Genomic DNA, 288,358 nt, shown 5'->3' on the forward strand with positions numbered 1-288,358 from the left:
ATTCCTTTCATTTTGTGCATTCCTTAAGCTCGTCTGCACCGTGTTTATATTTTTAGCCACTCCATGAGTCCTGGCTAGCAGAGCACAGTTAAAGATCTAAGAGCAGACAAAAAAATGCCCCAGTGCTTACGTGTTTTTTGTTCCAACTAGATGAAATCGTTGTTATTTTGAGGACAAAGTCATCACTATCCAGCTGGAGAATATAATGTGGGACAGATACATTTTGATATAGAGGATGAAGAAAAAAAATATCTGGAGTCTTAGATGTGTTCAGACTTCTTTTCCAAGCCTGCAGCAAGGTCCTGCAGGGCACCCAGAGATTCACTCAAGAGCACTGGCTATCCTAGGGTTTGAGAAGGAAGAAAGAATGGAAGAACTACAGGCTAATATTTCCTATGTCAAAGTTTGGTGGGTAGTTGGGTGGTGTTTCTATTGGAGACAAGAAAAGTAAAAATGATCCAAATTGCAGCAGGAACACTTATGTGCATCTTTTTGAAGAAGTTCTATGAGTATAACTCTTTTATTTTTGTCTTATTTATTTTTTTCAGACAGATCACTCTGTCAACCAGGCTGGAGTATAGTGGTACAATCTCAGCTCATTGCAACCTCTGCCTCCTGGGTTCAAATGATTCTCATGCCTCAGCCTCCTGAGTAGCTGAGATTTCAGGTGTGCACCACCATGCCTGGATAATTTTTTGTATTTTCAGTAAAGATGGAGTTTTCCATGTTGGCCAGGCTGGTCTCGAACTCCTGGACTCAAGTGATCTGCCTCCCTTGGCCTCCCAAAGTGTTGGGATTACACGGCATGATCCACTGTGTCCAGCCAATAAGTGTAACTCTTGGGAGACATTTAGGAAAGATGAAGGAGTCATTGATTGGATTGTCACAAATGTAGCAAAGATGCAAAAGCACAGAGAAAGACTCAAGTCATAGGGTGACCAATTGTCCTAGTTTGCTGGGGACTGAGGGGATGCCTAGGATGTGAGACTTTTATTTTTAGAACTGGGAAAGTCCTGGGCAAAATGGGACAAGGTGCTTACCTGACTTGAGGGTTTCTTAAGCATCTATTGATCAACACATTTATCAAGCACCTGCTGTGTGCCAAGCACTGCCTTAGTTTCTAAGGACCCACAAATGAATAAGACACAGTCCTTGCCCTAGAAGAGATTTAGAGTCATAAAGCAAAATGTGGATTTCAATCTCACATAAGAAATTCTGTGGCTTTATCAGTGTTCACAGCAGACCCAAAACATTTGAGTCTATGGCTGATGTGAAATCGTAAACCAGGAATTTAGGTCTTAAGGCTTCCCATGCAGGAAAACATACTGAAAAATTACTGTGATTGGTTGATTAGGCAAAAGTGAAGTTCTTTTGATTAGAAGTTTAGTTCAGTTACCTGTCTGAAATAGACATTGTTGAAGCCCTGCCCAAATCCCATTTACCCAGCTGTTGCATCTCCCAGCTGCTGGAAGTGCTGGCTGCCCACGGCTCTTTGCTAGATCCTTCTCTAAAGAATTGCCCTTGGTCCACAAGAACAACCTCAGTAGAAAATGCCTGGGAGCTTATGGTCCCACATCTACTTGTAAAGGACCAGGAACAGCCCAGTTCTCTTGCATTCACGTGTGTTCTCTGATGCTATCATATTCCAGAGCTTCCTGTGGGATCAGACTGAAGCTAGACTGTAGCTGAAGCCACATCTTTTCTCTTGCCATCTCCTGTTCCCCTCACTTTCTTACAGGCTTCTCCTGAGAACACTCCTGTTGTGGACTGAATTGTCATCTCCTGCTCCCTAAATTCATATGTTGAACCCCTCCCTCCCAGAACCTCAGAATGCATCTGTATTTGGAGGTAGGGCCTTTAAAGAGGGGACTTAGTTAAAATAAGGCCATTAGAGTGGGCCCTAACCCAAGCTGACTGGTGTCCTTATGAAAAGAGGAAATCTGGATACACAAAGAGACACCAGGGGTGCACGTGCACAGAGAAATGGTCATGTGAGGACACAACAAGAAGGCAGCCATCTGCAAGCAAAGGACAGAGCCTGGGAAGAAACCTGACCTGCCCATACCTTGATCTTCAACTTCCAGTCTCCAGAACTATGAGAAAATAAATCTCCATTGAAACCATCCTGCCTGTGATACTTTGTTATGGCAGCCCAAGCTGACTCATACGGCTCCCTCAAAAAATCCCGTGCATAAGAATCCTCATCTCAGGGTCTGCTTTCCTGGAACCCAACTAAAGATATTGTCTTAGAATAACTTGGAGAGTCAACAGGAAAAAAATTCAGCAGTCAGGTGTTTCTACTAACTTCTCCGTCAAAGCTTTGTGGGATCTAAAATTTAAGAAATGCCAGAAGATTGCCTTTTCGTTTTACCTAGTCACATGTTGGTACTTTCTCTATAAGAACTATACATACATACATACATACATGTTTACTTTCTTAATGTTTTATTAAAATATAAGAATTTGAAAATTGAAGCAATAAAGCGTACTTCTAAGTTAGGTGACCACCCTTACTGCCTTTCATATTTGAAGGTGGACAGTGGGTCCACTGCATGTCATGTCTCTAGTTTATGTTTTTGAAGCACAGGGTTGGAAGAGTTCTGAAGATTAAAGGAGGATCACAAGAATGATAATGCTAAGAATAATACTAACAGTGATCAGAGGAAGAGGAAGAGTATAGTATAAAATTCAAGAGAATGAGTTTTACAAAGATCTAGAACCAGAAATACCATTTGACCCAGCAGTTCCATGACTAGCTATATGCCCAGAGGAATAGAAATCATTCTCTGATAAAGATACATGCATGTGTGTGTTCATTGCTGCACTATTCACAATAGCAAAGACAAGGAATCAACCCAAATGCCCATCACCACGAGACTGAATAAAGAAAATGTGGTATGTAAACACGATGGAATACTATGCAGCCATAAAAAGGAATGAGATTATGTCCTTTGCAGAGACGTGGATGGAGCTAGAAGCCATTTTTTTTTTTTTCAGCAAACTAACACAAGAACAGAAAATCAAAACACTGCATATTCTCACTTATAAGTGGGAGCCGAACAGTGAGAACACATGGACACAGGGAGGGGAACAACATACACTGGGGCCTGTTGAGGCAGTTGGGGAGGGAGACCATCAGGATAAATAGCTAACGCATGTGGGGCTTAATACCTAGGCGATGGATTGATAGGTGCAGCAAACCACCATGGCACATATTTACCTATTTAACAAACCTGCACGTCCTGCACCATGTATTCCAGAACTTAAAATAAACAAAAAGAGTATGAGTTTTAGAGAGAGAAGGATTTGGCCTTCTGATCTCTCTTTAAATATCAGTTTTCCCATCTGCAAAGTGGCAATATTAATTGCTAAGGATAACAAGAGCCCCATGGAGTTCTTGTAAGGAATTAAGGACATAATGCTTGTCAAACATTAGCACATACCCTGACCTATAAATGCTCAATAATGGACAGCTATTATGAAAATACCAGGAGAGAAACATTTTTGTAAACAGAGAGGGTCTCAGGTAATGGTATTTTGAAGTCACTTAGAATACCACTTCTAAGAACTGATAGTTAAATTTTCAGGAAATTTGTGAGCCTGTTGTTAATCTCAGCCATCCTTGAGGTCAGCTGCAGAGAAAATGGTCACAAGCTACACATCAGGGCTCTTTACCTCCCCAAGAGCCAGCTGTGATGCATTTACCAGTACAGAGAGGTCTAGGATTGCTCAAAGGTGAGACTTTTGGTGCCCATTTACAATGGTGTTCTGCAGGTGAGTGTGCTCCAGCTCTGCTGTTTGCTTTTGCCCTGCCTGTTTCAGATTCTACAGCTTCACCCTTGCTGTCTCTGCTGCTGTGCTTCACTCATTTTTCTCAAATCCTCCCTTTCCTTCAAGGCCCAGCCTCAAACATCATCTCCTCCTAAAGCTCCATCCTGACCCTTCCTGCCCTCTCCTCTGGACTCTGCAGGCATCTCCCATATCGCTCATTTGTTAACACTCTGTTGCAACCGTGCTGTCCCTTCAAAAGTTCTTCAGGCTCAGTGACAGCAGGTGCCTTTGTTTTACCCCACTCCTCCTTCCCTAGTATATAGCTCAGTGACAATCAGGCTTCAAAGGCCCCCTTCCCTGGGAGTCAGCTCATCTAATTATATGTGAGTTTCCTTCTTTTAACCTCAGCCAATCAGTTTCTAATTTGCCAAATGAATAGATGGGACTAGTTTGTTTCCACATTCGCTTCCAATAACATCTTTCTAATAAATCCTGGCTGAACTGAGTTGACTTTGCCCTGGATTGTGAATTCCTCAAGAACTTAGAGCATCTGTGTATACTTATCCAACCCAATAGCCTAACAGGATCAGCTACACACAGTAAGTTTTCAACAAAGGTTTATTAACCTCAGCAGGAGCAACAAACACTTCTGGGTAAAGTTACATATAGGATCCATTATGAGAGAAGACTATATGAATCAATGAGTAAGTCCAATTTACATCAGCAAGTCCCACGCCTAACCCACTTCTGTTTGTATAAACTTGCTGTGAGATTTCAACCACTTTAAAACAATCTCCTTATGGCTCAGTGAATGAGTCAGGATTTCTGGGGGCCTGATGCACAAAATCACGATCAAAGCTGGTTGGTGAGTCACATCCTTCGTGAATGATCACTCCTGGGCAGGAAAATATACAGTCTCCCCACCCCCCCAATCCCCACCCACTGTTGCTCAGTATCTTCTCTACCTGGTCAGAGCCAAGGGTCACAGAGACATTGGCTGGAGACAAGAGTAAAGATCACAAGGGGACTGAACCAGAAGCCGGTTCCATGGGACATTCTTTGTCTTCCTTCCTCTTGGGTAGGAAAGGTCAGTCACATTGGATATCCTGGTGCAGGTAATTTTTGTTCCCCTCCTGTATTAGTCCATTTTCACACAGGTGTAAAGAACTTCCTGAGACTGGGTAATGTATAAAGGAGAGAGGTTTAATTGACTCACAGTTCCACATAGCTGGGGAGGCCTCAGGAAACTTACAATCATGGAGAAACTTGAAGGGGAAGCAGGCACCTTCTTTTTTTTTTGAGATGGAGTCTTGCTCTGTCGCCCAGGCTGGAGTGCAGTGGCGCAATCTCGGCTCACTGCAAGCTCTGCCTCTTGGGTTCACACCATTCTCCTGCCTCAGCCTCCTGAATAGCTGGGACTACAGGCGCCCGCCACCACCCCTGGCTAATTTTTTGTATTTTTAATAGAGATGGGATTTCACCGTGTTAGCCAGGATGGTCTCAATCTCCTGACCTCGTAATCTGCCCACCTCGGCCTCCCAAAGTGTTGGGATCACAGGTGTGAGCCACCGTGCCCGGCCACAGGCATGTTCTTCACAAGATGGCCGGGCAGAGAGAGTGGGAAGGAGGAACTGCCAAACACTTATAAAACCATCAGATCTCCTGAGAATTCCCTCATGATCATGGCAACAGTATGGGGGAAACTGCCCCGTGATCCAATCACCTCCCTCCAGGTCCCTCCCTTGACACATAGGAATTACAGTTTGAGATGAGATTTGGGTGGAGACACAGAGCCAAACCACATCACCTCTACTGTTTGTGAAGATTCGTTATGATGAGGCTTCTGCCATGGAAATGTTAACATTTGACTCCAGTGTTGCTGACGTTTTGAAATAAAGTTTTTGAAAGGGGTGCAACATATCATTTTCCTTACACACCTGCTGGCATCATTACATTCCCTGGTCAGGAACCAGGAGGTTCACATGACGTGTAGTACTGGATCTTTAACAATCTAACTTCCTAATTCCTTAGTCCTTTCTGTCCAGGACTCCTAATTGCTTATTCTCTGTGGAAATTACATTCTCATTCTCCCTTCTACCTGAATTCCTACCTGCCTGCCTCCTTCCTCTCCTCTCTACTTCCTTTCTTTATCTGCTATTGATAGTACTTGGAGCTGCTGATACAATTTAGACGCTACCCGGGCCTTCAACGAGTTCCTGCTTTCTGCTGTTGCCGTGAGCTGAAATTCTTTTTTGTCTTTACTTATCCAAAGCTGCTGGGAGGTAGCTCAAAGTCTAACCCAACCAAGAACACAGTCATTTATTCACTTATTTGTTTACTAAATTAATATTTGTGGAGCACCCACTCTGTGTTAGCCTGTGCCAGATGTTTGCTGTTCAGGTAGGAAAAAAGGTTCCTGTTTGCATGGAGCTTGCATTACACAGAGAAAAAAGATGAAAAGTAGATAAAATATCCAATATCAATGGTGGTTCCAGAATCTCTACATCAAATGGGCTCAGAGGTGGAAATTTGGTAGGAAAGTTGGTTAGAAGAAACTGAGTTTTAAAATCTGATTTTGCATGGTGAGAGTTAACGTTAAAAATTGATAAGATGTTGCCAGGGCCTGGAGGTGGAGAGGGAGGAATGGGAGTTGTTGCTTTACAGGCACAGAGTTTCAGTTTTACAAGATGAAGAGCTCTGGAGTTGAATAGTACTGCTGGTTGCACAACAGTGTGAATATGCTTAATGCCACTGAACTGTATGCTTACAAATTGTTAAGGTGGCAAGTTTTATGTTATGTGAACTTTACCACAATTAATAAAAAACAAAAATTAAGTTTGCTCAAGTTTACATAAGACTGAGAAAATATCAGCAGTCTGCATCCAAAACTGTTATTGTGGGAACTGACTCCTCAGTACCACTTATCAGAGAGTGATAAATACTGTGGGAAAATAAAGCAGGGAGGTCTGTTTCACTGTGGCTGGCTGATTGGCAGTCATAGAAGCCCCTGAGTTGATGATGTTAAACTGAGAGATAGTTGTCAAGAGGGAGCCAGGCGTGTGCTGATCTGGAAGCAGAACTGCCCACACAAGAGGAATGGCTAGGGCAAAGTCTCCAGGGTGAGAAGGAGCAAGTTTGGAATATTCCAGAAACTGAAAGCAAGGGCCTGTGTGGCTGAAGCATGGTGGAGGAGGGGCCGATGGGTGAGAGATGGGGCTGGAGAGGTGGGCTGTCTTACAGGAACACAGTCAAGTCCGTTTGTTTGCAAACATTTGTTTCCAACTGTCAAGGGCTACTTTCATGCTACAAGGGTGCACTTGAGTAGTTGTGATGGAGTTTTGGCCCACAATACCAAAAATATTTGCTATCTTACCCTTTTAGAAAAGGTTTGGCGACCTCTGCTTTCGAGGGTTATGAGCAGGGAAGTGGCACAATCTGATGGGAAGTTTAGAAAGATCACTGTTGGGTATGATCTTTCTAAAGAGGGTAGCATATTTGTAGCTGACCCTCAAGTGTCTCCTATGTAGGTCTGAGCTCCAGCTGGACTGAGGGCAGGGTCTCTACTTTGTTCCCCAATGATTCCCTATGAGATAGTGGGCATGAGAAAGCTGAGACAAATAGAGGTGCAGGGACTTGCTTCAGGTCCCAGAGCTGTGAGTAGAGGAGCAAAGATGGAAATTGCTACCCAAATGACTTCATAGCCTAGGCGTTTTCTTTTACACCCAGCTGCCTTTGACTGGAGAAGCATAAAATGCCTCTGTAATCTATAATTCTGGAGCAAAACAAGGTAAATCAATCAAATGCAGGTGGCATAAAGTATGTGTAAAAAGAAGTTATTTTTAAATATAATCATGCATCACTTAACGGTGGGGATATATGCCGAGAAATGTGTCATTAGGCAATTTCGTCACTGTGTGAATATCATGAAATGTACTTACAAAAATCCAGTCGTGCAGCCTATTACACATCTAGGCTAGCTGGGATAGCCTATTGCTCCTAGGCTGCAAACCTGTATGGCATGCTATTGTACTGAATACTGTAGGCCATGGTAACACAATGGTTAAGTATGTGTGTCTCTAAATATAGCTAACCAGGGAAACTGTAAAGTAAAATTAGGGTATTATAATCTTATGAGACCACAGTCATACATGCAGTCAATTGTTCACCATAATGCTGTTTTGCAGCACCTGACTGTATTACTTTTGGTGAAAGATGACCAGGAGTAGAGGTGACCTCCAAAAATCATTATCCCATCCTCCAATACCTGGGAAAGTAACTCATAGACCCAAACAAGATAGATGATGATGTGTGATGCTTGATTGATGTAGAACTATATTTAGAAATCTCCATTTGTTTTCTTTAAGCCAGCTATAGATTGTGTTGAGTAATTTAAATAACCAAAATAACTGTTTTCAAATAGTCTCCCTGCCAAGTTTGATACCTCAAATACTTGAAATGTTCTGAGGAAAGAAGCTGAGATTACCAAAGTGAAGAATAAAAAGGGAAGCCAGATTTTTGAACCAAGAGGGAGATTGTGCCAGGCCTAATCCAGCAGGGAGAGCATTTTGAATGGGAGTTTTCAAGAAGCAGGTTTTGGCTAGTTGAGGTGAAACTGTGAATCACAAAATAATGACATTGTGAGCTGTAAACAGTTTTAATTTATACAAGTGACATTTAAAATGCTAATCAGACCTTAAGATAATTGCTGGAAGTTAGAAAGTCTCAGCTGGGAACTCTTCCAGTTTCTATGGAAATGGTTCAAAACAAAACCAGATCAGTGAAGATGTTTCTGGTTTACCTGACTTGGGTTTCAACTTCTACAAAGCCAAGGAATTTAAGTGACTATTACTTGTGGTGACACTTTTGGTAATTGAAATGTATAGACTCCAGTCTGTAAGTAGAGAGTGAGAACTCATCTCAGCAAGGGGAGATTTCAGTGTAGCTTCTGTGGTCTGTTCACCTTGCGAGTGGAGAGGTATCAACAGTAAGAAAATTAACTCTGTCTTCAACCAAGTCTGGTTTTGTGCATTGATTGCAGGTCATACATACACACAAAAAATCTCAAAGAAGTTTTTTTCCCCACTATTAGCAATTTATTACACAGTTTTTCAATACTGTGTTTGTTCAACAATCAGCAGGAGTTCAACTGCCTGCCATGTGCTGGACACTGCTTTGGCCCCCAGATGTGGTGATGAACAAGGCCAATAAGGTCTCTGCTCCCAGGAACTCATATGTGAAGGGAGAAATTAATACACACAACTGCTACATACATAAAGTAATATTGCATCTCTGATGAGTAGCGCAACCAAAAATAAGCAGGGTAATAGGATTGAGTGGATGATTAGAGGGCTCCATCCACCTGAAGATCAGGGCAAGAGTATTCCAAGTAGAGGGAACAGTATGTACAAAGGTCCTGAGGCAGAAACAAGTTGCCGTTCTCTCTCTCTCTCTCTCTCTCTCTTTCTTTCTTTCCTTCTTCTTTCTTTCTTTTTTCTTTTTTTTTTTTTTTTTTTGCGACACGGCCTCTCTCTGTCACCCAGGCTGGAGTGCAGTGGTGTGATCTTGGCTCACTGCAACCTCTGCTTCCCGGGTTCAAGCAATTCTCCTGCCTCAGCCTCCCGAGTAACTGGGATTACAGGCACGTGCCACCACACCCAGCTAATGTATTTTTAGCAGAGACAGGGGTTCACCATGTTGGCTAGGCTGGTCTCGAACTCCTGAAAGGTGATATGCCCATATCAACTTCCCGAAGTGCTGGGATTACAGGCATGAGCCACCACGCCTGGCCAACATTTTCAAAAGGAGCAAAAACACCTATCTCAAGGAGAAGAATAGTACGAGACAGAGTGGGTGGTAGGAAGAGAAAGAGTTTGGGTTTTCCATGAGTGCCTTTGGGGGTCTCCCTAGACCACCTGTGGTATTTCCCTTTTGAAAGTCCCTCTGTGACACCTGTCAGGTGTCCCATGAAGGAGAGCCCTCTGCTTTGTGGAGACACGATGATGTCTAAGATCTTTTATGACTTTGGATGACAGTGAGTGGTTTTAAAAAAATGGTTCCTTGAAGGGCACGATCCTGTAAAACCACTCGAACACTGATATGGTTTGGCTGTGTTCCCAACTAAATCTCATCTTGAATTGTAGCTCCCATAATCCCCAGGTGTCATGGGAGAGACCTCATGGGAAGTAATTGAACCTTGGGGCAGGTTTTTCCTGTGCTGTTCTCATGATAGTAAAAAGTCTCACAAGATCTGATGGTTTTATAACGGGCAGTTTCCCTGCAGATGGTCTCTTTCCCACCACCATGTAAGATGTGCTCTTCCTCCTCCTTTCCCTTCCGCCATGTTTTTGAGGCCTCCCCAGCCATGCTGAACTGGAGTCATTTGAACCTTTTTCCTTTATAAATTACCCAGTCTTGGGTATGTCTCCATTAGCAGCGTGAGAACATACTAACACAAACACTCAAGCTTAGTTTTCTTACTTGTGAAAAGGGGTGAAAAATATGCCAACACTTCCTTTGTACACCACTTTTACCTTAATTTTGTTCCTATCTAGTCCTCTATTTTATTTATATGGCTATTTTTGTAGCCATATAAAAATAGAGCTATTTTATGAAACCTCTCTGAAATCTCAGGAAATGACCTCACATGATCAATTTAAATCAGAATTTTCCAACTAGATTTCACAAGCCAACAGTTACTGTTTGATGGTATTTGTTTGGTCTAATGTTGGCCTGCACAGTGTTAAGACTTTTTTTTTTTTTTTTTTTTGGTAATAGCCATATAAAAATCAAATAGCTACCACCACACTCCCTATTGTCACCCCACATTCTACTACTTTACTCACTTATTTACTAGGATGTCGTCTGTAGATTTGGAATTAGTGACCACTGACTGAAACACTGGAGATAATTTTAATCCCTATCAATTTTTTATGGCTATAAAAATAAAATAGAAGACTAGATAAAAAAAATTAAGGTAAAAGTCATGTACAAAGGAAGGCTGATGATAGCATTGGTGGCACTTTGAGCATCTACAAGCCTTTCCTGATCATACTGATAACTCTCTTCATTAAACTTCTCTTTGGCCACTTACATAGCAAGATTTCAAGATCCCAGAAACATCTAATCTCTTCAAAATATCCACCGCCACCTACTTCCTTATGCACAAAATTCTGTTTCTTTGATTTTAGCCTACTTCTTGCAAAGCTTACTACTGAGTTCTTTGCCTCTAGCACTGTCCTGTTACATCGCAGGCACTAAATAAATGCTTGTAGAATAAATTAGCCTCCATTCATTGGTTTTAATGACGCTTTCTGGATTCCCTCTCTTGTGACAAATCGAGTCTTAAAGGCAGTGCTCAAGTCTGTCATGATTGTTGTTTCTTCTTCTTTTGCCATGGTCCCAATCTCTCCATCACCCAGGCGGCTTGCCTTCTGACACTTGTCAAAGTGTCTCTTAAAACGTGCTACCTGGAGCACATCATTGCACTTTGCTGGCAGCCACTGTCAGCTCTGTGTACACTGTGCTGGCCTCAGCAAGTAGTCAGTGATCCCTGAGACTATGCCCAAGCTATCCAACAGTCGTTAACCATGTGTGGGAATAAAGAAGTTGTTCAACAAAAACATTTATACACAGAAGTCTTGATTCTGTTGCTGCCCATGCAAATAATCTGGAGCATCAGGCCACAGTGAAGTAGCTCCTTGTTACAAAAACACCAGCCACACCTTGTACAGAGGTCTTGTGTAAGTTTCTAGATGCTGGCTGATTAGAAGCACCTGAACTGTAAGAGTTAGACTGGGCTGCTGCCTTTGGCCTAGGTGGGAGAAAGCTGCTAAAAGCTCCCCCAGGGAATGGTTTTCTCGTGAACAAATGGATTTAGATGAACAAATTACCTGCAATTAATTTCAGTCCTGTGCACAGTAAACTGAATTGGGGTTACCTGTGAATTCCAAAAGATGTGGCTTAAGATAATCATATTTTACCCCTTATTTTTATTTTACTTTTTAAAAACTGAATTAAAATGTAATTATTAACTCAAAGCATGTGCGTGCATGTGTGGGTGGTGCTCGTGTGCGCACACACACGCACACACACACACGCAGTGCTCTTTCTGAGAGCCAGAACTCTGCTAAGAATAGAGCGATGAAGGCTCCAGCAAATCTTTTAAGATCCATCTTATCCTCTTTGAAGCACCCGAAGAGCAAATTGCAATGTGAAGTGTCTCTGCACAATCAGCAATCCCTTCCTGTACTCATTTTCTGCATGGGCACCCCCAACTTCTTTGCATTAACTCTCTCAAAGCTCAGGAAATGACCTCGCATGATCAATTTAAATCAGAATTTTCCAACTGGATTCCACAAGCCATCAGTTACTGTTTGGTGGTATTTGTTTGGTCTGGTGTTAGCCTGCACAGTGTTAAAATATATATGTATTTTTTTGTATTAGTTGTCAAGAAATTTAATACAGACCTTCACTCAAAAATGAACATCTAGACGTTTAGGCTTTAAAAAAAAAGTATGGGGTCACTCAAGGCCCACGTTCCTGCCTGGCAACAGGAACCGCCTGGTGTCTGGCGGTGTGGTATTCTACCAATTAAACAACGACGTTCAGCTGGACCATGTTGCCAACCTGTTTGAAAATAATAATGTATCCTCTTATCTCAAACTCTGCTGAAAATTTTTGCTGCGGGTTTTTTTTTTTTTTTTTTTTTTTTGTCAAGAACCTCACTTTTAGAGCACATTTCTTGCAGTGTGGATATTAGTCTTGCCATCTATGTCTCTTCCCAAACTTTATCTTGTTGTTTTCATGGGCTTTGGACTCAGAGACCTGGGTGCAAGTCACTTCAGAGACCAGAGCTGTGTGATCATACGCAAGTTATTTAACTTCTCTGAGCTACAGTTTTCATATCTGCAAAATGGGGACAATAATAGTACCTGCCTTTTAGGGTGGTTGTAAGGAGTATATCTTATAATAAACGTAAAGCACTTAGCTGAGAACTTGGCAGCACTTAGCTGAGAACTTGGCACATAGTAGTTGCTCAGTAAGTATGGGTAGCATGTTTGCTTAGTATCTCACAGTTTTCAAAGTGTTTTCACATTCTTATAATGCCCATAAAACCCAGTGAGATAAGCTGAAGCTCAGAATTAGTATCAGAACCAGGGAGGATGAGAGTGGAGAGAGGCTGTGCTAATCGTTGGGGATTATGGTGCTACAAATCCTCTACTGAAATGTTTAGATCTTGATAGGGGACCCATCCCACCCATCCCTTGTGGGAATGAACCTGCTTCCCCACCCACAGAGAAAGATCCTCGTTAGGGCTGGGGGAATGATCATTGCAGGAACAGACTTTTAAGGGTGACCAGCTACTCTGGTTTGCCTGGGACTGAAGTGTTTCCTGGAATAAAAGCCTTTCAGTGCTGAAACTTGGACAGCCCTGGGAAAAGTGGGGTTGTTGGTCACCCTCGACTCCCCAGGAGGCCACTGTAAAGCTAGAGGAAAGGAAACACATCCAGGAAGTCTTGGGCACTTTGTCTCTCTTTGGCTGAGAGTGCTGCTTTTTAGTGCGGGCTTTAGCTCAAGAACTAGAGGTTCATCGTGCTTCAACAAAAATATAAAATATTTCATGAAGAACTTTTTTTTTTTTTTTTTTGAGATGGAGTCTCATTCTGCTGCCCAGGCTGGAGTGCAGTAGCACGATCTTGGCTCACTGCAACCTCTGCCTCTCAGGTTCAAGCAATTCTCCTGCCTCAGTCTCCTGAGTAGCTAGGATTACAGGTGCTCACCACTGCGCCCAGCTAATTTTTGTATTTTTAGGAGAGGTAGGGTTTCATTATGTTGGCCAGGCTGGTCTCAAACTCCTGACCTCAAGTAATCCTCCCACCCCCACCTTCGAAAGTGCTGGGATTACAGGTGTGAGCCACGCTGCCTGGCCATGAATAACTTTTGTATTGGTTACACGTTGAAATGGCAATATTTGGATATGTTGGGTTAAAAAAGTTATAAAATTTCCAAAAAAAGGCAGCAGCATAGCAAAAATTATTTTTTCTTGGAGAGGCTGAGGCAGGAGAATGGCCTGAACCCGGGAGGTGGAGCTTGCAGTGATCCGAGATCGCGCCACTGCACTCCAGCCTGGGTGACAGAGTGAGACTCTATCTCAAAAAAAAAAAAAAAAAAAAAAAAAAAACCTTTCTCTACTTACACTTAAAATATCACTGGTGCATATGCTCTGTGTGGAGCTAAGAGACCACGTAAGAACAGTCCCCAGCAAAGCCACTCCTGTACATCCCCCGTGAAGCCATCTTGAGGCCATTATGTTCTGTCTCACAGGCCCTTGCTACTTAAAGTATGGCCTGTGGACCAGCAGTATCAGCATCACCTGGGAACCCATCAGAGCTGCAGATTCACAGGCCCCACAGCAGGCTGCTGAATCAAACCGTAGTTTAACAAGATCCCCAGGCAAATCACATGCCCAGTAAAGTTTGAGAAGCTCTGATCCAGGTTTCAATCAGGTTCTTGAACTTTGGTGCATCTCAGAATCTCCTGGGGAACTTGGTAAAGGCAAGCAGGTGCTTTCCTACTTCAACAAGTAGAGGTCTCGCTGCACTTGATTAGCTCTCCACGTGATTCAGATCCCGCAGTTTGCAGACCACTGGCTGAAATGATTAGATATTGACAGCAGGTGAAGGTGGACTCCTCTCACCAGTCTGAAATCCATCCGCAATGTTGCAGACGCGGAACAGAGACACAAAAGTAGGCATGTTTGGGATTGCTCTTAGCTTCTCAGTCACAGCAGAAGCCCAATTTATCTACAACAGCAAAGAGATCCCCTGGTATTAGCCAGGACTCATACACCTGTCCCACTTGATGCATCATTTCTGTGAGTCCATCCTTCGCCAAGGTGAGTGTGCCCTCTGGGTAGGAATTATTGGGAGGAAAAGGACTTTGCAGACAAGAGGGCCTGGCATTGCCATATCTACTGCTCACACACTTAGTTCTCCTCTGAGGGGACGCCAGCCCGATCGAATAGTTCTTTATTGAGCAAATGCCTTGGGGTCAGAGTGGGAGGTCACATCTAACTAATGTGTTACATGCAACATGATAGCAGGGCTTTACACTAGTGGGACCTGGGATGATGGGGAGTGTCTAAGATGAGAACAAAAACAAGGTGTTGAGGTTAAAGTCCCTCAGTGGCAATTGACCTTTGGAGCTGTAGCAAATGTCCGTGACGTCTGTGCCCACATTTCTACTCTGTGCCCGGCCCTGGTTTTTGCTGCAGCTGTGCTGGATGGTTTCATGTAGGCTTTGACTTACTCGCCACTGGCAGTGTCTCACCCCAAGGGTTGGCTTTCTGTAGCACAGAGGCCTTCCCAATCTGGAAGATTAGAGGCATTAACTCCCCAGGGGACAGCTCTCAAACAATGGGAGAAGAGCCAGTGGATAAATACTTCAGACTGTGGTCCTTCAGAGGACATTTCTGGAAGGCTTTCTTTGTTTTCTCCAGTCCTGCAGGAAATTGAGTTCCTGTTGCCTCTTGAGAACTCAGCAGTGCCCCTCATATTAGCTGCTCCTTTCCTGTCTGCCTCGCCTCACCCCTACACCCCCCACTTCCTTGGTTTGTCTTTCAAACAGAGCACCTTCCACCAAACCCTTGGCTCTGCCTCTGGGGGACCTAAACAAAGGCAGGAGCAAACCCTGGTTTCTTAGCCTTCTTCTCCAGTCCTCTCTAGTGTTATTGAACTTCCAGAGCAAACCCTGGTTTCTTGGCCTTCTTCTCCAGTCCTCTCTAGTGTTATTGAACCTCCCCTAACCATTCCATTTGGAACAAGCATCATGGGTCGTCTCTAACCCTACTAAGGAGCACTCTAGTGTGGTGTATTCTCTCACATGACGTTTTGTTCATAGTTTGACCTATGCTCTCAGGCCAGGCCCATGTGTAGTCACTGGAGTGAGAAGCTCTTCCATATTGGTACAAAATGCTGATTTATGGAAGTAAAAGCAATGAGAACATGACTGGAAGACCTAGTTCTCATGCAGCTGGTCCCCAACCATGTTCAACCCCCCTTAGACCACACAGCAGGCTGGGACGCTTTCATCCAACCTTTCTTCTCTCTCTCTGTCCATCACTCAGACTAAGATGTCAGACAGCCCCTCCTGCTTTTCTTCCACATATCTCCTCTCCTAATCACATCCTTGTGGCTTAATCCCATCTTGGTGTCTGCTCTTTGGAGGATCTGGACTATCACAAAGAGAATTGTGTCACTACATCCCATCTGCTTTCCTCCTATTCTCCTTGTCTGCTGGACTCTTTCTTCAACTGTCTTGGTTGCTTTTCCCCTGATACTTCATTGCTCCGCTCCAACCTCCCTATCAATCAATGACTTCTGTGACTTCTCTTTGTCTGACGGGGTTCCTGGTATCTCTGGTCTGGTTTTAGCAGCTATGTGGTTGGTATGGGGGTGGGGTCTCATGTGCAAGGTCTGTATGGATTGTCTGGCTTTCCAGTTTGTGAAGTGCTGCCTCTCAGGGCATTCATTATGCAGATGCATTGACATCAAAAGACAGCAGTAAAATATGGAATTCTGGGTTTCTTTATTTTGATTTGGATACACAGGGAACCAATATTTTTGCTGCCGAGGGTCAAGCACTGCCCTGGATGAAGTCGTTCACCTGTTTTTAAAATTTAATCCTTAGTGTTCTCCTGAGAAGTAGGAGGCATTATTCTCATTTCATAGACAAGGAGGGTGAAGCTCAACAACCTTCCCTGACTTGCCTGAGCCCATGAATTCACCCACTGTGTTTGGCTGAGGAGTACAAAGTGCTTGATTGAGCTGTTCTTTTTGGTTTGTCCCATAGCTCCTGGGACCTATGGTGAGCATATTGTTAATTGTATAATGTGGAAACTGAGGCAAGGGGTGGCAGTCACTCTGAGTATTCCGAGATCAGAACTGTCAAGGGCTGAGCAACTGTGTCAAAAAGAACCGGTGTTGGCCCACATATTGTGGTTTTAGTTGTGTTTTTGCCTGGGTTTTGACTATGAAAGCCCTGAGGTGAGTTGAAAGATGGTTTCATCCAACTAAAAAAGACTGTGTGTGTGTGTGTGTGTGTGTCTGTGTGTGTCTGGCTGATTGGAGCCAATTCTCTGTTCTCTGCACCCTAGGGTTTAAAAGATGCATGACGAACCATACTTGTCTGGTGCTAATGTTTTATTCAGTTTCATGTGATCCCTCTGATGCCTGCTGTATCATCAGAGGCCACTTCCAAAGGAGCCATGTGAGAAACGACACCATGCCCAGAACAAGGGCACTGCGTTGCTTTTTAAATCCGCTGTAAGCAGCCTCATTTGTACAGATTTGGTTCCTAATGATCTTGTGCTGGCTTTTCTCTGCTTCCTGAGCCTGGGTCAGATACGCAGTTAGGAAGATATCAGAGGGGAGATTCTTTCATGGTTATGAGCTTCATTCATCCTGAGTTAGGCCAGCTGTGGCAGGTGGACTCCGGGGCTGGCTACTTTGTTTAGTGGCCTCTTAGGTCAGGCACTTGAAGTTTCTTGTGGAAACTGGTTCAGGAAAAAATCAGAAGGAGCTGCTGGTACAGTAGGAGGCTTCTAGTATCTTGGCATGCTGTAGGTAACCTCAAGAATGTATTGTTTCTGGGAGTAGTGGTTGGCCAATAAAAGGCAAGGCATTGAGTTCTGTGTATCTTTGCCTGGGTGAGGTATAGGGATGTGTGTGAGGGGAGAGATCTGTTTTTAGTGAAAAGAAATTCTCAAGTTACCCTAAGGAATTGTTCATTCATTTATTTCTTTGCTCAGATGTTTAATAAGCTCCCCTGATCTGTCAAGCACTGTGCTATGTGCTGGGGATATGGGAGTGAACAAGACAGATAATCTTTGTCTCATGAGCTTAGAGTCTGTAGACATAGAGGTTTAGGAGCAATGTTTAGTTTTGTGCAAGACGCATGGATGTGAGTAAATTTGGCCCACCTGGAGCTTGGCGTTTATGGAGTAGCCTTGAAATTTAATAAGAATATCAAGTAATTTTAACATTTGTATTAATAGTTGTATGTGTTATTTTCATTCAGCACCTTTCTTTCCTTTTCTTTCTGTAAGAGGCCCTGACTCTGGGCATAATATCTCACACCCACAGCTATGGGTAATTGGTCTAAAGTCGAGGAATGTAGCCAAGCTTGGCCAATCATAGTCCTTCCCTAGGATTTTTAAAACCAATCTAGGAGTGTGCCTCCCTTCTGTCCCCAATCCATTTCTGCCTCCTTTCACCCCCCATCTCTCCCCAGCCCCACCTTCTGGTAATGGAGCAGAGAGAGAGGAGAGGAAGGCAAGGGGGAGGGGTGGCAGAGAGAGGGGTGGGCAGCAGAGGATGTACTGGAGGGGTGCTTGACACAGATTGGGGTGGGGAGTGTTAGGAAAAGCTTTTTGGAAAAGAGTTGGGTCTTGAGGGTTGAGCAGGAGTTTGTCATGTCATTGTTACAGCTTTCCAAGTAAAGGACAGGGTGACCAAAGGTAAGAGAGTAAACATTCTTGGTCCGTGCCTATGACTTCCAAAAGTGCAGGTGCTATAGCACAGGCCATGTGAGGGAGGAGTAAGGAGGGAGCAGGAAGGGGCCTGGGACCAGCTCAGGAAGTGTAGAGTTGATCCTGAAGGCATGGCCAGCACTGAGCATTTGCTGTTCTACGGGTTAAGCATAACCCGGGTCCCATAGACGCCAAGGCCTGATGAAAGAGCTGCTGGCACTGACAGATCTCCTGGGCTTCCAGTTCCCCTTTCCCATTCAGCATCTGAATGCTGCATCTCCAACACACAAAACCAGCGACGTCCCCTGAGTGAGTCCACTTCTTAACAAACGACTCCCCTGTGCCTCCCAAGTTTAAGTGCACCTGCTCTTATTGTCTGGGTAACACAAATACATTTTTTTTTAGCTTGCTTTTTCTTTGCCTCTTTTAAAAGTTCAGAGAATGACTTGTAGTTCTTGAAGTGTCAGTATAGATTGCATGTCTAATTTACTCTACTTGCCCAGAGACACTTGAGATAATTACAGTGGGAAATTCTGTTTTCTAAAAAACCTGCATGCTGAGAGGATTATTTTGCCAGGTTCCCCACGGGACTCTGTCCCTTATGGGAATAAAAGAGTACTTTATATACCTACTGGGGTGATTCTGAGGCTCCAAGCCCCAATTTTCTCAGTGTTTCCAGAGATCTGGCACAGACGCTGTAGCATGTTTTTCAAAATTCAGTTTAGGAAATATAATACATTCAGACATAGGTAATTTCAAGTTTAACCTTTCTCTTCTGAGAGTTTCAAATGTGTGAATGCCCACTGTATCTTAGAAACAGGTTGCTGATTGGAATAATGAATGACTTAACAAATATCATTTTTATATATTTTTCTATCTTTGTAAACTTTAGTGAAGTATAACATATACACAGGAAAGGGCACAGATCTGCCATGTACAGCTCAATAAATGTTTCACTGATTGGTTCACATGCGGAACCAACTCTCAGATCAAGAAACAGAACATTGGCAGGAGCACTGCAGAAGTCCCCTTGAGTCCTCACCTCCCCTGCTCCTCTTCCCAGGGTGACTGTGACCACAAATTTGTTTTGCCTCATTCGATATTGTATTTGCGAGTTTCATCCTTGTTGACTGTACTTGTACTTCATTTCATCGGTCTCTGGCATTCTGTTGAATGAGTATATTGTAAATTTTTCAAACCACTGTGAATGATCATTTGGGCTGTTTCTGCTTCTTGCCTATTATGAAGAGTGCTGCTACAAGCATTCTTGTTCATAGCAGGTGGACTTTGTGCATTTAATCTCATAGTCTCTGTTAGGGTTTGCCAGAGCAACACAATCAGCTGTGTGTGTGTGTGTGTGTGTGTGTGTATTTTTAAGGAACTGGATCATGAAATTATGGAGATGTAAGTCCAAAGCCTGTAGGATAGGCTGGCAGGTTGAAGACCCAGGGGAGAATTTCAGTTCAAGCTCAAAGGTCATCTGCTGGTAGAATTTCCCAGACCCTGGGGGAGGTCATCCTTTGCTCTGTTAAAACCTTCAACTGATGGTCAAGGCCCACCCACATTATGGAGGGCAACCTGCTTTACTCAAAGTCTATGGATTTACATGTGACTCTTATTCAAAAAACACCTTCATAGAAACATCCAGGACAATGTTTGAAAAAATATCTGGGCACCATGGCCCAGCCAAGTTGACATACAAAATTAACCATTGCAGTTACTTACTGTTTGCTATGTGACTTCCCCTGTGCTAGTGCTGGGTTGGGAGATAGGGGTGAGTAAAATGTGGTAGGAGTGCTTTAAAATATAGTGTATTAATAGAACATTTGAGGTACAGTTGGGCCAACAGATCATGGGGTAACTGTCATTGAAAAGATATAGTTTGGGTGGGGCATGATGACTCACACCTATAATCCCAGCACTTTGGGAGGCCGAGGCTGGTGGATTCACATGAGGCCAGGAGTTTGAGACCAGCCTGGCCAACTTGGCAAAACCCCATCTCTACTAAAAATTACAAAAAATTGGCTGGACGTTGTGGCACACACCTGCAATCCCAACTACTAGGGAGTCTGAGGTACGAGAATAGCCTGAACCTGGGAGGCAGAAGTTGCAGTGAGCCGAGATTGGAGATCATGCCACTGCACTCTAGCCTGGGTGACAGAGTGAGACACTGTCTAAAAAAAAGAAGCTAGTTTGTTACAGTTCCCCTGGGGAAGGGAACAGCACACCACACCATGCAGGGCCACATGGGGAAGCACCAGCATTGGTCAGGAGGCAGAGGGGGAACAGGGGGATGGGGATTATATTGTTGTTTCTGCAAGAAGAAATGGGTGAGGCAGGGTAAGGAGGATCAGGATTGGTTAGCTGAATAATTCCTATGGGCTCTGAGGGAAGAGGGGCTGTCCCTAGTTGTGTGATATCTGGCCCTGGGGTAATTGGGGCAGATGGCTAGAGTAAGCTGGAATGGTAAAGGAGGTGGTTGGGTTATAGGCTCTGGATTGGTTGGTTTGCATTTGCAAAACATATTTTCTAAGAATTGACTAGTCCTGGCAGGGTCAGCAAGGCCCCAGATACTAAAGCATGGAATACTATGCAACCATAAAAAGGAACAAGATCATGGCCTTTGCAGGGACATGAATGGAGCTGGAAGGTGTTATCCTCAGCAAATTAATGCAAGAACAGAAAACCAAGCACTGCATATTATCACTTATAAGTGGGAGCTGAATGATGAGAACACATGAACACAGTGGGGAACAACACACACTAGGTGGAGAGGGAGGGAGAGCATCAGGAAGAATAGCTAATGGATGCTGGGCTTAATACCTAGGAGATGGGATGATCTGTGCAGCAAACCACCATGGTACACCTGTGTAACAAACCTGCACATCCTGCACATGTACCCTGATCTTAAAGTTGAAGGTAAAAAAATACATATATATGTGTGTGTGTGTGTGTATATATATATATATATATAAAAGAAAAGAAGGTGATACGGAGATAGGAAAAACTCTGAAGTAGGACTCGGGACCTAGAGTGTGTCATTAATCACTGATTCTTATTACATTTTGCAATAATGATGCCCACTCTACTGATGAAAACCCAAGGCCTGGAGGAGCTAATCAGGTCGCTGGCAGGGAGAGAGCTGAAGCTTAAATCTGAGCCTCTCTGACTTGACTTTCTTAATCTTTATGCTTTTCTCCCTCCTAGGATTGTTCAAAATATGTTATTCTTAACTCTTCAGCCACACAGGGTTATTAGAAGATAATGAGTTTATATAAGTGAGAATGCTTCGTTCCCAGTGATGAGCTAGACAGGTAGATGGTAAAATTTTTATGAGTTTATGTTACAGGAGTGTGACTATGATTCAACCCTTGACATATATAAATTCAACTTATAGGATCTTAGAACCAGAAGTATTTGGAGATCATTTGGTCCCTGTCTCTGTTCTTAAATAGGTGGGATCTGAAACTACTTATTTTCTCCTGGAGAGTAGCCAGTCTCTCCCTTAGTTGCATCATATATTATGACTGTGAAGAGAAAAAGATCAATGGATGTTTATTTCACAGGGACTTTGCTTAATAAGTTACTTTCTGTGTACCCAAGAGAAACTTCATGATCTGAGTGTTATTAAAGAAGCTTTGGACGCACCTAATGTACCCAAAAGACATGGTTGAAGATGTGGCTCAATATGCCTTACACAGATCACCCAGTCTGTGATTAGTAACAGTCTCACAAAATTCAGAGTTCTTTGCCTGTGGGAAGTGGTGGCAAGAGTCCTGGACTGGAGATAAGGCATTACTGCTGGTTCTGCTTGACTGCAAAGTGATTAGTTGATCTTGGATGGTGACTTGATCATCTGAGCATCCATCTTCTCACTTAAAAATCAAAGGATTGGTTAGGTGATGTTTCAAGTTCCTTTCAGCACGGACAGGCTATGTTCAATCATCTAGGATTGGATGGCTAATGTCATTTTGATAGAGGGACAAAGCACTTATAAGCAGCTAGGAATCTGGTCGCTTTGATGTCTGGTAGTTAATAAATACAGATTTTCATGAATAGCTGAGCTGGTCTTTAACTCTCCTGCCAGCTCTCTGCTGACTCCACTTCCTTGGTTAGCCCTGGGTTACTGTAAATTAAGCTAACTGCATTTTCTGGGAATAGTGCTCTGTAAATCAACACTGGAGGAGAGTGGCTCTGTCAAGAAGGCTTTTCATGAGATAATCTAACCATTGGAAAGACAACATATTATCTGGCAGCTGTTTCTGAATATTAGTTTATGTCTGGGCAATTGTTTTCTTAATAATCCAAAGCTGTCAAGGAAACATAGCTCATGTAGCTTGGAAACTTGCCCTGCCATCTCTGCCTGGTAGCAGCTCATTCATTGTTTTCCTTCTTCCCCACAAACCCTTTCTTTCTGTATGTGGCACAATTAAATTAAATGATCAGTTTTGGGTTAATTATATCATGAAACAACTGCATCCTTTTTTTAAATCAAAAAGACATTTTTTTCTAAAATGAAACTGTATATCAATGCCCGTTTTTGTACTGTCATTCATGTGACTCTCCAAAATAGGCTGATTCATCATCAGTGAATTGATGGTTATTTTCAGCACTGGGGCTTAATCAGACATGCCCCTATACCTCCAAATAATCATTTTTTTGTTTTAATTATCTAGTTAAAAAATATGGAAGCCATCTCAGCGTTACTTTGAATATCCGCAATGGCAAAAAAAAAAAAAAAAAAAAAAAAAAAAAAAAGAAAGAAAGAAAAAAAAAGCCACTTCTGTGACATCTGTAGCTGGTGTGCTGAACTTGTAGAGTTACTGGAGTTCAATTGTCTCATTAAAATGGAAGGGGGTGCTGATATTTCAGCCCTCCCCACTGCCCATTCAACATATCAGTGCTAAGCTCAGAAGAGAGCTACAACTTGACCCTTAGGTTCCTATACTTCTCCAGAAGCTTCCTAGATTTACTCACAAGTAGGGAAGAGAGCTAAAGCAATCTCCAGTTTACCTTTCCACCAACAGAGACTCAGTAAATAATTGCAGTGGCCTATGAGAGAGAAGCAGTGATGAGGTCATTTTAATGAGAATGAGCCACCCCCAATCATAACAAGGGTGACAGACTTAATCACCTCTCCATGGGGAAAATGGCCAGGATTAGGCAGTTTATTACTGAAATGGAGACTTGGAGAGAGAACTCTCAAAAGCAGACATGAAGTGCTGCTGATTGTGTACATGCTGCTTCCAAGGAATAGCCTCTTCCCAGGATGTCTTGGCTCCATGGAAGACCACATTATGCCAAGAAATCTGGGATCAAAGGAATTAGTTATAAGGCATTTCAGGAACAGCCAGGACACTGGGATGTTCCACCTACCAAGAATGACTCATGCTGGGATGTGAGGTGAATGGTACTAAATTGACCTAGAGATGGTAGGTGGGGCTTCATCACCATCCTAGTGACTATATTTGTGATACAATTTGAGCTGTTGAGATGATTTTTTAAATAGACCTAATACCTCTTGCCTGGGGAGAAGGGGAGAATTACTAGTCATGAAAGAAACTTCATGGGTGGTTAACATGGGTTTGAGTTTGGCGGTGGCATAATTTGGACACAGAAGGAATAGCCGATGTGCTATGTGCCTCACACACATGCTCTTGGCACTGACTACCCATAGTACACCTGTGAACATCTGCACTCTCTGTGGGAGGGTGGTGGTCGTTGTGTCTGCTCAGCCTGTGTGTGTAGGGCAAGTTGGAAGAGCTGGATCATGCTCTGGAAGCAAACTTGTAATGACAGGTGGAGATTTGGTGAATAAGTGCCCCCATCTCCTCTGCTTCTTGATTGGGATAAGCCTGGGGCACAGTCTACACTGTGTCCCAGAGCTCTTCAGTGAACTTGACCTCCAGTCATCCTTGGCACTAACTTGCTCAATGATGTACCTTTAGTTGACTTTCCAATCCCCATCTTATTTCTCTACTCTATTACCATTGTTTTTCAGATGAAAGAATTCGTTTGAATCCTTGCCTCAGGTTTGTTTCTGGAGAAAGTTAACCTAATTTAAGGGGTGGAATTGCTACAAAACAAGACAGGTTACTTATTACTAGGATATAATGTCACTGTTCCCACCCACCACTCTAGTATCTCAGAGGACAATTACTCAGCATGACACAGCATATTCCTGTTGGCCTCGTGGAGATAGTTCAGGTCAGAGATTCTTTCTCTAGCTCTTGGCAGGGTACAAGGTGAAATGCTAATAGATTTAGTTAGGCTAAGGCTAGATTATGCTGCAATAACAAGTAAGCCACACATCGTTTCATGTTGGTTAAATGGTTCTCCCCGGAGACTTTTCTCTAAGTGTGACTCAGGAATTTGGTCTGTTTTTATCTGTGGGAAGCTGCAACAACCGGCAGTGTTAGTGGGTGAGGTGCAGGCAGTGGCAGTCAGGGTTCTCCACTGAGCAGGGAGCTAAGATCTGAGGGGAAGGTGAGGATGAGCAAATCTGGAGAGAAGTAAAAAATAGGTCCAGCACAGGTGGCAAATGTATCTGCAGGCAAGATTTGTGTTAAAGATACGTGCTAAAAATAGAATGCAAGTTACTTATCAGAATAGATGCCCAATTTGATTGCTGGTGTGTGAAATATTCATGCTGTTAGGTTGTCCCAACTCAATAACTATCATACAGTCTATAGAATAGTATACCAGCTAGTATCGTCAGTCAGATAACTAGCACCTAACCTAGTGCAGAAAAGGTCAAACCAGTTGTTTATCAATTTGCATCTTGTATTCTGAAAAGACACTTCATGGTGGGAATATAGTGACTTTTTAACTGGAAAGGTTGGTGGCATGTGGGCCCAGTTAAAATCTGGAGCTTTGAGTAAGTTGGACAGACTTTTATAGGATTGTTTTTCTAGGTTTTCTATTTATTTTATTAAATTGAGAAACACAGGAGTAAAAGGAATGCGGAATGTAACTTGAAGGTCACAGCCATAGAAAAATTTATGAATTTTTCTTTTTTTCTCAAATTGTTATATATGCTTGGATAGGGGGTAAAGTATGAACATAGCGTTTTGAGTCAGAAAACCAGGGTTTGAGCTTCAGCTCAAACATGTCAGTTGTGTCACTTTGAGTAGTTTTCTAACTTCTCAACTTCAGTTTTCTCCTAAGATTGGGATGATAATCTGTGTCGAAGGATTAAATGACTTAGGACAAAGTACTTGGTTTGGTATCTGACATGTGGCAAGGGCTTAACGATGGCTATTTTTTTTTTATCTCCTGACATATAAAACGGGACTTCAGTTATTTATTCACTGTGTCAACAAATATTTCTAGAATGTCTACTGAGTGCTAGGCCCTATGCTAGATGCTGGGACTGAAATGGTGAGTAAATACAAAGTGTAATCCTTGGCTTGAAAGTTCCTGGTCTGGTCAAGGAGATAGATAAGATGTTGGCAAACTTTTTCTTAAAGGGTCATATGGAAATTATTTTAGGTTTTATGGGCTATAGGGTCTCTGTTAAACCCATTCAACTCTGCCATTGTAGCAGGAACGTAGCCTTAGATAATACATAAATGAATAAATATGGCTATATTCCAATAAAACTTTATTTGCACCGAGGGTCAGATTTGCCCTGTGGCTGTAGTTTGCTGCTCATTGAAATAGCTAGTAATCGCCATTAATAGCTATTATTTATTGAGAGCTCACTATGTACTTGTTCTTTTATTTATTTAACATTTATTTAGCAAACACTTAAATAGCAGTTGCTATCAGCCATGCAATGTTCCAATCACTTCACACATATTAACTCATTTAAATGTCCTCAAACAACTCCATGAGGTTGGTACTGTCCCCATTTTACAAGATGGACTTAGTACTAGGGTCATTCCCATATATTTTGTTGCTGTTGTTGCTGAGATGGAGTCTCGCCCTGTCCCTTTGTTGGAGTGCAGTGGCATGATCTCGGCTCACTACAACCTCCACCTCCCAAGTTCAAGCAATTCTTCTGCCTCAGTCTCCCGAATAGCTGGGACTACAGGTGCACACCCCCACACTCAGCTATTTTTTTTGTATTTTTTTGGTAGAGACAGGGGTTTACTCTGTTGCCCAGGCTGGTTGCGAACTCCTGAGCCCAGGCAATCTACCTGCCTCGGCCTCCCAAACTGCTAGGATTACAGGCGTGAGCCTCCATGCGCAGCCGGGTCATTCCCATTTTACAGATGAGGAAGTCAAGTCAGTAAGAGGTGAAATAAGCCAGAGATGGAGTTGGGCTTTGAACCCAAATGATCTCTAGTGCCAGAGTCTGGTCTTGCCACCATGATGTCCCACTGCTTCCCTCACACAAGCACTTAACTAAGTACTCTGATTCATGACGGAGGTAACAGTTACCTCTACCTCTCAGGTTGTGACCTTCCAAAGAAATGAAAATGCTTTAAATTGTAGCAGGTTAAGGAATTATTAGTTGGTTTTTCTTTCTCTCTGGAGCAGTAGCCTCTGACACTTGAGGTGAGACATTTGGCTTTGGTTTCTGAACTGCAGAGTAGAAATGGGCTGGACATGGCTTGTCCGCAGGTCTCAGAAAGGAAAATGAGCCAGCTCTCTGAGGCCACATCTCATTTCTCCCTTTAAATGTCTATGAATTAAAATAAAATGTTAACATAGGTTCTTATGATATGCAAAGTCTTGTGCTAAGTCTTTCACATGCATTCATGGAGTTTCATCTACAGAAAAACCCCAGGAGGTAGTTATCATGTCCATGGAACAGAGGAACCAGAATCTCGGGAAATGTTAAACAACGTGTCCCATGGCTGAAAGTGATGGAGCTAGGATTTGAACCTGGCTTCTCTGCTGCCTGCATTTTTGATCATGGGAGCCAGGAGCAGGGCATGTGTACACATTGTTCCTGATCCTGCCCTTGATTTCCATCGGCTGATCAGCATAGAGGGCAGTTGAGAAGAATTGGTTAAACTGACTGTAGCTGACAAAGACGACGATATTCATCTTATTCAGACACTGTCTGTGACACGGAAATAAGTTGATAAACAATAGCCTGCCCATCTTGATCATTAGGGCTTCTGAAAAATAATGGTTTGGCCCGGAGGTATCATTACCTGGAGCAGACAGCTTAGTGTCTGTTTCAAAACAGTGATAATTTTTATTCCCTACCATAAATGATCACTTAAGCAGCTTGAAATGACGACAGGTCACAATGCCCCCTGTGCTTGTGTGTTTTGTGCTAGAAAGCTAAAATTGCTCTTAAAGAGAAATGCCCATCTGTGCCCCCAAAGTGCTCGTTAACTCTCCTCATGTTTTAATAAACAGTGGACTGCCAAAACTTGTCTTGGGCAGAGGCAGAGGCACAGGCAGTACAGGAGGTGTTTTTGCTGAGTGGAAAGAGGGCAGGTGGGGTCTGAGATGGCTTTAGAAATGCCCTGGGAGGCACTTGGGATTGAATTGTGTCTCCCCAGAAGATCTATTGAAGTCTTAACTCTTGACACTTGGTACCTATGAATGTGACCTTATTTGGAAATAGGATCTTTGCAAATGTAATTAAGATGTTAAGTCAAGATGCGCTCCTACTGGAGTAAGATGGACCCTTAATCCAATATAACTGATGTCCTTATACGAAGAGGAGAGAGAGATGCAGATGGAAGGCAGCCAAATGCAGGTAACAGAGGCAGAGGTTGAAGTAATACAGCTGCAAGCCAAAGATTGATGAGCACCACCAGGAGCTAGAAGAGTCCGGGAGGGATTCTCCTTTACAGGTTTCAGAGGGAGAGGGGCCCTGCTCACTTTTTAAAAATTAATTAATTAATTAATTAATTTAGAGACAGAGTCTTGCTCTGGTGCAGTTTCGGGTCACTGCAACCTCCGCTTCCCAGGTTCAAGCAATTCTCCTGCCTCAGCCTCCTGAGTAGCTGGGATTAAGGTATCCGCCACCATGCCTGGCTAATTTTGTATTTTTAGTAGAGACAGGATTTTGCCATGTTGGCCAGGCTGGTCTTGAACTCCTGACCTACGGTGATCTGCCCACTTTGGCTTCCCAAAGTGCTGGGATTATAGGCATGAGCCGCCACACTCGACCCGTGCTCACTTCTTGATTTTAGGTTTCTGGACTTTGGAACTGAGAGACAGTAAGTTTGTTCTAAGCCACCCAGTTCATGTTGTAACAACAGCCATAGTAAACCAACACAGAGCTAAGATTCATGGACATAAGGTGGGTGTGTGTGCACAGGGGAGAGGGGATGAAGCATTGAATAACTGTGTTCATTTATTTCTTTGTTTGCCACTAACACAGAAGGTAGTATTTGATGATGATTAAGAGGAAGTCTTGGGAACTAGACAGACCTACATTGAATTTCAGCTCTGCCACTTCTCTGGGTGAATTTTGATTACAGCCATAACCTCTAGCATTTATTAATTACAACATTCTAGCCCCTGTGCCTGGAGGTGAATATGTGATATCTCCTATTTTATTGGAGAGGAAACTGAGGCACAGAAAAAGTCACTTGCTTACAGTTAAGTAGCTATTAAATGACTGTGGAATTAGAACCTAGGTACTTTGGCTCCAGAGATTCCTCTATTAACTACCATGAAACACTTGAGACTCGCTTTCCTCAGCTGTTAAATGGGTAGGATTAAAATGGCTAACAGAATTTTTTATGAGGATAGCAGTTAAAAGAATTCAACCAATGTATACATGTAATTAAATCCAGTTATTCTTTAAACATCTTTATCATGAAATAATTTCTGGACTCGCAAGAAATTGCAAAAATAGTATAGTGAAAAACTGAAGACACTTCCTCCAGCTTCTCCCAGTCTAACATTTTTTTGACTCAGTTAAATTTCAGCTTATTCTTTTTCCTTTGAAGTTCAATTTTTCATTTCAACCTCTTAGACCACATTATTTCATACTTACCTAGAAAAAAAGGGTGAAGGATTTTTATCTTTTACTTGATTATTTATTTTTATTATTTTTTAAGAGACAGGGTCTTACTCTGTTATCCAGGCAAGAGTGCAGTGGTGCAATCATATCTTACTGTAACCTTGAACTCCTAGGCTCAAGCAATCCTCTTGCCTCAGCCTTCTGAGTAGCTAGGACTATAGGTGCAAGCCACTGTGTCTGGCCTTACTTTTTAATTTTTAAAGAATAACCAAATGAAGGATATAAAAGGGACAAGAACTTGTCCATAGAAATGTATAAAGACACTACCATTGGGCAGAAGAAAGAGATCACTCAGTGAGGCATGAGGCAGTCTATTAATAAGAATCTACTGAACTCTAATTCTTTGCCTAGAACGAGGATAAAGGCAACAGATGACGTTTTACCTTTGTTTTAGATTCAAAAGGGAAATGAAACAAATGTATAGGTGAGGGAGTTGAAAGCCTCTCAGCTTAAAACATAATCTAAAGAACTAGGAGCAGTGATGGGTGCCTATATTCCCAGCTACTTGGGAGGCTGAGGTAGGAGAATCGCTTGTGCCCAGGAGTTTGAGTCCAGCTTGGGCAAAAGTGAGACCCTGTCTCTAAAAAAACAAAAACAATAGTCCAAAGGAGTGGGAGGTTCAAACCAAGTCCAAAGGTGTAAGGTATCAAAAGAGATAGGTCAGCCATGAATGAACAAGCTCCGTGATGAATAGGCTAGGGAATTTGGAGCCTATTTCAGTCTTGGAGTATTTTCAGTGTCCATAATCCTGGGACGGGACAGGGGCATGTTTTGAAAGGTAAAGGTATTCTGGAGTGGAGGTGCGCCCTGGAAGTATGAACAGTGTAACTCAATAAGGTTGTCAATAATCAATACACGTTTATGGTAATGAAAAATGTGTTAACACAAATGAAATAAATTTGCAAGCATGTAGTGATGGTCTACTTAGAACTTTGTAGGAAGCATCATGAGAGACAAGTTGGGAAAAAAGATGTAATTCTCCAAACTAGTTAGTGAAAACTAAAAATTTGAGATTACAAGAGCAATTACACACAGAATTGTGGTAGTAAACTAGCATCCAGACAAAACAACACAATTACCATTACAGGTGGCTTCAGTCCTCCTAGGCATGGCTACTTTTGTTCATAAATTGTGTTTCCAATATATTTAAAGTGTTCTCTTAATGCTTCCACTACTCCTTTTATTATAAAAGGTCCTGTTTGTAAGTTATTCTTCAGCTTCACATCCATTTTACCTGGGCAAGGAGGCTGTGTGGTCCAGTCTAGTCTTTGACACATTGAGTCTGTTTCTACCTGGAGGTATTTGGAGAGCAAGTGTGATGTGGATTGGCTTGGGCTGGGGGGTGGGGGTTGCTCTTCAGCTTCCTCTCTATCCTCCTCTTCTGACCTTCTCATTGAATGACAGCTGTGCATGTGCAGAGGCTAGGGGCAAGGGTGAGAGCTCTCTTTAAGTTCTCACCCGCCTCCAAGGTAAGGATCCCTTCCAGTCTCAGGTCTTTGGGCTGCTTTGGGCTCCTCCCTACCCCCAGTATAACATCTTGCATAACTACAGTACAACTTCAAAACTAAGAAAGTGGCATTTGTCCAATCTACCGAATGTATTAATCTTTTCCCAGTTTTTACATGGACTACTTTGTGTGTGGGAGTGCATGTGTGTGTAGTTGTATTCAGTTTTATCAAATGATAGATTCACATCACAACCACCACAATCAAGGTACAGCACTTTTCCCTCACTATGTGAGAATGCCCTTGAGTTGCTCTTGGGTTGTTGTAGCCCAGTCTCCATCCCTAATCCCTGGCTATCTCTGATCACTTCTCCATCTTTGTAATTTTGTCATTTTGTGAATGTTATATAAATAGATCTATACACGAAGTAAGCTTTTGAAGCTGGCTTTTTTTTCACTCAGCATAATAGCAAATGTTTTTTGAGCTCTTCTCTATGCCAGATGCCATGTCCAACTGTGAGTATGGCATGCTCTCACTTATATGTGGGAGCTAAACAGTGGGTGCACATGGTCATACAGAGTGGAATAATAGACACTGGAGACTCCAAAAGGTAGAATGGTGGGAGGGGGATGAAGTTTCAAAAATTACCTATTGGTTACAATATGGATGCAGTATATGCATGTAAGAAACCTGTACTTGTATACCCTAAATATATAAAAAGAAAAACAATAAAAGAAACTCTGGGTATAAAAGTGTCAAATTTGTCAAATTCTGCATTTTCACTTGAGCTAGTCAACTTGCTAGGTTGGTCTGCTTCGTTATTGAGGGGAAAATGTCCCCAAGTTAAGTCAACAGACCATTTTTCTGGTGGCAGACTGCCTCTTTTTCATATTGGCTTATGTTTCCCAGTGCATTTTCTTCCTCAAGCCAAACGTTTTCAGCATCGTAATTAAGAAATATGTGAAGAGGCTGTGAGAGTATTTTAATGGAAACAGCTTCACAAACACTAAATTGCCCTTTATTGCAGTGGTAGCCTGGAAACGTTAATTGAGACCTGGTGCAGGTTCATTGCTTTTGTTTCCATCTACCTCCGAGCTCCACCCCCAACTTCATGGGTGAGGTTTTGGAAAAAAGGTTAACTGTTAACTCTCTCTGACTATAGCCAGCAGATGGGTAGGGGAAAAAAAATAAGGAATGCAAGGTGGTATGTTATCTGTTTGCCCATGTACTGAGAGAAAATCTCAGTCTATGAAAGTACAAGGTAGAGAGTAGAAAAGTGTTGTTTCAAAAAGATTGAGATCCTGATACACTGGTTTCTAGCCTCATGGTTGTTACTAAGAAGTTGTGTGCCAGCAGCCAGTCACTGAAAACTGCTTCAACCTCTTTTGTGGAAGGAATACTTTGGATTATTTGACCTTAAGTTCTTCTACAGATGGAGACAATACTGTTTCTGTTTGGATATCCTACTTTATAGTCATTTCATCTTAAGAACACCCAAACTGAGACTATTTGAAAGGCCAGTGGAACCCCTTATGGCTCCATTGCCTACCCTCTAGACTCATCTGCAGCTGGACCTCCTACTCTGTCTTCCTGTGCCCCCCAGGAGGAGTGTCCCTGCTGCTGTCAAAAGCCAACCTCTCCCTCAATGCTTTAGGGTCCAGCCTTTAGCCCTTGCAAGGTCTTTGCTCCTGTAGGTCTCTTCCTCTTTGGTATCATTTCTTTTCTGTCTGCTGGCTTGTTAACCCGGACATATGAATGAGCTCTAGGTATCTCTTGTAAATGAACAGCTCTCTTCAGATACCACATCCTCCTTCAGCTGATATCCTCCTCTTCTTCCTCCCTTCACGCAAAAAATGTGTAAGCATTACCCACACTTGGCGGTTTCTTGTTCCTTATCTCCAAGTCTCTCCACAACTTGCTCCAATAAGGTTTTGGTTTTCATCAAGCCAGTAAAACTGGTTTTGTCTTTAACAACTTTCACGTAGCCAAGTCTAAGAGGCCCTTTTCTGTGTTCATCGTAGAGACTACTTATCATCTTTGACCTTCCTCCTGCCTTGGTCTCTGCAGTGCCACTTTCTTTGGGTCATTCCTCCTTATTCTGTACTGTATTTCCTTCCTCAGAGTGATGAGACTACTCTGGGTTTTGTCCTGAGCCCTTTTTACATCTCTCTCCATACTCTCTCTAGGTTTCTCACACAGACTCATGGATTTAACAATATCTGAATGCTGATGATTGACATGTGTGTATCATTGACCCTGTCCCCTGCTCATGTATGAAATATTCTACATGGTTTCTCAAAATGAATATTTTCTAAGAACCCCCAATTTATTTTTCTTCCCAAACCTCCTTTTCTTTGTGTGCTTACCTAGTTTCTCTAACCAGCATTCTAGGCTCTAGGCCAGAACTGAATGTTCCCCTTTCTGTCATTGGCCACATTGAATCCAAGTCCTTTGGGTTATCTCCTAAATGTATTGCAAATCTTTCCATCTAATCATCTCCACTTTCACCTCTCTAGTCAACGTCATCACCATGTTTCACCTAACTATTGTCAAGCATCTGTAACTGATCTCTGTACTTCTATTCTTGTCTATACTTATTTTCCACAGAACAGCCAAAGGGATTTAAAAAATGAACCCAAATCAAGTCAGATTATATCACTTTCCTGCTTAAAACTTTCCAGTATCTTCTCTTTGTGTTTTGGATAATATTCAGACTTTTTGCCAGGACCAAAAGCAAGCTGCCTCCTCTGGCTTTCTTCTACCTTTCCAACTGCTGCTCCATCACTCTCCTGGCTCACTGGGCTCCAGCTAAGCTGTGTCTTCCTTCTATTCCTCAAACAAGTCAAGCCCTTTTTTACCTCTTGGCCTTTGTGCTTACACATCCCTTTGCCTGACATATCCTTCCTTATAGTCTTTGTATGACTACCAACTTAGTCACATTTTGGCATAAACGTCAGCTCCTCAGAGACCTGTCATAATCACCTCTCCTAAAATGCCTTTTCCGATTTCCACAACTGTTCATCATGTATCCTGTATATTTTCTTCCTAGCATATATCACCCTCTATAATGGTTTTGTTTTACCAATTTGTACTAGTTTAGTAGCTTTTTCTTCCTTATCTCTCTACTCTTTGTTCCAAGAACAGGAATACATTTAAAAATAACTTCCTTTTTAATGTTATTTTAGGCATAAAAAGAAAATAATAGTAATGTTAATAGTCGCAAACACTGAAGTTGTGCTTACTCTGGAGCAGGTGCTCTGCTTTCTAGGCTCGGCAGTGGCTACTCACTTTCCAAAGGGACTACAGCCAGAAGAGGCAGGTTTGGACAAACCATGGCCCTTATTATTAGCATTATTAATGGTAATAATTATGCATTATTGGCATTATTAGCAATACAATAATTCACATTATTAATGCTGACCCTTTTTCATTATAGATAGAGTAGCAAAGAAAAGAACACAGTGTATAGTGATAAACCCCAGCTCTGCCTCTTACCTAATGTGGGAGCTTGGACAAGTCACTTCATTTCTGAGCTTCAGTTTCTTAGTGAAAAAAGGGGACAATAACAACTATCACCCAAGGTGTTAGGAGGATCTAATCAGATCAATAGCTCTGTCACAGTGCTAAATGAATGAATGTATTAAGTATCCAGCACAGACCCTGGCACTCTGTAATTAGTATTATGTGTTAATATCTCTGGACTTTGGCTTTTGTCTAGGTTGAAGGCAAGGGTCATATCTTTTCTGTAAATGAGATCCATTGAAACTGCACAGTGAATCCTAGGGCTGGCCAACACCCAGGTGTACATCATTTAGCCACTTCCTCCCTTCCCTTCCAAGACCTTTGGCCAGCCTCTCCTCCAGAAACCCACTTCTCCTGTGTGTCCCCTGCCCTGAGGTTCTAGACCCAGGTCTGCTCTTGCACACTCCCTTCCCAAGCACGACTTTTTTTGTGACTCCTATGGCTGGCTGTCAAACTGGGAAGCAGTCTGATAAATGAATCCTATCTAGGGGTGAAATGTTGGATAATGTTTGAAAGTGCTACCACATTGGCATTTTAACAGAGGACTTATAGAGAGGCAAGGCTTGAAACCTAAGGGCCATCTCTCTCCTGGTGAAAATCCTAGCCCAGTGGCAGGTTGGAGTGGGGAAGCAGCAAGGAATATTGGGCCAGGAAGCTTTCCTAGAGTCTATAAATCATCCCTCCAACAGGTAGTTGCTGTCTCAGCTTTTTGTATAAGACAGGCCCTGCATGCTCACAAAGGGCACTCAGGAAGTAATTTACTGATGATTAGGATGCTTCCACTGAATAATGGAAAGCATCATCCAGGTGCACATCTGTTCTTCATTTGGTCCAGGGGAGCTGAAGTCAGAGGGGTCTGCTACAATTACAGGTAAAAACCTGATGCACCTATTTACTAGAAGCCAGCCAACCCTGAATGCTCAATTACCTAGGACTAGATAGTGTTTTCCAGCAAGAGGAGAAGAGCAAAAAAAGTTTCTATCAACTTCTATTAGAAATTGACTAAAAAAGAAACATCGGGGGTATATCTTAAGGTCATGCCTGAGCATGGAGATATATGTGTGTGCATGTGTGTGTATATAAAACTTTTATTTTTGAAATAACTTAAGATTTATAGAAAAATTGCAAAGATGCTACAGGGTTCCTGTATATCCTTCACCAAGCTTCCCTTAATGTTATACTCTAGATGTTTGGAGTTGTAACTTTTTGTCTCAGAGAGGAAAATCCTTCATTTATCATCTAGTTTTTGGGAACTCACTGTGTGCCATGCACTGTGCTAGACACTAGGGATAGAATGATGAATAGGACAGACTTTGCCCCTTGCTTCATGAGTCTCATAGTCTAGCTTAGTGGTTTTCTTTTTTTCTTCTTCTTTTCTTCTTTTTTGAGATGGAGTTTCACTCTTGTCACCAACTCCGCCTCCTGGGTTCAAGCAATTTTCCTGCCTCAGCTTACCGAGTAGCTGGGATTACAGGCACCTACCACCACGCCTGCCTAATTTTTGTATTTTTAGTAGAGACAGGGTTTTGCCATGTTGGCCAGGCTGGTCTCGAGCTCCTGACCTCAGGTGATCCACCCGCCTCAGCCTCCCAAAGTGCTGGGATTACAGGCGTGAGCCACCGTGTCTGGCAGCTTAGCAGTTTTCAAGGTGGGTGGTATCTGTAACACCAGCACCACCTGTGAACTTGTTAGGACTATAAAGTCTCAGGACCCACTTCAGACCTGAATCAGAAACTCCAGGGGTGAGGCCCAGTGATTTGTAGTTTCACAAGCCATCCAGGTGATTCTAAAATATGGTTATGTTTGAGAACTAATGGTCTAGTGGGGAGAAACAAATAAGTGGTTAATTACAAATAATGACGTGATTTTATCACAGGAGACAGAACTATAGTCCCACATTGTTGAGCAGCTCACCTACTCTGAAGGTAGACAAGGCCTGGCTGAGGAAGGGATTCTTAAGCTGCCATCTGAAGGCCGATGAGAAGTTGTCCAAGTGGATTGGAGAAAAATGTGTCCTGGGCTGGATAACTGTCTGGAACCAGGGTGAGAGAGACTTGACATTGAGATCTTGCCTCTTCAATCCCTGTAAAAATTGTGAGTTAGAAAAGATTAGTTTTTGGTCTGAAAACTTAACTAGAAAGTCCAACTAACTAGCTCTTTGTAGTCTCCAAACATTTCAGTTTATCTGGGTTTTAAAAACCAAATGTATGTTGCATTTAGAGGATGCTGTGATAAAAAGGAGGAGCTTCAAGATAAGGGACGAGAGACCCATTCTTGTCCAGACTTTGTTCCTATGGACACAATTAGCCTGTGGGGGCAATTCAACTTCACTACCTCATTGTCCTTACCTGTAAAATGAGAGGGTTGGATTTTCCAGCCATTTTCTTTTTGATTTCATGATCCAGAATTAGCTATAAATGTCATTATACTGCTGTTTACTTTTAGAATATACATTTCTATTCATTTAGTTCAGTAGCTAATTCTGCACATTGCCTACTGGCTGGCAACTTTAAGAGAGCTTTTCTGTTCTTTTCTCTAAAATTACTGCCATAAGTTTATCCCACAAGAATGTATTATTTGCTCTAATGATCTGGTAATTATCAGGTAATGAAACGAGCAATGGTAAGTATATTATTAAGAGCAGTTGCTGCATGGAATATTTTTGTCATGCAATTAAAAATGTTACTTATATTTCAGTAATGCATATGAAGTTACATGCTGAGGAGAATGGAAATAGAGAATATCTTTCCTTATTTTGCTGAACGAACTCTTAAAATCCATATATTAAAAAGTGGAAGGAGTCTGATTCCATGGACTGGAGTTTAAAGCCAAGCTTTATCTGGGCATAGGCGATGTGCCCTGCTATCATTAATTAGAGCTCTTCCCTTCAGGGGAGTTGAAAATATTGTTCCCAAGCTGGATTAGGCCATCACGTTTCTAAGCAGACCATCCTGACTCAACTGGTCCCTCTTCATGCTCTATTGGGTTCATTAGGAGAGTAATAATCCTGATGGGTAGAGAGCTCTCCACTGAGTCAGGCACAGAAAGGCCTTTAATAAGAATAAATTACATTTTAACCAAACTATATTCACACTACTACTGCTGCATCTGCGGCTGATTTATGGACATCAGAATGAGCCATATAGTACTCAGGCATCTGCATTTTGAAGAACTTTGTGTAAGTGTAGAGATTCACAAGCATTAATTTTGGCCTTTGGGACTTTAATCTTTGATTTTAGCAACCCCCATACTGGTCTTTATTTTCTTTCAATATGACATGTTTCAGAAATGTTTCACAAGACAAATGAGAAGTTACCAGGCAGTAGCTAGCAACAGTAAGATTCTTCCCAGGCTCGGCTGTCCCTTGTCTGCACTGACAATTGTGTTATGCACTTTATTTTCTGTGTATGCATGCATAATTTTCCATTCTTGACTGTAAGCTCCTTGAGGATAGGATCCATTTCTGATTCACCTTGGTGTGTGATATTAGGTAGCACTTGAGGGTGCTAACTTTGAGGCAGGCATTTTGCATTTCATTTGTTATTCCCCATACCTCTATAAACAGCGCTGCAAAACATCCTAGCAATAAACTGGGGCCTTGTCTGTGAGGTAAGAATTACTAGTCCCATTTTATAGATGAGAAAACTGAGGTGCAGAGAGATTCCATAATTGCCTTAGGGACATTGAGCTAGTTAATGCTAGAATCAGCATTCAAATCCATTTCTCTCCAACTCAAGTCTGTGCTCCTAAATAAATTGTCTCTTGCAATGGCATGGACCCTCTAACATCAAGTGAACTCAATAAATAATTGTAGAATACATGAATAATGCTCCATCTAGATGGCATGGCAAGCTGGTGTACTCTGGGGAAGGTGAAAATGCATCAGGGGGCTAAGTGTGAACTTGGAAAGTATTAATATGTAGACAGAATCTATCAGAGATTTTTTTTTAGGTAGAATAAAAGAAATGCATCTCTACCTGAGTAAACTGCAGGATCTACTGTATTGCTTGTCTACCGTAGTGATGCTCAAAGCCAACCATCTCTGGTAGAAGCAGTGTAGTTCTTGAGCTTGTTTGCTTTCCATATTGCATGGTTGATTGTATCACTTCAGGTCTGATATCACCCTTCTTAATTTTTGTTAGCTGGTTCTGTTGACACTGCTTCTTTGCCCAAGGCAGTCTTCATAGGTTAGGGGTTCAGTTCTGGACAGAAAAATTACTAAGGGAGGGGAGTCATGGGACTACATCATTCCATTCCACTCCATGCCATTTCATTCCATTGAAATTGTTTCCATGTTGCTCTATTCTATTCCATTCTACAGACATCTCTTGAGTACTATGTGCTGCCAAGCATGGTATTAGGTACTGAAGACGCAGTGAGGATCAGGTTAGGTATAGCCTCTGCTTTACCTAGGTTGGTGTCCACTGGAGAGGTAGATAAGAAAACAGCCAATTGCAATGCAGATAGGTTAGACTGATGAATGGAATACTACAGGGAGGATGAGAGCTCAGAATGTCTTGGGGTTGGGGCTTAACTCATGAGTCAGAGAAGGTACTTACAGTGAGTGAGACCTGAGAGAGGAAGAATCAGCCAAAGGACATTTTAGTGATCCAGTAACAGAAACAAGTTGGAGACAGACTCCAACTCTCTACATTTTTCACTCTCAAAAGATCAGCTTGCTTGCATGGAGATCTCCAATCTGCTGAACTGGAAGCAGGTTATGATGTTAGACTTGTGTTTCTTCTCATAAACCTGGGCAGTGTAGAATGACAGCACTTGTTAACAAGGTGGAGTGGTCTGATGCTCAGAGAGTCCAATGGGTGCTACGGTTTGAATAATGGTGTTCCCTCCAAAATTCATGTTGAAACTTAATCCCCAATGCAACAATCTGTAGAGGTGTGTCCTTTGGGAGGTGATTAAGTTCTCAGGGCTTCACCCTTATAAATGTAGTTAGCACCTTTATAACAGGGCTCAAGATCGAAGGGAACCTGTTCCTGCCTTTCCAACTCTTCCACCGTGTGAGGACGCAGAATTCATCTCTTCCTGAGCATACAGCAACAAGGTACCATCTTGGAAACAGAGAATGGGCCCTCGCCAGGCACCAAACGTTGGCACCTGGATCTTTGACTTCTCAGCCTCCAGAAGTGTGAGACGTACACTTCTATTCTTTATAAATTAATGAGTCCATAGTTTTTTTTTTTTTTTTATAACTGCACAAATGGACTAAGTGTAGGAAGAGGGAAGAATAGAGAATTAGAATATTTCTAGATTCATTTGCCTTTCTGAAGGAAACCTCAAACTTAATTTCTGGAAAAGGTTTTATTTTTTTATTTTTTTTCCTGGTCAGATTTGCTTTGCCTGAGTTAAAGTGTTCTTCACCTCCCCCATTTGACTATGTTTCTATGGATTCAGCATGAATATGGTTGGCCTCATGCACATTTAACAATATATTCCTCATTCTTAAGGAATATTCTGTAGAGACATCTTCAAATAGATAACCAGCTGTTTTAGATCCTAAATTCTGAGGACACGATTCTGCATTTTCTCTCCTTTAAAATTCTTTACATTTTCTTCTTATTACATTAGTGACAGTCAAAGGTGCTAGCATCATCAACACCTGCTCACCCCTCTTTTTTTATTATACTTTAAATTCCAGGGTACATGTGCACAACGTGCAGGTTTGTTACATATGTATACATGTGCCAGGTTGGTGTGCTGCACCCATGAACTTGTCGTTTACATTAAGTATATCTCCTAATGCTATCCTTCCCCTCACCCCACAACAGGCCCCGGTGTGTGATGTTCCCCTTCCTGTGTCCAAGTGTTCTCATTGTTTGATTCCCACCTATGAGTGAGAACATGTGGTGTTTGGTTTTCTGTCCTTGTGATAGTTTGCACAGAATCATGGTTTCCAGGTTCATCCATGTCCCTCTACAAAGGACATGAACTCATCCTTTTTTATGGCTGCATAGTATTCCATGGTGTATATGTGTCACATTTTCTTAATCCAGTCTATCATTGATGGACATTTGGGTTGGTTCCAAGTCTTTGCTATTGTGAATAGTGCTGCAGTAAACATACGTGTGCATGTGTCTTTATAGCAACATGATTTATAATCCTTTGGGTATATACCTAGTAATGGAATGGCTGGGTCAAGTGGTATTTCTAGTTCAAGTTCCTTGAGGAATCACCACACTGTCTTCCACAATGGTTGAACTCGTTTACAGTCCCACCAACAGTGTGAAAGTGTTCCTATTTCTCCACATCCTCTCCAGCACCTGTTGTTTCCTGACTTTTTAATGATCGCCATTCTAACTGGTGTGAGATGGTATCTCATAGTGGTTTTGATTTGCATTTCTCTGATGGCTAGTGATGATGAACATTCATGTGTCTGTTGGCTGCATAAATGTCTTCTTTTGAGAAGTGTCTGTTCCTATCCTTTGCCCACCTTTTGATGTTTTTTTTTTTTTTTCTTGTAAATTTGCTTAAGTCCTTTTTAGATTCTGGATATTAGCCTTTTGTCAGATGGATGGATTGCAAAAATTTTCTCCCATTGTGTATGTTGCCTGTACACTCTGATGATAGTTTCTTTTGCTATGCAGAAGTTCTTTAGTTTAATTAGATTCCATTTGTCAATATTGGCTTTTGCTGCCATTGTTTTTGGTGTTTTAGTCATGAAGTCCTTGCCTATGCCTATGTCCTGAATGGTATTGCCTAGGTTTTCTTCTAGGGTTTTTATGGTTTTAAGTCTAACATTTAAGTCTTTAATCCATCTTGAATTAATTTTTGTATAAGGTGTAAGGAAGGTATCCACTTTCAGCTTTCTACATATGGCTATCCAGTTTTCACAGCACCATTTATTAAATAGGGAATCCTTTCCCCATTTCTTGTTTTTGGCAGGTTTGTCAAAGATCAGATGGTTGTAGATGCATGGTATTATTTCTGAGGGCTCTCTTCTTTTCCATTGGTCTATATCTCTGTTTTGGTACCCATACCATGCTGTTTTGGTTACTGTAGCCTTGTAGTATAGTTTGAAATCAGGTAGCATGATCCCTCCAGCTTTGTTCTTTTGACTTTGGATTGTCTTGGCAATGCAGGCTCTTTTTTGGTTCCATATGAACTTTAGTTTTTTCCAATTCTGTGAAGAAAGTTATTGGTAGCTTGATGGCGATGGCATTGAATCTATAAATTACCTGGGGCAGTATGGCCATTTTCACAAGACTGATTCTTCCTATCCATGAGCATGGAATGTTCTTCCATTTGTTTGTGTCCTTTTTTATTTTGTTGAGCAGTGGTTTGTAGTTCTCCTTGAAGAGGTCCTTCGCATCCCTTGTAAGTTGGATTCCTAGATAATTTCTTCTCTTTGAAGCAATTGGGAATGGGAGTTCACTCATGATTTGGCTCTCTGTTTGTTATTGTTGTATAGGAATACTTGTGATTTTTGCATATTGGTTTTGTATCCTGAGACTTTGCTGAAGTTGCTTATCAACTTAAGGAGATTTTTGGTTGAGACAATGGGGTTTTCTAAATATACAATCATGTCATCTGCAAACAGGGACAATTTGACTTCCTCTTTTCCTACTTGAATACCCTTTATTTCTTTCTCCTGCCTGATCATCCTGGCCAGAACTTCCAATACTGTGTTGAATAGGAGTGGTGAGAGAGGGCATCCCTGTCTTGTGCCAGTTTTCAAAGGGAATGCTTCCAGTTTTTGCCCATTCATTATGATATTCGCTATGGGTTTGTCATAAATAGCTCTTATTATTTTGAGGTACGTTCCATCAATACCTAATTTATTGAGAGTTTTTAGCATGAAGGGCTGTTGAATTTTGTTGAAGGCCTTCTCTGCATCTATTGAGATACTCGTGTGATTTTTGTTTTTGGTTCTGTTTATATGCTGGATTACGTTTATCGATTTGCATGTATTGAATCAGCCTTGCATCCCAGGGATGAAGCCCACTTGATCATGGTGGCTAAGCTTTTTGATGTGCTGCTGGATTTGGTTTGCCAGTATTTTGTTGAGGATTTTTGCGTCGATGTTCATCAGGGATATTGGTCTAAAATTCTCTTTTTTTGTTGTGTCTCTGCCAGGCTTTGGTATCAGGATAATGCTGGCCTCATAAAATGGGTTAGGGAGGATTCCCTCTTTTTCTGTTGATTGGAATAGTTTCAGAAGGAATGGTACCAGCTCCTCCTTGTACCTCTGGTAGAATTCAGCTGTGAATCTGTCTGGTCCTGGACTTTTTTTGATTGGTAGGCTATTAATTATTGCCACAATTTCAGAGCCTGTTACTGGTCTATTCAGGGATTCAACTTCTTCCTGGTTTAGTCTTGGGAGCGTGTATGTGTCCAGAAATTTATCCATTTCTTCTAGATTTTCTATTTTATTTGTGTAGAGGTGTTTATAGTATTCTCTGATGGTAGTTTGTATTTCTGTGGGATCAGTGGTGATATCCCGTTTATCATTTTTTATTGTTTCTATTTGATTCCTCTCTCTTTTCTTCTTTGTTACTCTTGCAAGCAGTCCGTCAGTTTTGTTGATCTTTTCAAAAAACCAACTCCTGGATTCATTAATTTTTTGAAGGGTTTTTTGTGTCTCTATCTCCTTCAGTTCTGGTCTGATCTTAGTTATTTCTTGCCTTCTGCTAGCTTTTGAATGTGTTTGCTCTTGCTTCCCTAGTTCTTTTAATTGTGATGTTAGGCTGTCAATTTTAGATCTTTCCTGCTTTTTCTTGTGGTCATTGAGTGCTATAAATTTCCTTCTATACACTGCTTTAAATGTGTCCCAGAGATTCTGGTATGTTGTGTCTTTGTTCTCATTGGTTTCAAATGACATCTTTATTTCTGCCTTAATTTTGTTATATACCCAGTAGTTGTTCAGGAGCAGGTTGTTCAGTTTCCATGTAGTTGAGTGGTTTTGATTGAGTTCTAGTTTGATTGCACTGTGGCTGAGAGACAGTTTGTTAAAATTTCTGTTCTTTTACATTTGCTGAGGAGTGCTTTACTTCTAACTATGTGGTCAATTTTGGAATAAGTGCATGTGGTGCTGAGAAGAATGTATATTCTGTTGATTTGGGGTAGAGAGTTCTGTAGATGTCTGTTAGGTCTCCTTGGTGCAGAGCTGAGTTCAATTTCAGGATATCCTTGTTAACTTTCTGTCTTGTTGATCTGTCTAATGTTGACAGTGGGGTGTTAAAGTCTCCCATTATTATTGTGTGGGAGTGTAACTTTCTTTGTAGGTCTCTAAGGACTTGCTTTATGGATTTGGGTGCTCCTGTATTGAGTGTATATATATTTAAGATAGTTAGCTCTTGTTGAATTGATCCCTTTACCATTATGTAATAGTCTACTTTGTCTCTTCTGATCTTTGTTGGTTTAAAGTCTGTTTTATCAGAGACTAGGATTGCAACCCCTGCTTTTTTTTTGTTTTCCATTTGCTTGGTAGATCTTCCTCCATCCCTTTATTTTGAGCCTATTTGTGTCTGTGCAGGTGAGATGGGTCTCCTGAATACAGCACACTGATGGGTCTTGACTCTTTATCCAATTTGCCAGTCTGTGTCTTTTGATTGGAGCATTTATCCCATTTACATTTAAGGTTAATATTGTTATGTGTGAATTTGATACTGTAATTATGATGTTAGCTGGTTAATTTGCTCATTAGTTGATGCAGTTTCTTCCTAGCATCAATGGTCTTTACAATTTGGCATGTTTTTTCAGTGGCTAGTACCAGTTGTTCCTTTCCATGTTTAGTGCTTCCTTCAGGAGCTCTTGTAAGGTGGGCCTAGTGGTGAGAAAATCTCTCAGCATTTGCTTGTCTGTAAAGGATTTTATTTCTCCTTCACTTATGAAGCTTAGTTTGGCTGGATATGAAATTCTGGGTTGAAAATTCTTTTCTTTAAGAATGTTGAATATTGGCCCCCACTCTGTTCTGGCTTGTTGAGTTTCTGCTGAGAGATCTGCTGTTAGTCTGATGGGCTTTCCTTTGTGGGTAGCCCGACCTTTCTCTCTGGCTGCCCTTAACATTTTTTCCTTCATTTCAACTTTGGTGAATCTGACAATTATGTGTCTTGGAGTTGCTCTTCTCGAGGAGTGTCTTTGTGGCATTCTCTGTGTTTCCTGAATTTGAATGTTGGCCTGCCTTGCTTGGTTGGGGAAGTTCTCCTGGGTAATATCCTGAAGAGTGTTTTCCAACTTGGTTCCATTCTCCCCATCACTTTCAGGTACACGAATCAGATGTAGATTTGGTCTTTTTACATAGTCCCATGTTTCTTGGGGGCTTTGTTAGTTTCTTTTTTCTCTTTTTTCTCTAAACTTCTCTTCTCTCTCTATTTCATTCATTTGATCTTCAGTCACTGGTACCCTTTCTTCCAGTTGATTGAATTGGCTACTGAAGCTTGTGCATGTGTCACATAGTTCTTGTGCCATGGTTTTCAGCTCCATCAGGTCATTTAAGGTCTTCTCTATGCTGTTTATTCTAGTTAGCCATTCATCTAATCTTTTTTCAAGGTTTTTAGCTTCTTTGCGATGGGTTTGAACATCCTCCTTTAGCTCAGAGAAGTTTGTTATTACCAATCATCTGAAGCCTTCTTGTCTCAACTCGTCAAAGTCATTCTCCATCCAGCTTTGTTCCATTGCTGGTGAGGAGCTGTGTTCTTTTGGAGGAGAAGAGGTGCTCTGATTTTTAGAATTTTTAGCTTTTCTGCTCTAGTTTCTCCACATCTTTGTGGTTTTATCTACCTTTGGTCTTTGATGATGGTGCCGTCCAGATGGGGTTTTGGTGTCGATGTCCTTTCTGTTTGTTAGTTTTCCTTCTAACAGTCAGGATGCTCAGCTGCAGGTCTGTTGGAGTTTGCTTGAGGTCCACTCCAGATCCTGTTTGTCTGGATATCATGCACGGAGGCTGCAGAACAGCAAATATTGCAGAATGGCAGATGTTGCTGCCTGATCCTTCCTCTGGAAGCTTCGTCTCAGAGGGGCACCTGGCTGTATGAGGTGTCAGTCGGCTCCTGTTGGGAGGTGTCTCCCAGTTCGGCTACTCGGGGGTCAGGGACCCACTTGAGAAGGCAGTCTGTTTGTTCTCAGATCTCAAATTCTGTGCTTGGAGAACCACTACTCTCTTCAGTGCTGTCAGACAGGGACTTTTAAGTCTGCAGAAGTTTCTGCTGCCTATTGTTCAGCTATGCCCTGCCTGCAGAGGTGGAGTCTACAAAGGCAGGCAGGCCTCCTTGAGTTGCGGTGGGCTCCACGCAGTTCAAGCTTCCCAGCTGCTTGTTTACCTACTCAAGCCTCAGCAATGGTGGGTACCCCTCCCTAAGCCTCACTGCCACCTTGCAGTTTGATATCAGACTGCTGTGCTAGGAATGAGTGAGGCTCCGTGGGAGTGGGACCCTCCAAGCTAGGTGTGGGATATAATCTCCTGGTGTGCCATTTGCTAAGACCATTGGAAAAGTGCAATACTAGGGTGGGACTGACCCGATTTCCTGGGTGCCATCTATCACAGCTTCCCTTGGCTAGGAAAGGGAATTTCCCAACCCCTTGTGCTTCCTGGGTGAGGTGATGCCTCGCCCTGCTTTGGCTCACGCTCCCTGGGCTGCACCAACTGTCCTGTACCCACTGTCTGACAAGCCCCAGCGAGATGAACCCTGCACCTCAGTTGGAAATGCAGAAATCACCCATCTTCTGCATCACTCACCCTGGGAGGTGTAGACTGGAGCTGTTCCTATTTGGCCACCTTGGAATCCCTCCCCTCACCCCTCTTTTAATAAAGTGATGGTACTCCAAATTTAGAGCAGTCTTTGGTTTTGAGGGGTATTGGAGAGGATATTGAGGTCAGGATGGCTTCTTAATGGCCTCAAACCAACTTGTGGTCATGAAGATTATGAAATTGGGATATAAGAGGGTTTACACGTTTTAATTTTGTATAGCAAATGTCACAGTAATTGCTATAAAAATAGGAAGATTTTTCTCTCAAATGATGTATGTAAATGTATATTCTCCTTGACGTCACTGCTATCTTGTCACTTAAACACTAAAATTATTTCTAGTTTGTGTATCTCAAAATATCTGAACTCTGTTTAAAAAATCAGTGAATTTTTAATCAAAGCTTTGAAGCTTATTTGACTAAGGAAGCTGATGTCATTTTGACCACTGCCACTGAATATTATATGTAATATTGTCATCTTAATCATCTGTACATATCTATTATATTTTTTTCTACTTCTGATATTCTAAAACAGCTTTAAGATGAATCAGTGGAAAATTATTAAGGCTTTGTGTAGTAAAGAATTTGGCCTTGCTCAAAAAGAGCTCTGGACTTTGTCTTCAGCTTCTGAAAGGCAACCTGTGTCATACCTGATAGGAGTGTCTTTGTTTTGGACAATGGCTGGACACACCAGAAAGATTAACCATGTGATCTAGGGTAGGGGTTTAGGGCCACACTGTCAACCTGGAAAGGGTTATCAGCCATGTGGGCCACCAGTCAATCATGCCTATGTTAAGGGAAGCCTTTTATGGGTTGAATCATGCGCCCCCCCAAAAGATATGTTGAAGTCTTAAACTCCAGTATCATGGAATGTGACCTTTGGAAATAGCGTCATTGTGGATGTAATTTGTTAAGATGAAGCCAACCACCATCCAATAATATGACTGGTGTCCTTATGAAAAGAGAGAGACATGTGAAAGGAGAATGTCGTGTGGCGATGGAGACAGAGATGGGAATGGATGCAGCTGCGAGTGAGAAGTGCAGAGAAACACCAGAAACTAGAAGAGGCAAAGAAGGATTGTCCCCTATAGGTTTCAGAGGGAGTGAGGCCCTGCTGACACGTTGATTTCAGATTTCCATCCTCTAGAGCAGTGGGACAAAAACATTCAGTTGTTTAAGCCACCCAGTTTATGGCACTTTTTTATGGCAACCTTAGGAAATGAATACAAGCCCCAATAAAAACTTTGAACATAGAAACTCAGATGAGCATCCCTGGTTGACAATTTCATGCATATTATCACACATTGATGCTGAGAGGGTAATGTCCTGAGCACAGTGGAAGTTTCATGTTTGGTGTCCTTTCAGATTCTGCCCTCTTCCTTTGGCTGATTTTAATTTGTATCCTTTCCCTATAATAAACCATAACCATGCATATAATTGTTTTTAGGGAGTTTTGTGAGTCCTGTAGAATTATTGAACCAGAGGGTGGTTTTTGAGAAACCCCTGAACTTGCAGTTGGTGTCTGAAGTGAGAATAGTCTTAGAGGTCTTGTATGGACTCTCCCCCTCTACCTTCCTAGCTGGACTCTGACTCCTTGCTGTAGGTATCAGGAGTCTAGGGCTGGCCTGGCAGTCTAGAGGACTGTGTCCTCAAATCTCAACTTTTGGCTAACTCTACATAGGCTCTATAAAACAATCTGATAGATCCACATAACTATGACTCTTTGGCTTTTCTTTTACAATTCTTGGTTATAGAGTACAGAGTTCCCATGTGCTATGTAACTCACCCATATCTGCCTGGGTGAATTTAGCTATCATCAGGGCCCATGGTCAAATTGCAGCATAATTACATTTGTCATCTTTTTTCATTATTCTGTGTCCTCCTTCTAACTGACACTCTGTTACTCTAACCCAAAGCCTTCCTACTGATCTGTGATTATTTAAGACCCTGCCCTGACTCCCATATACATGCACATACTTACAAATTCAGCCCCATTTCCTCTTCTTGATGGAAGGCTTTTGCTACTTCCTCTCTCACTAACTCAAAATTGATTTTCTAAGTAGCTTATAAAAGATTGGTGTTAGATAATTTATTAATATAATTGCCATTAATGTAAATAACTAGCCTCAAGCTTTTCAAGAGATGCTTCTGTTCATGGGTCCTCTCCTCATAAAAGCAAAGCAAGACCCTTGCTCTCATTCCTTCTTTGCATCTAAGAATGATAAATAAGTTACTCTTAATAAGAATATAATAGTGAGCCCAAAATTTCTGCAGACTTGGAGTTTGTTGACAGAGGAACCAAGGGCAAACATGGTTGTCTTCCCTATTTTTAAATATAGGTAACATTGCTTGATTATCCCATCTTACCTTTAATGACTTGCCTATGTCCATTTACAAATTAGTAAATGGACATATTACTAAGCATATCAGTAAGTAAATGGGCATATTATTAAACATGCATATTCTTAAATATCTTACCTTTAATAACTTGCATATGCCCATTACTAGCATGTAAATGGACATAGGCAAGAATATTAGGGTTCTCTAGAGGGACAAAACTAACAGAATATATATAGGCAAGTTTATTAAGTATTAACACACATGATCACAAGGTCCCACAATAGACTGTCTGCAGGCTGAAGAGCAAGGAGAGCCAGTCCGAGTTCTAAAACTGAAGAACTTGAAGTCTGGTGTTTGAGGGCAGGTAGCATCCAGCACGGGAGAAAGATGTAGGCTGGGAGGCTAAGCCAGTCTCTTTTCACGTTTTTTTGCCTGCTTACATTCTAGCCACACTGGCCGCTGATTAGGTTGTGTCCATCCAGATTAAGGGTGGGTCTGCCTTTCCCAGTCCACTGACTCAAATGTTAATCTCCTTTGGCAACACCTTCACAGACACACCCGGGATCAATATTTGTATCCTTTAATCCAATCAAGTTGACACTCAGTATTAACCATCACAGCAAGTTATTAAAGGTAAGATACCTAGGATGTTATTTAACCTCTCAGTACCTCAGTTTCTTTAATTCGTGTGTGAACAGCACTTACAAGGTCATTGTAAGGATTAAAGGACTTGGTGTGTAAAGAACTCAGAAAGTAGTGATCACCTTATAAGTGTTAACTATTATCTGTCTTGTCGGATTTCTTTTTAAAGCTTTTGGTCCTCTACTTATGCTTCTCTACCTTGCTTCCTGGCAGTTAAGACTTTAATAAAGTAAGACAGTTTTCTCAGGGCGGAGCAAGATGGCCGAATAGGAACAGCTCCAGTCTCCAACTCCCAGCGCGAGCCACACAGAAGACCGGTGATTTCTGCATTTTCAACTGAGGTACTGGGTTCATCTCACTGGGGAGTGCCGGACGATCGGTGCTGGTCAGCTGCTGCAGCCCGACCAGCGAGAGCTGAAGCAGGGCGAGGCATCGCCTCACCTGGGAAGCGCAAGGGGAACTAGCCAGGGGAACTGAGACACACAACACCTGGAAAAGCGGGTAACTCCCACCCCAATACAGCGCTTTAAGCAAACAGGCACACCAGGAGATCATATCCCACACCTGGCCGGGAGGGTCCCACACCCACGGAGCCTCCCTCATTGCTAGCACAGCAGTCTGTGATCTACCGGCAAGGCAGCAGCGAGGCTGGGGGAGGGGCACCCGCCATTGCTGAGGCTTAAGTAGGTAAACAAAGCTGCTGGGAAGCTCGAACTGGGTGGAGCTCACAGCAGCTCAAGGAAACCTGCCTGTCTCTGTAGACTCCACCTCTGGGGACAGGGCACAGTAAACAATAACAAACACAGCAGAAGCCTCTGCAGATGCAAACGACTCTGTCTGACAGCTTTGAAGAGAGCAGTGGATCTCCCAACACGGAGGTTGAGATCTGAGAAGGGACAGACTCCCTGCTCAAGTGGGTCCCTGACTCCTGAGTAGCCTAACTGGGAGACATCCCCCACTAGGGGCAGTCTGACACCCCACACCTCACAGGGTGGAGTACACCCCTGAGAGGAAGCTTCCAAAGCAAGAATCAGACAGGTACACTCGCTGTTCAGAAATATTCTATCTTCTGCAGCCTCTGCTGCTGATACCCAGGCAAACAGGGTCTGGAGTGGACCTCAAGCAATCTCCAGCAGACCTACAGCTGAGGGTCCTGACTGTTAGAAGGAAAACTATCAAACAGGAAGGACACCTATACCAAAACCCCATCAGTACATCACCATCATCAAAGACCAGAGGCAGATAAAACCACAAAGATGGGGAAAAAGCAGGGCAGAAAAGCTGGAAATTCAAAAAATAAGAGCACATCTCCCCCGGCAAAGGAGCGCAGCTCATCGCCAGCAACGGATCAAAGCTGGACGGAGAATGACTTTGACGAGATGAGAGAAGAAGGCTTCAGTCCATCAAATTTCTCAGAGCTAAAGGAGGAATTACGTACCCAGCGCAAAGAAACTAAAAATCTTGAAAAAAAAGTGGAAGAATTGATGGCTAGAGTAATTAATGCAGAGAAGGTCATAAATGAAATGAAAGAGATGAAAACCATGACACGAGAAATACGTGACAAATGCACAAGCTTCAGTAACCGACTCGATCAACTGGAAGAAAGTATCAGCGAATGAGGATCAAATGAATGAAATGAAGCGAGAAGAGAAACCAAAAGAAAAAAGAAGAAAAAGAAATGAACAAAGCCTGCAAGAAGTATGGGATTATGTAAAAAGACCAAATCTACGTCTGATTGGGGTGCCTGAAAGTGAGGGGAAAAATGGAACCAAGTTGGAAAACACTCTTCAGGATATCATCCAGGAGAACTTCCCCAACCTAGTAGGGCAGGCCAACATTCAAATCCAGGAAATACAGAGAACGCCACAAAGATACTCCTCGAGAAGAGCAACTCCAAGACACATAATTGCCAGAGTCACCAAAGTTGAAATGAAGGAAAAAATCTTAAGGGCAGCCAGAGAGAAAGGTCGGGTTACCCACAAAGGGAAGCCCATCAGACTAACAGCAGATCTCTCGGCAGAAACTCTACAAGCCAGAAGAGAATGGGGGCCAATATTCAACATTCTTAAAGAAAAGAATTTTCAACCCAGAATTTCATATCCAGCCAAACTAAGTTTCATAAGTGAAGGAGAAATAAAATCCTTTACAGATAAGCAAATGCTTAGAGATTTTGTCACCGCTAGGCCTGCCTTACAAGAGACCCTGAAGGAAGCACTAATCATGGAAAGGAACAACCGGTACCAGCCATTGCAAAAACATGCCAAAATGTAAAGACCATTTAGGCTAGGAAGAAACTGCATCAACTAACAAGCAAAATAACCAGTTAATATCATAATGGCAGGATCAAGTTCACACATAACAATATTAACCTTAAATGTAAATGGACTAAATGCTCCAATTAAAAGACACAGACTGGCAAACTGGATAAAGAGTCAAGACCCATCAGTCTGCTGTATTCAGGAGACCCATCTCACATGCAGAGACATACATAGGCTCAAAATAAAGGGATGGAGGAAGATTTACCAAGCAAATGGAGAACAAAAAAAAGCGGGGGTTGCAATCCTAGTCTCTGATAAAACAGACTTTAAACCATCAAAGATCAAAAGAGACAAAGAAGGCCATTACATAATGGTAAAGGGATCAATTCAACAGGAAGAGCTAACTATCCTAAATATATATGCACCCAATACAGGAGCACCCAGATTCATAAAGCAAGTCCTTAGAGACTTACAAAGAGACTTAGACTCCCATACAATAATAATGGGAGACTTCAACACTCCACTGTCAACATTAGACAGATCAACGAGACAGAAAGTTAACAAGGATATCCAGGAATTGAACTCATCTCTGCAGCAAGCAGACCTAATAGACATCTATAGAACTCTCCACCCCAAATCAACAGAATATACATTCTTCTCAGCACCACATCGTACTTACTCCAAAATCGACCACATAATTGGAAGTAAAGCACTCCTCAGCAAATGTACAAGAACAGAAATTATAACAAACTGTCTCTCAGACCACAGTGCAATCAAACTAGAACTCGGAACTAAGAAACTCAATCAAAACCGCTCAACTACATGGAAACTGAACAACCTGCTCCTGAATGACTACTGGGTACATAACGAAATGAAGGCAGAAATAAAGATGTTCTTTGAAACCAATGAGAACAAAGATACAACATACCAGAATCTCTGGGACACATTTAAAGCAGTGTGTAGAGGGAAATTTATAGCACTAAATGCCCACAAGAGAAAGCAGGAAAGATCTAAAATTGACACTCTAACATCACAATTAAAAGAACTAGAGAAGCAAGAGCAAACACATTCGAAAGCTAGCAGAAGGCAAGAAATAACTAAGATCAGAGCAGAACTGAAGGAGATAGAGACACAAAAAACCCTCCAAGAAATCAATGAATCCAGGAGTTGGTTTTTTGAAAAGATCAACAAAATTGACAGACCACTAGCAAGACTAATAAAGAAGAAAAGAGAGAAGAATCAAATCGACGCAATTAAAAATGATAAAGGGGATATCACCACCGACCCCACAGAAATACAAACTACCATCAGAGAATACTATAAACACCTCTACGCAAGTAAACTGGAAAATCTAGAAGAAATGGATAATTTCCTGGACACTTACACTCTTCCAAGACTAAACCAGGAAGAAGTTGAATCCCTGAATAGACCAATAGCAGGCTCTGAAATTGAGGCAATAATTAATAGCCTACCAACCAAAAAAAGTCCAGGACCAGATGGATTCACAGCTGAATTCTACCAGAGGTACAAGGAGGAGTTTGTACCATTCCTTCTGAAACTATTCCAATCAATAGAAAAAGAGGGAATCCTCCCTAACTCATTTTATGAGGCCAACATCATCCTGATACCAAAGCCTGGCAGAGACACAACAAAAAAAGAGAATTTTAGACCAATATCCCTGATGAACATCGATGCAAAAATCCTCAATAAAATACTGGCAAAGTGGATTCAGCAACACATCAAAAAGCTTATCCACCATGATCAAGTGGGCTTCATCCCTGGGATGCAAGGCTGGTTCAACATTCGCAAATCAATAAACATAATCCAGCATATAAACAGAACCAAAGACAAGAACCACATGATTATCTCAATAGATGCAGAAAAGGCTTTTGACAAAATTCAACAGCCCTTCATGCTAAAAACGCTCAATACATTCGGTATTGATGGAACGTACCTCAAAATAATAAGAGCTATTTATGACAAACCCACAGCCAATATACTGAATGGGCAAAAACTGGAAAAATTCCCTTTGAAAACTGGCACAAGACAGGGATGCCCTCTCTCACCACTCCTATTCAACATAGTGTTGGAAGTTCTGGCTAGGGCAATTAGGCAAGAGAAAGAAATCAAGGGTATTCAGTTAGGAAAAGAAGAAGTCAAATTGTCCCTGTTTGCAGATGACATGATTGTATATTTAGAAAACCCCATTGTCTCAGCCCAAAATCTCCTTAAGCTGATAAGCAACTTCAGCAAAGTCTCAGGATACAAAATTAATGTGCAAAAATCACAAGCATTCTTATACACCAGTAACAGACAGAGAGCCAAATCAGGAATGAACTTCCATTCACAATTGCTTCAAAGAGAATAAAATACCTAGGAATCCAACTTACAAGGGATGTAAAGGACCTCTTCAAGGAGAACTACAAACCACTGCTCAGTGAAATCAAAGAGGACACAAACAAATGGAAGAACATACCATGCTCATGGATAGGAAGAATCAATATCATGAAAATGGCCATACTGCCCAAGGTAATTTATAGATTCAATGCCATCCCCATCAAGCTACCAATGAGTTTCTTCACAGAATTGGAAAAAACTGCTTTAAAGTTCATATGGAACCAAAAAAGAGCCCGCATCTCCAAGACAATCCTAAGTCAAAAGAACAAAGCTGGAGGCATCACGCTACCTGACTTCAAACTATACTACAAGGCTACAGTAACCAAAACAGCATGGTACTGGTACAAAAACAGAGATATAGACCAATGGAACAGAACAGAGTCCTCAGAAATAATACCACACATCTACAGCCATCTGATCTTTGACAAACCTGAGAGAAACAAGAAATGGGGAAAGGATTCCCTATTTAATAAATGGTGCTGGGAAAATTGGCTAGCCATAAGTAGAAAGCTGAAACTGGATCCTTTCCTTACTCCTTATATGAAAATTAATTCAAGATGGATTAGAGACTTAAATGTTAGACCTAATACCATAAAAATCCTAGAGGAAAACCTAGGTAGTACCATTCAGGACATAGGCATGGGCAAAGACTTCATGTCTAAAACACCAAAAGCAACAGCAGCAAAAGCCAAAATTGACAAATGGGATCTAACTAAACTAAAGAGCTTCTGCACAGCAAAAGAAACTGCCATCAGAGTGAACAGGCAACCTACAGAATGGGAGATAATTTTTGCAATCTACTCATCTGACAAAGGGCTAATATCCAGAACCTACAAAGAACTCCAACAAATTTACAAGAAAAAAACAACCCCATCAAAAAGTGGGCAAAGGATATGAACAGACATTTCTCAAAAGAAGACATTCATACAGCCAACAGACACATGAAAAAATGCTCATCATCACTGGCCATCAGAGAAATGCAAATCAAAACCACAATGAGATACCATCTCACACCAGTTAGAATGGCGATCATTAAAAAGTCAGGAAACAACAGGTGCTGAAGAGGATGTGGAGAAATAGGAACGCCTTTACACTGTTGGTGGGACTGTAAACTAGTTCAACCATTATGGAAAACAGTATGGCGATTCCTCAAGGATCTAGAACTAGATGTACCATATGACCCAGCCATCCCATTACTGGGTATATACCCAAAGGATTATAAATTATGCTGCTATAAAGACACATGCACACGTATGTTTATTGCGGCACTATTCACAATAGCAAAGACTTGGAATCAACCCAAATGTCCATCAGTGACAGATTGGATTAAGAAAATGTGGCACATATACACCATGGAATACTATGCAGCCATAAAAAAGGATGAGTTTGTGTCCTTTGTAGGGACATGGATGCAGCTGGAAACCATCATTCTTAGCAAACTATCACAAGAACAGAAAACCAAACACCGCATGTTCTCACTCATAGGTGGGAACTGAACAATGAGATCACTTGGACTCAGGAAGGGGAACATCACACACAGGGGCCTATCATGGGGAGGGGGTAGGGATTGCATTGGGAGTTATACCTGATGTAAATGACGAGTTGATGGGTGCAGCACACCAACATGGCACAAGTATACATATGTAACAAACCTGCACGTTATGCACATGTACCCTACAACTTAAAGTATAATAATAATAAATAAATAAAAAAAAAGACAATTTTCTCAAAAAGGATAACATATTCTAATACAGATTCAGGATGTACATTAATTCCTAAAAAAAATGACAGGAATAGGCAAGGTTTATTTGACACTGTAAGACTGTAGAATATGAAGCAGTCTACCACACAATAGAATCGGGGCACGTAAGGCATTATAATTAGGTATTTTTTAAAGTAGAAATGAAAAGTTTACTTTGAATATTACAATAAATTATATCACCTTATGGTTGGGTAGCATTTTAAAGTTTTTTTCATACTTCATTTGAATGAGTTTCCTCTCTCAAAGAAGTGAGAATGGCAGGTACATCAAGACTTATTTTAAAGTAGGATTTGGAGTCTCATTAAAGTAATGTGTAATGACTTGTCCAGAAGTATTGTCTCTGTTTGGGAAGGAATTTAAAATGTTGAGCTGTTAAAGATGGAACCACCTTCATCTATACAATTTGTTGATGGCTAACTTTAATTTTTAGTTTCAGTGACTTTAGTTCAAAGAATTGTGATAACTTTGGTGTTAATGGACATTAGCTAGAACAGAAAAGAACACATTTGATTTTCTGAGTCTTTGGCTATCTAATATTTTTGAACATTATACTAAAAATAATTTAGTGAAATAAGACTCTCCAGATACTTAAAAAAAATTGACTTTTTTAGGAAGCTAAGGAGGAAAAAAGACTTTTGAAAGCTTTCTCTCTCTTTTTAAACTTATGAAATACTCAATATGTTTAGTAAAAAGATTCAGGTTGAATGAGCAGCACTCGACTCTGATGGATAAAAGAGGTGGGATTTTTAACATAACTGTCAATTCTGAAAGGCAAATAATCTCATTATTAAAGACCTTGGCAGTTCAAATTGTTACTGAAGTTTTATGAATGCAAAGGATGTATAATTTCAATTAGGAGGAAAGCAGCTCATTCCTTTGATTCAACAACAACAAAAAATACTTGGATGCTTCTACCTTTAAAGCAAGTTGTGGTTCTCACTTGGATAGTTGCAATTGATCAAGCATAACATTTTTCTATGCAATCTTTCAGTTTTGTTTTTTTGTATTTATTATATTAGGGCAAGGTAGGCCCCAAAGGCTAGGATTATGAGCAGTGGTTTTTTTGTTGCTGCTGTTGTCATTTTTTTTTTTCCAATAAATGAAATCTATTCTTAGTATAGCTGTTTCACATTAGAAAGAAGCACTGATTCAGGCCAACACAATGGTCCGAATTCAGGCCAAAATTAGTCTTGACCCATCTACCATCCTCTTTGGGTAACCTCCTCCAGATCAGGACTCTGTCTTCCTGAGGAACTAACAGTGCTTGTTCCTTCTATTCTAGGTTCTTTTCTCAGGAAGCACTTGGAATATTTATTCACACTAAGCTATTAGTGGCTTAAGGTTATTTTTCCCTGTGAATAAATATATATTTTAAAAGAGGTCAGCCCTGGCTGAGTGTGACGGCTCACACCTGTGATCCCAGCACTTTGGGAGGCCAGGGTGGATCGCCTGAGGTCGGGAGTTTGAGACCAGCCCGGCCAACATGGTGAAACCATGTCTCTACCAAAATACAAAAATTAGCTGAGGGTGGTGGCAGATGCCTGTAATCCCAGCTACTCGGGAGGCTGAGGCAGAAGAATTGCTTGAACCTGGGAGGCGGAGGTTGCAGTGAGCCGAGATGGCGCCATCACACTCTAACCCAGGTGGCAAAGCAAGAGTCAGTCTCAAAAAAAAAAAAAAAAAAAAAAAAAAAAAAAAGTCAGCCCCAAAGAATATTACTCTCAAGTGGTGAAATCTGAGGTGTTTGAAATGGGAAAATTTTTGGTATCTGTCAGAGTCCTACATCCATTCTGCTGCACAGTAGTAGATAGTGGGTGCCTCTAAATAAAACCAATCCTATTGGTAAAAAGAAAATTATTATCAAACTGACATTGTGGAACATGAGCTACTCTGCATGAAAGCTGTACTGTAAATGAACAAATAATTCTTGAAGATGGACTATGTACCACCATTTTTCTACCCATCTTAACCTTATTTATTTTGTGTCCAGATTTATGAATTTTAAAATGTAAAAATCATTGCATTAAAAAATCATAAATCAGGACACTTAAAAATTATTTTCTGATTTGTGTGTGTTTAATATAAACAGTGTTCCAAAAGTATTGCAATTAAATCACTTTTAGATATATCTTTGATGTAATGCTCTTGTTACAAAGGGAAAAAAATGTCACACAAAATGCTGGACTGAGGGCTACTGTGGGCAGTGTGGAATTGGTGAAGAGCTCCGGTCTTGGAGTCAAACAGATGTTGGAAAGTGACTTTTTTTCCTTTAAACTATGTTATGGAGGTATGGTTGACATATAAAAAGCTGTGTATCCTATGTGCATAACTCCATGAGTTTGGGGATAACTACATACCCGTGAAACCATTAACACCATCAAGGCTGTGAACACATCTATCATCTCCCAGAGTTTCCTTCTACTCACTTTATTGTTATAATTTAAATTATAGTAACGTAATTATAATATGTTTTTGTGGAAAGACCCCTGAACATAAGGTCCACCCTTTTAGCAGATTTTAAGTATACAATGCAGTATTGTCAGCTATAGGCACTGCCGTGTAGTAGATCTCCAGAACTTACTCATCCTGCACAACTAAAATTTGGTCCCTTTGAGCATCCTGTCCTCGTTTCCCTCTCCCTCCACCCCCTGACAACTGCCATTCTATTCTGTACTTTTTTTTTTTTTTTTGAGGCAGAGTCTTGCTCTGTTGCCCATGTAGTGGTATGATCTCTGCTTACTGCAACCTCCACCTCCTGGGTTTAAGCAATTCTTGAGCCTCAGCCTCCAAAGTGTAGCTGGGATTACTGGTACACGGGACCACACCTGGCTAATTTTTGTATTTTTAGTAGAGATGGAGTTTTGTCATGTTGGCCAGGCTGGTCTGGAACTCTTGGCTTCAAGTGATCCACCCACCTTGGCCTCCTTAAGTGCTAGGATTATAGGTGTGAGCCACTGTGTCTGGCATACTCCATACTTCTATGAGTTTGATTATTTTAGATTTCATATAAGTAAGATTATATAATATGGTTTTCTGTGTCTTGCTTATTTCACTTAGTATAATGTTCTCCATGTTCACCTGTGATAGTGCAAACGGCAGGATTTCCTTCTTTTGTGTATATATGCCACCTTATTCATTATGTATATACACCACATTTTCTTTATTCATTCATCTATTGATGAACATTTAGGTTATTTTTATAGCTTTGCTATTGTGAATAATCCTGAAATGAACATGTGGGTGCAGATAACTCTTTGAGGTAGTGATTTTTCTTTACTGTAATTTTGATTCTGTTTTCAGTTTTTTTTTTTTTAATTATACTTTAAGTTCTAGGGTACATGTGCACAAAGTGCAGGTTTGTTACATACGTATACATGTGCCATGTTGGTTTACTGCACCCGTCATCCCATCATTTACATTAGGTATTTCTCCTAATGCTATCCCTCCACCAGCCCCCTAACCCCTGACAGACCCCAGAGTGTGATGTTCCCCACTCTCTGTCCATGTGTTCTTGTTCACCTCCCACCTGTGAGTAAGAACATGTGGTGTTTGGTTTTCTGTCCCTGTGATAGTTTGCTTAGAATGATGGTTTTCAGCTTCATCCATGTCCCTGCAAAGGACATGAACTCATCCCTTTTTAATGGCTGCATAGTATTCTGTGGTGTGTATGTGCCACATTTTCTTTAAACAGTCTATCATTGATGGGCATTTGGGTTGGTTCCAACTCTTGGCTGTTATGAATAATGCTGGAATAAACATACGTGTGCATGTGTCTTTATAGTAGAATGATTCATAATCCTTTGGGTATATACCCATTAATGGGATCGCTGTGTCAAATGGTATTTCTAGTTCTAGATCCTTGAGGAATCACCATACTTTCTTCCACGATGGTTGAACTAATTTACACTCCCACCAACAGTGTAAAAGCATTCGTATTTCTCCATAGCCTCTCCAGCATCTGTTGTTTCCTGACTTTTTAAAGATTGATATTCTAACTGGTGTGAGATGATATTGTGGTTTTGATTTGCATTTCTCTGACCAGTGATAATGAGCATTTTTTCATGTGTCTGTTGGCTACATAAATGTCTTCTTTTGAGAAGTGTCTGTTTATATCCTTTACCCACTTTTTGATGGGGTTGTTTTTTTTTTCTCTTGTAAATTTGTTTAAGTTCTTTGTAGATTCTGGGTATTAACCCTTTGTCAGATGGATAGATTGCAAAAATTTTCTCCCATTGTGTAGGTTGCCTGCACACTCTGATGATAGTTTCTTTTGCTGTGCAGAAGCTCTTTAGTTTAATTAGATCCCATTTGTCAATTTTGGCTTTTTTTGCCATTGCTTTTGGTGTTTTAGTCATGGTCTTTGCCCATGCCTGTGTCCTGAATGCTGTTGCTGAGGTTTTCTTCTAGGGTTTTTATGGTGTTAGGTCTTATATTTAAGTCTTTAATCTATCTTGAGTTAATGTTTGTATACGGTATAAGGAAGGGATCCAGTTTCAGCTTTCTACCTATGGCAAGCCAGTTTTCCCGACACCATTTATTAAATAGGAAATTCTTTCCCCATTGCTTGTTTTTGTCAGGTTTGTCGAAGATCAGATGATTGTAGATGTGTGGTGCTATTTGTGAGGCCTCTGTTCTGTTCCATTGGTCTATATCTCTGTTTTGGTTCCAGTACCATGCTGTTTTGGTTACAGTAGCCTTGTAGTATAGTTTGAAATCAGGAAGCGTGATGCCTCCAGCTTTTTGTAAAATCAGGATGATGCTAGGCTCATAAAATGATCAGGGAGGATTCCCTCTTTTTCTATGGATTGGAATAGTTTCAGAAGGAATGGTACCAGCTCCTCTTTGTATGTCTCGTAGAATTCGGCTGTAAATCTGTCTGGTCCTGGACTTTTTTTGGTTGATAGGCTATTATTGCCTCAATTTCAGAACCTCTTATTGGTCTATTCCGAGATTCAACTTCTTCCTGGTTTAGTCTTGGGAGGATGTATGTGTCCAGGAATGTATCCATTTCTTCTAGATTTTCTAGTTTATTTGTGTAGAGCTGTTTATAGTATTCTCTGATGGTAGTTTGTATTTCTATGGGCTCAGTGGTGATATCCCGTTTATCATTTTTTATTGTATCTATTTGATTCTTCTCTCTTTTCTTCTTTGTTACTCTTGCTAGCAGTCTGTCTGTTTTGTTGATCTTTTCAAAAAACTGGCTCCTGGATTCATTGATTTTTTTTGAAGGGATTTTATATCTCTATCTCTTTCAGTTCTGCTCTGATCTTAGTTATTTCTTGCCTTCTGCTAGCTTTTGAATTTGCTTGCTCTTGCCTCTCTAGTTCTTTTGATAATGATGTTAGCATGTCAATTTTAGATCTTTCCTGCCTTCTCTTGTGGGCATTTAGTGCTATAAATTTCCCTTTACACACTGCTTTAAGTGTGTCCCAAAGAGTCTGGTATGTTGTGTCATTGTTTTCATTGGTTTCAAAGAACATCCTTATTTCTGCCTTCATTTCGTTATTTACCCAGTAGTCATTCAGGAGCAGGTTGTTCAGTTTCCATGTAGTTGTGCAGTTTTGAGTGAGTTTCTTAATCCTGAGTTCTAGCTTGATTGCACTGTGGTTTGAGAGACAGTTTGTTGTGATTTCTGTTCTTTTACATTTGCTGAGGAGTGTTTTACTACCAATTATGTGGTCAGTTTTGGAATAAGTGTGATGTGGTGCTGAGAAGAATGTATATTCTGTTGATTTGGGATGGAGAGTTCTGTAGATGTCTATTAGGTCTGCTTGGTCCAGAGCTGACTCAGGTTCATGTCCTGAATATCCTTGTTAACCTTCTGTCTCGTTGATCTGTCTAATATTGACAGCAGGGTGTTAAAGTCTCCCGTTATTATTTTGTGGGAGTCTAAGTCTCTTTGTAGGTCTCTAAGGACTTGCTTTATGAATGTGAGTGCTCCTGTATGGGATGCTTATATATTTAGGATAGTTAGCTCTTCTTGTTGAATCCCTTTACTATTAGGTCCTGGCCTTCTTTGTCTCTTTTGATTTTTGTTGGTTTAAAGTCTGTTTTATCAGAGACTAGGATTGCAACCCCTGCTTTTTTTTTTTTTTTCCTTTCCATATGCTTGGTAGATCTTCCTTCATCCTTTTGTTTGGAGCCTATGTACGTCTTTGCACATGAGATGGGTCTCCTGAATACAGCATACCAATGGATCTTGACTCTTTTCCAATTTGCCAGTTTGTATCTTTTAATTGGGGCATTTAGCCCATTTACATTTAAGGTTAATATTGTTATGTTTGAATTTGATCCTGTCTTTATGATGTTAGCTGGTTATTTTGCCCATTAATTGATGCTGTTTGTTCATAGCATTGATGGTCTTTACAATTTGGCATATTTTTGCAGTGGCTGGTACCAGTTGTTCCTTACCATATTTAGAGCTTCCTTCAGGAGCTCTTGTAGGGCAGGCCTGGTGGTGACAAAATCTCTAAGCATTTACTTGTCTGTAAAGGGTTTTATTTCTCCTTCACTTATGAAGCTTAGTTTGGCTGGATATGAGATTCTTGGTTGAAAATTCTTTTCTTTAAGAATGTTGAATATTGGCCCCCGATCTCTTCTGGCTTGTAGGGTTTCTGCCAAGAGTTCTGCTGTTAGTCTGATGGGCTTCCCTTTGTGGGCAACCCAACCTTTCTCTCTGGCTGCCCTTAACATTTTTTCCTTCATTTCATCTTTGGTGAATCTGACGATTATGTGTCTTGGGGTTGCTCTTCTTGAGGAGTATCTTTGTGGTGTTCTCTGTATTTTCTGAATTTGAATGTTGACCCGCCATGCTAGGTTAGGGAAGTTCTCCTGGATAATATCCTGAATAGTGTTTTCTAATTTTGCTCCATTCTCCCCATCACTTTCCAATATTCCAGTCAAATGTAGATTTGGTCTTTTCACATAGTCCCATATATTTTGGAGGTTTTGTTCACTTCTTTTCACTTTTTTCTCTAATCTTCACGCTTTATTTCATTAAGTTGATCTTCAGTCACTGATATCCTTTCTTCCTCTTGATCAAATCAGTTATTGAAGCTTGTGCATGTGTCCCGAAGTTCTTGTGCCATGGTTTTCAGCTCCATCAGGTCATTTTAGGTATTCTTTATACTGTTTATTCTAGTTAGCCATTTGTCTAACCTTTTTTCAAGGTTTTTAGCTTCCTTGCAATTGGTTAGGACTTACTCCTTTAACTCAGAGAAGTTTGTTATTACTGACCTTCTGAAGCCTACTTCTGTTAACTCTTCAAACTCATTCTCTGTCCAGTTTTGTCCCCTTGCTGGCGAGGAGCTGCGAACTTTCAGAGGAGAAGAGGCGCTCTATTTTTTGGAATTTTCAGCTTTTCTGCCCTGGTTTCTCCCCAACTTTGTGGTTTTATCCACCTTTGGTCTTTGATGTTGGTGACCTACAGATGGGGTTTTGGTACAGATGTCCTTTTTGTTGATGGCCAAATAGGAACAGCTCCAGTCTGCAGTTGTCAGTGAGATGGACTCAGAAGATGAGTGATTTTTGCATTTCCAACTGAGGTACCTGGTTCATCTCCTTGGGACTTCTTGGACAGTGAGTGCAGCCCATGAAGGGGGAGCTGAAGCAGGGCCGGGCATTGCCTTACCTGGGAAGTCCAAGGGGTCGGAGGATTTCGCTTTCCTAGCCAAGGGAAGCCGTGACAGACTGTACCTGGAGAAACTGTACACCCTTGACCAAATACTGTACTTTGCCCACAGTCTTAGCAACTGGCAAGCCAGGAGATACCCTCCCGTGCCTGGCTCAGTGGGCCCCATGCCCATGGAGCCTTGCTCACTGCTAGCACAGTAGTCTAAGATCGACCTGCAATGCCACAGCTTGACATGGAGGAGGGGCACCTGCCATTGCTGAGGCTTGAGTAGCTTACAGTGTAAACAAAGCAACTGGGGAGCACGGACTTGGCAGAGCCCACTGCAGCTCAGCAAGGCCTACTGCCTCTATAGGTTCCACCTCTGGGGACAGATCATGGTAGAACAGAAGGCAGCAGACAGCTTTACAGACTTAAACGTCCCTGTCTGACAGCTCTGGAGAGAGCAGTGGTTCTCTCGGCATTGCGTTTGAACTCCGAGAATGGACAGACTGCCTCCTCAAGTGGGTCCTTGACCCCCCATGTAGCTGGGGAGATACCTCCTAGTAGAAGCCGACAGATACCTCATACAGGCAGGTGCCCCTCTGGGATGAAGCTTCCATAGGAGGGATCAGGCAGCAATATTTGCTGTTTTGCAGCCTCCACTGGTGGTACCCAGGATGGTATCAACAGCAGGGTCTGGAGTGGACCTCCAGCAAATTCCAACTGGCCTGCAGCTAAGGGGTCTGACTGTTAGAAGGAAAACTAACAAACAGAAAGGACTAGCATCCACAGTTGTTTAAATATATACCCAGAAGTGGAGTTGCTGCATCATATGTTAGTTCTGTTTTTAATTTTTTTTTTTTTTTTTTTGGTGATAGTGTTGCTGTCTTACCCAGGCTGGGGGGCACTGGTGTGATCTCAGCTCACTGCAACCTCCACTTCCCAGGTTCAAGCTGTTCTCATGCCTAGGCCTCCTGAATAACTGGGATTACAGCCGTGTTACCACCATGCCTGGCTAATTTTTGTATTTTTAGTAGAGACAGGGTTTCACCGTGTTGGCGAGGCTGATCTTGAACTCCTTTCCTCGAGTGATCCGCCAACCTCAGCTTCTCAAAGTGCTGAGATCATAGACATGAACCACCATGCCTGGACTATTGTTAATTTTTTGAGGAGCCTCCATCCCTTTTTTTCATAAAGGCTATTCCATTTTATATTCCCACCAAAAGCAGACCTGGGTTCTTTTTTCTCTACACCCTGGGCCAGACACAGACATTTATGGGCTTTGGTTTTCTCTTCTTTCAAATGGGGACAATAATGAGCCCATGTGACTGTTGTGAAAATTAAATAGTAATAGGAAAGCGTGTAAAACACTTAGCATTGTGCTAGGCACAAACAAAACATTCATTCAATTGTATAAATTGTATAATCATATACTAATTATGGTAGTTATGATTTAATGGGAAAAATTGCTTGGAGTGCGGATCTTTTTGTGTGTGTGTGTGTGTGTGTGTGTGTGTGTGTGTGTGTGTGTGAAAAGGAATCAAAAGTGAGATGGTAGAAATAAAAATATGCAGAAAGTAGCAAATTCAAGAGCCACTCCCATGGTCAGCCACACAGAAAAGAGAAGCAGGCACAAGACAAGGAGAGATGGAGAATGGAACCAACCACAAGAGTGGAATGAGGGAGGACCAGGACATACTAGAAATAGGACCAAACAGAGTTAAAGGTTTTTGTCAAGGCCACATTGGACACTCTAGATGTTAGCTGCTCTATCTGTAGGAACCCTGCATTATGGTAATGACATTATTATAAGAGAGTTGGTGCCCAGATGAGAAAGTCATAATTACAAGTGGAGCCAAGCATGGTTTAATGAGCTCCACCTTGTGGCAAAGGTCTGGAGTCTGTAATGCAAAACCAGGAATGAGGTCTTGAGGGAAATCATTTGTGTTATAAACAAAAGGATGGTGTTGATGTTGAGGCTGTAGTTGTTGTTGTTTTCCTTTCTTTCTTTCTTTCTTTTTTAAAATTATACTTTAAGTTCTGGGATACATGTGCCTAATGTGCAGGTTTGTTACATAGGTATACACTGCCATGGTGGTTTGCTGTACCCATCAACCTATCATCTACATTAGGGATTTCTCCTAGTGTTATCCCTCCCCTAGTCCCCCATCCCCCAAAAGGCCCCAGTGTGTGATGTTCTCTACCCTGTGTCCAGGTGTTCTCATTGTTCAGCTCCCACTTATGAGTGAGAACATGTGGTGTTTGGTTTTCTGTTCTTGTGTTAGTTTGCTGAGAATGATGGTTTCCAACTTCATTCATGTCCCTGCAAAGTACATGAACTCATCCTTTTTCTGTGACTGCGGAGTATTCCATGGTTTATATGTGCCATATTTTCTTTATCCAGTCTATCATTGATGGACATTTGGGTTGATTCCAAGTCTTTGCTATTTTAAACAGTGCTGCAGTATACATATGTGTGCATGTGTATAATTTATAAATGATTTATAATCCTTTGGGTAAGTTCCCAGTAATCGGATTGCTTGGTCAAATGGTATTTCTGGTTCTAGATCCTTGAGGAATCACCACACTTGTCTTCCACAATGGTTGAACTAATTTACACTCCTACAGAAACAGTGCAAAAGTGTTCCTATTTCTCCACATCCTCTCCAGCATCTGTGTTTCCTGACTTTCTATTGATTGCCATTCTAACTGGCATGAGATAGTATCTCATTGTGGTTTTGGTTTGCATTTCTCTAGTGACCAGTGATGATGAGCTTTTTTTCATATGTTTGTTGGCCACATAAATGGCCTTCTTTTAAGAAGTGTCTGTTCATACTCTTCTCCCACTTTTTGATGGGGTTGTTTGTTTTTTCTTGTGAGTTTAAGTTCCTTGTAGATTCTGGATATTAGCACTTTGTCAGATGGGTAGATTGCAAAAATATTCTCCTATTCTGTAGGGTGCCTCCTCACTCTGATGATAATTTCTTTTGCTTTGCAGAAGCTTTTTAGTTTAATTAGGCTCCATTTGTCAATTTTGGCTTTTGTTGCCATTGCTTTTGGTGTTTTAGTCATGAGGTCTTTGCCCATGCCTATGTCCTGGATATTATTGCCAAGGTTTCTTCTAGGGGTTTTTATGGTTTTAGGTGTTATGTTTAAGTCTTTAATCTATCTCGAGTTAATTTTTGTATAAGGTGTAAGGAAGGGGTACAGTTTCAGGTTTCTGCATATGGCTAGCCAGTTTTCCTAACAGCATTTATTAAATAAGGAATCCTTTCCCCATTGCTTGTTTTTGTCAGGTTTGTCGAAGATCAGATGGTTGTAGATGTGCGGTGCTATTTCTGAATCCTCTGTTCTGTTCCATTGGTCTATATCTCTGTTTTGGTACCAGTGCCATGCTGTTTTGTAGCCTTGCAGTATAGTTTGAAGCCAGGTAATGTGATGCCTCCAGCTTTGTTCTTTTTGCTTAGGATTGTCTTGGCAATGTGGGTTCTCTTTTGGTTCCATATGCAATTTAAAGTAGTTTTTCCTAATTCTGTGAAGAAAGTCAGTGGTGGCTTGATGGGGATAGCACTGAATCTATAAATTACCTTGGGCAGTATGGCCATTTTCATGATATTGATTCTTCCTATCCATGAGCATGGAATGTTCTTCCATTTGTTCATGTCCTCTTATTTCGTTGAGCAGTGGTTTGCAGTTCTCCTTGAAGAGGTCCTTCACATCCCCTGTAAGTTGGATTCCTAGGTATTTTATTTTCTTTGTAGTAATTGTGAATGGAAATTCACTCATGATTTGGCTCTCTGTTTGTCTGCTATTGGTGTATAGGAATGCTTGTGATTTTTGCACATCGATTTTTTATTCTGAGACTTTGCTGAAGTTGCTTATCAGCTTAAGAATATTTTGGGCTGAGACAATGGGGTTTTCTAAATATACAATAATGTCATCTGCAAGCAGAAACAATTTGAGTTTCTCTCTATTTGAATACCCTTTATTTCTTTCTCTTACCTGATTTTCCTGGTCAGGACTTCCAATACTATGTTGAATAGGAATGGTGAGAGAGGGCATCCTTGTCTTGTGCTGCTTTTCAAAGGGAATGCTTCCAGTTTTTGCCCATTCAGTATGATATTGGCTGTGGATTTGCCATAATAGCTCTTATTATTTTCAGACACGTTCCATCAATACCTAGTTTATTGAGAGTTTTTAGCATGAAGGAGTGTTGAATACTGTCAAAGGCCTTTTCTGCATCTATTGTGATTATCATGTGGCTTTTTTCATTGGTTCTGTTTATGTGATGGATACATTGATTGATTTGTGTATGTTGAGCCAGCCTTGCATCCCAGGGATGCATCCCAGGGATGAAGCTGACTTGATTGTGGTGAATAACCTTTTTGATGTGCTGCTGGATTTGGTTTGCCAGTATTTTATTGAGGATTTTTACATCGATATTCATCAGGGATATTGGTCTAAACTTTTCTTTTATTATTGTGTCTCTGCCATGTTTTGGTATCAGGAGGATGCTGGCCTCATAAAATGAATTAGGGAGGATTCCCTCTTTTTCTATTGTTTTGAATAGTTTCAGAAGGACTGCTACCAGCTCATCTTTATACCTCTGGTAGAATTTGGCTGTGAATTCGTCTGGTCCTGGACTTTATTTGGTTGGTAGGCTATTAACTTACTACCTTAATTTCAGAACTTGTTATTGGTCTATTAGGGATTCAACTTCTTCCTGGTTTAGTGTTGGGAGAGTGTATGTGTCCAGGAATTTATCCATTTCTTCTAGATTTTGCTTTATTTGCATAGAGGGGTTTGTAGTATTCTCTGATAACAGTTTGTATTTCTATAGGATCAGTGGTGATATTCCCTTTACCATTTTTTATTATATCTATTTGATTCTTCTCTCTTCTTTATTAGTCTGGCTAGTCATCTATTTTGTTAATCTTTTCAAGAAACCAGCTCCTGGGTTCATTGATTTTTTTTTTCTCTTTTTTGAAGGATTTTTTGTGTCTCTGCTTCAGTTCTGCTCTGTCTTAGTTATTTCTTGTCTTCTGCTACCTTTTGAATTTGTTTGCTCTTGCTTCTCTAGTTCTTTTAATTTTGATGTTAGGGTGTCAATTTTAGATCTTTCCTGCTTTCTCTTATGGGCATTTAGTGCTATAAATTTCCCTGTAAACACTGCTTTAGTTGTGTCCCAGGGATTCTGGTACATTGTGTCTTTGTTCTCATTGGTTTCAAAGAACTTTATTTCTGCCTTAATTTCGTTATTTACCCAGTAGTCATTCAGGAGTAGGTTATTCAGTTTCCAGGTAGTTGTGCGGTTTTGAGTGAGTTTCTTAATCCTCTGTTTTAATTTGATGACACTGTGGTCTGAGAGACTGTTATGATTTCCATTCTTCTGCATTTGCTGAGTAGTGTTTTACTTCCAATTACATGGTCAATTTTAGAATAAATGCAATGTGTTGCTGAAAAAAATGTATATTCTGATGATTTGCGGTGTAGAGTTCTGTAGATGTCTATTAGATCTGCTTCCTCCAGACTGGGTTCAAGTCCTGAATATCCTTGTTAATTTTCTGTCTCATTGATCTAATATTGACAGCGAGGTGTTAATGTCTCCCACTATTATTGTGTGGGAGTCTAAGTCTCTTTGCAGGTTTCTAAGAACTTGCTTTATGAATCTGTGTGCTCCTGTATTGGGTGCATATATATTTAGGATAGTTAGCTCTTGTTGCACTGATCCCTTTACCATTATGTAATGCCCTTCTGCTTTTTTATCTTTGTTTGTTTAAAACCTGTTTTATCAGAGACTAGGATTGCAACACCTGCTTTTTTTTTTGCTTTCCATTTTCTTGTAAATATTCCTCCATCCCTTTATTTTGAGCCTATATGTGTCTTTGTACGTGAGGTGGGTCTCCTGAATACAGCTCACCAATGGGTTTGACTCTTTTGCAATTTGCCAGTGTGTGTCTCTTAACTGGGACATTTAGTCCATTTACAGTTAAGGTTATTATTATTATGTGTGAATTTGATCCTGTCATTATGATGCTAGCTGGTTATTTTGTCCATTAGTTGATGCAGTTTCTTCACAGTGTCGATGGTCTTTTCAATTTCATATGTTTTTGCAGTGGCTGGTACGGATTGTTCCTTTCCATATTTAGTGCTTCCTTCAGGAGTTCTTGTTAGGCAGGCCTGGTGGTGACAGAATCTCTTAGCATTTGCTTGTCTGTAAAGGATTTTATTTCTCCTTTGCTGATGAAGCTTAGTTTGGTTGGATATGAAATTCTAGGTTTAAAATTCTTTTCTTTAAGAATGTTGAATATTGGCCTCCCACTCTCTTCTGGCTTGTAGGGTTTCTGCAGAGAGATCCGCTGTTAGTCTGATGGGCTTCCTTTTGTGGGTAACCTGATTTTTCTCTCTCACCGGCTGCCCTAACATTTTTTCCTTCTGAAACCTTTGTGAATCTGACAATTATGTGTCTTGGAGTTGCTCTTCTCGGGGAGTATCTTTGTGGTGTTCTGTGTATTTCCTGAATTTGAATGTTGGCCTGCCTTGCTAGGCTGCGGAAGTTCTCCTGGATAATATCCCGAAGAGTGTTTTCCAACTTGGTTCCATTCTTCCCATCACTTTCAAGTACAACAATCAAATGTAGGTTTGGTCTTTTCCCATAGTCCCATATTTCTTGGAGGATTTGTTCATTCCTTTCTATTCTTTTTTCTCTAATCTTGTCTTCACACTTTATTTCATTAAGTTGATCTTCAATCTCTGTTATCCTTTCTTCTGCTTGATTTGGCTATTGATACTTGTGTATGCTTCACGAAGTCTTGTGCTGTGTTTTTCGGCTCCATCAGGTCATTTGTGTTCTCCAAACTGATTATTCTAGTTAGCAATTCTGCTAACCTTTTTTCAAGATTCTTAGCTTCCTTGCATTGGGTTAGAACATGTTCCTTTAGCTTGAAGGAGTTGGTTATTAACCACTTTCTGAAGCCTACTTCTGTCAATTTGTCAAACTCATTCTTCATCCAGTTTTGTTCCCTTTCCGGCGAGGAGTGTGATCCTTTGGATGACGAGGCATTCTGGTTTTTGGAATTTTCAGCCTTTTTGCACTGGTTTCTCCCCATCTTCATGGATTTATCTACATTTGTTCTTTGATGTTGGTGACCTTTAGATGGGGTTTCTGTGTGGATGTACTTTTTGTTCATGTTGATCCTATTCCTTTCTGTTAGTTTTCCTTCTAACAGGCCCCTCTGCTGCAGGTCTGCTGGAATTTTCTGGAGGTCTGCTCCAGACACTGCCTGGGTATCTCCAGCAGAGGCTGCAGAACAGCAAAGATTGCTGCCTATTCTTTCCTCTGGAATCTTCATCCCAGAGGGGCCTGGCCAGATGGCAGCTGGAGCTCTCCTGTATGAGGTGTCTGTCAGCCCTGCTGGGAGGTGTCTTCAAGGCAGGAGGCATGGGGGTCAGGGACGCACCTGAGGAGGCAGTCTGTCACTTAGCAGAGCTCAAGTGCTGTGTTGGGAGATCCACTGCTCTCTTCAGAGCTGGCAGGCAGTAACGTTTAAGTCTGCTGAAGCTGTGCCCACAGCTGCCCCTTACCCCAGGTGCTCTCTCCCAGGGAGATAGGAGTTTTATTTATAAGCCTCTGACCGGGGCTGCTGCCTTTCTTTCAGAGATGTCCTGCCCAGAGAGGAGGAATCTAGAGAGGCAGTCAGGCTACAGCAGTTTTGCTGAGCTGCAGTGGGCTCCACTTGGTTCGAACTACCCAGTGGCTTTGTTTACACTGTAAGGGGAAAACCACCTACTCAAACTTCAGTAATGGTGGACGACTCTCCCCCCACCAAGCTCAGTCATACTAGGTTGACTTCAGACTGCTGTGCTGGCAGCGAGAATTTGAAGCCAGTGGATCTTAGCTTGCTGGGTTCCATGGGGGTGGGATCTGCTGAGCAAGAGCACTTGGCTCCCTGGCTTCAGTCCTCTTTGCAGGGGAGTGAACGTTTCTGCCTCACTGGCATTCCAGGTGCCACTGGGGTATGAAAAAACTCCTGAAGCTAGCTCGGTGTCTGCCCAAATGGCTGCCCAGTTTTGTGCTTGTAACCCAGGTCCCTGGTGATGTAGGCACTTGACGGCATTTCCTGACCTGGGGGTTGCACAGAATGTGGGAAAAGCAGAGTCCCTCATAGCTTCCCTTGGCTAGTGGAGGGAGTTCCCCAACCCCTTGTGCTTCCAGGGTGAGGCTACACCCCACCCTGCTTTGGCTCACCCTCCATGGGCTGTACCCAGTTTTTAACCAGTCCCAATGAGATGAGCCAGGTACCTCAGCTGGAAATGCAGAAATAACCCGGCTTTTGCATTGATCTCACTGAGAGCTGCAGACCAGAGTGCTTCCTATTTGGCCATCTTGCCAGCCACCTGGGGCCATAGTTTTAAACCTTTAGATACCACTAACTTCTTCCTCAGTCTGCTGACTCCGCTCAAGTCAGTGCAGGTAATAAATCACACTGCTGTCTGTGTCTTTCTGTTCTACTTATTGGCATTGTTGCTATTAAGAAAACGGGGAGAAAAGATGTAAGTTCCTTCTTGTGTCTTGAGGAGGTTAGCAGGGTACAAGGTAATCTCAGAAGGCTATTACTTAGTATTATCTCTCTCTTTCTTACCTTTGCCTAGAATGGATTTTGGACTTAGAGTGAGGAATAGCACATGAAGTCAACAATCACTATTCTCTTTCACATACATACATATGCCTACACACCCACACATGGTGAGCGAAGGTCTTTGGTAGGTGCCATGTAGGAATACATAATCCCTGGGTTCAGAATTTTTTTTTTTTTTTTTGAGAATGTGACCACATAGGAATATCCTTTTGTGAAGCAGCAGGCTTGTATGGTCAATTTAATGCAGGGTAAAATCAGTTCCTAAGTCTCAGTGGAATAGGGAATGTCTCAGTCTAGAGGCATGAGCCAAAAATCTCTCCCCATATTAGCTGCACTGATTTGAGTGTGCAGCTTTATCAAGGTAAGGTTTCTTATGGAGCTTTGCAGCCCCTAACCTGCTGCAAGTTGGTAGGGATAAAAGAGACTTGTCTGTCTCTCTGTTCTTTTCAGGGCTAGAAATTACTCTTCCCTGAATTTTCTACTTTGGTGTCCCGTCTCTTAGATACCAACACCTTGCTTGACCTCATTCCCGTCTGTCTCTCTGGTCTATCACTATAACACAGGGACGTGTTTTATATTTATAATCCTGCCTTTTATTTTTGATTTCCCAGGAGCTTAGGAATATTGTTGAAATACAGCTACACGCATGATGTGAAGGCAAAAGGGGACAAGGTACCGATCATCCCAGCCTTAACTTGTGATGTTCTTACCCTTTAACTGGAAGCTAAAGACATCTCAAAGAGAGTTTATGCTCAAGTTTCTTCCAGCCTATTTCAGTGTATGAGCTTGAAATGGTTCAGTAGTAGATGAGAGTTTTAGAATGCTCTTCCTAGCTTGGGAAAAGTGACCTTTTCCTATTCAATGGATAAATCCATGCATTGGGTGCTAAGTCTGCCACCTATCTTTTCTGTAGTTTTAATTTTTCTAATCATATACTGCTTTTCTTTTTCTGATGTCCCTCTGTGATGCTGTCTGGGAGCCACAGAGTGAGATGACCTAAAATCAGAGAAAGAGGTTAATTGAAATGAGGCTTGTCTGAGCCTAATGTAGCCAGCCTTTGGAAAGAGTGCTCTGAAATGGGGGTGGAGGGTAGAGGTCCAATAAACATTTTAATGCTTTGCCTTATACCAGGTCTTTCCTTGAAAAACTCTCCTGATCTTTACTGACATTAATTAAACTATGAGTAAATATGCATGTCTGCATATAATTCTGTCCAGATTGTAAAGAGGATGTTTAATTGTAAAGAAGGAACAACAGAGGTATGTGTTGAATCTGGGGAACTGAGAGTCTGTTATCTTTATGAAATGTGGTGTTTTACAACCTTCCTGAATACTGTCAGTTCATCTGCTGCCTCTCCCCTCTATGTTGGGTTGAAGAAATAGCAAGTTGTGCTTCTAAAGTAGAGCTAGATGCTAGAAAATTTGCTTCTGCTTTTCTTGTGATTCTACCTTTACAAGAAGAGAAAAGTAGATCTGGGATGCATCATCATTCAATTCTATTAACATGTTTATTTCAGTGTTATTTACATGTCAAAATGACTCTTCACTACAAAAATAATATATTTAAGAAATACCTAAATATCCAGAGTAAAATATGAGAGTATCTATTTACCACCTTGATTCCTTTCTCACCTGTCTTCTGTAAACACCTCTTTGTATCAATTACCTCTGGGTTTATACTTCTTCTGAACCACATATATGTCCTTGTCACCTGTCTTGCGCATCGTATCATTGTCTATGGCTTTTCTCTGGGTTTTGATACCCCTAAATTTATCTTATATGCTTTCTATATTGAGGGAGCCTTAAAATTCCTGGCTCACTGAAAGTTGAGAATGCAGAATTTCTTACCTAGCAATTACACTTAAACAACAGAGCAATGCTACATATTTATTTTGTTTTCTAGTAACTTTTATGTTGTTTCATGTGATTTTGAGTAGCCAGGATGATGGTTGAAAATGTTTATTGTACATTTGATCTAATGTTTACATATACATTTAGAGATGTGGTTTAGACTGCCTAAGTAATTTGACTATAACTGCATGGCTCCTAGGATAGTGTCTGTTAAAGGTATTTTGTAAAAGTTTGCTGACAAATGGTTATGAGTTAAGCCATGACTAGAATTGGGTCTTCTGAGCCTTGTTTACTCTTTCCATGACAGCATACCGATTTCAAGTTTTCTCTCTTTCTCTCCGTATCTCTCTCTTTCTCTCTCTCTCTCTCTTTCTTTCCTTCCTTCCTTTTCTTTCCTTTCTGTCCCTCCCTTTCTGTCCCTCCCCTTCTCCCTCCCCTTCTCCCTCCCCTTCTCCCTCCCCTCGTCTCCCCTCCCCTTCTCCTTCTCCCTCCCCTTCTCCCTTCCCTCCACTCCCCTCCTCCCTTCCCTCCACTCCCCTCTCCTCCCCTCTGTAGCCCGGGCTGGAGTGCACTGGCGTGATCTTGGCTCACTGAAACCTCCACCTCCTGGGTCCGGCTTCAAGCAATTATCCTGCCTCGGCGTCCCAAGTAGCTGGAATTACAGGAGTGTACCACCATGCCCAGCTAACTTTTGTATCTAGTAGAGACAGGATTTCACCATGTTGGCCAGGCTGGTGTTGAACTCCCGACTTCATGATCTGCCCACCTCAGCCTCCCAAAGTGCTGGGATTACAGGCGTGAGCCACTGTGCCCAGGCCCAAGTTTTCTATAAACCATGCCTTTTCTGATTTGGATGCAGTGCTATTTGGGAGGTAGATATTCAAAACATAAGATCATAGTTTAAGTAGCTGTATGAATGAGCATAGACTTGCAATAACATAGCCTTAAAAAATCTGCCCAGGAGAAATTAGCCTCTAGAAAATAAGTTTCTTAATAGAAATTGATAATGCAGTTGGAAGCTTACATGTAACTCTTTGCTCTCTGTTTTCTTCTGACACTTTGAACATGAAGATAATGCTAACCATTCCGTCTTCTATTACTGAGTTGTTTGAACCTATAAACCTGACTTTGCACAAATAAAGCAAATGAACCAAAGGCAAGATTTTGATGATACTCACAGCAGATTTATGCATTCAGTTAACTGCTGGAGGAAATCCATAAATTTGAAATTGTTTGGGGTTATCCGTAGATTTGAGCTAAACTCCAATAGCCTATGATTGATAAATGCTTTCATTCATTCAAAAAGTATTTATTGAGCATCTACTATATGCCAGTACTTTAGTTACATGGAATTCTAGAAATATAGCAGTCAACAAAATAGACATGGTCCTCACAAGGCTTTCCATTTAATATATAGGAGATCAACTTTCAATTAACAATTATAGTCAGACATTTTGTTATAATTAAGTGATGAGGTGAGAAAAGTATGTTATGAGAATTTAGTGTCTTCATGCAGTAGAGGAAAATTCAGTGTCGCTGGAGAAAGAGGAGCTCTGGGTCACATATTTTTCTAGGGTAGCATGCCATATGCCCCTTGCCAGCAGTGCTTAGAGGAATCTGTAGACCTGCTTGTGGTGAGGAAAATGTTATTATGGTATGTAGGTTTGAAGCTGACTATATTCCCTGCAGAATTTTTTCTTTCTAAGCAGGAGGATCAATTTTCAAAGAACAATGAGTGACACCAGCACTATTTGTATTATCAAGCCTAGCTAAGTAGATAGGGTTGTGTACGCTGTTGATGCCTGAATTAGATCTTCCAGGATTTCACTAAGCAGCATTTTCTTTATCCCAAGTGTTTTTTTAAATACAGAATTTTGCTCACAGTTACTTGGTAATCTATACCAGGTTTAATTTATTCTGTTTTGGCACTAATCACAGGCTGAATTATTTACATGGGAATAATTTTAAAATCTGTGTTTTGCATCTTCCAGACAAAATTAGAATTATAGTATGTAAACTGCATAAGGAAAGGAAATCTCTTCCAAGATAGATCCTACTGTGAGTTTAAATGTGGAAAGCAGACTCTATTTTATGTCCTCTTTTAAAAAAGTAAACTTAATTTTAGAGTCATTTCAGATGTCAGAAAAATTGCGAAGGCAGTACAGAGCATTCCCCTGTACCCTACGCCCGTTTCCCCAGTTTTAACCTCTCATGTTGTATGGTACATTTCTCACAGTTGATGAACAAATCTTGCTAAGTATTACTAACTAGAGTCCTTCCTGTATTCCCATTTCCTTAGTTTTTCCCTAGTGTCCTTTTTCTGCATCAGGATCACACCTAGGATACCACATTACATGCAGTCATTATGTGTCTTCAGGATCCTCTTGGCTGTGGCCGTTTCTCAGTTTCCTTCCTTGTTTTTGATGACTTGAGAGCATTGAGGAATGCTGGTCAGGTATTTTGTAGGGTGCTCCTCGATTGGAATTAGGTTGATGTTTTTCTCATGATTAGACCAGGGTTATGGGTTTCGGAGAGCGAAGACGTAGAGGTAAAACGCTATTCCCACCACATCATATTAAGGGTATGTACTATCAACATGACTCATCACTGATTAATCTTGATCACCTGGTTGAGGCAGTGTCAGTCAGGCTTCTCCATTGTAAAATTACTTCCCCCTCCCTCCACCCTTTCATGCTTTACTCTTTGGGAGGAAGTCGCTATGTGTGGCCCAGACTTAAGGATCAGAGCTCTCCTCCTTCTCCTTCAGGGTGGAATATCTGCGTAAATTGCTTGGAATTCTTCTGCACAAGAGTTTTCTCTTCTCCCCCATTTATTTATTCAATTAATCATTTATATTGCTATACACTCATGGATATTTATTTTAACTTCGGGTTATAATTGAATGCTACTTTATTTTGCTGTTCAAATTGTTCCAGTTTTGGCCATTGGGAGCTCTTTCAGTTGGTTTTTGTGTCCCTTTGATGTATCCCATCCTTGTGGGATTCTTGGAATACTTTTTTTTTCTTTTTCCTTTTCTTTTTTTTTTTTTTTTTTTTTTTTAAACTTTCTGACAGAGCAAGACGCTCCAGGCTCATCTAGTATATTTCCTGCCCTGGTTCTTGGTCCTTTTTTTAATGCTTTTTTTTTTTTTTTTTTTGAGATGGAGTCTGGTTCTGTCAGCCAGGCTGGAGTGCAGTGGCTTAATCTCAGCTCACTGCAACCCAGGCTCAAGCGATTCTCCTGTCTCAGCCTCCTGAGTAGCTGGTATTACAGGTGCCCACCACCACACCTGGCTAATTTTTGGTATTTTTGGTAGAGATGGGGTTTCACCATGTTGGTCAGGTTGGTCTCGAACTCCTCCTGACTTCAATTGATCCACCTGTCTTGGCCTTTCAAAGTGCTGGGATTATAGGCGTGAGCCACTGTGCCAGGTCTTTTTTTTTTAATGTAAGAAATATTGTGTTTATTGTAACTATTGACAATATGTTATAAACCTTAAGGTTAAAAAAAAAAACAAAAAATCAAAATCTGAAATGTTCCAACTGGGGAAATTATTCTACTATTTTGTCTTCATGTTTTCCGTGATCTTGGGTGATCCCTGGTAGCAGGGCTAAGTTTGTGAATTTGTGTTTTGGGTGCTCTCTTGAGGCTGACAGGAAGAGCCCAGATCAGCAAACCTTTCCAGTAAAGGGCCAGATAGTAAATATTTTCCACTTTGCAGTCCAGAAAGTACCTGTTGCAGCTACTGGACTCTGCATTTGTGGTGTGAAAACAGCCATAGACAATATGCAAATGAACAGGGTGGCTGTCTTCCACTATTTCCACTTTTAAAAGTGTAAACTCTGTTTCTAAAATTAGATGGTGGCCTGAATTTGGTCTGTGGCCTGCAGTTTACCTGTCCTATGTTAAAAGAACTGCCTGGGCAGACGTGAGTTTAAGTCTTGTCACCTGCTGCCTTGGTGTTGGGCAAGTAATTTAACTTCCAATGGCTCCAACATTCTTCAGCTTAATGATGGGCATACTAACAGTATTAACATTGGTCCCTTATAATGTTTAGGGTTTAAATGATATAAATAAAGCACTTAGCTCAATGTCTAGCATGTGTCTGCTAGCCATATTAGAGTGATTATATCATTTACTGTTAAAAGAGAACTCTTGGGGAGGAAAGTAAGTGATATCAATCATTGATCATGCAGGGACAAGGGGTATGAATAGTGATCATCCAAAGTCTACCTCAGAATGTGTGTCTACCCCAGCTATTATTATTAGCTATTATCATCTCTCTTACCTACTAATGCCTCTAATTTCCTGCAAATGTTCTGTCCTCCTGCTTCCTACGTCAGGACCCCGACTGGGCCTACCTAGTGCTCGGAAATTACCCTTTATTATTTCTTCTCTTTGATCTCAGGAAATGATCTGATTTGATGAGTCTAAGACCATGTTAGTTGATTTGGTTCAGCTTAGATACTTCATGTTTAAATGTGTTGAGTTTCCTCTTTAAGAGTTGGCAGTTTGCAATTAAACGTGATGCTCTACACATGTTCAGATGTTACAATTTTTTTTCTTTCCTTTCGCTTGTACTGAACTTCCTAGCTCTTCTGTTGAGATTCGTGATTTGCCATTTGCTTTGACCTCTGGTTACTGTGAGCCTTTTCGTCTTTACCTTGTGTGCCTGATTACCTTGTTCTGCCTTAGCTCCTTCACCTAATTGCTCTCACTGGGAAGATTCTGTTTTTCCAGAAGATGTAGGCCTTTTGGCTGCAGTTAGTTATTCTTGTTACCTTGGCGTACAGAAGGGGAACAGAGGACCGGCATAGAGAGGAAGGCGAGGCAGTTGCAGTGTTTGTCATTGTGGTCTTGACCTTGTGAGAGAATGATCTGAGTCCCCATTAGAATGCAGGTTTCTGGGTAGCCCCAGGCACACTGACTTAGATTCCCTGGTGGCAATGCCTAGGAATCAGCATCCATCAAATACTCCTGATGATTCTAATGTGCTCTAAAGTTTAAGAACTACAGCAGTAAAGAATGTCTGAAAAGGGAGTATAAATTACAAGAAGCAATCTGGCATTATATTTTGTAGAGAGCTGTCCTTGAGATCAGAGATCTGTCTTCTGTGCCAGAAGTCACTGCTAAGGTTCTGACCTAAGTGAATTTTCAAGACATTTTCTGATTGCTTTCACTTTTCTCTTTCCTTGAATGTCTGTTGCAAAGAGAAGTGCAAAATATTGGACAGGGAGGAAGTATTTGGAGTTGGGTTTTTCTGGAGGGTTTGAAGGGTGGGAGAAAAGATGGTTGGGGCCTTGTTTAAAAATATTCTTCAAAGTTGGGGTAATTGAGTGTGATGGGAAGTCAAGGGAAGAGAAGTGAGGTGTGGGGAAAGTTAACAGGGAAATGGAGGGTGGAGTTTATGGAGGGATGTAGATGTACTTTAGCCTATAAACAGCATATGCTGTACTGAAGGACAAGCTTGAATCGCCCCAAGGAAGAATTTCTCTAACAGGACTCAGAAGGAGAGCAGGGAATTATTGAGGTTTTATTTAAAGCATACATTGGTTTAGTAATTCGTACTTGCCCAGATTTTCCTTCCATGTGTTTATGGAAAGACAGTTATTTTGAGGGAGGAATTTCAAATGCCTTTAGTGGTATGAATAGCAGAGATTTCCAAAGATCCTAGTTTTCAATTTGAACAGTATCTGTGTTCATGTTTAAGGACATTTCTTTATCACACATGTCATGAGCGCTTACTTGCTGTGTATCAAGCTAGGCACCGTTGGGGAAACACAAAAGCATAACCTTGCATTTTCAAGAAGGTTTTATTCTTGGAGGGCAACCAAGAAATGCACACATAAACAGTGAAGTACTAGTAGAGCCTCTGTGATTGTTAAATGTCTCGTCCTTTTCGTGAGCAACTCAAAGGGGATGGCTTCTGAAGTAGATGTCTTGGGATAGGCCTTGATGGATAAGTATGACAAAGTAAGGGAAAAGGAACTGAGTTGATATGGGCATATTGTCAACCAGTGACAGTGGAGTGAAAACATGCATGGTGGTCTGAGGAAGGGCAAGTTGTCCCATCTGTTGGCACTGCGGGTTGTTTCTGGGGCACAGTGGGAGATTACATGAAACACATCAGCTTGGGGTAGATTATTAAAAGGGCCTCAAAAGCCAAACTCTATGTTCTGTGGAAGGTCATACTGAAAGATTTTTTTTTTTTTTTTTTTTTTTTTTTTGAGACAGGGCCTCTGTTGTGCAGGCTAGAATGCAGTGGCATGATCATGGCTCACTGCAACCTTGACCTCCTGGGCTCAGGTGATCCCCCTGCCTCAGTCTCTTGAGTAGCTGGGACTAGAGGTGTGTACCACCATGCCAAGATAATTTCTTTCGTTTCTTTTTCCCTTTTTTTTTTTTTTTTTTTTTTTGAGATGAGCTTTCGCCATGTTGCCCAGGCTGGTCTGTAACTCCTGGGCTCAAGCAATCCGCCTGCCTTGGCGTCCCAAAGTGCTGAGGTTACAGGCAGGAACCACTGCGCCCGACCATAGCTATAAGATTTTGAACAGAGGGGTAATATGCTGAGAATTGTATTTTAGAAACACTTACTGGTTATATTTGACTGGGAGCAGTGAAGTTAGGACTTGATAGAGGGAGTGAGACATGTCAAGAAGGTCTTTTGATAATGTGAGCATGGTAAGAGCCAGACAAAGGTGAACACAGTGGGAATGTAGAGGATGGATGGGTGAAAAGATGTTTCAGAAGAATATCCCACACCCTGGGCACCGTGTAGAGGGCTCTGCATAGTCTCCCTTATTTCCTCAATGACTCTACGAGGGAGTATTTTTATCCCTGTCTGTAAGATGAGGAAACCGAATTACAGAAAATTAACTTACATATCCAAAGACACCCAACTAGTAAGTGACAGGTATAGTGCTGTGCTGTCCAATGTGGTAGCCACTAGCTACGTGAAGCTATATAAATTATAATTAATTAAAATGAAATATTTAAAAATTAGATCCTGAGATATCTGTCACATTTCATGTGTTCCATAGCCACATGTGGCTATCATGTTAGATAGAGTAGAACATAGATTTTGAACCTACACCTTCTAACTCTTGAGTCTATGTTCTTTTTTTTAATTTTTTTTTTTTTTTTTTTTTTTGAGACGGAGTCACTGCACTCCAGTCTGTTGCCAGGCTGGAGTGCAGTGCAGTGGCACAATCTCGGCTCACTACAACCACTCCCTCCTGGGTTCAAAGCGATTTTCCTGTCTCAGCCTCCTGAGTGGCTGGGACTACAGGTGCACACCACCACGCCCAGGTAATTTTTTTTTTTTTTTGTATTTTAATGGAGACGGGGTTTCACCATGTTGGCCAGGATGGTCTTGGTCTCTTGACCTTATGATCTGCCTGCCTCAGCCTCCCAAAGTGCTAGGATTACAGGAGTGAGCCACTGCGCCCGGCCGAGTCTGTGTTCTTAGTTCACTCCACCACTGATACTAACAAAAAACCTCCCTGGTTTCTCACTAGATAGCTAGGCCAAAGAAGAGAGTCAGGGAGGACTAATATAGTATTTTGATGTTTTATCAATATTATTAATGAAACCTATTAAAAGCCCCTGGTGTAAGTTCGTTTCAGTGAGTTAGGTTCATTTAAATTACATAGGGGGAAAACAAGCTAATATTAATTCAGCACAATATACCTTTAAAATGATAACAGTATCATGTTAGTCTTCTAGGAGGTACAGATTGCAATCTGTTTATAGTTGAGGGCTCAGTTCTAATTTGAAGATTCCATTTGGCACATTTTCAGTTTGGTAAGATAGCATAATCACAGTCGTAAGTCCTGTTCTCTCTCAGGTTTCTCTCTAAGAGACTCTTCAGTTCTACACTTTGAAATGGGCTACAAAAGCATACTGAATAGATGGATGTCTTCCTTGTCTGAGCACAATATTACTAAAGCGAGGACGCCAATGATAATTGCAATGTGATACAGGATCTGGGATAATGTTAAACTGCAGAGACATTTATTTCCTTATTTCAAATGAAAATGGAGAATCTCACTGCTGTTAGGGGCAGCTGGCATATAATTCTTTAGCTGTTAGGAGAGTGACCTTACATTTCCTGTAACCATCAGCATTCAGCCAAAATGTTTTACCATCTCCTAACATTAGGTCTTATGGAGGCTGGACCTTCCTTTAAGAGGGTGGCTGGAGGGTCTTATCAGAATGCTCAATTTGCGAGTTGTTTTGTTAGGTGATTTTGTGCCATCTCCTCTGGTTCTCACGTGCAAGGATATTAAGCCTGTGATAATATTGTGACACCCCTCAACAGTACTTTCCCCTAAATTCTGCAAGGCAGTAAGGCAGGATATTGGACTTCATAGGTCTGTACTGTAGAAGATTGGCTTCTCTGTTCCTGTTGTTTCCCTTCAGTGGTCTGAGTATGCTTTTCAGGCATGTGATTCTTTATGTCACTAGGTAGTGGTTATAAGGTCAATTAAGGGGTGCAAAGTGGGAGAATGCTGGCTCCCTACTCTTAGGAAGCTTCTAAAAACATCCTGAAAAGAAACCTGTCTTTTTTTCCCTCAGGTTTAGATTATAGCCAAGTTTAAAGGTCACATTGTATTATAACTTGAGTTGGGTCCTGGATTTTTTTTTTTTTTTTTTTTTTTTTTTTGAGACGGAGTCTCGCTCTGTCACCCCGGCTGGAGTGCAGTGGCCGGATCTCAGCTCACTGCAAGCTCCGCCTCCCGGGTTCACGCCATTCTCCTGCCTCAGCCTCCCGAGTAGCTGGGACTACAGGCGCCCGCCACCTCGCCTGGCTAGTTTTTTGTATTTTTTAGTAGAGACGGGGTTTCACCGTATTAGCCAGAATGGTCTCGATCTCCTGACCTCGTGATCCGCCCGTCTCGGCCTCCCAAAGTGCTGGGATTACAGGCTTGAGCCACCGCGCCCGGCCCCTGGATTATTGTTTAATGTTTATCAAGCATTCACTTGTTGGCGAAAGTGAATTGTGCACATGTAAAACCGGCTGTTCTTTTCCCTCTGGGTTACTTCTGAATTAGTCCACTTTCTTCAAATCCCTCCCAAACACAGATTTATTCATGCTTCTTTTTCATACGGGAAGGAGGGTCCCAGACTCAGGATGAAGATGGCATGGAGATTTCCCATTTTGTTCAGTGCCTAAAACTAGAGTTTTTATTAGTAAACCATTGTTCAGAAATCTTGCAATGGATCCTATGGTACTTTTTTCCCCTGCAGTTGTTAAATTGACCTACATGAACATTTGTAGTTTTTCATCATGAAAATTTTTAACCATTTTTCGTTTTTTTGTACTTGACAATGTTAAGGAACGAAATGCCTCGTTTGACCCTAAACAATTTGTTTTGGTTTTGATAGCTTGTGGATTCTGGTGCAGAATTACATTCTTTCTTGGTTGCTGATTTAAAAGGCAGACCTGGAAGACAGTCTTCTGTTCTGAGTCATACTAGGTATGTAGAATCTTTTTTGAGATAGGATCTCACACTTGTCACCCAGGCTGGAGTGCAGTGGTGCAATCACAGCTCACTTCAACCTCTGCCTCCCAGGTTCAAGCAATTCTCCTGCCTCAGCCTCCCGAGTAGTTGGGATTACAGGCACCCGCCACCATGCCTGGCTAATGTTTTTATTGTATTTTTTAGTAGAGATGGGGTAGATGGATGATTCTTATTTTTTAACTTGCCACTCTGTGTTTTTTTTTTTTTTTTTTTTTTTTAGTGGGGTGTTTAGAACGTGTACATTCAAGGTTAATATTGATAGGTGAGGTTTTGATTCTATCATCAAGTTATTAGCTAATTGCTTTGTAGTTTCTACTGTGTGGTTGCTTTATAGGGTCTGTGGACTGTGTACCTAAGTGTGTTTGGTGGTAGCAGGTATCATTCTTTTGTTTCCATGTTTAAAACTTCCTTGAGGACCTCTTGTAAGGCTAGTCTAGTCGTGAAGAGTTTCATTTATTACACATTGAACTCTATTAAATTACCTACTTCTCTTTTCTTTTGACATCTATTGTCTAATCACCAACCTTCTAAATACCTAGAGGCCAGCAGTGGTAACATTAGTAAAATTGCTATATCTCTGTTTCTTTTTCTGAAAAATGAGATGAAAATAATATTCTGATAGTGTATTAGTCAGGTAGGGCTGCCATCAGAATGCCACAGACTGGGTAGCTTAAACAACAGAAGTTATTGGGAGCCTGGTAGCCCAAGATTGAGGTACCAGCATGGTTGGTTTTGGATGAAGCCTCTCTATTTGGTTGCAGATGGCTGCCTTTACCTATGTTCTCACATAGCCTTTCCTTTGTGTGCATGTATCATTGGTATCTCTTCCTTCTATTATGAGAGCACCAGTGCCACTGGATTAGGGCCCCACTCTTAGGACCTCATTTAACCTTAAACCCTTAAAGGCCCTGTCTCCAAACATAACCACATTGGGGATGAGGGCTTGAACATGTGAATTTGAGGGTAGGTACAATTTAGTCCATATGTGTGTTTTGGGGATTAAATGAGATAATATATGTGAGGTGCTCAGTTCTGTGTCTAACACATAGTGCTCTCTCAATAAATAAAACAACCCAATTAATTGAATGCCTGTTATATGCCGGGCATGTTCTAGGTGCTGAAGGATACCACGGTACACAAAAAGATCCAACTTTGTGCTGGGATGGCGTTCATGTTGTGTTGTAATTGTTTATTTATTTTTGAGGCAAGGTCTCATTCTGTTACCCAGGCTGGAGTGCAGCGGTGTGATCATAGCTCACAGCAGCCTCAAACGCTGGGGCTCAAGCAGCCCTCCCACCTCAGCCCCTGGGATAACTAGGACTATAGGCGTGCACCGGCATGCCCAAATAATTCATTTATTTGTAGAGACAGGGTCTCACTTTGTTGCCCAGGCAGGTATTAAACTCTTGGCTTCAAGAGATCCACCCTCATTAGCCCTCCAAAGTGCTGTGATTATAGGCATGAGCCACTGTACCTAGCCTGTAATTGGTTACTATTAGCAAAAATAACAACTAAGGAAACCTTATTCTATGGTTGCCTAAAAAATTTTATTGGGGTCTGGTTGGTAGAACATAGTCAGTATGCTGTTGCAGAAGGAGGTTTGGACTAAGGGATTTGGAGCCTCTTTTGGCTCTGGCTTTAATTATTTCTTAACAATTAAGAATTAATTTCTTAATTGTTAACCTCTTTGGGCCATCTTTCTTGAGCTACTCCCTTTGTGATAGGAGCCTGGAGATGGATCTGGTCAGTGGCCAATCTTATTTTGCAGAAATCTGTAGAAGTTCGTAGAGGATACACATTTAAGGCTACACCCAATTTGGGCTTCATATTTCAAAACGCATTTACAAAAGAAGTTATAAGAGTTCCTAAAGTATTTTTCTCATATGGAATAGCTTCAATTATTTTGATTTTTAAATCCATACTAGACATGGAAGAAATAAATCTCATTTGAAAGGCAGTTGTTCAGGGTGAGAAGGAGAATCAGGTTAATGCTTTGAATCTCCAAACACATTAACCTCATTTAATAATTTAATGCTACGTTATTGAATTGATTGTATGTTATGACTATACTGGCAGAAAACTAACCTTTCAAAAAGAGAGTTCACAGGAATACAAAAAGCATGAGATAGATATTTACAGTATGTCTAAATTTTTAAAACTTTGGCACACATAGATTTCTCCTGTATCATATAATTTCCTCTAAGTGAATTTTCATTTAAAGTGAGTTTCTGTTCCATTTGGTTGATTCCCACCCCACCTCCTCATTCCATCCCACACCCTCTGCATGGTCTTTTATAAATGACACATGTCATTTTAATAAATGCCTTCTGTGTATTCTGTTTTAAAGGAAACTATGAAGCCAGAAATCTCTAAGGGTTTATAATTATTTTAGACTATTTGAAAAATCTAGCAGGTTTGTAGGCTAATTTAATAATTTCTATGCCCAATTGTACATTTTCTGGATATATGTGTCAGTTTCTACTTTAGGTCTTTATCAGATCTTTCAGAATTCTCAGCATCATGAGAATTATATCATACTTTAGCAGTAAGACTAGGGACAGTTAGTGTGATGTTTCTCTTTTCTAGCTCTGTATCCTTTTCTGATTTAGCTTATTTTCTCAACTTTCAATCTGAATAAAATGGCAGAATCCCCTAAATTCAGGTAATTAAAGATTCTTTGACTTCCAAATTGACCACTGGCAACTTTCCTACTAGAGAACATTTCCTCATTCCTGGTTTTGAATAATTAGTTCATTTCTTAAAAAAAAAAAATTAATGCCTTTATGTACAGTTATTGAGCTACTATCATTTGCCAGATTCAAAATTAAGTTCAGGAGGGATCAGAAGTAGAACATAGTCCCTGCCCTGGAGAGGGCCATCCTAGATGATATGAGATGTAAACATATAAGCCTCATATATTTTTCAAAGAAGAGCAATGGGGTTGCCCATAGGAAAACTTGATCCATTTTTCCTGGGGAGGTTATGGGAAAGTCTCCCAGAAGAGCTGCTATTAGGATAAATATGGGAAAAAATACTAGAGATCCAGAGTTAAGTGCTAGTATGCAAGGCCATTTGGTGCGCGTAAGCCCTTAGTCATTGCCCCACTGCCATGTACCTTCTCTGAGCAAGGTAGATGTTTAGGCCTCAGGGATAAATCAGACATTGCCCCTATACAAGGAGTTCAGGCTTATTTTCAAGCTGGGGAATATGTGTTGTCTGTAGGCAGCCAAAGGAAAAGGCCAGAGGAATGGACTGTTCTTGACTGTTACACCTCCTCCTCTGTGTTAGCTTTCTCAGGGAGAATATGGTTAAACACCAGAAGAAGGATTTGTACAGGTGTAGGGAAAGGAAGAAGAGTGTCTCTTTCCTCTCTGCCTTCCCACTGCCAGGGCTTTTGGTCCTGGGGTCCGCAGTAGAGCTCGGGAAAGGATAATGGGCACTGTTCTTATAGTGTGTGAGAGCTACGGGCAGTGTTCCTATAGTGTGTGTATGCTGTTCTCATAGCACATGAGAGCTTTGCATGTCGTTCCTATAGAGCGTGAGAGCCATGGGCGCCGTTCCCATACTGTGTGAGAGCTATGGGTGCTGTTCCTATCGTGTATGAGAGCTATGTGGCAATGTGGCACTCTTACTGCCACTTCCCCCCTCCTGTGTTCTTAGCAGCCATCCCTAAATTGATCACAGTACTCTTCCTTGCTGGGCTCATATTGGGGTCTCACTATCCTTCTCAACACGATCCTTTGAACAGCCACTAATCATTGCCTGGGAATTGGCATATGAGACAAAATATTTTGGCTTTTCTTGCCTAGAATTTGGAGAAAAGGGTTAAACATACACTCGATTTCCAGGATTGTAAGTTGTGAATCCGCTTCTGCACAGTTTGTGAGGATAGAAAAGCAGACAGGCTTAGAGAAGCTTCTTTCAGGAATAAATGCACTGGGTGGTGCGTCCCGTGGTTTTTCTCTTGGGAACTCAACCAGTCAGAGACTAGATCAGGTACCACTCCTACCGACTTAAGGAAAGTATAACAGATAGGAGGGAAATCAGCCAAATCAAGTAGCTTACATGTGGGCCAAATACTAAGTTTTCTTGTGTTCTAGGGCAAAAATACGTGTTGAAATTCCTTGCATGCTGTTCTCAAATTTGATTATTCCCCCTCTACACACATCTTTCTAAAGTTCCTAAGTCCTACCATACCTCAAGACTGACCTTGAGTCTCACATTCCCCAGGACACCTTCCTTTGGTGTTTCTGCCTCCTGTGATCCCTCTCTACTCTGTGGCCTTGTTCTCAGAACCACTCATGCACTTAATCACATATTGTCCTGTGTGAAAAATATTTTTATTTCCAGGAAGAATCCTCTCATTTCCTCAGGCAAAGGAACAATCCTTCTCTGGAGACTCTCATTGTTGGTTTAAGACAAATGAGGGTTAGACTTTAAAAAGTTAAGAAGGGGGAAATGGAGAGGACTCAAACACATTATTTTGGTTGCCTAGGAAAGGGCTTTCCCAGTGTTGTGCTGAGAGGAAGTATGTTAATATATAACAAAGAGAAAAGATGTTCCATGGTCAAAAGAGTATGAAAACAGAATTAAGCAAATTTTAATATTACTAGAATTAATAAGGCAACAATAATAATTGCTACCACTTATTAGGCATTTACAATGTGCCAGGCACTATTGTAAGTGCTTCACATGCATAACTGCATTGAATTTCCTCAGTAATTTTATGAAGGAGAAATTATTTCATTTCCATTTTGTAGATGAGAGAATGGAGGCTGAGGGGGATTAACCTGTTCTAAATTTACACCCAGTAAATAGGAGAGCTAAGAATCAAACTGAAGTCTGTCTGGGCCTAGTGACAAGCTCTAATCACAAAATTTCTTTATTACACTTGAAAACCTCCCAAAGCTTTTACTGTTTTTATATGCATTTGGAATCTCTAAGAGAAAGGTAGAATAAGAACATTTTCCGAGTATGTAAGCGTATTTTCCGAAACCAATTTTTTTTCCTCAAACTATCATGTGAGACTAGTGTTCTGAGGAATATGTCTTTTGATAAGTGGAACTCAGGTTTTATTATACTTACAGTTTTGTCTTTATTAACAAGCTTTTATAGCCATGCTGTCATTTAATTCTTGAGCTTGGCACAAGGTACATTAGGTATTATTAGAGCCATTTCACAGGGGGAAGTTTATAATATATCAAATTCAAGTAACTTTCTCAAGTTTCACATTAAAGCATGGAGGAGAAGAAGGTAGAATGTAGTCGATTAAGGGAGATTTAAGAGAATATGAGGTAAATTATCACTATTTTTAACTGCTGGTATGAGAATATGGTGAAGATTAATTGTATTTTGACAGTAGCAAGCAGCCTTCACTAGCCTAAAAATGAACTTGGATATACATTAAGTATTTCCACTTTCTAGAGTTCTGCCATGGTCTGGAAACATATTTGTGTTAGAGAAGGGAAAGGGACCATTAATGGAATGGAGATATGTCAGAGAATTTGCCAATTAGCAAGGAGTAAAAGAATGGAAGGAATTGTTACTCTATCGAACCACAGAAAACAATGAGAAGATTAAGTGGACACAACAAAGTAGAATAACTTACAACGTAAAGTTACCAGGAAGGAATTGAATCAAGTGTTTTGATTATTACATTAGTTGTTAATAAACTAAATGCATTCATTGAAAGGACAGATGATAACAGGTAGGGTTATAATATGAAATCCATTAATAAATTGGGTTAAACACACACAAAGTAATTGGAAATAATGGAATAGTCAGAGTACAGGCAAATGCAAACAAAATAAAAGAAAAAAAGTATTATATTTGGTAGAATTCCTGGTTTAAAGCAATAAACAGTTGAAGATAGATATCACATAATTAAAAACAACACAATTGGTTAAGAAGATGTAGTGATCATAAACCTATATGTACCAAGCAGGGTAGGTAAATATCTCAAGCAAAAACTATAAGAAATGCAAAGAGAACTTTCAATAATCATACCAGGAGATTTTAGCACAGCTCTTTCAAAATTGGACAGATTTTGTAGAAAACGGATGATATAGAAGTCTTGAATAAAAACAAACTCAATATATGTAGAGAACCTTTAATCCCTCAAGTAAAGTACATACAATTTTTCCCTTATGAATATGAAATATATGTAAAACCTGTTATGTATTTAGCTATAAACATGTTAACAAATTTTTTAAAGTAAATATTTTACAGGATGGTAAAAAAACCACAAAAAACAACCTCCAAGCATAAGCCAATACATTTAGGAAAAATAAAGCATGATGAAAAACTTAATTCCTAGGATGTTAACAGACACATTCCTGGATACCTTTTGGATTAAATAGAAAATAGCAGCTGTAAGGAAAGTAGTAATAAAATCACACATATCCAATCATAGGGATACAATAAATCTTCAATGAGACAAAAATGTATAGCCTTAAATGTCTTCATTATTTAAGGATGACAAAAAATAAAGGAGCTTACTATTTGTCTTACTATTTTGGCATAAAGGTAGACAAAGTAGGAAGAAAGAAATAATAAAGTTAACAGTTGAAATTAATGAGATGGAAAACAACCAGCAGAAGTTAAAAAAGAACAAAAGAAATATACAGTCAAATGCTGTTTTTTGCAAAGATCAATAAAGCACTCAAAGTTTTCCAAACTAGAATGAAGAAAAAAAGAGAAAAGTGAAAAAATAAAGATTATTATAATCAAGCCATAATCATACATTTAGGAAATATCAGGATAATTATAAGAAAATATTGTCATAAACTTAGAGGAAATGGATAATTTTTTGGCGAAATAATAATCATCAAACTTGACTCAAAAGGTAGAAAACACAACTAGATCCAACAGCCCTACAAGAGATTGGAAAGATAACAAATACTTTCCATTGAAAAAGGTGTAAGAATTGTTTTATTTTTAATGATACAAAGGCATCATAACTTTTTTTTTTTTTTTTTTTTTTTTTTTTGAGACGGAGTCTCTCTCTGTCCTCCAGGCTGGAGTACAGTGGCCGGATCTCGGCTCACTGCAAGCTCCGCCTCCCAGGTTCACGCCATTCTCCTGCCTCAGCCTCCCGAGTGGCTGGGACTACAGGCGCCCGCCACCTCGCCTGGCTAGTTTTTTTTTGTATTTTTTAGTAGAGACGGGGTTTCACCGTGTTAGCCAGGATGGTCTCGATCTCCTGACCTCGTGATCTGCCTGTCTCGGCCTCCCAAAGTGCTGGGATTACAGGCTTGCGCCACCGCGCCCGGCCAGGCATCATAACTTTAACATTCAAACCTAATAATGATTGCAGCAAAAGAAAGCCCAAGATAAGTTTTACTTATGAATAAAGATACAACATTCAAAGTTAAGATACAACATTCAAATGAAACATAGCAAAGCATGACAAAAAAAAAAAAACTTGATGAAAAAGTAGGGCTTATTCTAGGAATGCAAAGGTGGTTTAACATTACAAAGCCTACCAGCATAATTCATTTCACAGAAAAGTTAAAGGATAGATGCCTTAAAGGGTAAATTGCACATTAGATGTAAGTCCACAATTTTTTATCCCAAACTCTTAGGGCCAGATATATTTTAGAATTTAGAAATATTTGCATCTTAAAAAGGAAATAAATTTGCTTATACAATTATGCCCAGAGGCAACGGGGGTACTGGAACATGTGAATGTTCATATGAAATGGATAGAATGTAACATCAGTTTTAAGGGTTATGTGTACAGTAAAACTTAGTAAATAGACCATACATTGATAAATATGGATTATATTTTTAAGAAAACCTTTCAGAAAATATTTAAGCATATGCAGGTTTCAACTAAATCATATACCTGTACTTATACATTGAGTAAATGCTGCTTCCATCTGGTTGTTTGAGGAACACATATCAGTATTGCCTTTGGACATATGAGGATGAGCCACAAATAGGATTCTCAAGTGATAAATCATCACTTTAACTGACAACCTTCAGTCTTTTTCTGACTGTCATTGGTTTCATTATAAGCTTTCATTTTAGCTCATTAATTGAGTAAACTGCCTTAATCTCTTGTTCATTGAAAAATACACATTGTTCAAGACGAACTATTGTTTAATATTTCTTATTGACCGTATTAATCTACATGGATTTCTTTTCACTTATGTTCACAATAACATCTTCCTTATCATTACTAATGTTCTTAAACTTACCTATATGTAACACCACCATTCAGCCATTTTCCCATCACCCAAGGAAAACACAACAGTTGTGTCACGGTTAAAGCTCAGTGTTTTTTTTCAATGACAACTTCTTTTTATTCTATAATTCTTCTGGCAAGCAAGATAAAGTTATCTTCTCATTACACGTATGAAGTCCTTCAAAATCTTCACATGCAAGTTCATTTTCAAAATCTGTGGCAAGCATTTGTTAATGTTGACTCATCAGCATTGTTCCAACTTTAACAACTATGTAAATGGCGTCCTCAAGACTAAGCTCTTTTTAAGGAAATCTTAAACTTCTACGTTCCCTGTTCAATATACTGAGCATAGAATTTAAAAAGTATTTGTACTTACTCTTCATGGAACATAACATATCTTGATTATGGGACTTTTTAAAAATAGATATGTTTCACAGAAATAAGTATCAACAACATTACTTGTCATAAGAAGTTTAAGAGAAATATACAGAGTACATGTTGAGGAAAAATACTATTCTACAATTTTTTTCCAGTCCAACTTAAGCCACTGGTACAAAGTACTGTTGAATGTACCAGAAAAAAATTCATGTAATTACCCTATGTTCTTTTTTCTTTTAACAGATTTATTGAGATATAATTTATATACCAATTTAAACAGTTCCATCAGATGGTTTTTAGTATATTTAGAGTTGTGCAACCGTTGCATCTAATTTCTGAACGTTTTCATTATCTCCAGATGAAACCATTTACCCATTAGTAGTCACTTCCTATTCCCTCTTTTCCTAGTCCCTGGCAACCATTAATCTTTCTGTCTCTAGATTTCCCTATTCTGGATATTTTATATAAATGGAATCATACGGCAGGTGGCATTTTGTGAGTAGCTTCTTTCACTTAATAAATGTTTTCAAGGTTCATCCATGTTGTAGCATCGTGAATGTTGGCTTTTTCTGTGATTTAACTTTTTTACCCCTTGTAGCTGTCTCAGGCTTTGGCATGTGCAAACATAGTCAGCATATCTATTAGTTTCCTTATACCTCTTGGTGTTCTTGATTGATAATGTTTTTCTAAGAATATAGTGCCAATTCAGAGCTGTTTTACCAACCTCTAAGTTTGTTCAAGACTAAAGTTTTCAGCAGATGCTATCTTAGCAAATTGTCAGTGTAACTTTAAAAAATCACTAGCATACTTTTCACCTTTGATTTTTCAGATATTTTACATTGTGCCATGTGTTACTTTCTGTAGCTGATGTTCTGAATAGTTATACATCCTGCTAATGTCCAGTTCTTCAAAGTATATTCTAAAATGTTTCAAGATTGAAAAACCAGTCAATGGCACCTGTCCACTCTTTGGTTAAAAAAAAAATGCACTCAGTACACTGTCAAGATCTTCATTTTTTAAATAAACTGTTTGCAATATTTTCCCATTTATCATTAATTCTTGGTCATCATTATCACTGTGAAACTCCCATAACTTGTCTCTTTTGTTTAAGTCTGATAGATTCTTCACCATATTTGATATGATGTGGCTCTGTGTCCTCGCCCAAATCTCATCTCAAATTGTAATCCCCAGGGGTCAAGGGAGAGACTTGGAGAGAGGTGACTGAATCATGGGGGTGATTCCCACATGCTGTTCTTGTGATAATCAGGGAGTTCTCACAAGATCTGCTTGTTTGATAAGTGTCTGGCAGTTTCCCTGTGCTGTCTCTCACCTGCTGCCATGTAAGTTGTGCCTTGCTTCTCCTTCGTCTTCAGCCATGATTGTAAGTTTCCTGAGGCCTGCCCAGCCATGTGGAACTGTGAGTTAATTACACCTCTTTTGTTTATAAGTTACCCAGTCTTAGGTAATATCTTTATAGCAATATGAGAACAGACTAACACGATATTCATCAGTAGATGTCTTGCAGATAGACCTTGATCAAACTTTTGTGCTGATTCCACCTTCCATGCTACTGGTCATGACGATTCCTGTTGTTATCCATTGGCATATATTTAGTTCTTATACTTTCATGGTGTAATTAAATCCAAAATTACAAGAATAGCAAAGAACAGAAGATATTCTTATGACTGGCAGAATCACTGATACCCAGGTGAAACTTCAGTTCAAGTTGGGTTTTGCCACAAATTATTTTGGTGCTACATTGAAAGGAAAAACAACTTTCATTTTCAAAAACTTTTCATTTCAGTTTGTCGAACTTCCTAGGTCTCCAGATTGAGGATCAAGGATTATGGGCCTGTATTTTCTGGGTTACATGCTCCTCGTTTGTGCTTCCATGGCCCTTTGCATATATCTTTATCATAGCATTTGACACATTGAATTGAAGTTACTTTTCCATATCTCATCTCTGTTTGTAATAGACCATGAGGAGCCATGTCTTAATCAGGTTTTTTTGGGTCTCAGTGCCTGATAATTAGGAGGCTGTCAGCAAATGTTTGTTGTATTAATGAATAAGTACATACTTCAAATGATTTAGATGTCTAGGAGGATAGAGATGTTGTAGTCTAGAGCCTACATGGGAAAACATGAGGATTAGAATCTGATTTTATGCTTATAACAGGGTGTCTCAATGGTTATCCTATTGACATTTTGGGTTGGATCATTCTTTGTTATGAAGGCTGTCCTGCACAATGTGGGATGTTCAGTAGCATCCCTAGCTTCTCCCCACTGGATGTCAGCCGCATCCTTCCCTTACCTCCCATTCGATAATAAAAATCTTCAAACATTGTCAGATGTTCCTTGGGGGGCAAAACCACTACCAGGAGAGAACTGCTGGTCTATACAATCTTGGATTTGAGAGTCAATATCACTGTGTTGAACTATTACTCTGTCGTTGATGAGCAGGGCAAGTCAACATAGAAGGGACTCCAAAATTCCATTTATAAAATGGGATAATAGTAAAATCTTCCAAGATGATTGTGAAAATTACATAACAGCATGAAAAACCTCAATGAAAGGTAGCTTTGAAATTGTGTCAGTAATATTGGGGTACAAAGAACCTTCAGGTGTGGGGTGTAAGGATCTGGATCTGTAACTCTATTTCTCTCCACATGTTTATGTGTATGAGTGTGTGAATTTCTGTGTTTTTATGGCAATTTCTCTCAGTGTCTATCCCTGTCCATAAAGCCATTCATGTTTGTCTCTATGCTGATGTCTCTCTCTAGTTCTAGTTCTGTATCTCTTTGTCTCTCTCTGCTTTACCCCCCACCCCCACACTCATATATGAATACTAACATGTCAGGAAATTGTGGAGTTTGAAGATACCGGAGTTGTGGGGACAAATCAGGATGGGGTTGTAGTGATTTAGACATCAGGTGGTGAAGGTTGGAATTGGAATGGTCAATCCAAGGAATACTTGAAAGAAGTCATGACAGAACTTCGCAACTGACAGAGGAGAGCATGTGCTAGAATTGAAAAAGTTGGGAGTTTTTGACTTAGATCGGAGTTGAATTCTTGATTCTGCTAAATGGTAATTGCGAGACATTGGACAATCTATTCAGAGGCACTGAACTTGGCTTGTCCTGAAAATGGTGATAATGCCTATCTTGAACTGCTGTGAAGGCTTCAGACATTGTATAGAGGTTAGCAGAAAATACTAGGCGCTCAAGAGAAGTTAGCTACAATTTATAGGGGACAAAGAGAGAGGGAGATGAAAACTGAGTTGTCTTGCAGGTGGAGGAAGACCATGGATGGTGAGTAGAAGCAATCTGATTTGTGTGGATGGAGCATTTCAGTGAGCAGCCTAATTTAAATTTGAGTATAGAGATAAGTAAATTTTCTATAGTAAGGGAGGCTTCTAGCAAAGCAGCCTTACATTTTATAGCACTACTGGGCATTTGTGCACCCCAAGCAGGTCATTTATAGTTTTTACGAGCCTAGATAGATTTGGAACACTTTGGTTTGCACTTGAATACAAAATCCACCCCCTCCAAGAAGTGCTGTGAAATACGACTGAAGAAATCCATGATATTGTTTATACTGCCGTGCGAATGTGGAACATGACGAATGAGAGTAATAGCTGGTAACCAATATTAGATAATGATGACAAGGAAATTCATTGTTGGGAACTTTCCTATAAAGAACGGATAGTACTATCAATCCATTCTTGCAGTCAGAAAGTTACTTTTTGAGAAATTATCCTTTCCACCTCTACTTTGCCTTTTCATGGTACTGCAGTTTGATTTAGTACCTTTCTCTCAATGCTAGCTTTTGTACAAAATGCCTTTCACTTTTCTAATGCTGTGCCACTTATTGGTAATCATTAATTTAGAGTGCTGCGGTTGTTGCAGTTTTTATTAGGCATTGTGATAAATCTTGTATTTGTATATTTTCTGGTTGTGTGTTTTTTATCTATGAAATAGGCATGAGCTTCACTCTGGCTCTTGGGCGTGGGTCTTGGGGAGTATATAAAACAGTTTTAAAATCTCCATCTAGCTCTGACCTTTTTTCACATTTATTTGTTGGGCTTTGTGTGGGATTGGGATAAACATGATCTGGTGGCTAGCTATGGGTTTTTTTTTTTTTTTCCTGCCCTACATCTCATCCCTTTGCTTCTGATAACTGTACTTTGCCTTTCTGTTGGAGGCCACTGCCTCTACTATTCCATGGACTTACTGTACTATTTTGGAAAGAAGGGCATCTCATGAATATTGATCAGAATACCCCACTTCCTGGTCATAGTGATTGGTTTATAGATTGGCATTTTCATTCATTCACTCACTCAACAATGTTTATGGAGCATGTGTGAGGCACTGATTTTTATTCTTGTGGATACAGAGGTCAGCAAAATAGGATATCTGTCCATACAGAATTTACTCTTTAGTTGGAGAAGACATAAACTAAGCCAGTAAACAGAAATTAAATAAAAATCTCAGGGGTCGGGTGTGGTGGCTCACATCTGAAATCTCAGCGCTTTGGGAGGCTAAGGCGTGTGAATCACTTGAGATTAGAAGTTCGAAACCAGCCTGACCAACATGGTGAAACCCCATCTCTACTAAAAATACAAAAATTAGACGTGGTGGCGTGCACCAGTTATCCCCGGTATTTATTTGGGAGGCTGAGGCATGAGAACCAATTGAACCCGGGAGGTAGAGGTTGCAGTGAGATCATGCCTTTGCGCTCCAGCCTGGGTGACTGAGTGAGACTCTGTCTCTAAAAAAATAAAAAAACAAACCCCCCAAAAGTCAGATAATGGTATTATTTAAAAAATGAAAAGCATGGAAGAGGTTTGAGAGTGATGGGAATGGTGAGCTGTGATTTTAGAAAGGGAGCTCATGGAAAACTTCTAAAGTGATATTTGGTCTGAAAGAAGTGAAGGAATGTGGCATATTAATATGTTAGAGAAAAACATTTTGGGCAGGGGAAATTGCCCAGTACAAAGGCCCTGAGCTGTATCCAGGAGGGCAATGTGACTAGAATAGCAAGAGCAAGGCCAGAGTGATAGGAAATGAGGACAGAGTGGCAGCTGGGCCAAAATCACACAGGAGCTCATGGATGTGAGGACTTTGGGTTCATTGGATGTGTGAAGGGAAGACCTAGGAGGGTTTTGAATACGGCAGTGACCAAGAAGGGTTAATCAGAAGCTTTTCTGAGCTATGACTTGTGGAGACTGGGAGGGAAAGGGTGCTTCTTCACCTTTGGGATGATAAGCTATTGGAATGATGTAAGATAGAGCTGCTATAGTCATTTTCCTGGACACACAGATGAAGGTACTTGTAGCATTGAAATATTGAAGCCAATACAAAAAGAGAAATTAAAAAAACAGAAGATGGATAGAAAGAAAAAGAACTCTGTCAATCTAAGACCCTGGACCCAGCCATTCCTGAAGTACCTCTGGTTATGTGAATCAATACAGTTGATTTTTGGTTTGACTTTCATTGAGTGTGATTCAAGTGAGGTTATTTGTCACCTAAAGAGTCCTGAGCAATCATCACTGTTTTGATGGTGACCATTAGTAATACTCAATTTTTATTTATTATTGTGTTAGTAATGACTAACAAAACCCACCATTTTACATGATCTCATTTAGGTCTCATAATTATTCAGTGAGGTAAGCAGACAAATAATCTGACTTAGTGATGAAGAAAGAGGCCAAGGGCACTGTACTGAGTGATCTCCTTAATGTTAAGCAGGCAATAATTGGAAGAGCCAGAATTTGACAGATGTTGTGCATGACTATAAAATCCATACTTTCTCCATTTTTTGGTGGCTTTAAAATATGTAATCAAATTAATGGATATTCCTCCTTTCAAGAGGTTCAGCCTAATTCCTTTTCCCTGTAGTGTGGGCTGTTTTCAGTGACTTGCTTCTAATGAATGAAACAAACAAAATACAATGGAAGACTGTAACTTAAGAATCTAGGTCATAGAAGATGGTGTGATTTCTTTGATCTCTCTCTCTCTCTCTCTTTTTTTTTTTGAGACAGAATCTCCCTCTGTTGCTGCCCAGGCTGGAGTGCAATGGCATGGTCTCGGCTTACTGAAACCTCTGTCTCCTGGGTTCAAGCAGTTCTCCTGCCTCAGCCTCCTGAGTAGATGGAATTACAGGCGTGTACCACCATGCCTGGCTAATTTTTGTATTTTAGTACAGATGGCGTTTCACCATGTTGGCCAGGCTGATCTTAAACCCCTGGCCTCGTGATATGCCCACCTCAGCATCCCAAAGTACTGGGATTATAGGAGTGAGCCACCATGCCCAGCCTCTTTGGTCTCTCTTATATCACTTACTCTGAGGAAGCCAGCTGCCAGATCATGAGGGCACACAGCCAGCCCTAGGAAGGCCTATGTAGTGAGGAACAGACCTACTGCCATGTGAGTGAGCAGCCTTGAAAGCTGATACTCCAGCCCTGGCCAAGCAGTCTTCAGATGTCTGCAACCCCAGTTGACATCCTAACTGCAACCTCATCAGAGTACCTGAGCCAAAACCACCCAGCAATGGATAACTAATCCAGTTCTCAGGTTTCTCCTTAGCCTTGATGCCTCTGCTGATGAGATCAGTTTCAAGACTGATAAAATAAAAATTACTATATTAAAAAAAACTGTATTGAGGCTGGCAAGATGGCTGAATAGGAACAGCTCTGGTCTGCAGCTCCCAGTGAGATCAACACAGAAGGTGGGTGATTTCTGCATTTCCAACTGAGGTACCCAGCTCATCTCTTTGGGACTGATTAGACAGTGGGTACAGCCCATGGAGGGCAAGCCAAAGAAGGGTGGGGGCATTGCCTCACCTGGAGAGCACAAGGGGTTAGGGAACTCTCTCCCCTAGCCAAGGGAAGCCATAAGGGATTATGCGGTAAGGAACATTGCACTCCGGCCTAGATACTATGCTTTTCCTACGGTCTTCGCAACCCAAAGACCAGGAGATTCCCTCAGGTGCCTATGCCACCAGGACCCTGGGTTTCAAGCACAAAACTGGGCGACCATTTGGGCAGACACTGAGCTAGCTGCAGGAATTTCTTTTCATATCTCAGTGGCACCTGAAACACCAGCAAGACAGAACTGTTCACTCACCTGGAAAGGGTGCTGAAGCCAGGGAGCCAACTGGTCTATCTCAGCAGATCCTACCTCCACGGGAGCACAGCAAGCTCAGATCCACTGGCTTGAAATTCTTGCTGCCAGCACAGCAGTCTGAAGTAAACCTGGGATGCTTAAGCTTGGAGGGGGGAGGGATGTCCACCATTACTGAGGCTTGAGTAGGCGGTTTTCCCCTCACAGTGTAGCCAAAGCCACAGGGAAGTTCAAACTGGGCGGAGTCCTCCACAGTTCAGCATAGCTGCTGTAGCCAGACTGCCTCTCTAGATCCCTCCCCTCTGGGCAGGGCATCTCTGAAAAAAATGCACATCATCTCTGGCCATCAGAGAAATGCAAATCAAAACCACAATGAGATACCATCTCACACTAGTTAGAATGGTGATCATTAAAAAGTCAGGAAACAACAGGTGCTGGAGAGGATGTGGGGAAATAGGAACACTGTTACACTGTTGGTGGGACTGTAAACTAGTTCAACCATTGTGAAAAACAGTGTGTCGATTCCTCAAGGATCTAGAACTAGAAATACCATTTGACCCAGCCATCCCATTACTGGGGATATACCCAAAGGATTATAAGTCATGCTGCTATAAAGACACATGCACACGTATGTTTATTGCAGCACTATTCACAATAGCAAAGACTTAATCAACCCAAATGTCCATCAGTGACAGACTGGATTAAGAAAATGTGGCACATATACACCATGGAATACTATGCAGCCATAAAAAAGGATGAGTTCATATCCTTTGTAGGGACATGGATGCAGCTGGAAACCATCATTCTCAGCAAACTATCGCAAGAACAGGAAACCAAATACTGCATGTTCTCACTCATAGGTGGGAATTGAACAATGAGATCACTTGGACACAGGAAGGGGAACATCACACACCGGGTCCTATTGTGGGGAGAGGGGAGAGGGGAGGGATAGCATTAGGAGATATACCTAATGTAGATGATGAGTTAATGGGTGCAGCACACCAACGTGGCACATGTATACATATGTAACAAACCTGCACGTTGTGCACATGTACCCTAGAACTTAAAGTATTTTTTTTTTTTTTTTAAAAAGGTACAAACAAAGCCTCCAAGAAATATGGGACTATGTGTAAAGACCAAACCTATGTTTGATTGGTGTACCTGAAAGTGACAGGGAGAATGGAACCAAGTTGGAAAACACTCTTCAGGATATTATCCAGGAGAACTTCCCCAGACTAGCAAGGCAGGCCCGATATTCAAATTTAGGAAATACAGAAAATACCACAAAGATGCTTTTTGAGAAGAGCAATCCCAAGAAACATAGTTATCAAATTCACCAATGTGAAATGAAGGAAAAAATGTTAGGGAAGGTCAGAGAGAAAGGCCAGGTTACTCACAAAGGGAAGCCCATCAGACTAATAGCAGATTTCTCTGCAGAAACCCTACAAGCCAGAAGAGAGTGGGAGCCAGTATTCAACATTCTTTTTTTTTTTTTTTTTTTGAGACAGAGTCTTGCTCTGTCACCCAGGCTGAAATACAGTGACAGAATCTTGGCTCACTGCAACATCCGCCTCCTAGGTTTAAGTTATTCTCCTACCTCAGGCTCCTGAGTAGCTGGGATTACAGGCACACGCCACCACACCTGGCTAATTTTTGTGCTTTTAGTAGAGATGGGGTTTCACCATGTTGGTCAGGTTAGTCTTGAATTCCTGACCTTGTGATCCACTTGCCTCAGCCTCCCAAAGTACTGGGATTACAGGCATGAGTCACTGCGACTGGCCTCAACATTCTTAAAAGAATTTTCAACCCAGAATTTCATATCCAGTCAAACTAAGCTTCATAAGCAAGGAGAAATAAAATTCTTTAAAGACAAGCAAATGCTGAGAGATATTGTCACCACCGGGCCTGCCTTACAAGAGCTCCTGAAGGAAGCACTAAACATGGAAAGGAACAACCAGTACCAGCCACTGTGAAAATACACCAAATTGTAAAGATCATCAACACTATGAAGGAATTGCATCAACTAACGGGCAAAATAACCATCTAGCATCATAATGACAGTATAAAATTTACACCTAACAATATTAACCTTAAATGTAAATGGGCTAAATGCCCCAATTAAAAAATGCAGACTGGCAAATTGGATAAAGAGTCGAGACCCATCAGTGTGTTATATTCAGGAGACTCATCTCATGCAAAGACACACATAGGCTCAAAGGGATGGAGGAATATTTATCAAGCAAATGGAAAGCAAAAAGAAAGCAGGGGTTGCAATCCTAGTCTCTGATAAAACAGACTTTAAACCAACAAAGATCAAAAGAGACAAAAAAGGGCATTACATAATGGTAAAGGGATCAATGCAACAAGAAGAGCTAATTATCCTAAATATATATGCACCCAATACAGGAGCACACAGATTCATACAGCAAGTTCTTAGAGACTTACAAAAAGACTTAGACTCCCACACAATAATAATGGGAGATTTTAACACCCCACTGTCAATATTAGATCAATGAGACAGAAAATTAACAAGGATGTTCAGGACTTGAATTCAGCTCTGGACCAAGCAGACCTAATAGACATCTACAGAACTCTCCACCTCAAATCAACAGAATATTCATTCTTCTCAGCACTACATCGCAGTTATTCTAAAATTGACCACATAATTGGAAGTAAAGCACTCCTCAGCAAATGCAGAAGAATGGAAATTGTAACAAACAGTCTCTAAGACCACAGTGTAATCAAATTAAAACTAGGGATTAAGAATAAATAATGAAATTAAGGCAGAAATAAGTAAGTTCTTTGAACCAGTGAGAACAAAGACACAACATACAAGAATCTCTGGGACACAGCTAAAGCAGTATTTAGAGGGAAATTTATAGCACTAAATGCCCAGAAGAGAAAGCAGGAAAGATCTAAATTTGACACCCTAACATCACAATGAAAAGAATTAGAGAAGCAAGAGCAAATGCAAAAGCTAGCAGAAGACAAGTAGCTAAGATCAGAGCAGAACTAAAGGAGATAGAGACATGAAACACCATTCAAAAAACCAGTGAATCCAGGAGCGGTTTTTTTTAGAAAAGATCAACAAAATAGATAGACCACTAGCCCGACTCATAAAGAAGAAAAGAGAGAAGAATCAAATAGATGCAATAAAAAAGATAAAGGGGATATCACCACTGATCAAACAGAAATACAAACTATCATCAGAGAATACTATAAACACCTCTATGCAAGTTAACTAGAAAATCTAGAAATGGATAAATTCCTAAACACATACACCCTCCCAAGTCTAAACCAGGAAGAAGTCAAATCCCTGAATAGACCAATAACAAGTTCTGAAATTGAGGCAGTAATTAATAGCCTACCAACCAAAGAAAAGCAAAGGATCAGACGAATTCATAGCCAAATTCTACCAGAGGCACAAAGAGGAGCTGGTACCATTCCTTCTGAAACTATTAGAAACAACAGAAAAAGAAAGACTCCTCCCTAACTTATTTTATGAGGCCAGCATCATCCTGAAATCAAAACCTGGCAGAGACACACACAAAAGAAAATTTCAGGCCAATATCCCTGATGAACACCAATACAAAAATCCTCAATAAAATACTGGCAAACTGAAACCAGCAGCACATCAAAAAGCTTATCCAACATGATCAAGTCAGCTTCATCCCTGAGATGCAAGGCTGATTCAACATATGCATATCAATAAATGTAATCCATCACATAAATAGAACCAACAACAAAAACCACACCATTATCTCAATCGATGCAGAAAAGGCCTTCAACAAAATTCAACAGGCTTTCATGCTAAAATCTCTGAATAACCTAGGTATTGATGGAACATATCTCAAAATAATAAGAGCTATTTATGACAAACCCACCGCCAATATCATACTGAATGGGAAAAAGCTGGAAGCATTCCTTTTGAAAACTGGCACAAGACAAGAATGCCTTATCTCCCCACTCCTATTCAACATAGTATTGGAAGTTCTGGCCAGGGCAATCAGGCAAGAGAAAGAAATAAAGGGCATTCAAATAGGAAGAGAGGAAATCAAATTGTCTCTGTTTGCAGATGACATGAGTGTATATTTAGAAAACCCCATCATCTCAGCTCCAAATCTCCTTAAGCTGATAAGCAACTTCAGCAAAGTCTCAGGATACAAAATCAATGTGCAAAATCCCAAGCATTTCTATACACAAATAATAGACAAGCAGAGAGCCAAATCACGAGTGAACTCCCATTCACAATTGCTACAAAGAGAATAAAATACCTAGGAATACACCTTACAAGGGATGTGAAGGACCTCTTAAAGTAGAACTACAAACCACTCCTCAAGGAAATAAGAGAGGACACAAAGAAATGGAAAAACATTCCATACTCAGGAAGAATCAATATTGTGAAAATGGCCATATTTCCCAGTAATTTGTAGATTCAATGCTATCCTTATCAAGCTACCATTGACTTACTTCACAGAATTAGAGAAAACTACTTAACATTTCATATGGAACCAAAATATAGCCTGTACAGCCACAACAATCCTAAGCGAAAAGAGCAAAGCTGAAGGCATCACATTATCTGACTTCAAACTATACTACAAGGCTACAGTAACCAAAACGGCATGGTACTGGTACCAAAACAGAGATATAGACCAATGGAATAGAACAGAGGCCTCAGAAATAATGCCACAGGTCTACAACCATCTGATCTTTGACAAACCTGACAAAAACAAGCAATGGGGAAAGGATTCCCTATTTAATAAATGGTGTTGGAAAAACTGGCTAGCCATATGCAGAAACTTGAAACTGGACCCCTTCCTTACACCTTATACAAAAATTAACTCAAGATGGATTAAAGTCTTAAACACAAGATCTAAAAACCATTAAAACCCTAGAAGAAAACCTAGGCAATACCATTCAGGACATAAACATGAGCAAAGACTTCATGACTAAAACACCAAAAGCAATGGCAACAAAAGCCAAAATTGACAAATAGGGTCTAATTAGACTAAAGAACTTGTGTACAGCAAAAGAAACTATCATCATAGTGAGCAGGCAACCTACAGAATGGGAGAACATTTTTGCAATCTACCCATCTGACCAAGGGCTAATATCCAGAATCTACAAAGAAGTTAAACAAATTTAGAAGAAAACAAAAAACAATCCCATCAAAAAGTGGGCAAAGGATATGAACAGATACTTCTCAATAGAAGGCATTTATGTGGCCAACAAACATATGAATAAAAGCTCATCATCACAGGTCATTAGATAAATGCAAATCAAAACCACAATGAGATACCATCTCACGCCAGTTCAAATGGTGATTATTAAAAAGTCAGGAAACAACAGATGCTGGAGAGGATGTAGAGAAATAGGAAAACTTTTACATTGTTGGTGGGAGTGTAAATTAGTTCAACCATTGTGGAAGACAGTGTGGCGATTCCTCAAGGATCTAGAGCCAGAAATATCATTTGACTTAGTAATCCCATTCCTGGCTATATGTCCAAAGGATTATAAATCATTCTGCTATAAAGACATATGTACATGTATGTTTATTGCTGTACTGTTCACAATAGCAAAGAGTTGGAACCAACCCAAATGCCCATAATGATAGACTGGATAAAGAAAATGTGGCACATATACACCATGGAATACTATGCAGCCATAAAAAGGATGAGTTCATGTCCTTTGAAGGGACATGGATGAAGCTGGAAACTATTATTCTCAGCAAACTAACAAGAGAACAGAAAACCAAACACCACATGTTCTCACTCATAAGTAGGAGTTGAGCAATGATAACACAAGGACACAGGGAGGGGAACATCACACACCAAGGCCTGTCAGGTGTTCGAGGGCTAGGGGAAGAATAGTATTGGGAGAAATAGCGAATGTAGATGACGGGTCGATGGGTGCAGCAAACCAGCATGGCATGCGTATACCTATGTAACAAACCACATTCTGCACTTGTCCCAGAACTTAAAGTATAATAATAATAATAAAAAAAACTGCACCATCTTCCTTTTGACCAAATGATATTATTTCTAATGGAAGATAGTGTCAAAGGTTCAGATATATATATGTGTATGTATCTATGCATATATATGTGTATATATGCACATATGTGATTTCACTATAGATTTCATTTCAGAATTGGTCTTTGCTTGTCTAAAGACATGCTTTGACTATAATGATACACTTGAATGCCAATACAACAGACTTAACAATTTATCTATTTGATCTTGACCTCTAAGGAAAAGGGCAAATATTCCTGTCTTCTGCATAGAAATCTACTTTTTTTTTTCTTTCTTTTTGAGATGGAATGTCACTCTGTCAGGCTGGAGTGCAGTGGTGTGATCTTGGTTCACTGCAACCTCTCCCTCCCAAGGTCAAGCGATACTCCTGGCCTTAGATGCTCTGACCATCTCAGCCTCCCAAAGTGTTGGGATTATAGGCATGTGCCACCATGCCCGGCTAGAAATCTGACTTTTGAATATTATTAGATCTGTAGGTTAGAAGAAAACCAGGTCTCAATTTCAGTAAAGTGACAACAATTTCATAATATAAATAAATGGGAACTGATTTAAATAATTTAACATAGGGAGGTGGTATTATGGTATATCAAATAATGACAATGGGTTATTATGCAAATGTTAAAATTATAATATGGAAAAATGTAGCAACATGGGAAAAAGTGTGAGATGTCATGTAAATAAGCTGGAAAAGATCGTGATTATATTGTTGATTATATTTATGTAAATGTTATATACAAAAGTGAATAAGGAGAGAAAAATAGAATTGAAAGATTTATTAGAGTAATAGAATTCTGAGTCTCTGGGTTTCTGTAATTGTGTCACTTGTGTAATTTTAAAATGATGAATCCAAATTGAACTTAATTTTCCAGATGTGCCTTCCTTAATGAGACTATTGGCTATGTTAATATTACTCCTATAGTTCTATTAATGCAGTTTGAGCTCATAACTTCTTGCTCAGCTGCAATTTGTGTCTGCTATAAAGCATCTTCTTTAGGCATTATATTCTTAGGTTAAATTCCTGAGAGTTAACAACATGAGTTAATGGGGTCTGAGAATTTTGTATGTGTAAAATCTATTGCTTTGGTAAGAGTTAGGCTCAGTATTTTAGGCATGTCTAATCTAGAGTTTTCCAAATTTTAGTTACTCCTAAGATTATGGCCATAGTCACAAACTCCCTGTGCTATTATTAATGTTTTTTTTTTTTCCTTTAAATTGACTCGTGTTCATATGCTGCCATTGCCCCTTGGAAACTCAGACATCATAAATACATTGTGGAAAGCTTTCTTGATGAACCCAGACATGGCCTCAGAATCCTCATCATCAAAGAGAACTGTCTTCTGGCCTCGCTTTTCAATGTACCTGTGTGACTAGATCTTACCAGTGAAACGTGAGTACATTGGGATGAATGAGCTTTTCTGCTACCATCAGTTCTGAGATGATCTAACATTAACTGTTTTAAGAAATGCAAGTGGAGATACTTTATGAAAAGTTAAAAAATGATCTGGTTTGTTTCCAAGTGAGGTCACAGGTTGGTTTTATAGCAAAGTCTTAAAGATCTTCATTTCTTCTCATCTCATTCCTCCTTAGTTGAGTTGGCTGCTTGTGTGTGTGATTTTCTCAGGATGCTTTGGAAATAAAAATGTCTCTGGGAAGCAGATTGTATTATTTTTTTCCAACTCTTTACTCCTTCCCAGGGAAAGAATGATATATCTGCACTCTTTGCCAATTGTCTTTGGTGCCTCCCTGGACTAGCACCCCATTAATGTTTAACTTGACCACGTTACTTGCTTTGGTTAATAGAATATGAGAAGGAATGACAGTAAACAGAACTTTAAACAATCTTGTATGGTTTAGTTTGGCCTCCTGCATTAAAAGAATATGTTTTAGGTAACTGGTTGAAGGAGAGTAAAGTGGCTTGTGGAACTGATCAGAATGCAATCTGCAGCTTGGAGCCAAGCTTAATGTTACTCTAGTGAAGTGCAATAGAGTTACAACCTACCTGCAGACTCAGGATTGAGAAATGAATGCTGGTTTCCATGAGCCACTGTATTTAGGGTATTTTTATTTCACAGTTACATTGCAGCAAAAATTGACAAATATACTCAGTAAATAGAGTTGTTTGGGAAAATGCAATTTTTGGGCAAGACATTGAGGAGACACACAAAAGAAATAGCCCTGAAGGAAATTGTAAATTTTCAGAGGAAAAGAGTATGACATGCAGGCACTTTAACAAAGATGATAGAGGCAAATACACTTGATAAACAGGAAACTAATAATAAGTTCTTACTAGAAAAATGTTTGTAAAAATAATAAAACAACTGTAATATAAAACGTTTCTTGGCCCAGGCACGGTGGCTAACACCTGTAATCCCAGCACTTTGGGAGGCTGAGGTGGGTGGATGATGAGATCAGGAGTTCGAGACCAGCCTGGCCAACATGAAACCCTTCTGTACTAAAAATACAAAAATTAGCTGGGCATGGTGGTGCATACCTCTCATCGTGGCTACTGAGGAGGCTGAGGCAGGAAAATGACTTGAATCCAGGAGGTGGAGGTTGTAGTGAGCTGAGATCATGCCACTGCCCTCCAGCCTGGGTGACAGAAAGACTCCATCTCCAAAACAAAACAAAACAAAACAAAACAAAAAAAAAAACAACAACACAAAAACCACTTTGAGTGCCCTGGGTCTGGACTTGATATGGTTGGTTGAAGATTATCTGTGCCAATATTTTTTCATCAGCCTGAATAGCTAAGGAAATTCTACTTTAGAGAGAGACTCAGCTTACCTGTTGCTGATAAGCTCTAGTGGCTAATTACTGTTCTGAAAACTTTCCTGAACTGCTGTTCTCAACTATTTAAAACCATTTTTCCAAGGGAGTGGAAGACTTGAAGGGAAAATATGCCATCTCTATTAACAGCAAGAAGGGGGTTCATGTGTGTAACAGTTTTGAGTTTTCTAAATTTCATTCACTCTGAAAATTGGGGTCAGTCACACACCATATGTACTAGTATTTATACATATATTTTTTTCTTTAAATTGACTCATTTCTTACATTTCATTTAAAAGTAAATTTATTCTATGTTCGTAGACATGGAAATGCAGGTCCACAGAGTGTGGCAGAGGCAGGAAGTCATCTCCTGATATTTGTGTCTGTCCTTCCATGATACAGAATTGTTGCTGGGAGTTACTCATTTAGAGACCTCATTTCCTTGTTCTATTTGTTCTGTCTAGATGTGATCCAAAGACTGGATCTCACTACTGAAGTGTGAGTGGTGAGTGGAAGTGAGGTGCAGGCCTAGAACTGTAAGCAGTTTGTGTACGTTGTACATGCTTGTATTCTTTTTGCCAGCTGGAAGCCAGCTCCAAGACCTTCAGGGATGGCAGAGCCACAGTTGGAAGTGGCCTGTTTTCCTAACTTACCAGGTGGATGAAAGCAGGCCACGGATCAGGAATGTCCTCTATAGACTTTTCTGTGAGCAAGATATGAATATCAGTTGAATTCAAGCCACAGATACTTTCAAGCTCATTTATTCCAGCAGGCAGCATCATCTTTAAAATAGGTTTACAGTGGGTATGGTAGCTCATGCCTATAATCCCAACACTTTGGAAAGCCAAGACAGGAGGACCGCTTGAGGCCAAGAGTTTCAGACCAGCCTGGGCAACAAGAAAGACCGTGTCTCAATGCCCACCTCCACCATCCCCTGCCACAAAAAAAAAAAAAAAAAAAAAAGAAAAGGCCAGGCGTGGTGGTGTGCATCTATACTCCTAGCTACTAGGGAAGTTGAGGCAGGGGGATCGTTTGAGCCCAGGAAGTCGAAGCTGCAGTGAGCTGTGATTGTACCACTGCACTTCAGCCTGGGTGGCAAAGCAAGACCCTGTCTCAAGAAAACATTTAAAAACTAAATAAAATAGAATTACAATGAGGTAGTGACAAAAATAAATACTTCTTATTCAAACTGCAAAAAATACTCAGGATTTGATACCACCATCCCCGCGGGGTGCCATCACTGATAAGTAGTGTATTACACATCGGGATAGGTTGTTCTGGTGCTTGGGTGGACTGAGAAAATGTCATGGAATAATGGTTTCTTTCTTATTCCTACATTCTTGCTGCTGGTCAATTAGAGTACTTTTTCTCTTTTAGTATTTGTAACCTGCTATTGAGATGTTGCCAAACTTGAAATGCTACCAAATCCTGTGGGTGTTCATTCTGATCCTCCAGAGAGAAGAATCAAAACACAAACCCTCTGTTATTAATAAAAGGGAGTGACTGACGGGTCGGGTGAGACGTGTTCCTCCTCAGCGTGCTTTGAAAGTGGCAAGTTATTTGATGGAAAACATCTGGCGCTCTCTCACTCAGAAGCTCTCACTTGTGCTATTGCCAAGCTGTGGTCACCTCTGATGACCCAACATAACCCAAAGGAAGCTCCAGAAAGGAGGTCCCCAGACCCACCCTGCTGTTTCCTTGGTGTCCCTTTTGCTACTTTCTGCAGAGAAGAATTAAAGTTGGGAATGTCTCTGCCTCGGACATGTGGTGCATTGGTTAGGGTTAGGAATGTTGACTGCTATCACATAAAAATCCTTTCTGGTGTTCTCGGTTCGGGGATCATCTTCTGCCTTTGTGATCTTTCTTGTGGCTTTGTTCACCACCAGGCCCTAGAAGTTCTTTCCACTAAGTGGGTGGGTGGGTAGGAGTGGGAGGTTTCTTTCACAGTGATTTTTGCGGTGAGTATTTTGTAAAACAGTCCCTTCCAGCAAATGCGGCAGACAAGCAAGATGTTTTTAGACTGTCTCATGAACCCTCCCTCCATTTCCCTATTTCACTGTGCCAGGATTTCTGGCACCGCCCAAGTCTAGGGGGGCCTTTTCTCAGCTGCTCTATTGTTTGAGGCCGCTGTAACTTTTCATTCTGATTACAAAGCTGCTGATGGGCTCCACTGGCAGAGCTTTGGCAGGGTTGATTATGATACAGGAAGTGTTTACTTATTTTATTAGCGATGATCAGTGATTTCCTTGTAGGTGAAAAGCTTATTTCTAGCATGCATGCACTGAACCCAGTGATTTGTTTGGGCTTATTACAACATACTTTCACATACATATGGCACCACACTGCTATGCTCTGTGCGTAAGACCCAGCACCTGCTTTCACTGCCGGAGTCAGTTATTGGTGGTCTTCGTGGAACTGGATAGTGAGTGCCTGGTGGGGAGAGTCTCATGGGAGCCAATTTTCCCAGTGGGCTTCCTTAATACTGGAATTCTTCAAAGCTCAAAATTCTGAGAAGACCTTAGGGGTTCAAAACCTTTGAGCCTGTAATAGTTAAGCGATTTGATATTTACCAGGACATCCCTGCAACCTGGTCTCACATGATGCCTTCATGCAGTAACCTCTGTCCTGAGGTGTACAAAAAAGAAATGTACTAAGTATGTTCCCTGTTTGATATTTTTGTTTCCTGCATGGATTCCATGCATCCCTCCTTGCTCCATTCTCCTTACTGTCTTAGCTTGTGACCTTATCAATTCTTCTACTAGGCAGTTTCATGGTTAAGAGCATGGGTTCTGGAACTACTTAGCCAGACTAGGGCTGGGGATTAGCCAACTCCTTACTGGTGTGATTTGAGGTGTGTGTGTGGTTTTTACATTTCAAGCTCATCTGTTTATTGGAGACAACACTACCCATCTTACACGTTAGTTGTTCCCATTAAGAGAGTCAGTGCATATAAAGCATTTAGTATATACTAGGCAGTGACAAAATGTAGCTATTATTGTCAGGTCCCTGCCTTGCCCATTGTAGCTCTCCTGTATGAGACTTCTCTCCACTGGAATTTAATCTCTCTGTTATCAGCTCAAGGATTTGCAGACTGTTCAGGGTAGTAGTTTTCTGAATAAACCCAGAACCTGTAATTTTCCTTACACGCCTTGTGTTGGATGTCATGACTATCCCCATCTTACAGATGAGAAAACTGAGGCCAGGGTGATCACGTAACTTGTCTAAGGTTCTACAAATAGTAAGTGGCATAGTCAGGGTTTAAACACATCTCCCCACCCATCTGTCTGGCTCCCAGCTGCCTGCTCTTTTTTTTGAGACAGATTTTGCTCTTGTTGCCCAGGCTGGACTGCAATGGCATGATGTTGGCTCACTGCAGCCTTCACCTCCCGGGTTCAAGCGATTCTCCTGCCTCAGCCTCCCAAGTAGCTGGGATTACAGGCATACACCACCACGCCTGGCTAATTTTGTATTTTTAATAGAGATGGGGTTTCTCCATGTTAGTCAGGCTGGTCTCGAACTCCTGACCTCAGGTGATCTGCCCGCCTTGGCATCCCAAAGTGCTGAGATGACAGGGGTGAGCCACTGTGCCCAGCCTCTAGCTGCTTGCTCTTAACAGGCATCCTGAAGAAAAAAGAAAAAAGCAGATAGGACTCATAAACCAGTTCTTGATCTCTCAAAAATATTTCACTGTTTATACTCTTGACTGTCTGTGCACAGTATCTACTGTATAAAGTCAAGAAATCAAAACCAGTCCAGAAGTCTCAAGCTGAAGGGAAACAATCAAGGGAGTTGGTTTCATGGTGTTGGAAGGCTGAAAAGATAAAAGGTAGACACTGAAGCAGCACAGGAGTCACTGAGGGAGCAGTTACCACCCTTGGGACAACATGATGTTACAGAAATCTAGGTGCTGAGTGGGGCAGAGAAGCATGCTGCCATACGTAGGGCTGGTGGCCAGTCTCTGGGAGCTTGGGATATGTTTGGTGCTTGGCTGACTCAGGGGCCACAGGGTGTGGGACATTGTGGGGCAGATGCCCTGAAATCTGAGACACAGGAGCTATCTGTGGGTCAGGATGGCTGAAGGCCAGGATGAGCTGAAAACACGAGAAAGTCACTTTCTCTTCTTCCTGTTTCCTCCTGTATCTCCCACTGCAGAATCTAACTGGAGGTCAATCAATGAGGGTGCTTGGGAAACAGTTTCAGCATTGCACAGCAGAATGGAGAAGGTGGACTTGGGCTGAGAAGTGGGGAAGTCTCAGGCACAATGCCATTTGTGTGACTGACTGGTGGTACTGTCAGTCGTGGTGGTTGATACGTACTTTGCAGGTGCCTGTGGGCAGCTCCCTGAGAAGACACTGAACCCAGCTGGGGTAACTGAAGAGCAGTTTAGCCTTCTCAGCAAACACTATGCATTCAGAAAACTCATTTTGTAATGGTTGGTACGGTTTTAGGGCTTGAAGCTGAGTGAAATCTTTCAACAGTTGGCAGCCTGACGTGCATATAGCCTACCCGGTCACTTCCCACTTGCCGGAATGATTAGGTCTATTGAGCATTTTTCCTTGTAGCCACAAATCCTCCTAGTCATAGCATAAGAAAATCCGTGACTAGTCTAGCACCACGTCGAATTTCCTGGGAGACTTTCCTTTTCTTTGAATTACCCATTTACTCTGGTGAGAAAATGCTTTAGCGGAGAGAAAGAGCCTGGCATCGAGAAGGGGAGGGCAGAGAGTCTGCAACTGGAAATGCTGAGTGGCAATTTCGTTTTAGCCTGGCTTGTCACAGGACTGATGAATGGGCCTCTAGCACGTTAAAATCTCCCTCAGGTCCAAGCGGAGGCCTACCTCACCTATGTGCATCCAGAGACGGTAGGTGGCGCTGTGGTGTTAACGGATTAAAGGAGGTCGTGATAAAACGCTACGGAGAGAAGTGTCTGGAAAAAACAGGGAGTGGGAGTACTGGCTTGGAGAGGGGCAAGATGAATATGCATTCTCATTCAATGTCTTTCCAATTCAGGTGAGCATTTTCCCTTTCCGATCTGGGCATGCACAGGAAAATCTAGTTACAGATGCAAGCTACATTGGGCTCTTTCAAATCAAATTGCAGATGTGTGTCAGTGGCATCCTGCTGACTTGGATATGCTGGGTGTACCTCTCGCAGTAGAAGTTTGGCTTCTCCATTCCCTTCTCTCCTTTATTTCTCTCATTTCTTCTTTCCTTCCTCAATACTCTCCTACTATCTAATTTGAATTTTGCAATCTTCCTCTTTCTGACACCCATTATAATTCAATTCAGTAGTTTTGTACCTAACATAGTTTTTTGAGACACTGTGAAGTATCTGGGGGGGAAGGGATAAAAATAGCTTTCTTTTTTTTTAAATAGAAGGTAAACTAACCACGTATTGAGCATCTACTGGGTGCTAGGAACTGAGCTAGGCACTTTTCTACTCAATTTATCTCATTAAACTGTTTAATTTATTCACTTACAAGCAGTTTAGTACTTGTGTCCTGAAGGCACAGCCTATGCCATCGATCATGGGGAAACAGGAGCATTAAAAGGCTAGTCCTCTGTGTCTTCTTTCCTGCTCTGAATCTGAGCCCTCATGCTTCGGCTGCTCATTTTTACATGGCTTCCTCTAACATCCTTGCAGCTCTGGAGTCAGGCTGCCTGAGCTCGGATTCTGATTCTACTACTTCCGAACTTTTGGAAGTTGGGCAAGTTACATAATGTCTCAGTTTTCTTGTATGAGAGAATGCGATAACCATTCCTTCTTCCGAGGATAGCCATTCCTGCTTGAAAATTAAATGAGATGCTACATGTAGACATTTGGAATGACAACTGGCCCATAGCAAGTACTTAATAAACTTTAGCTTTAATCATTGTCATCACCATCTTCAAATTTAAAAAGTTGCTACTTTTGGAATGTGTAAGGTAGTACCTTTTCCACTGCCCATGACCCCACATATGCCTCTGAGGTACACTCCAGGTAAAAAAAGGAGCAATTCGCTTTTACTAGGAAGAATCAGGGAAAGCTGTATGGAGGAGGTTGATAGTAGCTGCCCTTGCTGTGAGGAAATTCAGAGGGAAATTTCTGAATCCAAGAGGGTCATCTACTTTACAGAGAATCAAATGAGACCTGTGTCCCTTGTCCCGTGTCAGTGTTGTTTATGCACGTTTTGCAAACCATGTTAGTGGGATCCCATAATCCCCGAGGTCAAGCATGGATATTTTGGGGGCCATAGACCCCAGATCCCCTGACATGAGATCCTTTGCAAGTTCAGTGTTCTTTGTCTAAACAAAGTAAAACAATTTAAGAGAGTTTAGCAGGCACTGTTAGTGTCCCACTCAGTTCCTTGTTACCTTATTGGCATTCCCCTCTCCCAGCTACTGTGGGTATTGCCTGCTAGTAACTCATACCTACCTTTCTTTCCCAAGGGTGGTTCTTGGTTCATGGGAGTGCCAGGCCAGGAGATATTCCTCCTTCTGCCCCTCAAACACAGAGGTGGCCCTTGGTAACGACTGAGGAGTATAGCAGTGACTGATTCTCAGAATGGGACTATCTGGGACTATATGGTGGCTAGTGTATTAGGCTAGGGACATGGTAAGAGAGTTAGGCTGGAGGGGACTGGAGAGACAGGAAATGAGAGTGTGAATCCTCGCTGCTTCCTGACCCTGGAAGAGTACAGGAACTCGGTTCCCTTGCTACTTGGTGGTTCCAACTCTGCGATACAAACTATGCTTCTGAGCCCTCATGGCACCAGGCTGAGAGCTTTCTGGAGGCACATTTTTGCCTTGCTGCTCCCCTGTCCTAACCCATCTTTCTCACATCCCTGTAGGTTTCCCTGAGAGCAGTTCCTCAATAAATCACTTGCACAAACATCTCCATCTCAGCTCTGCTTGAGGGAACCTAAAGACAGAGTGGAACTCGAGGTCATTATATGGAGGCACTAAAACCCATGCTATAGAGCATCAGTGCAATGGTTTAGGGTGGAGGGGCAGCTGCATTCAGATCCAGCTCCTCCTTTTTGTCCCAGCTGCTTACTTCCTTTTCTCCCAGCTGCTTTCTTCCTTTTCTCCCAGCTGCTTGCTTCCTTTTCTCCCACTGTTCCCACTGTCCTGTGACACTCTGGTGTCAGATTGGGACAGATGACGGGGGAGCTCACCAACAGCAAATGGCGTAAGTGGTCACCTTGGAGCCCTCTGATTTCAGACTATAGTTTTCTTCGAGCTTTAGGAAGTCTTCTGTGCAGAGATGATCTCTTAATAAGCCAGTTGAAGAGTGATGATTAATGTATTAGGGCTGGGGAGCCCCCATCCTAGCAAGCAGTCCCTTTGACAGAAGAAAACGAACTAGACAGATAAGAGAGAAAGTGCAGAATCACGTTCTGGTGTTTAGTTTGGCAGCCCGTAGCTCATTTTAATTACTCTGAAATAATTATCTCTGGTACACAGCTGGGTTTGTCTTCGTGCTGCAACTTGTGAGTCATTCTTCCACATGTGAATAAATCAAGCAGGTTGGGAGGAAGGGCTGGAACCAGATGACATGTAAAAGAGTTTCTGTGGTAAAGGTTCAGAAAATGACAAACTTTTGACCTGAAAGAAGACTGGTTTGGGACATCAGGTCTTTGTGTGTGAAGCAAACAGCACTGGCTAGTGAAATCAGAAGTAGATGAGTCTTGAGGCTGTTTTAGAAGAGCTGTGAGAGCTGAGCAAGGTGGGTGGCATCAAGGGCTAATGTAAAAGGGACAGTTGCCAAGGAGGATCCTATAGCATAATGGTCCAGAGTATGGATTTTAGGAGCAGGCTGACCAGAATTGGAATCCATATTCTAATCCATATTCTATTGCTTGCCATTCAAGTTACTTCGAGCATATCATGTCATCTTTCAAAGCATCAGCTTTCTATTAAGTTTAGAAAGTTTGTCTATGGTGCCATTTCCTTCCATATGTGGCTTCTATTACAAGTACTAGATTTTCCTGCTGCTGCTGCTGAAGGCTTAAGGAGAGGACTGCTTGTGGGCCACCTATGCCCTGTCCATTGCCCTGGGCAGACATTACTAATCAACTCTCTTCATAGTTGGCCCTGATTATGTGGTCAGAAATATTTTCTAATAGCACTTCCAGCAGCTACCCCCTATGTAACCAACTTGGCATGTTAATTGAAAGCAAATAATCACTTTGGGTTAAAAATGTTTCTCTTCTTTGATGTTTGATATTTCTTATCTGTAAAACCAGACATTTGAAGAAGATGATCACTAAAGGCCTTTCTCATTTGATATTCCAGTGTTTTAAGAGAGAGAAAGGGGTCATTGGGGGTTGGATTATTTCAGCTCCCACCCTTTGTTTATTTGATGCTCTGCACACAATCAAGAACTCAGTTTGTAAAGTGGGACTGCTTATGAGAAAGGTGGGAACAAGACCAGGAAATCGAACCAGGAAGCAGTGAGAATCCACACCCTCATCTCCTGTCTCCCCAGTCCCCTTCAGCCTGGCTCTTACCATGACCCTAACCTAATAGACTAGCTCCCACATAGTCCCAGATGGTCTCACTCTGAGAACCAGTCACTGGCTTCTGCTCTCATAGGATGGATTAACAAATAAAGGTTTGTATCCAAGATAGAAGCTGCCTCTATTTCAAAGTCATCTCCTCTGTGGGTCCTATTTGATTGTTCACTGGCCTCCTTGCCTAACCTGGAGATCTGCTAGCTATAACTGGCCTGACCCTCACTTTTGAATAGTAGTGCTTGCATTGTTCTTAAAGATCCACTTAACTTTTAAATTATATAGTTAATATGCTTTAATGGCCAGGAAAATTAGAAAATATAGATAAACCAAAAGACAAAGTTCACTGTTAAAATATGGTTATTATCTTTTTCTGCATATATGTGTACATTTATTTAAGATCATATTTTATGAACACTTAATGAACATCTTTCTGCTTATAAATGGTCTGCCTTATGTTTAGAATACTATCATTCTGATTTGATTTGTTCCTCTGCCATGACTCTCCTTTTGTTCAATTCAATTAAACATTTATTGAGTACCTGCTCGGTGCTGAGTGCTTATAGTCTCTGTGCCCCTGTATTAGTCCATTTTCACGCGCTGTAAAGAACTCTCTAAGACTGGGTAATCTAGAAATAAAAGACTCACAGTTCTGCATGGCTGGGGAGGTCTCAGGAAACTTAGACAATCAGAAGATGAAAGGGAAGCAAGGCATGTCTTACATGGTGGCAGAAGAGAGACAGCAAAGGAAGAAGTGCCACAGTTTTAAACTATATCAGATCTTGTGAGAACTCTTTCACTATCACAAGAACAGCAGTGGGGAAACCTGCCCCTGTGGTTCCGTTATCTCCCAGCAGGCCCCTCCTCTGAAATGAGATTATAATTTGAGGTAAGATTTGGGTGGGGATGCAGAGTCCGGCCATATTAGCCCCTGTGGAGCCCGGAGCCTGGTAGGAGCAAACAGATATAAAATAATGAATTATGATATACCTTGACAAACACTAGTAGAGATACAAAGTTTTACAGAAACACAGGCTTCTGCATGCTCAGTTGAGCCCAGGAGGAGGATGAAGGAGCCTTTCAAGGGAGAACATCATTCAAACAGAACCTGTGAGGATGCATGGGCCTGCAAAGGAGCCAGCTTGCTTGAGGTTAGGGTGTGCAGAGGGGCATGGATTGGTGTGATGGTTGATTTTATACATCAAGTTGACTGGGCCAGGGAGTGTCCAGATGAAACATCATTCTGGCATGTCTGGGAGGGTGTTTCAGCATGAGATTAGATTTCAGTTGGTAACCCTAGTAAAGTGGATCACAATGTGGGTGAACGTCATCCAGTCCATCAAGGGCCTGAATAGAACAAAAGGTGGAGGAAGGAGAGGCATTTACCCCCTTTTCTCCAGCCCAACTGCTTCAGCTGGGACATCTCTCATCTCATCGTCTCCTGCCCTCAGATCAGGATTTACTTCATCAGCATCCCCAGTTCTCAGGCCTTGAGACTTGGCCTGAATTACACCACTGGGATTACTGGGTCTCCAGCTTGCAGATGGCAGTTCATGGGACTTCTCAGCCTTCATCGTTACATGAGTCAGTTCCTCATAATCGATAAATCTATCTCCTATTGGTCCTGTTTCCCTGTCGAACCCTGACTAACACAAGTGGTAAAGAGAAGTAGAAGCAGGGACTAGAAATGTTTTTTTCGTGACCATGTCCTCTGTCATGCAGTAGGTAATTAATTAACATGCAATGGGCGAATCAATCACTCCAACATTTCCCCCACATCCTCTTTCTGAACCTTGGTCTCAGGGTAGGAGTTGCATGTATGTATCCAACCAGACTTAGTGACTCATAGATGGCCTGTGGGCAGATGCTCTCTGTGTTCCTCCTACAGCCCTTTAGACTTTCCATCATATTTCACATAGGCCAGACTTTGAATTGTTAGCTTCTGCTTCTGTTGTCTTGTGGGCTGCCTTGGTGGTTTGAGCACATTCTGCTGCTGGTGTTGGAGAATTAGTGCCCTCTGGGAACAGCCATCGTCCAGTGACTTACTAGAGTCAGTTTGTAAATACCATGGCTCCTTCACCCCTCAGAGGGATAACTTGGGGATACCCTGAGTCCCAGAGTTTCCTGGGGATATTAAACTCCAGTTTAATAATAATAGCTTGCTTTTTACTGGTTATTTTTGTTTCCCTGTCTCATTCTCCACTCCCCTACTGGTGTTTCCTAGGATTCTGTTCTAAATAAATTACTTGCATTCAAATTCTTGTCTCAAGGTCTGCTTCTTGAGAAGTGATGGCACTGTGTGACCCTATGGGACAAACCAGAGATACCTGACTGGTTTTTCGGCAATTTTGTCTGGTTAAAATTACCTGCACCAGAACTGAGTTCATAAACTTGATGTCTTCTTTTTCCTGGACTTGATTTCCTGATAGCACAGAGTGTGATAAACTCCTATGCATTCCTAGACAGGGTGTAGCAAAAAGGAGACTTTTTCCATGCACCATAAGATAACATAGATATCATCAGAAGGCATTTGCTAGGATTCAAAGCAATAGTAAAGCCTCTCTTGCCTTCATTACTGCATCTGCCAAGCTTTCTTTTATAAAAAAATGATTCTGGAAGTGAAAATATTAGTATGTAGCTACATCTCAGCTGACTGAAAAAGAGGTGCTTCTATTTGACTTACATCAAGTTTACAAATTCTGTGACAAAATTGGTTCTGTTAGGGAACAAAGGACTTTTTAATGCCTTTGCATCTGAGACATTATTTTTATGTATTGCTTTTTTTTTTTTTTTATTTCTAGCACAAGCAGTTTTCGTGTCAAGGACCTATGTTAGGACAGGTTCAAAAGTGAAGGGTGTTCAGTTTTGACTGGGAAGAGATGTGATCAAATATTGTAAAATCATTGTGCCAGTATGTTTACATAAACTGTTTAATCTTCCCCAAGACACCCTGAGATAAATAGCATTACTGCAGTTTGGCAAATGGGAAATGGAATCCAGTGAGTAAATGTTGAAGCTGGAAATTAAACACTAGTCAGTGTGATTCTGGTGGCTGTGTTATGTCCACCTCCTCTAAGCAATTCCCCGAATTCCTCAGTAATGGATTTTTAGATGTACATTCCTCATGGTTAGAATGTGGTGCCTTTGGCATAGAAAAGAGACCAAATTTGATGAACCAGTATGATTTCTGTCATTCATTTCATATATTTATATTATGAGCTCCTAATATGTATGCTTTGTTAGATGCTAGGGAGACTGTTGTGAATGAATCAGATATGCTCCCAGGTCTTGTGAAGTTTACATTCTATGATAAAGCATAAGCACACAAGTAAGCACTATGACTTAATGTAGAGGGAATAATCTAGATTGGGTGGCCAGAGGCAAGGGATTATTAATGCTAGATCCAGAATGGCAGGGGTCTGGAGAAGGGTCCCAAGCAGAGGGAACAGGATGCCCTACACAGATCCTGAACTGGGAGCAAAAATCAGTGTGACTTCTGCAATGTAGGCAGGAGGCAGACTCAGAGAGGTGTGGCGGGGTAAGAGCTAGTTCATTTAGGGTTTTGTAGACTAAAGGAAGAAAGTTTGGATTTTCTTCTAACTGTAAAGATAAACTATTGAGCTTTTTTTAGAAGGGGATGGATGGCCTGATCTGATTTTTATTTTCGAAGAGGGCTTAGTAAACTATAATGAGCTGGATGATAAGTATATCTGCTTGAGCATGAAAACAGCCATCGACAATGTAAAATAAATGGGTGCATTCCAATCAAATGTTACTTATAAAAACAGATGGCCAACTTAGGTTTTAAAACATTGCTTTGAACTGTGAGATTATAGAGGGAAAAGGATTGAATCCTGAGACCAGTAAGGAAGCTATTGCAGGATTTTTGGCAAGAGGTAATGGTAGCTTGCACCATGGTGGTAATGCATGAGGTAGGGAGAGGACTGACTGGGGATATCTTTTGGAGGGGAAGATGAGGGTTTGCTGAAGGATCGGATGTGAGAGTTGAAGAAAGAAGATATGTGAATGGCATTTTTTGAGCATGGATAACTGGGTAGTTGGTACTATTTACTGATGCGGTAAATGCTAAGGGAGGAACAGGGTTCTTTACTTCCAAAGTCAAGTCTAGGTCTGGTTTTAGCATCTGTTGTTGGGGTGTTGTTAATGATTGCTTTGTTCAAAACTGAAAATCTACCAGGAATCTCTACTTTCATGTAAAAGGATTTTCAACAGGACTATATGAAAATGCTTTTGGATCGATTGCATGGGAGCTAGAAATATGAGAGCATGTCACATTGTGGCTCTGATTCAGGTATACTTAGGCAGTGTAAATCTCCCATGCCCCACCAATTGGGAAGCACTGGAGTGAGGAGATACTGATAATTCAGTGGTATGTGCCCCACAGGAGGTATCACACTGCTATATTTAAAATAGATGCTTAGTATATGTTAGAAAAATTGAACTGTTGGCCAGGCACAGTGGCTCACTCCTGTAATCCCAGCACTTTCGGAGACCGAGGCAGGCAGATCACCTAAGGTCTGGAGTTCAAGACCAGCCTGGCCAACATGGTGAAACCAGTCTCTACTAAAAATACAAAAATTTGCTGGGCATGGTGGTGCATGCCTATAATCTCAGCTACTCAGGAGGCTGAGGTGGGATAATTGCTTGAGCTCGGGAGGTGCAAGTTGCAGTGAGTTGAGCTTGCGCCATTGCACTCCAGCCTGGGCAACAGAGCAAGACTCTGCCTCAAAAAGAAAAAAAAAATTGAACTGTTAAATATGCCTTTATGCCTTATTAGGGATCATGTGGTTCTGGTTTATATACAATGGGGTTGGGGCTTATATTATCTTTGACTTTCTTTGTCGAATACATTCAGGGTAAATGTAAGTATAATGCTTTAACATATAATAGAAATAAATGATTTCCTTTACTTTTCGCTTTCCCTGATGTGATTTTTATTCATGTGTGTGCTGAGCTGGCCAAAATGCCCCAGGTCATGTGCAGAAATCCTTAAGGAAAATGTGTATTCCTGAGATATGTGAACTTGGATATATTACACAGCTAGGAATTTACCACTTATATTGCAGAAGCATAAACTTTGGGGCAAAGTATTTATGTTTTAGTAATTCCTGGGACATCAAGAACCAGATGACTAAAGATAGATCAAGGGATGATTCTGTAGTCTCACAATAAAATTCTGTGAATTTATAGTAAAATTCTTTTGCATAGCAAGTACTCCCTCATGGTTTTTGTTTGTTTGTTTGTTTTTTGTTTTTTTAAAGAAACAGGATATTGCTCTGTCACCCAGGCTGGAGTGCAGTGGCACGATCATAGCTCACTGCAGCCTTGACCTCCAGGACTCAAGCCATTCTCTTGCCTCAGCCTCCCAGGTAATGGTAATAACTACAGGCATGCTACCACGCCCATCTAATTTTTAATTTTTTGTAGAGATGGGGTCTTTCATGTTTCCCAGGCTAGTCGTAAACTCTTGGTTTCAAGTGATCCTCCTGCCACAGCCTCCTAAAGTGCTGAGATCACAGATGCAAGTCACTGCACCTGGCCCCACTGAGATCTTCAGGAAGATGTTTATAACATCATATAAGGTACATCTTCATACTCAGACCATTCCCATAGCAGTCATGACTTTTGGAAGATTCTGGATTCTGGGGGTAACTTAAAATATGACAGAGACCCTCTGTGGGGCAGAACCTCAGAATAATTTATTGGTTGCATGACACCCCATGTTCTGTAGGAACCAAGGATGAGTGCTCTGATCCATACCTTATTCAGAATGAGAAGCTTCCATGAGGATTTTCTAAAAGAACTTTCCCGGTTTCTTCTCCAATCATTAGTTCCTTTCTAATCATGCTAATTCATAAAATAAAAGGGAGGGGAGAAGAGGTTTCTGGACCAGCTTATGCAGGGGCCTTGTTGACACAGTTTTGCTCTTTGATATTGCAACTGGTCCATAACAGATTCCTTAGCACCCCTTGCTACCTATTGGGAATGCTGAAACTCCTAAATTTTATATGCCAGAGTGGGCAAAAACATAGCCTATACTTTTGCTTTAACATCCCCCTGAGTTACACCTTAACACATTATTGCAGTAAAGTTCTTGTTCTCTAGGATTGTTAATAATTCTAAATTGTAGAGGCATGTTTACTTAACAGATCTATTCTAATATGATTAACTGCAAATGAAAAGAACAAAGTGTAGATTTTCTGCAGCAAGTTATAGCAAGGTGGAAACTGGAGAAGGAAAGCTGGTGAAAGTTGTTTGAGTTATGAAACCTTCATCTAAATAATATCAAATTGTTATATGATTACTAATGTTATTTTCCTACCTACCTATAATGACGTTCAGCAAGTTGCATATTCATAACCATCAGATATTTTTAAAACTGCCAGCCCAAAAAAATATTCACTGGCAATGACTCTGTAAACCAGTTTCTTAGCAATACTGTCAGTTCTTGGCTTATATGAGCAACTCAAAGTTCTATGAATTTTGTTATTCTTATTAAATTGTTCATGTAATTTCTTTTAGAGTTGGGTTAATTTGTAATGTATTTTGGGTCTGTTCACTTCTATTAACCCACATGGTCATGCTACATTCTTTTATATTCAAACTGAAGAGTTCCTTGGGATTTAGCTTACCGAACTGACCTAGGTTCCTTAGTTGTTGGTTAAGCCAACCTCAGTTGTACAACCTTTTTTTTTTTTTGGTAAGCACTTGGTGAGGATCTGTTGAATGAGAGAGGTTATCATCAGAGTCCCCACTCTGGGAAGATAGGTATCCATCCCTTTAATGGTCTTTTGATAAGTTTTCTAAATGAGTTGTGACACATAATTATATGTATGTATAGTTATATTTATTTTGAATAGGTAATAATACATTCACATGGTTTTTCAAGAAATTATAAACATCACACAGCAAAAAGGTTTTCTCTTACCTCTGTCTCCCTTCTGCCCTTTCTTCATGACTCCCAAAGACTATACATTCTTTAATGTCCTGCTGGAGATGTTGTCATGCATATACAGGCAGATAAAATACATACTCTCCTTCTTTCATACCGTTGATGACATCACATACACTGTTTTAACCTTGTTTTTATTTTTCTTCCATCCAATAACATACCTTACAGATTTTAAAAATAACTGCACGTAGCTCCACAGTTAACTTGCCCACGCTCCTTCATCTTAGACAGAAATTTATCATTGAAAAACAGTTGAATGAAGTTGAGATCTGTCTAAGCAATTTCTCTGGTCTCTTGATAAATGCCCATTGCGTGTCTACATGAAAAAGGGCAAGACAGTGTGGTCACCTTATCAAAAAGTCAGTGAGATTAGTACAGCCTGATTTAATGTTAGGGGAACCCTGTTCTAGAGAGAGGCATTTCAATTTCTAAATGCTCTTGAGATGTCTTTAAAAATATTTCTTGTCGAATTGTGCTGACAACCAACATCTAGGCAATAGTTACTCTTTCAAGATCCCCCTCTCCATTGTTCTTTCTGGAAGTTCTCCCATCCCTTGTGAATGCTCGAGGATTCCCGAGGACGTGCCTGTATCGCAACTCTCGGCTCTTGCAGAAGATAGAGTGTTTCCTGGCTGTGAGCCTCAATCTCCTAGTGGTGTATAACTTCCTTAGCTACTTTAGGCTTCTAGTCCCTCTTAACTGCAGTTACTTTATCAGACAGATGATAATTGTATTGTTATTATTTGCACAACTCTTGGGGGGTGCCATTCACAATGTAGCCACCATAGATTGGTATTTTTATACTAATAATACAGTAGTGCCACCTTATCCATGTTTCACTTTCTGCAGTTGCAGTTACCTGTGGTCAACTGTGGTCTGAAAATAGGTGAGGATTTTACTGTATAATAAGATATTTTGAGAGAGAGAGCGACCATATTCATATAACTTGCATTACAGTGTACTTAGTTGTTCTATTTTATTAGTATTGTTGTTAATCTCTTACTATGGCTAATTTACAAATTAAACTCTGTGGTAGGTATGTATATATACAAAAATAGGTAGTGTATATAGGGTTCAGTACTATCTGTGGTTTCAGGCATCCACTGGGGGTCTGGGAATATATGTCCTGTGGATATGGCTGCTGTATATACTATACATAACTATATTATCTTATATGTAATATTTAAGATCATATTTAAAATCATATGTAATCATATAATTACACATATTCTGTATGAATTTTTATATATATATGTATGAAGACATACTTGTTATGACAATTTTCTAGCAGGTTATTGTCAAGTGTCTTGAGGCAAGGATGCTTTTCCTTTATTTGCGCAAATAGTACATAAAGATGGGTGGTCCCATTCTCTGTGGTAAAGATGTAAGCAAGATAGGAATTGACATCCCATGCTCCTGGGCTGGTGTCTATTATCATTTCTGCTAAGAATCTATGCATGAGTGTAGCCCTGTCTTGCTGTTCTTGTTTCACACATACATGACAAATTCTGTTTTATCATTCTTAAAATATTTCTAAAGTGTAAGTTCATTTTCTGCTTTTCTTTCTTGAGATGCCTGTGGACTGAGTTCACCTTATGTGTTTATCTTCCACTATAACTCCCTTTGTCAATTTGTCAAAGCTACAGAGACTATGCTACGTCATGGGCCTCATAAGGAGGACTGAGTAAGTCCTGTGGGCGCATACCCTAAAGTGTTGATCAATGCTGTGGTATAAATAAGTACAGAGCACATAGGGAAGACAGAGTAACATCACAGCACATTGGCCGTTTGAGTTGACTCCTAAAAGATGAGTAGGAAATTTCAATAGGAGAAGAATGTTATGGGCATTTAAGGCAAAAATATGAAAATGAGCAACATAACATAACGGAGGATGGCAGAAGGAGGGAAAATAAACCTAGAATGATTAAGCTAGGTGAGATTATAAAGGGCCTTGAATGGGAATTTGGGAAGTCTCCTGAAAGCAGCAAGGAATTACTACAGAGTTTTAAGTTGCAATGTCATGAAATGAGACTTCAGTTTCAGACGAGTCATTACCATTATTTTCTTAGGATGATTAGACACATTTTATGACTTCGTTGCTAGAGTGCGAGAGAGAAAAGCTGAGAAGCTGTATTAGGGCAATGACAGTGGATACCAAAAAGGGAAGGGGACCAGTTCTAAAGATAATCTAAGGAAAAAGAATCAACAAGCTTTTAGTAATGTTGAAAATACATTAAAAAGAAGTTAACCTTCAGAGTGAGTGCCCTAAAAACCACTTTAGTTTTTTAGATTCTTCCACCTTATACTGAGTGAACAGTTTTCAATTCTATTGTCAACTTATTTTTAAATGTCTTGTGCCATTTAGTCATTTTTCCCTTTAGAGTTTAAGGGATCATACCCACAGTTTCTTAGAACCTTTTAAATCTGTCATCCAAATTCAAGGACAAAATGCAATCCCTGTGAAAATGCTCATAAGCTATTTTTCAGAGTTAGACAAGTTCTTAGTAAAGCAAACATCCACAAATAAAGAAGGAAAACACTGCAAAAGAAAAGCTCTAAGAGGAGGGTAAGCACTACTAGAGGTGAAATGCTCTAATGCCTTGATAATTGGTGGGTTACTGGCACATGAATAGATAAACAGACTAGTGTCATAGGAAAGAAATGCTTATTTCTTTCTTATTTCTTTCCAACAACTTGGTAGCTATTTGGAAAGCAGTTAAATGGTAGATCCATATTTTACACCATATATAAGAATAAACAGCAAAGAAACTGGAAACCTAAATGTAAAAACTGAAACCATACAAATAGTAGAATAAAATATGGGTGAATTCCTTTTAAATGTCTGAGAAGATTTTCACATTAGGACTCAAAATTCAAAGGCAATCAAAGTGATAAATGTGACTACATAAAGTTCTTTCCTCACAAAGAGTGAAAAGACAATTGAAAAATTGGAAAAAAGTATTCATAGCATATATCATAGGTGGATATCCCTCATATATAAAGAACTTTTAGAAATGTAGAGGCATTGGACTAAATTTTCCTATTTCCTAACAGGAAAATCAGAAGAAGAAGAAGAAATAACTTTTTTTTTTTTTTTTTTTTTTTTTTTTTTTTTGAGAGGGAGTCTCGCTCTGTCGCCAGGCTGGAGTGCAGTGGCAAGATCTTGGCTCACTGCAACCTTCAACTCCTGGTTCAAGTGATTCTTCTGCCTCAGCCTCCCGAGTAGGTAGGATTACAGGCATTTGCCACCATGCCCAGCTAATTTTTTGGATTTTTATCTTCTTCTTCTTCTTTTTTTTTTTTTTTTTAGGAGAGACAGGTTTTCACCATGTCGGCTAGGATGGTCTCGATCTCCTGACCTCATGATTCACCCGCCTTGACCTCCAAAGTGCTGGGATTACAGGTGTGACCACCACACCCGGCCAAAATAACAGTTTTTTTTAAAAAAAGATGGAAACGGTCCTCAAACATATGAAAAGTTTTCAAATTTCCTAAATAGATAAAATTAAAGCAACACTGAGCTATTTCTTATCACACTGGCAAAAGTGAGAAAATATGAACACATACTGTTGGTGAAGATTGTGGGGAAACAGGCACTGTCGACGCATTGCTGTGAGAATACAGGTTAGTTCATTCCTGCTAGAGAGATGACAGAGACAGGAACTCTCTGCACTATTTTTTCAACTTTTCTGTAAGTCCAAAATTATTTCAAAATAAAAAGTAAAACAAAAGTCAGTGGTACATATTTAACCTCAAAGTTTCGGTTAGTTGTGTTATTGTTGTTGCCGTTAACTAAGCGCACCAGGAATACCATGTAGTAAAAGGGCCATTGGAGCTGTGGAAAAATTGCACTCCTCCCCATCCCTTTTGATATAAATCTACATAGAAGTTATAGGAGATAACATCCATGTACCTATTGTATTAGTCAGCTAAGGCTGCCATAACAGAGTGCCACAGACTGGGTGGCTTAAGCAATGAAATTTATTTCTTACAGTTCTGGCAGCTAAAAGTCTAAGATCAAAGTGACAGCAGGGTTGGTTTCTAGTGAGGCGCCTCTTTCTGTCTTGCAGGTGGCCGCCTCCTTGCTGTATTCTCATACGCTCTTGCCTCTGTATACACAGAGAGGGCTCTCTGGTGTCTCTTCCCGTTCTGATAAGAACAGCAGTCCTATTGGATTAGGGCCCCACTATTATGACCTCATTTAACCTTTATCACCTCCCTAAAGACCCTGTCTCCAAATATAGTCACATGGTATGTGGGGAGGCATTAGGACTTCAACCTATGACTTTGGGAAGTTACACAATTTATGCATTAGTTACACCTATGCATTTGAGTTTAGTATTTAAGTATCCAAAAATGTTGGAAATTGGTAAAATTTTGCCAGTGACAAAGAAGCAAAAATATGTCAAAATTATTTGAGAAAGAACTATGAAATCATCTAGTTCTTTGAATCTTTTCTCAGGGAGTGCCATTCTGAAGAACATTTCTCCCGATAGTTCAAAGAATTATGAAATAAGGCATATGCATTAGAGATGGGCTAAGGGGAGAGAGAATGAGTAGTTCAACTGAACTGATTAGCTTTCTTGTTAAGTAAGTGAAACGCATGTTAATTTCATTTATTGCTTGTAAAGTGCACGAAAAATCAAACTTGCTGTATAAACCCTTCTCTTTCCGATAACAGCCACGAGTTGACTGTCTAGAAGGGCTATTAAGGAGAAATGATGAATCATTGCCTGTGGCCAACACTGTCCAACCCAATACAGTTTTGCAAAAACTGACTTCATATATATTGAAGATGATTTGATTCCTGATGAGAAGGAAACAGAGAGAAAATAGGTAGTTTTTTGAGATCTCTTGGGAATTCAGAAGTGCTACAGAAAGAGCAAGGGTACCCAGCATTACAAAGGAATGGGGCCCTAATCTGATAGGACTGGTAGTCTTGTAAGAGTTGGAAGATAGGTCTTTTTCTCTATCCCCTACCTCTACCCCCACCTTCTACTGCCACCTGTGGGCTCACAAAGAAGGGATTGTGTAAATACATAGTAAGAAGGTGGCCATCTACAAACCAGGAAGAGAGCCCTCACCTAGAACCATATCAGCCAGGGTCTTGATCATGGACTTCTCAGTCTCCAGAACTATGAGAAATAAACTTTTGTTGTTTAAGTCAACTAGACTGTGGTGTTACGGCATACTGAGATGACTAATGCAGATTTATTTCCAGCAGTGAAATTGCTGGGTCATATAGTAATTCTATGCTCAACATTTTGAGTAACTACTGAACTATTTTTGAAAGTGGCTGTACTGTTCACATTCCCACCAGATAAGTATAGAGATTCTGATTTCCCCACATTCTTGCCAGTACTTGTTATTGTCTATCTTTTAAATTTTTGCTATTCTAATGAGTATCTCATTGTGGTTTTCATTTGTATTTCACTAATGACTAATGATGGTGAACATGTTTTTTATATTCTTACTCAATATTTATATGTCTTTGAAGAAATATCTATTCAAATTCATTGCCCATTTTAAAATTGAGGCTTTTTTATTGTTGAATTGTAACAGTTACTTACATTCTAGATTTTAATTCCTTATTGCATATATAATTCGCAATTTTTTCCCCATCGTGTGTTATCTTTCACCACTTTGTCCTTTGAAGCACAAACATTGTAATTTTCTTGAAGTCCAAATTGCCTTATTTTTCTTCCTGTCGTTTGTGTATTTTGTATCAGATCTGAGAAATCTTTGCCTAATCCAAGGTCACAAAGGCTTGCTCACATATTTTCTTGCAAGAGTTTTAGCTCTTTATAAAGTTTTAGCTGTTACCTTTTAGATGAATGATTCATTTTGAGTTAATATTTTTATATGATGTGAGCTCTAGGTCCAACTTTATCTTTTTGAATATGGATATTCAATTGTCCCATCGCTATTTATTGAAAATAATTTTTTCCTCATTGAATTGTCTTGACACCTTCATCAAAAAGAAATTTACCATAAATGTTAGGGTTAATTTTTGAACTCTCAATTCTATTCCATTGATCAGTATGTGTATCCTTATGCCAGTGTCATACTGTCCTGATTAGTATAGTTTTGTACTGAGTTTTGAAATCAGAAAATATGAGTCTTACAACTTTGTATATTTTCCGAGATGTTTTTGGCTATTTGAGTCTCCTGAATTTCCATATGAATTCTACGATCAACTTGTGAGTTTCTGCAAAAATAACAACTGATTATTTGATAGGACTTGTATTAAATCTGTAGATCAGTCTGAGGAGTATTGCCATCTTAAGTTCTCTGATCCATGAGTATGGGATGTATTTCAATCTATTTAGGTCTTTTTTACTCTTTCTTTTTAAAAAACAATATTGTGTAGTTTTCAGGAAAAGCCTTACACTTTTTTTGTTAAATTTGTTCCTGTGTATATATATATTTTTACGTTTCTGTAAATGGAGTTGTTTTATTTATTTCAATTTCAGATTGCTCTTTGCTAGGGTATAGGAATATAATTGATTTTTATATATTGATCTTGTAAACTGCAACCTAGCTGAACTTATTTGTTCTAATGGCTGAAAAACCTTCTATAGACAAAGTCATATCACTTGTGTATAGAGATAGTTTTACTTCTTCCTTTCCCATCTGGATGTCCTTTGTTTTTCTTGCCTAATTGCCTTAGTTGAAACATCTAGTATAATGTTGAACATCAGTGGTGAAAATGAGTTCCTTGTCTTGTGCTGGATCTTCAGGTAGAAAACTTTCAGTTTTTCACCGTTGTGTATGATTCTAGCTGTGAGCTTTTATGTACATGGTCTTTATAATGTTGAAGTTTCCATCTGTTCCTAATTTTTATTTTTTTTCTGTGAAAGAGTATTGGTTTTTGTCAAAAGCTTTTTTTTTCTGCATTTATTGAGAAGGTCATGCTTTAATAATTTGTTCTACTTAATATGGCATATTGCATTGACTGATTTTTCATATGTTGAGCCAGCCTTGAATTCTTGAGATAAATCCCTTGGGCATGGTGTGTAATTGTTTTGATATGTGGCTGAATTAAGTTTGCTAGTATTTGTTAAACATGTTTGCTTATATATATTCAGAAGAGATTTTGGTCTATGGTTTTCTTATCTTTTGTCTGTTTTTGATATCAGAGTAATACTGGCTTCATAAAATGAATTATGAAGCATTCTCTCCCCCTCACTTTTTTGGAGGGGGAAGAGTTTGTGAGGTATTTTTGTTAATTCTTACATGTTTGGTAGAACTCACCAGTGAAGTCATCTGTTCCTGATATTTATTTGTGGGATTTTATTTTTATTTATTTTATTTTATCTATTTATTTTTGTCATCGTTGAGACAGAGACTGACTCTGTCACCCAGGTTGGAGTGCAGTGGCACCATCTCAGCTCACTGCAAGTTCTGCCTCCTGGGTTCATGCCATTCTCCTGCCTCAGCCTCCTAAGTAACTGGGACTACAGGCTTCTGCAACCACCCCGGGCTAATTTTTTGTATTTTTAGTAGAGACAGCGTTCCACCGTGTTAGCCAGTATGGTCTCGATCTCCTGACCTCGTGATCCACTTGCCTCGGCCTCCCAAAGTGCTGGAATTACAGGCGTGAGCCACCATGCCCGGCCTATTTGTGGGATTTTAAAAATTACTGATGAAATATCTTTATTTTTATATATCAATTTATATTTCCTATTTCTGCTTGACTCAGTTTCAGGAGCTTGTGTCCAATTCATTGAGGTTATTTATGGGATGCAACAGTTCATAGTATTGTTATATTTTAAAATTTCTGTAAGATCAATAGTAACATCATTTTCATTCTCGTTTATAGTAACTTGTGTCTTCTCTGTAGCTAAAGGTTTGCCAATTGGAAGGTCTTTTTAAAGAATTCACTTTGGTTTTATTGATTTTTAAAAAACATTATTGTATTCTCTACATATTTATTTCACCTCAAATATTTATTATTTCCTTCCTTTAGATTGCTTTGTTTTTAGTTTGCTCTTTTTTTCTAGTTTCTCAAGGTGGAAGATTGTTATTGATTTTGGATCTTTCTTCTTTTTTAATATACATGTTTAGAGTGATAAATTTCCCTATAAGCACTGCTTTAGCAATATCCTAAACTTTTGGGATGTTGTATTTTATCTTCATTCATTACAAAGTATTTCAGTTTCCCTTGTGATTTCTTTTTTGACTCACTGATTATTTAGGAGGGCATTGTTTAATTTTTACATATTTGTGATTTTCACAAACTTCCTTTTGTTATTGATTTTTAATTTTATCTCACCGTGGCCAGAGAACATGCTGTATGATGTCAATCTTTTTCAATTTGCTAAGAGTTGTTCTATGGCTTAACATGCATTCTATGGTGGAGAGTCTTCTATGTGTACTTTAAAAAATGTGTATTCACTACCATGACCAACATGGTGAAATCCTGTCTCCACTAAAAATATAAAAATTAGCTGGGTGTGGTGGCACGTGCCTGTAATCCCAGCTACTCAAAAGGCTGAGGCAGGAGAATCGCTTGAACGTGGGAGGTGGAGGTTGCAGTGAGCCGAGATTGCTCCATTGCACTCCAGCCTGGGCTACAGAGTGAGACTCCATCTCAAAAAAAAAAAAAAAAAAAAAAAAAAAAAAAAAAAAAGAAAAGAAAAGAAAAGAAAAAATGTGTATTCACTGTTACCGAGTGGAGTGAGATTTCCATTAGGCCACATTGATTTACAGCGTTGTTCAAGTCTACTATTTCTTTCTGCTTATTTATTTTATTACTGAAAATGGCGGTTTTAAGTCCTTATTATTGTCTATTTCTCTTTAATTCTGCCAGTTTTTGCTTCGTATGTTTTGGAGCTCTGTTATGTGCATATATATTTATAATTGTATTCCTCATGGATTGGATGGATTGACCTTTTTGTAACTGTAAAATGACTCCTTTGAAATTTTTGTCTTAAAGTCTATTTTGTCTGATATTAGTGTAGCTACTTCAAATCTCTTTGGTTATTGTTTGCTTATGTTTGGTTATGTTTTATGTATTTTTTTTGTGTGTGTGTGTTGAGACAGAGTCTCGCTTTGTCGCCCAGGCTGGGGTGCAGTGGCCAGATCTCAGCTCACTGCAAGCTCCGCCTCCCGGGTTTACGCCATTCTCCTGCCTCAGCCTCCCGAGTAGCTGGGACTACAGGCGCCCGCCACCTCGCCCGGCTAGTTTTTTGTATTTTTTAGTAGAGACGGGGTTTCACCATGTTAGCCAGGATGGTCTCGATCTCCTGACCTCGTGATCCGCCCGTCTCGGCCTCCCAAAGTGCTGGGATTACAGGCTTGAGCCACCGCGCCCAGCCCTGTTTTATGTAATTTTTTGTATTTTATTTATTTTTTGTATTTACGTATATTTTGTGTTTGTATTTTATGTATGTTTATGTATTTTTTCTTCCAAATGTATTTGTGCCTTTAAATGTAAAGTATGTGAATCTGTCACTTGTAGGTAGGATATATTAAGGCTATCCTACTAGTTTCTATTTTTTGATAGGTAAGTTAACCATTTCCATTTAATATAATTACAGATGAGATAAGATTTATGTCTGCTATTTTACCTTCTTTTCTATATGTCTTTTTTTTTTGGCTTATCCTTTCATTACTGTCATCTTTAGTATTAAACAGATATTTTAAAATGTATTATTTAAGTTTTCTAGTTATTTCTTTTATATTTGATTAATTTTCATAGTGGTTGCTCTGGGGATTACAATGAACACATTACAAAAATCTAGTTTGGCATATTATCAATTTAATAGTATGCAAAAATTTTGCTCGTATGTAGCTCTGTGGTTTCCCTTATTCTTTGTGCTTGTAATACAAATTATATCTTTATACATTAATCATTGCTTCATGTAGTTGTCTTTTAAATAGGATAAGGCAATAGTCACAAACAAAAAGGTTTACAAAAATGGAAACAAAATGAGCCTGAAGCAGATGTGGAAGAGTATATATGGGAAAATAAATCCTCAGGATAAAAAATCCTGGAAGCACTTCTCCAAATTAAAGTTGTTGAGAAAAATTTGAAAGTAAAGAAAGAAGAGCTTCTTGGTACTAAAGAAGCTGAAGATTTTAAAGAGTCTGTTGTTAGTCTTAAAAAGAAGCAGGAAAATGAAAATACCCATTCTCAATGCAAATGATCAGTGAAGAGACTATTAAATTTGACATGAGCCATGTAGTAGAAAAATCTACTTGATTATTGATTTTATGATATATGTACCATATCAAAGTGCAAATTAATCTTTTCATACTAAAAAAGGTTTATACTGTCATTTATATTTATGTATTTATATTTACTGGAGATCTTTATTCATATGGGCTTCAGTTACTGCCTCATGTATTTTTATTTCAGCCTGCAGGACTCCCTTTAGTATTTCTGGTAGGTTAGATCTACTAGTAATGAATTCTCTCATATTTTGCTTATCTGAAAATGCCTTAATTTCACCTTAGGTTTTGAAAGACGGTTTTGCTAGACATAGAATTCTTGGTCAATTATCTTTTTCTGGCCAGGTGCGGTGGCTCATGCCTATAATCCCAGCACTTTGGGAGGCCAAGGTGGACAGATCACGAAGTCAGGAGTTTGAGACCAGCCTGGCCAACATGGCGTAACACTGCCTTTACTAAAAATACAAAAATTAGCTGGGCGTGGTGGTGTGCACCTGTAATTGCAACTACTCAGTGGGTAGAGGCAGTAGAATTGCTTGAACCTGATAGGTGGAAGTTGCAATGAGCTGAGGTCATGCCATTGCACTCCAGGGCAACACAGCAACACTATGTCTCAAAAAAAATTTTTTTAAACACTTTGAATATGTCATACTATGGTCTAACGTTTTTAATGGTTCTCATTGGATATCCGCTGTTGATCATATCAAAGATCCCTTGTATGTGATGAGTTGCTTCTTTTGTTCTCGAGATTCTCTCTGTCTTCAGCTTTCTACAGTTAGATTGCAGTGATTCTAAATGTGCATCTCTTTATGTTTATCCTACTGTGTAGATCTCTTTATGTTGATCCTAGTTGTATTTTTAAAGCTTCTTGAATATATAGATTAATGTTTTTTTCCATACATTTGGGAAATTTTCAGTGGTTATTTCTTCAAATATTATTTCTATTTCTGTTCCCTTTCTCTTCTTTTTCAGGTATTCCCATTATTCATATGTTGGTATGCTTGATGATATCTCAAAGATCTCTGAGTCTCTGTTCATTTTTCTCTTTTTTCCTCCTCAGGATGGATAATCTCAATTCTTCAATTTTGTAACTTCTGAATTATTTATTCTGCCAGCTCAAATCTGCGGTCAAGCTCCTTTAGAAATTTTACATTTCAGTTATTACACTTTTCAACTCTGGGATCTCTATTTGATTCTTTAAAAAATTATATGTCATTATTCTCTATTTGGTGAGATATCATGTTCATACTTTCCTTTAGATACTTAGACATGGTTTCCTTTAGTTCTACGAAATATTTAAAATAGCTGATCTAAATTATTTATCTAGTAAGTCCAATGTCTGAGTTACCTCAGGGACAGTTTCTACGGACTGCCTTCCCCACCCTGTGTGTGGGCCACACTTTCCTGTTTCTTTGTGTGTCATGTACATTTTGTTCAAAGTTGAACATTTTAAATAATGTGGCAACTTTAGAAATTAGATTGCTTCCCACTCCAAGGCTTGTCATTCTTGTTTGTGTAGTGACTTTCCTGAAATAAAGTTTGTATTGTTTTGTGTGGCTCCTGATGTCTTTTTGTTTAACTTGGTGGTCAGCTAATAATTAGGCAGTGAAAGGTTTCCTTAAATGTCTTGAACCAATAAGTCTTTGAGTCTTTGCTAAATGGCTTTGTGTGTATATGTGCTGAGACATGTTTTCAACTCCAGAAGGCAATTCACATTCTTTATTAGTCATCTTTACTTCCTGCTTGCACAGAGCCTTAAGTTCATCCAGAGGTGAGAGATTAGAACTTCTCAATTATTTCCTGGGCATGTGCACAGCTTTGCACACGTATATATTGCCCTCTGGTTCCCAGGGGTAGGGTGGAGCTTTTCAAAGCCTCCAAAGAACATCTAATTCTACAGCTTTTCCTTTTAAATTTTTTGGTCAGCTTCTTCTTTTGGTCAGCTGTTATTCTTACATCAGTCAGATGCAGTGTTAAACACTTGCCTCTGATTGTTTTGCACAGATACCCTAGGGAAAAGTATATTTGCACTAAGCAAGTTCCGAGATCAAATCAAGATAAGCCATGTGAGTGAGGGTTAAAGACATTTAAGGACCTGCTAGACAGGTCAAATAATGACAATTATCTGGGAATGGGGCTTTTCGGGAGAACTCCAAAGCAGTTCTGCCTTCTCCAGTGACTGCTAGATTGTTGATTTTCCTGGCTACTATGTTTATGAGGCTATTGGTTTTCATGCTAGGGAGCTGTGGAGAAAGGGAATGGGGATAGGGCAGATTAAGATACCTCAAAACTCACATTAAAAAAACAAGGTTCAGCTATTTTTCTTGAATAAATCCACCTCGAATTGTTGCAAGCCTTTGGTTAGTTTTTAGAGTTCTGAAAATGTTGATTTTCTGATAATTTTTTCAGTATTCTCATTGCTTTTATTGAGGAATCAATTTTTGGAGGACTTTCCTCAGCAATTTTAGAATTTATCTCCTCCAAAGTTAGCCAGATTTGGGGAAGGAGGGTGAGAAGCATGTTCTAGGCTGAGGCAAGAGTATTTGCAAAGGCTTGGTGATGGTGTGCTGAAAATTCTTTTTTGATACCCAGCTTTGTTCCTGCTCATTTTAGTGTTCCCTTGAAAAGCAATGACTAGAAGACGAGAAGCTTCATTTCCCAGACTTCCTTGCTGGTAGGATTCTACTATGTGGGATTTGAAATACAGAAGGGAAGAAGCAGCTATTTCTCTTTAGCAGTTACTGTGGACAGGGCATAGATGTGGACATGCTAGAGATGAGAGGTTTGCTAGCAGATTCTAATGTTCTTCTGAGAATCACCCATTCTGCACTGAAAGCAGCTGATAATCAGAAATGGTATTTTTGTGATCCTTCCACTTTCTGACCTTTGATTTGACCTTTTCCCTGACCTTTGATTTCCCAGCTCTTCAAAACTTTGTTTCTAATTTTCTGTATTAAGTATTTTTCTGCTAAAAATATCTAGACTTCTGTTTTCTTATAAATGGTTGAATGATACTGATATGAAGAGGCTCAATGAGTTCATTGAACTGAAAGGAAGCCAGTGTGGCTGAAATTTTGAGAATATGGGAAGAGAGTTGTGAAGTCAGATTGAAGGGTGCCAAAATCCAATGATACACAATGCAGTTGGTTTTATAATTGAGTGAAATCTGGAGAGATGGAGTGGGCGAGGCAAATTGGAGAACATGCTTCCCATCTAAAGACAACTCCAAATTTTTCAAGGGCAATGAGAAATCCAAATTTTTATGTCAAATCAGCCACGTGTAAATATTGGGCGTATATTCGATTTTTAGAACACAATGTATTAGCTCAAATCATATCGGTATTTTATTCTGTAGTTTGCCAGTTTTTGAATACTGGCATCTGAAGCAAAGTCTTTTAGGATGTTTTCTTTGTTTTTAAAATTGCTGCTCTTTACCTCTTTCATTCCTACCTTTCATTCCTCCTACTTATTGTTGCTTTTACCACCTTCTCTATCTGCTGTATCAGTTTCTAAACTCAGCCTAAAATAACAGAAGTTGAAAGGGAGGATATTCAGTGGAATAGGATTTGAAGAAGATAAAAAACTCACATTCATTTCTACCCATTAGCCCTGCTTTAAGGCATAGAGACTAATTTTAATATCTACTTAACTATTTCTGCATTAAAAGAGTATTTAAGAAGTTGTTTCCCCAAGACTATATAATAAAGGTGGTTTGCATCATATTTAATACAGTATAGGTGGTTTGCCTTATATCTTTAGGCAATAACATAATGGAATTTTATTTTGGAGATGATAAAATATGAATATTTTACAATGCTGCTTATATTGCTGAAAATATTAAGTTTAACATTCTTAAATGGCTGTTGAAAGATTATAGCCATTGACAAGTAGAATTTCATGTAATCAAAGAAGGCATGTGGACATTTCTGGAAGGACAGTGAAAGCATAATGGAAGGAGCATGAGCTTTAGAGTTAGCAAGAGCTGGGTTTCAGCATTGCTCTGCTGTGTATAAGCTATGTGAACGCTGGCAAGTTTCTTAGCTTGAGCTCCTGTAAAACGTGGATAAGGAAGGAGTGAGAGGGGATTAATTAATTGATTGGAAGTTTTCTGAGAGTCCCCTCTATGCCAACTATTGCTTTAGACATAGTCTACTTGCATAGAATTTACACTCTAGCAGGGAAGACAGGTAAGAAATAAAAATTGTAAACAATTATTTCATTAGCATGATAGATGTTATAGAGGAAAACAGCAGCATGCAAGGAGATCAAAACTAATGGGGAGTGGTTGTGCATGGCCATAGCCCAAAAATGTTTGTGTGAGCGTGTGTATGAGAAAGTTAATATAAGTGTTTTGGTTAGATTTGGGAAAAGATGTCAAAACAACGGCATGGCTTAAATTTCAGATTTCAAGAGGTTCTTATTACTTAACATTGCTGCTGTGCTGATGCCATTTTAAGAGTTCAGAGTTGATGCTGAGAACATGATTTGGATGTGAGAGATACTGTCAAAAAATATTGTCTATTACCAGATGGCCTGGTAATAGACTCATTTTTAGTTGTTGCCTCTGACCAGTCTGGTCCTTCCTTCTCTGTGCACAGTTGGTGATTAAGGGGATGTGTTAAAGTTCCTGATTAAGGTAGTCCCACTAAGTTCTCAGGTGAATTTGAGTCAACACTAATGAATGTGCTTAAGAGGAAGTAATAGAAATTCTCCCCAGGTAACTTAAGCCACAATAGGGAATCTATTATAAGGTCTACACATCCTAATCACGGGGATGGTGGCCAAGCCTTAGGAGGGACTGAAAACAGGTCCTAGAAAGGCATCAATAGCTGAGGCAGCTTCTCCCGCTCCTCTCTCCACACTCCCCCTTCTCTGCTTTGTTCTCTTCTCATAGCAGATATTCTTTCTCTGCTTCTCTATCTCCAGTTACAGGAGGTTCTAGCCAACTGCAGACAGTAATTAATTCATATCTCTCAGAAGGGAGAGTAATCATTCCTGCTTTGATCAGGTATTGTCCCAGATCTAATCCACACTGGCTGAGTGGGATCACATAACACCACACAGGCTCTCCACCTCAGCAGTAACTTCTGGGGTTTATTCATCTGGATAGTGGGAATAACAACCATGCATACTTTATCTGGAAAGTTATGAAGATTATATGAACTAATACATTTCAATCATTTTAGCTTAGTGCTTGGTACCTAGTAAGCAGTGAATAAATATGAGCTATTAGTATTGTTATTGTTGCTATTTGTCATATTATTTCAATATTTGTTTGCTCAGAGTCATTGAAACCATTTCAGGAAGATTAAAATAAAGAAAAAGGCTTATTCTGGAACCAATGCTTAAACAAGTTTGGGAGTATGAGTCTGAATGTATCCTCATTAGAGCAGTATCTATCAGTCTTAGAAACATGGCTCATATAATTAAATTTGCTATACTCTTTTCTTTATCATTCTTTTGAAGCAAACCAGATGACAAGAAGCCGAATAAGAAAGCTTATCATCACCAGGATTAAAAAAAAAATGTATTCAAGTTAGCTGCTTAGACGTTGCTCAACTTCTAATGAATAAAATAGGTATTAATAGTAATATAATTGTTGGTACCCGTTGAAGTTTGCAGTTATTAAAGTAGTTATAAAAGGAAACACAGCCATCACATGATTTTCCCACATTTTAATAGGCATTGCCTCTGAATAATTAAGGCATGCCCATTAAATTCTCAGGTGAATAAAGTTAATGTAAATGAATATTACAATATACTGAAAATACGTTTTTAAGAAAAATTTCTCTTATTTTCTCAAGTTTTTGGCTGATGGAAAAGACTGAGTTATAATGTCAGTCTACTATGGTAAAAAGTTCTGGCAAATCTGTGGTTTTTCCATATAAAAAATTAAAAACGGATAAAATTATCTTCTGGCAATTAGGCAAAAGTAGTTTTTTATTTTCTTCGTGCCAAGATGGTTGTGATTTGGGTCAATTAAGCAAGCACGTGTTAATCCTTTTCAAGGCCCTTGTATTGGCTGTTCTGCTTGGGGCATTTTCCCTAGATTTTGCCTGGCTCCACCGCCACCCCTTTCTCACATCTTGGCTCAAATGTTACCATCTCAGTGACACCTACTCTAATCACCCTGTTAAAAATTGCCTTCTGCCAGACCAGAATTCCTAACTCCCTTCTCTTTTTTTCAACATTTTTCCATAGAACTTATAACATTCTAGCATATTAGTTAACTTATTTATGATGTTTATTGTCTATCTCCATGATATTCTTACCTGTTTCCACTGATGTATCGCCAGTGCCTTGAACCATGCAAATGTCAATCGAGAAAAATGACGAGACAAGTCTCAATCATTTTAGGAGGTTTATTTGCCAAGGTTAAGAACGCACTCAGGAGACAGGTCTATGCCTTTCTCTGAAGATGATTTTTGAGCGCTCCCAATTTAAAGGGGAAAGGGCAGGCTATTGAGAAGTACACAATTTTCATGTAAGAGGTGGGGTAGGGAAAATCATCATTCATGCCTTTGTCTGACTCAGTGAATCTGCTTTTTTTGTTTTTCATAAGATGACACAGACAAATGGGGCAGACGAAAAATGGATGGAACCGGCATTTTTACATAAGAGAACATAGACAAAATGGGACAGGGGAACAATCAGATACGCATTTGTGTCAGGTGGGCGGGGCGGGGGGTTGACCTGTAAATGTAAGCTATCAATTTACATTGCCATGGTGAAATTTTAACAGAAACACTTTACAATAAAGATCTTGGAGCTCACTAGGAATTTCCTTCTGGGAAAAATGTGAGGGAGGTGTGTAGCTTTTCATCTCATAGCCATCTTATTTAGGAACCAAAAAAGGGAGAGGCAGGTTTGTGTGACCCAGTTCCCAGCTTAACTTTTCCCTTTGGCTTAATGAGTTTGGGGGTCCCAATATTTAATTTCCTTTCACAGCAGGCACAGAGTAGGCCTTCTAAAAATATCTAATGTCATAAACTGTGTATATAAATGCCATACATATACATCTATATAAGTTAGTGGGGCTTAAATATTTTAATGTATGTTTTTATATACTATTTTTTGAACTTTCATCCTTCTATATCCATCCGTCCTATAAATATTTTCTGAGGACCTAATGCTTTTCCCTGGAGTTTTCTTTTCTGTGGGAAACAAAGAAAGGAAGACTACATTCCTTCTTTACTGAGCTTATGATACAGTTGTGGCAAGAGACAGTAAAACATTTTCTGTAAAATAGAATCGGGCTATTAAAGGAGCAGTACTAGATACCAAGGGAGAAGAGAGCAGAGGGTGGCACAGCAGGGATAGGCGTCTTTGAATGGGAGGCCTGAATAAGTGTTGGGTAAGAGTCACCCCAGCAAAGGGGCATGTAAGGGGTGTGGGGGAGACGGAATGAATGGCAGATGCGTGACAGGCAGAAGAAAACAGCATGCGCACAGGCCTAGAGGTAGGAGACATCAGACTGTGGAGTGGGAGTGAGGAAAACCGTGAGAGCTACAAAGGCCGTGACCTCAAACACCTTGTAAACCCCAGGGAGGAATTTAGACTTGTCCTGAGTTGTTGGTCGATTTTAAGCAACAGGGAATGATGCAATGCAATTTCCATTGACGGTGGCTGCTCTATATTTATGGCTCATCCTCCATCTGTGAATGCTGAATATAATACCTTGAGGTAATCATTGATGTCAGATTTGCCTACATAAACTGCTACCTGAATACCATTTTAGTAGACAGCCATCCCCTGGTATATTTGAGGAATTGATTCTAGGTCCCCCATGTTACCCCACATCGATACATATGCAATCCGTCAGTGGGCCATACGGAACGCTCACATGTGAAAAATTGACCCTCTGTTCAAGGCAGGTTTTGCATCCCAAGGATGCTGTGATTTACATCTTGGTAAAAGATGTTTAGTTGAAAAAATCCACATGTAAATGGCCCTGTGCAGTTTAAACCCATGTTGTTCAAGGGCCAACTGTATGTTTACTGTCTTGCTTGCCTAGAGTGCATTTCCTCCTCCTCTGGTTATAGAACCCACTGTTTCCTTTGGGAGACTCTATTGAAATCATGCTTTCAGTCCTGGTTTCTTAGGTGGGGCTCTACCTGTCATGCCAGAGGTTGAGCAGGTGTGCCTGACTCAACAGAGCACTAAATCATACCTCTGGCAATTGGTTTAGATGGGGGCGTATGACTCAGACCCATCCAATTGATGTACATTCAAGTTTATTTAGCTTCAGTCATTCTATAAATATGGTCAATTTGGCTTAAAGTTTAATTCAGGGGTTATTGGGAGGAGGAATAGCTGTTTTTTTCTGCTAGGCTTGAACCTTGGATGATGGTGGTTGGGAGCTGCTGGCAGCCGTCTTAGCACTGGGAGCCCTAGAGTGGAGCCAAGTTGGAGAAGAGCAGCTCTGCAAGATGGGGACACTGCATTTTGAGGACATTGTCTCCTAAATCATGCTTTGCATAAAGCCAAGAAAAAACCCCGCAATTTTCAAAAATATGAGGGTTTTTTTCCAGCATTTTTTTTTTTTGCTTAAGCAGTTTGAGTTGGGGTTTTCTGTCCTTGCAGTGGTAAACATCTTTATTAATCTAAACTTCAAGGGATTTCTCTGCTAAAGGAATGCATATAGATTGAATTCCCAGTGCTAGTTCTAAAATTAGGAAATGAAATCCTAAAGAAAATTTTATTTACTTTTAATATGGCTACTATATAAAGTATGCCCTCATGATAGACACTGGATAACAACAGTGGTCCTCAAACTTTCAGTCATTCCACCATTAGATAATTTGAGTCAGTAGGTTGAGGAGTAGTAGGGTCAAGGATCTGCATTTCCAACCAGCTTCCCAGGGTCTCTGTGAGATGTTCAGCTGCTCACACTTTAAGAATAATGATCTTATAACGTTATAGCTGTATTGGAAATAGGAACTTGGGAGAAAAATGTATAAAAATATTATATCAGAGGAGGGTTAAGGGCAAAACCTCTTGCACAGAATCCAAGACCATGAATAATATGATGCTGATTTATAAGTCCATCTTCATCTATCACTGTGCCCCCAAATAACCCTTTGCTTTAAGTAGAGTACTTCTTGAGAACATTTCAGTATTTTGGTCTACAAAACTCCTTTTCTCTTTTCTTCCCAACAATGAAATGCCCCTCCCATTTTTTCCGAGTGTCTGATTTGTACCCATCACCAAGAACCTTTCTAGCTCAGTGTTCCTCCAGTCTTAATTGACATGCATATCACCCAGGGATATTGTTAAAATGTAGATTCTGATTCAGTAAGTCTGTGGCAGGGCTTGAGATTCTGCATGTCTAACAAGCTCCCAGGTGATGCTGGTGTTGCTGGTCCATGGACCATTCTTGGAGCAAGAAGGCTTCTGCCTACAGTAAACTCTGTCTTCTGAGAATCCCTCCTACCCTGCTGAATGTACAATTCTATGTCTATTTCTTAGTATTAGTCATCATTTCTGTGTGCATGCCTTTCCTTTCTAAAGGGAGTTATATTTACTATTTATCTACTAAATACTAAGTATTCTGCATGTATTGTATCAATACTTTCAACTACCCTGGTTACGTGGTATTATCACCAACTTTATATAGATTAAAAAGTAGGTTCCGAGAGATTAAAGGACCATTTAATCAAGATTTCATACAATTTTATTTATTTCTTTTTTTTTTTTGAGACGGAGTCTCTCTCTGTTGCCCATGCTGGAGTGCAGTGGCATGATCTTGGCTCACTCCAAGCTCCGCCTCCCAGGTTCACGCCATTCTCCTGCCTCAGCCTCCCTGGTAGTTGGGACTACAGGTGCTCGCCACCATGCCTGGCTAAATTTTTGTATTTTTAGTAGAGACAGGGTTTCACCATGTTAGCCAGAATGGTCTCGATTTCCTGACCTTGTGATTCACCCTCCTTGGCCTCCCAAAGTGCTGGGATTACAGGCGTGAGCCACCGCGTCCTGCCACAATTTTCTTAAAATATCTTGAAGGTATGATCTGGGTTTCACATGTCTTTATCTCCATAACAACTCAGTGCAGGGGATTATACCTTATGGAAGTTTAACAGACTCTCAATGGTCAATTGGTAAATAATAAACCTTCCAAATCAGTCTTAAGTGTTTATAATTATTCAGAAAATGCTCACGATATCATATTGAGTGAAAAGTCAGAATACAAAATTATCAGTGACACCATCTTAATTCTGCCAAAAGTACACAGGACAAAAAGACAAAGGAAAAAAACTAACACCATACATAGTGATTATTTTGAGAAGGGAGAGCTGATAGTGTAGAGCTTTCTGCTTTTATAAGTGACTGTATTTTCTGATATATATATATGGCAATGAGCATGTATTGCTTTTATAACCAGCAAAACCAATCAATGTAAGTAGGTATAATGAATTTGTTGCTAGGACCAGGCAAGACTTGTACAGGAAAGAACAGAGGCAATCAAGTCAGGGCTAGGAAGTGATGGATGCCTCGCACATGCAAAGGCAGTAACGCATGTGCATGGGGTCAGCTCTTAGGCACAGCCGGATAGAAACCTGCTTCTAGTTTTTGTTGTAAAACTTGGGAATGGTTTTTATCATCTTTCAAAACTTATTTTCATTGAAGTATAATGCACATATAGAAAATGTCACATAGCATAACTATGTTGCTACCTGAATTTTTATAAACCAAACATCCATGTAAGCAGCACCCAGATCAAGAAATAGAACAGTATCAGTACACTCAGAAACCCTGCTGTGTTCCTTTTGGTTATTCTGTGTACCCTACTTGCTGCACATCTGCCAGGGTAACCACCATTCTGACTTGAAAAGTGTGAATTAGTTTTGCTTGCTTTTACCATTTAATTCTGGAGTCATACAGTGTGCACTATTTTGTATCTGTTTTATGCAATGTCATGTTTGTGAGAGTTATCAATATTGCAAGTTCTTGTAGATATTTTATTTTCATTGCTGTATAGTATTCTGTTACATACAGCATGAATATAACACTATCTATTCAACTCCTGATGCGCATAGGATAGTTTCTAGATTTTTGTTGTGTATAATGCTGTTACGAATGCTATAGTATGGATTTTAGTCAGTGACTTTTATTTTAATATGCTCTGACAATTATTTGACATAGGACTTTCTGATGGATTCTGGTGACTACCAGTATCCTAAAACTTTAAGATTTGGAGAACTTCCAAAATTTTGAGTCAACAGTTTTGGGGTAAGACCCTATAATCTGTATTTTAACCAAATGCTCTTTGGGTCCCATCTTGAGAAACATCTTTATAAAGAGAAAGAATATGAAACTGAGAGAAGCTATGGTTCTAATCTTGGTTTTCCATTTCCTAATTTGATCTGGGGGAAATTACTTGACCTTACTAGTCTGCTCCCCCACTCCTCCTCCTTCCTCCTCCTCTTGTAATAATGCCTTCCCAGTTTGAGTATCTGATTCAAATGAAAGAAAATATATGAAAAGTGAAAATGCAAATGAAAGACATTATCCTGATCACCTAGAGCCTAACAATGATGATGAGAATAGACAATAAGAATGTAGTTAGTAACACTACCATATACCTAGGTGACATGCCTCAAGGGGGTGATTTTGTTTTTATGAAAGCATGCTACTTCTGTAAAAATTGTGATTGCACAGAGAGATGTGACTCCTATAAACAGTTGACTCATTTTATCTCAGGTTATTTTTGGAAAACTAACCGTGCTCAGTGGTTGGTGCACAATACATTGAGTCAGTAGATGGTCATTTTGAGTTGGTCAAGGAGCTAAGAAAATCCAAAGCAAGACTAAATTATTTTGTTTCATATTCCTATTGCAAGATGTAGTTAGGGATTTCTACATTATAGGAGCTCAAAACATTCTTATTGATCAGTTGATAAACAATGATCCCTTCTTAATTCCTAATTCTCTGCCTCTCTTCCACCCACTCTCTGCTCTAGCCTCATTGACATTTTCTCAGAGTGAATGTTCCATGTTCATTCCAGCCTCAGCACTTTTGCTCATGTCGTAATCTTTCCTTGGAATGACGTTTCATTCTATGCCCAACATGTACCTATTATCCCTTGGGCTTAATCTAAGGACCACTTCCTATTGGAGAACTTCCTGAGATCTCTGGTTACATAATCTCTCATCACTCTGAATGTCTTCACCATAGGACCACTCACGCTGCTGAGTTTTCATAGCTAATTTATCCTGAGACTATAAGCTCCATAAGACCAAAGGCTAGACTTGGCTCGTTGACTGCAATATCCTCAACTTCAAGCTCAGAGTCCAGAAAATAATAGGAGCTCAATAATAATTTTTTGATTCTGCTTTCTCTCTTTTAAAAGCCAAAAGAGTACAGATTTTTGGAAACTAACAGTTGGGACACCCAAGAGTCGGCGCACCCAAGAGTTGGCTCCATGCAAACATGCTATGCCTAAAGGGCACAGAATGTCCATTGCTATTTGTTTTCTATGCTTTATAATTTGTTTCCTTTTTAGACATCAGAAGAGAGAAGGTTTATGTTTATGTTGATTGCAAATGTTTTGAGAAGGCTTTGGAGAGCTGCTGGGCAAGTATCCTTGGAAGTAAATCTTGCCTTTCATCATAATTTGAGGACTCTCCTCTAAAGGAAAGGGATTAGAACTAGCATTACACTTAAGGCAGAGTGACTCAAGTAAGATGATGAACTCACTAATTCACCCAAGAATATATATATATATATAAAGTTTTGTGATTTGAACTCAAAATGGTCATTGTGATCACAGCCCGAATAAAAATAATACTTAGAGAGGTTATTGCTTTCTGGATCTGGGAACTGAAACCAGCCTTTGTTTTATTCTTTCCATGTCATTTGCTTCTTTCACCCAACCTTTGGCCTCTCAGATTGAGGTTTGGCACAGATAATTTTATTAGAAGTGGAGTTCTGGGCTCTCTATCAGTCATCCATCTGTCCATGGGCTAAAAAATGCAGAGCCACCTATAGACTTACACATCCAAGCTCTTGAGTTTGGAGGAGGCATTATGTTTATTTCAGTTTCTAGAGGTGTCAAATTTGTGCAAGTCACAGTGATTAAAAAGGTGGCTATACAGGAAGAGAAAGGACATACTTATTGGGAGATTCAAAGAGGGCATTTTCTGTTATGCTAGGCTTAGAATGTTTGGGATGAAAGGATAAGTGAAATCACACAATCTTGCCCTGTCTTCTATTCATTTGCTTTCTTGTTTATTATTAATTTAGCTTAGTAATCATTGCTCAGATTCCGGAGTTAGACTACTTGTGTTTGAGTCCTGACATGGCTTGTTGCTGAATTCGTGTAACTGGTCAAGGTGTTTACCAGTTCTGTATCTCAGTTTGCAGGTCTTTAAAATGGCAATAATAACATGAAATATCTTGGGTTGTTGTAAGGATTAAATGGGATAATGGATATAAAGTAGTTAAAGCCTAGATGGGCACAGTGGCTCACGCCTGTAATCCCAGCACTTTGGAAGGTTGATGCAGGCAGATCATTTGAGACTAGCCTGTCAACATGGTGGAACCCGGTGTATACAATACAAAAATTAGCCACGTTTGATGGCACATGTCTGTAGTTTCAGCTGCTTGGGGGGTTGAGGTGGGAGGATTGCTTGAGCCTGGGGGCTGGAGGATTGCTTGAGCCTAGGAGGTAGAGGTTGTGGTGAGCCGAGATTGTACCACTGTACTCCAGCCTGGGTGACAGTCCAAATAAAAAGGGTCCTGGCACATCTGGCACATAATGAGCGTTCATGCATGTGGATTTTTATTATTTGTCAAAGGCCTTTATGGCCACTTAGATGTTGAGCCAGGTACCCAGAATAAGGCCATCCTCATATTTGTGGACTTTCCCTTCTAATGAGAGAGACAAAATAGCAAAATACAAAAAAACCTCAATATTTTCCAATATTATGATAAGCCCTATAGTAGAGAACAAATGGGATAATATATGCTGCCAATTCTGAAGATGCAGCAACTATATTTGACATTTGATTTTATACTGAAAGGTAAAAGAGAAGTAAGGAAAATATACTTCAGGCAAAAGGAATTGCCCTCAGATATTTAGAACTCTAGAATGATGGAGAAAGCTGGATGTGGTTGGCTCAGAGGTATTCTGGTGAGAAGGTATGAGTGATGTGACTTAGCTGGTAGGTGGGAAACTCTAAAACTCTTATGCTAAGGGAAATAGTTGTAAAGGATCCTGCATGCAAGCCTGAATTTTTTCACTATTATTCCATGTGCTTCTCATACTATTAGACTAATATTTTCAACATTTATTCCTAAACACACCTTGGGATGGGTTTGATTTATCTTTTAGAGTTCTTACCTTAAACTTTGAATTTGGCAGGAGCATTACATTTGTTTCAATTATTTTTAAAGATTAAGACTTGAGATGTATATGAGATGTGTCTATATTTTACCATTTCTCTATAAGTTATCTCATTCAACTCCATCATAACTTTTGGTACCATCTAAGACCTTCCTTTCCCACCCCTGTCTCTAAAAGCATTTTCTGTCCTAGCAATCATAGTAATAAAAAATACCTGCTGATTTGAAATTATATTACAAAGCTATAGTAAAACAGTATGGTACTGGCATAGAAACTGACACACAGAACAACAGAACAGAATGCAAAGCCTAGAAATAAACCCATGTGTATATAGTCAACCAATACTCCACAAAGGTGCCAACAATACACAATGGAGAAAGGATGGTCTCTTTAGTCACTCCAGTAAGGATACTGGGAAAACTGAGTATGTACACACCAAACTATTACATTAGATTCTTACCTGACACCACACACAAAAATCAACATAAAAGGATTTCAAGATACAAAATTAAGACCTGACACCATAACATTTCTACAAGAAAATGAAAAAAGTCATTTGATATTAATTTTGGCAATTTTCTTTAGATATGACCTCAAAAGCACAGGTAACACAAGCAAAAATAAACAAGTGGGACAGCAACAAAATAAAATGGTTCAGTACAGCAAAGGAAATAACAAAAGGGCAACCCAAAAAAATGAGAGAAAATATTTGTAAATCATATATCTGATGAGAAGTTAATATCATCAGGGAAATGCAAAGCAAAACCACAGTGAGATAGCACCTTACAACTGTTAGAATTGCTATTGTCAAAAAGTCAAAGACAACAAGTGTTGGCAAGGATGTGGAGAAAAGGGAACCCTTATCTTTTGTTAATAGGAATGTAAATTAGCACAGCCATTATGGAAAACAGCATGGAAGTTCCTCAAAAAATTAAAAATAGAACTACCATGTGATCCAACAATCCCACTGTTGGGTACATAGCCAAAGGAGATGAAATCAGTGTCTCAAAGAGATGTGCACTCCCATGCTTATTGCAGCATTATGCACAATAGCTAAAATATGGAAATAACTTATATGTCTATTGATGAATACATGGATAAAGAAAATATGAACATATATGTATAATTCAGCCTTAAAGAAATCCTGCCATATGTGAGAGCATGAATGAACTTGGATTTCATCCTCAGTGAAAAAAGCCAGGCACAGAAAGGCAAATACTGCATTATCTCATTCATATGTGGAATCTAAAAAGGTTGAACTCATAAAAAGAGTAGAATGGTGGTTATTGGGGGCCCAGAGATGGAGGAAATCAGGAGATGTTGGTTAAAAGGCACAATCTTACAGTTACAAGGTGAAAAACTTCTGGAGACCAAATATACAGCACAGTAACTATAATGAATAATAGCATATTGAGACGTGACAATGTGCTGGCGGCCCTCCCTCACTCTTAGCGCCTCCTTGGCCTCGGCGTCCGCTCTGCTTGCTTGAGCCCTTCAGCCCACTGCTGCACTGTGGGAGCCCCTCTCTGGGCTGGCTGAGGCCGGAGCTGGCTCACTCTGCTTGCAGGGAGGCGTGGAGGGAGAGGCGAGGGCGGGAACCAGGGCTGCGCTCGGTGCTCTCAGGCCAGCGTGAGTTCCAGGTGGGCACAGGCTTGGTGGGCCCTGCACTCAGAGCGCTCCGGCCCTGGGCAGTGAGGGGCTTAGTACCCAGGCCAGCAGCTGCGCAGGGTGTGCTGGGTGCCACAGCACTGCCAGCCTGCCCTTGACTAGTTCGAGCTCTAATTCTCGCCAGGCCTCAGCCACCTCCCCGTGGGGCAGGGTGTGTGCAGGACCTGCAGCAGGCCATGCCTGAGCACTCCTGCAGTGGGCTTCTTCGAGCCTGAGCCTCCCTGAGGGGTGCCGCCCCCTGCTCTGCTGCATCGGGTCCCATCAGCCACCCAATGGCTGAGGAGTGCAGGTGAGGGGCATGGGACTGGCGGGTAGCTCCGCCCTCCGCCCTGGCACCGGTTCCACGAGGCAAGCCACCTGGGCTCCTGAGTGGGGTGGGGACTTGGAGAACTTTTATGTCTAGCTAAAGGATTATAAATACACCAATCAGCACTATGTATCTAGCTGATCTAGTGGGGACTTGGAAAACCTTTATGTCTAGCTAAAGGATTGTAAATACACCAATCAGCACTCTGTGTCTAGCTCAGGGTTTGTAAATGCACCAATGAGTGCTCTGTGTCTGGTTAATCTGGTGAGGAGAGAACTTTCACCTCTAGCAAGAGGATTGTAAATTCACCAATCAGCACTCTGTGTCTAGCTCAGGGATTGTAAATGCACCAATCAGCACCCTGTCAAAACGGACCACTCAGCTCTCTGTAAAATGGACCAATTGGCTCTCTGTAAAATGGACCAATCAGCAGAATGTGGGTGGGGTCAGGTAAGGGAGTAAAAGCAGGCTGCCAGAGCCAGAAGTGGCACCCCGCTCAGGTCCCCCTTCACAGTATGGAAGCTTTGTTCTTTTGCTCTTTGTAATAAATCTTGCTGCTGCTCACTTTTTGGGTCTGCACTGCTTTTATGAGCTGTAACTCTGGATGGGAGGAACGAACAACTGCAGATGTGCTACCTTAAGAGCTGTAACACCACAAAGGTCTGAAGCTTCATTCCTGAAGCCAGCGAGACCATGAACCCACCAAAAGGAAGAAACTCTGAACATGTCCGAATATCAGAAGGAACAACTCCAGACACACCATCTTTAAGAACTGTAACACTCACTGTGAGGGTCCGCGGCTTCATTCTTGAAGTCAGTGAGACCAAGAACCCATCAATTCTGGGTACAATATCATGTTCTTGAAATTTGCTAAGAGAGAAGATGGATCATGAATATTTTCACAACAAACATACAGACAGAAATGCAACTGCTTGATGTGAGAGAGATTTAGTATGTGGCAATCATTTCACATTGTATACATATATGAAAACATATATATGGCATACCTTGAATATATGATTTTTGTCAATTATACCTCCTTCATAAAGCTGAAAAAACTATGCCAGAGGAGAAACACCTGAAAACAACATGGTCTGGGGAAAAGTGATGAGGGTGACTGAGGACGTTTCTAGGAAGTAGAATACTAAATCTGGAAAATGGTTCTACATTTGATGATAAAGGAAAGTGCTAGAAGTGGGCATCTGGAGTTTTAGATTTCAACCAGGGACATGTTAATCTTAAAAAAAAAAATAACCTGTTATGTGCAAAGAATTGAGTTGGTTGGCATTGAAAAACACCATATTTTCTTTTTAAATATAAATTATCTTTCATCTCTATTCACTATTTTCTCTCTCATTTAAATCTCTCTTTTAAGTGCTCTCTCCATATCTCCGTTTTCTATTTCTTTCTCTGCCGTACCCCCTAACCCCCACCTCCAAGCTCATCCCTTCCCTACCTTCTGTTGAGATTGTGGTTTCAACCTGTGTTCCCACACCTCTTGGAGTTCTATGGAGTTAACTCAGGGCCAGTGCTGGTGGAACTCCAAAACTTGTACCTCAGCTTCCACCCTGCCTCTCTGACTTCCTTTATATGTTGAGGAAGATTTTGTTTGGAGAAATGGTTCTGGGGTTACAGGAAGTTTCATATTATATTCTCAGGGTGTTGAGTCATACTTCATTTCTCATTTTCTTTAACTACTTCATAAATAGTAGAACAGATTGGACCAGCGTCCTTTTCAAAAAAATTTGTGTATTTTCTTATTTTTTCACAATGGCTCCCTTGAACTATTTGTCTCTCATTATTTTCCCTACTAATAGTGCTATTTATGTGGGAGAATGTGCTGGATAGTTGTTTTTATAATTTTCTGAATTATACAAATCAGAATGGCATTCTTGAATCTTACTTTTTAAAAGACATCACCGACTAGTGTTATGAAGCATTGTGTATCAATGGCATACAAGGTTGAAATGGAATAATGTGTGTATTTATATGCTTTTCATGTGTTGTATAAAAGACACATCCCATTAGGCTTCACATTCTCTCCTTCTGCTGAGTAGGAGGCAGGTCAGCCTGTCCGGTAGTCCACATCAGAGACGACACAGAGTCAGAAAGAAGATGAAGGAGGAGTAATTCAGTATTTATTAGACTGCAAAACTCTGCAGCTGCATGATAATTGCACCTCATTCTCTCACCAGTTCCAAGGATTTTGGTAGTTTGGTGTGGGAGGAAGGGGATCAGAGTGCAAAGAGTAACTATGAATCATTTGTGAGTGAAAAGAGGAAGCCTTCTCCTCTTTTCTTTCTTTTGCCGAGTAATTGAGTCTAATATTCATGGAGCAAGACTCGGGGAGTAGCAGGAAGTGGGTTATAGAAACTTCTTTAAAAAGATTGTTAAGCAAATGGATACAATGCAGTACATAGCAAATGTCTCTTTGTCTCTCTGATGTTGACTTCTTTCAAGCTTGAGTTTCCTTTTAAACTTGTGAGCAAACCAAGCTATACCTTTGTATCTTTCCTTGTAAATTCAATCCTTAGACATTTTGTTCCTTCTCTGAGCCATATTGCATTTATCTACATAATTCTCATCTTTAACCCTAAGTTATCAAATTCCCTATGGGCTCCGTTCTTCCCACAGCTTAAATATTCTTCTAAAATAGCTTTGATCCAAATACATTCTGTCATTGTTTCCATGGGTTTTACATTTTCTTTATTTTTGAGTACACAAAAAGAAAGTATTTGTATTTTATGAGAGAATATTACATTCAAGTATACAAAAGAAAGTATATATATTTTATGAGAGAATATTGAATTTGACAAACCCATGTGTGTGTATATGACTCATGGTGGCTTAAGTATTTCTTACAGAGAAATATAATTTCAGGGAGTTCTTTATATTCAGAACCACCCAAATGGTTACTTTTGGGGATGTAGCCTAAGGAACTCACACAAAATGTGGACTAAACCAAGTGCGTAAAGAAGTTTGTTGCAGCAAAATTTCTAAAAGCAAAAAATGGGAAGTGGGAAGCAACCTAACAATGAAGGTAATGTGGCTTTCAGTTAAAGTGTAATCTACCCAGTGAAATATAGTGAATCCATTAAAATGAGGACTATGAAGAGTGCACACCAACACAAATAAAGCAACGTAGAACAGTACCTGTGAGCTGTGATTGCAAGTGAGTAAAAGTATTCTGGGAGAAATATACCAGGGGGGAATATGTTAAAATATAAATAATGGTTATGTGACAGGAAAGTACAGTAATAATAAAACTCCCTCCCTCCCTCTCTCACATGCTGAAGGGCTTCTGTGTACTAGAAATGATATGAAGTGGTTCCCTAAGCTAACTTTCATCCCCTTTAAATATAGCTGTAATTATCCCCACTGGCAAATGAAGAAACTAAGGCTCAGATAAGTTAGGTGACTTTCCTGAAGTCATAACTTTCTGGAAGTGGCAGATCTGGCCTTCAAAGAGAAGTCCAAATACATTTTAATAAGGGAAGTAGTGGAAATGGAACTAAAGTAGTAGTCAAGCCTCCTAGATTCAGATGTCAGTCCTCCCACACATAAATAGTGTGACCTTGATCCATTTTTCTCTGTCAGTAAAATGATGAGGACTCAAATAGGGTATCCATATGGACCTCCCAGTGTTGATATTCTGTAGCACCTAGATTTCCAATTTGTTGGAGTGCCTATTTTACTAAAAAATGAGGTCATTGCCTGAAATTCGGTTCAATCGTTTTTACTATATTTTCTCATTTCAGGCACTACACATTTCGACCAGCAATTAGGTTTTTCATAGAGATAAAAGTATTATTATCAAGAGTTAGTATAGTTTGCAAACTGGAGGTGAAGGGACTAAGTGAAATTCAGACCCTTTGCATTTGTCTAAATCAAGGAAAGTGAATGTGTGATGGGTAATGTGATTGATGTGGAGCTTCAGAGCCCTGGCTGCTGCTTGGCTATGACTCATCAATTCTAGAAAATATTTCCCATTTAGTTGGGTACACAGCCTCATGGCAGACAGCTGCCTGCACAGCTGGGGCACCAACCCTCACTCATCATGTGGGATGCCATAGGAATGGCTCTTAGCTGGTAATATTCATGCCCATCTGTTTGGATAACATGGAGCCCTTATGAACATTGGTCAACTCCATCCTCCTGGATCTCCCTCCAATCTCATCCCCCCGCCTCCCATTCATGCTCAGTCATGAATTTTTCCATCTTCTTTTTATATGTCCTTTCTACCTGGATGAATGGAGAACTTGCTAGTCTCAACGCAGTGTAAGAAAATTGCCAGTCATGTAACACAGTTAAAGCAGTCAGCCCTGAAGTAAGGAAAGAGAGGAAGACAACATATTTCCCAATATACTCATTTCACAGACTAGAAGGCTAAGATTTGGAGAGGTTACATCACTTTGCAATGTTCATACAGTTAGTCTGCAATAGAGAAAGTGGTCGGTGTTTCAGGCTTAGCACTCTTCTCCCAATATAGTTTTTGAATTTTCTATCAGAGGTCCTGGAGTTAGTGTTAGTGATTAAATACATTTATCCTCTCAGACATTTTCTAGCATAATCTTGTGAATGGATAGGGCAGAAGATGTCCTTGAACAGAAATGATAAGGACAATGTCATTGCTGGAAATTTGTGTATGGGTATAAAAATCACTTATAGGAGAGAAAAAGTCCCAAGAAAGTGTCAGGGATTGCTAGTTTCTCTAAACACCTAGATGAAAGCAGTTCACCCACTGGGTTAAAAGGCACTTTTGGAAAGATTGAGTCTATTACTGAGGACCAGAGAGCCAGGATCTATTTTTTGCCTCATCCCTTAACTTTTTGTTTCTCATTTCCCAGTCTTTTATATTTGCCTCTTTTTTCTTTGCATTGCCTTTTTCTTCTACTTCTCATTTGTGTTCCTTTTCATTTTTCACTGTCTTTTGGATGGGAAAAATCACTTTCTATTTGGAGGTTGATCTATAAATGAATCCCACGTTGCATAGTGTCATGATACTTCTTGTGCAACACCATTAAACATCCCCCGAAAGCAGCGTAGGCCTAGGAGCCTCATCACTGATTAATTGCTTCTTGCCAGTTTTCATGTAGGCTACACTTTCACTTTCAACATCTCACTTAATTTGTACAACAATACCAAGACAAATAATTATCCCCATTTGACAGATGAGAGGGATGAGGCTCAGAGGTGAAGTTGTGGTCTATGATTGTGAGATTTATTAACACCAGAGATGGCCTTAGATTCCAGGTTTAGGGCTCTATATCAAAGTTGAAGTATACACATCACCTAGGATCTTGTTAATATGTAGATCACCATTCATTAGGTCTGGAGCAGGGCTGGAGATTATGCACTTTTAAGAAGGTTCAAGATGATGCTGGTTCTGCTGTACTGTGACACCCTTTGAGTAGATGGCTTTATTCCACATCATGTAGTTTCCTATCTTGGAACCTTAAATCCTTGGAAGATGACTAGGTTGCCAATGTAGTTCTAGATGTTGAATATTGCTTTTCTCCTGAGCAAATTGGTCAAGACTTATTTTTCTACTTAAGAACATGTAAGAAAATTGCAAAGCATAGCCATGATGACATAATAGTAATATTTTTCTATACCCCTCTAATTCACTGTGAAGCTCTCAAGAGCAAAGTGGTATGGGGTTTACCGTTTGCTTTCTTATACCTTATGGTTGCCTTCTAATGCAGAGGAGCTTTGTGGAATGGGTAGATGAATGCAGTGACAATAAATTGAAACAATCAGACTCTTTTTCCAAACAGTAGTATCTGGAAGAATCGCAGGTCTTAGAGAAGAGTCAGATTCCATTTGGTGCAGGGACAAAGTCAGGAGACCAAATAGAATACTCAGTAGGGCAGCAGAAGTTAACTGACACTTGCCATCTGTATAGGCCTGTGTGTTCCCCAAAGCCCTGTGCTTTCTCTGGCAGAGCTGCCTCCTAGTCTTCTCTTCCATCCTCTGGCCCTTTGCCTGGTACCTTGTCACTATTCTCAGAAGCCTGTCAATAGTGGAAATACATTTGTCTTTTTGTTGTACTAATGACCCATTTTAAAGCTGGTTCTCCCAGAGTTTTAGGAATAGCTGATATTTCTATGCATGCGGCTCTTTTGCTATAAAGACATAGAGGTAAGATTAACATGTGTAGGCAATTATTTAACGGACAGTCTGTGTTCAACAAACCTAAGTTCTGGACCTGGATTTACCACTAACTACTTTTGTCATTTGGTCAAGTCACAAACCCTCTCTCAGCCTCCATTTCCTCATCTGAGAAATGGGAAATGGAGTGAGACAGGTGATGGTAAAGTTGCTTTTTACTCCTACAGGGCAGATTTGTGACTTATAAAACCACTTCTGCTCTAAGTAGTATGAGGGATGAAGCATAGTTTAAATCTTCCTTGTTTTATTGGATAAAACTCAAGTCCAGATGGTTGGTGTCCCCGGAATAATGTACTCTTTACATCTGAGAATTCGGATTGCCAAGTTACCCCACTATTTTCATCTCACATTCATGCCCAACAGATTTATTTAAGAGGGAAAGGCTTATATGAAAAATATCTCAAAATAAGGCCACTTGCTGTAACTTTTCTGGCCATGTTAATTATTGACTTCAACCTTGTGTGGTTTCAAATGGGACAGCTGTGTATGAATATTAATTTTTCTTTGAGGGCTTTTAAAAATGATTTTCTTCAGCACTTTTGTTTTCACAACACAATCAAGGGAATTAGTGCTTCTGACAAAACAACAATTAAATGTGTGGTACATCTCAGCTTGTAAAGTGACATGCAGTTTCTGGAAACAGGACGTCATTTTAAATGGAATTAGTTTCCTTTGTCATATTATCAATTGAAACCGTTATGATCTCAGCTCTTCCCTCTTTTCAAACAATTACACTTCTGAATATTTTTCTCACCTTCTTTTGTTTTTACCTTTCCAGGTGGCCAAAACATTCTTACTCCTCCATTGCTCTGACATATCTCACGTTACCTACAGATCCTAATTTTCCCAGGCTTTATTTTGAGTTCCACTCTTCACTTCTCTCTCACATGTGGGATTGTTCCTAATAGATCTTTCCATTGTTATTTTTCCAAACTATCTGGTTAAGATATGTGGCCAGTAAATCACCTGACCTATAAAGACTCATGGTCTCCTTCCTGCTGAGGGTTGATTTCTTAGCAAGGACTACACTTCACAGCGTCCTTTGCATCAGGCAGGTCATAAGACTGCTTCTGCCCAATGGAACTTGAGTGGAGATGGTGTGTACCACTTTCTGAAGAGATTAACAGGCTTGCCTTTCCTATGATGTGTCCTCATTTGCCATCTGAGTGGAGAAGACTTTAAGGACTAGAGGAGGGTGGAGTCACATAAAATGGGGGCAGACTTGATACATAAAGGGTCATGTTGAAGGCCATCAGATTCTCCAGTATTGAGCTTTACATGAGTAGCAAATAAATTTCTATTATGTTCAGTCATTGAGGTTTCAGTGTTTGTTTTTCTTCTATGGCAGCTGACATCACGATAACTGATAAAAATATCATCAGAGCTTCATCTTTAATTCCAGGTCTTTGTTTCCTGTTTTCAGCATACCTTTTTACAATTTACTGATTTATCTGAAGATAGAGAAAATCCGTTCATTCCAGTGGCTTAGAGTACTAGTATGTGGAAGACCCAAGTAAGTCTTGGGTCGTTGGGACTTTGTATGGGGAAATTGGAGGGCATAACGGAAGCACACTGCAAGTAATTAAATAGGACAGGATCTTTTTGAGTAGAGTTCACTGGGATGATTTTTTACTTTTTTATTTATTGATAAAAGCCTAGAGGATTCAATACTGGTGTAATCTTTACGAAATGAAATTGGATCTTGCTGTTCTCAGTTGCGTCCTATTTCTGCTCAGGTGGAGAAGGCTGCTGGATAATTTTGGATCTGTGAGGGATGCGTGAGGGGACTGTAACTGATTTAGAAGAGTGGCGTATTATGTGGGTACAATAAAGTGAAATTCAGCGTTAGGAAAGACAGAAAAGGTATAGATTCTATAGCTCTGCCCCTCTACCTCCATTATGTAGGTTGGAGTACTTAATCTGTACCTCAATTTTATTTGTAAAATTGATGTAATCGTACTTTCCTTGTAGTGTAACAGACCAAATGATAAAATTACTTAGGTGCTTGGGTCAGATCCTGAAAGAATGTGTCAAATGTGAGCTATTTTATCAATCTCTTTGTTTTGAAACAAAATTGGTACATTACTATAAACTTATTTCCTGCTGAGTCTCCAGTATCTAAGAAGTGCCTGGCCCATAGGAGTTCAATAGATAATGGTTTTTTGGAAGAACAAATGTACCATGTTTATTCTGTTTTTCTTCTCATGTACCATTGTACAGTAATAATTTTTATAAGGTTATTTGCAAAACCATGATTTTAGAATGACTGCTGTGATCGATATTTAATAAACACATTTAGGGCTTATATATCCAATTGTGAGCTTCCCTTCATTATTATGAAGAGGTAATCATAAAGATGCTGATGTTGAGTGATATATTTTTGCAATTTCTCTTAGGCTAATATATCTACAGCCTGCAGCACATTCTTTTGAACACTGACAAGGGTGGCAAATAAACGAGATTATTGGAAATAGACACAAGTCACTCTCGGCCAAGTTGTTGAATATCAAGAGTGATTTGGCTTGGTGAAATAGTAAACAGCCTAATGTTAAATAGATTTTAAGATGACTCAGATTCCATAAGGAAAAAACTCCACAATTGCACTGAGGAGTCATGTTGAAACAAATGAGTAGCTATACAGGGTGTCTACTTTGAAAAATGGCTCGTTTGCATGTGTATCTTCAGTTTTAAATTATACATTAGGTCGGTAGAAAAACATTCAATTTTAAAGAAAGCATTTCTCGGTTTGACTTTCACAAAGTGTGTCTCCAAAAATAAAAACTCTTGGTTTGGCCTTGCCTATCCCCAGTTGTTGCTGAAGAGCCTGAAGGGATCTCTGTTGAGAGTAGAATATAGGAAGTCTTTATCAGTAAGTTCTGGTTTTCAGAAGGTTAAGTGATTAAGAACCATAGAATACTGCTGAGTCAAGACTGTCGAGAGATATTTGGATTCCTACCACACAGTGTTTGATATTTGATCCTACAGTGATATTAAAGAGATGGCAAGACCTTTACTTCCTGGGAGATAAAAACTTAAAAGAGAGAATGCCAACATCATTATCAGTATGTAATGCCCATAATAAATTTTAAGGGTTTGGTGACAGAGCTGGGCGATATTCTCCCATTGTGTCTGATCCTCACTGTCACCTTTAGAGGGTGGTAAACATTATTTATATTTTTATAACACTTTACCATTTACAAAGAAATTTCATATACTATATCCTATTTGATCCTCTCAACATGCTGAGTAGGCATGATTATCTCTTATTTTCAGATGAAATAACTGGAGACTATGGCTTGTCTAAGGTCACTCAACCAAATAGTGATCAATCTGGAACATTAAAAATTGACTGACCTAGGACACTAAAAGAAGTTTGTGGCAGGGTTCTCTTTAATCTATTTTTGAAGAGCCTGAATATCTGGATTCATTGATTTTATAAAAATGGCTTCAAATGGTATAAAGCATTGACTGAACCACATTTAGAAAAAGAAGTAAAAACAAGCGATGGTTTTGCTTTACTTGAGTACTAACTTTATCAAAATATGGATTTGTAGATTTGGTAGCCCAAGAAGAAGACTCACTTAAATTTTTTTGTTTTATGATTGTTTGAGAGTTAGCAGTCTTGTTGAGAGTTGATCTTTAAATTTTTTCTCTCTCCAAGTTAGGTATATTTTATTGTATCACCAGATGAAACTAATTTGCTTTTCCACTGAAAATTTTGGCAAACCAATCTAGAGAACTAAATACTTAAAAATGACATTTATTTGCTGTACATTTTTGCCCAGCTGCAAAGAAAATTTCCCCATGCCACATACCTTATGTTCAGTTTGTGAAACTGCTGATTAATATTTATGATTATGAGCCATGGTTCCTTTTCCATGTAACTGATCACTACTGTTTCTTCTAAGAACATATACACAGCCCAGTCATTTTGTGGGCATGCAGCATATTTTAAAATGTGAGAAATGAGATAATATATTTCTCATGGTAGAATAAATGCCATTTTGTTCCAGGAACCAATAGCTTTTCCCACCAAGAAATGATTTCGACTTCAATAGAAGCTTCCCCTCTCTGTTTTATAAAGCTGATGACAACTGCACTTATTTTATAAGGCCATGTTTTAAGAATATTATGAGAAAAGTTTCTTTGCCTTATTTGTCTTTGGGTGAAAATATCTTGTTTCCAAAGGGGGCTAAAATTGTATCTGTAGTACTTTCTTGAAATATAAATCTGAAGCAGATATAGCAAGATGTTGGGATGAAGTAGATCTCATCATAGAGACATGATTGTTATATTTGATTATTTCATACTTTAAGACAGTCACTTTTTTCTGCAAAACTATTATAAAAAGTAATATTAACCTTAACATGCAGAAATTAGAGAAGAGTTTAAAAAATGCATGTCATCACCTTAACAACCACAGTGATAAAATGTGGCAATTCTGATAGTGTCATAATCTGATGCTATGTGTATGTGCATAATTCAATCAAAAACATAAAATTGTATCTCACCGTTTCATTTAGCCTGTTATAAGCATTTCCTCTTTTTTTTTGCTTTGCTTTGTCTTCGGTAACATCCATTTGATTGGTGCATAATAGACTGGTTTTGGTTCCCTGCATCATCCCCTGGCTGTTCATGAGAGTTTCTGCTTGTTAACTATTACAAGTAATGCTTCCATAGGGACTTATGAATGCAGGTGTCCCCATGTCCATGATTATTTTATTATCACCTTTATTCCCTCAAATGGCTTATGGCATAATAAAATGTATTTCTCACTCTCAAGAACTTGTCTAAGCTTCTGCCTTTAGGTGGAAGCCAAGTGTACTTGCTGTTCTTTCTGTCTAGAAAAGTTCTTCACCTGACTCTGTGGGTATCTGAAAGGTGGATTCTGGAAAACTTTTATTCAGTGCAGAGCACTGTAGAGGCTGGTGCCTTTATATCAAGAAGCCAAAGGTACTAAGGACAGGGATTAAATTACATGCAAAGAAAACAGTTGACAAGTACTTTATCTACTGGGTCTCTTATGACATAAAAATACAGATGATTGAGATTGGCACAGAGACCCTTGTGCCTTTATTTTGCTATACTTCAATTAGATTTTAACATGACAGGGTAAGTATTAATTGGGGTGTTTCCCTGCTCATCCAGTCCTCACTCAATTCCTTAATTTATACCCAAAGGACCTCCTAGGAGTCGGTGCTCTCATAGATAGAACTGGGTCGCTTTCTGTAGAAACAGAAGCAGAGGTGGATGTCCATGACCATGAGTTTTCACAAAAGGCACTGGCCCTAAGATTGAGACAGAAACATTTTGCTGTATCCTTTAGGCAAAGTCTTCTATACCTGAAGATGTGATACACAAGAAGGGGAAGCAATGAGAAGGTGAGAGGATGGAACCTTTGTGGAAAGTCATTGAACCACCTCTGTTTCCACCCTCCCCATTTCCCATGCTAGGAGTTCAGATGTTCCAAAATTAATACCAAGAAGCTGCATAGAAGTTTGGGTTTTCCTCCTTCTTGAAAACGCTTGACCGCCAGAATAGCAGTCAAGCTGCTACTGCCCAGTTGAAATGACACTCCTTTCTGCCCAGATTTTTCCCAGTTTCCCATTTGACTCAACCTGGTACAATCCCCTTTCTGATGCTTGATGATTTAAGGATGGCATGAAAAGAAAGTTGTGTTACTGAACAAGATGACCATTTACTGAATCTCTTTGAAATTGGCCATAGAGCCTAGAACATCAGTAGAAATCAGCATTGCCATTACATTGGCTGTAACATGTTATTGACTTAGTTCTAGAAAATATACCAACATGCACAAGTAGGGGTTATTATCATATTAAAAATAATGCCTGGCTAACAGTAGGCACTTGATAAAAGTTTCTCAGGTGCATGTGTATGGATGAGTGAAGTCTGTAGTCATTATATTTTTGGGGGTTGTTGTATTCCTGGGTACTCTAAAAATGGGGATTGATTTTTGTGCAGATGCAATCCTACTTTGGGACTCATTCTACTTGATAGCCAATGATGCACATTTACAAGACAACCTCCCAGGACAAAGATGGGGACTGAGGAGTACAACAAAGCCAACTGGGCAGCCAGGAGTGAGTCTGTGGTCCTTCAGTTCCATAGTCTGATCAGGTGAGCTGAATGTGGCTCAACCCATGGTGCTTCCTTACAAGCCATTCTCTATGAAGAAGCTCAAGGCACACCTTAAACTGTATTTCACATTTTCCCTCTCACCTAATTAAAACTATCTAGTGGTTTTCCAACTCACATGGACTAAAGCCAAAGTCCTAACCACGTTCTACAAGTCTATATGATCTGGCTCCTGCATATTTCTCTACTCTTAATTCTGCCCACTCACCCTTTCCTTTTCTCTATGCTAGCCACACAAGCCTTCTGTTTCTTGAACCAAAATTTCATCCTTGACTTATAGCTCTTGTACTTATTGTTCTTTCTGCATGCCACTGGGTGCCATTGAAAGGTTTTAAGCAAGGGAGTGACATGATTGATGAATGGATGAACAAATTTGAGTGACTAGTGTTTTCTGAGAGTGATAAAGACATAGCCCTTCTAACCCTTGCATTGTGATATTTTTTCACTTAAAATACCCCCAAATTACCTTTTATTAAACCAATCCCTCCAAAGGTGCTTGAGTCTTATATCCAGAGAGATCTTCCCAGGAACATGACCCTTACAAAGGGTTCTGATCAAGGGCTGTCTGTTGAGGGTGGCTGTTCAAGTAGGCTTGGGTCATTGTCATTTTGAGTGGAGCTTTAAAAACCATTGCTCAGAAAACATGCCAGTGGTAAAGGACTTCTTTTCAAGAATTGTTCTCCCTCCAACACCTGCACTGTATCAAGGCGCTTCTCTAGATAGATGTACCAACATTAAGAAACATGATAGGAGAGAGATTTGAGGATTCTCAAGGGGTCAGGTGCTGAGGGACCACACTGTATAAGTACATTTAGGGTCATTCCCACCCAATAGCTGATTCATTGTTGTGAAGCCCAATATTTGACAGGAATAGCCTAAACAAACTGTGTTTAAGGAAACATTAAGTGGCTTAGTCCATTTGTTTTGCTATAAAGAAACACTTGAGACTGGGTAATTTATAAAGAAAAGAGGTTTATTTGGCTCACAGTTCTGCAGGCTGTAAAATAAGCATGGTGCCAACATCTTCTGGTGAGGGCTTCAGGGTGCTTCTAGCCATGGCACAAAGGGAGGGGGAGCCAGTGTTGTGCAGAGATCAATGAGAAGAAAGGGAGCGAGAGAGAGAGAGGAGAGGGGGGTGCCAGTTTTTTTGTTTTGTTTTGTTTTTTGTTTTTTTTAACAACTAGTTCTTGTGGGAACTAAGATTGAGAACTTACTCCCATGAGAATGACACCAAGCCATTCACAAGGGATCTGCCCCCATGATCCAAATACCTCTTGCCAGGCCCAACCTTCAACACTGGGGTCAAATTTCAACATGAAATTTGATGAGGGCAAACAAACCATATCTGCACCATAGCAAAAAGGTTTCCCCTTTTAGCTGGGAATAGCTAATTGCTCTGGCACTGATTGCTGAACAGATACAGCTGTTACTATCGATAACTGCAGAAGGCTTTTTATTTAATTGGTCAGCAGTCAGAGGTAGCTTGATATGGAGAGAGATCTTGTAACTAACTCTCAACCATAATTTTAGGTACTGGGAAGGTCTTTCTCTTCCTGACCCAGCAAAATACTTTGCCTGCCTGCTCAGTGGTTTGGAAAATTATTTTTAGAGCAGACAGCTTTATAATGGACTCATCCAATGAAATTCTGTAGATTGAAAATAATCTAGATTACATTTAACAGCATAAGAAAAGTTCCAAGGTACGTTAACTATGACACAATAAATAAAAACTAAAAGTAGATATAGTATGCTCTAAGTTTTATTAAATAATTATAGATAATCTTTTTATATTTTTGAAAGACTACAAAGGAAAGGTTGACTATTACTGAATCATTGGAAGGGACATCTCTGGGTCATAGGATTACCTTTACCTTCCTCCGTGGGTATATCCTGGTAGGCATTAATGCATAGAAATGGGCATCTCTCTCTCTCTGTTTTTTAAAGACATGGTCTCGCCCTGTCTCTCAGGCTGGAGTGTAATGATGCCATCATAGCTCACTGCAGTCTTGATCTCCTGAACTCAAGTGATCTGCCCACCTCACCCTCTGAGTAACTGGGACTACAGTTGTGTGCCGTGACAACTGGATAATTCTTAATTTTTTTTTTTGGTCTGTGACATGAGGTCTCACCATGTTGCCCGTGCTGGTCTTGAACTCTTTACCTTAAGTGATCCTTCCACCTCAGCCTGCCAAGGTGCTGAGCCACCATGCTCTGTTTATCTCTTAAGATAATTGTTTTCAAATTGAAAGTGTTATCAGTGGTGCCCTTTCTCCAAATCAAATACTATGTGAAATGCCAACATATACGCAAGAGTGGAATTGCTCTCACTGAAGTGGAGAAGGGCAACTCTTTTGCCCTGTCCCCTCCACCCCCTAATTCCTCTGCAGTTATCCCCAGGCACCTCCTGGAAACAGTGGCCTCTAGGGGACACAATTTAGATGTCATTGGCCTGCATTGGAGGGTAGGGAGAGAACTTGAGTTGGGTTTTACAGAAACTAGCTTTAAGTTAGCCATCCATGTGAAAAAATATAGCTAGCTAGACTGCATTCCTTCAAGTATGCTGTGATCACAACAGTCACAGTATAAAATTAAAATATTAAATGCCAAGTAGTCCTTTATGGACTAAGGCTTAGTAACTTTGCCAGTGTATCAATCCATTCCTTAGGTACCATGAAATTTTAACATAGGAGTAGACAGATTTGAAGAGGCTTATGATTACAAACCCAGCAGGGCGTTATGTAGCTATTTATGCAGAAGCTCAAAACCTGTCACTCAGAGCCGGTACACAATTATTCATTGCTCATGCGTCAGACAGGATCCTCGTTTGAGCTTTTGAAATACTACACAGAAAAGCTTGCTAGTTGCAGAGCTGCTGATATGATGGTTTCAGAGTTATTTTCTAAGAGTTCAGAGATCTCCAAGGATGTAGTCACAGGGATAGAAGGATGTTGGTGGCCCTGACACTCTGGGCGCCACTCCCAACTTTGAACAGATCAGTTGTTTCCATTTTATATATGGCTATTCCATTTAAGGCTTCCTTTGAAACAAATCTGTTGCAGAAAAGTGCTGGTTTGAAAACTGGTTAACATATCAATAGGTTTGCTAAAATTGGAAGTATTTTGCCATTGGGTCAAGTGATTATGAGCTCAAAGTTAATGTGGTGATAGGCGCCTGTAATCCCAGCTACTTAGGAGGCTGAGGCAGGAGAATCGCTTGAACCCCGGAGGTGGAGGTTGCAGTGAGCCAAGACTGTGCGATTGTACTCCAGCCTAGGTAATAAGAGTGAAACTCCTTTAAAAAAAAAAGGCAATTAACAAACTTTAAATAGAAATATTTTTATTCATGAGAAGGAAAGGGCGAATTTTATGAATTGGACTTTTACTTTGGTTTTGTCACAAGTGAACCACTTTTTTCTTCTTTTAAAACATTACTTTAAAAAACTGTAAACGGGTGACTTTTATACATTGTAGAAAGTTTCAAAAATATTTATATGCATAAAGACAAAACTCATCCCCATTTCTGCAGGTGAAGAAAACTACCGTGAACATGGTATGTTTCCTTCTAGTCTCCCTTCTATACATGCATGTACATGCTTATGTATTTGGCATTGTCATGTATGTAAAGCCTTATTTCCTGCTCCTTTTGTTTGACATTATATTGTAAGCCTTCTCCCCATCATAAAAATTCCATTGTGTGGATATACCATAATTTATTTCACTTGTATGCTCCTTCCGGACATTAAGTTTCTTTTAAATTTTTTACTTTTATGAATAATGCATGGTATATCTTTGTAAGTGAATATTTAATAGTTTATCCCATTTTCTATGGGAGAGAAGCCTAGAAGTATGAATACTGAGTAAAAGGTAGGGAGCTTCTTTAAAGCTGCTCACACACAGTGCCAAATTACACATCAACGTATATATCATCTGCAGTGTGAATGGTCACTGTAACTGCTCTCTACCATATTATATATTTTTAGTATTGAATCCATCTACTTAAGAAATACTTATTAAGAACCTGTTGTGTTCTAGGATAGGAAAAGTCATGATTACTCAATACTTTTCTGTGTGCCTTTTTTCTCTGTTTTGGTTCCTTTCAATAGAATTAAGGAGTGAAAAAGGAGCAATACTATCTCCATGTCCTATCTTCTGTGTCTGTCATTATGTGGTTAGAAAAAAAATCAGATTTCTGAAAATACTAAGCACTTCCAAAATGCAGAGCATATATTTAAGATAACAGATACAAAGATCTTTTACTCCAACTAGGTAGTGACCAGAGAGAAATAGTCATTCAATTTTTTGTTTTTAATGAGAGATAGTCTTAGTGGTGTTAAAGGTACCCAACTTGTTTTTAAAGATGATCCTGTGGAAGGCAGAGAGGCATTCAGAGAGGTCTGGTGGTGTTTAAAAGCATGTACTGTGGAGCTAAGATGTTGGGTATAAATCATGGCTCTACCCAGGACAGCTCTGTTACCCTGGGCAAGTTACTTAAACACTGAGCCTCAGATGGTCCCCATTCTATAGACTGTGAGGAGCAAATAAGTTAATCTTTGTAACGTTCTTAGAACTGTGTCAGACCCATGAAAAAAATTTGATGTGTTTCAGATATTTGTTAGTATCAAGGTATCTCTGAGAACTACTCCCAGACCTTTGGGCCTTAATAAATAGATGAGCTATTTATTAAGGGTCACTTTCTTATCCAATTTTGCAGCTAAGTAAATATGCATCTAATAGTTCTCTTGAACTTTCCAGGAGATCTGGTTTTTATTGTCCTCTCTGATCTTTCCTAGAATCATCACCCAACAGGTTCCTCCTTTCTGAAGACAGAGAAGTGTATACTCAGATACTCATAATCTTTACTGTGCCCAGCTCTCCTGCTTCAGTGCCTACCTAGTGGCCTCTTTTAATGTGATAACAGTGGCCTCATTCCATTTACATGTGAGATCTGCTGAGATGCTCTTCTTTTATGTATGGTACATCTCTCAGGGTTATAATATTTTGTGCACCTTCATCAACAGTAACGTCCTGTACCAGTTCTCCAGTGGTTGGAAACATTTTAAAACTTAAATTATTGTATGAGTCAATAAACTTTGGACCTTTTTGGGGATATTTTCTCCATATTATACTCACACATACACTTCCTAGGTGTTTCCCCTTCCTCTGTTCTCATACACAAGGAGAAGTCTTGGACTCGTGCCAGGTTGAGTTGACTCATGGTCTGGTGGCTCTCATCATGGCTTCCCAATGGAATCACCTGGGATGTTTAAAAAATACTGTTTTGGGGTTCCCAGACCCATAGATTCTTATTTAATTTGTCTGGGGCAGTAGTTATCAAGGTGCGGTCCTCTGTGGTTGAACAAACCTTCAAGTTGATTCTGACGCATGCTCAAATTTCAGAACTACTTGTTTTGGGTGTCTGGCCTGGTGATAGGGCCTCATAACAGTTTCCCAGATGGTTCTAATGTGCAACCCATGTTGGGAACTGCTGCAGTGGTTTTCTTTTGAAGATATAATCTTAAGAAGTATCAGCTTTTAAAGATTAGCTAAACTTGTAGTGACAAAGGTTCTGTGTAAATAGAAGTAAAATTTTTATCCATTTGTCAGTTCCTACTTGGGGACATATGGTACATGGAGTTACCAAATTGTCTCAGAATGAAGTTCAGTGAAGTTTAACTTTCTGTTCTCTGAGGCAAGGCAGTTTTTACATTGATTCTTTGTGTCCTCTTCTGGAAAATTATATATTATTGATAAAGCTTTGACTTGGGATATTGAGTTAGGCCTGTTCTTGCATTTCACTGCGCTCCTAATTAAGCCAGTTTATATGAAAGACTTGACAGATGAGACCTGGAGTTAAATGTATTGATTTGCATATTGATTTTCTTTGAATCTGATGGTTGCCACTGTATGTCACACCTGACCAGAATCTGCTATGTTTGATAAGAAAGATAATTCAGGCTGTTGGATTTATTGCTTGGACTGTTAAATTGTAAAATGGAACAAAAATTGTCAACCATTTTCTTTTATGGCTGTTGGAAGAAAGGTTCAAATTAAAGTGACTAGGCTGAGTGTTGACAGGATGTATTTATTTACTCTAGATTACGTCACATTTTTCATCTCTAAAACGTCCTCAGATAATTCCATGGCAGTGGCTCTTTACTTTAATGTACTTAGCATTACCTGTAGGGCTTGTTAAAACATAGATTGCTGGGCCCCACCTCAGACCTTCTGACTCAGTAGGTCTAGGGTGGGCTGGAGAATTTGCATCTGACACATTTCCAGGAGATATGGGTGCTGCTGCCATATGGGAACACGTGCTGAGAACCACTATTCTCGAGCATTCGATGAGCCACATTTCATAGTACGTTATTACATAGGGCAAATCTTAGGAAAAAATGGTAAAAATTATCTTCACAGAGATTGCCCAAGAGTGTGCTTTCTCACAGGGAGTAGAAAAATGCTAGAACAACTCTAAAACATTTGCTTTAAATGGAAACCTCATACTCTCTGGTTCCATTTGTAGCCATGTGGCCCTACAGTAATATATAGAAAACAGAGATCTGCCTGTCTCAGATTTGTAGCGTTTTTTTGACCTTGCCATGTTCACTTCCATAATGGAATATTCTCAGCAATGCTGAAAGCTGAATTCGAAGGATAAATATATCCTAAAAGTGATGTTAGTATGGCTCTGAGTCCACAAGATAGTACTGTATTCAATCTCCTTTCAGTTTATATCCCACAAGGATTTATATCTCTTAGTAAATGGCTAAGACTATATTTCTGGTCCTTGGCATCTATAGCTAGGGCATCAAATATTAGGTTGTAAAAACTTCCATTGCAACTGAATGCTTCCAGCTTCTGAGTGTCCAAGTATACCATCACAAGCCTATCTGTCACCTCATATCCAGCATTTATACACTCACAAAACTAAGTTATCTCTTTTAAGATAGAAAGAAGATCACTATATACTATACTCTAAAGAGCCTATAAAATACCCTACCAAAATGAAATGCTCAGTTCCTTCAGAATTTCTAAGATTTCAGAAGGCAATCATCCATCATAAATGTGTATTTAATAAACCTTAATTAAGGAAATAAAGAGATCAGAGTGAGGATATCTAATGAAAAAAGGACAAATGGAGAGAGGCAAGGTTATATGCCCTGCTTGTTCAGAGACAACTCTCTATGGGTCTTTCAAGTTTCTGCATGTTTCTGTATGCCATTTCCCAGAAATTACTGTTCCAGACCAACTTTTTGAGGATGTTTGCATGGTGAACAGCTTTGGAAGATAGAGATAGCATCTCCCTCTAGAGCAAAGATAGGCATCCTGATTGCCCATAATAAAACATTTCACTGTCTAAGTTCAGCATTCCTCTCCTTTAGTACCACCCATGCATGTGCATATGCCATCTGACTCTCTTCGTGCCACCCTATTGGAATTGGGGCTTAAGAAAATGGTACAAAAAAAAAAAAAAAAAAAAAAAGGCCAGGCATGGTGGATCACCTGTAATCCTAGCACTTTGGGAGGCTGAGGCAGGTGGATCACCTGAGGTCAAGAGTTTGAGACCAGCCTGGCCAACATGGTGAAAACCTGTTTCTACTAAAAATACAAAAATTAGGCATGGTGGCGGGCGCCTGTAATCTCAGCTACTTGGGAGACTGAGGCAAGAGAATCACTTGAACCTGGGAGGCGGAGGTTGCAGTGAGCCGAGATGGCACCAAGCCTGGGTGGCAGACCGAGACTGCATCTCAAAAATAAAAACAAAAAACAAAATAAAACCCCAAAAACAAAAAAACAAAACTGTGCGAGGGTAATTTGTTAATTTGTAAATAGGGAAAATATGCAACCCTTCACAGTTCTCTATACTCTTTCCCATGGTCAAGTACCCAACATAGTTCAGTCCTTTATTACAGGGTTTCTTGGAGCTGTATACTTTTCTTTAAGAGCAATTATTTTTGTTGTTTCACATTCTGTACATTTATTAGTATAAACACTTGATTTATTATATCTTTTCCACTAGATTTCATGAGACAAGGGTTATGTGTCTTGTTTTCTTCACTTCTGAAACATTTGTGTACAGGCAAATGATCAGAGGTCAACAAATATTTGTTGAATAAATGAAAGCATAGAGTCTCTTTACTTTAGATTTTGTTGCAGATTGGAATCCCTGCATAGAGACAGAGATAAGCATGGAAGATGTTTATTAGTGAGTGCTCTTGGGATTAATTCTGGTGGAAGGGAGAAGAAGAAAGCAGGATTGGGCACAAAAATTCATTCTCAACAGTTTCCCAGTGAATCTCACGGGGACCTTCCTTCAGAGTTGTCTTGACTTGAGGAAGGGGCCAGGACGTGATGACCTCTCAGTGACCATCTTTTGGATGTGGGCCTCTTTTGATACCCCTATCCAATGATGCAATCATGGACATGACTGTTTTCTTCAGTAGAGAGGCTGTTTCCAAAGAGGGCTAATAGTTGAAGGTTGTATTCTGGTAACATTCTAGCATCTGGGGCAATAATTCCTTCATTAGTAATGGGATACTGGGGAGGTTTATCATAGAGTCTGTGACATCCCCCTTCAATATGTTTATGTTCCAGATAAAAGAATATACATATCAGAGGTATTTGAGTCCATTTGGGCTGGTGTAACAAAATACTACAGACTGGGTGGTTTATCAGCAACAGAAATGTATTTCTCACAGTTCTGGGAGTTAGGAGGTCCAGGATTAAGGCAACAGCAAATTTAGTGTCTGCTGAGGGCCTATATTCTGGTTAATAGATGGTACCTTCTTGATGTGTCCTCACGTGGTTAGTGAGGGCTAGTTAGCTCTCTGGGGCCTCTTTTATAAGGTCACTAATCCCAGTCATGACAGCTCCACCCTCATGATCTAATCACCTCCCGAAGACCCCACCTCCTAATACCATCACCTCGGGGGTGAGAATTTAAACATATGAGTTTTGGGGGACACACACATTTAGACCACAGCATATGGCCTTTCTCTTACTGTCTCTTGGTGTGGCTCTTGTGAGCTGTTCAAGGATGGGTGTGGTGTCTTGTTTATTTTTGCAACCTTTTTATATTTGACCTGGAGTTTCGCTCTGTTCCCCAGGCTGGAGTGGAGTGCTGCGATCTCCTCTCACTGCAACCTCCGCCTCTTGAGTTCAAATGATTCTCCTGCCTTGGCCTGCCAAGTAGCTGCGACTACAGATGCATGCCACCATGCCCGGTTAATTTTTGTATTTTTAATGAAGATGGGGTTTCCCCATGTTGGCCAGGCTGGTCTCAAATTTCTGGCCTCAAGTGATCTACCTGCTTTGGCCTCCCAAAGTGCTGGGATTACAGGTGTGAGCCATGACTTGTGGCCAACCTCTTCTTTAATTTGAGAAGCTCGATCTGTTTCCAGTGGAATGTTAAATAGCACATAAATACTGAAATGCTTATTGGATTTGATATAATAATCTTCTGTTTAAGAATCATGTTATTTGGAATTCCAAAATAGAACTACCATATGATTCAGAAATCTCACTGCTGAGTATATAACCAAAACAATTGAAATCAGTATCCGGAAGATATATCTGCACCCTCATGTTCACAGCAGCACTATGCACAATACCCAAGATATGGAAATAACCAGATGTTCAACAGATTAATGGATAGAGAAAATGTGTTATATACATGTAATGAAATATATCACTCAGCATTAAAAGAAGGAAATTCTGCCATTTGTGACAACATACATGAATCAGAAGACACTATGCTAAGTGAAATAAGCCAGTCATGAAAGGACAAATACTATGATTCCGCTTATATGAGGCATCTAAAATGGTCAAATTTATAGAAGCAGAGACTAGTATGGTGGTTGCCAGGGCCTGGGGAGAGCTTGGAAATGAGGAATTGTTCTTCAATGGGTATAAAATTTCTGTCATTCAGGTTGAGAAGTTCTAGAGGTCTTTTGTACAACCTCGTGCCTATAATTAATCATATGGTATTGTGCACTTTTATATACGTTAAGAAGATAGATCTCATGGTAAGTGTTCTTACCAAAACAAACAAAATACAACACTCACAAGAACACAATGAAATTTTTGGAAGTGATATTTAGTACTTTGGTCATGGCGATGAGTGTATGCATATGCCCAAACACATCAAGATTTTTTTTAATGTGTGTAACTTTTTGTATATCAATTATACGTCAATAAAGCTAGAAAAAATAGAAAATAAAAATATCACTCTCATATGTAGGATAGTTTCTTCACATAAAGGGAAAGGGACTTGAATGTTCATTTCTTACTTTTCCTTCACATGAACTCTATGCCCCAAATGCTTTAACATCTCCAGAAAATATCTGGCTTTTTCATACATTTGAACTCTTGCATGTGTTATTTCCTTGGACCAGGATGCTCATGGCTCTATCCTTATGTGCATACTCTTTCCCATTCACACCTGGGACTCGGCTCCAATGTTGCATCTTGTGCAAAACATTTTCTGAATTTCTCCCCTCAGTCTTGTTTGCACTCTCTGAATTTTGTAGAGGCTTCCACTTAGCACTTTTTACTTTGCTGCAATTTCTTTACACTTCCCTCTCCACTGTGGGATTGAGGGCTTCTGGTAGGCAAAGACTATATTTTATTCATGCATCCCTAGACCTTATCACAAGGCCTGGTGCCAGGGGTGGGCTAGGGCTGGCTCATTAATGACTCATGCATGCCGGATGTTAAATTTTAAGGAATTTTGCAAGTAGGCTGTTAAATACAGCAATTATTAAAATTAAATTACATAAAACTATAAATGGATTATATTTTTTAAAAAAAGTCTCAAAACTCACCACTACCTCATTATTTCTGCCCTTTGCTATTATCTGTGTTCTTGAAGTCATTTATATCTGCATTGTCTGTAGTGGAGAGGTACTAAGTTGTGATGTGCCTCAGGCACCTCTTCTTAACTCCATGTCCAGTGGTCAAGGCACACTGGTATCTTAAAGTTGGCCATAGTGAAAGAATTTACCATAGAAACTGGCAAACCTTATGTGGGAATAAGGCTTCACTTCAACCAGAATGGGTTGTTGAACATTTATAAGCATGCCACTGCCTGGTACACAGGTGATGCTCAATAAATGTGAGTTGAACTTATGGGAAAAAGATCTGGAAAAACTTCACTTAGACTGAGTATGAGACTGGCAGATATGGGAGCCCAAATGGAGATTTGATGACAGTTGGATGGGGCTGGGACAATTAAGAACAGTTAACGGGGGATGAGGTCATTGTTTGTCATTTTGATGACTGCTCCCATCTTACCTACAATTTTTGTTGTTGATGTTGTTGCAATGAACAATGCATGGGACCCAGTATGTTTATTCACATACTCTTCAGGGCTTGCTGCTTTATATTCAGTTTGTGAGTTACTTCAGGAAGCTGGTGATACCTGCAATGGAATGCTAACTGACAGAAAGAGAGATTGACTTCTTTGTACTTTTTTTTAGCTGAAACCTCAAGACACAGGGCATGAGCAACTGTATGGAATTTTAATTGAAAAAAATGATACGTTTTGATTGCCATATGGTTATGTCATGATGTACATTTTGTTTTTCTAAGCTGCAGAATGTGAATACTATTCTAAAGTGACAGATATGGTTAGTCACACTGTTGTTTAGGTCATTGGAAAGGATGTTTTTCTAAGGGGGGAGATCAAAGTTTGTATCTGTAGCCACAAGTAAACTGAGGAATAGCAGCAATTATTTGTGATTCTGTCTAGAACTTCAGGGCCTGAGATGGGGCTGGTGTATGGAGCTGAAGTGTCATGGAGTCTCTGTACATTTTACATGGCTCCTCCATCTTCCTCTATATGGGGTTCACAAAGAAGACATGGTATGGGCCTATTCTTTTATTTTAAAAAGTGAAAACAGCTTCTTATTCTCTTATTATATAAATTAATACTCCTATAAGCAAAATTTTAAAAAAGACAACAGAGAATAGAATTAAAAGTAAATTTTAAAAAAACACCCAATACTGCCTCACTTTGAGGTACTTCTTTATTTTATTATTTATTTATTTATTTTTTGAGATGGAGTCTCGCTGTGTTGCCCAGGCTGGAGTGCAGTGGCATGATCTCAGCTGACTGCAACCTCTTCCCTCCGGATTCAAGTGATTCTTGTGCCTCAGCCCCCAGAATAGCTGGGATAACAGGAAAGTGCCACCCCTGGCTAACTTGTATTTTTAGTAGAGATGGGGTTTTGCCATGTTGGCCAGGCTAGTCTCAAACTCCTGACCTCAAGTGATCCACCAGCCTTGGCCTCCCAAAGTGCTGGAATTACAGGCATGAGCCACCATGCCCAGTCTGAGGTACCTCTTCAAACATTTTAGTATTTATCTTTCCAGATTTTAAATACATCTGTGGCCCTTCCAGCCACAAAGATTGGATTGAATTTTATTTTCCACAATTTAAAAACACTTAAATGTTTAAAAACATTAAATTTCCTTGCAGTTCCTACTTATAAAATGAAATTTTAGTATTATATTTCTTAACACACTGCCCCTGTGGGAATTACGGTGTGTAACTCCACCGAAATATAAAGTTGATGATTTGAGAAACGTATAAGCTAGTATGGAAGTATCACCACCTTTTGTTTCAATAGAATTTGACAGCAAATTGAAGAGGGTAGGAAAATGTGGGTGCCACTGGTCCTTGAGTGTCATAGAGCTCTTTGAGAGAGCAGTACAATTGAAAATGTGGGGATGAGGTTTTCTTCCCTGGGCATTCTTTCAACAGACATTTGTACTGGCTGTATGTCAGGCACTACTGTCTTAAGGATGAGTAAGACTCAGCCACTGCTCACATTGTAGTGGCAGACATTGCCATGTAAACAAATAAATTACAGTAGTTTATGATAATTGCTATTACAGGTATTTTAAACAGAGATATATGGGACCACAAAGGATATAGTAATTAATTCTTCCTGGAAGACACTAGGGGAGTATATCAGTTGGGTCCCTTTTTCTTGCAAATAGCAAAAACTCAAAGTTAAAATAGGAATCCAGGGACTCAATACTGTCATTGGAAATATGCCTCTTATTGTCTTTGTCTTAACTACAACTGCTCAATTAAGGCTTTATTCTTCTCTGCAAACTCTTTCCATATAATGACAAAAAAGTGGTCTATGACAGCTACAGTACTACTTTTTACCCGATTTTTAATTTGTGCCTTTTTCTTAGTGGTTTGGAGGAATCCTTGGGAGAGAAAGTTTTCTGGTCTAGCTGGTGTCACCTGTCCATCTTGGAACCAATCTCTGTGTCCAGGGCACTGCCATCCTCATTGGCCAGGCTTAGGTCATGCAGCCTTTCCTGTACTCTTCCCTGAACCCCATGTGCAGAGAGTGGGGAAGGGACATGTCCTAAACAAGGGGGAGTGGATACTGGCAGATTTTTATGAGAAGGGCTCATGGGGTGGGAGTGGGGGGTGACATTTGACCTGCATTTTGCAGAATGAATAATCATTTACCAGGTAAAGAAGGAGAGCAATGAAACAGCATGTACAAAGTCAAAGTGTTAAAAGGTTTTGAGTACCAGGGGAATATTTTAGATGGCTGAATTAGGGTTTGTAAAAGAGTAAAGAGTTGGGATGAGGCCAGAAAAGGAAGTGTGGCAAGAGTCCAAATGGTAAAAGGCCTTTTAGGCTATGCTGAGAAATTTTTTATCCTTCTATGAATGAAGGAACCAAAGGAGCTTTTAACACGGCTAAATGATGATTAGCTTTGAGTTTAGGAAGCTAGCTCTGATGACAAGGTGGAAGATGAATTTGAATGGAGAGGATCTGGTTTTGTCAGAAAAAGGTCATAATCTGTAGGTCCATGGTGGTACACTCTGGTTACCAGCTTCAAAATGGCAGCCCAGGGCACCTGGCTGAGGATTGTGTAGGAAAGAATGCCAGTGGATTCTCAGTGTCTCTCCTCTGAGTGGGGTGGAGGGTGGTGGTATACAGGCTATATATTTGATGACCCCGATCTAATCTATGGCCAATGATTGATTATTAAAGGTTCCCCCATACTTCCTTTTCTTTCCAAAAAGAGACATTTTCAATGTGTATGTCTCTTATTATTACCATCATTGTCCTATTATTATTTGTAGAATAAATCATATTTTAACACGATTTCCATTATAAGTCAACAAAACAGTGAAACATTGATATTTGATCCAATATAAATATAACATTTTTTTTTAAAAATAGAAAATTCCTGCTTGAAAGTGTCATTCTAAGAGGATTCTGGAAACCAAGTATTGCAGCCAATGCATGCCTCCTGCTTTTTGGTCTTGTATAATAAATTTTCATCTCAGTTTTCTGGGTTTGAGTTTTAAGGCATAGTTAATAGATGGTGTTAGATTGAACTGCCTCTTTTTAGGTTTTCTATTCTTAGTATACGGATGAATAGATTAATTTATGGTGCTATTAATTTGTTACCCTTCAACAGTCATAAATTCAGTTTCATACATTAAGGTATGACTCTAGAGGGACTAGGATAAGGACAGAGCTTAGATCACAAATAATATGTTATTAAAGTTGGAAATGAACATGTGAATGACTATGAGGAACAAAATTAAGTGATGGAATTTTTGATGACTATTTTTAAATGCACGTCTAATTAATACTCTCTTCAAATGTGTGGAAATAAGAAAGCAGTGTAACTGGATTCTTTGTGATACGATCCCTACATACTTTTTGTGCTTCTGCTCTTGACATTGTCGAGCTTCTATTTTATGTCCCTGAAACCTGGAACTTTATTTACAGTTCCTTTTTAATGAGCTATGCTGTTTTTGAATGCCATGTGTTCATCTGTGCTGTTGCCTGTATCAGGCATCATTTTCTCACTCTACCGATTTGTCACTTTTTAAAGCACAGCCATTTGCCCCTTCTAGGTAGAGTTCTTCAATGCCCATCTCTTTCCTTCTTATACTTTTAAATACTTCTGTCATTTCACTCATCCTGCTTAATTGCAATCATTTGTTTATGCAGCTGTCTTTCCTACTTAACTGTGAGTTTATGACATGGATTACATTTTACCTTTGTGTCCTGGTATACAGTGGGAAATTAATAAATGCCTGGTGGATTGATTTGAATCCTATGCCAATGCCGTAGGTAACTCAGATGACTCTGATCCTGAGTAATACAGCTAAAGAAGAAAAATAAACTGAGATTAGCTCCTGTTTCCCAGCCTTTTGATGCCGGAGGCATGAAAGACCTCAATATGAAAAGGCTTCTCATTTGAGATACTCCATTGGAGTCCATTTTCCTCTTAATTTATTTTTGGCTGGTTTGAAAAAAACAAAAACAAAAACACCACAGTTTCTTCTGAAGTGGGCTAGCAGATGAAGGGTGTTCTATTCACTTATGGAAACAACTTTCTTTTCCTAAGCACCTGGAACATGTGCCATCTTTGCTTCTTGTTGCAATGGCAGTTCAGGATCAGAGCCATTCATTTCTGATGCTCTGTGTGTAGCCTCCAGCGGATTGTGTTCTGCTTCCTCTCTCTGGTAATGTTTAATTCATTTGAGTGTTGCCAAATGGAAATTATCTTTAGAATGTTAACAAGCTGTGCTACCGTGAACCTCTCTGTAAAAATTAACTTAGCCCAAACCAAGGTGCAGAGATAGAGTTGTTTATTTCTCTACTCCTGACTTCAAACTAGGAGCAGGGGTAAAACTCTTGCTTGGGGACACTTCTTAGCAATCAGAGAGCTCTTCTCTGATAACTCTTTATAAAAGGTGATTCTATCCTTTACCCTTCCTCCTAGCCCTTATGACCACCTGACATATTTATTTATTCATTGTCAGTCTTCTTCTACAACAATGTAAGCAACATGAGAACAGGGGATTTATTTGTTGCTGTAGTGAGTCTCCTAAAGCTATGCCTGACACAAAGTAATTGCTTAATGAGTTCATGTTGATTGACTAAGGGTAGCAATTATGACTATATCCTTAGAACCCTCGTTATGTGCCTGGCAATGTGCTGAGCTTCTGATATATATTAGATGTTATTTCTTGTCCTTCTCACACCCCACTATCAATAAGGAAGTCTGTCATTTCCACTTACCATGAAAGAAATGAGATCTAATAAGTTGTCCACGATTTTACAGCTGGCAAATCATGAGGCTGATCTGTGTCACAACCTGCATTTTTAACCTGTATCCTGTTTGTGGTGGGTAGGTCCAGGTTTGTGATCCAATCATTGGAGTTAGGTGGTCCTTTCTTTTGTTTAGAGTTCTTTTGTTTAGAATGCTAGGATTCTCTGTGTCCCATCCCATGTTGTCAAATTTAGTCTTTTTCCTCATAAAATAATACTTTGCTAAGATTTACCATTTTTAAGGTTGTAGAACTGTACATTGATTATTTTGTTTGGTCCTCCCTATAACCCTACATATCAATATTGTTACTACCCTTTCCCAGATAGAGAAAGGTGATTCAGGTAGCTTAAGGGACTTACCCAAAGCCACATTGCTGATGAATGGCATAGCAGGGACTTGAATACAGAATTCTTGGTTCTATTGACTATTACTGACCTGTAACCCTGTGCCATCCCACCAGAAATTTCCCGTGTGATATTTTGTACACAACCAGAAGAAAACACTAGTGTAGTCTTTATTAAGAGATTTATGTCTGTAAAATGGAAAAGAATAATCTCAGGGAACTTTGTGATGGCTGGACCACATGTGGGGGATGGTTTCCATGCATAGGTACTGCATTTTAAGTGGGTGCGCCAAAACAAAAAGCCTTCTGTGGAGGGAAGGAGGATGAGGAGCCTAGCAGCCCTTTGTTTGAAGAATGGTTGAACAAAATAGAGATGCTTGCCTTGCAGAAGGGAAGACTTATCCAGGGGTGTATAATGGTTCAGAGAAAGGATTTGGAGAACAGTTGTGTACAGGAAAAAAGAAGTAGGCTTACTATTTATTAGGAGGCAATATCCAAGTGATTCTAAGCATAGGTCCTGGGGTCAGACTGCATTTGTACCCTTGCTTATCCTATCACTAGCTGCTGTCCTGGGAAAAATTTATTTCACTCCTTTCTGCCTCACTTGTCTTACCTAATAAATGTATATTATCCTACTTCCTTCATAGAGGTAAGAGTTAATCGAGACAATGCTAGAAAGCTCCTTCTTACAGTACTGGGCACATAGTAAATGCCTAATAAACATGAGCATTATCATTAATCATTACTGAAGTCCTCTTGGCAAGGACCAGCCTACTGACTTGGTTTGTTTCTAAGGTGCATACCTGGAAGTGGACATTTGTTGTCCAGGTCTTTGGCTTCAGAGTACAGAAGCAGAGGTGACAGTGCGGTGGATTGAGGGTCCTACTGTGCCAGTGTGTTAAGGACACCCACCAGGTTCAGCATCTTGGCTTTATGAACAAGAAGCCTAAACCTCAGAGAGGAGATTGTTCTGTCCTAAGGTTTTATAGAGAGTTATCTGAAGAACAAAGCCTGTCTTCTAGTTCTTCTAAGAAACACTGCTTAAGGTTTTAAAATATGTCTGACAGCTGTCCTAACCACTTGCTTTAGTTCAGTAGTGGGAAGGATGCGCTGTCAGCCTCAGGGTATTCCCCAGACCGAGGATTACCACTCCGTCAATGCCTTAAAGGGCTTTTGGATGGGAGCAAGTACAACTAAATGAGAGAAACTTCTCCATCAGCATGTCTTGCCGATTCTACCACCACACATATCCAATATCCAGAATCTGACCACTTCAGCCCAGCTGTTGCTGCCACCTTAGCTCTTCTCACCATCATCTCTTGTCTGCACAGTTGCAAGTCTTCAAACCAGCCCTCCCTGCTACCACTCTTGTTCTTACGACCTATTCCCCATGCAGCAACACATGTGATGTGTAAATTTAGTCCTGCGTCTCACCCCTATTCTGCTAAACATCTTCCAACAGGCTTTCTATTGCATTTGGGACAGAATCCAAACTCCCACCATGACCTTCCAGACTCTACAGTGTCTGCCCCTGCCTTTTTCTCTAATTTCGTCCCCCTTCACTCACCCACTTGCTCACAAGCTCTAGTCCCAATGACATTCTCTCTATCCCCAGACATTCCAAGCTAGTTCCTACTGCAGGGCCTTCACAAATGTTCTTCTACCAGATGTTTGAATGGATGGCTGCTTTTAATCATTCATATTCCAGCCTAACCATCCCTTTCTTAGAGGGGCTGTGGATCTGTCCTCCTCTCTCTTAGCCTGTTTTATTATTCTCATGGCACAGAACCACTTTCTGAAACTTTCTGAAACCTCCTGCAGTTATGTGTTTTGCTAAGTAAATCACTTTACACTGGGGGCTTTTTACTTGTTTCCTGCTATATCCTCACTCCTAGAACAATGTCTGACCTTTGGTAGATGCACTTCAAATATTTGTTGATTGAACCCCTCGTGAATAAGAGTTAACTTCACCACGAGGGGCTGGTGTTCATAAGGTGAACATAGAGAGCAGTATTAGGAGAAGAAACATCAGACCCAAACTCAATCTTTCTGGAAATCTCACTCTATCAGGGAGGGCAGGTGTTTTTAAGTCATGGGCCTAGCAGTCAGTTCTTAGTGGCATAGGAGGACATAGCAACTAAATGTAAATGTAAGAGGAATCCATAAATCAGCAGCTCAGAATCTGAGGTGAAGTGGGAGAGAATCAGAGAGTGGTCAAAGAGGAAATTAATTTATCATCTTGCCAATGTGAAGACTGACTATTAGCCTCTTGCTTCTCCTTTCTAGCTATATGTTCTTTCCCTCGTCTCCCTTCCTAGGATCTTAAAGTAGCTAAAAGTATGGTCAGGTTGGCCACTGGGACCTAAGTTTGACTAGTTAATTTCTAGGTATGGTTGCAACCTCTCAAAAGCCTTCAGGACCCAGAGAAATGGAAGATGTATGAACTTATGTGTGTCAGAAAGTAGGGAGTCATGAGGTGTGTGGAGGAGTGGACAACGTATGTTAACCTCCAGGTATGCATATTAAAAACAAACCAAGTCAGTAGGTTGGTCCTCACCAGTTTGCTTGAGTATCTCATTTTAAGAAAGTTTCTAGTTTTATGATTTTTTTTTTTTTAAGAAACAGGTTAGTACTTCTTGAATTTGCAAGTGTCCTTTGTACAGATACTTGTTCAGTGCCTATTAAGTAAGGATTTGGGTGCATGACAAACCAAGTGGACACATATGTGTAAAAAAGTAGGTTGGGGCCAGGCGCAGTGGCTCACGCCTGTAATCCCATCAATTTGGGAGGCCGAGGTGGGTGGATCGTGAGGTCAGGAGATCAAGACCATCCTGGCTAACACGGTGAAACCCCATCTCTACTGAAAATAAAGAACAAAAACAAACAAAAAAGCCAGGCAAGGTGGCGGGCGCCTGTAGTCCCAGCTACTCGGGAGGCTGAGGCAGGAGAATGGCATGAATCTGGGAGGTGGAGCTTGCAGTGAGCTGAGATCAGGCTGCTGCACTCCAGCCTGGACGACAGAGCAAGACTCCATCTCAAAAAAAAAAAAAAAAAAAAAAAAAAGTAGGTTGGGGATTTGCTTTTTAAGTTGATAGAATCATAATTGCCCATTTTATTTTCTCGCTTTACCTAGGGACTTGTATTTAATACAATATGATTAACTAGTCAAAGTTAAAGATAAATTATTTGCAAATTTATTACTTGTTATTGGGTGAATGGCCGTGCAAAGTCCCAAAGTCCCAATTTTCTTAGCACTATATATCTCTACACAGGTGTTTTTATAGATGCTTGTTTGAATAGAATATTTGAAAGTATTACCCAGTGCTGTTTAAAAGAGGTATAAAATACTTATTTTTAAGAATAAAATTATTATAGAGGCATGTGTATTTCAAAGAATATTAAATAACTCATTATCCAGTGATCAATTAGAAGAAAAGTATATCAGAGAATTGATAACAGTAAATTTGTTCTCTTGGCAAATTTGGGGATATATTTACTGTCTGTTCCATCAGTACTCAATTTAGGAAAGTGGAAAAGATTGGCTTGAACTGTGGTTTGTGATGACAAATTGACATTAGGCAAGATTTATACTAGGTAAATAACCTAGCTATGAATCCAGATGATTTGAAAGTGAATGAATACTCATAGGCATGAATTAATCTCTGCTGGGGATAGCAGTGCTGATAGAAAGAGTATTTTGGTGAAACGGGTCCACACAGGCCTTAGGCAAGTCATTGGCTCTCCAGTAAATAACTATTCCCTCTACAGATGGCTGATTCTAGCAAGAGACTTCTGAAGTCCAGTGTGAGTTATCGACCTTGTATAGAATTGTCCCTTGGGCACTATTTTAATTTAGCCCAGTCTGAGAATGACTGGGTTCTGATATCTAAGGGCCATTGAGTGCCTATGTGAAATGGCATGTGGCCTCAGTCTATTAGCACACAGACAAGCTGTGTGTCAACCATACTTCTATTACTAGCTCTCTCCTCCCTCAAGGTTTAGAGACTGGGACTGAAAAGGTAAAATTAAACTGGCGTTTCACCTTTTGCAGCAGTGTTAAGGCATAGTGATGGGGAAGATAAACATTTTGGAGTATATATCTCTTCTCCTGAGAAAAGTCTTCAACTTTAAGATCTGTTCCTTTTGGCATCTTTTATTATAAGAGTAAACCATTTGGAACATTCTGGGTCATCTAGACGTAATGCTAAGGGACAAGGATTGTGATATATACACACACACACACACACACACACACATACATATATAAATATATGTATATATATTCAGTCTCTAGGTCTTTAAATATGCGAGTTCCTCTTCCAGGAGTGCTCCAAGCCATTCCTTTTTTGAGCCCTGACCAAATTGTCAATCCTTTTGTCACCTGCATGAGAAGCAGCTCATGATCATGTGACCTGTGCGGATTCTGAAGCCCTGTCTCAGACTTGCTGATTCAGAATCTTTACGGGCAGAAGTCTCAGGAATCTGCACCAGGAGCAATGCACGTGCTGGAGTTTGTCTTTCCTCCACTGAGTTCTCATCTCCTTAATTTGAGAGTGACCCACATTGGGGCAAGCACAACGTTTTATTTCTCTTTATATTTTCAAAGAGTCATATAGAACCAGGGCTCGGGATGCTGTTGACTGACTGAATGAATGCATTTCTAATTCATTTAGTTCTACTTCTGACTATAGGGCATGATAAACTGAAATTAAGCTTCTTTGGTTTTAAACAGCAACATTGAGAAAAACTAAGGACTCTTTAGGAAGGACAGTTCAGATTTGAAAACATGAGACATTAAATGAGATGAATCTTATTTTTTAATATAGTTAGGTGAAATGGCCCAGTGTCTGGTCCATAGTAGGTCTTTAATATTTATTGACTAGAGATATAAGCAAATTCATAGAGGATTCTTATATCGATAAGGGGTAGTACACTAGGGTTTCCGAGGGGAAGTTAATGTTTTGGCACCTTCCTAGGTGATACATAGTCTAAATGTTTGTGTCCCCCCTAAAATTCATATGTTGAAATCGTAACTCCCAAGGTGATGGTGTTAGGAGGTGGGACTTTAAGGGAGGTGATTAGATCGTGAGGGTGGAGCCCTCATGAATGGGATTAGTGCCCTTATAAATAGGCCCAAGGGAACTTGTTCTCGCCTTCCACCATGTGAGAACATAATGACAAGGTACTGTGTGAACTAGAAAGCAGGCCCTCACTACACACTGAATCTGCTAGCACTTTAATCTTGGACTTCTAGCCTCCTGAATGGTGAAAAATAAATTTCTCGTTTCTATAAGCCACCCAGTGCATGGTATTTTGTTATGGCAGCCCAAACAGACAAAGACACTGGGAGACATGGTCATGGGTCATGGGTCATGGGTCATGGGATGAGGCTTTCTGGAAAGACAATGCCATTCCATTTGTTGAGGGTGTGGGTTTGTCTTCTTCCTTACAGAGTCTTCAGAGCCCAGGATAATCCGTGTCACATAGCAGGGACTAAATAAATTCCTGTTGAATGAATGACTGCTGTAAGTTCTTGGCCCAAAGGAGCAGCTGCAATTTGGAAGATTTCTAGATCAGAAGAATGGCAGGGCACACTTGAGGAGCAGGGATAACTGTCTCCTCAAATCAGACCTGCTGTCTCAGAACTCTGAAGTGGCCCTGCTCCCAGCAGTCAGATTCCTCAATAGATGGACTCCATCTGGGTTCACCCTGGATAGTGTGAAGGGAGACTGGGGAGTGAAAGGCGAGGCAGTGTGAATTTTAAGATAGGCCAGGCCAGGTGAACTTCATAGCCGCTCTAATAGGTGTGAGCTTTAGGGACATGTGGCATCTCTGCCAGCTTGGCTCCAGCAAGCACAGAGAATACCTTATAACCTTCCTTCTGGGGACTCATTAGTGAGGGGAAGCTGTTGCTTCAGCCAGCATGGGGCTAGTCTCTTCAAGAAGCAGGTTAATTAAGGTGGGTAGACAGCCAGGAAGCATAAACAAGAAAATAGTTTGGAGTATAAACTCCTTATACCTGATGTAAATGACGAGTTGATGGGTGCAGCACACCAACATGGCACAAGTATACATATGTAACAAACCTGCACGTTATGCACATGTACCCTACAACTTAAAGTATAATAATAATAAATTAAAAAAAAAAAGAAAATAGTTTGGAGTAAAATGTTAGCAGATGTATCTGGAAGAGATACCATTGGAAAATGCTAAGGTCACCCCTGCAAGCTGACCTTGATCTCTTTATCTACAAGATGGGGATAATAACACATCTGCCATATAGGAATATGAGGATTACATGGGATAATGTATATGGAGGTATTTTATATGTTAATGTTCTATAGAAATGCTAGTTCAGTTTACTTTCTGTGTCTGATTCAACAAATACCTACTATGTGATAAGCACTGTAGGTGGGAAAAAGATGGATGCCCTGGTACCTAATGACTGTCCACAGTGTAGAGAAATGAGTATTTTAAGAAAAGAACCAGCACCAAGTGCTGGAGTATCAAAGAAAGGGAAAGGGAAAGAGGGTCCTTTTGGGGGTGTCAAAGGCTTCACTGAGGAGGCAGTGGTGAAGTGGGATTTATGAAATTAGGATTTTGATGGGCTAACATGGGGAAGGCCTGAAGATGTTTCAGGTGGAGGGACCACCAATAAACAAGGCCAGGGAGTCAAGATGGAGTGCAGCTAGAGAGTAGTGAGAAATCTAAGTAGCATATGCAGAAGGAGATGGGATGGAGAGATAGGTTGGAGCCAGACTATAGAGCCTGGAGGTAGGTGGGGACCTGATTTGATAGAAGAAGGAGGCCATTCAAGGCAGTTGAGGAAGGATGTCATGTGACTCATGTCATACTCTAGAAAAATGAAACTGATTGCAATAGGGAGGAGACAGGATGCTAAAAATGCACATCATGGTTTTCTGCACATCATGGTTTTCATCAAATCCAGTGGTTATTTTAAGCCATAGAAAAGAACAGACAAGGATGCATTGGGATTTCAGACCTACTTCTGCAATGGAATGAGGAGCAAACTGTGTTCTGATAATGACCCAGGAACAGTTCCTGTAAACAGAACAAATTCTTTGAAGAGTCAGGCCAATTCAAATAGAGTACAGCCCTGGGACAAACACTGCTATATATTGCTAACTCACTTAAATTATTTTTTCCCTGGGAAGATAGCGTCACTTCTGATAACTCCTTGAGAAATCTGAGCAGGTAAGTAGCATAGTAATGAAAATGAGACATGCTCCCCACAACTTGTATTAAAATAGGGGTGTCTGTGGCTTCAGTATGATCTTGATTTTCTGATTTCAAAATTTCACAGGAGACTTCACATTACCCATATATAATATTTATTAAAAAATAACACTTCTGGCTATGTTTCTAATTATAAAGCAGTATCTGCTCAGTGCAGAAAGTTTGGAAAACAAAAAGGCACTATGGCAAGATAACCATTGTTAATATTTTCTCTTATATCTTCCAGTCTTCTAAAAGGGTATGTATAGTATGTATATATTTATATATGTATATACACATATATTTTTGTGGATATGTATATACATAAGATGAAATTTCTATTAAAGTTTTATTTAATATAATTTATATGATTTTTGTGTCTACACCTATTGTGTATGTATTTACACGTATCAAAGCACACATACTTTTTTTGTGCTCATCTCGGTTCCTTTTGTAGTAGGTAGGCACATTTTTTCATGTCACGAAATATTCCTTGTAGTATGTTCTTTGATGTTCAGGGAAACAAGGCACCTTGAATCTTACAAGGTTTTTGCATTAATTGTGCTGTGTCACAGCACTTAATAACATCTTATGTATGTAAAGAATTTTCATGTGAATTGTGTCTTGATGTAATAAGGATTATCATTATTCCCATTTTATAGATTAGGACACCGAATTTTTCAAAAAGTTGAAACTTTTTGAAACCAATTGGTAAAATAACCAGTAACCTTGCCATTAACAAGTGGCCACAAATAAGCCTTAAATGTCTTAGACTGGGAGACTGGCACTCAAATCCAGACGTCCTGACTCGAATTCTCCATACTGCAATGGTTAAGCTTCTGAACTTTGAAACACACTTCCTGGGTTCAAATTCTGGTTTTGCCACTTATTTGGCCAAGTTCCTCAACCCATTCACACCTCTGTTTCCTTACCTGTGAAATGGGCATAATAGTATGACCCCCACATCCCCTGAATTGTGGATGATTAAGTGCATTAATCCATGAACAGCTCTTAGAATATGCCTGGCTCATACCAATTGCTATCTATATGAAGGCTTGCTATTATTAAAACAGATCTTTTGTTTCCACTGTGCCAACTGTCACTTTTTATGTGACTGAACCTTAATCCTTAGTTTATTTTCCTCTAGCAAAGGTGATTATGTGTAAGACTCTGGCAAATATAACAAAAGAAAGTTAATTTCATTCTAGAAAGGAATATGCACGGCTGTTAGCTCCCTTCTGAGATGGCTCATTTTTTCCCCAGAGGTCAATGATCGTTTAACTAGATGAGGGTATTTACTTTTTAAAGGATTTTGGCTGAAACTGAAAGTAATATTGCTTATAGGTTTTGCATGGCAAAGCTTCAAACTATTTTGGGAGAGCAGTTTTTGGCTTGTTTGACTTCTGGTGTTGCCCCATCACCAGACTGATACTCTTGGCTAAAATTGCTGATGCCGGAGGGCGGAGCAAGATGGCCGAATAGGAACAGCTCCAGTCTCCAGCTCCCAGAGCGAGAGACACAGAAGATGGGTGATTTCTGCATTTTCAACTAAGGTACCGGGTTCATCTCACTAGGGAGTGCCGGACAGTCGGTGCTGGGAAACCATCATTCTCAGCAAACTATCCCAAGAACAGAAAACCAAACACCGCATGTTCTCACTCATAGGTGGGAACTGAACAGTGAGATCACTTGGACTGGGAAGGGGAACATCACACACCCGGGCCTATCATGGGGAGGCGGGAGGGCGGAGGGATTGCATTGGGAGTTATACCTGATATAAATGACGAGTTGATGGGTGCTGACGAGTTGATGGGTGCAGCACACCAACATGGCACAAGTATACATATGTAACAAACCTGCACGTTGTGCACATGTACCCTAGAACTTAAAGTATAATAAAAAAAAATTGCTGATGCTCTTGGCTAAAATTCCAACGTGCAGGTCGCATCTCTCCCTTGTTAATGCAAGGGCTAATGATGTGATGTGCAACCACACCACAACTGTTAAGCCATATGGCACTTGCCTGCTGTTATTTATGGTGAAGGCATTTATGCTTTTAGTTTTTTGAAGCACCAAGCTACATGGGAAATAATACTCCAAAGCACTTTTAGAGGTGGTGGTTCTAGCTTTGTGTCCGAATCCAACATTTGTAGGTCCAGTCTGTGAACAGCAGGATGGGGGAGGGGATCATCACTTGAGATATAGTTTGAATCAAGATGCGTCGTGTATTTGTGACTGTACGGAACAGAAATGTATATACTCACCAAAAAATAAAGTATTGTCACTAATGCTATAAGAGACTGATACAGTACCAACCAGAGCTTTTACATTAAACAAAGAATGAAAATGATATTGCTTGGCTTCTCTTTAGGTGTATAGATTACAGAATTAGATTGTTAGATAAAAAAAAAAAAGAAAACCCACAAAACCCACAACTCTGAGAATTGAAAGCAGCGGGTTAAAAAATACGTGACAATGGAGGAAAATCTTCTATGAATAATAAAAATGAGAGCTGTCATGTATCAAACTTACTGTGTGCTAGGCATAGCAACTTTAGGGGCTAATCAGATGTGTTGCACCCAGGTGCCAGTCCATGAGGGACATAGAAACAAGCCTCCAGGTGAGATGATGTGGAGAGAACTGTGTTTACATGCTTCCCCACAATAAGTGTTGTGTATGCTGCATCTCTTGGATCATATACATATATATATCCTATCATATACATCCCTTACCCATGATAGGGAGTGATATTCCAAGGGGCTTGTTCATCCTATTCCTCCACAGGGCTGATATTATAAATATTGCATAGGTAGCATGGTATGGATGTAGCCCCAACAGTACAGATGCAGGCAATGGACACCAGCATGGTCCTGTTGGTGCTAGTGAGCTAAATACCGTCCCTGCCTCTCTGGAGAAGTGATTCTTAGGTGCTGATTTGCTCCAAGGAAACTGTTGGCAATATCTGAGACATATCTGGTTGTCTCAACTGTTCGGGGGAGGTTACTGGCCTCTTGTGAGTAGAGGCCAGGGATTTTGCTGTGCATTCAATACTGGATAGGATATGCCCACTCCCCACTCCAACAAATAATTATGCATCTTCCAAATGTCAATAGTGCTAATGTTGATAAATCCAGTTCTAGAGTGTGTCTGAGGCCAGAGTTTCATGTAAGAGGATGTGATGGCCAGCAGAGCTTTTCTTCTCTACTATTGTCTCAATGCAACATGTAACATCTCTTCTAAATAAATTTTAAACCTACGTTTAAAGAATATTATTTGAAGGGACACTAATTAGCATATACTGGATACTCCTATATCTTGATCTCATCCTGGCTAGGTCCTTAATCTAGTCCTCTGCAAAAATTTAAATGTGCTGTTTCATTAGATCTGTTACATAATCCTGTGTATACCTGAAGGCAGTATTGCTATATTTCAGAAGGCAGGAGAGAAAAATCCAAAGCTCTGCTTATAGGTGAATCCCCGTTGGTATTATTTAGAATCAAATAGTATGGCAGTCGCCGTTTTATAACATGGTTGATTTTTCTGGAACAAGAAAATAAACTTATTTTGCACTCTGGAAAGGATTGGAGAACTAATATTTTCTTAGTGTCATTTCAAAGCCATAGATTTAACAGAATTGACAAATATAATTATTTCAAACCTGGTTATTATGGAGAGAATGAGTGTGTTTATTCATGCATGGAGTGCTTCCTACCATGTAACAGGATGAGAGATGATATATTGTTATATGCAAAGAATTATAACTTTTCAATTCTTGTCCCTGTATGTATGAGGACACAACACTCAGGGACTGTAAATCTCTTAGACTTCAGAGCCTGATTTGTTAGCTGGGTCTGATTTTTCCTTATCTACTAGGTTGATTTCCGAGGTTTGATTGTAAGATATGATCTTGATTCTATAAACCATTAGTTTTGAAACTAACTTAGGCTCTAAGTATATTACACATATTAACTCACTGAGATATTATGAATATTTCCATTTTATGGACGGTGAAACTCAGGTACAAGGAGATAACTGTTGCATGTTACACCAGGCCTGAGCCTGGATTTGAACCTTGAGTTCATGCATTGTGATGTGCCATTCCTCTGTGCTAATGAGTGGCAGGATAGCATGGTTGGACAGGAGCTTTGGAGTTGGCTAGAAGCCAGACATTGATACTTCCTTGTCATGTATTCTAGTCTCTCTAAGTTGCAGTCTCCTTATTTGTAAAATAGAAATCAACAAATAACATTTTCAGTGTTCTGCTTAGTACAGTTGATTCTTGTTATTTGCAGTTTTGTTATAAAGTCACCACAAACACTGTATTAGCAAATATTGAATTATTGCTCCTAAGAGAAATACAAGGTTAGGTTCCTATGAGCTTATAGTTATAACATTTTTGTCAACTAATTAATACGTAATCTTGTTTTGGGTGTCTTTTTAAAGTCACTTTGCAATATATATTCTTGATTCATTAACATTGAGCTAATGATCAATAGCACTCTAACCCATGGTTGAACAAAGCTTATCTTAACACACGTTTTTTTTTTTTTTTTCTCTCGTAGGGTATTACATATCCTTCTTGTGCTTGGGAACACTAGACAGCACTGTAACACTATGTTTGGGTCATTCTAAGTGGCAAAATCAGCAATAAAGATAACAAAAATACAAAAAAACTGGTACTAAATAGACTGTAAAAAGGGCACATATTTATATATAAAGGGTGAAACAATAAGGCAGCACTCAAAATGGTTTCGCCTTGTTTGACTTCAGCTGTGAATGCATGTGTTGGGCTACTCAAAGTTTTCATTGTTTTGTGCATATCTGAGAATGACTGCCAAACGCTATGAGTATTGACTGAAATTATAAGTAAATCTTAGTAAGCAGGTGAATTCACATATGCAGAATTTGTGAATAATCAAGGATGAATCCTATGTACCTACAGGGCTGTAATAAGGATGTGTAAACTAAATTATATGGAGTATGTTACTGTGAGCATGTGAAAGTATTCTACAGTTGGCAGCTATTTTTGTCACTTTAAATAATGCCAAGGATCAGGTTCCTTTTCTTTTGAGTTTTTCTGTGCTGGGCCCCTGCGAGCTGGGAAGGCTTTCTTTCAGAGAAGATGTCATGGCTGTAGGAAACAGCTTTTATATAGGCTACACTTGACCTACTTGCCCTCTTCACTTAAGGGTATGAACTAGGCAGCCATGGGGAGGGATATATTGGATTGTGGAGGTGTACTGTAGAATGATAGAAGAGAAGAAGGGAAAGTTCAGCCCTGTACCTCTCCCTGCATCATAGGATTTTTGCTTTATATTTCAAAGTTTTAGTTAATGCTTCTCAAAGTATGGTCTCCAAAGGAGCATGCAGTATCAATACCACCTGGGAACTTGTTAGAAATGCAAATTGCCACCCAGACCTCCTGAATCAGAAGCTGTGTAGATGGAGCCAGAATCTGTGTGGGAATCTGCAGGTGATTCTGAAACAGGCTGTTTGAGAACCACTGCTCTGGGTCTAAACTCTTAAGCCATTGACTTCTCTTGATCACTGAGTACTTTGCAGATTACACATCCCTGTGAGGTAAGTGTTCACTATGTCTTTTGTGATAACTAAAACTTGTATGGAATTTTCTCAGATTGTCTGGGGCCTACTCCTTTTGTTTGAAAACTTCTCCCTGTTTGGGCTATGATAATTTCTGAAACCTCCTTATTAGGGTTTAGCTTCTTATATAATGGCTGATGAACGGAGCTTTATTTAAATTTTGAATTCATTTTTATGCAAATGTTTACCAGCCTCTGGAAGATAAAGTGTGCAAATGGATTTGTCTTCCAAGTTTTAAGGCATATATGTTGCCAAGGTTTTCCTTTTATTTGCAAAAAAGTTTAAGCCATTTCATTTTTCTTTTTCCCCACCTGTTCTATAACCAGAGTTTCTTTATGAGTGTTATTTGATAATTCAGACTTTTCAGGCTGATGATATTCTGACTATCTTGAAGATCTCCATTTTTACCAAGTTGAATCATTTATTTCACAAACATTTGAGACCATTGCAGTGGGTAGCTAGTCAGACATGAGCAAGGGCAGGAGAGGGCCTTCCCCAACCAGGAATGTCAAGCAACCATCAGGTGATGGTCAGGCAGTTGTTAAACTGTCTCTCTAAAATAATAATTGGTTACAGCTGGCACCAGGAAATGGTTGTCTCCCAACAGACAGAAACACTTGAAGCTGGTGATCAGTACCTTCCCAATAAGATCTCAGGAGTTGGGCGAGTGGGCTCAAGCAGGTGCACTAAGAGGAAAGATGGTAGGGTTTAACTGGTATATGGCCTTCTTCTAGGAATGCCGGACTGGTAAAGGAAAACACCTCAAGTAAGCATGCATGCAACTTCAGTAAACACACTGCACGTGAAGCCCCTCCTGGGTGCTGGCAAGCCACTGCACAGGTGGACAGCCCACCCCAGGTGAAGAATCAGGGGAAAAGAGATGCAGACTTAGGAAGAATGCCAATGTATAAAACCCAAGTCAAAGGTCAAGCCTGGCACTTCAATCTCTCAAGTCATCTGCTTGGCCCTCTTCCAAGTATATGTGACTTCCATTTGTTTCTGTTCTAAACTTTTTAATAAATGTTCACTCCTGCTCTAAAACTTGCCTTGGTCTCTCACTCTGCCTTATGCTACTTGGTCAAATTCTTTTTTCTGAGGAGGCAAGAATTGAGGTTGCTGTAGACCTGCATGGATTCGCTGCTGCTAATGAGACCATGCTGGGCACTCTGCTAAATGCTGGGGATCCAGTGCTGAGCATAAGAAGGTGCTTATTACCCTCTGGGAACACACCTGTTGGTGGAAGGCCAGATATTAAAGACTTATAAAAATAATTCGAGCTTTGGTAATTACTGTGATAGAAGACATGGTGCTCTGAGAATATACGAAAAATAAATATAACTTGCTCTCAAAATGTGTTCCTACACATTTGACATTCGAATAGATTTTTTAACAGATGTGTAAATATTAACTAGACAAAGGTAGGTATAGGTGGGGAAGAAGGGAGGTATGAATATTCATACAGGCTTCAAGAAGAAATAAAAGTGGGCCAGGGATTCAGAAATGTGAAGTAGAGAGTGGTGCAGAGTGAAGCTGCTCAGGTGAGCAGATTACATTTGCATGGCTCATGTATTGCAGGGGATTGTGACAAAAATTCAAGCTCTTAGATCACACAAAGCACGTTAAGATGAGGATCTAATACTCTTAGAGATGATTGTGTTGGAAGTGAGGGTAGGGGTGCTACTCTTCCCATGGCCCTGTAAAATTGATGGCCCAGGAATATTAGAGCTGACACTGACTATAAGATTTTGGTTAATTTTAAAAAATATTTAGCCATTATCAATATTTAGCTATGATCACCACAGGTAGCCTGCTGGGTGGATCCAATTATTTGTGAGAAATCAAAGGCTGATGACAGGTTTACTGTATTTTTTTTCCGTTTATTGGATCAGACCCAGGACAGGGAAGTTTTGAGCAGCTGAGGATTGGGAAAATCTGGGCCATAGGTTGCGACGGGAAGGCTGACTCTGGACAGCCTGCTAAGGGTATTGGTGGTGGGGCAAGAACGTAAGGGCTGTTGGAGACAATTGTGCCTTATCTGTGATAAAAATGGGGTCTGTTTTCTCTCCCTTTTGCCTCAGACCCTCACAGTAGTTACCAGATCCTGAAAGTTCTGAACCAGAGATGTTCTCAGGTCCCAGACGATATGAGGGTAAGTTTTATGTGTAAGTTAGGGATAGGATTTTTTTTAGTTTCATAAATACAAATGTAGCCATTAGACTAGACACCCTCTTAAATTGTCTTCTTTCCCTAGACTTGAGATTGTCTCTTTGGCATATAATTGACCATTTTTTTTTATGTAGGAAGGAGCAGGGCTTGAGGGAATGGGAAATGTACATGCTAAATCTTGATGAGCAGTCTTGACCATGGTGAGGTCAAAGGAGGAGGGCCCCGAAGTGCTGTCATAGACAGTACCATGGGTGCTGGGGAGAGACTCCCGGGGCCAGGAAGCACTGAAGACAAAGTTAGTTGACTTCTCAAGATTACCTACCTTGCGATTCCTTTAGCCGTGGTTGTTCTTAAGGGGGTGTGTGTCCTCTTGAGGCTTGGCAGTTATGGTGGACATGGACATATTAGTTTATTAAGTCAATTTTGAATTATGACAGTGTTACTATTTTAATATTCATTTCCACCTTTTGAGGATAGAAAGTCCCTATGTTTCATAATTGGGAGGACTATTTGGAGGTCATCCAATGTAACCTTCCATCTGCTTTGAGAGTACCTGTGCTGGTATCTTTGAGAATGGCTTCCATTTGAAGCTATTTTGGAGAAGCTCTGCCTGGTAATGACATCTTTTCTTAAATTGAGCTGTTACCTATCAGGAACATTTGGTCTTCAAAGACACATTGGACAAGTCTACCTCATCTACACATTAGAATTTCAGTTATTTAAAGTCAGCTATCATGAACAGTTGATGTTTCCATACGGTTTTCTCCACAGTAACAGTTTAACAGGAAGTATACTAAAATGTGTCTGAAAAGTAGAATATCTCTTGACTCTTGGTAATCTAGTTGGTATTTGAAACTCAGGGTTCACATACAATCTATGCAGGTTACATTTGAGGTGAATTCACTGTCTGAGAATTTGCAGTGTTGATGAAGTAGTATCTCAAAATAACTTTTTTTTTTTTTACCTTGAGCACAAAATTTAAACAGTTTTTGAATAAATGTTCATATAAGACATAATTGTTAAGGCCTAGACATTTTTTCTTTTTGCACTATGCAAGTAGAAAAATTATCAGTCATAAGCTAGATCTGTGCTCATTTAGTCAATTTTTTTTTTTTTTTTTGAAATGGAGTCTTGCTCTGTCGCCCAAGCTGGGGTATAGTGGTGCAATCTCGGCTCACCGCAACCTCTGCCTCCTGGGTTCAAGTGATTTTCCTGCCTCAACCTCCTGAGTAGCTGGGACTACAGGCATGCACCACCACTCCTGGCTAATTTTTTGTATTTTCAGTAGAGACAGGGTTTCGACATGTTGGGCAGGCTGGTCTTGATCTCCTGACCTCAGGTGATCCGCCTGCCTCAGCTTGCCAAAGTGCTGGGATTACAGGCATGAGCCACCGTGCCCAGCCTCATTTAGTCAACTTTTAAAGGAAAACATTTTCAGTCAATTTGGAATATAATGAAATATTTGAAATATATTCAATTTGGTATTTTGTTATTTTATAGGATTAGTAATTGGGGGAAATATCTTGAGTTCTGTTTATTCATCCTTCCATTATTTATTAAGCAAAGGAAGTGACATAGATAAGGAGATTCTGAGGAGGATGTGGTGGACAACTTTATGTGCAGGTCATTCCCCCTTTCTGAGATAAAGTAAGTAACAAAACAGAGGGAAGAGTGAGGGATCGGGAGCTGGGTGAGGAAAAAGGTGAAGAGAATACTTCAGATGTTTTGGCTTTGAGATGCCTGTGGAATACCTTGTAGTAGGACGAGCCTCGGACAAAACCCCTCAGATACGGGGTTAAAGAAAGAAGTGGCTTTATTCGGCCAGGAGCATTGGCAGATTGGTGTCTCAAGAATGGAGCTCTCTGAAGAAAGAGTTGCTAGCCCTTTTAAGGGCTTACAACTCTAAGGGGTCCATGTGACAGGATCGTGATAGATTGAGCAAGCTTGGGATACGTGACTAGGTGGGGGTAAGCAAGGCAAGTATTTCTCCATACTATTGTCTGTGATCTATAGATAGCACAAGCAATTAGGGTTTTTCTCTTGCCAGCAGGGGTGGGGGTTACAAGCGATTAGGGGATTAATCTTTAACCTTCAGGCCTGGCCAGTGGTGACAATCAGTCTGTTATTTTTCAGTTTTTACTTCCTCCTTTTCTTTGGAGACAGGAGACAGTAAGGGAAATGGTCTCTCTCCTCAACCTAAGAACATATTCCCCATAGTATTTCAATCCTGATCTGATGTTCCAGAGAGAAATCTGATCTGTCACTATTGACTGGGAAGGTTTCAACCTATGAACAGTATTGAAAACCTGGGGAAGAGATGAGAACAGTGAGAAAGAATGAGACAGGTTAGAAGAAACGAAGGGTAGAAATGCAGGCATGTACAATTCTGACATTTAAAGGATGGGAAATGGAAAAGGAGACTCGGGAAGGGAAGACAATGGAGAAACAGCAGCTGGAGAGATGAGAGGAAAACAGGAGAGGGTATGGGCCCCTTACACTGGCCTCTGCTTATTTCTTCCTTCGTTTTTTTTTCCCCAAGTATTTTCAATTGCTCAAGGAGACATTTGTCAAGGCAAATGAAGACAGAGCAGAATTAAACATGTTTAGCGACAAGTAACTCAGTGGTAACCTTGCTGAGAATGCTTTCAGTGTAATCCTTTTTTCTTTTAAAATAATTTTTTATTATGAAAAATTTCAAACTTACACAAAAGTGCCAAGATAAAATAATGCCCATGAACCCATAATCCAGCCACAACCACCACCATCATGTCTGCATTCTTGTGGGTTCTATTGCTTTATTTTGTTGTTTAATGTTAGTGTCTAGTACAGGGCCTGGTTTATTGAAGATAGTAAATATTTGTGGGATAAATAAATGAATATATATAAATGAATAAACAGTATGTGGTGTGCTGTTTAGGGATACAAAGACAAACAAAAGGAGCACTGCCACCCTGGAGGAGTTTATAGCCTGATTGGTTGCAGCAGACATCAAGTCACAAGTTAAGTCCAAGCAAGCACAGGACATGGATTCTTATGCTGTTATAGTAGATTCAGGGAAAATTTGTGAATTCCATTCACTCCTGTTCCAGTGATAAGTGAGGGGTGATGGAACCAGTGCAATTTGAGCTGGATTTGAATCCTCACTTCACCCCTTCCCTGCTGTGTGTCATGTGCATTCGTGTGAAGAGTCTACCAACAGGCTTTGTGTGAGCAACAAGGCTGTTTATCCACTTGGGTGCAAATGCACTGAGTCTGAGAAAGGAGTCAGCAAAGGGAGATCGGGGTGGGGCCGTTGTACAGGATTTGGGTAGATAGTGGAAAATTATAGTCAAAGGGGGTTTTTCTCTTGCGGGCAGGGGCAGGGGTTACAAGGTGCTTGGTGGGGAACTTCTGAGGCTCATTGTCCAGGAGAAGGAATGTCACAAGGTCAACTGATCAGTTAGGGTGGGGAAGGAACAAATCACAATGGTGGAATGTCATCAGTTAAGGCAAGAATTTTCACTTCTTTTGTGGTATTTTCACTTCTTATGTGGTTCTCCAGTTGCTTCAGGCCATCTGGATGTATATGTGCAGGTCACAGGGTATATGATGGCTTAGTTTGGGCTCAGAGGCCTGATACTGTGAGGTTTTGGATTCATCATTTAATTTCTTTAGGCTTTGGTTTTATCACTATTGAATTAAAAAAAAATCTAGAATTGTGTGCATTAACTGCAAATGTGGATGTAAAGCCCCCAACACAGGGTCTAATACATAGCAAGAGCTTATTACTGTAATAGCATCATCATGCTTTTTGTCACCATCTATCTGTTTGTTCTCCAAGAAGAGTTTTGCATAGGCTTACTATTACCTTCTTCTCCCAAACACACTTTGGCATACATGCGCATGCACTGCACATAACTCATACTCATTTTCCCCTCACCTTTCCATTTTTAGTCTTCCTAACCTGGAATGCTGTTGGAGTAAATGTGTAAGCATAGCTCCAGTATGCTTAAATACTTTCCCACCTGGATCTACCAAATGAGATCTCACTTCTGGCCTGGCAGGCAGGGCTCTCGTTATAGCACCCCCGACTACCTGCACCCCACCCCATCCCACCCAACCTTGCCAGTCTAATTTCCCACTGCTCCTGAACATGTCTCCAAGCTCAATTGCTTTTTGTTCTGTGAATGCACTCTTTTGTGGGGCCTTTGTAACCATCGTTTTCTACTTAGAATAATCTTTCTACTCATCTACACCCTTTACCATGGACAGCCTACCTATCCTCCTGGTGTGTTTGTTTGGTACATTACATCTTTATGAAACATTTCTAAATAGTTCCACAATTGAAGATAGGAGCTCCTACCTATAATCTGTCTGGGGCACCCGTTGCTGCTGCCCTTGTCCTTATCTTTTCCTTTATATGGAAAGAAAAAGCACATACCTTTAAGTGTATGTACTTATCATTTTATCTTACTGGAATGTTCTTAAGATTAAATTTTGAAAATGAGATGCAGGGGCAGGGCCAAGATGGCCAATGGGAAGCAGCGACGACTGGAGGCTCCCATCAAAAATAACCATAATAGTGTGTGAATCCTACACCAGCAACGGAGGTATCCAGGTTCTCTCATCAGAACTGACTAGGTGGCTAGCATGACCCACAGAAAGGAAGGAAAAGCAGTGTGGTGTGGCGGCCCACCTGAGAACCATATGGGGCAGGGGAGCCACCAACCCCCAGCCAAGGGAGGTGATGAGTGAGCATGCCACCCAGCCAGGAAACCATGCTTTTTCCATGGAAATGTGCAACCCATGGATTGGAAGATCCCACTTGTGAACCCATGCCACCGGGGCCTAGGGTCCTAACCCTGGAGCCACGCAGTTTCTCAACATCCTCTCAGCTAGAATCTGCTTAAGAATCTACTTAGAATCTGGGGGGAGGGGTTCCCAGCTCCACAGCTGAGGCTGCAGCTGCCTGCTATCTAAGCCATTTGAGTTCCTGGGGGAGGGATGTCAGCCAACACTGGGAGTGCTAGCTGCCTAACTTGCTAAGTTCCCTGGGTGGTGGAAGGGTGACAGCCATCTCTATGGCTCCAGGCTGTGCTTTTCCCCTGCTGGAGCCAGGGAGACTGCACGACTTGGTCCCAAGAGGTATCCCCCCACAACCCAACTCACTGCTGTGGCAGACTGCAGCCAGAGTGCCTCTTCAGGCCTGACCTTGACCCATTCCCCTCACTGGGCAGGGCCTCCCTGCAGGAACTCCAACAACTCTAGCCAGGGGCTCAGGGATAGAGCTCTGATCTCCCCCTAAACGGAAGGATAGCCACAGTCTCTGCAGACAAGCAGACTTAGCCTCTCCTCCTGTTGGTTCTGAGGAATCTGTGCAGCTCAGGCGAGTGCCACCCAATTGGGTGAGAACCTCCTAGCCTCCTTGAGTGACATCTCCAGATGCGGGAGCAAACCAGATGATTAGGGCTGGAAGTGAACCCCCAGCAAACCGCAGCAGCCCTACAGAAGAGGGACCTGACCATTGAAAGAAGGACACACAAACAGTAACAGCATCAACAACAAGAAAAGTCCCCACAGAAACCCCACCCAAATGTCAGCAGCCTCAAAGATCAAAACTAGACAAATGCATGAAGATGAAAAAGAATCAACAAAAAAAAAGTTGAAAACCCAAAAGGCCAGAGTGCCTCTTCTCCAAATGATCACACCACCTCTCCAGCAAGGATGCAGAACTGGACAGAGGATGAGATGGATGAATTGACAGAAGTAGGCTTCAGAGGATGGGTAGTAACAAACTGTGCTGAGCTAAAGGAGCATGTTCTAACCCAATGCAAAGAAGCTAAAAACCTTCATAAAAGGTTAGAGGAGCTGCTAACTAGAATAATCAGTTTACAGAGGAACATAAATGAACTGATGGAGCTGAAAAACATAGAATGAGAACTTCGTGAAGCATGCACAACTATCAATAGACCAATTGACCAAGCAGAAGAAAAAATACCAGAGTTTGAAGACCACCTTGCTGAAATAAGACATGCAGACAAAATTAGAGAAAATGAAAAGGAACAAAGCCTCTGAGAAATATGGGACTACGTAAAAAGACCGAACCTACGATTGATTGGAATACCTGAAGGAGACAGGGAGAATGGAAACAAGCTGGAAAACATACGTCAGGATATTATCTAGGACTACTTCACAAATCTAGCAAGACAGACCAACATTCAAATTCAGGAAATACAGAGAACACCACTAAGGTACTCCATGAGATCAATCACAAGACACAATCATCAGATTCTCCAGGGTAGAAATGAAGGAAAAGCTGTTAAGGACAGACAGAAAGGCCAGCTTACCTATAAAGGGAAGCCCATCAGACTAAAAATGGACACCTCAGCAGAAACCCTAGCAGCCAGAAGAGAGTGGGGACTAATATTCCACATTCTTAAAGAAAAGAATTTACCCCACAGAAATACAAACTACCATCAGAGAATACAATACACAGCTCTACTCAATTAAACTAGAAAACCTGAAAGAAATGGATAAATTCCTGGATACATACACCCTCCCAAGACTAAACGAGGAAGAGGTTGAATCCTTGAATAGATAAATAGACAAATTCTGAATCCTGAATAGTCGAATCCCTGCATTCCTGAAAAAAGTTGAATTCCCGAAAAGTCGGATCCCTGAATAGACCAATAGACAAGTTCTGAAATTGAGGTGGTAATTAATAGCCTACTAACCAAAAAAAGCCCAACACCAGACAGATTCACAGCTGAATTCTATCAAAGGTACAAAGAGGAGCTGGTACCGTCCCTTCTGAAACTATTCCAAACATTAAAATGGAGGGACTCCTTCCTAACTCATTTTATGAGGCTGGCATCATCCTGATACCAAAACCTGGCAGAGACACAACAAAAAAAGAAAACTTCAGGCGAATATCCCTGATGAACAGTGATGCAAAAATCCTCAATAAAATACTGGCAAACCGAATCCAGCAGCACATCAAAAAACTTATCCACCATGATCAGGTTGGCCTCATCCCTGGGATGTAAGACAGGTTCAACATATGCAAATTAATAAACATAATCACATAAACACAAAAAAGACAAGAACCACATAATTATCTCAATAGATGCAGAAAAGGCCTTTGATAAGATTCAACTTGCTTCATGTTAAAAACTGTCAAACTAGGTATTGATGGACATATCTCAAAATAATAAGAGCTATTTATGATAAACCCATAGCCAATATCATATTGAATGAGCAAAAGCTGGAAGCATTCCCTTTGAAAACCGGCACCAGAGAAAGATGCCCTCTCTCACCACTCCTGTTTAACATAGTATTGGAAGTTCTGGCCAAGACAATCAGGCAAGAAAAAGAAATAAAGGTATTTAAATAGGAAGAGAGGAAGTCAAATTGTCCCTATTGGCAGATGACATGATTCTATATTTAGAAAACCCTATCGTTGGCCACGCACAGTGGCTCAAGCCTGTAATCCCAGCACTTTGGGAGGCCAAGGTGGGTGGATCTCCTGAGGTCAGGAGTTCGAGACCAGCCTGGCCAACATGGCGAAACCCCATGTCTACTAAAAATACAAAAATTAGCTGGGTGTAATCACATGTGCCCATAATCTCAGCTCCTTGGGAGGCTGAGACAGGAGAAGCACTTGAAACTGGGAGGTGGAGGTTGCAGTGAGCTGGGATTATACCATTGTACTCCAGCCTTTTTTAGATGGGCAAAACTCCATCTAAAAAAAAAAAAATGCCCAATCATTTCAGCCCCCAAACTCCTAAAGCTGATAAGCAACTTCAGCAAAATCTCAGGATACAAAATCAATGTGCAAAAATCACAAACATTCCTATACGCCGACAATAGACAAGCAGAGAGCCAAATCATGAGTGAACTCCCTTGCTACAAAGAGAATAAAATACCTAGGAATACAGCTAACAAGGGGATGTGAAGGACCTCTTCAAGAACTACAAACCATTGTCAAGGAAATAAGAGAGGACAGAAACAACTGGAAAAACATTTCACCCTCGTGGATAGGAAGAATCAATATCGTGAAAATGGCCATACTGCCCAAAGTAATACATAGATTCAATGCTATTCCCATTAAACTACCATTGACATTCTTCACAGAATTAGAAAAAAGTTACTTTAAATTTCATATGGAACCAAAGAATAGCCCGTATAGCCAAGACAATCCTAAGCAAAAAGAACAAAACCGGAGGCATCATGTTACCTGACTTTGAACTATACTACAAGGCTACAGTAACCAAAATAGCATGGTACTGGTACCAAAACTGACATATAGACCAATGAAACAGAACAGAGACCTCAGAAATAAAACCACACATCTACAACCATCTGAGCTTCGACAAACCTGACAAAAACAAGCAATAGGGAAAGAATTTCCTATTCAATAAATAGTGCTGAGAAAACTGACTAGCCATATGCAGAAACCCGAAACTGGACCCCTTCCTTATACTTTATACAAAAATTAACTTGAGATGGCTTAAAGACTTAAATGTAAAACCCCAAACCATAAAAACTCTAGAAGAAAACCTAGGCAATACCATTCAGGACATAGGCATGGGCAAAAACTTCATGATGAAAATGTCAAAAGCAATGGCAACAAAAGTCAAAATTGACAAATCAGATATAATTAAACTAAAGAGCTTCTGTACAGCAAAAGAAACTACTATCAGAGCGAACAGGCAACCTACAGAATGGTGGAAAATTTTGCAGTGTACCCACCTGACAAAGGTCTAATATCCAGAATCTACAAGGAACTTACATAAATTTACAAGAAAAAAAAACGAATAGCCCCATCAAAAAGTAGGCAAAGGATATGAACAGACACTACTCAAAAGAAGGCATTTATGTGGCCAAGAAACATATGAAAAGAAGCCCAACGTCACTGATCATCAGAGAAATGCAAATCAAAACCACAATGAGATACCACCTCACACCAGTCAGAATGGTGATTATTAAAAAGTAAAAAAACAATAGATGCTGACAAGGCTGTGGAGAAATAGGGACACTTTTATGCTGTTGGTGGGAGTGTAAATTAGTTCAACCATTGTGGAAGACAGTGTGACAATTCCTTGAGGATCTAGAACCAGAAATACCATTTGACCCAGCAATCCCATTACTGGGTATGTACCCAAAGAAATAGAAAACATTCTACTATAAAGACACATATACACATATATTTATTGCAGCACTATTTACAATAGCAAAGGCATGGAACCAACCCAAATACCCATCAGTGATAGGCTGGATAAAAACAATTTTGTACTTATACACCATAGAATACTGTACAGCCATAAAAAGGAATGAGATTATGTCCTTTGCAGGGACATGGATGAAGCTGGAAGCCATCATCCTCAGCAAACTAACACAGGAACAGAAAACCAAACACTGCATGTTCTCACTCATAAGTGGGAGTTGAACAATGAGAAAACATGGACACAGGGAGGGAGGGGAACAACACATGCTGGGGCGGGGGTCAAGGTAAGGGAACCTAGATGACAGGTTAGTAGGTACAGCAAACCACCATGGCACACATATACCTATGTGACAAGCCTGCACATTGTGCACATGTATCACGGAACTTAACGTAAAAAATTAATAAATGTGATTTCTAAAAAAAAGATAAAAGGTAACAAGTGTTGGAAAGGATGCAGGGAAAATGCAATCCTTTACATGGTTGGAGTGAAGGTAAATTAGCACAACCATTATGAAAAATGGTAGAGACTCATCAAAAATCTAAAAATAGAATGACCATATGACCCAGCAATCTCACCTCCAGGTATATATCCAAAGGAACTGAAATCTGTGTGTTGAAGAGATACCTGCACCCCCATGTTCACTGTAGCATTATTCACAGGGAGCAATCTAAGTGGCCATCAACAGATGAATGAGTAAAGAAAATGTGGCATATTTTACTTAAAAAAACTTGTTCAGTGATTCCCTCGACTTTTTGAAACAAGAATCTATATCTTCTATTATAGGATAATCCAAGCCACTGGCAATCAAAACAAGACTGACCAACTCTATGGCTTTAAACTGGTTACCAACCTTCATCGTCAGGCTACAAAATTCTTAAAGTCAAGAACTATGTCCTACTTATATCTATGTGCTTTGCTATGAATAGAAAAATGTTTTACCTAAACATAGTGAATACTCAAAAATAATTGAGTCAGGCTTTATTTTTCTCATCTGTAAAATAATAACATTGAAAAATCTGTGTTTTTCAAAGTTATATTCTCTTTTAAGCAAGGTATTTTATTTCAATAACATTGTCTATAAAATCCAAATGTATTAAAGCTGACCCAATGTGGTTGAATAAGAAAAACAAAAACCACCCCATTAAAAAGTGGGAATGTAAATTAGTTTAACCATTGTGAAAAATGGTGTGGTGATTCCTCAAAGAACTAGAGCCAGAAATACCATTTGACCTAGCAATTCCATTACGTGGTATATACCCAAAGGAAATATAAACCATCATTCTATTACAAGGATACATGCACCCGTATTTTCATTGCAGTACTATTTAAAATAGCAAAGACATGAAAGCAACCCAAATACCCATCAATGATAGATGATAAAGAAAATGTGGTACATATACATACACCATGGAATATTATGCAGCCATAAAAAGGAATGAGATTATGTCCTTTGCAGCAACATGGATGAAGCTGAAAGCCATTATCCTCAGCAAACTAACACAGGAACAGAAAACCAAACAGCACATGTTCTCACTTATAAGTGGGAGCTGAACGATGGGATCACATGGATCTAGGGAAGGGAACAACACACACTGGGGCCTATTGGGAGGTAGAGTGTGGGAAGGGAGAGTATTAGAAAGAATGGCTAATGTATGCTGGGCTTAATACCTAGGTGATGGGTTGATAGGTGCAGTAAACCTCTATGGCACACATTTACCTATGTACAAACCTGCACGTCCTGCACATGTACCCCAGAGCTAAACATGATAAAAAAGGAAAAACTGTAAGGATATATGTGAAAGAACGTAATGAAGAATAAAGCCTCACACAAATAAGCTAGTAGACAATATCTAACATGATGGTTCATTTTATGTGTCCATGTGTAGGCTACCATACCGAGATGTATAATCAAACACATCTGGATGTTGCTGTGAAGGTTTTTTTTTTTTAAACATGTGATTATCATTTAAATTAGTAGCTTTGAAATTAATAAGGCAGATTTCCCTCCATAAATTGGGTGGTTCTCATCCAAACAGTTGAAAGTCTTGAGAAAACAACTGATTTCCTCCAAAGAAGAAGGAATTCTGCCAGTGGACTGCCTTTGGATTCAAACTACAATGTCTATTCTTCAGGTCTTCCCTGGGTTGCCTGCCTTCCTGCATGGCTGCCATACAGGTTTTGAACTTGCCAACCACCACAATCACATGAGCCAATTCCTGAAAATCAATGAAATCGATCTTTCTCCCCCACTTATTGCTATATCTCTCTCTCGGATGGATACATATGTATTTATATATGAGTGTGTATATGTGTTTGCGTGTGTGTATATGTATATGCACACACACACCCTGTTGATTGTCTGTTGATTGTGTCTCTGGAGAACCCTAATTCACTTAACATTTATTCAGCACTAATCATGAGTCTTATCAATAAATGCTACACAAATATTTCATTTAATCTTTATATAATAACACATTACGAAACATGTACAAGTACTCCCTCCATTTTATAGGCAAGGAGAGAGACATCTAGAGACAAGTGCTTGTCTAGTTCATACAGTTATTAAAGAGAAAAACTTAAGATTCAAACCTAGGCCTGTCTGACTCCAAGGTCCAAGCTCTTAAAGGAGTCCATCATATTATCTTTTAAAATGCATAGAAAATTTGGCCTCAAATTAACTACATGACCTTTCTGTTAAAAGAATATATCTATATCTTTCTATAATCCACAGTGAAATTAGGCTCATTTTTTGGGCTTGTATATCTTTTCATTTGCTGTAATTATCGATTTTCCATTGTTAGAGAAGACCTTGTTAAATGAAGACATTTGTTCCTTTTGAAGTTGAAATAAACCTGTGTTAAATTTACTGCAAAGCATATACCCCAGGACCTGAGATAAATCGTTAATATATATTACTTCATTTCAAAGGATTTTCAAAATTGAATTTCACCACTGGAGTACATAAGAAAGCTGATCAATGCCCCAATAATTAAAAGCAAAACACTGTCTTTCCATCTGGGCTTATTTGCTTTCTTTGTTTTTTTTTTTTTTTTTTTACAGCTATTTATAACTTTATTTTTTTAAGGAGAATGGTATTGGGGCACTTATCTGCCTTAGAGTTAAAGAACAGTTCATTCCATTTTGATGAGTGTTATGTCCAGGGATGAAACATTTCTACCCATTTATTTATAATTACTTAGGAATATTTCATTAAACATTCTCAGAAGTGTAATTGCTGGATCAAAGTGTATGGATGTTTTCAATGGCTTTTACGTTATCTAAGTGGTATTTTAAAGTTGTTCTCCAAAATCGTTATGGTTGTTCGTTAAAGTTGTTCTCCAAAAAACAACTTTAAAGTTGTTAAAATTGTTCTCCAAAATCGTTAAAGTTGTTCTCCAAAATCGTTATGGTTGTTATTACTGTAGATTACCAATATATGTCCTACTTGCCTTAAACCCTCTTTGTGCTTTGTGTGGGACCATGTGACTAGTCCTAGCCAATGGATTGTAAGCAGAAGTGACAAGTGTCATTTCTGGGCTGGAAGATTGAATGGCCAGCATGATTCTGTGAGGAGCACTTTTTCCTCTGCATGGGGACTGATGAAGAACCACATACAAGAGAGCCCAGTCAATGAACCCATGATGGACATGGACAGAGGGAGAAATAACACTTTTGTTAAGAGAAGCCTCTGTGATTTAGAGATAGGTACTGCAGCATAATGTAGTTTGTCTTCGCCATTATAATGGTTGTATAGTTTTTAATGCCACTAGCAACATTTTCTTTTAGTTTAATTTTGTAAGTAGGCATTATGTTGTTATGTTGCTGTGATTAAAAAGTAATCTGCAGAGTGCCACTTCATAGACTCCCATCCAACCTCATCTTGCATCTGCTTGCGTTATCCACATGCCCAGCACTGACATTCATTTCTTAGGTGCTCTTAAGTTTCTAATGCACATTTTTTAAAAAGTTCATATTTCTTTTTTTTCTACAAAAGCACAGTATTCTACAAACCTTTCTACACCTTGCTTTTTAATCAAATCATTTTTTTGGTGATATTTCTTAGCAGTACATGAAAGCTTCATCACATTTGCATAGCTGCCTAATACTGCCTTGTATGAATTAGCCTAAATTAACCATTCTTCTACTGATAGGCAAATTGTTCTTAATCTTCAGCCATTGAAACAATGATGCAATGAATGAACTTTTATTTTGTGTGATTTTATACGTGGACAAGTATAACTTTAGGACAAATTTGTAGAAGTGGAGTTGTGTCTCAAAGGGTATATGCATTTGTAGTTTGGGTTGGTGTTATCAGATTGCCCTTCTGTCACCTTATGCTTCCAACAGCAATGTGTTACAGTGCCCTCTTCCCCACAGCTGCAGCAACTTTTTAAAGCACTTAAAAGTTTTCTTCATAAAGGTATTACATATGTCTTGGTGAGTTTATTTCTAGGCATTTTATCTTTTTGTGGTGGTATCGTGAATGGAGAGTTTTCTTCCAATATGTGCTTTAACAAATGTTTTTATATATGAAGGCAATTAGTTTCTAAATTTTACATCCTATTAACTTACCGAATTTGAATTCTCTCGTTGCTTGTAGTAGTTTGGAATTTTTAGGTATGTGATCATATTGTCTGAAAATAGCAATAGTTTTCATGATTCTCATTTCATTCTATTGTCTAATTTCATTGGCTAGTAACAATGTCAAATCAAACTTGTGATGGTGGGTGCCCATGCTCTGTTTTGGAATTACATTGGGATACCTGTAGTGTTTGACTGTGAAGCATGATCCTGGCTTTGGGACTGAGATATACTTTATATTACAAATATATCCAGATTTTCTTGTATGATTGGATTTTCTTTTCTGAATTGTTGATTTTTATAAAGTATTCTTTTAGTTTATTGCTGGATTCTCTTTCCCAATAGTTTGTAAAAGATTTTTATATTGGCAATAATAAGTGAGATAAGGCAGTAGTTGGTGTATATGTGTGTGTACAACTAATATTTACTTCATAAAAATAATTTGGAAGTTTCAATTTACTTTCTTGGAAAGTTTTAATTCACTTGGAAGTGCTTTTTAAGGGTTTACTAAAATTATCCCACAAATTCATCTAGCCCTGGTATTTTTTATTTTGTTATTTTTGGAGACAGCAGGGATATAAATTCAATATCTTTACCCATTTCTTTAAATGCATTTTCTTTTTGGAGGTGAGGAAATTCCTCTGTTTAGATTTTTAAATTTCTTTTAGTAACTTATTTGTACCAATACCATGCTGTTGTGGTTACTGTAGCCTTATAGCATAGTTCGAAGTCAGGTAATGTGATGCCTCCAGCTTTGCTCTTTTTGGTTAGGGTTGCTTTGACTATTCAGGCTCTTTTTGGTTCCATACGAATTTTAAGATAGCTTTTTCTAATTCTGTGAAGAATATCATTGGTAGTTTGATAGGGATAGTGTTGAATCTGTAAATTGCTTAGAGCAGTATGGACATTTTAACAATATTGATGCTTCCTGTCCATGAGCATGGAATGTTTTTATGTTTGTTTATATAATCTCTGATTTCTGTCAGCAGTGTTTTGAAATTCTCATCCTAGGGGGTGTTCATCTCCCTGGTTAGCTATATTCCTAGGTATTCTTTTCATGGCTGTTGCGAGTGGGATTGTGCTCTTAATTTGGCTCTCAGCTTGGATGTTGCTGGTGTATAGAAATGTTACTGATTTTTGTACATTGATTTTGTATCCTGAAACTTTGCTAAAATTGTTTATCAGGTCTAGGAGCTTTTGAGTAGAGTTTTATAGGGTTTTTCTAGGTATAGAATTGTATCATCTGTAAACAGAGATAGTTTGACTTCATCTTTTCCTATTTGGCTGCCTTTTCTTTCTTTCTCTTGCCTATTCACCTTGGCGAGGTCTTCCAGTACTATGTTGAACAGGAGTAGTGACAGTGGGCATTCTTGTCTTGTTCCAGTTCTCAAATGGGAATGCTTCCAGCTTTTGCCCATTCAGGATGATGTTGGCTGTGAATCTGTCATAGATGGCTCTTTTTACTTTGAGGTATGTTCCTTCAATACTAGTTTGTTGAGGATGTTTAACAAGAAGGGATGTTGAATTTTATTGAAATCCTTTTCTACATCTATTGAGATGATCATGTAGTTTTGTTATTAGTTATGTTTATATGACGAATCACACTTATTGATCTCTATATGTTGAAGAAACCTACTTGATCTTGGTGGATTAGCCTACTTCAGTGTGGTGGATTAGCTTTTTGATTTGCTGCTGGATTCAGTTTGCTAGTATCTTATTAAGGATTTTTGCATCTGTGTTAATCAAGGGTATTGGCCTGGTGTTTCCTGACTTTTTAATGATTGCCGTTCTAACTGGTGTGAGATGGTATCTCATTGTAGTTTTGATTTGCATTTCTCTAATGATCAGTGATGATGAGCTTTTTTAAATATGTTTGCTAGCTGTATAAATGCCTTCTTTTGCAAAGTGTCTGTTCATACCCTTTGACTGCTTTTTGATGGAGTTTTTTTCTCAAATTTGTTTAAGTCATTTGTAGATTCTGGATATTAGCCCTTTGTCAGAAGGATAGATTGCAAAAATTTTCTCCCATTCTGTAGGTTGTCTGTTTACTCCGATGACAGTTTCTTTGGCTGTGCAGAAGCTCTTTAGTTTATTAGATCCCATTTATCAAATTTGGCTTTTGTTGCCATTGCTTTTGGTATTTTAGTGATGAAGTCTTTGCTCTTGCCTGTGTCCTAAATGGTATTGCCTAGGTTTTCTTCTAGGGTTTTAATAGTTTTAGGTCTAACATTTAAGTCTTTAATCCATCTTGAGTTAATTTTTGTATAAGGTATAAGGAAGGGGTCCAGTTTCAGGTTTCTGCATATGGCTAGCCAGTTTTCCCAACACCATTTATTAAATAGGGAATCCTTTTCCCATTGCTCGTTTTTGTCAGGTTTGTCAAAGATCAGATGATTGTAGATGTGTGGTGTGGTGTTATTTCTGAGGCCTCTGTTCTGTTCCATTGGTCTGTATATCTGTTTTGGTATCAGTACCATGCTATTTTGGTTACTGTAGCCTTGTAGTATAGTTTGAAGTCAGGTAGCATGATGCCTCCAGCTTTGCTCTTTTTGCTTAGGATGGTCTTGGCAATGTGGGCTCTTTAAAGTAATTTTTTCCAATTCTGTGAAGAAAGTCATTAGTAGCTTGATGGGGATGGCACTGAATCCATAAATTACCTTGGACAGTATGGCCATTTTCACGATATTGATTCTTCCTATCCCTGAGCATGGAATGTTCTTCCATTTGTTTCTGTCCTCTCTTATTTCCTTGAGCAATGGTTTGCAGTTCTCCTTGAAGAGGTCCTTCACATTCCTTGTAAGTTGTATTCCTAGGTTTTTATTCTCTTTGTAGCAATTGTGAGTGGGAGTTCACTCATGATTTGACTCCCTATTATTTGTGGATAGGAATGTTTGTGATTTTTGCACACTGATTTTGTATCCTGAGACTTCGCTGAAGTTGCTTATCAGCTTTAGGAGTTTTTGGGCTGAGACAATGAGCTTTTCTAAATATACAATCATGTCATCTGCAAACAGAGACAATTTGACCTCATCTCTTCCTATTGAATACACTTTAATTTTTCTCTTGCCTGATTGCCCTGGCAATCACATGCTGTGTTTTTCAGCTCCATGAGGTCATTTATGTTCTTCTCTAAACTGTTTATTCTAGTTAGCAATTCTTCTAACCTTTTGTCTGGGTTCTTAGCTTCCTTGCATTGGGTTAGAACATGCTCCTTTAGCTCAGAGGAGTTTGTTATTACCCACCTTCTGAAGCCTACTTCTGTCAATTTGTCAAACTCATTCTCCGTCCAGTTTTGTTCCCTTGCTGCTGAAGAGTTGTGATCCTTCAGAGGAGAAGAGACATTCTGGTTTTTGCAATTTTCAGCCTTTTTGCACTGGTTTCTCCCCTTCTTTGTGGATTTATCTACCTTTGGTCTTTGACGTTGGTGACCTTCGGATGGGGTTTTGGTGTGGATGTCCTTTTTGTTGATGTTGATACTATTCCTTTCTGTTTGTTAGTTTACCTTCTAACAGGCCCCTCTGCTGCAGGTCTGCTGGAGTTTGCTGGAGGTCCACTCCAGATCCTGTTTGCCTGGGTATCACCAGCGGAGGCTGCAGAACAGCAAAGATTGCTGCCTGTTCCTTCCTCTGCAAGCTTCGTCCCAGAGGGGCACCCACCAGATGCCAGCTGGAGCTCTCTTTATGATGTGTCTGTCGATCACTGCTGGGAGGTTTCTCCTGTCAGGAGGTATGGGGGTCAGGGACCCACTTGAGGAGGCAGTCTGTCCCTTAGCAGAGCTTGAGTGCTGTGCTGGGAGATCCACTGCTCTCTTCAGAGCTGGCAGGCAGGAACATTTAAGTCTGCTGAAGCTGCTCCCATAGCTGCCCCCTCCCGAAGGTGCTCTGTCCCAGGGAGATGGGAGTTTTATCTATAAGCCCCTATCTGGGGCTGCTGCCTTTCTTTCAGAGATACCCTTCCCAGAGAGGAGGAATCTAGAGAGGCAGTCTGGCTATAGCAGCTTTACCAAGCTGCAGTGAGTTCCAGCCAGTCTGAACTTCCCAGAAACTTTGTTTATGCTCTGAGAAAATTGCAAAAATTTTCTCCCATTCAATGGGAGAAATACCACCTACTCAAGCATCAGTAATGGTGGACGCCCCTCCCACCCCAAGCTGGAGCATCCCAGGTCAATGTCAGAGTGCTGTGCTGGCAGTGAGAATTTCAAGCCAGTGGATTTTAGCTTGCTGGGCTCTGGGGGGGTGGGATCCACTGAGCCATACTACTTGTCTCTCTGGCTTCAGCCCCTTTTCCAGGGGAGTGGGCAATTCTCTCTCACTGGCATTCCAGGATTCCAGGTGCCACTGGGGTATGAAAAGAAACTCCCACAGCTAGCTCAGTGTCTGCTCAAACAGCTGCCCAGTTTTGTGCTTGAAACCCAGGGCCCTGAAGGCGTAGGCACCAGAGGGAATCTCCTGGTCTGTGGGTTGTGAAGACCGTGGAAAAAGCATAGTATCTGGGCCAGAATGCACCATTACTCACAGCATAGTCCCTCACGGCTTCCCTTGGCTGGGGCAGGGAGTTCCTTGACACCTTGCACTTCCTGAGTGAGGTGACACCCCACCCTGCTTCTGCTCACCCTCCATGGGCTGTACCCACTGTATAACCAGTCCCAATGAGATGAGCTGGGTACCTCAGTTGGAAATGCAGAAATCACCCACCTTCTGCATTGATCTCACTGGGAGCTGCAGACTGGAGATGTCCCTATTTGGCTGTCTTTTCAGCTGTCCCCTTAGTATTAATTCCTGTTTTAATTGCACTGAATCCAAAATATGATTTTGGATTTTTTTGAATTTGCTGATAATTGTTTTATGACTGATAATGTGGTCAGTTTTAATGCACATGCCATGTGCAGATGAGAAGAATGTATATTCTTTTGTTTTGGGGTGAAAAGTTCTGTAGATATCAGTCAGGGTCATTTGGTTGAGTGTTGATTTCAGGTACCAAATATTTTTATTTTTTATTTTTATTTTTATTTAATTTATTTTCATTTATTTATTATTATTATTATACTTTAAGTTCTAGGGTACATGTGTATAAAGTGCAGGTTTGTTATATATGTATACTTGTGCCATGTTGCTGTGCTGCACCCATCAACTCATCAGCACCCATCAACTCGTCATTTACATCAGGAATAACTCCCAATACAATCCCTCCCCACTCCCCGCTCCACATGATAGGCCCCAGTGTGTGATGTTCCCCTTCCCGAGTCCAAGTGATCTCGTTGTTCAGTTCCCACCTATGAGTGAGAACATGCGGTGTTTGGTTTTCTGTTCTTGTGATAGTTTGCTAAGAATGATGGTTTCCAGCTGCATCCATGTCCCTACAAAGGACAAAAACTCATCCTTTTTTATGGCTGCATAGTATTCCATGGTGTATATGTGCCACATTTTCTTAATCCAGTCTGTCACTGATGGACATTTGGGTTGATTCCAAGTCCTTGCTATTGTGAATAGTGCCACAATAAACATACGTGTGCATGTGTCTTTATAGCAGCGTGATTTATAATCCTTTGGGTATATACCCAGTAATGGGATGGCTGGGTCATATGGTACATCTAGTTCTAGATCCTTGAGGAATCGCCATACTGTTTTCCATAATGGTTGAACTAGTTTACAATCCCACCAACAGTGTAAAAGTGTTCCTATTTCTCCACATCCTCTCCAGCAGCTGTTGTTTCCTGACTTTTTAATGATCGCCATTCTAACTGGTGTGAGATGGTATCTCATTGTGGTTTTGATTTGCATTTCTCTGATGGCCAGTGATGATGAGCATTTTTTCATGTGTCTGTTGGCTGTATGAATGTCTTCTTTTGAGAAATGTCTGTTCATATCCTTTGCCCACTTTTTGATGGGGTTGTTTTTTTTTTCTTGTAAATTTGTTTGAGTTCTTTGTAGGTTCTGGATATTAGCCCTTTGTCAGATGAGTAGATTGCAAAAATTTTCTCCCATTCTGTAGGTTGCCTGTTCACTCTGATGGTAGTTTCTTTTGCTGTGCAGAAGCTCTTTAGTTTAATGAGATCCCATTTGTCAATTTTGGCTTTTGCTGCCATTGCTTTTGGTGTTTTAAACGTGAAGTCTTTGCCTATGCCTATGTCCTGAGTGGTACTACCTAGGTTTTCCTCTAGGGTTTTTATGGTATTAGGTCTAACATTTAAGTCTCTAATCCATCTTGAATTAATTTTCGTATAAGGAGTAAGGAAAGGATCCAGTTTCAGCTTTCTACTTATGGCTAGCCAATTTTCCCAGCACCATTTATTAAATAGGGAATCCTTTCCCCATTTCTTGTTTTTCTCAGGTTTGTCAAAGATCAGATGGCTGTAGATGTGTGGTATTATTTCTGAGGACTCTGTTCTGTTCCATTGGTCTATATCTCTGTTTTGGTACCAGTACCATGCTGTTTTGGTTACTGTAGCCTTGTAGTATAGTTTGAAGTCAGGTAGCGTGATGCCTCCAGCTTTGTTCTTTTGACTTAGGATTGTCTTGGAGATGCGGGCTCTTTTTTGGTTCCATATGAACTTTAAAGCAGTTTTTTCCAATTCTGTGAAGAAACTCATTGGTAGCTTGATGGGGATGGCATTGAATCTATAAATTACCTTGGGCAGTATGGCCATTTTCACAATATTGATTCTTCCTATCCATGAGCATGGTATGTTCTTCCATTTGTTTGTGTCCTCTTTGATTTCACTGAGCAGTAGTTTGTAGTTCTCCTTGAAGAGGTCCTTTACATCCCTTGTAAGTTGGATTCCTAGGTATTTTATTCTCTTTGAAGCAATTGTGAATGGAAGTTCATTCATGATTTGGCTCTCTGTTTGTCTGTTACTGGTGTATAAGAATGCTTGTGATTTTTGCACATTAATTTTGTATCCTGAGACTTTGCTGAAGTTGCTTATCAGCTTAAGGAGATTTTGGAATGAGACAATAGGGTTTTCTAAATATACAATCATGTCATCTGCAAAGAGGGACAATTTGACATCTTCTTTTCCTAACTGAATACCCTTGATTTCTTTCTCTTGCCTAATTGCCCTAGCCAGAACTTCCAACACTATGTTGAATAGGAGTGGTGAGAGAGGGCATCCCTGTCTTGTGCCAGTTTTCAAAGGGAATTTTTCCAGTTTTTGCCCATTCAGTATGATATTGGCTGTGGGTTTGTCATAAATAGCTCTTATTATTTTGATGTACGTTCCATCAATACCGAATTTATTGAGCGTTTTTAGCATGAAGGGCTGTTGAATTTTGTCAAAAGCCTTTTCTGCATCTATTGAGATAATCATGTGGTTCTTGTCTTTGGTTCTGTTTATATGCTGGATTATGTTTATTGATTTGCGAATGTTGAACCAGCCTTGCATCCCAGGGATGAAGCCCACTTGATCATGGTGGATAAGCTTTTTGATGTGCTGCTGAATCCAGTTTGCCAGTATTTTATTGAGGATTTTTGCATCGATGTTCATCAGGGATATTGGTCTAAAATTCTCTTTTTTTGTTGTGTCTCTGCCAGGCTTTGGTATCAGGATGATGTTGGCCTCATAAAATGAGTTAGGGAGGATTCCCTCTTTTTCTATTGATTGGAATAGTTTCAGAAGGAATGGTACCAACTCCTCCTTGTACCTCTGGTAGAATTCAGCTGTGAATCTGTCTGGTCCTGGACTTTTTTTGGTTGGTAGGCTATTAATTATTGCCTCAATTTCAGAGCCTGCTATTGGTCTATTCAGGGATTCAACTTCTTCCTAGTTTAGTCTTGGAAGAGTGTAAGTGTCCAGGAAATTATCCATTTCTTCTAGATTTTCCAGTTTATTTGCATAGAGGTGTTTATAGTATTCTCTGATGGTAGTTTGTATTTCTGTGGGGTCGGTGGTGATATCCCCTTTATCATTTTTTATTGCGTCGATTTGATTCTTCTCTCTTTTCTTCTTTATTAGTCTTGCTAGCGGTCTGTCAATTTTGTTGATCTTTTCAAAAAACCAACTCCTGGATTCATTGATTTTTTGGAGGGTTTTTTGTGTCTCTATCTCCTTCAGTTCTGCTCTGATCTTAGTTATTTCTTGCCTTCTGCTAGCTTTTGAATGCGTTTGCTCTTGCTTCTCTAGTTCTTTTAATTGTGATGTTAGAGTGTCAATTTTAGATCTTTCCTGCTTTTTCTTGTGGGCATTTAGTGCTATAAATTTCCCTCTACACACTGCTTTAAATGTGTCCCAGAGATTCTGGTATGTTGGTTCTTTGTTCTCATTGGTTTCAAAGAACATCTTTATTTCTGCCTTCATTTCGTTATGTACCCAGTAGTCATTCAGGAGCAGGTTGTTCAGTTTCCATGTAGTTGAGCGGTTTTGATTGAGTTTCTTAGTTCCGAGTTCTAGTTTGATTGCACTGTGGTCTGAGAGACAGTTTGTTATAATTTCTGTTCTTGTACATTTGCTGAGGAGTGCTTTACTTCCAATTATGTGGTCAATTTTGGAATAAGTGCGATGTGGTGCTGAGAAGAATGTATATTCTGTTGATTTGGGGTGGAGAGTTCTATAGATGTCTATTAGGTCTGCTTGCTGCAGAGATGAGTTCAATTCCTGGATATCCTTGTTAACTTTCTGTCTCGTTGATCTGTCTAATGTTGACAGTGAAGTGTTGAAGTCTCCCATTATTATTGTATGGGAGTCTAAGTCTCTTTGTAAGTCTCTAAGGACTTGCTTTATGAATCTGGGTGCTCCTGTATTGGGTGCATATATATTTAGGATAGTTAGCTCTTCCTGTTCAATTGATCCTTTTACCATTATGTAATGGCCTTCTTTGTCTCTTTTGATCTTTGATGGTTTAAAGTCTGTTTTATCAGAGACTAGTATTGCAACCCTGCTTTTTTTTGTTCTCCATTTGCTTGGTAAATCTTCCTCCATCCCTTTATTTTGAGCCTATGTATGTCTCTGCATGTGAGATGGGTCTCCTGAATACAGCAGACTGATGGGTCTTGACTCTTTATCCAGTTTGCCAGTCTGTGTCTTTTAGTTGGAGCATTTAGTCCATTTACATTTAAGGTTAATATTGTTATGTGTGAACTTGATCCTGCCATTATGATATTAACTGGTTATTTTGCTCGTTAGTTGATGCAGTTTCTTCCTAGCCTAAATGGTCTTTACATTTTGGCATGTTTTTGCAATGGCTGGTACCGGTTGTTCCTTTCCATGATTAGTGCTTCCTTCAGGGTCTCTTGTAAGGCAGGCCTCGTGGTGACAAAATCTCTAAGCATTTGCTTATCTGTAAAGCATTTTATTTCTCCTTCACTTATGAAACTTAGTTTGGCTGGATATGAAATTCTGGGTTTAAAATTCTTTTCTTTAAGAATGTTGAATATTGGCCCCCACTCTCTTCTGGCTTGTAGAGTTTCTGCCGAGAGATCTGCTGTTAGTCTGATGGGCTTCCCTTTGTGGGTAACCTGACCTTTCTCTCTGGCTGCCCTTAAGATTTTTTCCTTCATTTCAACTTTGGTGAATCTGGCAATTATGTGTCTTGGAGTTGCTCTTCTCGAGGAGTATCTTTGTGGCGTTCTCTGTATTTCCTGGATTTGAATGTTGGCCTGCCCTACTAGGTTGGGGAAGTTCTCCTGGATAATATCCTGAAGAGTGTTTTCCAACTTGGTTCCATTTTCCCCCTCACTTTCAGGCACCCCAATCAGACGTAGATTTGGTCTTTTTACATAATCCCATACTTCTTGCAGGCTTTGTTCATTTCTTTTTCTTCTTTTTTCTTTTGGTTTCTCTTCTCGCGTCATTTCGTTCATTTGATCCTCAATCGCTGATACTCTTTCTTCCAGTTGATCGAGTCAGTTACTGAAGCTTGTGCACTTGTCACGTATTTCTTGTGTGATGGTTTTCATCTCTTTCATTTCGTTTATGACCTTCTCTGCATTAATTACTCTAGCCATCAATTCTTCCACTTTTTTTTCAAGATTTTTAGTTTCTTTGCACTGGGTACGTAATTCCTCCTTTAGCTCTGAGAAGTTTGATGGACTGAAGCCTTCTTCTCTCATCTTGTCAAAGTCATTCTCTGTCAAGCTTTGATCAGTTGCTGGCGATGAGCTGCGCTCCTTTGCAGGGGGATATGCGCTCTTATTTTTTGAATTTCCAGCTTTTCTGCCCTGCTTTTTCCCCATCTCTGTGGTTTTATCTGCCTCTGGTCTTTGATGATGATGGTGATGTACTGATGGGGTTTTGGTGTAGGTGTCCTTCCTGTTTGATAGTTTTCCTTCTAACAGTCAGGACCCTCAGCTGTAGGTCTGTAGGAGATTGCTTGAGGTCCACTCCAGACCCTGTTTGCCTGGGTGTCAGCAGCAGAGGCTGCAGAAGATAGAATATTGCTGAACAGCGAGTGTACCTGTCTGATTCTTGCTTTGGAGGCTTCCTCTCGGGGTGTACTCCACCCTGTGAGGTGTGGGGTGTCAGACTGCCCCTAGTGGGGGATGTCTCCCAGTTAGGCTACTCAGGGGTCAGGGACCCACTTGAGCAGGCAGTCTGTCCCTTCTCAGATCTCAACCTCCGTGTTGGGAGATCCAGTGCTCTCTTCAAAGCTGTCAGACAGAGTCGTTTGAGTCTGCAGAGGTTTCTGCAGCTTTTGTTGTTGTTTACTGTGCCCTGTCCCCAGAGGTGGAGTCTACAGAGACAGGCAGGTTTCCTTGAGCTGCTGTGAGCTCCACCCAGTTCGAACTTCCCAGCAGCTTTGTTTACCTACTTAAGCCTCAGCAATGGCGGGCGCCCCTCCCCCAGCCTCGCTGCTGCCTTGCAGTTAGATCACAGACTACTGTGCTAGCAATGAGGGAGGCTCTGTGGGTGTGGGACCCTCCCGTCCAGGTGTGGGATATAATCTCCTGGTGTGCCTGTTTGCTTAAAGCGCAGTATTGGGGTGGGAGTTACCCGATTTTCCAGGTGTTGTGTGTCTCAGTTCCCCTGGCTAGGAAAAGGGATTTCCTTTCCCCTTGCGCTTCCCAGGTGAGGCGATGCCTCACCCTGCTTCAGCTCTCGCTGGTCGGGCTGCAGCAGCTGACCATCACTGATTGTCCGGCACTCCCTAGTGAGATGAACCCAGTACCTCAGTTGAAAATGCAGAATCACCGGTCTTCTGTGTTGCTCGTGCTGGGAGTTGGAGACTGGAGCTGTTCCTATTCGACCATCTTGCTCCACCCCCCCCCCCAAATATTTTTATTAGTTGTCTACTTCAATGACATGTATAATACTGTTAGTGGGGTGTTAAATCTCCCACTATTATTGTATGGTTATCTACATCTCTTTGCAGGTCTCTAAGAACTTGTTTTATGAATATGGGTGCTCCAGTGTTGGTTGCATATATATTTGGAATAGTTAAGTCTTCCTGTTGAATCAAACCCTTAACCATTAGTAATGCCCTTCTTTGTCTGTTTTTGATAGCTATTGGTTTAAAGTCTGTTTTGTCTGAAATTAGAATAGCAACTCCCACTTTTTTTCTGTTATCTGTTTGCTTGGTTGTTTTGTTTTGTTTTGCCATCTCTTTACTTTGAGCCTCTGGATGTCATTGCATGTGAGTCTCTTGAAAACAGCTTACAGTTGGGTTTTGCTTCTTTTTCCAACTTGCCACCCTCTCCCTTTTAATTGGGATGTTTAGCCTGTCTTCATTCAAGGTTCGTATTCATATGAGCAGATTTGATTCTGCCATCATGTTGTTAGTTGGTTATTATGCACACTTGATTGTGTAGTTGCTTAGCATCAGTGATCTATGCACTTAAGTGTGTTTTTGTGGTGTCCAGTAATGTTCTTTTTTTTCATGTTTAGTACTCTCTTATGGACCTCTTGTAAGGCAGTGTTGGTAGTAATGAATTCTCTTAGCATTGGCTTTTCTGAAAAGGATCTTATTTCTGTTTCTCTTATGAAACACTGGATATGAAATTCTTGGTTAGAATTTCTTTTCTTTAAGAATGCTGAAAATAGGCCCCCAATCTCTTCCGGCTGGTGAGGCTTCTGCTGAAAGGTCTGCTTTTAGCCTGATGGGGTTCCCTGTAGGGAACCTGCCCCTTCTCTCTAGCTACTTTTAATACTTTTCTTTCATGTCGACCTTGGGGAATCTGATGACTATGTTTCTTGGAGATGGTTGTCTTGAATAGTATCTTGTAGGGGTTCTCTGCTTTTCCTGAATTTGAATGTTGACCTCTCTGGTAATGCTGGGGAAATTTTTGTGGATAGTGTCATCAAATACGTTTTCAAAATTGCTTGCTTTCTTACCCAATGAGTCGTAGATTTGGTCTCTTCAAATAACCCTATGTTTGTTGGAGGTCTTGTTCATTCTTTTCCTTTTTTTTTTTTTTTTGTCTTAGTTAATTTGGAGAACCCATCCTTGAGCTCTGAGATTCTTTTGTCAGTCTGTTCTGTTCTGCTGTTAGTACTTGCAATAGTATTATGAAATTTTTATAGTTTTTCAGCTCTATCAGATCAGTTTTGTTGTTTCTTAAAATGTCCATTTTGTCTTTCAGCTCCTGCATCTTTTTATTGTTGTCGTTAGATTCCTTGGATTGGGTTTCAGTTTTCTCCTGAATCTTGATGATCTTTGTTACTGTACATGTTCTGAATTCTATTTCTGTCATTTAAGCCATTTCATCCTGGTTAAGAACCATTGCTAGGGAAATAGTGCAGTCATTTAGAGGTAAGAAGACACTGTGGCTTTTTAGTGGCCAGAGTTCTTGTGCTAGTTCTTTCTCATCTGTGTGGGCTAATGCTCCTTTAATCTTTGCAGTTTGTATCCTTTGGATTTTTTTTTCTTTTATCTTCCTTGATATCCTTGAGGGTTTGATTGTGGTATAAGGTAGGTTCAGTTGACTGGCTTTGGTTCTGGAAAATTTTGGGTGGCCAGTGCTCAGCTCAGTACTCCTGGATTGTGTCCTCTAATGCTGGGGGGCTGGTACTAGGATCTCAGCTTTGTTCTTTGGTCCCTCAGGACTAGGAACCTGCTGCCCTGGAGGGGCTGAGGTGTTTTCAGTCTGCTGGTATTAACACTTTGACGGGGGTGCTGGCCAAAGCATGTCACTGGGGTGGTGGCGGCAGGATCAGTGCTTGCTTGCATGTGCCAGAAGCTGTGGTGTTGTGGTGAAGTACATGTGCATGGGTACATTGGCTGGGGTGGGGTGCTGGTGGGTGTCTTTCTTAGTTTTCACAGGTTCTGTATACTCGCAACAAATTATGGTCTTTTGCATTTGACTGAGATCCAGTAGTATACTTACGAGTGTTAGTCAGCAGATAGGCCCTTGCTCTGCTGCAAGACTGTTTTGTATTTTGGCAGAGTTGGCCGTAGTGTTTTCTAGTAGACAGTGGGGAGATGTGACCCACTTATCTAGTCCACTCCTGGGCCTTGGAGGAACCCTCGCTGATTGCTGGCTTTGTGCCCATTTTGTCTGTTAGGTGTTCCGGTCCATGGGGCTCCCTCAGGCAGGCACTGTGGTTGGTAGACAGGAGGTATCCTTGCCAGGGCAGCCCTATCGGGAGAGCCACACCCTGCTTCTTCACTGGTTTGTAAACCTGAACATCTTACCTCTCTCAGTGGTCCTAGAATGAGGGCTCCTTCCTGCTTGGGCACCACCTAAGCCAGCAAGTGCTGCTCAGGTAGGAGCTGCGAAGGTGAATGAGATCACTTAATCTGTCTGGGTGCTTCCCAGGAGTACCAGGAGTTGTGACTGCTGGCAGAGTTCAGGCAGAAGCCAGACTGCTGGGCTGGAAGCTCTAGAGGTTATGGACAATCTGGCTACAAGAGGTACGAGTGGGCTGAGAGTTGCTTTTTCTTCCATCTGGGTATTTCCCAGGGCAACAGGAGGCTGTGCTCCTCTGCAGAGTTCAGGCAGATGTAGAATCACTGGGCTAGAAGCTCTAGCAGGTGGGGCCCACCTGGCTACCAGTGTCAGGGTGGGCAGGGTCTCCCGCCCTGTCTTCCGGGTGTTTCCTGAGACATCAGGAGGCTGCAACTACTGGCTGAATTCAGGTAGGTGTGGGATCACTGGGTCAAAAGCTGGCACTGAGACTTGTCTGGCAGGTAGGGTTAGAGCCATCTTACTGCTCCCAGGTACCAAGACTGCAACCTCTTTCTGGGCTATGATGCCGGTACGGGTCTGTTCCAGGATCTGGGGCTTGTTAGAGGTCCCCTTGGACTTGAGAGTTTCCTCTGCAAAAACTCTGGGTAGCTTTCTGCCTCAGTTTAGAAGCATAGTAGGGGGTACTTGGGGAGGGGGGCTGGGGCAATCTCCCATTCGCAGTCTTGGCACAGGTCCCTGTGGAGACTGTGAATCCCCCAGGGGGCTCCCACTCATTCACCCTTTCCCATGTTGGAGAGCTTCTCCTGACTGGTATTAATCCCAGATAGGCTGCTACCCATCTTCACTCCTCTCTGCTATCTGTGTCCCCTTGCTGTCTTGATGGTACCTGACCAGTTTCTTAATGATACAAACATTTAAGGCTTTGAACTTTTCTCTACATACTGCTTTAGCTGTATTATTTTTAATTCTGCAAATTTATTTTGCCTCTCTTTGAAGAGTTGTTTTTAGAGCAATTTATTTAGTTTTCAGGGAAAGAGACTTACTCTTTTCTGATGCTATCAATTTTTAATTTTATTATATTGTAAGGAAGGATTATTGTTTTGTTTCCACTTTTCAGAATTTAATGAGATGCTCTCTAATGGCTTAATATATGGTCAGTTTTAATGTTTATTAATATTTATAGAAGGCATATTATCTGTTTTCATAGACATTTATAAAATATATCTACTTAATTATGCCATTAAAATATCCTATATTCTCTGTTATATTTTTGACCACTTGGGGTGTCATTATCACTTGCTATGTCATTGATAGAAGTTAATTCTCCAGCTGTATTTGTTGTCTATTGTTTCTTATATCACATACCTTCTATTTAAGAATGCTGCTACTAAGCTTTCTGGTTCCTAAGTATTTGTAAATTATTATAATTTTATTATGAATTGTCCTCTTTGACATTATAAATTATGCATATTTGCTTAATACTTTTGGGCTATATTACACCTTTTTGATATTAAATCCAGAAACTTTGCTTTCTTTTCATTTGTATTTGCCCAGTATTCATTTTCACATGTGTTAATTTTTTTTTTTTTTTTTGAGACAGAGTCTCACTCTGTCACCCAGGCTGGAATGCAATGGTGCACTCGCAGCTGACTGCAACCTCCACCTCCCAGGTTCAAGTGATTCCCCTGCTCAGCCTCCTGAGTAGCTGAGATTACAGGTGCACACCAGTGTGTTGGCTAATTTTTGTATTTTTAGTAGACATGGGGTTTCACCATGTTGGACAGGCTGGTCTCGAACTTCTGACCTCAAGTGATCCACCTGCCTTGGCCTCCCAAAGTGCTGGGATTACAGACGTGAGCCACTGCGTCTGCCCCCATCTTTTAATTTTTAATTTGGATTGCTCTTTTGTGGGTAGGGCAGCAGATTAAGGGGATTTTCTTTAGTACATATCTAATTCTAACCACCCGAACTATAATTCACTTGAAAAATATGCTTAAACACATGAGGGTATCTTACTACTACTCCTATTTTACTATTAATACTAAGAGTAAATACTCTGCTGCCACTATTATCATTATTATTATTTTAGTAATTGTTACTATTCTAGTATATTTACTACTATCCTAGTGTATTTAACTTTTTCTCTTGATTTCCTATTTATCCATCTGAAGTTCCCTGTATTTTTTAGGGAGGAATTTGTGGCCAAGTTCCTCTCAATGGACCATCAAATACTGACATGTAAGAAAAAAAAGGTTACAGATAACGCAAAGCAATTAGTTTGGATAAATGAAAAACCAAATTAAAAGCCTTTCTGTTAGTGTTAGATCTGTCAAGATGCCTCCTTTTAGAAAATAGTGTCAGATCTTTAATTTGTAAACAAAAGAAGATGTTGAAGGTGTTCTATCTCCTCAGTTCATTCCACATCTTCTTGAATATTATGTTACTTTAGTATTAATGTGAAGTCTCTGGGTTATTAAGCTTCTATAAACTTATTAACACACCTTGACAGCAGTAGATAGCAGAAACTTACTTTGGTGATGGCAAAATAGTCACTTGCAGACATTAATACATCCAGTGTGAAAAGCTGAGAATTTATTGTGCTAAGACTGTAACAAGGCACATTGAATGTATTATTCAAGAGCATGTGAGCTCTAAAACACAAAAAGACAAAATTTAATGAAAATATTGTACCAAGAAAATCTTGCTTGGTTAAAATTACAGACAGTCTCTTCTTAAATTTATCTTATCAAATGCTTTACAGAAACTATGGGGAATACTTAATTCTTCCATTCTTGTAACTTTAAAAGACTTTCTAATTCTGCCGAAGTCAGAATGCTTGCAACAGCAAATTTTTGTTCTTTGTGTGAATCTTATCAATTTAAATATTTGTATCTATAATGACATTCTCATTTTGATGTATTAATGTCAATGGTATGTTAATTTTTGATGTTTTTAATCCTTTTTGTCATTTAATTAATTGTTCCTCCCTAATTTAATTAAATACATACTGTCATAAGACTAATTATATCATATCTCTGAGTGATTTGATCTGTGAAATGACTTTAAAATGTGTTGTACTTGTTTCATTTTCCCTGAGGGAAAACCATGATAGGAAAGGATACATTAATATCTCAGCAAATATAAATTGTACTCAAAGTTCTAGTATCAAACTAATTAGTTGGTGGAGATTAGTTTGTGAAAGATTTACTTTTTTAAAGAACTATTGAGAAAATGGGAGTTATGGAATCTAAATGTTGAATGTTTTTGGAGTTTATACATGTTGTTAACTAAGCTAATTTGATGTTTGACACACCTATGGGGAATGCTGCGATAGTTGAATTTGTTTTATTCTTACTCAGGGTTTCAGTTGGCTGTCAACAGATAATGGATCTATTGTTTCAATTTTATTTGACTCTGAAATTTTCACTCATATTTCTGAACACATGCACACATATGCACATACACAAGCACATACATCCTTTTGAAAAGCAGTAACCAGCTCTGGAACCATCCAGACTTGAGTCTAATAAGACTCTTAAGTTGCTGTGTAGCTTTGAAGTTCATGACTCTGGTCAGTTTCCTTGACTTATCAAACCTTCAATTCTCATCTGTGAGTGGCAATTACAATACCAACTTATCAGAATTGCTCTGAGGATTAAATTAACTCATTTATGTAAAACACACAATGTAGAAGCTAGTATAGAGACTAAACTCCATACAGTCATGCGCCACATAACAACATTTTGGGCATTTATGGACCTAATGTATGACAGTGGTCCCATTAGATTATAATGGGTTTCAAAAATGTTTATTGCCTAGTGATGTTGTGGCTGTTGTAATGTCAAAAATATATTTAAAAATTAAAGCATTTATAAAGTAAAAATGTTACAGTAAGCTAAGTTAATTTATTATTAAAGAAGAATGTGCTGAGTGCAGTGGCTCATGCCCATAATCCCAGTGCTTTGGGAGGCTGAGGCAAGAGGATCACTTGAGCCAAGGATTTTGAGGCTGCAGCAATTGAAGCATGATCAAGCTATGATCATACTACTGCACTCCAGCTTGGGAGACAGAATGAGACCTTGTTTTAAAAAAAGAAAAAAATATTTTTAAACATTTAATGTAGCATAATTGTGCTGTGTTTATAAAGTCTAGGGTCGTGTACAGTGATGTCCTGGACCTTCACATTCACTGACCACTCACTGACTGACTCATCTAGAGCAACTTCCAGTCCTGCAAGCTCTACTCATGGTAGGTAAGTTCCCTATACAAGTGTACCATTTTTTTTTTGTCTTTTATACTATATTTTTACTGTGTCTTTTCTACATTTAGTTATGTTTAGGTACACAGATACTTACCATTATGTTGCGGTTGCCTACTGTATTCAGTATAGTAACATGCTGTATAGCTTTGTAGCCTAGGAATAATAGGCTATACTATATAGCTTAGGTGTGTCATAGGCTACATCTCTTATACTCATAGAATGTAAGTACATTCTGTGATCACACAGTGACAGACTTGCCTAATGATACATTTCTCAGAAGGTATCCCTGTCATTAAGTGGTACATGACTGTAAAAAAATAATGTTACTTTTAATCAAATTTTGAAGCACAAATGGAAAAATAACCCTTAATTTCATTCTTTTAACAAAACTGATTTTTCTTATTAATAATGGATATGTTTTTACGAATTTATATTTTAAAATGTATTTAAAAAATTCACAAAGCCCTTTCTTTCAAAAGTATTTGAGGTAGCTTATGTGGTTGTTCATTGTTAATTGAAAACAAAGGCAAGACACAAAATTCTGACTTTTATCAAAAGCATTTTTCCTGTATCCATTATGGGCATTTTGGATGACTACATAGGAGTTCACTGAAAGTTGATATTTCATAATTTAATGATTCTCTATGGTTGGATACTTATCAAGCTTTAGTTTTAATTAATACAAAAATATTAGAGAAATATATGCCCATTGGTATTTTATTCCAATGAATTATATCGTTAAATTTTCTTGAAGGAAATTACTCAAATGTATGATATGTATTTGACTTGTTATTAAGTTGTTACCCACTAGTAATAATTTTTTAAAAAGTTATTTATAGTAACAGAACTGTAGCAAAAGCAACGGGAATCCTTGAGCAGCCATATTGAGTAAGAGCCATCTCAATTCATAATAAACCCTCCACCCTCTTTAACAGACCCTTTTACTCACTGCAGAACTCATCTAGCAGCCTTGACACATTACCCCACAATATTGGATGTTGTTTATTCAATCAGTTGGGCTCTAGACCCAAACTGAGCCAATCAGAGTCCTTCTCTGATAATTTGGATTTGAAACAAAGGAAGAAATTCAGTTTCTCTGAGTGACTGAACCAATAGAATGTATACCAGGGACTGGAGACACAGAAGAAGTTAGTTTTTAGGGAGAGAGAGAAAGAACAACAACAACAAAAAGGAAGCATATATGTATATATGTGTACATATATATGTGTGTATATGTATATATGTATGTGTATATGTGTGTATATATGTGTGTATATGTATATATGTATGTGTATATGTGTGTATATATGTGTGTATATGTATATATGTGTGTATATATGTGTATATGTGTGTGTATATATGTGTGTGTATATATATAAAGATTGAGGTCAGAAATTGAGAGAGTTTGAATGTTTTTCCTTTTTCCTTTCCTTTTTTTTTTTTTTCTTTTTTTGAGACAGGTTCTTGCTCTGTCACTCAGGCTAGGGTGCAATGGGCTGAACCAGGGGGCTCACTGTAGCCTTAACCTCCCAGGCTCAACTGATCCTTCTGCTTCAGCCTCCTGTTGGTATTGAACTCCTGGGCTCAAGTGATCCTTCCTCCTTGGCCTCTCAAAGTGCTGGAATTACCGTTATGACCAACCATGCTTGGTCTAATTGTTTTTTCAGGCCATGGTTCAGATTCCTTCTTGAGGCCCCTAGGTTCTTAGAATGAGCTCTTTTGTTCTGTTTAGTTAACTTGGATTATTTTTTTACAATGTGTGATCAAGAACCCTAATTAATGCAGTGTAACACCTGTACTATTAGGCCATTCTTGTATTGCTATAAATACCTGAGGCTGGGTAATTTTTATAGAAAAGAGGTTTAATTGGCTCTTGGTTCTGGAGGCTTTAAAGGAAGCATCGTGCTGGCAACCACTTGGCCTCTGGGAAGGCCTCAGGATGCTTCCAATCAAAAAGGTGAAGTGGGTACAGACATGGTGAGAGTGTGAGCAAAAGAGAGGGTGTGGGGGTGGGAGAGGTGCCATATAAACAACCAGATCTTGTGTGAACTCACTTACTATCACGAGGACAGCTCCAAGCCATGAGAAATTTGTCCCCATGATCCAATCACCTCCCATTAGACCCCACCTCCAAAATTGGGGATTAAAATTCAACATGAAATTGAGAGGGGACAACATCCAAACTATGTCAGGGCCTTTTATGTAGGTAGAGTGAGTAACTTTAAAGATGGTATGTGTGTGTCCATCCAATACTTGTCCTCCTTTATTTGAAATCCTACCATTAAAAAGGAGAGATGTGACATTTATTCTTCCCTTACCATGTTTCACATCTTTTCAAGAAAATACTTTATTTAAATAATCTAATAATCCCATTTTGGAGTTAACCTATTTTACAGATGAAGGTAGTTGTGTATAGAGAAGTTAAAGAACTTTTCAAGGTTGTACAGAAATCAAGGAGGAGAACCTAAAAGGCTTAGGGAAGTTGTAATGATGCCAGAAATTTCCAGTGGTTTGCATTTGCATTTTGCCTTAAAGATTTAATTATAGGCCGGGTGCAGTGGCTAATGCCTGTAATCCCGGCACGTTGGGAGGCCAAGGCGGGTAGATCACCTGAGGTCAGGAGTTCGAAACCAGCCTGACCAATATGGTGAAACCCTGTCTCTACTAGAAATACAAAAATTAGCCATGCATGGTGGCGTGTGCATGTAGTCCCAGCTACTTGGGAGGCCGAGGCAAAAGAATTGCTTGAACCCAGGAGGTGGAGGTTGCAGTAAGCCGAGGTCACGCTACTGCGCTTGAGCCTGGGCAACAGAATGAGAGTCCATATCAAAAAAAAAAAATTATTTATATCCAGAACTCCTGGTTACCTAGGCTTCAGAATTCCAACTTCAACTTCAGTGTAATCTTGGCTGGTGCTACTACCTTTCAGAATCACCAAACCAGATGATTAAACCCCCTTTCCTTACCCTAAATGGAATTCCCTTAGAAAGAAAATTATCGTAAGTACTCATATCACTTTGCTCTTTTCCTTGTTTCTCAAACTTCAGTATTTTTGGGGTCATATCTGGCTACAATATGTTTCATTATTCTTCCACAAATAGCTCCACTTTAAAAAAAAATAACACATTTTCAGAAAATCTTTGTTGCATGATATAAACAGAAAATTGCTATCACTTGCTCATTCTGTGTAAATTCATACAGGGATTCACGAGTGATGCCTGAGTAAGCTTTGGGAAACCTTGGCCATCAACATAGTTTTATTCTCCTCCAGTTTTATGGAGGTATAACTGGCAAGTAAAATTTGTGTGTATTTAAAGTGTACAACATAATGTTTTGATATATGTTGTGAAGTGATTACCACAGTCAAGCTAGTTTATCTGTGTCTAGTTTATTTTTTTAAAAATTATTTATTTTTAACTAATAAATACAAATGTATTTAGAAAATGAGATATATTGTTTCAAAATGTGTATACATTATGAAATATCTAAATTGAGCTAACATGTATTATATACATTTTTATGTGGTAAGAACACAAAATCTACTCTTAGCAATTTTCAAATTTATAATACATTGTTATTAACTATAGTCACTATATCGTTCAATAGATCTCCTTAAATTATTCTGCCTAACTGAAATTTTGTATCTTTTGACCAACATATCCCCAAACCCTTCCACCCAAATCACTGGTAAACCACCATTCTATTCTTTGCTTCTATGGGTTTGACTTTTTTAGATTCCATATGTATATGAGATCACACAATGTTTGTCTTTTGTGTTTAACTTATTTTACTTTGTATAATGTTCTCCAGGTTTATCCATATTGTTGCACATGGCAGCATTTCCTTTTTTTAGGGCTCAGGAATATTCCATTTTATGTATATACATATGTATGTATGTATGTATGTGTGTATATATGTATATATATACACACACACAGGTGCACACAAAGGCCCACAGACACTCCATTTTTTATTATCTCTTTATCCACTGACACTTAGGTTGACCCCATATCTTGGTAGCATATGAAGAGACATTTTCTGGTAGTGTACTTATCTGTTCAACATACTGATTTCAATTTCTTTGGATAAATTGGATATGTATATATTCATATACATCTAAAAGAGTGCTGGGTCATATGGTAGTTCTATTTTTGGTTTTTGAGGAACCTCTATACTGTTTTCTTTATAGAACATTTATTTGTGGTAACAATTTACGTTCCCACCAACAGTGTATAAGGGTTCCTTTTCTTCTCGTCCTCACTAACACTTTTTATCATTTGATTTTTTGATAACAACCATCCTAGCAGCCATGAGGTGATATCTCATTGTGATTTTGATTAGCATTTCCCTGATGATTGGTGATGTTGAGTAGTTTTTCATATATCTGTTGGCCATTTGTATGTCTTCCTTGGAAAAATGTCTATTCAAGTTCTTAACCTACTTTTAAACTGAGGGGTTTTTTTTTTTTTTTTTTACTGTTGAGCTGTGATTTCCTCTTATATTTTGAATGTTAATGCCCATTCAATATATAGTTTTCAAATATTTCGTCCCATTGTATAGGTTGTTTTTGCATTTTGTAGATTGTTTGCTTTGCTATGAAGAAACTTTTTAGTTTGTTGCAGTTCCACTTGTTTATTTTTGTTTTGCTGCAAGTGTTTTTAGAGTCATACTCATAAAATCTTTGTGAATAACAATATCAAGAAGATTTTCTGCTTTGTTTTCTTCTAGGATTTTACGGATTCAATGTTTAAGTCTTTAATACATTTTCAGTTGATTTTTGTGTATGCTGCAAGGTAAGGGTACAATTTTAGTCTTTGGTATGTGGACATCCAGTTTCCCAGGCTTCTGTATTGACAGCCAATCTTTTCCACATTGTGTGTTCTTGGCACCTTTTTGAAGATTACTTAATTATATATACATTGGTTTATTTCTGGTATCTGTATTCTGTTCAATTTGCCTGTCTCAAGATTGCCCTGACTATTCAAGGTCTTTTGTTCCATGCAAATTTTAGTATTTTTTTTCTATTTCTGTGAAAAATGTCATTAGAATTTTGATAGAGATTGCATTAAATCTGTAGGTTGCTTTGGATAATATAAACATTTTAACAATATTCTTCCAATCTGTGAACATGGAATTTATTTCCATTTATTTATGCCTTCAATTTTTTTATCAGTGTTTTATAATTTTCAGTGTAGATTTATTTCACCTCCTTGATTAACTTTATGCCTAAACATTTTATTCTTTCTGATTATATTGTAAACAGGAGTGTTCTCTTATATTTTGTATGGCTTGTTGTTACTGTACAGAAACACAACTGATAGTTGTATGTAGATTTTGTGACTTGAAATTGCTGATTTTATTGGTTTTAACAGTGTTTTTGTGGAATCTTTAAGGTTTTCTATATACAACATCATGTCCATCTGTAAACAGAGACTATTTTCTTTCTTTCTTTCCAATTCATGTGTCTTTTCTTTTTCTTTTTTGGCTAGAAAATTCCAGTACTATTTTAATAGAAGTGGCGAGAGTGGGCATTCTTTGTCTTTTTTTTTTTTTTTTTTGATGTTAGAGGAAATGCTTTGAACTTTTCACAATTGAGTGTGTTGTTTGCTGTAGGTTTATCATATATGGCCCTTATTATGTTGAGGTATATTCCTTTTATACCTAATTTGTTGACAGTTACTGTAAGAGGATGTTGAAATTTGACAGATGATTTTTCCACATATATAGATGTAATCATATAATGCTTTATTTTCATTCTGTTAATGTGGTGTATCACATTTATTGATTTGTGTATGTTGAACTATCCTTGCATGTCAGGGATACCTCCACTTCATCACAGTGTATAATCCCTTTTATATGCTGTAGAATTCCATTTGCTATTTTGATATTTTTGATACTTTGTTGAAGATTTCTGCATCTATTCCCATCAGAGATTTGGGCCTACAGTTTTTTTGTCGTGGACTGTCTTGGTATGGCTTTGATATCAGGATTATGCTGGTCTCATAAAATAAATTTGGAAGGGTTTCTTTCTCTTCAATTTTTAAAGAGTTTGAAATGGATTGGTGTTAATTCTTCTTTAAATGTTTGGTAGACCCTACTCATGAAAGTATCTTGTCCTGGGCTTTTCTTTGTTGGGAGACTATTGATTACCAATTCAATCCTCTGTGTCATGACTGATCTGCTTGGATTTTCTGTTTCTTCATGATTTAGTCATGGTAGGTTGTAGGTTTCTAGGGATTTGTCCAGTTTTTCTAGATTATCCAATTTGTTGGTATATAATTTTTTCAGAGTAGTCTCATGATTCTTTGTATTTGTGGTATTAATTGTAATGTCTCCTCTTTCATTTCTAATTTGATTTGAATCTTTTCTTTTTTAGTCTAGCTGAAGATTTGTTGATTTTTGGTTATTTCAGAAAAGCAACTCAGCTCTATTGATGTTTTCTATTGGTTTTCTAGTATCTATTTTATTTATTTCTACTCTAATCTTTCTTATTTCCTTCCTTCTGCTATCTCTGAGCTTAGTTCCTTCTCCTTTTTCTAATTTCTTGAGGTGTAAAGTTAGAGTTCTCTCATTTTCTCAATGTAGACATTCATTGATATATCCCCTTTAGAGTTATTTTTGCTACATCTCATAAGCTTTGGTAGGTTGTATTTCCATATTTGTTTGTCTCAAGATAGTTTTTGGTTTCCCTTTGATTTCTTCTTGACCTATTGGTTGTTCAGGAGTGTGTTGTTTAATTTTCCCACATTTGTGAGTTTCCTTCCTATTACTGTTTTTTTTGTTTCATATGATTGTAGTCAAAATAGATACTCCATATATTTCAATCTTCCTAAATTTGCTAAGACTTGTTTTGTGTCCCCAAATATGACCTCTCCTGGAGAATGCTCTGTGTACAATTGAGAAGAATATGTATTCTGCTGTTGAGTGGGATATTCTGTATATGTCTGTTAGGTTCATTTGGTTTATAGTGTTGTTCAGGTGCATTGTTTCCGTATTGATTTTCTGTCTGGATGTTCTATTCACTGTTGAAAGTGAGGAATTAAAGTCCTCTATTATTACTATGCTGTTGTTTATTCTTCCTTTAAATTCTGTTTATATTCATTTTACATATTTAGTTTCTCTAATGTTGGGGGTATATATATTTACTATTGTTATATATTTTTAATATATTGACCCTTTATCATAATATAATCTGTTTTTTCTCGTTACAGTTTATTGACTTAGAACCTATTGTGTATAAGTATAGACACATTTGCTCTCTTTTAGTTGTCATTTGCATAGAATACCTTTTTCCATCCCTTCACTTTCAGCCTACACGTGTCCTGAAAGCTAAAGTGAATTTCTTATAGGCAGCATATAGTTGGATTTGAAAAAACTTTTGCTTAGCCACTCTGTCTTTTGATGGATGAATTTAAACCATTTACACTTAAAGCAGAATAGAATTTTTGTATGCAACTGAACTTAATTTATAGGTAAGGACTTATGATTGCCATTTTGGTAATTGTTTCTGACAGTTTTGTAGTTTCTTTTTTTTCTTTATTTTTCTCTCTGTTGTTCTTTTCTTCCTTTGGGATATGATTATTTGTTGTGGTATGGTTTGATTCCTTTTCCTTTACCTTTCGAGTATTGGCTATTTTGCTTTGTGGTTACTGTGAGGATTACATTTTGTGATTATACCAGTCTATTTTAAGCTGATAACAACTTAAGTTCAGTTGCATACAAAAAGTCTACCCTTCTGATTACTTGCCCAACATTTAATGTTTTCAGTGTCACAATTTGCATCTTTTTATATTGTGTATCCATTAAGAAGATATTGTAGTTATTTTTAATACTTTGATATTTAACCTTTATACTAGGTTAAATGTAATTTACACAGCACCATTGCAAAAGTAGAGTATTCTGAATTTGAGTATATATTTACTTGTTATCAGTGAATTTTCTACTTCATACGTTTCTATTTTTGTCATTAGTGTCCTTTCATTTCCACTTGAACTCCATTTAGCATTTCTTGTAGGGCAAGTCTAGTGGTGATGAATTCCCTCTGCTTTTGTTTGTTTGGGAAAGTCTGTATTTTTCATTTCTAAAGTGCAGCATTATCAGATACAGTATCTTGTTTGGCAGTTTCTTTTCTTCAGTACTTTGAATATGTCACCCCACTTTCTCCTGGCCTGCAAAGTTTCTGATGAGAAATTCACTGATAGCCTTATGGAAGTTTCCTTTTATGTGAGGAAACTTTTGCTGCTTTCAAGATTCTGTCTTGGATTTTTTTAAAGTTTGATTATAATGTGTCTAGGTATAGTCTTGTTTGGGTTGAACTTTATTAAAGACTTCTGAGCTTTCTGTACCTCCATATTAATATAGGTTGAGTGTTGTCTTCACCCATTTTATGTTGTTACAATAGCATATCAGAGACTGCATAATTTATTAAAAAGAGGTTTATTAGTTCATGGTTCTGCAGGCAGAAAAGTTCAAAGGCATGACCCTTGCTCTGGTGAGGGTTTTAGTGCTGCATCATGACATGGCAAAGAAAGTCAAAGGGGAAGCACACATGCAAAGAGACAAAACCCAAGAGTATCCTTGTTTTATAATAATCCAGTCTCTCAGGAAGTAATCTACTTCTGAGAACTAACCCAGTCTCACCAGAGTGAGAATTCACTATACAAATAATGGCAGCAAGCCAATTATGAGGGATCTTCCCTCATGACCCAAACACCTTCCAGTAGGCCCATCTCCCAATACCACAACATTGGAGATCAAATTTCAACATGAGTTTTGGTGGTGACAAACCACATCCAGATCACAGCAAGTATCTCTTACCTGAAATGCTTGGGACCAGCAGTGTTTTTGCTTTTTGACTTTTTTCAGATTTTTGATAAGGTATTCTTATCATCAGCACATCCTCTCTAATATGGAAATCAGAATCCAAAATGCTCCAGAGAGCATTGCCTTTGAGTATCATGTCAGTGCTCAAAAAGTTGTGGATTTTGGAACAATTTGGATTCTAGATTTTTAATCAGGAATACTCAACCTGTAACTTTCACCAGATTTGAGAAGTTTTCAGCTATTATGTCTTTAAATAAGCTTTTTGTTCTTTTCTCTTTCTCTTCTTTTTAGGACTCCCATAATGTATTTTTTTTTTACTTTTCACTTAAAGATGTCCCATAAGTCTCTTATGCTTCCTTTACTCCTTTTAACTATTTTCCTTTTTTTTTCTTCTCTGACTGGGTACTTTCCAAATATTCGTCTTTAAGTTTACATATTCTTTCTTTAGCTTGATCAAGTCTACTGTTGAAGCTATTACAGCTTAAAATTTCATTCATGGCACTCTTCTGCTCCTCGATTTTTGTATGGTTCTTAGGATTTATTTAGTTCCATTGAATTTCTAATTTTGTTCATGTATTGCTTTTCTGATCTTGTTGTCTATTTGTGTTCTCTTTCAGTGAGATATTTAAAATAATTATTGTGAATTCCTTTTCAGAAATTTCAAAGATATCCTTTTCTTTCGTTGTGTTTCTTTGGTTATGTCATTTTTCACCCATCATGTTTCTTGTGGCCTTGTGGTGAAGTCTGCACATTTGAAGAGCAATCACCTCTTCCAAGCTTTGTTGACTGGCTTCAGTGGGGAAACAATTCAGTTGTAAGTTGGTGGGAGGCTGTCAGTTGTGTGGGTTCTGGTGGATCTGTTATTGGGGGAGTGCAGTGGTGTAGCCTTTGGACAGCTAACATCAGTAGGGGCAAACACTGTAGGGGCCATGACTGGATATTTGTGGCAGTGGCAGCAGCAGAAGAGGAATGTTGGGGTCCTCGGTATCAAAGGTTGCTGGGGTTCACCTGTTCTCCTTTTCTCTATGGGGGGAAGTTCTGGCTGAGGGGATCGGCCTCATCATGGGGTCTGGTGTGGCCCCAAGTAGCCACTACAGTGTTGGATTCCAGAGTGCACTCAGGGTGGCTGCAGAACCAGAGTTCTGCAGGGGCTCAGGGGCTCATGGAACTACTGCAGCACCTGGATCTTGGGGCATGGGTACAATCACTGAGGTGTGGGCATTTGTAGATCACTTGTGGGGATAGGGCTTGGGACTCTAGGGTGTGCCCCAGTGGTTTAGGCCTGGGAGTACAGGGATAGAGTGGCTTAGATTTTAGATGGTAAGGTGTAGCAGTAGCACAGTCCCAAAGATTAAGGGGCACTGTGATGGCTCAGGCCCTAGAAAATGGCAGGGTCCATGGCAACCTGAGACCTGGGGTGTCAACATTAAGGCCCCAGGGTGAAGGGCACAGCATATTGGTGGCTCCAGACCCTTCGATGGTGCAGCACTTTGGCTTCTCAGTCCCAGGGCACAGTGGCAACTTAGTTCCCGAGGATGGCAATGCACAGCACAGGTGTGACCATAACCCCTATTGTCCACTTAGTTTTTATCTTTTCAGCTCTAATTTTAGCCTTCCAACATTTACTCAGCTCTTTGATTTTTCCTTTTACTTTGGTATCCATTTCTATAACTCTAAAAAAAGATCCTCATATTTTAATTCATGTTGTTTATGATGTTATCTACTTTTTCTTCTGGACATTTAGATTTGTTTCTACAACTGGATATTTCAGAATGTGGGTTTTGTTTTATTCTGACATGTTTCTAAATCTCTAACAGCAGAGTTTTCCTTGACCCCGAAGGCTACCTATGTAGTGATGAGGAGCTGTCCACACTTGCAGTAGGTGTGCTGGGTTCTGATGAGTGGATCTTGGATTGTCAGTCTCACTCTCCTCCTTCCTGTCTTCATTGGCCACATCCTGATTTAAGGTCCATTATCCAGTGTATTTTTCTAGTACCTATAAACGAATTCCTAAAATTTCTTTCATTATTCAATCACTCTTTTTTATCAACTATTAATTAAGTAGCTAATATGTGCTGGGAATAGCAAAGTAAAATAGATATGGGCCCTAGTTTGATGAAGATTACATTCTGGTGGGATACAGTTTCATAAACATATACACATGCAATCACACACTCTTACTGCTTTGCTAATATTTCTCTTTTGTGCGGAGGTTCTCAGTAGTCTTTCATTTTCCACAGAATAGATTTTGTAAGGATGGTTAATCTTGACATTCAGTATCCTCCAGCCTCACTTTCCAGTCTTCCTTCCATTATTCCCCAGCTTCACTTGAACACACTAGATGTCTAGCTGTTTGTGAAAATTGTATGTACTTTGCTGCCTTTCAGGAAGGGGACTGATCTTTTCTTCACCTTGTAGTGATTACTGTATCTCCTGCAGTCTTACTGAGAGCCTTAAAGGTCCATTTTTAATGCCATGTGGACTTTGTGAAACCTTTCTAGATCATAACAACTCAAAGTGACCTTTTCTCCTCTTTGCATGTATGTCTTTGCATCTACTTAAAGACAGCTGTTATAAAGAAACTCTCTTTTCCTTGACCACACTGTAAAGGCTGGCAAGGCAGGAATGCCACCTGTATCAGTCAGTTGTAGGAAGAAACAGAAATAACACTGAGAGGAGGATAATTTGATGAGGAATTATGGAAAGACCAATTACAAAGGTTTGGGAACTGGGTAAAGGAACCACAAGGATACAGAGGAAACATGGAGCTTAAAGTGGAGCTGTCACAATCCCTGGCAGGGCAGATAGAGGGGTAGAGATTTCCAGAACCACAAAGAAGAGAACTGTATAAGCAGGCAGTGGTGAGAGGTCAAGAGACTTGGTGAGAGGTCACATCGACCAGGGTGCGCTCACAAGGGAATGAACCAGGGGAATCTTTCCTCTGGTCTCCTGCTGGGGCTCCCACTAACCATGTTCAGTGAGAAACCAGAGGGCATTGGACTCCACTGATGCAATACAGTTTGTCAGTGTTTCATGGACAGACTCTAGTGCAGGGGAGAAACTGTTTCTGGAGGAGAAAACTGAAGCAAATGGAGTCCAACTGCACAGTGCTTTGTTCATCTTTTCAAACTTTTCTATGACTAAATTGGCTTATTTTTAGCACTAGTAAATGAGGTACTGTATATTTACACATTTTGTGCTTGTAGCTTCAGGCCAGATTAAACCATTATGGAGGATTTTTTTCCTTTCTCTTTTTAAAACTATTTTTGTAGAGACAGAGTCTTGCTATGTTGCCCAGGCTGGTCTCAAGGTCCTGGCCTCAAGTGATCCTCCTGCCTTGGCCTCCCACTTCCTTTCTAAATATTTATGTTGGCATCTTTCTCCCTAAAGTGGATGATTCAAAGACTTTAGTGATGTATCAATGACTAATCAAACTGTTTCTTTCGATTTTGGCTATGTGTAATATGTATATGTCTATATAAATATAATGCAGATGTGTATAGATGTACGTATATATAAATATGGATATGTGCATCCATCTCTACAACAGTAGTTCACAGAGAAGGGAAGGTTGGTAGTTATATATATCAAGACAAAAATTGAATATTAGATTACGATACTATATTGAATATGAAGAATGATGCTTATAGATAGCTCATTTGAAAGATTTTTGCATTTATACCAAAGGTTTTACATTTATACCAAAATATATACACAATTCTTAGAATTGTAGTGGTCCTCTCCCAAGGGTGAGAAGACAAGTTAATTTGGATTAATAATTTTTAGTTTTTTTTTTTTTATACCAGAACTCATCAAATTCATGCTTAAATGCATAAGCAGCACCACTCACATGGGGAGATGGGGAATAGCAGAACTATGGTTTATGAAGAAAGCCTCATGGGAGTTAACTCCAAACATATGATTCATGCAATCAGTAATGCAAGGCAGTGGGGATGGTTATGAGTCTGCAGAGATGTCCAGCCTCAGTGCCTCAACCGAGACTTCATGTTGCAATGGCTATGGGAAGTTTGATATCCCCTTACTCGCTGAACTGAGAAGTGAATCTTTCGTGCCCCAAATGCAAGCAGATGAAGTGTCTCAAAAAAATTCCTAGGGCTTTGATTTCAAATCCTAATCAGAAAATTAGTTTCAGGTACAGATTTGGTCACATATGTAAGCTGACATTGAACTTGCTTTATTTTTGACTTTTAAAGCAGATTAAATTTATGTTAAATTAGGTCTTCTCTTCTGTTTCAATTTGAACATAAATCTTTAAGCAGCAGTCCATCAGTACTTTCTCTTTGGCTTCAGGGAATGGGTCCATTCTCCCACCACGGTATCCAACGGTTGATTTTCGTGAGCCTCCCGGTTTCCCACTGATAAAAATTTAAGTAGCTTAAATCTTTCCTACAAATTACCAGGTCATTTAAAAATAAATTGGGCTCATTTTAATCTAATTCCTAATGCACAACTGCCTGGGGAGTTATTTGCAGCTTCGTTTGTTGCAGTTCGCAATTATCATGCTCCTTTTAAAGAAAAGAAAAGTAACAGGACTATATGTGAATTACCAATGATATATCAGAGGAATTCATATTTAAGCTAAGTAATAGGAATGGAAGAGAGAATGGGTAATGATGCAGACTTGAGAAGGTCTGGAAAAAATGGAAATAAGTGGTGAAGGAATGTAAGGCAGGGGCTAACATTTTACCTTGCTTGGGTCATGAAGATCCCAGGTCTGCAAATAATGAGACTTTAGGTAAATAATTGAAAGGACTTGATGACTTTCTAAGTCTGTTAAGCCTTTGATTCTATGACTCTAAAGCTGCCAGCACAATTTTACTTTGACTCGTTCTGATTTCAGGAGAACAGGACTTCTGCGCTTAGTTTACAAAATGAACAGTGTAATTCAGACATTGATTAACAGAGGGAATTGCTTTGACTTACAAGCCCCAGATTACAAATTCAGAATTGATTTCTTACTCTTACAAGTTCGTACATTATGACAGTAGAAGAATTACGGGAATCATTTCTGCAGCTCAAATGGAAATGTCGGTCTCCAATACTCTTCTGTTAGGTTCACTAGTTTAGAAGAACCTGCTAGGTGTATATCAAAGATTGTGGGGATTCAAAGGAAGAAAAGATACTGTTTGGTTTAGAAACAAAAAGGTGGAATATGTACTCCAAGAAGTCTTCATGACATAGGAGGCATTTGACAGAAAGATGGGTCACATTTAACAAGGCAGAGACATGGTGCATGGAATATTTAGATTAAATGTAGAAAGCAGATAGAAGGCAAATGATATGTTTGGAGTTTGACAAGAATTTCAGCTTTAGACATGGGGCTAGCAGGTGCTATGATTGTGCTGCGGGGCCAGATGGTGAAATGCTTGACCAAGTGTTTGGATTTTCTCATGTGGGCAGCAAGGACTCAATAATTAACAATTTGAAGAGTAAAATACTGAATTAGTTGAGACAAGATTGGGTATCATTTTTATTGTTTCAAATATTTCAGAATACCAGTATGCTGTTTTGCCACTTTGGCATTTTAATGGAGATGTAAAATTTCCCTCTCCACCCAATTTGGAGTGAACAGAAGGAGCTGTACTTCTAAAATAATATTGACATATGAGTTAGCTTTCTACAAACATAAAAGAGGATAATTAGAAAACATATGTTTGATTCCAATGTAGGTTAAAAACATTCACATGTATTTAAAAATGTACACCTTGACCTTTGGCAAATAGCTAAAAACAAAATCTTATTTTTGCAATGTCTTTTAAGTTTCATATAATTCTCCCTGTATACCTAAGATGATAATGATGACCACAACAGTAAAGACAGTCAACTTTTATAATCATAATCTAAGTACTTGATGTGTAGTATTTCTTTAATCCTTGCAACTCCATGAGGCAGCTATTACCTTCTTTTGCAGGTGAAGAGACTCTGGCATAGAGAGGCTGAATATTGTGTTGGGAGCCACACACCTAGTGAGTGGTAGAGCTGAGAATTGACCTAGCATTTTGACTCCAGAGTCCATGCTGCTAACCATTTTTCCAGGCTACCTCTCCTAGTGTGGTAGGGATTATCATCCAGGCCATGGAAACATGGAAACCAAGACTATGTGAGAAGTACAATGGTTTACATAAGGTCTCCTAGAAATAATATAGGGTTCCAAATTGTACTTGAAAAAAACACAGTGATGTCTGGAAATGAATGACCATTCTTATGAATTGTAGCAAATGGAAATTTTTATCTTCAGTAACCATCACTCACTTGAAAATTTGATTAAAGCTACATTTATTGGATCTTTGGCAAGGTTAGGGCATGGTTAGAGTTTAATGTATGGAAATCAGTGGCACATGCTAATCTGGACAGGCATCCTTTAACAATAACTGCAACAAGAGTAAGATTTCCTTGATCACCTCCCAGGCATGGAGTAGGTAGTCATCTTCAGTGCTCTTAGCATAGCCCAGACAGAGGTCTTGCATGAGTTTTTTTAAAACAAATGGATAATCAGCCATTTTTCTGCCTGTTTCTTCCGTTCCTTTTTAACTGGGGTTCTCATCCTTAGCACTATTGAAATTTTGGGCCCGATAATTTTGTACTGTGCCTTGTAGGATGATTAGAAGCACCCTTGGACTCTCCTACTAGATGCTAGTAGCATCACCCCAGTTCTAAATATCAAAAATGTTTTCAGACATTGACAAATGTCCCCTGTTTAGCAAGTCATCCTCAGATGAGATGTGCCTTTCTCCCTGTAACTGTACTGCTCCTGTACCAGTCAGTACTCTCCAGCCAGTAGCAGGGTACTCGTTCCCAAGCTAGAGCAGGAGTTTTTAACCTGGAATCAAGGATCTCTGGATTTGCTAACCAGGATCCATAATCTCTTGGAATTATATAAACATGTTTGTGTATGTGGCTTTTTCTCAGAAGAATGCCAAACTTTCAAAACATTCTCAAGGAGGCTGGTAGCTTTCAAAATGATTAAGATCGTCCCCCTTGAGGGAATGCAGTGGACCACACATCAGAGATTTTTACCTTGATCAGAGTATGTGCATGTGTGTGTGCTCTCTCGTTCTCGCTCCCTCTCCCTCTGTCTCTCTCGATGAAGACTAAAGCATTCCCACTGACTGGGATAGTAATACTATGAAGACACAGATTCCTATGGATCAGTCTTGTCACCAAAATGGGCCAGGCCTGTTTAAATGAGGGCACTGTTGCTACATTGTTGTATAGGGTATGTTCTCTCTGGTGGGATGGTAGAAGGCAGGTGGCCTTCTGATGGTGCAGGTAGGTGAGTGGGCTCTTGCTGTGGTTCATGGGGTGGGGGCTGTGGACCTCATCCTGGATGTTCTCCTGTAAACCTTGAAGGTTAGCATGGGGAATAGCCTAAGTTCCAGAGAGGAAAGAGGCTACTGAAAATGATATATCCTTCTTTCCAATCAGTTATCTGTTCTCTCTTTTGAGGGTTTGGTCTAGAAATGTGGTGGAAGAGAAGGTGGAGGAGGTGGTACAGGTAAAAAAAGAAACAAAAGTCTAGAAACTGAAAAATGGGAGAATCAGGGAGACCTACAGATACTCATTCACTCTCAGAAGGGTCCTTTCCCTCAGACATTACAAATGTATGAGATGTCATATACCAGCTCAATTTTGCATTTTTTCTTTGTCTTTTTTGTTGCTTTTTGTTTTTGGATACTAGTCCTAGTGATGAAATTAATGTGACCTAGAGCTATGATTTTAAAGTATGGGCTGTGGCCCATTGATAAGCTTTAGGCGTCTTCGTGCCTCAAAACACAATGGATGCCATTTTGGAAGACGTTGTGGCGATTCCTCAAAGACCTAAAGACAGAAATACCATTAGTCCCAGCAATCCCATTTCTGGGTATGTATCCAAAGGAATAGAAATCATTCTATTATAAAGACAAATGCATGTGTTTGTTCACTGCAGCACCATTCACAATAGCAATGACATGGAATCGAACTAATGCCCATCCATGATAGACTAGATAAAGAAAATGTGGTACACATATGCCATGGAATACTATGCAGCCATAAAAAGAGTGAGATTATGTCCTTTGCAGGGACATAGATGGAGCTGGAGGGCATTATCCTTAGCAAACTGACACAGGAACAGAAAACCAAATACCACACATTGTCAGTTATAAGTGGAAGCTAAATGATAAGAACACATGGACACAAAGAGGAGAATAACACACACAGGGGTCTTTCAGAGGGTGAAGGCTGGGAGGTGGGAGATGATCAGGGAAAACAAATAGTAGTTAGTAAGCTTAATACCTGGGTAAGGAAATAATCTATACAACAAACCCCCATGACCAAAGCTTACCTACGTACCAAACCTGCACTTGTACCTCTGAACTTAAAAGTTAAAAAAACAGAATAATCCAAATATGTCACTCATTTATTCAATCCCTTTAATACATTACTTGTAATTTTGTGGCTGTCAATCTTAACAAACATCAGCTCCTTACTTGGAGTCCATTAAATGACTTACTAAAGTTTCTAACCTTTGGCATGTATCTGACTGCTATCTGAGTGTTTGTCCCCTTCCACCCCCAAATTCATATGTTGAAAGCCTAACCACCAGTGTGATAATATTTGGAGGTGGGGCCATTAGGAGGTAATTGGGTAGGGCATGAGGGTGGAGCCCTTACTAATGGGATTTGTGCTGTTATACAATGAGGAAGAGATATGGGACCTTCCCCCCACTCCCCTCTTCTCTGTGAGAGTATACAGCAAGGTGATTGTTATCTATAAAAACCAGTAAGGGGGCCCTCACCAGGCACTGAATCTGTAGGCCCCTTAATCTTGGACTTCCCAGTCTCCAGAGCCATGAGCAATAAATTTCTGTTGTTTAAGCCATACCATCTATGGTATTTCTTTTATAGCAGCCAAAACTGAGATACAGTAAGAAGAACTTTGGTAGGACTTCAGAGCAGTAGACTTGCTCTTCCCTTTGTCTTTGAAGTTGAGGGAATGTAAGGGCTGTAGCTATGTGACCCATCTTCTTACTGTAAGAGGAAATTTTGTTTGTGAATGGAGCCAACTCAGAGGAAAATGAGGAGATACAGAAATAATTCTGGTGACATCATTTGATCCTCCATATCTTGCTCTGACTGAAGCAAATATCACACTCAGTTGTCATTTATAGAAGACAATAATTTCTTTTTTTACTCAACCAGTAGAGGTTCTGCTTTCTGTCATATGCCCCTAAAACATTTCTAATGGGTCCATCTATTGACCTGTCAGTCTGGTTGATGCCATAATCTTCTTGTATTTATTTATTTATTTATTTTTATTATACTTTAAGTTCTAGGGTACATGTGCACAGTGCACAGATTTGTTACATATATATATATATATACATGTGCCATGTTGGTGTGCTGCACCCATTAGCTCGTCATTTACATTAGGTATATCTCCTAATGCTGTCCCTCCCCCCTCCCACTTCCCCCCACCCCACAACAGGCCCCGGTGGTGATGTTCCCCTTCCTGTGTCCAAGTGTTCTCATTGTTTGATTCCCACCTATGAGTGAGAACATGCGGTGTTGGTTTTTTGTCCTTGTGATAGTTTGCTGAGAATGATGGTTTCCAGCTTCATCCATGTCCCTACAAAGGACATGAACTCATCCTTTTTTATGGCTGCATAGTATTCCATGGTGTATATGTGCCACATTTTCTTAATACAGTCTATCATTGGTGGACATTTGGGTTGGTTCCAAGTCTTTGCTATTGTGAATAGTGCCACAATAAATATACGTGTGCATGTGTCTTTATAGCAGCATCATTTATAATCCTTTGGGTATATACCCAGTAATGGGATGACTGGATCAAATGGTATTTCTAGTTCTAGATCCTTGAGGAATTGCTACACTGTCTTCCACAAAGGTTGAACTAGTTTGCAGTCCCACCAACAGTGTAACAGTGTTCCTATTTCTCCACATGCTCTCCAGCACCTGTTGTTTCCTGACTTTTTAATGATGGCCATTCTAATTGGTGTGAGATGGTATCTCATTTTGGTTTTGATTTGCATTTCTCTGATGGCCAGTGATGATGTGCATTTTTTCATGTGTCTGTTGGCTGAATAAATGTCTTCTTTTGGAAGGGTCTGTTCATATCCTTTGCCCACTCTTTGATGGGGTTGTTTACTTCTTTCTTGTAAGTTAGTTTGAGTTCTTTGTAGGTTCTGGATATTAGCCCTTTGTCAGATGAGTAGATTGCAAAAATTTTCTCCCATTCTGTAGGTTGCCCGTTCACTCTGATGGTAGTTTCTTTTGCTGTGCAGAAGCTCTTTAGTTTAATTAGATCCCATTTGTCAATTTTGGCTTCTGTTGCCATTGCTTTTGGTGTTTTAGTCATGAAGTCCTTGCCCATGCCTATGTCCTGAATGGTATTGCCTAGGTTTTCTTCTAGGGTTTTTATAGTTTTAGGTCTAACATTTAAGTCTTTAATGCATCTTGAATTAATTTTTGTATAAGGTGTAAGGAAGGGATCCAGTTTCAGCTTTCTACATATGGCTAGCCAGTTTTCCCAGCACCATTTATTAAATAGGGAATCCTTTCCCCATTTCTTGTTTTTCTCAGGTTTGTCAAAGATCAGATGGTAGTAGATGCATGGTATTATTTCTGAGGGCTCCGTTCCATTGGTCTATATCTCTGTTTTGGTACCAGTACCATGCTGTTTTGGTTACTGTAGCCTTGTTGTATAGTTTGAAGTCAGGTAGCGTAATGCCTCCAGCTTTGTTCTTTTGACTTAGGATTGTCTTGGCAATATGGGCCGGTTTTTGGTTCCATATGAACTTTAAAGTAGTTTTTCCAATTCTGTGAAGAAAGTCATTGGTAGCTTGATGGGGACAGCATTGAATCTATAAATTACCTTGGGCAGTATGGCCATTTTCACGATATTGATTCTTCCTATCCATGAGCATGGAATGTTCTTCCATTTGTTTGTGTCCTCTTTTATTTCACTGAGCAGTGGTTTGTAGTTCTCCTTGAAGAGGTCCTTTACATCCCTTGTAGGTTGGATTCCTAGGTATTTTATTCTCTTTGAAGCAATTGTGAATGGGAGTTCACTCATGGTTTGGCTCTCTGTTTGTCTGTTATTGGTGTGTAAGAATGCTTGTGATTTTTGCACATTAATTTTGTATCCTGAGACTTTGCTGAAGTTACTTATCAGCTTAAGGAGATTTTGGGCTGAGATGATGGGGTTTTCTAAATATACAACAATCATGTCATCTGCAAAGAGGGAGAATTTGACTTCCTCTTTTCCTACTTGAATACCCTTTATTTCTTTCTCCTACCTGATTGTGCTGGCCAGAACTTTCAACACTACGTTGAATAGGAGTGGTGAGAGAGGGCATCCCTGTCTTGTGCCAGTTTTCAAAGGGAATGCTTCCAGTTTTTGCCCGTTGAGTATGATATTGGCTGTAGATTTGTCATAAATAGCTCTTATGATTTTGAGATATGTCCCATCAATACCGAATTTATTGAGAGTTTTTAGCATGAAGGGCTGTTGAATTTTGTCAAAGGCCTTTTCTACATCTATTGAGATAATCATGTGGTTTTTGTCTTTGGTTCTCTTTACATGATGGATTACATTTATTGATTTGTGTATGTTGAACCAGCCTTGCATCCCAGGGATGGAGTACACTTGATCATGGTGGATAAGCTTTTTGATGTGCTGCTGGATTTGGTTTGCCAGTATTTTATTGAGGATTTTTGCATCGATGTTCATCAGGGATATTGGTCTAAAATTCTCTTTTTTTGTTGTGTCTCTGCCAGGCTTTGGTATCAGGATGATGTTGGCCTCATAAAATGAGTTAGGAGGGATTCTCTCTTTTTCTATTGATTGGAATAGTTTTAGAAGGAATGGTACCAGCTCCTCCTTGTACCTTTGGTAGAATTCAGCTGTGAGTGAATTTCTTAATCCTGAGTTCTAGTTTGATTGCACTGCGGTCTAAGAGACAGTTTGTTATAATTTCTGTTCTTTTACATTAGGTGACGAGTGCTTTACTTCCAACTACACGGTCAATTTTGGAATAAGTGCGATGTGGTGCTGAGAAGAATGTACCTTCTGTTGATTTGGGGTGGAGAGTTCTTTAGATGTGTATTAGGTCCACTTGGTGCAGAGCTGAGTTCAATTCCTGGATATCCTTGTTAACTTTCTGTCTCGTTGATCTGTCTAATGTTGACAGTGGGGTGTTAAAGTCTCCCATTATTATCGTATGGGAGTCTAAGTCTCTTTATAGGTCTCTAAGCACTTGCTTTATGAATCTGGGTGCTCCTGTATTAGGTGCATATATATTTAGGATAGTTAGCTCTTCTTGTTGAATTGATCCCTTTACCATTGTGTAATGGCCTTCTTTGTCTCTTTTGATCTGTGTTGGTTTAAAGTCTGTTTTATCAGAGACTAGGATTGCAACACCTGCAATTTTTGTTTTGTTTTGTTTTTTTCCATTTGCTTGGTAGATCTTCTTCCATCCCTTTATTTTGAGCCTATGTGTGTCTCTGCATGTGAGATGGGTCTCTGGAATACAGCACACAGCACACTGATGGGTCTTGACTATCCAGTTTACCAGTCTGCCTTTTATTTTGAGCATTTAGCCCATTTACATTTAAGGTTAATATTGTTATGTGTGAATTTGATCCTGTCATTATGATATTGGCTGGTTATTTTGCTCATTAGTTGATGCAGTTTCTTTCTAACATCGATGGTCTTTACAATTTGGCATGTTTTTGCAGTGGCTGGTACCGATTGTTCCTTTCCATGTTTAGTGCTTCCTTCAGGAGCTCTTGTAGGGCAGGACTGGTGGTAACAAAATCTCTCTGCATTTGCTTGTCTGTAAAGGATTTTATTTCTCCTTTACTTATGAAGCTTAGTTTGGCTGGATATGAAATTCTGGGTTGAAAATCCTTTTCTTTAAGAATGTTGAATATTGGCCCCCACTCTCTTCTCTGGCTTGTAAAGTTTCTACTGAGAGATCTGCTGTTACTGTGATGGGCTTCCCTTTGTGGGTAACCCGATCTTTCTCTCTGGCTGCCCTTAACATTTTTTCCTTCATTTCAACTTTGGTGAATCTGACAATTATGTGTCTTGGAGTTGCTCTTCTCGAGGAGTATCTTTGTGGCATTCTCTGTATTTCCTATATTTGAATGTTGGCCTGCCTTTCTAGGTTGGGAAGTTCTCCTGGATAATATCCTGCAGTGCGTTTTACAGCTTGGTTCCATTCTCCTTGTCACTTTCAGGTATACCAATCAGACGTACATTTGGTCTTTTCACATAGTCCCGTATTTCTTGGAGGCTTTTATTGTTTCTTTTCACTCTTTTTTTCTCTAAACTTCTCTTCTTGCTTACTTTCATTCATTTGATCTTCAGTCACTGATACCCTTTCTTCAAGTTGATCAAATCAACTACTGAAGCTTGTGCATGTGTTCTCGTGCCATGGTTTTCAGCTCCATCAGGTCATTTAAGGACTTCTCTACACTGGTTATTTCAGTTAGCCATTCATCTAATCTTTTTTCAAGTTTTTTATCTTCTTTGTGATGGATTTGAACTTCCTTGGATTTTAGCTCGGAGAATTTTGATCATCTGCAGCCTTCTTTTAACTTGTCAAAGTCGTTCTCCATCCAGCTTTGTTCCATTGCTGTCGAGGAGCTGCGTTCCTTTGGAGGGGCAGAGGTACTCTGATTTTTAGAATTTTCAGCTTTTCTGCTGCGTTTTTTCCCCATCTTTGTGGTTTTATCTACCTTTGGTCTTTGATGATGGTGAGGTACAGATGGGGTTTTAGTGTGGATGTCCTTTCTGTTTGTTAGTTTTCCTTCCAACAGTCAGGATCCTCAGCTGCAGGTCTTTTAGAGTTTGCTTGAGGTCCACTCCAGACCCTGTTTGCCTGGGTATCAGCAGCAGAGGCGGCAGAACAGCGAATATTGCTGAACAGCAAATGTTGCTGCCTGATCGTTCCTCTGGAAGCTTCGTCTCAGAGGGGTACCCTGCCGTGTGAGGTGTCAGTCTGCCCCTACTCAGGGGTGCCTCCCACTTAGGCTACTCGGGGGTCAGGGACCCACTTGAGGAGGCAGTCTGTCAGTTCTCAGATCTCAGTCTCTGTGCTGGGAGAAACACTACTCTCTTCAAAGCTGTCAGACAGGGACATTTAAGCCTGCAGAGGTTTCTGCTGCCTTTTGTTTGGCTATGCCCTGCCCCCAGAGGTGGAGTCTACAGAGGCAGGCAGGCCTCTTTGAGTTGTGGTGGGCTCCACCCAGTTAGAACTTCCTTGCTGCTTTGTTTACCTACCCAAGCCTCAGCAGTTGAGGGTGCCCCAGCCCCAGCCTTGCTGCTGCCTTGCAGTTTGATCTCAGACTGCTGTGCTAGCAATGAGTGAGGCTCTGTGGGCGTGGGACCCTCCGAGCCAGGTGTGAGATATAATCTCCTGGTGTGCTGTTTGCTAAGACAGTTGGAAAAGTGCAATATTAGGGTGGGAGTGACCTGGATTTCCAGGTGCCATCTGTCACTGCTTCCCTTCGCTAGGAAAGGGAATTCCCTGACCCCTTGCACTTCCCGGGTGAGGTGATGCCTCACCTTGCTTCGGCTTATGCTCGGTGGGCTACACCCACTGTCCTGATCCCACTGTCTGATAAGCACCAGTGAGATCAACCTGGTACCTCAGTTGGAAATGCAGAAATCACCTGTCTTCTGCGTCGCTCACACGGGGAACTGTAGACTGGAGCTATTCCTAATCGGCCATCTTGGAACCACCCTCCCTTGTTTTTGTTTTTAATACAGCTCATTCTTTCTCCTCTTGAGAAAATATATTTAGCCTTGGTTGAGACAGCCCTGGGTTCAAATCCTGATTTTTCTACTCACTACTTACATTATTTAGGGTCAAGTATTTAGCTTTCAGAGCCTTAGTGTGTCCTTCTGTAAAATAAGGGCAATAAACCTTACCTCATAGAGTTTCAGAGAGCGTTAAAGAGAATGATGTACAGGTTATTTATTAAACTATTTGTTCCTTTCCTCAGTTGACCCCAGGCCTCTTATTTTTCCTTTAAAACTCATTTCAACTGACTTATTTTCAACTTTGAAAATAAAATAGCTACCATTTAAAAAATGCTCATGTTTAAGTAATCACATAGAAATATTCTCATGGTGTCATATGCACCTCTAGATCAGTCTATGAAACTACTGTGGATATCCCAGTTTTACAGATGAGGAGGGTAAGTGAGAATAAATGTCTTAAATTCACAGTGAAGAAGTGCCAGAGCTGGGGGTTCAAACCTAGGTGCTCTCAGCATTATCTTTTTTTTAACTGCTCCAACAGCTTTCCCAAATTAAATAGGAAGAGTAGACACAGGTGATGAAAAAGGACTAGAACAGATTTACATTATCCAGAGAGGGCAAGCCACAAAATCCATCTGAATCATGGAAGTGACCCTGGACATTTGAAAAGTCAAAGCTGTCTACTGGGGTCTCTGCTCTGTTTGAAAAAGAAACAACTATTCCATATTAAAATTCCATTATAAGTGGGGAGAAAGGACAAGATAAGTTCCTGTCATTTCTATCACTGTAGAAGGATTGCTTTTAATTCTGTCTGGTTGAGTGAATGGGTTAAAACACCAGATGGGACTCAGGCTCCACAGTGTCAAGGTCACATCTATAGAGATCTTTTAGAAGTTGCCAGCCCTGGCTGTTCATCTTTCTTTTTCCCTCCCTCCCATCCTATAGATGTAATCTACTCTGTAGGATTCTAGAAAATGTCTGACAGGATGGATGTAATATTTTATATGAATTTTAAAAACCCTATCTTCTCTACAGGACTTTGCCATTATAAAATTTCTGAAGGCAGTTTTCCAGCTCTGTTTTGTTATGGACAAAGGACTCATGCATGCAGCAGAACTGTCTGTTTTACCCAAGATAGACATATTGAGATGGTAGGCAGTTTCCCTGGCAACATTATCCACCTGAAGGTCTAGTCCTCCACTTGTTTGAACAGTCATGCAAGATGCTGTTAGGAGACCTGGAGATGTAGAGTATCGGAGTCCAGAATAAAATTGGAAGTAGTATTGCCTTTGTTCCAAAATACAGATTGAAAAATTCAAGAAAACTCACAGCATTCTATGCATTAATATTGCTAATACCTTCTCATCTATTTCCTGTTCTACTTCAGAAAACCATGATGTCACACTAGAGTGTGAGTCCATAAATAGCGAAGATGTCTATGGCAGACACTTAGTGTTGAATATTTTTTAAACTGATGGGCTTCAATCACAAACACTGAACTTTCTCAGCTTTCTTAGCAAAATCTGTGCAACTTGAGGTGGGGGCACAGTATCAGTGATTGCTACAGTAAAATATTGCTTCAATTTAACAATCAAGTCAGCCCAAATTCAGATCGATGTCTTTAGATTGGGCATACCAAAGATTTGAAAGTTTGAAACATGAGACCCTACCTCTCTTTTCTTCTTTCAGATCCGGTGACTTGGGTTGGATTTTGGGCTGCAATTTTGTTATTTCTATTTCTTATAAATCTTGATTGGCAGGTAATGTTGGGCTTTTGCTTAATCTGACTTGAATCTGTATTTGAGGAATGCCTTATAAATTTGCAGATAACTTTACTGGCTATGCAATTACCAGGTCATGGTAGTATGTTTCTATTCACCTGGCTTACCACTATCTTTGTATACAAAGGCTAATAATGGTTTCCAAGACCATATGCAGAGCAATTTCCAAATTTCCAAGGCCATATTTTAATCAACTTTCAGAAGTTTGTCAAGTTGGAGAAAAATATTCTTTATACATGAAATCCACCTTTTGGGGAGAAGATTGTATTCATGTATTTTCTGGAAAAGCTGTGTTTAAAGTCATTAAATGACATTCATTTAGTGAGATGACCATAGGCCATATACCCTTGGCATCATGGATCTGTCCAAAATCCATTCTCTGTGGCTGTTGCTTCCTTAGTACTGGACAAACCCAGGGCCAGATAGAACTAGAGTTCTCATAGATGGTATTCCTCTGTTGGCTTATATCTCTAACACCAAGATATGACATGGGCACTGGACTCAGGCTCTGCCTAGAGCATGTCTGTACCAAATTCCATCGGGTCAAGTGGATGGGTTAAAATACCAGGTGGGACACAGTCTCAGAAGCTTCCAGGTCATGGTCTATTGAGATTTCTTACAAGTTGCAAGCTCTTGCTGTTCATGTTTCTTTCTCCCTCCCTCACACTCTACAGATGCAAGCTACTCTTGTATTACTCTCTGTTTAGGAGAATCTAGAACTTAAATCATGTTTTATATCTAGAGGATTCAGGATCCTGATCTGTAAAGAAGGGGTTGATAAACATAAAGCAAATACACTTTCCTTCCTTTCAAGAATGATAGAAGTTGTATTCTAGGTAGGCCCTGGCCTTTCCTTTACAATTTTACTTGGGATTTTTCATAGCTTATCATAATTTACCATTTGATAATTCGTTTCTTTTTCCCAGGCTCAAGGCTGATAAGCCAGTATCCAGATAGAATAGACTCTTTTATACCTCTGCCCCCAGTTTATTTTTTAAGGTTTATTTCATTGCACCTGATACCAAAACAAAAGGTCAAAAGACCTTAAGTGAATTTTGAGCTCATGCAACAACTGGGAAATCTGGGGGCCATTTTAGCTTTTTGGTGTGGCTGGATCCAGGGGCTCAAACATTGGACTCCATCTCTCTCTCTTTCCTCTCTTTTCCACTATGTGGACTTCTGGATAAAACATTTTCCCACCTGCCACATACAGTTCCACATGCCCATGCCCTAAGTTTAGTGAGGTCCATAAAAAGATACTTTTTCCCAACCGCCCCCCTGCCATGTCTGTTTACTAGTTCAAGGAAGGCTTCTTTTTCTTGTTGGTTCTGCCTTGTTGGTAAGCCCCAGTCCTTAGTCAATCATTTTATTCAGGGTAATGGGGTGCTGTGATTGGCCAGACCTAGGTCACGTGCCACTTCTGTGGCCAGGGGGTAAGTCTGTAAGAAGTCAAATGAGGGCTGCCAGGCAGCCTATAAGAATGTCTACTCTAATCCATCACGCCCATTCAGCTTGGTGTCTCCAAATACAGTTTGGGAATGTTTCCTTTCTACAGTTGGCTACAGAAATCATAGCAACATTGTTCCTTTTCTTTTTCCAGGTTTGGTTCCTTGTCAGTTAAAGAAAAAAAAACCAAAGGTACAGTATCTTCTAAAATTTAATGCACCTTGAAGAGTGAAAGGAACACCAGATTGTGGTTTGAGCTGGGCCCTGGGGCTGGGATGTCTGGGAACGTTTTGAGAACTGAGGCTGGCTCAAAGTGCTTGGAGGCCACTTTAACTTTCCTCTGCTTTTCCACCATATGCTGGCTGTAGATTGCTTTCACTAACTCCTCCGGGCACCATGAAGATCAACAAATTAATGTTCCCAGCTACTTTAATAGCCTTCTGTCTAAGGGATTAAATACTTCACAACAATGCTTTCCTTTGCGTTTTGTCATATATAATTCTAAAATGGAAAAGTTGCTGTTTTAGTGCTAAAAAATTAGAGCTGTTTCCTCTACCTCTTTCTTTTTCTTTCATTTGGTTCTTCCGTGAAAAACACACTATGTGCTTAGGCAGTGTTAATGTTAGTAATATTGCATAGCTTTGAGCACACAGTTCAGGTCACCTGAAATTCTCCCCAGTGCCATTATTTGTTCTGGATTTCAGATCCCCTGTGTCTGATGTATTATTCAGTGCATGATTCTCACAAAACAAGATGCATTATTTACAAGGTTGTAGGATTTCTGAAATTCCACAGGCTTTCTTGTAAGTTTGTAGAAAGCAGGCTGGGCCAGACTGGATTGCTGAGTACGGCTTGCACCAATATCATGATTTATCAACTTCTTTATTCTCCACACAGTATTTTGTTTCCAATACTGCATATTCTGGCAAGATAAATTTTGATGCTTCTTATGTTAATATAGTCTATCAATTCTACCTCCCTGTAATTTCCAGAATTTATAGAATTAATGGTATTCAGTTACAGGCATCATAAACTAAACCAAGGGCTATGTGCAGTGCCTGGAATTTGTTGAGGTGAGCTCAATCTCCAGAAAAGCATGCAAGAGTTTATTTACCACTGGAGGGGAGTAGGATGATGCACCCAGGAGCAAGAGTTTTGGGGCACTTTTGTTTTTATTACCTTGTTACAAAACAATTGATTCTAGACTCTTTTTTCTTTTTCTTTTTTTTTTTTTGTAGAGACAGGATCTCACTGTGTTGCCCAGGCTGGTCTCAAACTCCTGGGTTCAAGTAATTCTCCTGGCTCGGCCTGCCCAAAGTACTGGGATTATAGGTGTGAACCAGCACACCTGGTCCAACTTTTTTTTTTTTAAGGTGTGCATTTGTCACTGGACTGTGATGTGACTAAGACTGAAATATTGGTGCTCACGCTAACTCCCGTAATAATTTAGGTCTCTGTAGCTACTGGTGTGCTGGTAAATGTTTAGCAACCAACTCTCCTTAGGAGGAATTGGGGTTGGCAGCCATGATTTGTAGCATTTGCCAATTTCTGTGGTGTAACTATTATCATTGTGGCTAATTTCAAGCTATCAATTTAATGTCACTGAATACAGAGTAGGGAAGAGATGTGTAGCATTGGCTCATGAAGCCAGCTTTAGCACACCCCTGTGAGCTTGTGTCACTGTCATTCACAGTCTGTTTTGTTAGTTTGGCTTTCAGATGCATATGTCTGAACTCTCCCCTAACACTCTAACAACCGGAGAATGCATGCCTGATACTTTTGTTTCACCACAACACATCCACCACAATGCTTTAGATGTTTTGACTTTTTAAATGGCAACTTGTTATTGAAGAATAATGTATATACAGAGAAGTGTACAAATTATTGGTGAATTAGAAATTGAATTATGAGTGGGTTTTCAGAATTACAGTGTAGCCAGCCTCCAGATCAAGAAACAGACATTTAGCAGCTTCCCAGAAGCTCTTTTATACCTCTTTCCTGTCACCTTCTGCTGTCTCAAGTCCTGATGCCATAGATTTGTTTCACCTGTGTTTGAAACTTTATAAACGGGCCTATATAGTATGTACTCCTTTATGTCCAGCTTCTTTTTTTCCAAAACAAAAATGGTCAATATTACTGTTTCAAACCAAAATGTGTTTGATTTCTTTTGCCCTGCATCACGGTTTCATGAATCTTGTTGTAGGTAGCTGTACTTCAATGTCCCTACTGTGTCATTATGTATTCTACTGTTGATGGAAATTCGAATTGTTGCTAGTTTGCGGCTATTAGGAATAGGGATGCTATTTTCATTCTAGTATGTGTTTTTTGGTGAATACCTGTACATAATTTTGTTTGGTCTATGTATAGGAGCTAAATGTGTAGGTCATATGGCATACACACATCATCATCTTTTATATCTTAATGACATCCTGATTTTGAGGGCAAGTTTGGAGATATTAATGGGACCAAAGTCAGACTGGGGTCAGGGAAAGGTTGCTTTATGTTACAATAGAAATATTTGTTCATTTACCTGTAAACTTTGGAAAGAAAAAAAAAATCACTAGCAGGCTGAATCTGGGTGGGGATGGCAATGATTAACGAGTGGTTATTCATATCCAGAAAATCCAAGATGGTGAATACAAGTTGGTATAGCATGACTTTGGGGAGTCTAGAAGTGTCAGCATTTGGACATTTAGGCAGATGAATTATCAGAACCAGAGAAGATATTTATTAATTCAAATAAACACTATTGAATATCTACTACAAACCTACAACAGTAGTAGGTGCTGGTGGTACTGTAATGATTGAAACCTTGGTGCTTTTAGGGGTGTATAGTTGCAGAGACAAGGAGCCAGTCACTGGTTACATAGGTGGTAAGTATCTTGACGCGGATATTAGAAGGTGCTGTGTGAGAACAGAGGAAGTATGTGTCATAACCCATCCTAAGCTGGGAGTGGAGAGTAGGCAGGGGAAGGATTGGGAAGGAAGAGTTATGAAGGTAGACTTTCTGGAGGTGATTGTGACTGAGCTCAGACCTAAAGAATGAGTAGGATGGGAGAGTGGAAGGTTTTCCAGGCTGCAGAAATAACATATGCAATGAACCAGAGGTAGGGATGGTGAAGGAGGGGGATGATAAATGATTTGCCCTGTGGTTGGAGTTACAATATAATATAGGCCAGGCAGGAGAGGAGGATGATTAGAGATGAGACTAGAGTGGAAAAGAGTGAGACCATGGAGGATCCTTTATTCCGGTTGAAATACGTGTATTATATTCTGCAAACAATGGCAAGCTAGTAAAATTTTTCAGCAAATTTGGCTGTGCGTTTTCTAGTTCCTGATAGATGTAACAAATGGGAGCACCTTGCATAATCAAGACCCGGCCTATTCACCCCAGGTGGACTCTTGAGCTTAGAAATAAGACTGAAGCCCACTTATGAGAATTGAGATCTATGATCAGGGTATTATTGTAATTGTGTGCTGGTAAACAGGCTCTATGGGGAGAATGGTCCTCTGATTTGTAGTGTTTCCAGTTTTCCACTGTAATATTTGCAAATTTCCATGGTGTAAATATTCCTAAGAAGCTTGAAAAATTCTTGAAAATTTGACAGTTAGCTCGTATGAGCCTTCTTCCTCACCACTAGTTATGCCACTATGTTTCTGGATGACAAACTTTCACACATTGCATTAGAGAACCTTAACCAGCAGATCTCAAACTTGACCATGCATCAGTGTCACTTGGAGGGCTTGTTAAAGCATAGATTGCTGGGGCTCTCCTCCAGGGATTCTGCTGCAGTAGGTCCGGGGTGAGGTCTGAAAGTTTGTGTTTCCAACAAGTTCCCAGGTGATGAAATGCTGCTGGTCAGGGGACCATGCTTTCAGGATCACTGCCTTTAAATTACCCTTTCATCCTTACCCCGAGATGAGATTAATCCTTGATGATAATGGAGGTGTTGAGCCTAAAGATAATTGCTCCCCTTTTGTAGACAGAGGAAAAGAAAATGAAGCAGAGATTCAAGTCAGTTATGAAAGAGAAGACATTAAAGACAGCATCGTGATGTAAAATGAATCAGAATTTGGATTCAGAAGATCTGGGATTGAATATTGCCTTTGCTGGATAAATTTAGAGGTGTTGTTCAACCTGAGTTTTTTTCCATTGCTATGATTTGAATGTTTGTCTCCTTCAAAAGTCAGGTTGAAGTTTAATTGCCATTGTAAGAGTATTAAGAGGTGGTGCCTTTAAGTAGTGATTAGGCCAGGAGGGCTCTTGTCTCACTGGTGGGTTTAATGCCTTTAAAAAGGGGCTTTGGAGAGTGTGTTCTCTCTCCTGGCTATTCTGCTCTTCTTCCCTGGAGGAACAGGGTTCCTCCCATCTGAAGGATGCTGTGTTTAAGGTGACGTCTTCAAAGTAAACACTGAACTCTCATCAGACACAAACCTGCCAGGACCTAGATCTTGAGCTTTCCACCTCCACTACCAAGAGAACTTTCTACTGTTTGTCAATTATCTCATCTGTGATATCCTGTTAAAGTGGCACAAAATGGACTGAGACACCCATCTATAAAATAGTCTTTGATATCTTTGATCTCACAGGGTTGTAATGATCATGTGAAGCAAATTGTCAACTACTATAGATTCCTGCTAACTATCATTTATAACTTCAAACTACTATACAAATGTTATCTGTTGTTCTTACAGACGATCAAGTGAGAAGCTGAAGCTCAGAGAGGTTAAATTATTACATTGCTAGAAGTAAGGTCTGCTGATTTTCAGCCTAGTGTCCTTTTCCTTATATTAGTGGTTTTCAATTTTTTTTTTTTTTTTTTTTTTTTTTTTTTTTTTTTTTTTTAGCCAAGGGAGTCTTTCTTCAAATGAAACCTTAGGAGAAAGAACAGTATAGGAAATGATCAAAGAGGAGCTGCTCTTATTGAAGTGGGAGGAGGTAACTATAGCTGGAGACCTGATGCAATACCCCTGAAACTTCAAGGTGTTCAAGTCCAGTATGAAAACCTGAACACTCACCAGCTGTTTCCTGGAAGCCCTTTCTGTGTGGGATGGCAGTGAGCAAGTTCGCTGGACAGTAACTGTGATAGACTTCAGGGTAAGGTCAACACCAGTGGATCTCACACTGGCAGTAGTGAAAATCAGTTGGGGGTGGGGGGTGGAGTGGCTCATGCCTGTAATCCCAGCACTTAGATCAGGAGTTTGAGACCAGCCTGGCCAACATGGTGAAACCCCGTCTCTACTAAAAATACTAAAATTAACCAGGCGTGGTGGCGTGTGCCTGTAATCCTAGCTACTCGGGAGGCTGAGGCAAGAGAATTGCTTGAACCCGGGGGGCGAAAGTTGCAGTGCGCTGAGATCGCACCACTGCATTCCAGCCTGGGCAATAGAGCAGGACTTCATCTCAAAAAAAAAAATAAATAAAAAGAAAGAGAAAATCACCTGGAGAGCTTTGGAAAATTCCTGTGCCCAAGCTACACCCCAGACTAACTACATCAGAATATCTGGAGTGGGAATCTGTTATTTGTATTTTTAAGTTGCCTTGGTGACTCCAATGTGCAGCTGAGATTGTGAATCAGATATGTACCAGTGGTTCTCAAAGTGTGATGTCCAGACCAGCAGCATGAGCATCACCTGGGATCCTGTTAGGAATGCATATTCTTAGGCCCATCTCAGACTCTGCAACAGAAACTTAGGGGTTGGAGCTCAGAAGTCTCTGTTTTAACAAGCGCTGCTGGTGATTTTGATGCATGCTAATTTGAGAATCATAGTATGAGAGCCCTGGTTGTCAGATCAGTATGTATTAGAATCACCTGGAGAGCTTGTGCGAGCTAAAGCTACCTGTGTTCAGGTCCAGAAACTATGATTCATTAGGTATGGAAAGGGCTTGAGAATTTAATATTTTTATGAACTCTCTTGGTAGTTTGGAGGCAGGTGATTTGTGAGCTATCCACTGAGAAAGACTGTTCTAAAGCAGTTGTTACTAAGCATAGTGTGGCCACTGGTTGTATCAGAATCACATTGTTTCTTGGGTTCCACCTTTGAAGAGAGTCTGAGGTAGTAGACTCAGAGTTTGAGCCCTGGAATCTCTTTTTTTTTTTTTTTTTTTAAGTTATAGGGTACATGTGTACAACGTGCAGTTTTGTCACATAGGTATACATGTGTCATGTTGGTGTGCTGCACCCATGAACTCGTCATTTACATTAGGTACTTATCCTAATGCTATCCCTCCCCCCTCCCCCCACCCCACGACAGGCCCCGGTATGTGATGTTCCCCTTCCTGTGTCCAAGTGTTCTCATTGTTCAGTTCCCACCTATGAGTGAGAACATGCGGTATTTGGTTTTTTGTCCTTGAGATAGTTTGCTCTGAGTGATGATTTCCAGCTTCATCCATGTCCCTACAAAGGACATGAACTCATCCTTTTTTATGGCTGCATAGTATGCCATGGTGTATATGTGCCACATTTTCTTAATCTAGTCTATCACTGATGGACATTTGGGTTGGTTCCAAGTCTTTGCTATTGTGAAAAGTGCCGCAATAAACATACGTGTGCATGTGTCTTTATAGCAGCATGATTTATAATCCTTTGGGTATATACCCAGTAATGGGATGGCTGGATCAAATGGTATTTTTAGTTCTAGATCCTTGAGGAATCACCACACTGTCTTCCACAGTAGGTCAACTAGTTTACAGTCCCACCAACAGTGTAACAGTGTTCCTATTTCTCCACATCCTCTCTAGTATCTGTTGTTTCCTGACTTTTTAATGATTGCCATTCTAACTGTTGTGAGATGGTGTCTCATTGTGGTTTTGAATTGCATTTCTCTGATGGCCACTGATGATGAGCATTTTTTCATGTGTCTGTTGGCTGCATAAATGTCTTCTTTTGAAAAGTGTCTGTTCATATCCTTTGCCCACTTTTTGATGTTTTTTTTTTTTTCTTGTAAATTTGTTTGAGTTCTTTGTAGGTTCTAAATATTAGCCCTTTGTCAGATGAGTAGATTGCAAAAATTTTCTCCCATCCTGTAGGTTGCCTGTTCACTCTAATGGTAGTTTCTTTTGCTGTGCAGAAGCTCTTTAGTTTAATTAGATCCCATTTGTCAATTTTGGCTTTTGTTGCCATTGCTTTTGGTGTTTTAGACATGAAGTCCTTGCCCATGCCTATGTCCTGAGTGGTATTACCTAGGTTTTCTTCTAGGGTTTTTATGGTTTTAGGTCTAACATTTAAGTCTTTAATCCATCTTGAATTAATTTTTGTATAAGGTGTAAGGAAGGGATCCAGTTTTAGTTTTCTACATATGGCTAGCCAGTTTTCCCAACACCATTTATTAAATAGGGAATCCTTTCCCCATTTCTTGTTTTTGTCAGGTTTGTCAAAGATCAGATGGTTATAGATGTGTGGTATTATTTCTCAGGGCTCTGTTCTGTTCCACTGGTCTATATCTCTGTTTTGGTACCAGTACCATGCTGTTTTGGTTACTGTAGCCTTGTTGTATAGTTTAAAGTCAGGTAGCATGATTCCTCCAGCTTTGTTCTTTTGGCTTAGGATTGTCTTGGCAATGTGGGCTCTTTTTTGGTTCCATATGAACTTTAAAGTAATTTTTTCCAATTCTGTGAAGAAACTCTCTGGTAGCTTGATGGGGATGGCATTGAATCTGTAAATTACCTTGGACAGTATGGCCATTTTCACAATATTGATTCTTCCTGTCCCTGAGCATGGAATGTTCTTCTATTTGTTTGTGTCCTCTTTTATTTCATTGAGCAGTGGTTTGCAGTTCTCCTTGAAGAGGTCCTTCAGATCCCTTATAAGTTGGGGAATCTCATTGTTTTAAAACGTTATCATGTGATTCTTACACATAACCAGGTATATTAGTTAGCTTTTTCCTGGGTTACAATCCCATGAGAGCTTAAAGCAGTGATCATTTATTCTCACCTATCTACAGGTTGGTTGGAGCATCCCTGCTTCATGCTGTGGGTCTGGTGACTTGGGTCTCAGAATGAAACATTCTGAGGCCCAGGCTGAAGGAGCAGCAGCTCCTAGAGGAAACTCTTCTCACACAGTGGTAGAAGGACAAGAGGGCACATCCAATTGCACAAGAAGTTTTCCAGCCACTCTTTTGTAGTTACGTCTGCAAACAACCCGTTGGTTAAAGCAAGTCACCAGGTCCAGTGCAAAGGCAAAGCAAAAGGAGGGTCATTCCTTTCATGGAGTGGAAATGGGGGGAAGTAAATAATCTTGAATAATAAACTAATATACCACACTAGGTCTGGGATCAATAAATTGACCTTTCATTGTTTGTTTTGAACCTTCACCCTCTCCCTGATTCCTCTTCCTCCTCCAAATATGCGCCTGTATACCCTGATCACAAGAGAGAGTTGGACAGCCTCCTTATACCCCTACTTCATTAAAAAGCAAAACAATTTTCTGGCAGTATGTGTCTTTCTAAGGGTGACAGATCCCTAATTTGTTAGTTACATGCTTAGAGATGCATGCAGTCTTAAGGCCACTGGGGAGATAATTAGAAATTACCTCAGTTTGCCCCCTCATTGTAGAGATGAGAGAATTGAGCCTGAGGGAGGGGAAAGGATTTATTCAGTAAGGGTATCTAACAAGTAGCAGAGTTGGGACTACAATGCAGTCTCTCAGGTCCTAACTCCTCTGTACTTTTTTCTGCGTTGCATTTTTTTTTTTTTTTTTTCCTGAGCGGAGTAGACGAATCAACATGTCTATTCTTTTATAGGTTCTGGAATTATAGTAATTTTAAATGATCTTATATCAGCAGAAATTCTAATGGTGGGTAAGTATCCCTGTAAATGTTGGATATCAATCACTTGGGAGGCTGGTCTAGACTTCACCCTGCTGGAATTTCAACACATCTTCAAGAGGCTTTCTCTCCCCAGTGAGAATTATTGACCCCAGTAGCCACCATTAGGCTGTGCCCTGTCCCTCAGTTCTGTAGGGGAAGAAAGCACAGAACCATTTGTGAGCATCAAGAAGACTTGAACGCCTGCGTTTTTCCTCTAATTTAGGGGCTACTTCAGTGTGAGACTGGGACTTTGGCAGCTACGGGCCTGCTGGAGACCCCTTCCAGGTGTCACTGCAGCTGGAGTTCAATTCCATTATCTGACTTGACTTCAGAGGCCCAGATGGCTGGTTCTTGGCATTCTCATTATTGTCGAGAGTGACACCTAGTTGTTTTTATTTTCCAAATAGGGAGACTGAAATTATATTCTACGTGCACTGATTATTTTTGTTGATTTTTTTTCCCTCAGTTTAACTAGAATCATCATGAGGAAATTAGAAAATGAGGAGATTGTGCCTGTTAACTAGAGGGAAGATATAAATAGGTCTGGATTGGCGTGAGACAAAGGAAACATGCAGGGAAAGGTAGGAAGGTGAAAGTGAGAGAAAAAGATGCACTGAGAATTCTGACGATTATCCTGCTCCTTGCCATGGAAACTTTAGCTGATACGAGATTCCATGTGAAAATGTGGTGATTGTACAAGAACTAAACTTGTCCGGAGCCATTGGTTCTGGGTCAGGTGCCCTTGACTTGCCTTGTGACTGATGAGTCTCTCCCTATTTCTACCTCCAGTTTCAGATTCTTCTGCTAGATGACCTAGTGGTTCTCTGAGTTTTCTTCCCTGTATTGACTATAGGTTACATTATGCCTTTGGTGTGTGTGTGTTTATGATTTATAGAAACTGTAAACCCCATGTTGTAACCAGTCTCCTTGATGACCCCCATTTATTCTTCGCTTTTGAAAGTCATACCCATGTTTAGTCCCTTCCTGCACTGAGTAGGGTCAGCCTGTTTGACCAATAGAACATTGGGGAAAGTGGCAGACTGTAACCTCTGAGGCTAAGTTATAAAAGACATTACAGCTTCCACCTTGCTCTTTCTTGGATCACTCACTGTGGTAAGCCAGCTGCCATGTTAGGCAGGCAGTCTCATAGAGGAGTCCGTGATACAAGACTTCCTGACAACATCCAGAATAAACTTGTCTGCATGTGTGTGAGCCATCCTAGAACCAGATTTTCCAGTTGGTTGACCAGTCCAGCTGATGTTTGGACTGAAACCTCATGAGAAACTGGAATTAGAACTGTCCAGCTAAACCACTCTTGAATTCTTGACTCAAAGAGTGTGTGATAACAACTAACATTGTTGTTTTAAGCTGCGAAGTTTTAGGATTTTTTGTTATGCAGTAATGAATAACTAATACACTCTGGAAAAGTGTGTTTTGCTCTTCATTGTTTTCCAAGAACTTAGCACAGTGCATGTCTTGTATTGTGAGCTTAATAAATACTGTTTGAATGTATGAATGTGGTCTTCCTCCCCCAACTACATGCACAAACATGTACATCCACTATTCCCATTGAAATCAGCTGGGTCCACTCTACCCTCAGTAGGCACATTCTTCTCCATCACTGTATAGATCTTGAATCCCTTTCCATGCATAATGTAATCCGTAGCCATTGGACAAACCTTATAGATATAGTAATATCTATTTTCTACTCATCCTTCAAACCCTTGCTCCAACCCATAAGGCTTCTCCTGATCATTACAGTATACAGAGTAAGCCCTCCCTTCTCCACAGCATCAGTCCAAGCTCCAGCACATGGCAAAATAAAATGGAGTAATTTGAAGATAATTAAATAGGCTATTTGAAAGGTGGGACTAGAGTTAAGAAATACCAAAAGAGGATGGTGAAGCACTCTGAAACTAGCAATAACTGGGAACCATTACCATCCCCAGACCAAAGGGGAAAGTGGAGCGAGTGATGACCAGAACTTTGAGAGGGACTTGTAGAGATGGATTCCTAATGGAAGCCTTCAGTGAATCGGAAGGAAGGAATAGGGGAAATAAATACCCTCAGCTGACTTATTCCACCCTCTTGATCTCTTACTGGGCCCCCTATTGACTAAATCTAATTACAATCTAGAAAGAAGAGAGTCTGTCAGTAGGGTATCCAAATGCACTAGCTTTGTGGGCACACAGCATGGGGAGACAGGATACAGAGGGAACCCGGGGGACATATAGAAGACATCCAGTAGCTCCCCTCCTCCATAGACTTTACTACCCCTGCACCTGATTTGGCATTTAGACGTGTTTTACACATTGTCTTTCTTGTGTTGCTACCTTACTATTTAACTCTTGTATGTTATTTAACTTTTCAGGTATTAATGACTGCTCTTCCCAGCAATATTTTCAACTTCTAGAGTATGATGAATATGTCGTAGGTTTCTGTCTCCTTAACTAAGCTTAGTATAGTAGTTACCATAAAGTTATTGTATTAGTCTGTTCTCAAACTACTATAAAGAGTTGCCAGAGTGCCACTGCACTCCAGCCTGGTGACAGAGTAAGATTCAGTCTCACAAAAAAAAAAAAAAAAAAAAAAGAAGAATTGACCTAGACTATGTGATTTATAAAGAAAAGAAGTTTAATTGACTCACAGTTCCACAAGATGGGGGAGATCTCAGGAAACCTACAATCAGGGTGGAAGAGAAAGCAGACACCTTTCTCACAAGGTGGCAGCATAGAGTGAGTCTGTGAAGGAGGAACTGTGAAACACATAAAAGAGTCAGAGCTTGTGAGAACTCACTAGCATGAGAATGGCCTGGGGGAAACTGCCTGCATAATCCCATCACTTCCCTTGACATGTGGGGGTTACAATTTGAGATGAGATTTGAGTAGGGACACAAAGCCAAATTGTATCAGTTATCACTCCAAATTTGTTGATGGCACACAATTTTGTGAAGTACTTATACGTTGAGAGTTTTTCCATGAGCTGTCAATGACAAACATGCAGACACTGTATTTATTTAATGTTAGCTGTGGCCAGGTATACTTCTGTGCAAACTAGCCTTTATCTGATACATAGAGTCCCTCGGGGTGGAATAAATTATATAGAGGGTATCTGTCCAAACTGTAAAATATGAATTCCTTCTGTAATATCTTTGATATATTATTATCTAGGACTTTAGATACCCCTAATGACTAGGACTCTCATTACTTCGTGGAGTAATAGAGTGCAGTCAGTAGCTTTGATGAATAGAAAGTTCTTTCTCAGCAAAATCACTCAGTAAGTTATTTACCTCTAATCCCTGACAGTCACTTATGTGTTTGTCATTATACTTTTTCCCAGAATGCTGTATAAATGAAATCAAATAGAATGTAAACTTTATGAGACTGGCTTCTTTCACTAGTATAATGCATTTGAGATTCATTCAAGTTGTTGTCTATTACTTGTTTGTTCTTTTTTGTTGCTGCATAGTAGTCTATTGTTTGGTTATACCACAATTTGTTTTTCCACTCACCTGTAAAGTGACATTTGAGTTTTTTCTAATTTCTTTCTTTTTTTTAATTTTGTATGTTCAGAATTCTTGTTACAATAATTTTTTTTGTGTGATATATTACCAGTGGAAATTTTTTAAAGCTTCGGATAAGAGCAAATTATCCCTAGAATGAATTTTATTTGCTTCAGACAAGGCAAGCTTGTGAGCTATAAATTCTGGTCATTTTCTTTTCTTGGCGACAATATTTCAGCAAGATAACCTTCCTCGAAGCTCCCTAATAGCACATTTCCCCCCCATTTACCTATTTACTGAAGGTATAGTTTTTTGTGTTATGGATTTATGGGGTGGGTCCAGCATAAAACCTTTGGTGTCCCTGAATATGGTCTTTTGAGTTCAGCAGGAATGTGAAAACCAATGGTCAATTTCCACAAATAATTGCCCTTAAGTTGAGTGCTGGCTTCCGTGTTTTGCCTGTGTTCATTTAGGTCTTACCCTTAGTATTCCTTATTTTCTTGCTAGATTATCTTTGCATTTAAGAAGATTTTAAAGTACTTATAGGCATTTTGGTTAGGACAGACATTGAGATTATTTGTCTACCACATTCCTAGCAATAAAACATATTCTGCACTAGATTTCTTTTCTTTTTTTTTAAAAAAAATTTATTTTTTATTATTATACTTTAAGTTGTAGGGTACATGTGCATAACGTGCAGGTTTGTTACATATGTATACTTGTCTGCACTAGATTTCAATTCAACTAGGTCTCAATTAAAATAAACTATATTGAATACATATGATGTAATATGAAAGGTTGAGACCAAGATTCCAGCCTAGTATATTTATTGCTTTGGTAATTGAGGATGAAGAAAGTATGTACTCTCTTTGGACCTCAGTTTCCTTATGCGATAGGGATGACTTGGATCACTTCTGCGTCTTTAAAATGCTTTGATGATTTCCATATTGAATACATATGATGTAATAGGAAAGGTTGAGACCAAGATTCCAGCCTAGTATATTTATTGCTTTGGTAATTGAGGATGAAGAAAGTATGTACTCTCTTTGGACCTCAGTTTCCTTATGCGATAGGGATGACTTGGATCACTTCTGCGTCTTTAAAATGCTTTGATGATTTCCATATTGAATACATATGATGTAATAGGAAAGGTTGAGACCAAGATTCCAGCCTAGTATATTTATTGCTTTGGTAATTGAGGATGAAGAAAGTATGTACTCTCTTTGGACCTCAGTTTCCTTATGCTATAGGGATGACTTGGATCACTTCTGCGTCTTTAAAATGCTTTGATGATTTCCATGTTTTGGAGGTGATTATCCAAGTTTCTTCCAAGCCAATTTCTGTTATCATGCCCGCCTTTTGTACAGTCTATGTTCAAGGTGTTTCAGCATCTCAGCTACTGTAATCAGAGGGATGCTGAACAGTGCCCTGTTGAATATTTTCCAGGCAGACTTTTGATTGTTAAGAGTAAAATGATTCAGTATAACTTGATAACATTATTCAGGCAGGAGAGAGTGTAATCATCCTAAGGGCTTGTTACTAGTGTATCTAAAAGTAATAGCCCAGCACTGCAAGTATAATTCACTGCACACAGATTCAGGAGGCCAACAGCAGTCATGGGTGTATTCACTGGCTCTGATATGTGTGTGTGTTTATGTGTTTCTTGCTATCTGTGAGTAATACAGGATGGTGCTATTTTTTTTCCAAAAGGAGATTTTTGTTTTCTACCTAAGAGAACAACCCACTTACTTAAAAAGCAGTAATTGGGCACTTATACAGTATACAACATCCATGTTGAAATTATGTGATTCTGTATCCTGAATCAGAAGATGCTTAGAGATGATCTAGTCAAGTTACATGTTAACTTTTATAGCTGTAGATGCTTTAATTTTTTTCCAGAAAAAATACTTAGAATCCCAGTATATAAAATGTGTTAACATTTTACATACCTTTTTTGACAATAAATGTATACTTCACAAAAATTAACATTTTAATAGGATAAACTTACAAATCCAAGTATAATAACATATGTTTAGTATGATATTAATATGTGAGGTCATTTTGATGAAACACATTTAAAACTCAAAAATTTGAAATCAGTACTTCATTTGTTCAACAAGTATCTACTGATTTTCTGTTTGGTGTGAGACACTGCTAAGGGACCGTGTTTTCTATACAGATTCCAGGGGTTGTGAATGACAATCACAGCCTTGTATCAGTCACAGCATCTACAAAATTAAAAATTTTTTTCTCCTCAAATACATTTTTACAATACAAATTAAAATTTTGCAGAACCCTCAAAGCACCTACATGGGGTACTCCACAGAACACAGTTAATCTAATCCCATGATTTTACAGATGAGATGAAAGAGGGACTGAAACAGTTAATTGTTTGCCCAGGTCAGGGAGGTAAAGTAACATCTGTTGTGTGCCTACTAAGTCCTGATGGTGAGAGGTATTCCAAAGACCCAGCCAAGTGTGGTTGTGAAATGTACCTAACCTTTTTAATACTATTGATTTAATGTTATTATCTTTCTATTATTCCATCATTGTCCTATTATGGAGGAGAAAACTGAGGTACTTTGAGGTTAAAAAGGTGGGCAGCAGCCATTTAACAAAGGCTTTATTATCCGCAGTCATGACTTTGGTTATCAATTTAAGTAGGATTGATTTGATTGGTGTGTGTTTTAAATGTTATGTTATATAAACTTTATATGTATTACTTTATAACTTTCAAAAAAAACTGAAAGAAGTAAATAAAATTTCCTTGTTACCATATCACAAATGAGCAAATGAGCAAATTGAGGCCCAGTGAAGTTTCACAACTTGGCCTAGGAAGTACATGGTGGGGAGGAAGTGGCAGAGCTGGGATTCGAACCCAGGTGATCTATCTGAAGAAGTCTGTTCTTTGTTAGCTAAGAGTGGTCAGTTCTCTGCACCAAAGACCACCAGGAACATGCCTGTGGTTCAACAAGTTGGATTTAGTGGTCATTACAAGGGAGAAGCCTCAGGGAGAACCATGGGTTCTCTCTGTAAGAGGCTGTTAGAAGGACTTATAGGATAGGGGTTTGTGCTGGGTGATTTGAGGAGGCTTCAATGAGTGAAAGCTTTATTCTGGATTGCATGCTGTCATAAAATGGGGTAATTCTGGTTGGGTTTCCTAATTTTATCTTTATAAATAAAAGAGGAATATGATGACGCTTGAGTTGGAATTGATAAAGAATGTGCAGTCAGCCAGGTGTGGTGGCTCACGCCTGTAGTGCCAGCACTTTGGGAGGCCCAGGCAGGTGGATCATGAGATCAGCAGATCAAGACCATCTTGGCTAACATGGTGAAACCCCATCTCTACTAAAAATACAAAAAATTAGCCGGGTGTGGTGGCGGGCACCTGTAATCCCAGCTACCCGGGAGGCTGAGGCAGGAGAATGGTATGAACCTGGGAGGCGGAGCTTGCAGTGAGCCGAGATCGCACCACTGCACTCCAGCCTGGGTGACAGAGCAAGACTCCGTCTCAAGAAAAAAAAAACAAAAAACAAAAAAACCAAAACTTGCAGTCATCATTCTCTGGGACACGAAGAATATGTGGCCATTTGTGTAGTTTGGACAATGCTCACATTTCATCTGTGCCAGACGTGCCATCGGAGTTGTCTTTTTTGTCTTGATTCATCATTGTCACAGAGTAGCCTTGTCTAATGCTGATGTTCTGTGAGATTGTTTATAGTCCACAGGAGAATGCTCAAGCCTACTTGTTAGGGCCAGGCCAGCTCCTAGCAACCTGGGGCCTAGCTGATGATGTCGAGCCAGCTCCCAGATGTCAGGGTCTGCTTTTCTCTCTTCCTCAATGTATGGCCTTTCATTCTATGTGACCTCTTTGATCTGTGTAGAGACTGAGGTGGAAGGGAGCAGGAGTGGATGGCAGGAGACTAGTTAGCAGGTCATTGCTTAAGGCCAGGAGAGAGAGCCGCATGACTTGGTGAAATGAATGGAGAAGGGCAGTTGGGCTTGAGAGCTATTTAGGAGGTAGAATTGAATGTTAGCAGGGATCATGTATTCTCTAAGAACCGAATTGTGATATCCTGTGATTGAGGCACAAAACAATCAGAGAAAACACAAAATATGGTCAACAGCCCTTTGTCATGAAGGGATAACAAGGAAGGAAGAGAAAATATCACCCACTATGAACTTATCTCCCAGTTATGTGAATTATCTTTCCAAGTAACTTGAGATCTGGAAAAATACTTTTTACCAATTGAAAACTCATCCTGTCTCTTTTTAAAATTATTGACAAAATACTCTCAGAGGGTAAGAGGCAGTTAAATTTTTGTTTGGGAATTTACCTTACATATGATCTGACCAGGAACAGAGAAAAACGCTTTTGATGATGAGTGTAGTAGACCGTATAAGCTATGAATAGTGTGACTTGTATGTTATGTGGAAAGGGAAATCATCCTATACAAATGTGCCCGTGTAACCAGCAAGCCTGCTTGTCTCCTTGGATGGGTCCTTTGGGATTTAAAATATCCTGCTTAATTGAAGGGGAGTTTTAATGGATTTTTTCTCAACTGCTTTCTCTACCTTGTCCTTTGCTCCAAAGGCCCCATGGGGTGTGGATTCTTCAAAGGGGACCCAGTAGAGTATTTAAGACTACACTGGGTCCTACCTCCATATTTATGAAAGCTGAACCTTAAGAGATTTGTCAAGCCTTATATTGTCATGTTTAACTTTGAACCAAATCTAGTGTGACAGACTAGATTGAATTCTAGTGTCATAACCTTGTCAGAATTCTCATTTCAGAATCTAACCAGGATTTTAATGTTATAACTGTAGGGCTTTAAGCCACCCAATTTAAGATATAAGACAAAAAAATAAGGCAGACTGAATCCAAAATGTTACCTTATTACTGCTAAGGTCAGGCAGTGGAGAATATGCCCAATATCTGTATGCAGGTGGACTTTCTAATATTCAAACCCAAATTAGGCAGCCTTACCTCCCTAGTACAGCATCATGAATTTCTTTGTCTAAGAGAGGAGTGAGTGAGAGATGGGGAAGAGCTGAGAGGGTTTCAGTCAAGTAAGCTCCCTTTATCTAGAGAGAAACATTAGGTGGGAGAATTGCCCCACGAATCTTTAAACTGGTCAAAATTCTGTCTTACATAATTTGTGTATTCTTACATCAGCACCTAGATTGAAACATAATATCATAAGTCAATGTGGATTCCAGCAGGAAAACCTGGCCCAGATTCTGTAGCCATAAATGCTTTCTGAAAGGAGAACATGTTCGGAGCTCAGAGCAGATTAAATAGTTTAAATAATGGAGACTTTTAGGCAAATAAGAGTGAGAGCTCTTACTGTGTGTTGCATTTTAGGCCTATGATTTTATGGAACCAGTGAACTTTCTTTTTTGAGGAAGAGGAAAAGAGATTCCTGGTCCATGTAGATACTCATCTTTTGGTGGGCAGTAAACAAACAAAAAATAATTTCTTCAAGTCTACTTCCTTGAGTACCTTTTTTCTTTCCTTTCCATTCCTCGCTACTTCATGTCTCCACTATATACTTTTATCACAGTCTTATTTTCCCCTTGCAACACTTGTTATATGCATTTATTACATAATGAATTATTTCATCCCTGTGTTCCCTACTAGACAATTCTTTGAGGGCTGTTTCAATATTCGATATTTATCCTGTTTGATGTTTCTCACCAGTAGCATGACTTGTATGTGTCAGTCCTCAGCAAAAGTGTTTGTTTGGTCTTATTTCTGGTTGTTAGAATAGCACTTAGCATAGTGTCCTAGATTGGGGTCCCGGAAGACAGACTCTGAGATGCAGAGTTGCATGAAGAAAGTTTATTGAGCAGTGCTCTCCAGGATTCCTGAGAGGATTAGACAGAAGAGTTAGCTATTCTGAAATGCAGCTGCAACTGAGGCCCATTCATATATCTTCAGGGAAGCCCTGGGGCTGGGATGTCCATCTGGAGTTATCACAAAGTGAGGTAAGCCAATAGCTTTTGTGTGCTCAGGAAAGCCAGCCATCAGGAGGGGGCATTAGCCTGGGTGAGGAAGTTTGCAGTGAGAGTGGCAGCAGGGAGCTGACAGCAACCCATGTCCCCAGCAGCTGGAGGATGGGGGCAAGAAAGTGAGGAGGGGATGTTGGTGAGCCTCACAGTGTCCCCTACATGTAATTGTCACTTTCCAAATAAATCAGACTGCCATTCAGCTAATAACTGTCGAGTAGACAGAAACCAAGATTTTCAGACTCTTGATTTTTTCACTGAGTGGCTCAAAGTCATGCTTGACCCTGTAAGCATCTGTAACTACATTGGGTGCCTAATGTGTCCTTAAATCATCAAGAGAATGGATGTTTGTGACACTTCTCTCTTGCTTCCCTGTCAGAGGTGGCAGCTAAGGATGAATAGGTTGTAGACACGGACTTAGTAACAGATAATACACAGCATTTGCTAAGTGTCAGGCATGCATAAACTCATTTATTCCCCCAACAACACAACATGTTAGCGATTATCTCATTTTTACAGATGAAGAAACTAAGGTACAAGTATTTAAATAATTTTCTCAAGATGAGAGAGCAAGTAAGTGACAGGACCAGAATTTAGACTCAGAGAGTCTGGCTCAAGTGTTTATGCTCCCAATCTTTTGTGGAAAAAAAATCTCTCTTTGATTTATTATGTACTTATTTTGTGCCAGGCACTGTTCTTAGATTTTTGCTGACCTTATCTTCCCTTCATTACAATGTTTTGAGGTAGTTTCAAATATTACTCCAATTTTAGAGGTGAGAAAATTGATGCCTGTAAGATTTATAACTTGCCCCAGTTCACATAGCTAGAAAGTCGTAGAACTAGGATTTAAATTCAGAACTTACAGATCTCACTTCACAGTCTTTTTTTTTTTTTTTTTTTTTTTTTGCTAGTGTATTCAGTGTTCTAGTTTCTATCTTATGATAAGAGGAGTAGAAAATCCTCATAGCAACACTTATAGTTCCTGTAAGGCAAAATGAGGTAGGAGTTTGGTTGTTTATGTAGCAGGCTGGGACTCTGAAAGGGTGTTTTTGTTTTCATAGATCTCAACCCAAGTGGCTTTCTGTGGGAAGAAAAATAAAATCACAAGGAAATGGATGTTTATTAAGCATTTAATATGTGCTTGATAACTTTGAGTTCATTATTTTATCTGCAGTGATAAATAACAGACATTAATTATTACCATATGAAAAGATTTATTGAACATTTCCCCAGTGGATTATTCATTGGATATCATGGACAGAGAAGGGAAAGGGGGTACCCCATATTCTGCACTGAGGAATGGAGCTTTTTTTTCTGTGATTTTGCTAACAGGGTCATGGGGGGATTGAACATTGAATTCTATACTGCAATCTTTATAACACTGGACCTGAACCAACTGAGCTATTCACTGGTTTTGAGGGAAAAAAACATCTAAAGATCAAAGCAAGTTTCTCTCAAGATCCTGGTCAGACACCCTATAAATATTTTAATTTTGTTTGAACTTCAGAACATCAGGTTTGAGTATAGGATAAAGAAAATCTTGTTCTGTTGTCTTCCCTTAGAAAGTGAGATGGAGATAGGTTGTTTCTCCTGGGTTGTGAAACCAGGCAAGCACTTGTTTGATTCCTTTGCCTGGCGTTTTAGATAAGAATGAGCTGGTAGGTTATTTTACATCCATGTGAAAAGGGAAGCTGATAAAAGTTTGTTGATTGGCCCAGGTAGGGTTCAGCTCAGGGAATGACTTCTGTGCTGACATCAAATAGCAGTGATTTCAGGTTTATGGCAGTTATCAAATATAATGATGTGAAATGAGACTGAATTGTGCTATAATGGCAATAAAAATCAATCCGGAAGGAGTGGGGCTTCCGTCTGTTTTGCTGTTGCTCAGGGAGCTTGATTTTGGGCATTTGAGGCTGGCGGTCTGACTGTGAAAGGTCAGATTTTGTGATTCCTCCTAAGTGAAAAATAGGGCATCCTGGATTGATGTGGTCACATGGGAACTTGGGCAATGGTAGCCGTTTCCTAGCCAGACATCAACTGTCCCTTGCACAATTCACATTGAGGGTTGTCTTCTTGAGATGAGAGTTCAGCAAGAGGGAGGGGAGAAAAAGCTTGAGCAGGCTGGAATGAACCTGCTGATATTAAAATAGAGTAGCTAGAGAGAAAAGAGAGAACAAAATTGAAAAAATAGGATAGCTATTGTAAAACCAGGCTATGACAGCTCTATATTTTTGTCCACTCAGAGCTTTATTTATTTGGACATTTAGAGAATGATCTCTTATATTTTTTACAGGGTCTTTTTGTACAGTATTGTCCCAAGACAAGCAAAACAAGCAAATAACCAGAAACAAACCCATGGCTAAATAAGATTGAAAAATACTGTACAGGTTGAGCATCCCAAATACAAAAATCTGAAATCCTCCAAAATATAAAACTTTTTAAGTGCCAAAATGATATTTGGATTTTGTATTTGGGATGCTCAAAGTATAATACAAATATTTTAAAATATAAAGATAATTTGAATCGGAAACACTTCTAGTCCCAAGCACTTTGGATAAGGGACACTCAAGGTGTTTGTGATGCTTCTGTGGTCTGAATGTTAATGCCTCTCCAAAATTCATTCATTGAAATTCTGACCCCTAAAGTGATAGAGTACCGGGAGGTGGAGCCTCTGGGAGGATATTAGGTCATGAGGGCAGAGCTTTCATGAATGGGGTTAGTGGTCTTCTAAAAGACGCCCGAGATCCCTTGCCCATTCCACTGCATGAGAACACAGCAAAAAGGCACCCACTCTGAACCAGAAAGTGAGCTTCATCAGACATGTAATCTGCTAGTTCTTTAATCTTGGACTTCCCAGCCTCCAGAACTGTGAGAAATAAATTTCTGTTGTTTATAAGCCACCTAGTTTATTGTATTTTGTTATAGCAGCCCAAATGGACTAAGATCTCTTTGCTTTTTAAAGTTTGCCTTGCACATAAGTTTATTAGAGGCCTCAAGAATAACATTGTATTGCATACGATTGCATTGTATGCTATGTATAAAATAAGATGTATATAACTCTCTCTGTTTAACCAGAAAATTTGAACACTTATTTGACCATGGAGAATTTTTCCTATTATTGTCCTGTGGAGCTAGTGTTTTAGACATACTTTTTCAGATGTCCATTTTTTTCTAATTACATTTAGGAAACTGCCTCATTAGCCAACAGTGCTAGAGAGAAGGTGATTTTTTGGTACATGCAGGATATGAACAGGGTTAGACATTCCCCAAGTTTTGAAATCTGACTCATTTTCAGGGTTTGGAGAATGCTACCCAACGTTCAACTGTGGCCACTAGTATGGGGGAAAATATTGCCTATTTTGAGATATTAGAGGCTCACTAAGCTAAGCTGGAAAGAGTATTCCCAAGGCAAGGGACCTCTGGATCTAGCTCTTGCTGATTTCCTTTTTTTTTTTTTTTTTTTTGTTTGAGACAGAATCTTGCTCTGTCACCCAGGTTGGAGTGCAGTGGTGTGATCTCATTTCACTGCAACCTCTACCTCCTGGGCTCAAGCGATTCTCATACCTCAGCCTCCTAAGTAGCTGGATTACAGGTATGTTCCACCACACCCAGCTAATTTTTGGCATTTTCAGTACAGACAGTCTTTTGCTATGTTGGTCAGGCTGGTGAACTCCTGGCCTCACGTGATCCGCCTGCCTCTGCCTCCCAAAATGCTGGGATCACAAGCATGACCTACTGTGCCTGGTCTCCACTTTTTAAAGTCTTAATCTTACATTTAGGAAAGGAGAGATGCATAGCCAAAGGAGAGTGTGGGGTGAAAATGACCAAAGGAGAGTGTGGGATGAAAATGGGACTCAGTGTGCGGTCCATCTTTAGGTAAAGATAAGGGGAGCCAGCGGGATAAGTAAGGGGCAAGGTTTAGGAGAATTTACTAGGACTCTGGCGTCTTTGCTGTGGTTTTCCTTGGTGTGATGGTTGGTTTTGGGTTTCAACTCGACGGGATTAAAGATACTCAGGGAGCTGGGAAAGCAGTATTTATTTCCCATGTTTCAGTAGGTACTTAGCTTGTCCCTATTCTGCTGAAAGGGAAACCCAGACAGTTCGGCATTAAACTGGAATGAATGGGCTGCTCCGGGTGTGTCTGTGAGGGTATTTCTGGAGGAGGTTGGGACTGAACTGGGGAAGATCCACCCTCAATGTGGGAGGACGTGATCTAATCACCATGGAGCCTGAGTAAAACAAAAAGGTGGAGGAAGGGGAATTCTTCCTCTCTCTTTCTTGGAACTGGACACCCATGTTTTCCTGCCCTTGAATATCAGAACTCCTTGTTCTCCACCCTTTGGACTCTGGGACTCAAACTAACAGTCTCAGATAGAAAATTACACCATCAGCTTCCCTGGTTCTGAGGTCTTTGGACTTGGACTGAGCCATACTGTAGGCTTTCCTGGTTCTACAGTTTGCAGACATAGCCTGTCTATGGGGAACTTCTCCACTTCCCCATAATCTGTTAAGCCAATTCCCCTAATAAACCCCTCTTCATATATCTCTCCAAATGTACTACTGGTCTGTCTCTCTGGAGAACTCTGACTAAAACAGTTGGTCAAATCTCCTTGAAGCTCTACAGCTTCTTAAGAGAATACAGAGACCTTCCAGGCTGGCTAGCACAGGACACCTTATAGTCCTCTTGTAGAACAGGAGACTGTGGCACATCTGCAATATGATGTCTTAAGCTTATCTCAAAGTTTAATGCATGTTCTTTGCCAAGTCTTACATAGTTCTCAAGAGAGTCTTTATTCCAAAATTTCACTGTGCAGCCTTGTCCGGCTGTGAGGCCCCTAGTTGCATGCCACCTGTATTAATTTGGAGGTTTTCATTTCAAGTAATCAAGATACGACTTTAATTGCCTTAAGCCCCAAAGAATAATTTAGTGGATTGCCTATGGGAAAGTTCAGGAATACTGTTTCAGACACAGCTGGATTCAGGGGCTCAAGCAATTTCTTCAAGTTTTGGAGTCAGTCTGTGTCTGCGAGTTTGTCTCCCTCACTTCCCTTCCCTGTCTCTATGATTCAGCTCCGCCTTCCTTTAAGCTGAGTTTTGTCACCAGCAAGCTATCTCCATAAGACAGAAAAATGTCTTCTGGAAACTCTAGATTCACAATTTCATAAGCCAGCAACAATTGAAACATACTTTCCCTTTCTCAGGGTCTCTAGCAAAAATCTTTGAATTCCATTTCCTGGGCCGGTTTGAGTGTAAGCTTATTCCTGACTCTCTTGCTGTGGCCAGGGTGCTGGAACACACTGATTGGCTAGGCCAGGGCCACATTCCCACTTCTAATTTGGGGGATGAAGCATAAGTGGGATGCAATGGGCTGAATGGGAGAGGTCTTTCCTTAAAGGAAAAAGGGAGCTGCACTGGGAAGGGAAAAACAATAGCTATCCTTTCCGATAGCCTCACTGCTCTCATCAGAGGATGGGAGGTGTAGAGAGGGGAGGCAGTACAGGGCATTTTATCAAGAGAGAAATGATAAGTCAAGCCATCTTTGCAAACATTGTATAAAAATCGCTTAGGATAAAACCAGGGAGAGGCTTGTATTTTCTTGTGTGACTCATGGTAACGTATGCTTATGTTGGCTGTTCTATGTTTGTCTTCTGCTGTCCTCCATCCATTCTCTGCTACCTCTGTCCTGTCCAGGACTTTGGCTTCTATGGACTGTGTCACCTGGACTTCCTAGAGCTGTGACTTCCAAGAGGGTTTGGAGAATGGGAGGTACCCACAGGAAGCTGGAGGGCAGAAGAGGAGAAGTTGGAGTGTTTCTTACCCTGACCCTTTCCTGTGCTGGCTGGGCTGCAGGTCAGCAGTGACTGCAGTTCATCAAATCGAATCCTACCTGGGCATCTCTCTTCTTTAGTTCCAACAACTCTGTTTTGTCTCCTTGCCCCTGCAGCCTAGAGAGGTGGTTATGATGTCTGGCTGCCTGCTGTTGCTGGTACTGAGATTACTCAACTTTCCTTTTCAGTTCCCCAACCCTGCCCCTGCCCCTGCCCCTGCCCCTGTAAATAGTCCCTTCCTTACATTCCCTATGGAATCCCACTGAGTGTGCCTTTTTCTTCTATGTCTTGATCTTCATCCATAAACATGGCAGAGATTTTGAGAGATCTTGAAATTTGTTTCCCTCACTTTCAGTGTCAGTAGACATAAATATCCAAACCAATATGTGTTTTTACCTAGTAGAGGAATGGGGAGAAAAGCCTTTTGAAAGGTGTGAAGGGAACCTTATAAGGTTATAAGATGGACCAGTTCATAAATAAGGAGATAGGAGAGAGGGCTGTAAAACACACACACACACACACACACACACACACACACACACACACACACACACACCCCCACACCCTAGGATCCCAGCTGCTGGATGGCATGTGAGGAGCTGAGAATGTTTTCCCAATTCCAATGGAAATGATCCTCTTAGTGACGGGCCTGTGGTTCACTTTTGTTACCTACTGTTTACCAGCCCCATATGATTAGCCTTGGTGGTTTGGAGGAGAGGCTGTAAAGACCCTAATATGAGGAAGGAGGAGGAGGTGACAGTTTAAGAAGATAAAGGCCGGAAGGAAGACTCAATGCTAGGAGGCTGTGGGGAGGAAAAGAGTGTGCAGAGAAAGCTAGCCAAGGAGAGAACAAGTTAAGCCTAAGCTAGGAATTGGTGGGATTCCCCTGAGGGTTCCTGTAAAAATTGCAATTTGGCTTCCACAGCAGACTTCTGATCCCAGGTTTTGTAGATGGACCATCTGGGAGAGTATTTGAACCCACCTGAATCAGCTCACTCAACACACTGGGGTTCCTCTGGATTCTGCTGTTTATCCTGTGCCACATCAAGGACACTCATCAGAGGTGAGTCATGACTGCGGCTGTAGTTGGGCATGCTTTGTTAGGTGAGGCTGTGTAGGTAATGGAGAGGACCCTGGGCTAGGAGTTTGAAGCTGTTGCATCTGGTTTCTAACACTCAGTTTTTGACTTGAGAATAAGTTATATAACTTGCTGAATCTCACTGCCCTCGACCATTAAATGGAGGTAATGCCGTCTCTACTGTTTTCATCATAGGGTGATTGTGAGGCATACAATCAGATTTGAACACAAAGGACTTTATTTGAAAGCTTTTAAAAACATTAACACAACATAGTTTCTATTCTCTCACAGTCATTGTTTTGAGGGAAATAGATACAATTCTTCCTTGGTATACACGGGAATTGGTTCCAGGACACCTGCATCTACCAATATTCGCCCATACTCAAGTCTTACAGTCGGTCCTTCAGAACCCTTGGATATAACAATTTGCTCTCTGTATATGCAGGTTTTACACCCTGTGATTATTGATATTTATGATCCACATTTGGTTAAAAAGAAAATTCCCCATATAAGTGGACTCGGGCATTTCAAACCCATGTTGTTCAAGGGTGAACTGTATATGTACATACATATCACAGCAATGTGCTGAGTACACAAGCAAGGCATGAACACATCTCTAGTAGAACTTAAAGGAAAACCCCTTGTCCTTGCCCAGGGCAAGTAAAGAGTACTTCTTAAAGGAAAACAAGACAGATCAAGGAAGGGACAAGCATTTCAGGCAGAAGATGCAGCAATCACGAGGACACAGCAAGATATCAAAAGAGCAATAAGCATGCGAACATGTAGCTGGTGTGCCAGTCAGGAGTTAGACCATGTTTAATCATCATGCCAAGCTAAGGAATTTGGATGGACCAGCATTTTAAAAAGGCTGTCCCTAAAAACAGGGACCCTGGAAGTCGCCCTTTGAGAACAGAGTACTGTGATCATTTATATTTGGGAAATTACCTCCCTTTGTGAATTTCTTGAAGATTTACAATGTGCATTAGCATATTAAAGGGTTTTATAAGTACTAAGGTGAAGAGAGTAGCCTGCTTAATTTTGTTTTATCCCATTTTGTCTATTCTTATTTAAACAAGCAGCTCTTTCATAAAGAAGACAAACTCTTTCTTTTCTTTTCTTTTTTTTTTTTTAAACTCTTGGAATTAATGATCCCCAGAGCTCATTTTGGGGAGATAATGAAGAGAGATTATGATAAAGGAATCCTGCGCTTATAATCGGGTTTTAGCGTATTCATTCTAATGGTCAATGTTGACAGGATGGATTAGAGAGGGGGAAATGAAGGCATAGGGGGACCAATGGAAAGGTTTTGATGGTAATGCTGAGGCAATAGCAAGGAGAATGATGAAAGGGAACCAGATGTTTAAGAGAGAATTAACCATTCAGTACTTGACTGATGGATTATGAAGAGATAGCAGGCTATGAACTGAAACATATTTTAAAAGTTATTAAGCATACTGTATAACAACAGTGCTGATTAAGTGCATATTATGTGCAAGGTGATGTTCTAAATGTTTGTATTTTAACCTAATATAATCTGTACAAAAACTCTATCAGGGAGGTGCTATCACTTTACAGATGATAAAACAGTTACATAGAGGTTTAAGCTATGTCCAAGCTCACATAGTTAATAAGTATAGGCACTGAAAAACTATTGTCCATGGACCCAGTTTGGTCAGTCATTTTGTTTCATATGTTTGAGAACTAGGAGTGGTTCTTTAACACTTTTAAATGGTTGGGGAAAAAGTATAAAGAAGGTAACATTTCATGATGTGAAAATTATATGAAATTTAAATTTCCATGGATAAGGTTTTATTGGAACACAATACAATTTGTATATATTCACTGATTGCTTTTGTGCTGCAACAGTAGAGTTCTGTAGTTGTGACGGAGACCTTACAGACTGCCAAGCTGAAAATATTGAGTATGAGGTCCTTTACAGAAAAAGTTTGAAGATGCCTGAATAAGTGGCACAGCCAGGATTCAAATCTGAGATTCAAAGGTCAGGTTTTGTGAAGTCAAAAACCATGTAGAGTCTGGAAATGCATGCCTAAGGCCTGGTGTGCCTTCGGGGAGCTCAGATTGTCAAGAGATGGGTTAACTAAGCAGTTGATCCCACAGTGGCAGTTGTTACAATGGTGAGAAAGATGGAGCAGTGTCTTAGGATCTGAGAAACACCACCTCAGTGGGGCTGGGGGCAGGATGTGCCAAGGAAGTTTAGTCAAGTGTGGTAATGTGACACGAAGGTCATAAAAAGATAAAGTGCTGTGCCAAATGATACCATAGCGAAAAACTTGCCCTGTGGTCGGTTCCTGCTTCCATATGTTCCTTGCTTCTTGGCTAAAGGAGTCCAGCATTCAGAAGGAACACCTGGTGTGAAGAAACAGAATAGATGGCACTTGGAGGTTTAATATCATGTTCTTGGGGAAAACAGAGGCTTCTAGTGTTAAAATAGAAATTGAAAGTGGTCTCTAGGAGCTTTACCAGCTTTGTTTAATAGGAGCAAGCCGGTGATAGAATTGACACTAACACAATTTCTTCCATTCAGGGCTGTTGTGAGCAGCTTTACTACAGAAACCCTTTTGGTCCCAATACCTTGATCAGATCCATTTTACTTCCAGCTGGGAAGAGGCTGAAGTTTAAGTGCACCTGCCCACTGTGTTCTGGGGAGAGCATATGTTGTCAATCTTCTCCACAGGCTCTTTCTGCATTGTCCCTGGTACTCCTAGAAACTGCTCCCTCTCAGTGGCAGATCATAAACATGTGAAAAACAATGCTTTCATTACATTCATTATGATGTGTCCCAGCAACCCTTAGACGGCTCACCTTGCTTTTTATGCCAGAGTAATATTTGCCCATCCAAGAAATTAGGCACAAAGTGAAAGGAGAAATGAGATGCAGCTGCCATGCAATCCTGACTCAAGAACTCGCTGTGTCCGTCACACAGGGAGATCTCATTAGTGTTGTATTCTGCGCAGCCAAGTTTGCTTAAAATGAGCATCAGAGCCCTGGAAATGGCTTTCTGCTTGTTGGTTGCCATCATGAGAATTGAACCTTTTGTTCTCCGATTCGGTCAATATTTCTTGGGTGCCTGCTTTACCTGTCCAGGCAATAGCAACACCATGGCATTCCAAACCCAGCATGGCCCCCGCCACCAGGAAGCAGTGTATGGTGTCAAGGGGGCAGAGATGTCAGCCACATACTCATGCAGTCCAATCTGAACCTTGACTGTGGCCAGCTCTACGTAGAAGAGGTTTGTGTGCTAAGGGGGCAGGTAACATGAGAATTTGATCTAGTCAGCAAGGATAGCGTTTGAGGAAGGGAGGAACCAAGATTGAAGGTGAACATGAGTTACCTAGGTGGCAAAGGGGAACAACAGAGTTCCGGGCAGAAGAAACCACGTTGGCTTTCCCGCTACTAAGCAGCTTTGCCTGGCTCCGTGGCTCATATATGGCTAATTTTAAAAAGCCAAGGTTGCTTCCCCTCTTCCACAAGTCCAATTGAACTTTGTCGTGTGCTTAACATGAATTCATTTGTGTTTTATTTGACTTAATTTGGCTCATTCAGTCAACAGCCTTTAATGACAGCTATGTGCTGTATAGGGAATACTGAAATGGAAACATCATCATGGCCAACATCCCCAGAGCTACCATTTATTGGGCTCCTACTTGGGATCTAGGCAGACCTGTGTGTGATTTCCAATTGAGGGCTGTGGCCTGGGTCATAAACTTCCTCTCTCTGAGATTTAGTTCCTAATCTGTTTAAAAATAAACGGGCTGGTGATGTTTGTTTAATCTGATTATCATGAATATTAAGTGACATACTGGAATGTGCACCACAGTTCCGGGAACAAAGCAGACATTTGATGAAGTCTGTTGATTGAATAATGGCATTTGTCTTGAACCAGTCCTGGGCTTCGGAGTCCAGCCTAATTTTAGTTTATGCATAGATCATAAGGTTTTAAAAAACTCTCTACCTACCGGTTCTGGTCTCATTATATCCAGAGACAAATATGTCACCTAATAACCTTCAGTCATTTCTTCTCTGGCCAAAGCATAAATGCATTACTAAAGAATCATTTATTTATATATTTCTAAAAGTTGTATAATGATTGGTCCAGGTAGGTGCTAGAGAAAAAATGTGAAGTTTTTTAAAACTGTTATAATCTATGAGTTTTAAAATGGATTGATGGTTACAGAATTCATGAAAGCTGCTAAGTTTTTTACATAGACACTCGAAAAAGGAAACGTAGGTATAGCTCTGTCATTTTAAAATTTTGTATGCTATTTTGACTCAAATTCTATCCAAATAACATTATTTCTTTTCATGTCTACTGTGACATCAGTACTGCCCACAGGACACCTATAATGCTTGATTAGAAAATATGTTATCAGTGATGGAACCATGTATTTTGCTATTTGATGCCTCCCAAACCTGAAATAGCATTATCAAGGCACTAATCTGCAGAGTGTATCACATCCCTTTATTGTGTTTCAGAGAAGTGAGGGAAATGAAAGATACAAATGGGTCTAGCAATCTTGAGAGTGAAGTGAGCAGGGAAACAGGGCACAGAGGGAAGATTTCAAGGCCTATTTGATGCCAGATTGCATAAGATGGAATCATGAGCCTGACAGAAAGTGAACCAATAAAGTCTCCTATGAGGTCAACCCTTCCCTTTCCAGCACCTCTCAGATCACTACTCACCCCCATCCCCATTTCTCATCAGAAATTGGCAGTTGATGATTAGCAACCTATTATTTTTTCTCAAATGTTTAGAGAATGAAGTCTACAGATGTGGAAGCAGTCTGATGTGATATCTTTGAACCCAAATAGGCTGGCATTTTTTTTCTTGCGTGTACCCTAAGTTCCTATTTTCTATGCCTGAAGCTCTTTGATTCTTAGGAGAATTGTGTTTCTTATTTCTATCCAAATGAATAAAGAAAAGCAGATGGCCCTGTGTTTCCACCTTCTGAATTTTTGCTGAAAGCTTATTGGGGTGGTAGGTTCATAGATTCTGCCTGGGTCCTAACATGGGATCCTTCACTTAGTAGCTGCACAACTTTGTTACTTAATCTCTCTGTGCCCATGTTTGTTATCTTTAAAATAGGGAAAACAGTAGTTCCTGCCTCATGGGATTGTTGTCAGATTTAATGTATCAACATGAGAAAAATGCTTAGAATATGCTTCATGGCATACAAGCAGCTTAGAAAAATGCTTCATGGCATATAATCAATGCTAATTAAGTTAAACATAAAAATAAGACCACCAGCTTTCTCCTACTCAGGATAAAATGACTGCAATTGCACTTACCTTCCCTTATAAGATTTCTTGTAAAACTTTGATTCAGTAGATATGATATAGAAGAAAGTAAGTAAATATGTCCAAACAGCACTATTTATGAACTCTTTAAATACAAGTTGTGTCTATTTAATTCAAACCCTCTGGAAAGGATTGGAATGATCTTTTTGCTAGCACAGACTTCACAGAGCATCACCTAGGTTTGGGGCTCAAAGGAAAGGTGAGGTTAGCTCTGCTTCCAGTCAGCATATTCTGTAATTACACATTTTTAATTTATCCTGGTGCAAAGTTAACTTTCTATGGGTAATCCATTGCTATTTCAATACTATGTGCTTCTCTGCCTCCCTTTCACTAATTTGTGTAGGGTTTTCAAAGGCTTACTTAAGAGCATGATGTTGTAATTCATTTTCCCCTACACTTATCTGATGACTCAACAGGTATTTAGTAAAAATAATCCCATTTTAAATGTAAAGAAACAGAATAAATGAGAAAAATATGCATAAAATAGGAATTAAAATCTGAAATCCTTATTTGCTCATGACATTTCTTTCTTAACACCTAGGAGATATGTTTTATAATCTCCATTTTCATGAGATTTCTCTAAAATCTTAGAACACTCATCTCTCTGGGTTTCTGAGAAAATCAGTCTTTGCTCTTCTGCAGAGTATGACAAAGGCATTCGTTGACTGGGTAGCATGGGAGGCAGAGCCTGTGAAGCCAGGCTGAGGTGAGTCCAGTTACATGACTTGGAGTGAAGACAGGGGCATCATAGGCCCATCAGGGTGGTGCAGGTGGGAACGTGGGCATCGGGCACTAGAGACCTGTGTTCCCTAATTCTCTGAGACAAATTAGTTCTTGTTTTGTCAAACTAAAATGTGGCCAGTGTGCATTTGGCAGTATGCCAGAGAACAAGGATCTCAGAGGTCGTGAGGCCTGTAGTGGTGCTAGTAGGGAGAGATGGACTCTAGCTTAATTTTAATTTTTTGCCATAGTTTTAATTCTTGCCGTTGCTCATTGCTCTTCAGCTGCACGGCCTATGTCTTTTCCTCTAATGCAATAATTCTCAGTCATGGGTGGTGCTCTCGCCCCAAGGCGAGGGGGACATTTGACAAAACCTGGAGATACTTTGCTTGGCACAAGCACAGGCAGTGGGATGGCATCAACACTTAGTGGGTAGAGGCCAGGGATGCTGCTAAACATGCCATGATGCACAGCATAATGCGGAGTAACAATGAATTACCCAGCCCCAAGTCTTTCTAGTGTCACAGTTGAGAAACCTTGCTGAATGTGACAAATTTATTCCTGCCTCAGGGTCTTTGTGCTGGGTCTTCCCCATGCCTGAACCATTCTTCCTCCATATCCTCTCCTGGCCAGTGCTTTATGGCATGCAGGTCTCCATTTGAATGCCATCTCCTTAGAGGGACTTTCCTGATGGCTCCACTTAACCCAAGCCTCTTCTTTCTATTCTCAGTTACTCTTTATCAAGCCCTCCATTTTATTTGTTTCATAGCACTTAGCCCTGTGAATTATGAGTTGCTCAATAAAGATGTTCACTTTATGAATCATGTATTTTGGTTTTCACAGAACAAAGAAATAACAAATGCATTTGAGTTTTTGGTATGTCTTCTGTTTATTGCCATTTCTGGGAAGAAAATTTTCAAACACCAACAAAACCTTTTTCACTTGTTGAAAAACGCAAAATCATTCTGTGGCAGTAATTAATTTTTTTTTTTTTTTTTTGCTTTCACCTAATTAAATTTGTGTAAAGAATAAGGAAATGGCTTTATTATCTGCAGGAGAAGCAAGTTTCCCACACCTGACTTCAATCACTCTGAGTAACTACTTCATTAGGATGGAGGCAAGCCAGTGACAGATCATTAATTTTCATGGATATAATCTGGGAAGCCAAATGCTTGTAGCAAGAGAGTCTGGCAAAAATACCATAAATGTATTAGCACTTATTAAAAATAAGTTGCAAGTCTGTTTGCATGCTGTCTCTGTTATGTTATATATTTAATATAATCACCAAAAAAAATCACACACATCACAATGCCTCTGTTATGTTACAAATTTAATGTAATCACCAAAAAATATACTTCCTGCTGAGGAAGGAAATATAGATAGTATCTTCATCCTTTAACACGCTGGGTCTTACATTCGTGAATTTGGATTTTTTAAGGCTAGTGGAAAGAAATAAAATGAAACCAAATTTAGGAATATTTCTATCTTTCTTGCTGCAATTTGACTCTCTTGATATTTTGAATAGGATGAAAACTAACAGTAAGTACCTAATAGACAATGCATTCTATTGCATTTACCTTCCCTTATCTTTATGCCCATCCCCACCTGATAGTTTTAAAACACAACTGTCTCAGTACTTCAAAGACAATCCTAACATGAGAAAAAAAATAGGATTATTGGCAAATTCTGTTTCTCCAAACTAATTAATTTTTAGGAAGGGATCTTGGTCTCTCTGAATTTTTCTGTACTTTCTGAGAAATTAAAATCTGAGGATTCCAACAGTGCCATGCCAATCTACACATCTTGCAAGATTATTGTAGTAAATTAGTACTTTTGTAAAGTACTTTATAGACATTAGCTAAAATGAATAAACTTTTCTTCTTCAAAGACGAAGCCTTTCCTCTGTCCTTTTTTTCTCTCTGAGACCAGTGCCTGCCAATAAAGCTTGATTCATTTGTAACACACATGGACTCTGGGTATGAAAGTCAGATTCGAATTAAGATGTGTACTGATTTACTATTCAGTAAAATGATGACAGCTGTAAGCATTGAAATTATATCCAAATATAGGCTCTACCACTTGCTAACCATGTTGGGGAATTTACTTTGCCCCTTAGAACATCCATGTTCTTCATCTGCAAAATGGAAACAATGATGAAATGAGATTTTATGTAATGTACCTGGTACATCGTAGATTCTCAGTAAACTGTTCTTCTTATGATAATTGTCATATTAGATCTTGAGATGTACCTTGTAGAGCTGAATCTCATTTGTCCTTTTTGTTGTTATGTTTGGTGTGTGTGTACGTATTTAAAAATTAAGTTGTCATAATTGTCATTAACGTTTGTGGTAACTTAAAACAGGCTTTTTGGTCATTCCTAAAGAGTATTTTTTATTTTTCTCAAGTCTTAAATTTTATTTAGAAACAGGAATTTGGGGGCCGGGCACGATGACTGACGCATGTAATCCCAGCACTTTGGGAGGCCGAGGCAGGCAGATCACGGAGTCAGGAGATTGAGACCATCCTGGCTAACATGGTGAAATCCCGTCTTGATTTCACAAAAAATTAGCCAGGCGTGGTGGTGGATGCTTGTAGTCCCAGCTACTCGGGAGGCTGAGGTGGTAGAATCGCTTGAACCCAGGAGGCAGAGGTTGCAGTGAGCTGAGATCGCATTGCTGTGCTCCAGCCTGGGTGACAGAGTGAGACTCTGTCTACAAAAAAACCAAACAAACAAAAAATGGAATTCTGTGTTGTCTTAATATGCCTAATATATTCCTCAATTTCAACTATCTATTAGAGTAAGTACATTTTCTGTACCTCAAGTAAAAATAAGTGGTCCAAACAAAATTAGTGGCCTCAGTCCTTCAAACCAAGACTGTCCTTCAAAAATCTGGGAGGTATGGTAGCTGTAGATAAATATATGTAGCAAAGATTATATCTATTTTTTATTTGTCATTTTAATCACAATAATGCCAGTTGATAGTACTCTCTGTATACACATTTGCTGAGTAAATGAGAGAAGAAATGACTCCCAGAACTACAGATGCTGGCTTCCAGTTTCCCCTTTATATCCCAAATAATCATGTCATGGTAAAGAAGATTGGAAACTGGGGAGCACGAAATGAGACAGTATACATTAGAAGGAATCATCACAGATAGAATACTAGGAGGCAGAGAATGTAGGTATAAATACAGATCCTGTCACTTCATAGCTGAATTTACTTGGGCAACTTACTTGACCAACTTGAGTGCCAGCTTATAAAATAGCAATTATATTGTATTATAAAATAGCAATAATAATAATTCCTTTCTTTAGAAGCGTTGCTTTGGGAGGCTGAGGCGGGCAGATCACGAGGTCAGGAGATTGAGATCATCCTGGCTAACACAGTGAAACCCCGTCTCTACTAAAAATACAAAAAATAAAAAAATAAAAAAATAAAAAGATTAACCGGGCGTGGTGGCGGGAGCCTGCAGTCCCAGCTACTCGGGAGGCTGAGGCAGGAGAATGGCGTGAACCCGGGAGGCGGAGCTTGCAGTGAGCCGAGATTGCGCCACTGCACTCCAACCTGGGCGACAGAGCGAGACTCCGTCTCAAAAAAAAAAAAAAAGGATTGCAAGTATGATGTAGGGTGTTCATGGTGATTTAATGACGCAATGTAAGCAAAACAAGCTGCGCTGGGTACTTACACCTTAAGATTCTCCATTTCCATGCAAGCCACCAACATGAGTTTCTTTTGAGACCTAGGGTTAGACATGAATGAGTATCTCCTGGGAGAAGATCTGCAAGCCGCCTGTGAGACATGTCCATTTGATTTTGAAAAGCTGTGAGGTCACCCCACATTACTTACATTCCTTAGCTTTCTGAACTAATAAACCTGCCTCCAGGATAGTTAAGCTCTACCAGTGTGCTAATTTTATAATATTTATTAATTACGGTCCATGAAAATAATGCTAAAATATAATATTTATCTGAAAATGTTTCATGCAAATAGTGTGGTACTAAGAAATGCACTAATGCAGTGAGACAGACTTTTATTGCAAGTGGGGTAATTTCATCCAATGACATTCAAACAGAGTCAGTTACAGTTGTGCCATTAGTACCCTATACATATTATTTGTCGAGTCTCAACCAAAAAAAAAAAAAAAATAATAATCCTGTCAAGCCTAATGATAATCTTCTCCACTTTAATTTTTCTCTGGACTCCCTAGAGATATAACACTATCCCCAGACACTGTAAAAGAGTTTCGTCATTCAGTGTATCAATTTGTTTTCCATTTGCTGGGATCCTCCATCTTTTCCTTTTCCTCTTTGCATGAGCATTAATTCTTCTTTTTCCCAAAGAATACCTGTAAGAGCAATGTGTGACCGGATCGTCTGACATAACATGAACAGTGGGAAAACTCCCATTATACTCTCCTCAGATTATTCAATTAAATATTTTTTAAAAATTGTTTTAAAAATTGAGTACCTTTTACATCAGGCACCAGGCTAAAGATTCAGAAGTGAACGAGGTAACTCACACTTTAATAGAGGATTGTAAATAGATCGCTCTTAAGGTGCCATATTCTTACCCCTTGTGTTTGTTTCCTAGAGCTGTGGTAACAGGGTACCCAATACCATAAACTGGGAGGCTTGAATAATCCACTTTTACTCTCTGACAAATCTTGAGGACAGACTTCTGAGATCAAGGTGTAGTCTGAGCTCTGCCCTCTGAAGGCACTAAGGGAGGATCTGTTCCAGGCCTTTCTCCTACCTTGTGGTATTTCCTTGACTTGCAGCAGCTTAACTACAACCTTTTCATGGAGTTCTCTCTCTATGCATTTCTGGCTCTGTGTCCAAATTTTCCTCTTTTTTTTTTCTTTTAACTTTTTTATTTCCATAGTTTTTTTGGGAAACAGGTGATATTTGATTACATGAGTAAGTTCTTCGAGTGGCGATTTGTGAGATTTTGGTGCACCCATCACCTGAGCAGTATACACTGAACCCAATTTGTAGTCTTTTATCCCTCACCCTCTTTCCACCTGAGTCCCCAAAGTCCATTGTATCATTCTTATGCCTTTGCATACTCATAGCTTAGCTCCCACTTATGAGAACATAACAACGTTTGGTTTTCCATTCTTGACTTACTTCACTTAGAATAATAGTCCCCAATCCCATCCAGGTTGCTACGAATGCCATTAATTCATTCATTTTAATGGCTTAGTAGTATTCCATCATCTATCTATCTATCTATCTATCTATCTATCTATCTATCTATCTATCTATCTCACAGTTTCTTTATCCACTCATTGATTGATAGGCATTTGGGTTGGTTCCACATTTTTGCAATTACAAATTGTGCTGCTATAAACATGAGTGTGCAAGTGTCTTTTTCATATAATGACTTTTCCTCTTGGTGGATACTCAGTAGTGGGATTGCTGGGTCAAATGATAGTTCTACTTTTAGTTCTTTAAGGAATCTTCACACCGTTTTCCATTGTGGTTGTACTAGTTC

The sequence above is a fragment of the Macaca mulatta genome, chromosome 2 (genome assembly GCF_049350105.2).
Source record: "Macaca mulatta isolate MMU2019108-1 chromosome 2, T2T-MMU8v2.0, whole genome shotgun sequence".
In the NCBI taxonomy this organism is placed as follows: domain Eukaryota; kingdom Metazoa; phylum Chordata; class Mammalia; order Primates; family Cercopithecidae; genus Macaca; species Macaca mulatta.